Source organism: Stegodyphus dumicola, chromosome 8 (assembly GCF_044657685.1).
Source record: "Stegodyphus dumicola isolate Sdum_Otavi_A_Nest chromosome 8, ASM4465768v1".
NCBI classification, from domain to species: domain Eukaryota; kingdom Metazoa; phylum Arthropoda; class Arachnida; order Araneae; family Eresidae; genus Stegodyphus; species Stegodyphus dumicola.
Window position 1 is genome coordinate 161,195,909 of NC_140775.1, and position 288,358 is coordinate 161,484,266.

At 33.2% G+C, this 288,358-nt stretch overlaps 3 protein-coding genes across 8 annotated transcripts; 1 reads left to right on the top strand and 2 right to left on the bottom strand.

The window, feature by feature from the left end:
- The first annotated feature begins 86,536 nt into the window (after window positions 1–86,536).
- On the top strand, window positions 86,537–153,236 carry LOC118179592 (mitochondrial glutathione transporter SLC25A40-like). Its single transcript, XM_035348767.2, has 10 exons — window positions 86,537–86,878; window positions 118,364–118,551; window positions 124,524–124,591; window positions 132,006–132,136; window positions 133,968–134,042; window positions 134,139–134,237; window positions 134,353–134,450; window positions 138,300–138,381; window positions 144,022–144,096; window positions 151,827–153,236. Exons 1-10 carry the CDS (start codon window positions 86,785–86,787, stop codon window positions 151,946–151,948), a joined length of 1,032 nt encoding a protein of 343 aa, XP_035204658.1. The 5' UTR covers window positions 86,537–86,784; the 3' UTR covers window positions 151,949–153,236.
- On the bottom strand, window positions 153,135–207,590 carry LOC118188334 (fas apoptotic inhibitory molecule 1). 6 transcript variants are annotated; one of them, XR_015042779.1, is made up of 7 exons: window positions 207,316–207,590; window positions 207,104–207,204; window positions 201,999–202,125; window positions 181,460–181,682; window positions 164,689–164,738; window positions 162,136–162,350; window positions 153,135–156,312 (listed from the first exon to the last, which is right to left on the bottom strand). XR_015042779.1 is itself a non-coding variant. In XM_085822663.1 (6 exons), exons 3-6 carry the CDS (start codon window positions 202,107–202,109, stop codon window positions 162,201–162,203), a joined length of 534 nt encoding a protein of 177 aa, XP_085678789.1. In that variant the 5' UTR covers window positions 202,110–202,125; window positions 207,104–207,204; window positions 207,316–207,586; the 3' UTR covers window positions 160,659–162,200. The 6 variants fall into 6 exon arrangements, 3 of the variants coding, with proteins under 3 accessions (XP_085678789.1, XP_085678790.1, XP_085678791.1); XR_015042778.1 differs by having other exon boundaries at window positions 153,135–156,405; XR_015042780.1 differs by having other exon boundaries at window positions 153,135–154,260; window positions 207,316–207,589.
- Window positions 207,591–226,638: 19,048 nt separating this feature from the next.
- Window positions 226,639–274,946, bottom strand: LOC118188335 (cyclin-Q-like). The gene is made up of 7 exons (XM_035358747.2): window positions 274,589–274,946; window positions 271,047–271,144; window positions 264,880–264,965; window positions 256,953–257,085; window positions 241,977–242,189; window positions 235,430–235,510; window positions 226,639–226,842 (listed from the first exon to the last, which is right to left on the bottom strand). The coding sequence occupies exons 1-6, from the start codon at window positions 274,824–274,826 to the stop codon at window positions 235,433–235,435; spliced, it is 846 nt and encodes a 281-aa protein (XP_035214638.1). The 5' UTR covers window positions 274,827–274,946; the 3' UTR covers window positions 226,639–226,842; window positions 235,430–235,432.
- Between the last annotated feature and the right edge of the window lie 13,412 nt (window positions 274,947–288,358).

Genomic DNA, 288,358 nt, shown 5'->3' on the forward strand with positions numbered 1-288,358 from the left:
GGTTCATTCCACCAAAAATAATATCCTCGTAAAATTCTTCCATAGATTAAATTAGCTCTGTATGGATTACAAAGCGAAACAGGTTTCTTCAGTAGTTACGCCATTCAAGGACTGAATAAAAGTAGTGCACCCTACAATGAATAGCAGATCTTCCAAGTGGATCACAACTATTGTGAACGATAGGATCACACAGGAATGTAAGCAAATACTGCCTGAAGTAAAATTAACTTGAGAGAAAAATTATTAGGAAGAATAATTCAATAAATATATTAGCATTGCGTTCTAGATTAACTTCACAATAGTGTATTCCGATGACCGCTACCTGTTCAAAAAGTAACATAATCAGAATAGTAATGACCAGAAATAGAATTATTTGTAATTTTAGGTATTTGTTGCTCTGACGATAAGCCAGCAGTAGACAGTTTGAAATCTATCAAGTTTGTACCTACATAATATCAGAAATTAAATTAGCTATTAATAAAGAAACGTGGCGCTATGTATTCTATGATATGGCAGACGCAGCCCGACCCTTCTGGCAGACTTTACGTCGCCCTATGGCCTTTTTGCGGGAGCAAGCTAGAAACAACACCTTCAACAAAGAGACATAAAGAACATATCTAAAAAACAAAATTAAAATCCCTACTGCAAGCTTATCATGATTAATCTTCTCCGTTATTTTCCTGGCAAATCTTTTCAGTCTTAAAATCATTTAAAATATCGTATATATTAAAAACATCATTTTTCTTAAACTCGTTCCCGATATCAGTAAAATATTTACATGTTTCCACATAATGCTCCGCAGTGCCTGGTTCTTTACAGATATCACAGAGGTCAGACGCTTGTAATTTAAACCTTTTAAAATAGAAAGGAAAACGGCCATGACCTGTAATGATTTGGTTAACGTCAATGTCTGAATAACATAAACCTTTTTTAAGTTTAACAAATTTCATATAACCTTTATTTCAATCAGACCTTTCCCATTCCTCCCTCCATTTATCATAAATACAATTTTTCATAATAGTCACAGCTTTCCTTGTTGATCCCTGTACATCAATATCACGAGCATTAACATCGGTAATTGCCTGCTTGGCCAGTGCGTCCGCCCACTCATTTCCAAAATGTCCAACGTGTGCCTTCACCCAATTTTAAACACAATATTTTGATCTCTCAAGTCTTTAGATAATTCTCTAATATCTTTACATTAAAGGGTCTTGATCAGATCGTGAGAGAGCTTGAAGAACTGTCAGAATAAATATGTATATCATATTTCCCTTTAAAAGTCTTCTTAATCCATTTCAGTGAATAAAAAACAGCCATAGCTTCCACTTGATAAACTGAGTTATAAATATTGAGTTTAAATTTATTATTCTTAATCTCTGTTCCATAATAATATATAACATATGCGAAAGCAATGGCATTTCCCTGGCCTGACCCGTCTGTATAAATGTAAATTTATCCTATTTTTGGAGCATCCAAATAATACGGAATAAAAATTCTTTCAGCAGGGTGAATCATTTAAATCAAATTTTTCAAAAGCATACCGTGTTACAATAGAATCTCCATATAATTTAAAATCAATATTTCCTGTCCTTAAACGAAATTTATCATAATAAAAAAACAAATATTTGGAGAGAGCGGGCACACCGGCTAGGATACAAACAACCTCAGTAGAGGTCGTTCTGAAACATCTCGTAAGCATTAGTAACCAAGCTCACTGCATTGTGCTGTTTCATACGAAGTCTAACCAGCTCCTCCGCCCGGCAACCCCATGAGCCTATGCCATACATGATTTCTATTTAAATTCCATTTGTATTAAAAAATTAAACTATATTTATTCAAAACAAGGGCCTTTTCAGATGGCAAAGGATCGCAAGTAGCTCACGAGCAGTAGTTTGGCCATGTCTGTTATATGCAATAACGCACCTTATATAAAATGCTATCAGTATTTGTATGTGCTATAAATAAGGAAATATACTGTTACGGATTTTGTATTTATTAAGCTATTTTAGTAGAATTTGTAATTAAAATTGTTTTGTATTCCCGTGCAATGCAGTACGAGACTTATTTGAAGAGAAAGCTACGCCGAAAAAATTAAAATACAGGAGCGTGGGCATTTAAGATTTTAATAAATATATATCTCTTTCTTTACGGAAAAATCGAGAAAATACTAGAATATTCTCGTGCAAGATTAAAAAGCTTATGAAAGTCGGAGAAAAACATCTCAATTCAGTAGTTGCTCATATAGTTCTTCTTGTTGAGTGTAGCGAATTCGCGGTGAGATCGGATTAGCTTTCTCTTCTTGAATCGAGTTCTTTTAAAAGTTTTATTAGTTTAAAATATAACTACTGTGAGATATTGCGATATCGTGGAAATTTCAGCATTTTGTTTGATTTGTTGGAATAAGTTTTTTTAGCTTTTTATCGACTTGTGCATTCAATCCATTACGAACCCGTACGCATGCAACACTTTTTGGTGTCCGGAGTGGGGCTTGAATGCCAATAACTAGAGGTATGAAAAAACAATTAAGGCAGTTCGTCACTGCTTTTGTTGCATTCCAAGAAAAGATGGAACCTGGCCAAGCATCCTTTGAAGAAAAGATTAAAGCGAGACAAGATTCTGAAAAAAAAAAAAAAAAAAAGATGGAGGCTGGTCAAGTTACTGTTAAAGAGGAAATTAAACCTGTTCAAATAAATATGGAAGCTGATCAAGCTTCTGTTAAAGTAAAAATTAAACCTATTCAAGAAAAGATGGAAGCTATTAAAGAGGACATGAATGTGGTCCAAGAGGAAATTAAAAGAGAAATCACGTGCATAATAGAAAACAAATCTGAAGCTATAGAAACCAGAACTGACACAGTTGAAAACAGAGTTGGAGAAATTCAAGAAAGAGTTTCTGCCGTTCAACAACAAATTGATGACAAGGTTTCTGCAGTAGCCAGTTGATACCTTAAAGAAGTTCGTAGCCACGGCAGGGAGCAATAGTAATAGTTTTAAACTTTTACCTATGCTTGCTCGTTCCTCTCTGAAGTTGTCCACGTATGATGAAAAAACCTCCTGGAAAGTATATAAGATACAATTTTCTATAGTGGCGGAAGCGAATGGATGGGATTCCCAAGCTAAGGCCTGTCATCTCGCCGCTCCTCTGAGAGCACACGGAGCGAATATCCTGTAGACTCTTCCCGAAAACCAGAGATTAGACACTGAAGCTCTATCCGGCGCATTGGAGCTGCGCTTTGGGGAGAAATGTTTGAAAGACTTCAGTAGGCTTCAATTAAAATCCCGTCAACAGAAGCCCACGGAAACACTCCAGGAGCTCTTCCCGAAAACCAGAGCTTAGACTCTGAAGCTCTATCCGGCGCACTGGAGCTGTTCTTTGGAGAGGGAATGTTTGAAAAACTTCAGTAGACTTCAATTAAATTCACGTCAACAGAAGCCCACGGAAACACTCCGGGAGCTCGCCACGGATGTTGAAAGGTTGTCTAACCTCGCCTTTACGGAGTGCTCAGGAGAAACAAGGGAAATCCTGTCCCTGCAGTATTTTATCGATGGGATCAGGGATCTCGAAATACAGAATGCCCTGAGAATGGCAGATGTGAAGGATTTAAAAAGCGCTCTAGTGTACACCATTAAATTCGAGGCAACCCAGCAAGCAACTCGTAGAGATCGCTACCCGGTTAGAGCTGTGCGAGTCCACGAGCCAGTGGATCAACTGATGGTTCGTTTAGATTATTTATCCAGAGAAGTCAATGCTTTGATACAGAGGAGGAGTGAGAACAAACTGGCTCTAAAGTGTTGAAAATGTGGTACTGAAAGCCATATACGACGGCATTGCAAACACACCAGGGCACGGAAAATAAAACAGATGATTTGACAAGACCAGCCAGTGCCTTGAGATGGAATAGGAGTGAAAAGAAACCAATCCTAAAGTGCTGGAACTGCGGTGTCAAAGACCATATACAAAGGAAATGCAGAACATCCCAGAGCACGAAAAATAAGACAGACGACTTAAACAGACAATTAAATGCCATGAGACGAAAAAGAAGTGAACTTGCTGGAAATGCGGATCTGAAGGCCACGTACCAAGAAACTGCAGAACACCTCAGGGCACGTAAATTAAGACCATTTGCCAGCAACGACGGAGAAACAAGTTAGTGACCATATCGAGGAACGGAGGTTGCCAGATAATGAAAAACACCGTTTTAAAGCGCTCAAGATTTCTACAGTGAATGGCAACAGTAATGGACTATCCACCAATGGGCATATCGATGGAGTTCCTTGCAATATAACCGTTGACACAGGAAGTAATGTCACCATCATTCGGAAAGATTTAGCTCAACAGTTTAAAGACAAACTCATTTAGACGCCATTCTGTGTTACCCTTCAGGCTGGGTCTGGTAATAAAATCGACATAGATGGGAAGTTAAACGTGAACATCACGTTTGGAAGTTCCGCCTACCTTGACACGGCATGCGTAGCAGAGAATACAGATGCTTGCATACTCGGATTGGACTTTTTAAGGAAATACAATTTTTCTTTGGACTTCAAAAATAAGAGACTGCCTTCGGATTCAGAGGACTTAACTATCCATCATAAGAAGGGATCCTCACCTGGAAACGCCGACGCCTTTTCTCAAAGATCCTGCTCAGAAAGCTGCCTAAATCATACTAGGGTCGAAGAGAAACGCAGGACTACCGGATATTCTCCATCTCCGATGCTCTTCGGTCGTGACCTTCGTCTGTTTTGTAATCTTCTGTTTAGTCGCCCTCCGGATGCACCTTCATCGCCTGAAGAATACGTCCAAGATCTCCAGGCCCGGTTTGAAGTGATGCAAGAGAGAGTCAACTTGCCGACGGAAAAGGTGAAGACCCGATACGGCACGAGAGCTAATGAACATTGATTCAACGACGGAGACAAAATGTAGTTGTGGAACCCGATTCGACGGAAAGGACTCAGTCCTAAATTACAGTCACCTTGGGATGGTCCTTACACAGTCCTAAACAGACTGAACAAAGTCAAGGTTCGGACCCGTAAGCCGTCGAACTCTAAACCTAAAGTCGTTCATTATGACAGGTTAGCTCATTACTATGGTCATAGTACGTAATATATATAATTTTAAATAGTATTGTAAATAGTACAAAACCATGGTCCTTTTTATTTATAAATTTAGTATTTCATTTGATTTGTATTTAGTATTCGAATTGATTTAAGTTACTTACTGTAATTATTGTTTATGGTGTTTGTTATTGTAATGTAATATTTGTTATTGCATTTTTTGTCTTAGTTCTAAGTTTGGCTTCCTTTCCAGGGATTGTACTGCCCGGGACGTGCAGTCCTTGAGAACGGGGCAGTGTTACGGATTTTGTATTTATTTAGCTATTTATAGTAGAATTTGTAATTAAAATTGTTTTATGCCCCTGTGCAATGCAGCACGAGAGTTATTTGAAGAGAAAGCAGAAAAATTAAAATACAGGAACACGCGCATTTAACATTTTAATAAATATATATACCTCGTAATTGTACTCTCTTGCTTTCTGGGAAAATCGAGAAAATATCAGAATATTCTCGTGCAGGATTAAAAAATCTATCAACCGAGTCGTTGCTATTAGCTCTACGCAGATTTATAGCCCGGAGAGGAAAATGTGGAATCATCTATTGCGATAACGGAAGTAACTTTGTAGGGGCTTAAAGTTCCCATCAGATTTTAGTAGATTGTACTCTTATAGTCAATGACAATGCTATTCGTCCTACTGAGTGTAAATTTAATCCACATAACGCCTCATGGTGGGGTGGTTGGTGAGACAGGCTTATTGACATTATGAAATATTTGTAAAGAAACGTTTTAGGACAAGCCTCTTTGACCTATGAGGAAATGACTACGGTACTCTGTCATTGTGAATCAATTATTAATTTTCGTCCTACTGTAGGGTTTATATTTATTTTAACTAACATTTATTTTAAGTTTAAACTATCTTTCCTGTCAAGCCTTACTTTTCCCTGGAATTGCCAATGCCAGAGTATGTAAATTTTAGTAGAACGCGCAAGGATTCAAATTATCAGCGGAAGTAATCTGAGTTAAATAGGAAGGAAACGAGTTCGAAAGTGTGCTTTCTTGCTTCACGAGCGTGGAGGTGGCTAGTTAGAAATCGAAGAACCATGCGTTTCGGCCTGTGTGTTTTCCTTGGCAGATTGTTAATCTTTCAATGTAATATTCAGAGTGCTGAATTATCAGCGGTATTTTAGAACGCGGTGAGGTTAGTTACGTTTAGAGAGCCTCGTAGTTAGTCACTTGTTACTATTCTTTTCTTAGTTTCTTATTTTTATTTTACCGCCAGGTCGGCGTAGTTTGTGAGCGTCAAGAGCACGCATTTGTAATTTCTAAAGTTGAATAAAAAGGGATTAAAACCCTTCTCAAGATTTTGGTCTACTTCCAGTTCTTAGCAGTCACCACTATTGTTGCGTGCAGGTTGGAAGCCCGCAACGTTACATTGGCGCCCGAACACTTGTCTAACTGAAATGGCCAAAAATTGGATGGAAGTTGCTGGACAACAACAAGAAATGGCAAGCCAATTGGAAGGATTTGGATACATGGTCCAGACGATGAGAGCGTCAATTAAGCCAAACTTCAATTTGGACGGAAAAAATTCGGTGGCGATATTTCTAGAAGGCCTAGAAAATCATTTCGAGATCTACCCTGTGCCTGAAAGACAAAAAGTTGCCATCGCCACATCTGCACTAAGAGGACAGGCCGCGCTATGGTGAAAGAATATAGGCAAATTTTTATTAGGGGAATTCGGAGGCCAGACATATACATTTGAAAATTTCAAAAAATCGTTATTAAAGGCCTTCCCCATAGTGAAAGATCGAGCAAGTCTAGAAGCCGAACTATATAGTTTTTATCAACGGAATATAGAAGAGTTGACGGACATTATTCTGCGAAAAATTAAGCTGACGGATATGCTGTATGGGAAGAAATTCGACGCGGAGATTATTGAAATAATCTCACCAAGATTGTTACCCGCTGTTCAAGACTACTTCGAAATTAGAAACCCAAGCACATTGCAGGAGCTCTTCGAATTGGCGGTCAAGTTTCAAAATCGCAGAATAGCGGAAAAAGCTAGAGGGGCATCGTATTCTCAAAGTATCCGAAGGCAATCTTCAAATGAGCAGACCAGAAATGCAAACCGCTCTTATGGGGGAAAGAGCTATCAAGCTAACTCATCGAACCTCGAAGGTCAAGGCCGAAAAAGGAAATTTGAAAACAAACGTCCGCGTACCCAGAAGGCAGAAGTTGAAAGGAAAGCTTTAAACGAGTAGAGGGGCCTGTGAAAGCGAGGGTCCAGACGCCGGAAGTTTTAAAAAATCCCTCAAGAAGACACTTAAATACGGTCATCGTAAAGAACTCTCAGTTACCAATTATACAAGTCCTGGTTGGCGATGTACCAGTAGAAGCCCTCATCGATACAGGAGCAGAAGATAATTTTATGAGCGATATATTTTTAAGAAGAACTTTAATAGGTTTCGATTATTTAAAAATAAAAACACAGAAATCATAGCAGCACAAGGACAAACTTGTCAATGTATCGGAAAACTATCTTTAAAATTACAAGTTCAGAATGAAAGCCTTAAAGTATTAGGGTGGTGGAACCAGTGGAACAACCGCAAGTTGACCTTAGCCATTTGAATGACCATGAAAGTCAAGCCATCCAGCAAGTGGTGAGTACTTTTTCAAACTTGTTTTCAGAACGGCCTGGTAGCTGTCAAATAGTTACGCATGAGATACAGTTAACTGCCGACAAACCCTGTAGGACTAAACCTTATCGCTTTGATAAACAGAAAGAGCTAATCATAGAAGAACATATTCAGGAAATGTTAAAGAACAAAATAATAACGCCTATAAATAGTGAGTACGCGAGTCCAGTCGTACTATGTAGGAAAAAGAACGAGTTTTGTCCGTCGGATAAAAGGGCTTGGAGGTTTGCTATCGATTACAGAAAACTGAATAGTATTACTAAATTCCCAGTTTACCCTTTGCCGGTTATAGAGGAAATTATTAGAAAGATTAAATCTACTAGATACATGACTACTTTGGACTTAACGTCTGGCTACTATCAAATAGCTATGAGACCCGAAGACATACATAAAACCGCACTTATAACAAAATCGGGCACTTATGCATTTTTACGCATGCCCTTTGGGTTGTGTGGGGCCCCATCAACATTCCAGAGAGCTATGGACATTGTTCTAAAGCCTGTCCTAGGAAAATCGACTTTAATCTATCTAGATGATATAATTATAACGAGTAGTACGTTGGAACAACATATTAAAGATCTAGAAGAAGTTTTTAAATGATTAAAAGAGGCCGGTCTTACAATTAATGCCTCAAAATGCAAGTTTGCAACTAAAGAACTTAAATATCTGGGTTATAAAATTTTGCAAAAGGGTATAGAAACTCAAGATTCAAAAATAAAAGCAATCAAGAATTTCCCACCTCCCAACACCGCCAAGAAACTTTTTTCTTTCCTTGGGTTATGTTCTTATTATCGGTCATTCATAAAAGATTTTGCTAATATTGTTGAACCCTTGTTAGTAATTAAAAGAAAGAAAAGTAAATTCACGTGGACAGCAGAAGCAAATACTGCTTTTGAAAGGTTAAAAGAAGCGCTCATCCATGCCCCTGTTTTGAAATTCCCCGAGGGGGGCGAAAACCTGGAAATTGCAGCAGATGCGACGGACTATGCTGTGGGTGCGGTTCTTGTGCAAAATGGCCATCCTTTGGCATTTTTTAGTAAAACGTTGAATCATACACAAAGGAATTATACAGCTACAGAGAGAGAAACATTAGCCGTATTAATGACTGTACACAAATTTCGAGTTTATTTCGGCAAAGCGCCAGTAACAGTCTTTCGGATCATGCGGCTGTTGGTAGACTTTACTCGGGGAAAAACCTAACGCCCAGGTTAATAAGATGGGCTTTAAAACTCCAAGAATATAATCTAATAATCAAATATAAACCGGGTAAGGAAAACAATGTAGCTGACGCACTTTCTCGTATAAAACTGGACGATGAAGGCAATGAACATAAATGCGCTGTGTTGACTTCAATAATTTTAGATTCTAGAGATACAATTATTGCTGAATTGAAAGCTGATCCAGAATTTGGAAGTATCTATGCATATTTGAAAGACCCCGAAAGCTTTGAGCACACAGATATCGATGCGATAACAAATAGAGCAGAAAACTATGAAATAATAGATAATTTATTATTTTATACGAAAACAACAAACGAAAATCTCGAGTACAAACCAGTCATCCCAGCCTCGCTTCGATTAAGCATTTTGAAGGAATTACACGACGCGAAAACAGCGGGTCACTTAGGGGTCAGAAAGACTTTAAAAAGGGTACGCGAGGCGGTATATTTCCCGCAATTATACAAAATAGTAACTGCGTATGTCAGGTCCTGCAATCAATGTCAGTTAATAAATAATATTAATTACAGCCCGGCCGGGTACTTAAATAGCATTCGCGCTACATTTCCGAGTGAAATTTTAGACATAGATCTTCTTGGTCCTTTCCCCCAGAGTGAGTTAAATAAAAATCGTTTTCTTTTAGTAATTGTAGATTATTTTTCAAAATGGACAGAAATTGTTCCACTTAAACGCGCGTCAGCCAAAACAGTCACATATGCATTCTTACACAAATACATTTTAAAATACGGTGCACCGATAAAAGTCATTAGCGATAACGGTAAACAATTCGTTAGTCAAATATTTGAAAACATATGCACTGGACTTGGCATACGCCATATCAAAATGGTTCCGTATAGACCACAGGCAAACATAGCAGAAAGAGTTAATAAAAACATTGTAAAAATATTTCGAAGTTATGTTAGCACACATCAGAAGCGCTGGGATGGCTACATAAATGAGTTACCTTATGCTTTAAGAACGGCAAATCACGATACTACGGGAAAAACCCCAGCAGAATTATTTTTAGCACGAAAGTTAATTACGCCATTAGATAAATTATTCTTTGTGCGACAAAGAGAGCAAGAATTTAAACAGAAAGACGTGCAAACACTTATTGACCAGGCGGTTAAAAGCTCGGATACGGCAAGAAATAGGCAAAAATTATATTATGATAGAAAACGCCGTGAAGCAGATTTTAAAGTTGGGGATAAAGTGTTGAAGCGGAAGTTTTCTTTATCAAGTGCCCCAGACAATTTTACTGCAAAGTTAGCTCCAAAATTTGAAGGCCCCTATGTAATTCAGGAAATCAAGGGAGTCGTATTGTACTTTAAGAACGAGAGAGGGGAAGTCTGTAAAGCAAGTCCCGACCAGGTTAAAAAATATTATAATCAAAATGATTTTGAAATCCTTAAAAGTTTCTTGCAGGACTCCAGCGTAAAAGAAGTAGAAGGTCCAGAAGTAACGTCACCCGTTTCACCATCCAAAAAGCAGAGAACTGAAGAAAACCCTAACCCTTCTACAACCCATGCGACGGTACCGAAAAGAAGAAATGAAAACTTTCAGACTCCAGCATTTAAAAAAAAACAAGAAAGCAAAGCCGCCGCGTAAAGAAACCTTGGTAAAGAGGAAAACACCACTTACAACGTATCGCAGTAGAAATTCTACATCGAGGAGAGTCAGGTGCAAACAAGGCCGCCGTTCCCGAAAACGACAAGACAGCGGGAGGAACAAAAAGACAACCACCAACAGAAGAAATTCAAGCATGATCCCAGACCGGAGGACTCCAAGACCAGCCGTCCAGGGGAAAAACGGAAAAGACAGCAACTCGACGACTACCACTCCAAGAGGCCAGCATGCAGAGGGCGAAAAAGAAAAAGTAACGTAGACGACACTCGGAGGACACTAAGGAGAAGACTGACGTCGATGAAACCTATAACGTGGGAGCAGTTCTGCCAGAAAAGGATGTCGGAGTTCCAATCATCGAAAACTCAAAGATAAGTTAAAATCTTCTATAAAATTTTTTTGTTTTGTTCCAAAATGTTATGCGTAAATACGAAGTTCTATGTTTTGACGAAAGTCAATGTGTCTCGGGTTGAGACTTAGTTTTGTTTAATTCCAAATTCAATTAAACTCCATGTTTCTTAAAAGCCTCCCGGCTCAAACAAATGGAGGGACATGACAGACCACAGTAACTATACACAACATAAATACACAATTGAAATTAAATTATAAACAAGCATTTATTAAATTCTTGACTATATATTATATAATTAAATAATGGATAACTGATCAGCAATACATATTTTTTCTAAGCAAAATAACACATAATACTACAACAAATTACAGCTTATATTAATTAAGATTAACATTATCAAATTCTACTGTATCATAAGTGTAACACTAGTATTTTCTCCCATTTCATCTTCTAACTTTAAGTATTTATCATGGTAATTCACTTTAAGAACACTGATAATTTCCACATCGATTAATTAAATTAAGTAATTGCTCAAATTTCAACAAACATTAAAATGACGATTCTTGCTTGAGTATTAAGATAATTATTGAAGTAAAACAAATAAAAAAAAATCACTCACGGGGTGAAGTCAAATCTGCAACACTCACTTTACTCGGGAATACTTTCGTATACTGATTTAATAAGGTGATCTGACAGCTCCACAGATCGTCCAGCGTCCAAAGTTTACTCGAGCACCACATTATTCCTGCTGTCCTTTATTCACAAAATCATCGTTAATGGAGGCAGACAGTTCTTGCGAATTTTAAAGATGACTTGGTTGCAACACCACTGAAGCCGTCCTTACAATAAATAAATTTCAGAGCATGGAATGATGGAAAAAAATCGACGCAGCTGACACAGGCAGAATAAACAGCAACGCACACCTTAGAAGAGTCCTACACGAGTCTCTTTCATTCTGGAAGCCCCGAAATTCACCATAAGCGTAGAGCACCTTTGGAACAAAATCTAATTAGGAAGTCAAAGCCGGTAAAAACAGGAATACCGCATCAGGATGTCAGGATCACCAAGAGAATCTACCGAATAATTCTTGGGATAAGAGAAATCGAAATTCTTCTGCTGAGCTCTATGCCTTATGCCAACGCAAATTCTTGCCAGCTAAAAGCCGAGAAAAAAATCATACCCTCTGCCGGCTGTTCACGCGGCTCGCGAGAAGCAAGACCCAAAGGGTCAAGCCCCCACTTTTCTCCTCTTACTCTTCTTAAAAATCAGAATCAGAATCAGAATGAACTCTAGCCTGGTGCAAGCACCCAAGAAATCTCGGTTTCTCCGCCTCTGTGAGTTCATAGGCTTTCAAAAAAATCATAAAATTAAATCTTACCAATCCCGGAATTTTAAGTTATCTAAATTGAGAAAATGACACACCCAAGACGAATCAAACACCAGAAAATCTGACAATGCAATCCGAAAAACATCTGCACTCATAACGTGAGAAAAAAAATAGACCCCCCAACTAACAAGTGAAACTAAGCTTTTACGAAAATCCAATTACCAGCCACCCCCACTGTCTTGAAGTAATAAAACTGCAAACTTACAAAGCGACAGGAAAGCGCCTTCCGTTTCACACGCATTAGCTAAAAAAAAAAGACCCTACTGCCTCCATTGTTATTAGGAAAAGGCTATAACCAATAAACCAGATGTGTTTCCTTGCAACCGTCTCTCGCCTTTGTTACAATTCCTACTCAAGAATAATGAGTTAAATAAAACCTTAAGAGCTTAAGAAAATTTTTTTTCCAGATTAAAATACACATGAATACAAATAAAAATATTAGAATAATAATAACTTGAAACACATATTAATAATTGAAATTCTCGACATAACACTAAGGCAAAAGTATTATTTTAAGTATAAAATCTAAGAACAAGCAGTTTCTGTTGGTCGAAAGACTAATTCTGTTAAGCCAAAATTTGGGCAAAGATAAAAATAACTTCGTATTCTTGTATTAATAAGAACTTTGTTTCAGTGCCGCCAGCTTGGCGAAGAATGAGTAAAGTAAAAATTTATTTTTCTCTTATTCATTTTATGGTAAATTGTAAAAATCATATGTTTTAGAACTTTGTAAATATACGTAAATACCTGAAAGTTATGTAAAAGTAGAATTTAGTCTAGAAGCATAAAATTTTAGATACTAAAAGTAAATGCTCAAAAGCAATGAATTCAAATTTAAGTATTAAACTGTAGATAAAATCATGCTTTAGAGCGAAAGCCTGCATGTCTAAAGATGAATGAGGGGGGAGTTAGAATGAATGTCTTTTCTAGGGTTCTCCACCTACACTTGAATTTTAAGAATGTTAAAGTAGCTCATCGAGTTGTAGAAGTAAGGTGTGTCTATTTGGTCGTTGAATTCTAACAAATCATTGTGGTTAGGGGAAGTGTTGCAATACTAAAACACGAATATTCCCGTTTGACACCACACATGGTGGATAGCCAGGGTAAAGTTAAATTCATGTTTGAATACTTGAATGAATGTGAATTAAGCAGTAACTAAGGAAAATAAATCGTTCAAAAACAAAACTTATTCAGTGTCAAGAAAGTGTAAACTATAATGTATTTAGAAAGATACTGATACTTATTCCTTCCAGATGCTGGAAGGAAGAGAACAGATTGATTGCTGAAGTCCAGGAAAGGTTGCTGTAAGAAGAGAGAGTTAAATAAGTATATACAGAAATTTATTCTACCTTTTGTAAGATAACAGATTTTTTTATGTAAACGAAGCTCTTAGAATTTAGTTCAGAATTGTGAAAACTTTTCAACAGGTCGTTTCTAGGACCTGCTTCCAAGTTTACCAAATTCTGGCAGCGGCAAATGTAGGGTTTATATTTATTTTAACTAACATTTATTTTAAGTTTAAACTATCTTTCCTGTCAAGCCTTACTTTTCCCTGGAATTGCCAATGCCAGAGTATGTAAATTTTAGTAGAACGCGCAAGGATTCAAATTATCAGCGGAAGTAATCTGAGTTAAATAGGAAGGAAACGAGTTCGAAAGTGTGCTTTCTTGCTTCACGAGCGTGGAGGTAGCCAGTTAGAAATCGAAGAACCACGCGTTTCGGCCTGTGTGTTTGCCTTGGCATATTGTTAATCTTTCAATGTAATATTCAGAGTGCTGAATTATCAGCGGTATTTTAGAACGCGGTGAGGTTAGTTTCGTTTAGAGAGCCTCGTAGTTAGTCACTTGTTACTATTCTTTTCTTAGTTTCTTATTTTTATTTTACCGCCAGGTCGGCGTAGTTTGTGAGCGTCAAGAGCACGCATTTGTAATTTCTAAAGTTGAATAAAAAGGGATTAAAACCCTTCTCAAGACTTTGGTCTACTTCCAGTTCTTAGCAGTCACCACTATTGTTGCGTGCAGGTTGGAAGCGCGCAACGTTACGCTACAACATATATTGCAGAAAGTGATGCAGAACTTAATTCTTTGAGCTCGTAAATGTTTCTTCAAGACATTAAATTTTCCGCTCTTCCTGATTGTGATGCACTTGATAATAAGAGTCTTAACAAACGAATAAAGAACAGGCAGGGATTACGAAGTAATATGCTGAAAAGATTTCGTCCCGAGTATTTAGGTGCTCTTCTTGAAAGGCCAGGAAGTAAAAATTTTTCTGCTGTTGCATGGGCGTAGCCAGCTCAAATTACGGGAAAGTGCCCGTTACGACTCCTATGGCTATACTTTTCTACCTATTACAGCATCTTCAAATATATACATAATTATTACGTGATAAATATATCATGTTATGATTCAACATGATATGGATATATTGCATTTATAATTATTACCTTACAAACATATTAAATGCGAAACTCTGTTTTTGTTTTTCCCCTTAAACACTTTAATCCTTATTAAAGCAATTTTAAAAAGTCTAATAAAGAAAATAATAAATAACAAAAATGGAATAATGCTAGTAAAAGGACTTTTATTTTTTTACTTTCATTTCTGATGTACACACTCACATACAGTCGGCCACAAAAGTATTCGAACACCGGTACCCATTCAGAAAATTTACTTTTCCGTTGAGAAACAAAATTGTTTCCAGAGTCTATCTTGGTTCGATAGACAAAAAAAAACAAAAGGATGGCTCATGTCCAAATTGGCTAGTAGCATGAAACAAAATACAACATGACCTATCTGGGTGAGATGGGAAACAAAATGGCTGCTCACGTAATCCATTATTGCGCTCATAGAAAACGCAAAGTGTGGCTGCGGCTCATCTCGGTTCGCGAAGAGTGAAAACCCAAAACGGTCTGCAGTGTCTATCTTTGTTGAATGAGAAAACAAAAGGATGGCTCATGTCCAGTTTATTTAGGTGTGGGAAAAAATATAGCGCGACCTATCTGGATGAGATGTCTCCAGCGATCCAGTATAGACTTTTTCCCCATCTGCAATAGATGACATCTATAAACAATTCCATTGAAATCTCCTCGAAATATAAGAAACAGCTAGCTCGTGAAATTGTAAGGTATTCCAAAAGAATTCCACTTCTTGAAGAAGGAAAAACATCCTAGATGCAGATGAGGTAGAGAGAGAAAAAGCATGCTGCACCATGGAGAGCCCGCACGGTTCTGAACAGAAAACGTGGAATGCTTTTATAGAAAAGAGTTGAAAGTGAAAGTAAAAGCCGATTGGAAATTTTTCAATTGGTTACCGACTGTGAAAAAATTTTCAGAGCTCAGAAAAAAAATTCTGAAATGTAAAAAAAAAAAAAAAAAAAAAAAAAAAAAAAAAAAAAACCTTTTTCTTAATTTTTATCGTGTCTTCTAGACATGATAAAAATTAACCCTACCCCCCTTTTGTGTGGGAATGTTGTCTCACTGTTTCTAAAAATAGACCATGACTCATTCTAGGAATTATATGTTTTAAAAAGGATGAGTTTAAAGTTTATAAGATAAGATAAGTTTTTAAAAAGGATATGTTTTAAAAAGTCTTTGGGTTTCTCCATTCCAAAGTAAACAAAGTGAAGACATCAAATTAATAGAAAAAAAAGGAAGAATTTTTTTTTTTTTTTTTTTTTTTTTTTTATAGCTCTGGAAATATTTTTCCAATTCAACAGCCAAGAAATATTTCCAGCCAATACAATTTCATTTTTACTTTCACTTTCAATTCATTTCTTATATCTATAAGAACATTTCATTTTTCTGTTCAGATCAGTGTGGGTTGTTCAAGATGCAGCAACTCTACTCCATCCCACAACCAGGAAAAAAAGATGTTCTTTCATGAGATGTTCTTTTGGCTTTCGAAAACAATGATGACATGATGATTGTAATACATTTCGGTTCTCATGTCCCATGCTTGAACTCAGAATTATTTCCAGAACTCTGAAAATTTTTCCTAGTCAGCTCGATAACCCAGCTTTCGTATATTTATTTTTTAAGCCACTCGAGTTTCGACTTCCCATCCGTGTGTGCTGTGCATTCAACCTGGAGACACATTCCCTGAGCTCTAAGAAAATGTTTCCCAGCCCACTCAATCCCTGAAATGGATTAAAAAAATTCTTTCATACATTTTTAAAGCTCAAGAGTGTTAGGTGTCATGGAAAGAACCTTTTTTTTCCCTGAGCTCTAAGAAAATGTTTCCCAGCAGACTCAATCGCTGAAATGGATTAAAAATAAATTCGTTCCTATATTTTTAAAGCTCAAGAGTGTTAGCTGTCATGGAAAGAGCCTTTTTTTTCCCTGAGCTCTAAGAAAATGTTTCCCAGTCCACTCAATCGCTGAAATGGATTAAAAATATATTCTTTCATATATTTTGAAAGCTTAAGCGTGTTAGTTCTCATGGAAAGAGCCTTTTTTTCCCCTGAGCTCTAAGAAAATGTTTCCCAGTCCACTCAATCGCTGAAATGGATTAAAAATAAATTCTTTCATACATTTTTAAATCTCAAGCGTGTTAGCTGTCATGGAAAGGGCCTTTTTTCCCCTGAGCTCTAAGAAAATGTTTCCCAGCAGACTCAATCGCTGAAATGGATTAAAAATAAATTCATTCATACATTTTTAAACCTCAAGAGTGTTAGCTGTCATGGAAAGGGCCTTTTTTTTCTCCAGCCCACTCAATCGCTGAAATGGATTAAAAATAACTTCTTTCATACATTTTTAAAGCTCAAGCGTGTTAGCTGTCATAGAGCTGCAGATGAGGTAGAGAGAGAACAAGCATGTTGCACCATGGAGAGCCCACACGGTTCTGAACGGAAAACGTGGAATACTTTTATAGAAAAGAGTTGAAAGTGAAAGTAAAAGCCGATTGGAAAGTTTTCACTTGGTTGCCGACTGGGAAAAAATTTTCAGAGCTCAGAAAAAAAATCTGAGATGTAAAAAAAAAAAAAAAAAAAAAATTTTTTGTTAATTTTTATCATGTTTTCTAGACATGACAAAAATTAACCCTACCCCCCTTTTGTGTGAGAATGTTTTCTCCCTGTTTCTAAAAATAGACCATGACTCATTCTAGGACATTCCAAAGTAAACAAAGTGAAGACATCAAATTAATAGAAAAAAGAAAGGTGGGTTTTTTTTTTTTTTTTTTTTTTTTTTTTTAAGCTTTGGAAATATTTTTCCCAATCAACAGCCAAGAAATATTTCCAGCCAATACAATTTCATTTTTACTTTCACTTTCAGTTCATTTCTTATATCTATAAAAACATTTCATATTTCAGTTCAGATCAGTGTGGGTTGTTCAAGATGCAACATCTCTACTCCATCCCACAACCACGAAAAAAAGATGTTCTTTCATGAGGAATTTTTTTGGCTTTCGAAAACAATGATGACATGATGATTGTAATACATTTGTGTTCTCATGTCCCATGATTGAACTCAGAATTATTTCCAGAACTCTGAGAATTTTTTCCTAGTCAGCTCGATGAACCAAATTTCGTATATTTATTTTTTAAACCACTCGAATTTCGACTTCCCATCCGTGTGTGCTGTGCATTCAACCTGGAGACACATTCCCTGAGCTCTAAGAAAATGTTTCCCAGCCCACTCAATCGCTGAAATGGATTAAAAAAAAATTCTTTCATACATTTTTAAAGCTCAAGCGTGTTAGCTGTCATGGAAAGAACCTTTTTTTCCAGTGAGGTCTAAGAAAATGTTTCCCAGCCCATTCAATCGCTGAAATGGATTAAAAATAAATTCTTTCCTATATTTTTAAAGCTCAAGCATGTTAGCTCTCATGAAAAGGGCCTTTTTTTCCCCAGCCCACTCAATAGCTGAAATGAATTAAAAACAAATTCTTTCATGCATTTTTAAACCTCAAGAGTATTAGCTGTCATGGAAAGAGCCTTTTTTTCCCCTGAGCTCTAAGAAAATGTTTCCCAGCAGACTCAATCGCTGAAATGGATTAAAAACAAATTTTTTCATACATTTTTAAACCTCAAGCGTGTTAGCTGTCATGGAAAGGGCCTTTTTTTCCCCAGCCCACTCAATCGCTGAAATGGATTAAAAATAACTTCTTTCATACCTTTTTAAAACTCAAGAGTGTTAGCTGTCATGGAAACTGAAATTTATGTCATGGTTTGTGTCTCACAGGTCGTCAACGGTATGGTTTGAGGTGAAAATTGAAAACCCGGTATGAAAAATCTCTTTAAGTTCACTTTAGAAGAAGCTGTGGGATAGAGAGATTTCGTCATGGAAAAATGTCTTTCAATGTCTTTCAATGTCCGTCATGGGAAAATGTCTTTCAATATCATGACATCTCCTTTCAAATAGGATTGAAGGATTTTTCTTAAACTATGTTGAAATCTTGATCCATCCAAATTACAGATGGGAAATTCTGATCCATGGATGGATCATCCAATTTCGCTAGAACCTGATAAACGGTTGCTGATGAAATCCAAACGAAAACCCTAGCTTTTCAAACAGGAAACATTTTCCCCTAAACGTATTAATGATTTCTATTCTGTGAGACATTAAAAAGTGGAAAGAAACTTGTGTTCACAGAAGCTCTTTCTAGAAGAGTGGTCCTAGGTCCAGATGAGATAGAGAAAGAGAAAAAGCATGCTGCACCTTGGATAGCCCGCACGGTTCTGAATAGAAAACATGGAATACTTTTATAGAAAAGCGGTGAAAGTGAAAGTAAGAGCCAAATAGTCTTGGCTGTAGAATTTTCACTTAATTGCCGACTGGGAAAAATTTTTCAAAGCTCAGAAAAAAAAAATTTGAGATGTAAAAAAAAAAAAAAAAAAAAAAATCTTTTTGTTAATTTTTATCATGTCTTCTAGACATGATAAAAATTAACCCTACCCCCCTTTTGTGTTGGAATGTTGTCTCCCTGTTTCTAAAAATAGACCGTGACTCATTCTAGGAATTATATGTTTTAGAAAGGATGAGTCATAGTCTTTGGGTTTCTCCATTCCAAAGTAAACAAAGTGAAGACATCAATTTAATAGAAAAAAAGAAAGAGTTTTTTTTTTTTTTTTTTTTTTTTTTTTTTTTCAGCTTTGGAAATATTTTTCCCATTCAACAGCCAAGAAATATTTTCAGCCAATACAATTTCATTTTTACTTTCACTTTCAGTTCATTTCTTATATCTATAAAAACATTTCATATTTCTGTTCAGATCAGTGTGGGTTGTTCAAGATGCAGCAACTCTACTCCATCCCACAACCAGGAAAATAAGATGTTCTTTCATGAGGAATTCTTTTGGCTTTCGAAAACAATAATGACATGATGATTGTAATACATTTCTGTTCTCATGTCCCATGCTTGAACTCAGAACTATTTCCAGAGCTCTGAGAATTTTTCCTAGTCCACTCGATGACCCAAATTTCGTATATTTATTTAAGCTACTCGAGTTTCGACTACAGTGTGTGCTGTGCATTCAACCTGGACACACATTCCCTGAGCTCTAAGAAAATTTTCCGAGCCCACTCAATCGCTGAAATGGATTTAAAATAAATTGTTTCATACATTTTTAAAGCTCAAGAGTGTTAGGTGTCATGGAAAGAGCCTTTTTTTTTCCCTGAGCTCTAAGAAAATGTTTCCCAGCCCCCTCAATCGCTGAAATGGATTAAAAATAAATTCTTTCATACATTTTTAAAGCTCAAGAGTGTTAGGTATCATGGAAAGAGCTTTTTCTTTCCACAGCCCACTCAATCGCTGAAATGGATTAAAAACAAATTCTTTGATACATTTTTAAAGGTCAAGCGTGTTAGCTGTCATAGAAAGGGCCTTTTTTTCCGCAGCCCACTCAATCGCTGAAATGGATTAAAAATAAATTCTTTCATACATCTTTAAAGCTCAAGCGTGTTACCTGTCATGGAAAGAGCCTTTTTTATCCCAGCCCACTCAATCGCTGAAATGGATTAAAAATAAATTCTTTCATACATGTTTAAAGCTCAAGCGTGTTAGCTGTCATGGAAACTGAAATTTATGTCACGGTTTGTGTGTCACACGTCGTCAACGGTATGATTTGAGGTGAAAATTGAAAACCCGGTATAAAAAATTTCTTTAACTTCACTTTAGAAGAAGGTGTGGGATAGAGAGATTTCGTCATGGGAAAATGTCTTTCAATATCATGTCATCTCCTTTCAAATAGGATTGAAGGATTTTTCTTAAACTATGTTGAAATCTTGATGCATAAAAACCACGGATGGGAAATTCTGATTTATGGATGGATCATCCAATTTCGCTAGACCCTGATAAACGGTTGCTGATGAAATCCAAACGAGGGGTCCTAGCTTATCAAATGGGAAACATTTTCCCCTAAAAGGAGAAATGATTTCTATTCTGTGAGACGTCAAAAATTGGAGAAAAGCTTGTGTTCACATAAGCTCTTTCTAGAAGAGTGGTCCTGGGTCCAGATGCAGTAGAGAGAGAAAAAGCATGCTGCACCTTGGACAGCCCGCACAGTTCTGAACAGAAAACGTAGAATACTTTTATAGAAAAGTGTTGAAAGTGAAAGTAAAAGGCCAATCGTCTTGGCTGTAGAATTTTCACTTTTTCACTTAGTTGCCGACTGGGAAAAATTTTTCAAAGCTCAGAAAAAAAAATTTGAGATGTAAAAAAAAAAAAAAAAAAAAAAAAAAAAAATTGTTAATTTTTATCATGTCTTCTAGACATGATAAAAATTAACCCTACCCCCCTTTTGTGTGGGAATGTTGTCTCACTGTTTCTAAAAATAGACCATGTATACCAATATACTACAAACGGACTTGAACGCCTGTTCTCAGTATGTAGCTATACAAATTTGAAGGTAAAATTAAAAAAAAGACATCTTTTTGGGGAAAAGGGAGTAAATTTGTATAGGAATATACTACAAACGGAATTTAAGACCTGTTTTCAGTATATAGCTATACAAATTGGAAGGTAAAAAAAAATAAAAAAAGACATCTTTTTTTTTCGGAGGGGAAGGCAGTGAATTTGTATAGGAATATATAATACAAACGGACTTTAAAGCCCGTTTTCAGCATATAGCTATACAAATTGGAAGGTAAAAAAAATAAAAAAAAAAGACATCTTTTTTTTTTCGGGAAATTAAGTGAATTTGTATAGGAATATACTACAAACTGACTTTAAAGCCTGTTTTCAGCATATAGCTATACAAATTGGAAGGTAAAAAAAATAAATAAAAAAAAAAGACATTTTTTTTTCGGGAAATTAAGTGAATTTGTATAGGAATATACTACAAACTGAGTTTAATGCCTGTTTTCAGTATATAGCTATACAAATTGGAAGGTTAAAAAAAAAATAAAAAAAGATATCTTTTTTGGGGAAAAGGAGTGAATTTGTATAGAAATATACTACAAGAACATCAAGAAAAGAACATCATGGGTCCAAGAATTGAAAGTAAAAGTCCAAAAACGAAATGTTAACGACTGGGAAGAAAATTTTCAAAGCTGAAAAAAGATTTAAAAAAAAAAAAAAAAAAAAAACTTCCTTTTTCTTTCTTAATTTGATGTCTTCATTCTTTTGACCTTGTAGAAATAAAAAAAGTGAAGACATCAAATTAAGAAAGAAAAAAGGAAGGTTTTTTTTTTTTTTTTTTTTTAATGTGTTAAAATTTTTCCAGAGCTCTGAGAATTTTTCCCAGTCGGTTTCTAGAAGCAACTCGTTAATGTATTTAAACCACTCGCGTTTCAGTTTCAGATCAGTCTGTGCTGTGCACTCAACGTGGATACACGCTTCTCACTCTCCTGGGAAGAGCTTCTGTGAAGGTATGTGAACATTTTTTTCTTACTCTTTTGTATTTCATAGACTACAAATATTTATTGAGTCACCCATTTTATAGAAATGTATTCTTATTTCCTTTCAATACTTTGAGGTAGGGTAATATTTTCCCCTGTGCTACTGTTTTTGCTTTTCAAGGCTAGAAATGTTTTACTCAATAGCTGTTTTTATAGAAAACATGCTATTATTTCGTATACTGATATATTTTGTGAAACTTTAACAAATCCTTTTCAACAAAGCAAGATCATGTGATCCACAGCTGGCTAGACACGTCAGTGTAATCGGATCACGATTGTTCCATCCTATACTGATATATTTTGTGAAACTTTAACAAATTCCTTTCAAGAAGCCAAGATCTCGTGATCCACAGCTGGCTAGACACGTCAGTGTAATTGGATCACGATTGTTCCATCCTATACTGATATATTTTGTGAAACTTTAACAAATTCCTTTCAAGAAGCCAGGATCTCGTGATCCACAGCTGGCTAGACCCGTCAGTGTAATTGGATCACGATTGTTCCATCCTATACTGATATATTTTGTGAAACTTTAACAAATTCCTTTCAAGAAGCCAGGATCTCGTAATCCACAGCTGGCTAGACTCGTCAGTGTAATTGGATCACGATTGTTCCATCCTATACTGATATATTTTGTGAAACTTTAAGAAATTCCTTTCAAGAAGCCAAGATCTCGTGATCCACAGCTGACTCCATTAGTCAGGAAAAACGGATCACGATTGTTCCATCCTATACTGATATATTTTGTGAAACTTTAACAAATTCCTTTCAATAAGCCAAGATCTCGTGATCCACAGCTAGCTAGACTCGTCAGTGTAATTGGATCACGATTGTTCCATCCTATACTGATATATTTTGTGAAACTTTAACAAATTCCTTTCAAGAAGCCAAGATCTCGTGATCCACAGCTGACTCCATTAGTCAGGAAAAACGGATCACGATTTTATCAATCGTATACTGATATATTTTGTGAAAATTTAACAAATCCCTTTCAAGAAGCCAAGATCTCGTGATCCACAGCTGACTCCATTAGTCAGGAAAAATGGATCACGATTTTATCAATCGTATACTGATATATTTTGTGAAACTTTAACAAATCCCTTTCAACAGGGCAAGATCTCGTGATCCATAGCTGGCTAGAGCAGTCAGGATCAATGGATCACGATGGTTCCCTCGTATACTGATATATTTTGTGAAACTTTAACAAGGCAAGATCTCGTGATCCACAGCTGGCTAGACTAGTCAGGATTAACGGATCACGATTTTATCAATTGTATACTGATATATTTTGTGAAACTTCTTTAACAAATCCTTTTCAAAAGGCAAGATCTCGTAATCCACAGCTGGCTAGAGCAGTCAGTATAATCGGATCACGACTGTTCCCTCGTATACTGATATATTTTGTGAAATTTTAACAAATGACTTTCAAGAAGGCAAGATCTCGTGATCCAGAACTGACTAGACCCGTCAGAATTAACGGATCACGATTGTTCCATTGTATACTGATATATTTTGTGAAACTTCTTTAACAAATGACTTTCAAGAAGGCAAGATCTCGTGATCCACAGCTGACTAGACTTGTCAGAATTAACGGATCACGATTGTTCCATTGTATACTGATATATTTTGTGAAACTTCTTTAACAAATGACTTTCAAGAAGGCAAGATCTCGTGATCCACAGCTGACTAGACCCGTCAGAATTAACGGATCACGATAGTTCCATTGTATACTGATATATTTTGTGAAACTTCTTTAACAAATGACTTTCAAGAAGGCAAGATCTCGTGATCCACAGCTGACTAGACTTGTCAGAATTAACGGATCACGATAGTTCCATTGTATACTAATATATTTTGTGGAACTTTAACAAATCCTTTTCAAAAAAGGCAAGGTCTTGTGATCCACAGCTGACTCCATCAGTCAGGATAACGGATCACGATAGTTCCATCTTATACTGATATATATTTTGTGAAACGTTAACAAATGACTTTCAAGAAGGCAAGATCATGTGATTCAATAGAATTGTTCAATCGTATACTGGCATATTCTGATAAAACAACAGAATGATCCAATTTTGAATACGATCCCAATATGTTTTTATAAAATCCATTTCATATTTTGTTAAACGTGAACGACTGACTTTCAAGCTGGCTGCATGGCTGTTTTTTTTCGTGGTTTTTCCCCATGTGTAACGTGAATACGAGCCAGTTTCCCTTCCAAAGTCCTCCACGAAGGCATTTCTTAAGGCAAATAGCCCTCAAATTCTTTACCGTCATCCGAATCGACTTGACCTCTCTCCAAATTTCAAGGTGTCATTTGGACTATCGAGTCGGCTGTTGGAAAAAAAATGTCTGACAGCTGAAAACAATTCAGCTCCAGTGCACAGCACAGACTGATTTAAAGCTGAAACGCGAGTGGTTTAAATAGATGAGAACCCTCTATAGAAATAATTTGAATATATCTGGTTTTGTGAATCAAGCCGACTGGGAAAAAATTCTCAGAGCTCAGAAAAAAATTCTGAGATAAAAAAAAAAAAAAAAAAAAAAATCTTTTTGTTAATTTTTATCATGTCTTCTAGACATGATAAAAATTAATTCCCTTCTCTTTTTGTCTGGGAATGTTGTCTCACTCTTTCTAAAAATAGACTATGACTCATTCTTGTGGAATTCTGTTGGGATTTTACTTTCGATTGGATTTTGACTTTGTTTCAATAACTGGGGATAACTGGACATCATCAATAGATAACTGGGGAAGTTATCTATAAAAGCATTCCGCGTTTCACTTCAGATCCGTGTGGGCTGTGGAAGAGGCAACACGTCTCTCTCTTTACCCAAACTCATGATATTCTTTAAGAATTTCTTAGCCATTTTTCAAAGAAGGGAACTATAATTGAAGAATTTATGAATTTGGGAACATGTCACCCATGGCAAATCTAAAATCTTGGAAGTGGATACTGGAAAGCCCCGCTCTGATTATAATTCTGAGTTCTAGCATGGGACATTTTTTAAATCAATAAGCTAAACTATTCCGCGTTTCACTTCAGATCCGTGTGGGCTGTGGAAGAGGCAACACGTCTCTCTCTTTACCCAAACTCATGATATTCTTTAAGAATTTCTTAGCCATTTGTCAAAGAAGGGGACTATAATTAAAGAATTTATGAATTTGGGAACATGTCACCCATGGCAAATCTAAAATCTTGGAAGTGGATACTGGAAAGCCCCGCTCTGATTATAATTCTGAGTTCTAGCATGGGACATTTTTTAAATCAATAAGCTAAACTATTTTTCTAGTCTCATATTCTCTCGTGACTAGGGTTCCAGATTTGGGTAGAGAGAGACATGTTGCCTCATCAACAGCGCGCACTGTTCTGAACAGAAACGTGAAATGCTTTTATAGAAAAATGAAGAGTTGAAAGTGAAAGTCGAAAAACGAAATGGGATCGGCTAGGAAAAATTTCTCAGAGCTCAGAAAAAAAAAATTCTGAGATGTAAAAAAAAAAAAAAAAAAAAAAATCTTTTTGTTAATTTTTATCATGTCTTCTAGCCCATTAACGGTTTCACCCGGATTTTCTCGTTCTTTTATGCAGGTCTCTTAACGGTTCGTTACGGATTATTGTTAGTTTAAATGTACCCTCGAAAACGGACAGTCCCGTGTTTTTGTATAATCGAAAAAACACGCCAAAAAGGACTAGCCCGTATTTTTGTATGTCTTCCAACCCCCAATGCCTAAGGGGACAAGGGTCCATGCAATCCTGACGACAATGGGTAATGGCTGTCATTAGCGTGGGGAGAAATCTCCTTGATGTTTTGGGATAAAGGCATAAAGGCCTTACACTGACTCTAAAGAAACAAATTTATTACCAGTTACAAAGTGGATGCATATATAAAGGGATTTAAGAATTTCCGTTTTAGAGCAGTTATTGAATAAGAAATAGAATTTTTTACAAAATGAACGTTTACCTATAAGAGCATTAATGAATTAAAACGAGAAAAATAAAAGTAATAAATGCAACGGTTTTAACGGTTTGTGGGTTACCTTTATTTTTAAATATCATGTTCTTCGCACTTAAACCATAAAACTTCAGTCAAACATCAATACCGCAAAATAAATTTTAAATGAGCATATCTTTAGAATTTCCAATACACAGTCTCGCCCGTTGAAGATAATTTTTTATATTATTATTTTCATACAGTGTTGCCTTTGCTCGCTTTAAAATCGTTGAGTTTCTTAATAAAAAATTCATTGAAGTTTTACGAAATAGGAAACATATAATAAAACAAATTCCAAATCTCGGCTTCAAGATGCCCATATTCGGGTGGAAATGTACGTTATTCAAAATTGGATGGGTCTAGGTACAGTTGTTTTATCACAATGCGAGAAACATACATATATTTATGCAGATTATTCATTATTTAATTTCAAGGCAGATAGCCCTCGAGTGCTCTGCCGTAATCTAATAAACCAAAACCATTATTTAATTTCTTTAAATATAATACAGGGCTGTAATATGTGGTAGCAACAGTTTGAAAAGTGAACTGACATAGTTTTCAACGGAAAATGAAAAAATGAAGTTAATAGACCTTCTTGGCTAACGCCCTTTGTTTTAAAAATAATGTATCGTGTAATTTAATGGGAATACGAGATTAAATAATTCTCTTTAAAAATTCTTCTACAAATTTATATCACGAATAATAAAAACGTGAGGCTGTCTTGATAAATTTATAAATATTATACATCTGACAATGCGATTCAATTATTTGATTTCGTAATTTAAGAGCCTATGATTCTTCTTATAAAACTGTACAGGAATTTAGCAAAGAAGCTATTAAGTAATCTCTTATTACCATTAATCTATGCGTTAAATTATTATTATTATTATTATTACTTTTGGTTCAGTCTTTTACTTCCAAGTATCCTTTTACCTCAAATAATCGAAAAAATATATAAATTTAAAACAAAATTCGCCCCCAAATCAGAAATTAGGTTACAAATTTCATGCAAATTTTATTTCAAAAGCTATTTTACACTTTGTAAAATGATGCAAACTTAAAAATTTAAGATTTTTAGTTTATTCATAAATGGAAATATGCGCAAAAAATCTCTTCGACATTAAATTTTAAAAACTCTAAATCGAATTATTATCATTCGTAAACGTAATTGTACAAAATCTGAATTCAATAGCTTATCGATAAGCAGTTCAAAAATCGAGGACGAGCTTTTGATTAAACACCGTGAATGAACTGAATACAATTTTTGGAACAGCTCTATTCTTAAGCACTTTGGAAAGATCGGTAAGTTGTTGATATAGCATAACCGTTATTTTTATAACATTCTTGGCATTATGAAACGTGTAAGTGACATTCATAAGCGATTCCCGACAGTTCTGTTCATTTGTCAAAGTGGCTGCTTTTGAAAATATTGTGAAGCTCACTCGATGTGCTCCACTATCTATGATACTCATTAAAGATATTTAATAATTTTTTATTTCTATACAGAAATACTGGTAAAATTAAGAGGTCAAATATTTAATTATTTGAGTTATATAACTACTTATACTGTCTCAAGAAATTTTGAGTCATTTTGTAAAACTAATTTTTTCTTTAAAATTCCTTTTTCCCCCCTACCCACTATGCTTCATGACTTTATTACTATTCTGATGAATGGAAGGTTTTTAGAGACATTAAATTTTTTTTAACAGCAAGAGACATGAAAAATGAGCAATGCCTTACCCGGGACGCGAACCACGGACTTCTCGAATGCGCGCCGAGCGTACTGAGACTACGAAGGCATGCTAAAAGGGCGGGAGAAAATACCGTATATACTCCCCCTTTTAAAGGGCGACTGGGGATTAGGGGACCGAATCGCCAAATCCTTGCGGTGGAAAATCATCATCCACCACCTTTTTTGGTTTGGGTGCCACTATAGAAACATTAGGTTATTTCGAAGCAGGACATGTGAAATAGGAGCAATGCCTTCGCCGGCACTCGAACCACCAACCTCTCGAATACACGCCGTGCGTGCTGACCATTACACCACGAAGGTATGCTAAGAAGGCGGGAGAAAATACCTTATAAGTTACAAAAGTTGAGTAGGTAGTCACAAATCTAACTAATAAATGCTCTACAAATACAACTTTTAATATTTTAGCAGAATTTTTTGGAAACGTATTTATATAGATTGTTTTAGAAATCGACACAGTTTGATGCCAGTTTAGAGGAGGGGTTGTTTATGAGCGTATTAAAAATGCTTTTCCCACTCAAAATGTTAGCTACTTTAAAATAATAATTCATAATCGCACTGAAGCTGATGTTTACAATTATTTCCCCTGAGATTTCTTTAAAAAGAAAGATTTACAATTGTGTTTAATGCAGAAAATTTAATGGAATTGGCATCTGCGCAAGAGGACGGAAACTATCAGGGAGGACTTTCTAAGGAAAACTAGATTTCCTTCACATTGAACGTAGAAAACTTTCACCGAACAAGCGTGTTCACCAGGATTTGAACTTAGGTAGGATTACCAGTACTCAGCGGTTTTAGCGCTTGGCCACCGCAGGCCGATTAAAAATCTTGTTTAGAAACCTTTAATCTTGATTTAGTGTGACAGGTGCCGTAGTTTGAAGGTAAGGATTACTTGAATACAGCAAAACACACGAGGACTATCTGCTTTTAAGGAAAGTGATGCCTTCGTAGAGGACTTTTTAACGAGAAAACTCTCATATTCATGTTATATATAGGGAAAAACATGGAAAAATACCATTCAGCCATCGTATTCGTTCGTCAGGGTGTAAATCGAACCACCAGTATTTACCGGCCACTAATATGGCCGTAGTTGAATAGGGGAAATAACTGTTGGATTGTAAGGCATCTAAATTAAGAAATAAAAAAAAAATCACTTCTGAGGTAATCTTAAACCCAAATTACGTTTTTTATTATAATTATGAAAGAGTTCAACTCATTTGTTAATTTTCAGATCGTTAAAATTAGTGTGGCTTTAATGAATGATTATTTAGACCTGTTACAGGAAACAAATACATCAAAAGTTTCCTTTAAAATATCAGGAATTATTGAAAAATCTTCTGTAATTTATAAACGAGAAAACGTATTTATCCAGATTTTACATGTGTCTACAAAAAAATCAAAGATTAATCAAATAATGAATTTTGATGAAAAAAAAATCAAATAATGAATTTTGATCTTCCCTAGTAGAGACATTTGTAATTATATTTCTAGTTCCAAATTCAAAGTGAGAAATCTAGGTGCCTGAAGCCAGAGAACACTATCGATTCTTCTTGGCTTCAGTTATATATTTTCAGCGACGAAATAGATCAACTGCATGGAATTTTTATGATTTTTCTCAACATGTAAACTAAATGCGTGTAAGTGTTTCTTAGAAAGCTCGTCGGAAGTAGAATATCTTTATCTTGGTAGATAGATATCGTGTGCTTTAGTAAATTTAGCAAATCTAAACACAGGGCCGACAGTACTATGTTTGAGGCCTTTCTCTAACATAGTCGAATAGTGTATCGAATAGTCGAACAATGAAATCACCCTACATCGCCCTCTTTTACTTACTTTTATACTTTTATCTCAATATTATATATTGCATCCACAAAAATGTCTCTAAATTAATGTTATTTGGATTCGAAAACCATTTTATGCTTATATACATCTTTCCAGATGTCTGTCTTTTACTCACTGAGAGTCAATGCTTCTTGAAGATGTCAATTCACGAATGAAAAATTATTTCCCCTAACCGTTCCCACAAAGGCCGAACCTTTGGGCAAAAACAGCCCTCCTATGATGTTAATTCCTCAGTAAAAGAGAAAGCACTGAACGGGGTAAAGTAGTAGAAATCTTGACTTTCCTTTTCACTCAAAATTCAAGCATTCCCAAAATCTACTATAAAAGGTATACTCCCTAAGGTATAAAATTTTTGTGTAATGAAATTATAAAATGCAATATATATATATATGCATTATAATATATATATATGCTAAAATATGAATGCATATATATATATCATTGATTATATATATATATATATATCATTGATTATATATATATATATATATCATTGATGACATATATATATCAATTAAACCTTTAGACACACTCACACACATACATAATCAGATATATTACATATATAGAATCACATAGTATCAGTAGGTGAAAGAAGAAAATAAATCCTACTGGTGAAAGATTGCTGAAGAAATTCAAAGCATAATGAAAGTTTCTTTTATCTTGGAATCAAAGAACTTTTTTATCGCTTTAGTTTTTGGGAGACTATTAGATTAAAATGTAATAAATAAATAAGTATATGGAAGAAAAATAAATCTTTAAAGGAAGAAAAAGGAAAAATAGAACCAAACAATCAAATCCTTTTCAGCATTAAAACCAATTTTAAGTGTGACAGTACATTTTCCTGCCGATACGAAAACTTAAGAAAATAGACAGAAATCTGCATTGTTTCACCTATCAATATACGACAAATGGAATAACGATACAAGAAAAAGTAAATTTGAAAAATTTGCGAAAGCGGAATAATTTCGAATGCTGCACAAATAGAAAGATACCATGCAGATACATTGGATGTTTTTCGAAGCAAGGTGGTGGTGTGGTGGTGTATTTAATTATGGCAAAGCACACTAGGGCTATCTGCCTAAGGGGAGGGATGCCTTTCGTGGAGGACTTTCTAAGGGAAACTTGTTACACTTGTTACTTGTACACGTTACACATGGGGAAAACCACGAAAACACCCATGCAACCAGCCCGTTCGCGGGATTGGAACCTCGGACCGAACTACCAGTGTTCAGCGGCATTACCTCTCGGCCACTGGTGGACTCTTTTTCGAAGCAAGAAATGCGAAAATTCAGCAGTGCTCTCTTTGTGCTTCTAATAAGGAGGTCTTCCAAATTCTAGCTGGAAGGACTTCCATTTATAATAAGATAGTGAGAATGGCATAATTCCGTATTATTTGTTTTCATTTAAAGGGCGAGAGAGAAGAAGCACGAGGCACTGTCGGAATAATTCATGTGTTAACGAATTATCGTCTGACATGTTTTCGTTGGGGTGCCATTGAAGAGACATAGCGTTTTTATGAGGAAAAAAAAAAAAAAAACACGAAAAATCCGTTATCCTATCAGCGGAATACGAACCACAGGCATTCCGACTGATAGTCCGATCTACTATCACTTACACCCCGAGTTCAAATTCTAGCTGGAAGAAGCTCCATTGAGCAATTTCCAGCTCAAAGAAGAATGAGATAATTTCTCATAATCAATACGGATATATAACTGATGATTCTAAAATTCTATTATCATTAAGACTGGAAAAAATACACGATTTAATTCATTTTCATACATTTTAAAAGAAGTTAAATTTTTCAGAGAGTTACTATAAAATATTTATTAGAATGTCAAATTTAAGCATTTCAATTATTTATATAATAAAGGATAAATTTTATATTTATATAATAAAGAAAAATTGTTAATAATATCACTCTGATTTTAGTGGAGATATTTTAAAAAATAAATAAGTGAAAGCTGGAGGAAGAAAAACTATTTCAAGTTATATGTTTATCTTAAAAGTAACGAGAGAAAAACTATGTTAAAAGAAAAGGCACGCATATCGAAGTTGTTTCCTGTACTGCTGAGAAATTGTTATATGGCATGCATACTATAATGTTCATGAATAATTGATTGCTACTAGATTAATACAGGCATAGCATATTTCTAGGGACTGATTTGCTGTAATTTCCAATTTGATTTTTGCATACTTTTATATTTAGGACACTACATCACACTGAAGATTACTCAATGCAATAATTCCATTGCAGTTTTATAGAAAATTATAAAATTTTCAGTTTCAATAAACAAATATATAATATTTCGATGACTCAGCAGGTAACATAATTTATTATCTTTCAAGTTTTTTTCGAAAACACCTCGGCAGATATAGAATCAGCCGCAGACTGTACTAACTTTAACAAGCGGCAGTATCTGAGTGTTCACATTTCTGTTTATAACTGCAATAAGAACAAGTATAAGTTTGAAAAGTTTACCAATGGCTATGTGGATAAAAGAGATGTTTACTTGAAAACTTTACTTAAAAAACGTTGAAATTTACAATGTTTACAACAAACAATTATTCTGCCATATTCATCGATTGCGTTAATCAAAATCTAAAATTATTTAACGTAAAATGTAATTATCCGAAAATTATGTAAAATGAGAATTTTTCCCACTATATCTGTAGTTTACAATGGCTAGAAAAAAAGATAGCTCTAGATAATGAGTATTTCTAGAATGAAAAAACTCTATTGACTAGAAATAGTCTTTCGAGACCTTAGTGTCAGTTAGCCTGCGGAGGTCAGGTTCCCTTCCAAAAAAAAAGTAAAACTGTTTAAAATGCATATAGTTTAACGCTTCCTGTTTTATTTGGAATAACATTTCAAAAATAAAACTCGTGTTGGTTACGAACCAAGCAATTCTTAACGGGATAAAAAGCCGTACTTTGATAATGCTAGGATCATGCATTCAGTTTTCGTCGTTTTAATAAAATCCATTATGATACTTATGCTGGTAATTATAAACTGCATTTACGGATACAGAACTATGATTAATACACTAATATCACAGAATATAAGCTTTTTATGCTCTGACAAGTTTTGTCAAGATACCAATTTTTAGTTCATATATAAGTCGTAAATTCCCTAGCCAGATTCCTTTTTTATATAAATAGATGCATAGAGGAGAAAATGGAACAGTTAATTATATTTTTTATTCTTTTTCAAAATTTAATTCTTTTAGATATAATTTTTAACGATAAACGATATTCTGCTAAGTTATAATACAAAAATTATTACTAATAATAATTTATATCCTAATATTTATATCGTAATTTAATAATATTTATATCACTCAAAACAGAATTGGAAAACTCATTCAAATCATATTTAATCAAAACATTTTACGAAGTTATGGGAAAAAGGAATTTTGGGGTTTGTTTGATTTTTAACGGTGAATTCAATCATTAAAACATTTTTACCGTGTTTCCTCATTCATAAAACATTAGCAAAATAATTTACTAAATAATTCTTAGATGTAATAGTATTCTTGTTTATCTTTTGTTATATGACTAAAAATAAATAAAAAAGCGGCTGGTATTCAATATTATTTTATTTAATTACAAATACTTGGCTATTGGTACTCAAGACATAGTCTTTCCATATTATCACTTTTCTATTAGGCCTTGAAATTATGTTAACGACCTATTAGAATTCGGAAAATCCTATGATTGCATAAAACTGCGGGAGGTGCTAATAATGACAAATTTTAAATGAAAATAGAAATTTATTTAAATAAATTTATTTAAATTCTATTTGTGAGTGTCTGCTTTATGCATTTAATGTATCAAATGCAGAAAAGTGAGAAAAATCCATCCAACACAGAGAAATAATTCTTTCTAGTCTGTGGTAAGATTGTATCAAATTCATTTAAACTTCCGTTTAAATTCGAAATGCGATCTCTCAAATCAACGAAGGAATACATTTTTGGCTTTAAATTCTACATTAGTAGCAACTGTATAATAGCTAAACTTACCAAAATATTTGTAGAAAACCGCCAAAATTCTAGAAATTGCTATAAAATCCCGAAAAATATTAGGAAGATTATGCTTGCCAATTCCACGCTGAAAAGACGAAGATGAGCTCGACAGTAAACGAACAACTTGTGGAAAAAATTCAACGCTAAAATATAAATGCATATGCGAAATTTTCCAAAAATTTCTGATAAATATTGTACTCTCATCGTAAATATGTATGGACTTATAATGTGATGAAAACTGAGTCGGTAAAAGAATGGATTAAAATTTAATTCCCCAAAATAAATTGGTTTACTAAAACTAAATAAAATAGATAAGTAAATAGTAAAAAAATTGTGTAACAAAATAAATAATGACCTTTCTTAAAATACTGCCCAATAAAACATGTCGAATAATTGAATGTTCACAAGCTTGGAAGCTAAAATTCTAAAAAGATTTCGGAAAATTCGGCAGTCACATGTTAAAAGAAACAAGTCTACAGGCTACTAGTACAAAGAAAGAGGAGGGAGACAAAACTAAACGGAACAACTACTTCTTGGCATTCAATAGCGGGGAGGCAATTTTATGGTTTATCCATCACACTAAGGGGAAGCAAACATACTGCCTTAGGCTGGGCCATCTTAGAGAGATTTCAGAAAACGAAAGCGATTTTTTTGGAGGGGTTTGTTGTCTGACAACGCGACCGTTTTCGAAGCATTTCGTTCCGAGAGGTGGGCTCGTTGATGGGCTAGACATGATAAAAATTAACTCCCTTCTCTTTTTGTCTGGGAATGTTGTCTCCCACATTCTAAAAATAGACCATGACTCATTCTTTCTAAAGAATAGAATTCCAAGAAAAGATTGGATGAGTCATGGTCTATTTTTAGAAAGTGAGAGACAACATTCCCATACAAAAGGGGGGTGAGTTAATTTTTATCATGTCTAGAAGACATGATAAAAATTAACAAAAAGATTTTTTTTTTTTTTTTTTACATCTCAGAATTTTTTTCTGAGCTCTGAAAATATTTTCCCAGCCGATCTCATTTCGTTTTTCGACTTTCACTTTCAACTCTTCTCTTTTCTATAAAAGTATTTCGAGTTTCTGTTCAGAACACTGTGGGCTGTTGAAAAGGTAACACGTCTCCCTCTCTACATTAATGGGGAATCCAAGATGTTCTAAAGAAGAATTCTTTGAGAATCTCTTAACCTTTCTGAACTTTAGAAGAGCTAGCTGGATATTTCTTCATTTCTTTTTCAAGTATGGGTTCAAAGGATTCTTTTAAATAGTTGCAAGTAAGACGTTGTATCATTTTCTGTTGATCATGAATCTATTAAAAAAATTTCAATGCCTAGTTTTAGGGCTACCTATACCCAACATGATTCATATGTTTTACTCTACGTTTTAGATGAGACCCTCTCTTAAAAACATGATTTTCCTATTCAAAGTTGAAATGAGTTTCCAAAAGCTTGATCCTTTAAAAAAACATGTGTGTGTAGGTGTGGTGGGACGGTTAGCTTTCTTTCTTACGAGATAGTCATCTCCACGAGACGTGTTTTGGATATCTTCTCCAGTCTGTCTCTTTACCCAATCTCATGATATTCTTTAAGAATTTCTTAGCCATTTGTCAAAGAAGCGGACTATAATTGAAGAATTTATGAATTTGGGAACATGTCACCATGGCAAATCTAAAATCTTGGCACTGGATACTGGAAAGCTCCGCTCTGATTATAATTCTGAGTTCTAGCATGGGACGTTTTTTAAATCAATAAGCTAAACTATTTTTTCTAGTCTCATATTCTCTCGTGACTAGGGTTCCAGATTTGGGTAGAGAGAGACATGTTGCCTCATCAACAGCCCGCACTGTTCTGAACAGAAACGTGGAATGCTTTTATAGAAAAGTGAAGAGTTGAAAGTGAAAGTCGAAAAACGAAATGGGATCGGCTAGGAAATATTTCTCAGAGCTCAGAAAAAAAAATTCTAAGATGTAAAAAAAAAAAAAAAAAAAAAAAAAAAAAAAAAAAAAAACTTTTTGTTAATTTTTATCATGTCTTCTAGACATGATAAAAATTAACTCCCTTCTCTTTTTGTCTGGGAATGTTGTCTCACTCTTTCTAAAAATAGACCATGACTCATTCTTTCTAAAGAATAGAATTCCAAGAAAAGATTGGATGAGTCATGGTCTATTTTTAGAAAGTGGGAGACAACATTCCCATACAAAAGGGGGTGAGTTAATTAACAAAAAGATTTTTTTTTTTTTTTTACATCTCAGAATTTTTTCTGAGCTCTGAAAATATTTTCCCAGCCGATCTCATTTCGTTTTTCGACTTTCACTTTCAACTCTTCTCTTTTCTATAAAAGTATTTCGAGTTTCTGTTCAGAGCACTGTGGGCTGTTGAAAAGGCAACACATCTCCCTCTCTACATTAATCGGGAATCCAAGATGTTCTTAAGAAGAATTTTTTGAGAATCTCTTAACCTTTCTGAACTTTAGACGAGCTAGCTGGATGTTTCTTCATTTCTTTTTCAAGTATAGGTTCAAAGGATTCTTTTAAATAGTTGCAAGTAAGACGTTGTATTATTTTCTGTTGATCATGAATCTATTAAAAAATTTCAATGCCTAGTTTTAGGGCTATCTATACCCGGCATGATTCATATGTTTTACTCTACGTTTTAGATGAGACCCTCTCTTAAAAACACGATTTTCCTATTCAAAGTTGAAATGAGTTTCTAAAAGCATGATTCTTTTAAAAAAACATGTGTGTTTGTGTAGGTGTGGTGGGACGGTTAGATTTCTTCTCTTACGAGATAGTCATCTCCACCCTCTCGTGGTCGCTGAAATCTCGTGATAGCTCAAGTGAAAAGGGTTCGTTTATTTTGACTCACAACCACGTTATATTTTTTTGGATATCTCCTCCAACGACTCGTGGAACTCTTTTCCCTGAAATCAGGTATGTTTAGCAGTGCACGCCCTCTGAAGTGAAGTTCGGAATACTTTGACAAATCCTGTCGAGTGGATTATGAAACCATTTTTAAAGGACCTCAGAGAAACACCCATGAAGACGATACCAACGTGTCGTTTTTCAGAAAGCATGAAGGTGGTTCATGGTGAGAGATGAGATGGTAAAATAGTTTTTTTTTCTTAGAAAGTTGAAAAAATGGAGAGTAGTAAGACACAGTCTCTTTTTTTCGAAACTGAGTAGGAGGGTCATATTGAGATGAGCTGGAAAATATTTTCTGAGAGATTTGAAAAAAAATTTTAAAAATAAAAAATATATATATTATATAATATATATTATAAACACTTTTTGTTGTTCATTTTTATCATGTCTTCAGACATGATAAAAATGAACGACATCTCTCTTTTCTCTTTGAAACCTCTTTCAACCTATCTCGTCCTGTTTCTCAAGTAACATTCCTTTCCTGAAAAGCTAATTTCTTTAGAAACCTAAGACAACTCTTTTCCTGAAAAGCTAATTTCTTTAGACACCTAAGACAACAGGTAGAGACATACTTCGAACCAAAAAGAGAGTAGAGATCCTTTTGAATAATGTCGAATAGACAAAAACACGAGTAGCCATTTCAGTTCTATGCTTTTTCCTAGGGACGATCCACGAAAGGGTCCTCTTTTGTTCACGACCCGTGGTTCACCCATGAATGAAACACGTAGGCTCGAAACTTTCTAACATCTCTACCTCCACGGTGCAGTTTGAAAGGAAGGTGACCCACCCATCACCCCAGCTATGAAATGAAACGTCAAAACAGTGCACACGTTCTAGAATAAGAACCCTTGTAGACATTTGGGGGCTCTACAGCACAGACTCAACAGAAACAAAACGATAAAAACTTTCATAGATCCCAGAGAGTGGATGTGCTTAAAAATAAGGTGATGTCTCGTCGATCAAATCAGCTGTAAATAAATGTCTAAGAGCTGTGAAGAATGGATGGTCTACCTTCACAAAAGCTCTTTCTAGGAGGGAAAAGTGTGTATCCAAGCAGAATACACAGCAAAGACTGATGTTAAGTCGAAACTGGAGTGATTTCAATACACAAGTATGAATTCGTTCTAATAACCCTTTAGATAGGTCTTGTTTGACTCATCGAGTCGAGGAGGAAAACATTGACGTGTTGCCTTTCCAACAGCCCACACTGTTCTGAACAGAAACGTAGAATGCTTTTATAGATAAAAGAAGAATTGAAAGTGAAAGTAAAAAAACGAAATCAGATCGGCTGGGAAAATTTCTGAGCCGAGAAAAAATTCTGAGTCAGAAAAAAAAAAAAAAAAAAAAAAAAAAAACTCTTCCTTTTTCTTTATTAATTTGATGTCTTCACTTTTTGACATTCTACAAGGTCAAAAGAGTGAAGACATCAAATTAATAAAGAAAAAGGAAGAGTTTTTTTTTTTTTTTTTTTTTTACTCAGAATTTTTTCTCGGCTCAGAAATTTTCCCAGCCGATCCCATTTCGTTTTTTGACTTTCACTTTCAATTCTTCTCTTTTCTATAAAAGTATTCCACGTTTTTGTTCAGAACAGTGTGGGCTCTTGAAAAGGTAACACGTCTCCCTCTCTCTTTACCCAAATCTGGAACCCATGATGATCTTAAGAAGAATTCTTTAAGAATCTCTTACAATTCCTGAACCTTAGACAAGCTGAATGTTTCTTTTTTGTATTTCGAAGCTATTGATGGATCAAAGAAGAAGATTTCAATGGAATGACTTCATCATTCTAGGATAGAATATTTTTTCGAAATCTCTTCCTACTTTCGTCTACACAGAAATGCTTTTCACGAAAGTTTGGTCCTCTTTTACATTTACTTTTTAAATAGTTGTTCAAAGGGATTTTCGTTTTGCTGATTCAGGTTTCCCGCGCTTCACGCTACCCATCCTCACCCATTTCTAAAGGATCTCAGAGAAAATTAAAAGGGATAGAAATAGCCTCCAGTGAACAACAACGACAGTGGATAGTTTTTTTCTGTCCTTCCAGAGATATCACCGGTGACCGATAGATTGTTCAGCCCCACGGGTGTCGTGAAAAGGCACACCATGCCTGTTTCCCTCCCAAAAATGTTTCTTCGGAAAAGGGAAAGTTTTTTTCCCACCCCTTTGGAGATTCCTTTTTCGCATCGATACCCAAACCCATCGGCCAGAAAAATAAATTTTTTTAAGAACCTTTCTACTCTTGAAACACAATATAAGATACGTATTCATTGTAATATTTTAATAAATTATGCATACATGTATTTTACGAGCTTATCTATTATTTCTTACAATGCTTCGTCAATCTTACGTAAAGTAGCTTGGAAGAACCGTATTATTATTTCTTTCTTCTAACCTTTTACAACTATATTGTTTAAAGTTTCTAAGGAATTTCTAATACATTGTATATACAATTTAGCTAAAACCTGTGACAAGATGAATTTAATTCCCCCCCTCAAAACAATTTATATACAGTCAGTTTGATTTAGCTGGATCCGTGTAAATAGTTAGATAATATTTATGTCACGTAAATTATTTGCTAACATAACATATTTTTCCTTCTTATCATGCTATTTCAACCATTTTGTTTAGCAATCATCCATCTCAAATAAAAAGGATTTAACGAGACACAATATACTTAAAAGATTGATGAAATAACACTAAAATCTCATGTTGTTGGAATCATTTAAGAAATTTAGAGTTTACAGACTAGTTCCTCCAATGAAGGTAAAATATTAAAATGAATACGTATGTTTGTAATATATTTCAGAAACCTAATGTTCTTAAAAAATTTATTTTTCTGCCCGATGGGTTTGGGTATCGATGCGGAAAAGGAATCTCCAAAGGGGTGGGAAAAAAACTTTCCCTTTTCCGAAGAAACATTTTTGGGAGGGAAACAGGCATGGTGTGTCTTTTCACGACACCCGTGGGGCTGAACAATCTATCGGTCACCGGTGATATCTCTGGAAGGACAGAAAAAAACTATCCACTGTCGTTGTTGTTCACTGGAGGCTATTTCTATCCCTTTTAATTTTCTCTGAGATCCTTTAGAAATGGGTGAGGATGGGTAGCGTGAAGCGCGGGAAACCTGAATCAGCAAAACGAAAATCCCTTTGAACAACTATTTAAAAAGTAAATGTAAAAGAGGACCAAACTTTCGTGAAAAGCATTTCTGTGTAGACGAAAGTAGGAAGAGATTTCGGAAAAATATTCTATCCTAGAATGATGAAGTCATTCCATTGAAATCTTCTTCTTTGATCCATCAATAGCTTCGAAATACAAAAAAGAAACATTCAGCTTGTCTAAGGTTCAGGAATTGTAAGAGATTCTTAAAGAATTCTTCTTAAGATCATCATGGGTTCCAGATTTGGGTAAAGAGAGAGGGAGACGTGTTACCTTTTCAAGAGCCCACACTGTTCTGAACAAAAACGTGGAATACTTTTATAGAAAAGAGAAGAATTGAAAGTGAAAGTCAAAAAACGAAATGGGATCGGCTGGGAAAATTTCTGAGCCGAGAAAAAATTCTGAGTAAAAAAAAAAAAAAAACTCTTCCTTTTTCTTTATTAATTTGATGTCTTCACTCTTTTGACCTTGTAGAATGTCAAAAAGTGAAGACATCAAATTAATAAAGAAAAAGGAAGAGTTTTTTTTTTTTTTTTTTTTTTTTTTTTTTTTTCTGACTCAGAATTTTTTCTCGGCTCAGAAATTTTCCCAGCCGATCTGATTTCGTTTTTTTACTTTCACTTTCAATTCTTCTTTTATCTATAAAAGCATTCTACGTTTCTGTTCAGAACAGTGTGGGCTGTTGGAAAGGCAACACGTCAATGTTTTCCCCCTCGACTCGATGAGTCAAACAAGACCTATCTAAAGGGTTATTAGAACGAATTCATACTTGTGTATTGAAATCACTCCAGTTTCGACTTAACATCAGTCTGTGCTGTGTATTCTGCTTGGATACACACTTTTCCCTCCTAGAAAGAGCTTTTGTGAAGGTAGACCATCCATTCTTCACAGCTCTTAGACATTTATTTACAGCTGATTTGATCGACGAGACATCACCTTATTTTTAAGCACATCCACTCTCTGGGATCTATGAAAGTTTTTATCGTTTTGTTTCTGTTGAGTCTGTGCTGTAGAGCCCCCAAATGTCTACAAGGGTTCTTATTCTAGAACGTGTGCACTGTTTTGACGTTTCATTTCATAGCTGGGGTGATGGGTGGGTCACCTTCCTTTCAAACTGCACCGTGGAGGTAGAGATGTTAGAAAGTTTCGAGCCTACGTGTTTCATTCATGGGTGAACCACGGGTCGTGAACAAAAGAGGACCCTTTCGTGGATCGTCCCTAGGAAAAAGCATAGAACTGAAATGGCTACTCGTGTTTTTGTCTATTCGACATTATTCAAAAGGATCTCTACTCTCTTTTTGGTTCGAAGTATGTCTCTACCTGTTGTCTTAGGTGTCTAAAGAAATTAGCTTTTCAGGAAAAGAGTTGTCTTAGGTTTCTAAAGAAATTAGATTTTCAGGAAAGGAATGTTACTTGAGAAACAGGACGAGATAGGTTGAAAGAGGTTTCAAAGAGAAAAGAGAGATGTCGTTCATTTTTATCATGTCTGAAGACATGATAAAAATGAACAACAAAAAGTGTTTATAATATATATTATATAATATATATATTTTTTATTTTTAAAATTTTTTTTCAAATCTCTCAGAAAATATTTTCCAGCTCATCTCAATATGACCCTCCTACTCAGTTTCGAAAAAAAGAGACTGTGTCTTACTACTCTCCATTTTTTCAACTTTCTAAGAAAAAAAAACTATTTTACCATCTCATCTCTCACCATGAACCACCTTCATGCTTTCTGAAAAACGACACGTTGGTATCGTCTTCATGGGTGTTTCTCTGAGGTCCTTTAAAAATGGTTTCATAATCCACTCGACAGGATTTGTCAAAGTATTCCGAACTTCACTTCAGAGGGCGTGCACTGCTAAACATACCTGATTTCAGGGAAAAGAGTTCCACGAGTCGTTGGAGGAGATATCCAAAAAAATATAACGTGGTTGTGAGTCAAAATAAACGAACCCTTTTCACTTGAGCTATCACGAGATTTCAGCGACCACGAGAGGGTGGAGATGACTATCTCGTAAGAGAAGAAATCTAACCGTCCCACCACACCTACACAAACACACATGTTTTTTTAAAAGAATCATGCTTTTAGAAACTCATTTCAACTTTGAATAGGAAAATCGTGTTTTTAAGAGAGGGTCTCATCTAAAACGTAGAGTAAAACATATGAATCATGCCGGGTATAGATAGCCCTAAAACTAGGCATTGAAATTTTTTAATAGATTCATGATCAACAGAAAATAATACAACGTCTTACTTGCAACTATTTAAAAGAATCCTTTGAACCTATACTTGAAAAAGAAATGAAGAAACATCCAGCTAGCTCGTCTAAAGTTCAGAAAGGTTAAGAGATTCTCAAAAAATTCTTCTTAAGAACATCTTGGATTCCCGATTAATGTAGAGAGGGAGATGTGTTGCCTTTTCAACAGCCCACAGTGTTCTGAACAGAAACGCGAAATACTTTTATAGAAAAGAGAAGAGTTGAAAGTGAAAGTCGAAAAACGAAATGAGATCGGCTGGGAAAATATTTTCAGAGCTCAGAAAAAAATTCTGAGATGTAAAAAAAAAAAAAAAAAAATCTTTTTGTTAATTTTTATCATGTCTTCTAGACATGATAAAAATTAACTCACCCCCTTTTGTATGGGAATGTTGTCTCCCACTTTCTAAAAATAGACCATGACTCATCCAATCTTTTCTTGGAATTCTATTCTTTAGAAAGAATGAGTCATGGTCTATTTTTAGAAAGAGTGAGACAACATTCCCAGACAAAAAGAGAAGGGAGTTAATTTTTATCATGTCTAGAAGACATGATAAAAATTAACAAAAAGTTTTTTTTTTTTTTTTTTTTTTTTACATCTTAGAATTTTTTTTTCTGAGCTCTGAGAAATATTTCCTAGCCGATCCCATTTCGTTTTTCGACTTTCACTTTCAACTCTTCACTTTTCTATAAAAGCATTCCACGTTTCTGTTCAGAACAGTGCGGGCTGTTGATGAGGCAACATGTCTCTCTCTACCCAAATCTGGAACCCTAGTCACGAGAGAATATGAGACTAGAAAAAATAGTTTAGCTTATTGATTTAAAAAACGTCCCATGCTAGAACTCAGAATTATAATCAGAGCGGGGCTTTCCAGTATCGAGTGCCAAGATTTTAGATTTGCCATGGTGACATGTTCCCAAATTCATAAATTCTTCAATTATAGTCCGCTTCTTTGACAAATGGCTAAGAAATTCTTAAAGAATATCATGAGATTGGGTAAAGAGACAGACTGGAGAAGATATCCAAAACACGTCTCGTGGAGATGACTATCTCGTAAGAAAGAAAGCTAACCGTCCCACCACACCTACACAAACACACATGTTTTTTTTAAAGGATCAAGCTTTTGGAAACTCATTTCAACTTTGAATAGGAAAATCATGTTTTTAAGAGAGGGTCTCATCTAAAACGTAGAGTAAAACATATGAATCATGTTGGGTATAGGTAGCCCTAAAACTAGGCATTGAAATTTTTTTAATAGATTCATGATCAACAGAAAATGATACAACGTCTTACTTGCAACTATTTAAAAGAATCCTTTGAACCCATACTTGAAAAAGAAATGAAGAAATATCCAGCTAGCTCTTCTAAAGTTCAGAAAGGTTTAGAGATTCTCAAAGAATTCTTCTTTAGAACATCTTGGATTCCCCATTAATGTAGAGAGGGAGACGTGTTACCTTTTCAACAGCCCACAGTGTTCTGAACAGAAACTCGAAATACTTTTATAGAAAAGAGAAGAGTTGAAAGTGAAAGTCGAAAAACGAAATGAGATCGGCTGGGAAAATATTTTCAGAGCTCAGAAAAAAATTCTGAGATGTAAAAAAAAAAAAAATCTTTTTGTTAATTTTTATCATGTCTTCTAGACATGATAAAAATTAACTCACCCCCCTTTTGTATGGGAATGTTGTCTCCCACTTTCTAAAAATAGACCATGACTCATCCAATCTTTTCTTGGAAGAATTTTTCTTTAGAACATCCTGGATTCCCGTTCCACCACACCTACACAAACACACATGTTTTTTTTAAAGGATCAAGCTTTTGGAAACTCATTTCAACTTTGAATAGGAAAATCATGTTTTTAAGAGAATCCTTTGAACCCATACTTGAAAAAGAAATGAAGAAATATCCAGCTAGCTCTTCTAAAGTTCAGAAAGGTTAAGAGATTCTCAAAGAATTCTTCTTTAGAACATCTTGGATTCCCCATTAATGTAGAGAGGGAGACGTGTTACCTTTTCAACAGCCCACAGTGTTCTGAACAGAAACTCGAAATACTTTTATAGAAAAGAGAAGAGTTGAAAGTGAAAGTAGAAAAACGAAATGAGATCGGCTGGGAAAATATTTTCAGAGCTCAGAAAAAAATTCTGAGATGTAAAAAAAAAAAAAAATCTTTTTGTTAATTTTTATCATGTCTTCTAGATATGATAAAAATTAACTCACCCCCCCCCCTTTTGTATGGGAATGTTGTCTCCCACTTTCTAAAAATAGACCATGACTCATCCAATCTTTTCTTGGAATTCTATTCTTTAGAAAGAATGAGTCATGGTCTATTTTTAGAATGTGGGAGACAACATTCCCAGACAAAAAGAGAAGGGAGTTAATTTTTATCATGTCTAGCCCATCAACGAGCCCACCTCTCGGAACGAAATGCTTCGAAAACGGTCGCGTTGTCAGACAACAAACCCCTCCAAAAAATCGCTTTCGTTTTCTGAAATCTCTCTAAGATGGCCCAGCCTAAGGCAGTATGTTTGCTTCCCCTTAGTGTGATGGATAAACCATAAAATTGCCTCCCCGCTATTGAATGCCAAGAAGTAGTTGTTCCGTTTAGTTTTGTCTCCCTCCTCTTTCTTTGTACTAGTAGCCTGTAGACTTGTTTCTTTTAACATGTGACTGCCGAATTTTCCGAAATCTTTTTAGAATTTTAGCTTCCAAGCTTGTGAACATTCAATTATTCGACATGTTTTATTGGGCAGTATTTTAAGAAAGGTCATTATTTATTTTGTTACACAATTTTTTTACTATTTACTTATCTATTTTATTTAGTTTTAGTAAACCAATTTATTTTGGGGAATTAAATTTTAATCCATTCTTTTACCGACTCAGTTTTCATCACATTATAAGTCCATACATATTTACGATGAGAGTACAATATTTATCAGAAATTTTTGGAAAATTTCGCATATGCATTTATATTTTAGCGTTGAATTTTTTCCACAAGTTCTTCGTTTACTGTCGAGCTCATCTCAAAATTTCTGAGCCGAGAAAAAATTCGGAGTCAAAAAAAAAAAACCTCTTCCTTTTTCTTTATTAATTTGATGTCTTCACTCTTTTGACCTTGTAGAATGTCAAAAAGTGAAGACATCAAATTAATCTCTCTCTACCCAAATCTGGAACCCTAGTCACGAGAGAATATGAGACTAGAAAAAATAGTTTAGCTTATTGATTTAAAAAATGTCCCATGCTAGAACTCAGAATTATAATCAGAGCGGGGCTTTCCAGTATCCAGTGCCAAGATTTTAGATTTGCCATGGTGACATGTTCCCAAATTCATAAATTCTTCAATTATAGTCCGCTTCTTTGACAAATGGCTAAGAAATTCTTAAAGAATATCATGAGATTGGGTAAAGAGACAGACTGGAGAAGATATCCAAAACACGTCTCGTGGAGATGACTATCTCGTAAGAAAGAAAGCTAACCGTCCCACCACACCTACACACACATGTTTTTTTAAAGGATCAAGCTTTTGGAAACTCATTTCAACTTTGAATAGGAAAATCATGTTTTTAAGAGAGGGTCTCATCTAAAACGTAGAGTAAAACATATGAATCATGTTGGGTATAGGTAGCCCTAAAACTAGGCATTGAAATTTTTTTAATAGATTCATGATCAACAGAAAATGATACAACGTCTTACTTGCAACTATTTAAAAGAATCCTTTGAACCCATACTTGAAAAAGAAATGAAGAAATATCCAGCTAGCTCTTCTAAAGTTCAGAAAGGTTTAGAGATTCTCAAAGAATTCTTCTTTAGAACATCTTGGATTCCCCATTAATGTAGAGAGGGAGACGTGTTACCTTTTCAACAGCCCACAGTGTTCTGAACAGAAACTCGAAATACTTTTATAGAAAAGAGAAGAGTTGAAAGTGAAAGTCGAAAAACGAAATGAGATCGGCTGGGAAAATATTTTCAGAGCTCAGAAAAAAATTCTGAGATGTAAAAAAAAAAAAAATCTTTTTGTTAATTTTTATCATGTCTTCTAGACATGATAAAAATTAACTCACCCCCCTTTTGTATGGGAATGTTGTCTCCCACTTTCTAAAAATAGACCATGACTCATCCAATCTTTTCTTGGAAGAATTTTTCTTTAGAACATCCTGGATTCCCGTTCCACCACACCTACACAAACACACATGTTTTTTTTAAAGGATCAAGCTTTTGGAAACTCATTTCAACTTTGAATAGGAAAATCATGTTTTTAAGAGAATCCTTTGAACCCATACTTGAAAAAGAAATGAAGAAATATCCAGCTAGCTCTTCTAAAGTTCAGAAAGGTTAAGAGATTCTCAAAGAATTCTTCTTTAGAACATCTTGGATTCCCCATTAATGTAGAGAGGGAGACGTGTTACCTTTTCAACAGCCCACAGTGTTCTGAACAGAAACTCGAAATACTTTTATAGAAAAGAGAAGAGTTGAAAGTGAAAGTAGAAAAACGAAATGAGATCGGCTGGGAAAATATTTTCAGAGCTCAGAAAAAAATTCTGAGATGTAAAAAAAAAAAAAAAATCTTTTTGTTAATTTTTATCATGTCTTCTAGATATGATAAAAATTAACTCACCCCCCCCCCTTTTGTATGGGAATGTTGTCTCCCACTTTCTAAAAATAGACCATGACTCATCCAATCTTTTCTTGGAATTCTATTCTTTAGAAAGAATGAGTCATGGTCTATTTTTAGAATGTGGGAGACAACATTCCCAGACAAAAAGAGAAGGGAGTTAATTTTTATCATGTCTAGCCCATCAACGAGCCCACCTCTCGGAACGAAATGCTTCGAAAACGGTCGCGTTGTCAGACAACAAACCCCTCCAAAAAATCGCTTTCGTTTTCTGAAATCTCTCTAAGATGGCCCAGCCTAAGGCAGTATGTTTGCTTCCCCTTAGTGTGATGGATAAACCATAAAATTGCCTCCCCGCTATTGAATGCCAAGAAGTAGTTGTTCCGTTTAGTTTTGTCTCCCTCCTCTTTCTTTGTACTAGTAGCCTGTAGACTTGTTTCTTTTAACATGTGACTGCCGAATTTTCCGAAATCTTTTTAGAATTTTAGCTTCCAAGCTTGTGAACATTCAATTATTCGACATGTTTTATTGGGCAGTATTTTAAGAAAGGTCATTATTTATTTTGTTACACAATTTTTTTACTATTTACTTATCTATTTTATTTAGTTTTAGTAAACCAATTTATTTTGGGGAATTAAATTTTAATCCATTCTTTTACCGACTCAGTTTTCATCACATTATAAGTCCATACATATTTACGATGAGAGTACAATATTTATCAGAAATTTTTGGAAAATTTCGCATATGCATTTATATTTTAGCGTTGAATTTTTTCCACAAGTTCTTCGTTTACTGTCGAGCTCATCTCAAAATTTCTGAGCCGAGAAAAAATTCGGAGTCAAAAAAAAAAAACCTCTTCCTTTTTCTTTATTAATTTGATGTCTTCACTCTTTTGACCTTGTAGAATGTCAAAAAGTGAAGACATCAAATTAATCTCTCTCTACCCAAATCTGGAACCCTAGTCACGAGAGAATATGAGACTAGAAAAAATAGTTTAGCTTATTGATTTAAAAAATGTCCCATGCTAGAACTCAGAATTATAATCAGAGCGGGGCTTTCCAGTATCCAGTGCCAAGATTTTAGATTTGCCATGGTGACATGTTCCCAAATTCATAAATTCTTCAATTATAGTCCGCTTCTTTGACAAATGGCTAAGAAATTCTTAAAGAATATCATGAGATTGGGTAAAGAGACAGACTGGAGAAGATATCCAAAACACGTCTCGTGGAGATGACTATCTCGTAAGAAAGAAAGCTAACCGTCCCACCACACCTACACACACATGTTTTTTTAAAGGATCAAGCTTTTGGAAACTCATTTCAACTTTGAATAGGAAAATCATGTTTTTAAGAGAGGGTCTCATCTAAAACGTAGAGTAAAACATATGAATCATGTTGGGTATAGGTAGCCCTAAAATTAGGCATTGAAATTTTTTTAATAGATTCATGATCAACAGAAAATAATACAACGTCTTACTTGCAACTATTTAAAAGAATCCTTTGAACCCATACTTGAAAAAGAAATGAAGAAATATCCAGCTAGCTCTTCTAAAGTTCAGAAAGGTTAAGAGATTCTCAAAGAATTTTTCTTTAGAACATCCTGGATTCCCGTTCCACCACACCTACACAAACACACATGTTTTTTTTAAAGGATCAAGCTTTTGGAAACTCATTTCAACTTTGAATAGGAAAATCATGTTTTTAAGAGAGGGTCTCATCTAAAACGTAGAGTAAAACATATGAATCATGTTGGGTATAGGTAGCCCTAAAACTAGGCATTGAAATTTTTTTAATAGATTCATGATCAACAGAAAATGATACAACGTCTTACTTGCAACTATTTAAAAGAATCCTTTGAACCCATACTTGAAAAAGAAATGAAGAAATATCCAGCTAGCTCTTCTAAAGTTCAGAAAGGTTAAGAGATTCTCAAAGAATTCTTCTTTAGAACATCTTGGATTCCCCATTAATGTAGAGAGGGAGACGTGTTACCTTTTCAACAGCCCACAGTGTTCTGAACAGAAACTCGAAATACTTTTATAGAAAAGAGAAGAGTTGAAAGTGAAAGTCGAAAAACGAAATGAGATCGGCTGGGAAAATATTTTCAGAGCTCAGAAAAAAATTCTGAGATGTAAAAAAAAAAAAAAATCTTTTTGTTAATTTTTATCATGTCTTCTAGACATGATAAAAATTAACTCACCCCCCCCTTTTGTATGGGAATGTTGTCTCCCACTTTCTAAAAATAGACCATGACTCATCCTATCTTTTCTTGGAATTCTATTCTTTAGAAAGAATGAGTCATGGTCTATTTTTAGAATGTGGGAGACAACATTCCCAGACAAAAAGAGAAGGGAGTTAATTTTTATCATGTCTAGAAGACATGATAAAAATTAACAAAAAGATTTTTTTTTTTTTTTTTTTTACATCTCAGAAATTTTTTTTCTGAGCTCTGAGAAATTTTTCCTAGCCGATCCCATTTCGTTTTTCGACTTTCACTTTCAACTCTTCATTTTTCTATAAAAGCATTTCACGTTTCTGTTCAGAACAGTGCGCGCTGTTGATGAGGCAACATGTTTCTCTCTACCCAAATCTGGAACCCTAGTCACGAGAGAATATGAGACTAGAAAAATAGTTTAGCTTATTGATTTAAAAAATGTCCCATGCTAGAACTCAGAATTATAATCAGAGCGGGGCTTTCCAGTATCCACTTCCAAGATTTTACATTTGCCATGGGTGACATGTTCCCAAATTCATAAATTCTTTAATTATAGTCCCCTTCTTTGACAAATGGCTAAGAAATTCTTAAAGAATATCATGAGTTTGGGTAAAGAGAGAGACGTGTTGCCTCTTCCACAGCCCACACGGATCTGAAGTGAAACGCGGAATAGTTTAGCTTATTGATTTAAAGAATGTCCCATGCTAGAACTCAGAATTATAATTAGAGCGGGGCTTTCCAGTATCCACTTCCAAGATTTTAGATTTGCCATGGGTGACATGTTCCCAAATTCATAAATTCTTCAATTATAGTCCCCTTCTTTGAAAAATGGCTAAGAAATTCTTAAAGAATATCATGAGTTTGGGTAAAGAGAGAGACGTGTTGCCTCTTCCACAGCCCACACGGATCTGAAGTGAAACGCGGAATGCTTTTATAGATAACTTCCCCAGTTATCTATTGATCATGTCCAGTTATCCCCAGTTATTGAAACAAAGTCAAAATCCAATCGAAAGTAAAATCCCAACAGAATTCCACAAGAATGAGTCATAGTCTATTTTTAGAAAGAGTGAGACCTTGACCATTCCCAGACAAAAAGAGAAGGGAGTTAATTTTTATCATGTCTAGAAGACATGATAAAAATTAACAAAAAGATTTTTTTTTTATCTCAGAATTTTTTTCTGAGCTCTGAGAATTTTTTCCCAGTCGGCTTGATTCACAAAACCAGATATATTCAAATTATTTCTATAGAGGGTTCTCATCTATTTAAACCACTCGCGTTTCAGCTTTAAATCAGTCTGTGCTGTGCACTGGAGCTGAATTGTTTTCAGCTGTCAGACATTTTTTTCCAACAGCTGACTCGATAGTTCAAATGACACCTTGAAATTTGGAGAGAGGTCAAGTCGATTCGGATGACGGTAAAGAATTTGAGGGCTATTTGCCTTAAGAAATGCCTTCGTGGAGGACTTTGGAAGGGAAACTGGCTCGTATTCACGTTACACATGGGGAAAAACCACGAAAAAAAACAGCCATGCAGCCAGCTTGAAAGTCAGTCGTTCACGTTTAACAAAATATGAAATGGATTTTATAAAAACATATTGGGATCGTATTCAAAATTGGATCATTCTGTTGTTTTATCAGAATATGCCAGTATACGATTGAACAATTCTATTGAATCACATGATCTTGCCTTCTTGAAAGTCATTTGTTAACGTTTCACAAAATATATATCAGTATAAGATGGAACTATCGTGATCCGTTATCCTGACTGATGGAGTCAGCTGTGGATCACAAGACCTTGCCTTTTTTGAAAAGGATTTGTTAAAGTTCCACAAAATATATTAGTATACAATGGAACTATCGTGATCCGTTAATTCTGACAAGTCTAGTCAGCTGTGGATCACGAGATCTTGCCTTCTTGAAAGTCATTTGTTAAAGAAGTTTCACAAAATATATCAGTATACAATGGAACTATCGTGATCCGTTAATTCTGACGGGTCTAGTCAGCTGTGGATCACGAGATCTTGCCTTCTTGAAAGTCATTTGTTAAAGAAGTTTCACAAAATATATCAGTATACAATGGAACAATCGTGATCCGTTAATTCTGACAAGTCTAGTCAGCTGTGGATCACGAGATCTTGCCTTCTTGAAAGTCATTTGTTAAAGAAGTTTCACAAAATATATCAGTATACAATGGAACAATCGTGATCCGTTAATTCTGACGGGTCTAGTCAGTTCTGGATCACGAGATCTTGCCTTCTTGAAAGTCATTTGTTAAAATTTCACAAAATATATCAGTATACGAGGGAACAGTCGTGATCCGATTATACTGACTGCTCTAGCCAGCTGTGGATTACGAGATCTTGCCTTATTGAAAAGGATTTGTTAAAGAAGTTTCACAAAATATATCAGTATATAATTGATAAAATCGTGATCCGTTAATCCTGACTAGTCTAGCCAGCTGTGGATCACGAGATCTTGCCTTGTTAAAGTTTCACAAAATATATCAGTATACGAGGGAACCATCGTGATCCATTGATCCTGACTGCTCTAGCCAGCTATGGATCACGAGATCTTGCCCTGTTGAAAGGGATTTGTTAAAGTTTCACAAAATATAGCAGTATACGATTGATAAAATCGTGATCCGTTTTTCCTGACTAATGGAGTCAGCTGTGGATCACGAGATCTTGGCTTCTTGAAAGGGATTTGTTAAAGTTTCACAAAATATATCAGTATACGATTGATAAAATCGTGATCCGTTTTTCCTGACTAATGGAGTCAGCTGTGGATCACGAGATCTTGGCTTCTTGAAAGGAATTTGTTAAAGTTTCACAAAATATATCAGTATAGGATGGAACAATCGTGATCCAATTACACTGACGAGTCTAGCCAGCTGTGGATTACGAGATCTTGGCTTCTTGAAAGGAATTTGTTAAAGTTTCACAAAATATATCAGTATAGGATGGAACAATCGTGATCCAATTACACTGACGGGTCTAGCCAGCTGTGGATCACGAGATCTTGGCTTCTTGAAAGGAATTTGTTAAAGTTTCACAAAATATATCAGTATAGGATGGAACAATCGTGATCCAATTACACTAACGTGTCTATCCAGCTGTGGATCACGAGATCTTGGCTTCTTGAAAGGAATTTGTTAAAGTTTCACAAAATATATCAGTATAGGATGGAACAATCGTGATCCGATTACACTGACGTGTCTAGCCAGCTGTGGATCACATGATCTTGCTTTGTTGAAAAGGATTTGTTAAAGTTTCACAAAATATATCAGTATACGAAATGATAGCATGTTTTCTATAAAAACAGCTATTGAGTAAAACATTTCTAGCCTTGAAAAGCAAAAACAGTAGCACAGGGGAAAATATTACCCTACCTCAAAGTATTGAAAGGAAATAAGAATACATTTCTATAAAATGGGTGACTCAATAAATATTTGTAGTCTATGAAATACAAAAGAGTAAGAAAAAAATGTTCACATACCTTCACAGAAGCTCTTCCCAGGAGAGTGAGAAGCGTGTATCCACGTTGAGTGCACAGCACAGACTGATCTGAAACTGAAACGCGAGTGGTTTAAATACATTAACGAGTTGCTTCTAGAAACCGACTGGGAAAAATTCTCAGAGCTCTGGAAAAATTTTAACACATTAAAAAAAAAAAAAAAAAAAAAAAAAAAAACACCTTACTTTTTTCTTTCTTAATTTGATGTCTTCACTTTTTTTATTTCTACAAGGTCAAAAGAATGAAGACATCAAATTAAGAAAGAAAAAGGAAGTTTTTTTTTTTTTTTTTTTTTTTAAATCTTTTTTCAGCTTTGAAAATTTTCTTCCCAGTCGTTAGCATTTCGTTTTTGGACTTTTACTTTCAATTCTTGGACCCATGATGTTCTTTTCTTGATGTTCTTGTAGTATATTTCTATACAAATTCACTCCTTTTCCCCAAAAAAGATATCTTTTTTTATTTTTTTTTTACCTTCCAATTTGTATAGCTATATACTGAAAACAGGCATTAAAGTCAGTTTGTAGTATATTCCTATACAAATTCCCTTAATTTCCCGAAAAAAAAATGTCTTTTTTTTTTATTTTTTTTTTACCTTCCAATTTGTATAGCTATATACTGAAAACAGGCATTAAAGTCAGTTTGTAGTATATTCCTATACAAATTCACTTAATTTCCCGAAAAAAAAAAGATGTCTTTTTTTTTATTTTTTTTACCTTCCAATTTGTATAGCTATATGCTGAAAACAGGCTTTAAAGTCAGTTTGTAGTATATTCCTATACAAATTCACTTAATTTCCCGAAAAAAAAAAGATGTCTTTTTTTTTTATTTTTTTTACCTTCCAATTTGTATAGCTATATGCTGAAAACAGGCTTTAAAGTCCGTTTGTAGTATATTCCTATACAAATTCACTGCCTTCCCCCCCGAAAAAAAAAGATGTCTTTTTTTTATTTTTTTTTACCTTCCAATTTGTATAGCTATATACTGAAAACAGGCCTTAAATTCCGTTTGTAGTATATTCCTATACAAATTTACTCCCTTTTCCCCAAAAAGATGTCTTTTTTTTAATTTTACCTTCAAATTTGTATAGCTACATACTGAGAACAGGCGTTCAAGTCCGTTTGTAGTATATTGGTATACATGGTCTATTTTTAGAAACAGTGAGACAACATTCCCACACAAAAGGGGGGTAGTGTTAATTTTTATCATGTCTAGAAGACATGATAAAAATTAACAAAAAGATTTTTTTTTTTTTTTTTTTTTTACATCTCAATTTTTTTTTTTTTTAGCTTTGAAAAATTTTTCCCAGTCGGCAACTAAGTGAAAAAGTGAAAATTCTACAGCCAAGACGATTGGCCTTTTACTTTCACTTTCAACACTTTTCTATAAAAGTATTCTACGTTTTCTGTTCAGAACTGTGCGGGCTGTCCAAGGTGCAGCATGCTTTTTCTCTCTCTACTGCATCTGGACCCAGGACCACTCTTCTAGAAAGAGCTTCTGTGAACACAAGCTTTTTTCCAATTTTTGACGTCTCACAGAATAGAAATCATTTCTCCTTTTAGGGGAAAATGTTTCCCATTTGAAAAGCTAGGACCCCTCGTTTGGATTTCATCAGCAACCGTTTATCAGGGTCTAGCGAAATTGGATGATCCATCCATAAATCAGAATTTCCCATCCGTGGTTTTTATGCATCAAGATTTCAACATAGTTTAAGAAAAATCCTTCAATCCTATTTGAAAGGAGATGACATGATATTGAAAGACATTTTCCCATGACGAAATCTCTCTATCCCACACCTTCTTCTAAAGTGAAGTTAAAGAGATTTTTTATACCGGGTTTTCAATTTTCACCTCAAATCATACCGTTGACGACGTGTGACACACAAACCGTGACATAAATTTCAGTTTCCATGACAGCTAACACGCTTGAGCTTTAAACATGTATGAAAGAATTTATTTTTAATCCATTTCAGCGATTGAGTGGGCTGGGATAAAAAAGGCTCTTTCCATGACAGGTAACACGCTTGAGCTTTAAAGATGTATGAAAGAATTTATTTTTAATCCATTTCAGCGATTGAGTGGGCTGCGGAAAAAAAGGCCCTTTCTATGACAGCTAACACGCTTGAGCTTTAAAAATGTATCAAAGAATTTGTTTTTAATCCATTTCAGCGATTGAGTGGGCTGTGGAAAGAAAAAGCTCTTTCCATGATACCTAACACTCTTGAGCTTTAAAAATGTATGAAGGAATTTATTTTTAATCCATTTCAGCGATTGAGGGGGCTGGGAAACATTTTCTTAGAGCTCAGGGAAAAAAAAGGCTCTTTCCATGACACCTAACACTCTTGAGCTTTAAAAATGTATGAAACAATTTATTTTAAATCCATTTCAGCGATTGAGTGGGCTCGGAAAATTTTCTTAGAGCTCAGGGAATGTGTGTCCAGGTTGAATGCACAGCACACACGGTAGTCGAAACTCGAGTAGCTTAAATAAATATACGAAATTTGGGTCATCGAGTGGACTAGGAAAAATTCTCAGAGCTCTGGAAATAGTTCTGAGTTCAAGCATGGGACATGAGAACAGAAATGTATTACAATCATCATGTCATCATTGTTTTCGAAAGCCAAAAGAATTCCTCATGAAAGAACATCTTTTTTTCCTGGTTGTGGGATGGAGTAGAGTTGCTGCATCTTGAACAACCCACACTGATCTGAACAGAAATATGAAATGTTTTTATAGATATAAGAAATGAACTGAAAGTGAAAGTAAAAATGAAATTGTATTGGCTGAAAATATTTCTTGGCTGTTGAATGGGAAAAATATTTCCAAAGCTGAAAAAAAAAAAAACTCTTTCTTTTTTTCTATTAAATTGATGTCTTCACTTTGTTTACTTTGGAATGGAGAAACCCAAAGACTATGACTCATCCTTTCTAAAACATATAATTCCTAGAATGAGTCATGGTCTATTTTTAGAAACAGGGAGACAACATTCCCACACAAAAGGGGGGTAGGGTTAATTTTTATCATGTCTAGAAGACATGATAAAAATTAACAAAAAGATTTTTTTTTTTTTTTTTTCATCTCAAATTTTTTTTCTGAGCTTTGAAAAAATTTTCCCAGTCGGCAACCAAGTGAAAATTCTACAGCCAAGACTATTTGGCTTTTACTTTCACTTTCATCGCTTTTCTATAAAAGTATTCCACGTTTTCTATTCAGAACCGTGCGGGCTATCCAAGGTGCAGCATGCTTTTTCTCTTTCTCTATCTCATCTGGACCTAGGACCATTCTTCTAGAAAGAGCTTCTGTGAACACAAGTTTCTTTCCACTTTTTAATGTCTCACAGAATAGAAATCATTAATACGTTTAGGGAAAATGTTTCCTGTTTGAAAAGCTAGGGTTTTCGTTTGGATTTCATCAGCAACCGTTTATCAGGTTCTAGCGAAATTGGATGATCCATCCATGGATCAGAATTTCCCATCTGTAATTTGGATGGATCAAGATTTCAACATAGTTTAAGAAAAATCCTTCAATCCTATTTTAAAGATGTCATGATATTGAAAGACATTTTCCCATGACGGACATTGAAAGACATTGAAAGACATTTTTCCATGACGAAATCTCTCTATCCCACAGCTTCTTCTAAAGTGAACTTAAAGAGATTTTTCATACCGGGTTTTCAATTTTCACCTCAAACCATACCGTTGACGACCTGTGAGACACAAACCATGACATAAATTTCAGTTTCCATGACAGCTAACACTCTTGAGCTTTAAAAAGGTATGAAAGAAGTTATTTTTAATCCATTTCAGCGATTGAGTGGGCTGGGAAACATTTTCTTAGAGCTCAGGGGGAAAAAAGGCTCTTTCCATGACAGCTAACACACTTGAGGTTTAAAAATGTATGAAAGAATTTGTTTTTAATTCATTTCAGCTATTGAGTGGGCTGTGGAAAAAAAAGGCCCTTTTCATGAGAGCTAACATGCTTGAGCTTTAAAAATATAGGAACGAATTTATTTGTAATCCATTTCAGCGATTGAGTGGGCTGGGAAACATTTTCTTAGACCTCAGGGAAAAAAAAGGTTCTTTCCATGACAGCTAACACACTGAGCTTTAAAAATGTATGAAAGAATTTTTTTTAATCCATTTCAGCGATTGAGTGGGCTGGGAAACATTTTCTTAGAGCTCAGGGAATGTGTCTCCAGGTTGAATGCACAGCACATACGGATGGGAAGTCGAAATTCGAGTGGTTTAAAAAATAAATATACGAAATTTGGTTCATCGAGCTGACTAGGAAAAATTCTCAGAGTTCTGGAAATAATTCTGAGTTCAATCATGGGACATGAGAACACAAATGTACTACAATCATCATGTCATCATTGTTTTCGAAAGCCAAAAAAATTCCTCATGAAAGAACATCTTTTTTTCGTGGTTGTCGGATGGAGTAGAGATGTTGCATCTTGAACAACCCACACTGATCTGAACTGAAATATGAAATGTTTTTATAGATATAAGAAATGAACTGAAAGTGAAAGTAAAAATGAAATTGTATTGGCTGGAAATATTTCTTGGCTGTTGATTGGGAAAAATATTTCCAAAGCTAAAAAAAAAAAAAAAAAAAAAAAAAAACCTTTCTTTTTTTCTATTAATTTGATGTCTTCACTTTGTTTACTTTGGAATGTCCTAGAATGAGTCATGGTCTATTTTTAGAAACAGGGAAAAAACATTCTCACACAAAAGGGGGGTAGGGTTAATTTTTATCATGTCTAGAAGACATGATAAAAATTAACAAAAAGTTTTTTTTTTTTTTTTTTTAACATCTCAGATTTTTTTTTCTGAGCTCCGAAAATTTTTTCCCAGTCGGCAACCAAGTGAAAACTTTCCAATCGGCTTTTACTTTCACTTTCAACTCTTTTCTATAAAAGTATTCCACGTTTTCTGTTCAGAACCGTGTGGGCTCTCCATGGTGCAACATGCTTGTTCTCTCTCTACCTCATCTACAGCTCTATGACAGCTAACACGCTTGAGCTTTAAAAATGTATGAAAGAAGTTATTTTTAATCCATTTCAGCGATTGAGTGGGCTGGAGAAAAAAAAGGCCCTTTCCATGACAGCTAACACTCTTGAGGTTTAAAAATGTATGAATGAATTTATTTTTAATCCATTTCAGCGATTGAGTCTGCTGGGAAACATTTTCTTAGAGCTCAGGGGAAAAAAGGCCCTTTCCATGACAGCTAACACGCTTGAGATTTAAAAATGTATGAAAGAATTTATTTTTAATCCATTTCAGCGATTGAGTGGACTGGGAAACATTTTTTTAGAGCTCAGGGGAAAAAAAAGTCTCTTTCCATGAGAACTAACACGCTTAAGCTTTAAAAATATATGAAAGAATTTATTTTTAATCCATTTCAGCGATTGAGTGGACTGGGAAACATTGTCTTAGAGCTCAGGGGAAAAAAGGCTCTTTCCATGAGAACTAACACGCTTATGCTTTAAAAATGTATGAATGAATTTATTTTTAATCCATTTCAGCGATTGAGTCTGCTGGGAAACATTTTCTTAGAGCTCAGGAAAAAAAAAGGCTCTTTCCATGACAGCTAACACTCTTGAGCTTTAAAAATGTATGAAAGAATTTATTTTTAATCCATTTCAGCGATTGAGTCTGCTGGGAAACATTTTCTTAGAGCTCAGGGAAAAAAAAGGCTCTTTCCATGACAGCTAACACTCTTGAGCTTTAAAAATGTATGAAAGAATTTATTTTTAATCCATTTCAGCGATTGAGTCTGCTGGGAAACATTTTCTTAGAGCTCAGGGGAAAAAAAGGCTCTTTCCATGACAGCTAACACTCTTGAGCTTTAAAAATGTATGAAAGAATTTATTTTCAATCCATTTCAGCGATTGAGTCTGCTGGGCAACATTTTCTTAGAGCTCAGGGAAAAAAAGGCTCTTTCCATGACAGCTAACACTCTTGAGCTTTAAAAATATAGGAACAAATTTATTTTTAATCCATTTCAGCGATTGAGTCTGCTGGGAAACATTTTCTTAGAGCTCAGGGAAAAAAAAGGTTCTTTCCATGACACCTAACACTCTTGAGCTTTAAAAATGTATGAAAGAATTTTTTTAATCCATTTCAGGGATTGAGTGGGCTGGGAAACATTTTCTTAGAGCTCAGGGAATGTGTCTCCAGGTTGAATGCACAGCACACACGGATGGGAAGTCGAAACTCGAGTGGCTTAAAAAATAAATATACGAAAGCTGGGTTATCGAGCTGACTAGGAAAAATTTTCAGAGTTCTGGAAATAATTCTGAGTTCAAGCATGGGACATGAGAACCGAAATGTATTACAATCATCATGTCATCATTGTTTTCGAAAGCCAAAAGAACATCTCGTGAAAGAACATCTTTTTTTCCTGGTTGTGGGATGGAGTAGAGTTGCTGCATCTTGAACAACCCACACTGATCTGAACAGAAAAATGAAATGTTCTTATAGATATAAGAAATGAATTGAAAGTGAAAGTAAAAATGAAATTGTATTGGCTGGAAATATTTCTTGGCTGTTGAATTGGAAAAATATTTCCAGAGCTATAGAAAAAAAAAAAAAATTTCTTCCTTTTTTTTCTATTAATTTGATGTCTTCACTTTGTTTACTTTGGAATGGAGAAACCCAAAGACTTTTTAAAACATATCCTTTTTAAAAACTTATCTTATCTTATAAACTTTAAACTCATCCTTTTTAAAACATATAATTCCTAGAATGAGTCATGGTCTATTTTTAGAAACAGTGAGACAACATTCCCACACAAAAGGGGGGTAGGGTTAATTTTTATCATGTCTAGAAGACATGATAAAAATTAAGAAAAAGGTTTTTTTTTTTTTTTTTTTTTTTTTTTTTTACATTTCAGAATTTTTTTTCTGAGCTCTGAAAATTTTTTCACAGTCGGTAACCAATTGAAAAATTTCCAATCGGCTTTTACTTTCACTTTCAACTCTTTTCTATAAAAGCATTCCACGTTTTCTGTTCAGAACCGTGCGGGCTCTCCATGGTGCAACATGCTTTTTCTCTCTCTACCTCATCTGCATCTAGGATGTTTTTCCTTCTTCAAGAAGTGGAATTCTTTTGGAATACCTTACAATTTCACGAGCTAGCTGTTTCTTATATTTCGAGGAGATTTCAATGGAATTTTTTATAGATGTCATCTATTGCAGATGGGGAAAAAGTCTATACTGGATCGCTGGAGACATCTCATCCAGATAGGTCACGCTATATTTTTTCCCACACCTAAATAAACTGGACATGAGCCATCCTTTTGTTTTCTCATTCAACAAAGATAGACACTGCAGACCGTTTTGGGTTTTCACTCTTCGCGAACCGAGATGAGCCGCAGCCACACTTTGCGTTTTCTATGAGCGCAATAATGGATTACGTGAGCAGCCATTTTGTTTCCCATCTCACCCAGATAGGTCATGTTGTATTTTGTTTCATGCACCTAGCCAATTTGGACATGAGCCATCCTTTTGTTTTTTTTTGTCTATCGAACCAAGATAGACTCTGGAGACAATTTTGTTTCTCAACGGAAAAGTAAATTTTCTGAATGGGTACCGGTGTTCGAATACTTTTGTGGCCGACTGTACATACAAAGAAATATTAAAAGAATTTTGAAATTCATCTTACTTTGGTTTCTTAATACAACTATAAAGATAAGTAAATATATAAATCTATATTTCTGTTGTATATAATTATATAATAATAAAGATATTGAATTAAATACTTAAAAGTTGTAAATACATCATTTATTTCGGACATGAAATTAAATTGAAAATAAAAACTTTAAAAAAAAGGCAAATATTTTTCTGGGCATACATTCCGTGGCTGCAAATTGGCAAATATATCAATAAATTTGTCGTTTGATATTTCTTTGGTATAATGAATGTGCTTTAATGCCAAAGAATTTCTGCGCTGTTCCGTCATAGTGTAAGGATCTTAAGTTTTACTAACGTTTATTTTATTTTAAATCTTTACTATCACTTCTTATTTTCTACTTCCGGCCAGAATTATAAGCGTTAAGGTTTTTATGCAAAGTTTGTCTGGCGAACGCCAAGTATTTAAGTTGTGGCTTTTTGCCAAGCGAGAGAGAGGAAGCAGTGAGTCGAAGCAGGCCGCTTACCTTAGAAGTTACGCAGTTGCTTGTTGCCTTCCAGGCCAGAGGTTTTAATCCTCTTGATAAATTTTAAACGTATTGTAGTATTCACAGTTCTCTGTACTACATACGCTTCCTGTTAATATAAGGCCAATCTTCCACGTTTATTATTCTAAAGTTAAATTAGAGTTTAGTTTTATTTTTATATTTTTACGTTCGACCCCGAGTAGCGGGTCTGTGTATTCCGAAGTACGGAAGTTTTTGTAAATAGAGAAAAATAAAGGGTTTTGTACAACCTTCTTGTGTATCCTGTCTACTTCCCACAATTAGTGAACATAGCTTTAGTAAGCTCTCTGTTCCGAGTCAGGTCCTTGCATGTTCCCGAAGAAGGTAAGAAGGAACATTGACCCTGATAGTGGCGCCCAACGAAGAAGAATAAACATGGCCGAGTTTCAAGAAGAACCTGTGCTGCCTGCAGAAACGGCTCAGAATCCAGAAATGCCAGCTGCCGCCCTGGAAGGATTTGGTTACATCGTCCAGACCATGCGCGCTTCGATGAAACCAGAAGCAACATTTAATGGAAACTCACCGGTAACCAGTTTTTTGGAAAAATTGGATGACCACTTCATGCTCTACCCCGTGCACGAGTTTCAAAAAGTTACCTTAGCTACTAGCGCTTTGAGGGGCCAAGCGCTTAACTGGTTCAAATGTATAGGCAGAAGTCTCTTGGGTCAAGCAGGAAGTCCCACCTATACTTACGAAAATTTCAAGACTGCCCTACTAAAAGCCTTCCCTGTTGTAAGGGATCGTGCGAAATTAGAAACGGAACTTTTCAGTATATATCAGCAAAGAATCGAAAATCTCTCAAGCTTTATTTTAAGAAAAATTCACGTCTTCAAACTCTTGTATGGAAACCGTCCGGATCCTGAAATAATTCAAGTGATTTTGCCGAGGTTACTGCCCCAAGTGCAAGACTTTATTGAATTAAGAAATCCGACTACACTGGAAAAGTTATTTGAGCTAGCAATCCAGTTTGAAAGTAGAAGAACGGCGGACATTGAAAGAAGACGCCAATATCAACAGCGAAACCAATTTGGTACGCCAAGACTACAGCAAACTCAAGCACACGGCTACGGAGGCAAAGCGAATCAGTGGGCAAGGAAACCCGAGCATTCAAAAACAGCCGGCGAACGTCGACAGTTCAATAGCAATCCAGGAAAAAGTCTCAAGGCCAGTGGAAAAAGAAGGAAAGCATGGAAACAAAAAAGGATTTAAACTAAAACGGATTTCTGCTGACGGGAGGGTGCGGAAATCCGAAGGTCACGAAAACCCCTCTTCCTACAAGTTAAATACAGTAATGGTGAAAAATTTGACTCTTCCGAAGATTGAAGTGTTGGTGAATAATATCCCAGCCACCGCACTCCTGGATACCGGCGCGCAGTGTTCCTGTGTAGCAGAAGATTTTTTTAGGAAGTATTTTCGCAAATACCGCATATATAATTCGGATAATACGACAGTGTTAGCGGCGCAAGGAGAAAAATGTAAGTGCATAGGTAAAGTACCGTTGTATATCCGTATCAAGGACGAACAAGTAAAGGTGATGTTTTTTATAGTAAAGAATCTGCAAGCACATATAATATTAGGAATAGATTTTCTTTCAGACGCACAAGCTACGCTGGATTTTAATGAAGCGTCCCTTAAGCTGACTATGAAACCAGTTTGTGCAGAAAAGGCTGAACCGCCAAAGTTAAATCTTGACCACCTGCCTAATGACAAGCAAGGAAGAATCCGACAAGTGGTAAGTGAATTTCCTTCGTTATTTAGTGATATTCCAGGATTTACTCAGGTTACTAACCATAGTATTGACACCGGAGATGCAATGCCAGTTCGTCAAAAGCCATACCGGTATGATAAGAATAAGGAAAAAATTATAGAATGACATATTACCGATATGCTACGTAAAAAGATCATAACGCCCATCTCAAGTAGTTATGCTAGCCCGGTGGTTTTATGTAAGAAAAATAATGACTATCCTTTGACGCATCCAAAAAAGGTGGAGATTCGCTATTGATTACCGTAAATTAAACTCCATAACTAAATATCCGGTATATCCGTTACCGATCATTGAAGAAATTCTAAGGAACATAAAATCAACCAAATTTATGATGACTTTAGACTTAACGACTGGTTATTTTCAAATAGGGGTTAGGCCTGAGGACGTGCCTAAGACTGCTTTTATAACCAAGTCTGGCACTTATGCATTTTTGCGTATTCCGTTTGGCCTTTCAGGGGCCCCGGCAACATTTCAGCGATGCATGGACATTGTGTTAAGACCTGTTCTTGGAAAGTCCACATTTATCTATTTAGACGATATCATTATTACTAGCGATAATCTCGACCAACATGTACAGGATTTAAGACAGGTGTTTTCTTTATTAAATGAGGCCGGTCTAAAAGTTAATGTCGAAAAGTGCAAATTTGCAGCCCCTGAATTAAAATATTTAGGTTACAAGATATCTCAGAAAGGAATCGAGACAGATGAATCAAAAATAATCGCTGTACAAAAGTATCCGACTCCAAACACGGCAAAGAAGCTCTCTTCTTTTCTAGGACTTTGTTCATATTATAGGTCCTTTATAAAAGATTTTTCGGCTATCGCTGAGCCATTGTTAAAATTAAAAAGGAAAAAGGCAATATTCTCGTGGACGGCCGAAGCCAATAGTGCTTTCGAAAAATTAAAACAAGCATTAACGCAAGCCCCTGTGTTGAAATTTCCTGAAAAGGATGAGAATTTAGAAATTTCAGCGGATGCTTCGGATTATGCGGTAGGAGCGGTACTTTCGCAAAATCAGCAGCCCGTGGCATTTTTTAGTCGAACTTTAAATCAAACACAAAGAAACTATTCCGCGACCGAGAGAGAGGCACTTGCAGTTCTGTTAGCAGTGCAAAAGTTCCGAGTCTATTTTGGAAAGGCGCCGATAACAGTGTACTCTGATCATGCGGCGGTAACTAGATTGTACTCAGGGAAAAATTTATCCCCAAGGTTAATAAGATGGGCACTCAAGCTGCAAGAATATAATCTGGTAATCAAGCATACCCCCGGAAAGGAAAATATCGTAGCAGATGCCCTATCAAGAATTAAAATAGACGAACAAGGTAATACCGTAAAGGTGGCAATGCTTACAGCATGTACAATAAATTCCCGAGAAACTGTAATAACCGAACTGGGTAAGGATCCTGAGTTTGGAAGCATTTATGAGTATTTAAAGGATCCTGAAAATTTTAGCCACCAAGATATTGTGGCGATAAGAAATAGGGCGGTCCATTACGAACTAATAGATGGTCTATTATTCTATACAAAAACTACGAATTCCAACAACGAATTTCCACCTGTTATTCCAGCTAGTCTTAGATTAAATATCCTGCAGGAGCTCCATGACAGCCCTTTAGCTTCTCATGCTGGTATTCGAAAAACTATCCAACGCGTACGCGAGGCAGTCTACTTTCCTGAACTGCAAAAGTTAACAAGGGCGTATGTCCAGTCCTGCCCAACATGTCAAGCAGTTAATTATATTAATTTCCGCCCGGCCGGATTTCTAAATAGTATTAAATCCGAATTTCCAAATGAAATAATTGGCGTCGATTTATTGGGCCCTTTCCCAAAAAGTCAGTTAAATAAAAGTCGCTATCTCCTTGTTATGGTTGATCATTTTAGTAAATGGACCGAAATTGTTCCCTTAAAACGAGCCTCCGCGAAATTAGTTACTGATTCTATTTTAAATAAATATATTTTAAAATACGGGGCGCCCCTAAAAGTTATATTGGATAATGGTCCTCAATTTGTAAGTAATATATTTGAAGACATGTGCCAAAAACTGGGCATATGTCATTTAAAAATGGTCCCGTATCGGCCGCAATCAAATATAGCGGAACGGGTCAATAGAAATATAGTGAAAATTATCCGTAGTTATGTTAAAAATTTTCATAAAAGCTGGGATAACTATGTCAATGAATTTGCTTTCGCCCTTAGGACCGCAAAACATGATACAACGGGCAAAACTCCTGCTGAGTTATTTCTAGGCAGAAAGATTATAACGCCGTTAGATAAATTATTTTATGTGCAACAAAGAGCCCCAGAATTTAAAATGGGTGATATAGAAAAACTAATTAAGGAAGCAAAGAAGAATACGGAAGTAGCACAAAGAAAACAGAAGCTCTATTATGATTTGAAACGACGGGGAGTAACTTATAAAGTAGGGGATGAAGTTTTAAAAATTAAGCATTCACTTTCTTCAGCACCAGAAGATAAAACTGCCAAATTTTTTCCACGATTTGAAGGACCATATGTTATAGAAAAAATAACTCACGCTGTAGTAGTGTTAAAAGCCAGAAATGGTGAAACCTGCTCCGCAAACATTGATCAAATCAAACCCTACTTTGATCGTAATAAAATGCAAATATTTTCAGATCTTTTCCAGGATCCGGCACTGCAGACACCGCAGGCACAAGCTCCAGAGGTGGAAAAACGACAAGTACAAGGGCAAGCCATTAAGAGGCAGGAGCAGGTGAAAAGAAAATTTCCCCGCGGAAAAATTGAAGGTAGCCAGAAAAAGAAGCCGTTCCACCGTCCAGAAAAGAGAGCTCACGAACACCCCCAGAATGAAGAAGGGAGAAGGACGACGTATGTGAAGAGAACCAGGAGAAATGACGGCAACTATAACCCGGCTCTAAAACGGAAGATCTACTCATCCGACAGGACTCTCCGCAGCAAATGTCGCCGAACTGCGGAAGGGCCATCAGCGGCGGAGGAAAAGTTACAAGGAAAATTTGAACGGCCAGCAACGAGGTCCAAGCAGGAACACGACAGAAGTTTCCCGGTTCCGCCAAGACCAGCTGCCATCAAACGGCCAAGACCACAAGCAGAGGAGAAAAAGAAGGTATTCAAGGGTGACCGAACTGGTGAAAAAAAGGAAGCTTCCAGAGGAAGGCTCTGAAGGGCGAGCCCGTACAAGAAGGAGGATAAATCACACAACTATCTGCAATACCTTTAAGGACTGGGCCCAGAAAAGGATGTCCGAATATCACAAAGATAAGTAAAATTTTATGTTACTTTGCAAACTTAAGTTAATCTTTCATTCTTACTGCAAGTGGCAGATTTCAAGAAGTTTTACCTCATGCGAGGTCTACCTTTATCGCCAAAAGGGCGAGAAATGAGTTGTTACCGATTTTGGTATTATGTTTTTCAATTAATCGCTCGTAAAACTAAAGTTGATGTATAATAGCGTTGTGTAAAGACTTAATTATTGTAAAAAGTTATTGTATAAATTTTATTTAAAACATTCTAGCAAGAAAGAAGTTTTAGTCTGAAAGACTTTTTGAAATGTAGTATTTCAATTTAGAAAGAATTGGCACTTGCGTTGAAAAGAATAGAAGTTAACAATGTACTACTAATGTATGTTTTCAAATGTGTAAAATTAACGGCATGTTAATATGTTCTTATATACAATGTGAACTGTTATTTTAAATGTTAAGAAATACCGTGATATGGTAAAAGTGAAATGAATGTTAAAATTTTGGTGAATATGTGTTAAAGGTTGAATGATGTAGTTAGGCTCTCTGACGCTACACTTTAGAGTTAGCTACTTTTAGAATAGTACCTCAGGGTTTAGAGTTGAAATTAGGGTGTGTTAAGAGGTCTTGTTATGTTGAATTTTAACACGTTAGTGTTTTGATTGTAGGAGGAAGTGTGGAACACGTAGACAGAAACACATTCGTGTTTGGTGTTCTTTTACAACATATGTCAGAGAGCACGGGGAGAGATAATTAAAATAGTCATGAATGAAATAAGAATGTTAAGTGAAATATAATTATACATGTTACTTGCCATTTCATTGTGTAACATTTCATTAAACTAGTTTTCCTTCCAGATCTCTGGAAGGAACCAGATTTGAATAAGAGCTCCTGTTTGGATGCAGTACAGATGAAAAAAAATTGTGTATCCTGGGAGCTGCTATTGTAAAAACAAATTTCTTTCTTTTAAATTTCTAGTTTCTAGCGAAAAATATTTGTAAAAGATTGGCCTCGAGTTAGATTCTAGAGCTAAAAGTTTTCAACAAGGTCGTTTTAGACCTCAGTTTCAAACTAATTAACTCTGGCGGGAAGTATGTAAGGATCTTAAGTTTTACTAACGTTTATTTTATTTTAAATCTTTACTATCACTTCTTATTTTCTACATCCGGCCAGAATTATAAGCGTTAAGGTTTTTATGCAAAGTTTGTCTGGCGAACGCCAAGTATTTAAGTTGTGGCTTTTTGCCAAGCGAGAGAGAGGAAGCAGTGAGTCGAAGCAGGCCGCTTACCTTAGAAGTTACGCAGTTGCTTGTTGCCTTCCAGGCCAGAGGTTTTAATCCTCTTGATAAATTTTAAACGTATTGTAGTGTTCACAGTTCTCTGTACTACATACGCTTCCTGTTAATATAAGGCCAATCTTCCACGTTTATTATTCTAAAGTTAAATTAGAGTTTAGTTTTATTTTTATATTTTTACGTTCGACCCCGAGTAGCGGGTCTGTGTATTCCGAAGTACGGAAGTTTTTGTAAATAGAGAAAAATAAAGGGTTTTGTATACCCTTCTTGTGTATCCTGTCTACTTCCCACAATTAGTGAACATAGCTTTAGTAAGCTCTCTGTTCCGAGTCAGGTCCTTGCATGTTCCCGAAGAAGGTAAGAAGGAATATCGACCCTGATAATAGTAGCTCTATTATAATTTTCTAACCTTTTCAAAGCACTTGCGGAACCTTTACATTCGCAAGAGTTATCCGCAGAGTAGCTGTTATGTGCAATCGCACATCAATATTTGGGAGAAAGATTTTATTCGAATCTTTTAAAGCCAAAACTTGTGTGTCTGGGAGGTTTTCTTTAGGAATAGACATAAAATGCCGTCGCCAACATTCATCTCTTCGTTTAGAAGTTCCAGAGAAAGTAAATCATCTTTTATATGTACCCTTCAGCTCATTTACAGCAATTTCATTTACACGATCAGAGCAAACTGATGATAGTACGCAAACCAGGGATGATGCAATCTTTTCTAAATTTGAAAATTGAAATTTTAAATGGAAAATGAGATGGTCAAGTAAAGGAAGTTTTGTAATAATTAAATACAGAATCACAATGAGCATTATTTCGATAGATCTGCTTTCGAATGACGCGAAGCTCTACATCTATTTTTTTACATATTTGTTCAGAATCAAATATACTCTCAAAATTCCTTTCTGCATTTTCATATTTAGAAATATAAAACTCAGTTATTTCATGGACCATGTTATAGGCTTCCTAAATATCAACAGCTCGTCTCTGAAGTGTAGCTAGAATTCCTTCTTAGTGAGATAGATAATGATAAGCTGTCATGAATGTTACAATGAAAGCAGATGAAATGATTGAATTCGGCAGAACCATAGAGTCGAGTCTCGTTTACATTGCACAATCCATTGATTATGCACATAAGAATCTGGCTTGGTTGAACAGCCAATGTGCTCTAGGGCTTCAGTTATATCGAAAAAGCTTTGATAGAAACGATGGTACGCCTTATGCTGCATGGCCCATCTTCTCCGGCAAAGTTCGAATATTATTTTCGTCAACCTAAAGTCAAATTACATGTCGACTCGATCTTTTAAACTGACAGAAGCAGCACAGGTTAACTTATTTACAGTTGATTCTTCAATGTAAAAAAGTTAGAAAGAGGGTTTTGTACTTTTCTCCAGGCAACTAAACAATTTCTTAGAATTTTTAATAGAGCATAAAAGATTAAATAATTCAGTTCTTGGATATAGGAACAAGAAATATGTCACAGCATACGGATTTGTAGTATAAGACATTTTCCTTTTACAGCTGTATAAAATCAGTGAAGTTGAAACATTATTAGCAAATTTTCACCTGGTCATTCCTTTGTAATTAGTATTGCTCTTCGAAGAAAAACTTCAAATAATTAAAATAACTGTCCCCTCACTAATATCATACATTAAAGAAATAATTTTACTATGAAAATTATTTCCAAGTGCGCAACTTGAAAGCATTAACTATCTGCATGATAATATCTGCCGCCCAACATGTATGTTTATAAATGTGTAGTGTCGGTGCAGCATGGCGGCACTCTAAATACGCGACGAGTCGAAAGTCCTCTCGTGTGGTTTAGTAAAATGTCTTGCTTCATTCGTCGAGACTCCTTTGTTTTAGAGGAAGAGAGCAAAGATTGTGCGTCTACGTTTTATGTTATTTTAAAATGTTTACTTTTTTCTTTAAAAAGGAATAGATGCTATAAAACTGGGAAAAAAAAAAAAAAAAAAAAAAAAAGAAAGAAAGAAAGAAAAGAAAGAAAAAAATGCAGTTTTAAAAATTTTGCAAAAATCGATGTTCTACACTATAGAATTTGAAAACGAATAACTATCATTTTAAAATTTTAGGCCATGAATCTGAACTATTATATGACGTAAATGGACCAGAAAAAAATGAACAATATTTTCACATTCCTATCCGAGGACAACGGTGATACCCTTTAATAATAATATTGAATTCTTTTCTGCTATTCTTCTGTTCTGCACTGTGACCAAAAAGTAAAATGCATTTGTTTTTGATAAACATGTTAGAACTACAGCGTAGAACATCGGTTTTTGCAAACTAAGGCTCATGCCAATAAAATTATTTCTTTCGGAAAGGAATGTTGTTGATTCGTGATTACGGCTTGATGTCGACGATGTATATGATCTTACAATTACACCAAATTTTTATCATTATAATTAGTATTTCATATATGCTTACTACTGTTTGTTTAAATCAGTACAGAAAAGCATACAAAGGTTATCTGTTTCCATAGACATGACTAGGGAAGGCATGCCATCCCATCTGTGGAAGACTGAGGGAAACTGGTTTGTATTTTCCTTAAAAGTAAAGCTCGTTCTCTAATATTCTAACCTATGGCAAACTAGCAATGTTCAGCAATATTATATATTTTACCCAAAAAGGAAATTGAGACTGAATATGGAAGACTTAACAAAGTTGTAAAAGAACAATAACTTTACGATTCGAAAGTGTCACATAACCTTCGGAGTATTTTCCCGCCGCTTGTTTGCTGAGGAAGGACGACTTTTCTTGATCTTACTTCTACATGGAAAATCGTAGACTTTACGTTCATTCTTCGTTAATCACATGAAATTTTTGGGAAGCTGGAAAGCAATATTTAAAAAAAATATTTTTTAAGCATAGGTAGTGGTGCGGGCACCCTCTCTGCCTGCGCGCCTGTGTTGGTGACGTTGTTTTGATCTGCAGTGACCACATCAAAAGTTAAAACTGGCCACATGGCAAAGTTATTCAGATCCTTCCTGGCAAAGAAAGAGTGATAGACCTGGCAGAACTTGAGACTGCAAAATGGACAGTTGACTAGACCCATTCAAAGCCTATATCCTTTGGAAGTGTCAATCGAAACTCCACTCTTTACGTCTAAAGTGTATGCAGATAGAACAGTGGAAGAAAAATTAACAGACACTGCATGTGGTGATTGTAAAACTGGAAAATTCCTGAGTACTGCAAAAAACCAGACATGGACGTCTAATTAAAATACCTAAAAGATTAGATTTGTAAATTTTAGTGTATATGTATGCACTAGCGTTTAAGCTAGCATTAGTTTATCATATTATTAGAGTTAAAATTTGCTTGTCTTATATAACGTGGTACCGTTGTAAGTACAATTTTATTACGAGATCCATGAAATATGACGTCACTCTTGAAAACAAAAATTAATTTCCCTATTGACTTTTAATGATTAGCTTTTCCTGTGCGGCGACGTTATTTGTATTCCATGAAGTTGTTTTGAGTTGTAGCTTTCGTTTTCGTTTCAGATGTAAACATTAATAAATTTGAACTTAAATGAAAAGATTTGGAATATTCTTTTTTTAGAGTTTGGCATATGCCTCAGTTCCGAGCATGCAGGAAATATTTGTAATTAGATTCTACTGTATTATATCCTTCTTTTTTTGGAACAACTGGTGTGAAAAATTGTATCTTTCAAATAGTTACAAATGTAAGTTATTATTTTGTTTCTATTTTATTTTTATCTTTGAATAATGCGTGCTGAATTTCATTTTTGACGTGTTTATAAGTGCGCGATTTTTTAGCAGTTAGGTTCTGGTAACAATAAAATATTTGCTAAGTCTGTCCTATTCTCTTTTTAATTTTAAGTGTAATTTTTGCTGCATTTTTGAGATAAAGGCATCTTTTTGTGATATTTAAAGATGCACATATTGAGTTTCAATATGCTTACGTGTAATAATGATTTTATTAAACAACTTGGAGTTTTAATTAATCCTTATTGATTTTGGAGTATTTTGAGAGACAAATATTTGTCTTTCTGCGTTACTCAAAACATAAATTGCCGACTTTTGACGGTGATGTAAAGAATTGGTTAGGGTTTCGGGGACAGTTAAAAAAGATAGACCGTGACTGCAATTTGGATAATGATGACAAGTTTGCATATTTATTACAATCTATGGAAAGAGGATCACTTGCCGAAGAGTTAATTAAATGTTTTCACCTTTGGGGTGATAGTTACAAGAAAGCTTTGCAACAACGTCAGTTACGTTATAAGGTATTTCTTCCACTTCCCTAGCGTGCCTTCGTGGTGTAGTGGTCAGTATACTGAGCCAGTATTCCAGAGGTCCGTGGTTCGATTCCCGGCGAAGGCGGTTGCTAATTTTTCATCTCTCTGGCTTCCAATTAACCTAATGACTCTACAAGTAGCGCCCGAACTAAGAAGGGTTGTGGATGATGATTCTCCGCACCCAGGATTTGGCGACTAGGTCCCCTAAAACCCTAGTCGCCCTTTAAAAAGGGGAGTATATAAGGTATTTCTACCCCTTCCCTAGCGTGCCTTCGTGGTGTAGTGGTCAGCATACTGAGCCGCTATTCCAGAGGTCCGTGGTTCGATTCCCGGCGAAAGCGGTTTCTAATTTTTCATCTCTCTGGCTTCCAATTAACCTAATGACTCTACAACGTTTTGGTAGAAAAGACATTCTTATAGAAGTTTATGTGAGGAATCTTTTCTCTTTAGTTCTACAAAAGAATTCGAATCACAAATTTTGTTTGTTTTAAATAAAATACTTTCTTTGTCATCCACATATTATTGTAACATGTACTTTTTATAAATTTTTAGAAGAGAGGCTTTATAAGTTCCTCATTTTAAATTCCTCATTTTATTTGTATATAACTGAAAAATAATCACTTTGCGTTTACACATTTTACTTATTTGGGCTAATTAAAAAATAAAATTACCACCAATAAAAAATAATTAAAAAATAAAATTAAAAAATAAAATTACCACCAATAAAATTTATCCTCATCAAAATTAATAAATATACACAACAGATATACCAATAAGTTAACTTTTCCTTTATTTGTAACAACACATTAGCGTAAAATTACGTACAGTTTTACACAAATGCGTGGAACAGAAGATGGATACATTTGCGAATTCCGCGGAAGTACCATGTGCGGTCAAGATGATGTGAACGCGCCACATCATCAAGACAGCTTATCAAGAGTTTGAAAATGGAGTAATCAACGGAGGTGAAAGCATTTGTGTATCCTTGCCAAAGGAGGTCGGGTTATGAATGGCCCTCTAATTCATTCCAGATTAATTTTTTCCCAAGCAAGTCTTCTTTTCTCGGAAATTCGAGGTTCATGCTTGCTTTTTAACGTACGTAGGTCTCATTTCATAGACAAAGAATGGCTAACGGGAGCATATTACAATATTTGCTCTCAGTATCATGATTAAAAAGTGGCAAAATTTTCGATTCTCAATCTAATCAGGAGAGATCCTGTATTAAAGATTTCTCTGAGTAATTGAGAACCAGTAACAGCAAAGGTATTGAGTGCTCTGCCAAAATATATTTTCTAGAAGATTTGAATTTGATAATAAATGTATCCTAAAATGTGTTTTAAGTCAAAATCCATTCAGTTATGTTTAGCAATTTTTATATAAATTATAATAATGATATGATATAGTGTTACGAATTTGGCATTTAAATAATTAACGTTAGTTGAATTGTAAATTAAATGGTTTTATTTCCCGCGAAGTGCAGCGCGTATCATTTGCGTGATAGTAAAAGAAGAAAGCTAAGCTGGAAAATTGAAAATACAAGAGCGCGTGCATGCAACATTTAATAAATATCTCTTTTTGATTTCGAGAAAGTACTAGAAAATTCTCGCGCGCGATTTTAAAATCTTATAAAAGGAGGAAAACCTCTCAGTTCGTAGAGCAATTCATGGACTCAACAATATGTTAAGTGTTAATGTCAACATCGAGAAGTTTGCCCCGAAAAAACGCGTAATTCAATGCTATAGATGTCAAGAATATGGACATTCGCAACATCTTTGCTCAAATCCTGAGCGATGCTGCAAGTGTGGACAGCACCATAGAAGTAAAGAATGCCCTCTAAAGCCAGAAGAAAAACCTAAGTGCATCTTCTGCTCACTACCGCATGTAAGTTCATACAGGGGTTGCCCCGTGTACAAGAAGCGATATGAAGCAAAGAAGCAGCAGGCGAAGCCAGCAGCTAAGATCCCTACGCCGGCAGATTTTCCGAAATTCATCGAAACAGAGGAAGACAGCAGTAAAACCCAGATGAAACCTCTCTACAGTGAAAGAGTAAAGAAAAAATTGGAAAACCCACCCACAGAGTACAAGGATATCATAAACTGGATCCAAGATCCTAAAATCAAAAAATTTCTGAACAGTATGGTTGAGCACGTTGAGAAGATCCGCGCTGCAGAAACCACGGCTGAGAAGTTTACTGCCGGGTTCAAAGCAGCCATGACACTGATGAGATTTGCTGAAAGTGAAGAGTAATCACCAGCTTAGAAGCATTTGAGGGAATTTCACTATGTTTACGATTTCTTTTCACTTTTTCAACACACAGGTTCCCCTGTTTACAGCAGCAGAGCTCGGGGTCAGTACTTGGGTGGGTGACCACCCACGTGACTGGCCTCGACGTATCATCTTTCTTCAACTAGTGAAGATACATCACAGCTTGTACGGCAGCCAGATGCTTGAACCCTCCTTCTCCAAAGTCTACTTGACCAACTCACGTGCATTAGCACATGTTCCTGCTTCACCTTTGTCGGTGCGGTGTAAATCACCTTAATTTTTAATTCTTCCCAACGCCTTAGGGCATATCTCCAACAGAGACGGTTAAAGTAGCAGACGCTATTAAATGCCGCCTAACTATTCACTCGATTTCGATTTCGATTTCAGTTTGTAGAAGTTACTTAGTTTATAGTTGTTTAAGAGTTTGTTTAGAAAACTGCTCTTGTTGACTGTAGCGAATTCGCGGATTAGCTTTCTTTAGCTGTTTTGAATTAAGTTCTTTTGAACGTTTGAGTTGTTAAAAGATAACTACTGTGAGATATTGTAATACTGCACGAATATTTGAGGAAATTTAAGCCTATTTGTTGTGATAATAATATATATATTTTTTTTTTCATTTTTCATCGGACTTGTGCATTTATTTCGTAACGAACCCTAACGCACGCAACAATAGTTATTTACTCTTATGCTTCCATTCAGTCATGTTTAGCCTTTTTCATATAAATTATAATAATAAAAAGTATTATATGAAATTAACCTTTCATCTAAATTAAAACATCAATCTTAGATGGTTATTTACTACTATACTTCCTTTCTTGCCGCACTTATTAGGGTTGCTGCAATTATTTTTGGCAGCATTGGCATCAACAATAGTTTGGCGATTTTTTACGGTCCCCGAAACCGAATAGTACCGGCAAGGGTTATAGCCTAAAGGGAGAGATGCCATCGTGAAGGAATTTCGAAGAAAAACTGACCTTTGAGTGGGTATTAAAAATAATGCATGTAATTTTCATTCAAATTATATTTATACATATTTCTTATGTAAAAATGTTGGGTATATGCTAAATTATTATAAATCACTTTACTCGAAAAAGATTGTGAATGCACAGAAATTAAAGATTTGCACATGCCGAAAATGTGAAATATGTATGGGTATTTATGCTTGTGCTTGCAAAAAGCATGTATCTGTCTTTAACAAAATACGTAAATATTTTTTTAATTATTTATAAATGTATTTGAAATAAAACCTCCTGTGAAAGTTGCTGTGAAGAAATCTAATTATTAAATGTATCTAAATTTATAATGATTATAAGTATTATCTAAATTTAAACAAATTAAATTTAAATTTTAACAAACACGTATAAAAGTAAAAAAGCAAATTTAAAGCCAAAATTTAAAAAAAAGCAAATTTAAAGCAAAAAAAAAATAATAATAATAATATATATATATATATGTGTGTGTGTGTGTAAACATATAAAAGATTTAATTCTCGAACTAATCTACAATATCATTTAAATTCAGAAGCATAAGCAAATCAAATGCAAAACCAATCCATGAAAATAAATTCACTAATTTAGCAAATTAAAATTAATCCAAACAATTTTATTAAAAATGCATTCACTTATGCATTTTTAATAGAAAAAATACATAATAACCTTAACCTTAACAAAATATATAATAACCTTATATAAAAATATATAATAACCTTAACATTAAATTGTAAACATAAATTGAAATCCTGTTCACAAATACATTATAAAACTATTTAAACATGAATTGTTTGTATTGGAAAGCAATCTGTTAAAAGGTATTGCAAAGCAAATTCTATGAGATGCCTACTTAAGGAAGTAGTAAAGAAGTGTTTTAGGATATTTATTGTTGAAATTAAGGTTAGAAAAATCTGATATGTATAGTCAAAATAATTATTCCCCTACATTTTGTAATAACACATGTACAAGTTTTAAATAATATTTAAAAAAATCCTTTTTTTATTCCCTTTCCGAAATATTCAAAGAAAGTTAAGTACTATTTAACGTATTTCACTATTAAAATAAAAGGAGCGCTAATCTGAAATGGACCGAATAGAGCATTAATTACAAATTGACTTGAATTTTTTTTATTTATTTAAAAGATAGAGCATTAATTACAAATTTACTTGGATCATTTTTTTCATTTAAAAGATGCATCAGAAGCTAAAAAAATCATAATATTTGAGAAAGTATTTTAGGCGGAAGCTCTATAAGTAGAGAAGAAATAATACATAATATTAATGTCAATGACACAATAAACTTTATTTAAAAATGTATTCTTTTCGTACATTTAGGACTCTGAAATATTGTAGAAATAGAAAATATATAAATGCATATGTATAATTACGACGCAATTACAAAATATTTACATCTGATCGTATCCAAACCCATTGATCTTAATCACCCAGTGTTTGGGTCACCGCGAAGGGATCGCAGTGCTTCAAAACCGGTTAGCGCCTCTCTAGCTTACTTCCTACCTCCATGACGTACGTGCAGGGAAGACACTAGGGATCCACAACTCAAACGTGAACTAAACTCTAAGCAAAAAGAAATCAACAGAAGAATCAAGAACTTCAAAAACCAAAAATGGACCAATTTCCTAAATAATCTAGCTATAGAGGACAATTCCCTATTTGACATTTCCCGCAAATTCAAGAAACCTTATAAACCTATCCCACCTATCCATGGACCTAGTGGAATTTCATATACAGAAGAAGATAAAGCTAAATATTTTGCGGACTATAAGCAAGATACATTCACTCTTAATCCCACTCCGTACGACAATAACCATATTCAACGGGTCAGCCTGGTGGTCAATAACTTCCTTAATACCTCTGCTCCGTACAACTTCACTTTCCTGACTACCCCAACAATCGTTGCCAACATCATCAGCTCCTTACAAACGAAGAAATCCGGCACGATGGCATCTCGACCAAAGATCTGAAACATCTTCCGATCAACGCTCTTACCTTACTAATTAAGATAATTAACAGTATTACCAAATTCGCTCATTTTCCTAACTCATAGAAGCAAGCTATAATAATTGTTTTTGCTAAACCTCAACAAAATCCAACCATCCCACAGAACTATCGCCCTATCAGTTTATTTAGCCATCTGTCTAAAGTTACTGAGGAAATTCTACTTTTCCACACCCAAAAAATTCACCCTTCCATGAATTTTCTCCCAGAAAAACAATTCGGTTTTCGTAATCATCATAGCACTTGCCACCAACTTCTTAGAGTTATCAACATTATCACTGAAGGCTACAATTGCAAGCTTCCGACTGATGCCATATTCCTCGATATCGCGAAAGCTTTTGACAGGGTATGGCATCGAGGCCTTATTTACAAACTAATCACTCTCAATTTTCCAGATCATTTTAATCGCTAAATAGCCTCTTTTCTCAGCAACAGAACATTTAAAATCAAAATCAGTACTGCTTACTCAACCAGCAGAGTAATCAAAGCTGGTGTCCCACAGGGGTCGGCACTTTCTCCGCACCTTTTTAATATTTATACACAAGACATCCCTAAAGACCCTTCTGTTCATCTTGCACTCTTTGCCGATGACACCGCCATGCTTACTAAAGCCTGCACAGTTATCACCGTAAGAAACCAACTCCAAAACTATCTCAGACTGGAAAAATGGCTCACCCTTTGGAGGATTAAAATTAACACTGATAAAACCAAGGCAATAATTTTCCGTAAAGGGATCATGAAATACTATCCTCCACCCCCAGAAATATTTGACGAAGAAATAGACTGGATTAATGAAACCAAATACGTTGGAGTCACCCTTGATCAAAAACTTACCTTCAGAACCCACTTCCGCTCCGTTGTACAAAAATTTTAAATCATCACTGCTACTATGCGACCTCTTCTTGGTAGAAAAAGTAACTTATCTACTACAAACAAATTAATTTTATGTCGCTCCATACTTCGTCCAGCTCTCCTTTATGCAGCTCCGATCTGGGGACATGTAGCTAAAACCAATATTAAACAATTACAAATTCTGCAAAATAAAAGTCTACGAGAAATTATCAATGCTCCTTGGTATATTCCAAACATCTACATTCACAGAGACCTTCAAATCGAACTTATTCAAGAGTATATTAAACGATTAGCCATCAACTATTCAGTACAAACCCACAGTAATAGCCTTATTAGCACTCTCAGATACTCCCCACATCCCAGTTAAAAACTTCGGTACCCATGTGACATCCTACCTACATAAGAATTACAACCTTAATTGACACATTCACGCTTAACTGACTCTGGGGTCTACCACCCGCGGCTACATCTTTTAACGACACTGAACTTACCTCCTTCTTCGCCGTCCCTAGAGCTGGACCCCCTACATACTGTATGTAGGAGGTACTGACCTGACTCTCTTTTTCCGCTCCCACACCTCCTTCCACACTACTCTTTCTCCTCCTCCCAGATTCTTATCAGAAGTCAAGTAAAAAGATGTTTCTACATCTTGACACTCGAGAATAAAATACGATCTGTGTGCAGGGAAGAGGAGGAGGGGGAGAGATTTAGTTTAAATCGCCACCACTGCAATGGATTGGCTCTGCAATTTGGGTTCAGGTTATAGTATGGGAGTGCCGACGCTTTTCTTCAAGCAGCTTTGTCTATAGGCATCTAGAAACTGAGAATCTGAAATAGTGACGTCACATCGACTACACGAATTTTAGAAGTTGAAAGAATCAGATGGAGCCCTCTAGTGAGGGCAAAAACGCTTAAGATGTCTAATCTGAGAAAAAGGGAGTACTGCTTTGTACAATAACCAAATATTATTTTTATTTAATTTTATAGAAAATAACCTGATTTAAAATTATAATTCAGAATATTAAACAACATTACGCTAATTTTTACATCAGCTAGTTTAATTTTTATTGTTATTGAAAATTCTTTGAATTAAAAAGAATAGATAAATATCATTTTTATAAAAATCATACTTAAATATCTTATATAATTCTTATTAAATTTAAAAAACATATAGCCAACAGGTTGATTTTATGGAAAATAATCAACAAATATTAAAATAAAAAGTTTTTATTAATAAAAGCATTTTTAAGACAGTATTTATAAGGAAAACAAAGTGTACAAAATGTTAATATTATGATCAATATGTGGTGAATGAAATAGCAATTGAAAAATGCAAATAAAATGCTATAAGTAAGAAACGCAAGCGATTTTGGAACCGCAGACTAGAATAATTTGCTTAACAATAAAATATTCACAGAAGTTGTACTAAGATTGTAAAGTAGTAAATGATTTTTAAAAAGTGGAAATATTAATGGTTACAATAAGTAATAAATACAGAATACAGTTGTAGGTTACTAAAAAAATGCTGATTGCTAACTATACACATGATTCTGGAACTTAGAATACTACATTTAAAATACTGTTACGAATTTGGTATTTAAAAAGCTAATGTTAGTTTAATTATAAATTAAATGGTTTTATTTCTCGCGCAGTGCAGCGCGTGACGAATATTAAAAGAAAGCTAAGCCGGAAAATTGAAAATAATAGAGCGCGTGCATTAAATAAATAAATATCTCTTTTTGATTTCGAGAAAGTACTGGAAAATTCTAGCGCGTGATTTTAAAATCTTATAAAAGGAGGAAAACATCTCAGTTTGTAGTAGTTGCTTAGTTTGTTGTTGTTTAGAAAACTGCTGTTGTTGATTATGGCGAATTCGCGGATTAGCGTTCTTTAGCTGTTTTGAATTACGTTCTATTGTACATTTGAGTAGTTAAAAGATAACTACTGTGAGATATTGTAATACTGCATGATAATTTGAGAAAATTTAAGCATTTTTGTTGTGATAATAAAAAGTTTTGTTCATTTTTCATCGGACTTGTGCATTCACTTCATAACGAATCCGTACGCACGCAACAATTTTTGGTGTCAGGCGTGGGGTTTGAATGCCAATAACAAGAGCGATGGAAGAGCAATTAAGGCAATTGATAACAGCCTTTGCCTCGTTTAAAGAAGAAATGAAAAAAGAGATGAAATCTAGCCAAGGAAAGATGGAAGGGGCCGTCAACTCCGTTAAGGAAGAAATGAAATTGGGCCAGGAATCTGTTAAGGACGAAATGAAAGCCGTTCAAGCTGGTCAAGAAAAGATTGAAGCAGTTCAAGAAGAAATGAAAAGAGAGATTACCTGCATAATAGAAAATAAATTTGAAGCTATGGAAGGCAGAATTGACACAGTTGAAAATAAAGTTGGACAAATTGAAGAAAAAGTTTCTTTTGTAAAAGATCAAATTGAAGAAAGAGTTTCTTCGGTGAAAGAAGAAATAGAAGAAAGAGTTTCTTCTGTAAAAGAACATATAGAAGGGAGAGTTTCTGCTGTGGAGGAACGAATTGAAGGAAGAGTTTGTGCCGTCCAACACCAAATCGAACAACAAATTGATGAGAGAGTTTCTGCAGTTGCCAAAGAAATGGATACTTTAAAGAAATTCGTAGCGTCGGCAGGGAGCAGGAGTGATGATTTTAAATTCTTACCAATGCCTGCTCGTCCACCTCTGAAGCTATCCACATATGATGGGAAGACCTCCTGGCAGGTGTATAAGACACAATTTTCTATCGTGGCGGATGCGAATGGATGGGATTCCCAAGCTAAGGCCTGTCATCTCGCCGCTTCTCTAAGAGCCGACGCAGCAGATATCCTTCAGACTCTTCCCGAAAACAAAAGGTTAGATTTCGAAGCTCTGTCCGGCGCCTTGGAGTTGCGCTTTGGGGAGAAGTGTTTAAAAGACTACAGCAGGCTCCAATTAAAATCTCGTCAACAGAAGCCTACCGAAACACTTCAGGAGCTCGCCGCGGATGTTGAAAGGCTGTCCCATCTCGCCTTTTCGGAATGCCCGACAGAAACAAGGGAAATCCTGTCCTTGCAATACTTTATCGACGGCATCCGAGATACTGAAATACAGAAAGCTCTACGAATGGCGGATGTAAAAGATTTAAAAAGTGTTCTAGTGTACGCCATGAAATTTGAGGCATCCCAGCAAGCCACTCGTCGAGACCGCCACCCAGTCAGAGCTGCTCAAGTCCAGGAGCCAGGGGATCAAGTCACCGCTCGACTTGACGATTTAACTAGACAACTGAACGCCTTGAGACGGAATATTGGTGAGAAGAAACCGACCGTTAAGTGCTGGAACTGCGGTGCTGAAGGACACATACGACGAAACTGCAAAACACCCCAGGGTACTGATGTTAAGACCGCTTCTAACAAGCAGCAGGGAAACTAATTAGTGGCCATCTCGCGGGGCGGAGGTTGCCAGATAATGAAAAGCCCCCGTTTAAAGCGCTTCAGATTTCTGCAATGAGAGGCGGCAGTAATGGACTTTTCATAATAGGACATATTAATGGAGTTCCGTGCAATATGACTATAGATACAGGAGCCAACGTCACCATCATCCAAAAAGATTTGGCTCAACAACTAGGAAACAAACTTATCTGGACGCCGCCCTGCGTTACTCTCCAGACTGTGTCCGGTGAGAAGATCGACATCGACGGAAAAGTAAATGTTAACATCACGTTTGGAAGTGTCGCTTACCATCACACGGCATATGTAGCAGAGATCACTGATTCTTGCATACTCGGATTGGACTTTCTAAGGAAATACAATTTTTCCTTGGATTTTAAAAATAACGAATTGCATTCTACATCTGAGGACATAGCGTTATTTCTCGTTAATGATGAAGAAGTTAAATCTGTCCATAAAATCATAGCACAAGACTATATCACAATACCGGCAAGAACAGAAATTTTACTTCCTGGATCCATAGCCGAAAATAGAAATTTCCGCTACGGCATCATAGAATATCCCAATAACTGTAATATCCCAAAAGGAGTACTAGTAGCCTCAACACTCGTCGACCTATCCAGAACGGTTATCCCGGTGAGAGTCGCCAATGTAACTGAAAAGTCGAGAGTTATTAAGAAAGGTGAAGTGGTTGCAACATGTACTCCAGTAACCAGCGTTGAAAGAAAGAGTAACATCCCAGAATCCGTGTCCTCAGAGAGCATTACATCGGAGTTATTGCAGAATGCACAATTAAACGATAAAGAGAAAAATGCTGCCGATCGCGTCATTAAAGATCTTCAAGTTGTTTTCTCCCGCTCGTCTTCTGACGTGGGTCGAACTAGTTTGACACAACATAGAATAGATACCGGCGATCATCCCCCGATCAAGCAACATCCAAGGCGTCTGCCGTTTGCTAAACAGGAAGAGGTGCGAACACTGTTAAAAGATATGGAAGAAGGCGATGTCATCGAGCCTTCAACAAGTCCATGGGCATCTCCCATCGTTCTCGTCAGAAAGAAAGACGGCTCAACAAGATTTTGCGTTGACTATCCCCGGTTGAATGAGGTTACGAAGAAAGACAGTTACCCTCTTCCTAGAATTGACGACATTCTAGACACTCTTTCTGGAAGCAAGTGGTTCTCAACGCTTGATTTAAAGAGTGGGTATTGGCAGGTAGAAATACACCCTCATGACCGAGAAAAGACGGCATTTACTACGGGACAAGGGCTTTGGCAATTCAAGGTGATGCCGTTTGGACTGTGTAATGCGCCGGCAACATTCGAACGCCTCATGGAGACTGTTTTGAAAGGACTTTCCTATGAAGCCTGTCTGATATACCTGGACGATATCATCATCATCGGAAAGAGTTTTGAAGAGCATCTAGAAAATCTTAGAAAGGTGCTTCAGAAACTGAAAGAAGCCAATCTAAAGCTGAGTCCCGCTAAATGCAAATTGTTCCGAAAGGAAGTGACTTACCTGGGACATGTCATCTCTGCAGAAGGTGTGCGCACGGATCCTGAAAAGGTATCAGCGGTTAAATCCTGGAAACGTCCCGAAAATGTCCATCAGCTGAGAAGCTTCCTAGGGCTTTGCACCTACTATAGGAGATTCGTGAAGGACTTTTCTTCCATCACAAGATCCCTTCACAAGCTGACAGAGAGCAACCAAAAGTTCTTGTGGACAAAAGAATGCGACGATGCATTTAACAACTTAAAGGAAGCTTTAACATCTGCTCCAATCCTGACGTATCCTCAGCACGACCGACCATTTATTCTCGACACCGCAAGCAATGAAAGTGTCAATGCTGTTTTGTCCCAAGAAATAGATGGCCAAGAACGTGTAGTGGCGTACTGGAGCAAGTGCCTGTCTAAACCGGAGAGGAATTATTGTGTCACCAGGAAAGAGTTGCTCGCCATAGTCAAAGCTGTAGAACAGTTCCATCACTATCTATACGGCAGAAAATTCCTGCTCCGCACCGATCATGCATCATTGACCTGGCTTTTAAATTTCAAGAATCCTGAGGGTCAAATAGCCAGGTGGATACAGAGACTCCAAGAATATGACATCACTATCCATCATCGTAAGGGATCATCACACGGAAACGCCGACGCCCTGTCTAGAAGACCTTGCCAAGAAAACTGTCGATATTGTTCCAGGGTGGAAGCGAAATACGAGCTGCTGACTCCGGTCGCAAGACAAATTACAACATCAACATCGGCTGATCGAGAACCGTGGAGTGATGATGAAGTCAGGAAAGACCAGCTGGAAGACCGCGACATTAAACCCATAATTGATCTAATGGAGTCGTCAAACAGAAAACCTACCTGGCAGGACATTTCTATCTGTAGTCCTACAACCAAACAATATTGGGCACTCTGGGATTCACTTCACATTCGAAACGGCGTCTTATACCGGAAATTCGAATCGGATGATGGGAAGACGTTCCGATGGCAGCTGATACTTCCAAGATCCCGCATTCCGGATGTCCTTAAAGAACTACATAACAGCCCTACGGGAGGTCACTTTGGAATAATGAAGACCTTACAGAGAGTTCGTGAGCGCTTTTACTGGAATAATGCAAAGGATGACGTGCAAAAGTGGTGCCGATCTTGCGATGCCTGTGCAGATCGGAAAGGACCTAAGAGACGCAGCCGAGGCAAGCTGCAACGTTACAACGTAGGGGCACATTTTGAACGAATCGCCTTTGACATCCTGGGACCTCTGCCACGAACTGCTGATGGCAACAAATACATACTCGTTGTCGTTGATTACTTCACCAAGTGGCCTGAAGCTTATCCTATTCCTGATCAAGAGGCTGTCACAGTAGCTGAGGTAATGATACAGCCCTGGATTTCCAGGTTCGGAGTGCCTCTTCAGTTACATTCCGATCAGGGAAGGAATTTTACCTCGGTAGTAATCAAAGAACTATGCAAACTACTCGGCATTGACAAGACCCAAACGACGCCATTACATCCCCAGTCGGACGGCATGGTAGAGAGGTTCAATCGAACCATCCTTAATAACCTCTCATTAGTGGTTTCCAGAAACCAGCAGGATTGGGACAAGAAATTATCGCTGTTTTTACTGGCTTACCGCAGTGCTGTCCACGAGACTACCGGCTATTCTCCATCACAGATGCTATTCGGTCGTGACCTTCGTCTGCCTTGTGATATATTGTTTGGCTGCCCTCCGGATGCTCCTTCATCGTCTGAGGAATATATTCAAGATCTCCAGGCCCGGTTTGAAGTGATGCACAATTTTGCACGAGAGCGAGTCAACTTGGCGACGGAGAAGATGAAGACCCGATACGACACAACAGCTACTGAACATCAATTCCACGAAGGAGACAAGGTGTGGTTGTGGAATCCGACTCGACGGAAGGTACTGTGTCCGAAATTACAGTCACCTTGGGATGGTCCGTACACGGTCCTAAACAGGCTGAATGACGTCGTGGTTCGGATTCGTAAGTCTTCGAACTCTAAACCTAAAGTCGTTCATTACGACAGATTAGCTCATTACTATGGCCACAGTACGTAATGTAAATAATTGTAAATAGTATCAGACCATGGTCCTTTTTGTTTTTAAATGTGTATTTGATTTGATTTGTATTTAGTATTTGATTTGCATTTAGTATTTGATTTGCATTTACTATTTGATTTGTATTTAGTATTTGTTTTGTATTTAGTATTTGATAGCATTTGATTTGTTTAAGTTAGTTATTGCATTTATTGTTCATGTTGTTTGATATTGTAATGTAATGTTTATGCCACAGTTGTAAGTTTAGCTTCCTGTCCAGGGATTGTACTGCCCGGGACGTGCAGTCCTTGGGAAGGGGGCAGTGTTACGAATTTGGTATTTAAAAAGCTAATGTTAGTTTAATTATAAATTAAATGGTTTTATTTCTCGCGCAGTGCAGCGCGTGACGAATATTAAAAGAAAGCTAAGCCGGAAAATTGAAAATAATAGAGCGCGTGCATTAAATAAATAAATATCTCTTTTTGATTTCGAGAAAGTACTGGAAAATTCTAGCGCGTGATTTTAAAATCTTATAAAAGGAGGAAAACATCTCAGTTTGTAGTAGTTGCTTAGTTTGTTGTTGTTTAGAAAACTGCTGTTGTTGATTATAGCGAATTCGCGGATTAGCGTTCTTTAGCTGTTTTGAATTACGTTCTATTGTACATTTGAGTAGTTAAAAGATAACTACTGTGAGATATTGTAATACTGCATGATAATTTGAGAAAATTTAAGCATTTTTGTTGTGATAATAAAAAGTTTTGTTCATTTTTCATCGGACTTGTGCATTCACTTCATAACGAATCCGTACGCACGCAACAATACTATAAATATTCACAGTAGTTATACTAAAATTAGAAAACAGTAATTATTTTAGTAAATGATCCTTGAGTAATAATATTAAAAAAAGATATAAAAATATTTATGATCTGAGCTCTTCTAATTTTTAAAGCATACAAATGTAATCTAAGGATGGAAATAAAAAGCTTAATTAAAAAAAAACATAGTAATATTGAATAAGTCATATTTAAAATAATAATTTAAATATCACTTTCTTCTTTAGAATTTGAATTCTTGTTCAGAATCAAAGATAAGGCTATATTTTGTAGTTCAATAGGATTTGGTTTTACAATTGAATGTTTTGGTTTTTTACAAATTCTACGTGTAGAGTACAAAGACCTCTGACAGGTAATGTTTTCGTCTGCAGAGTCTTTTTTAAGATTATCTTGTGACATAAGTGAACAATTGGTTGATGTAATGGCATATAAAGTTGGTTCTCTTGGTGAAATTAGTCTTTCAGCTGCTTCAAACTGACTATCTGATGATATAGAATCAATAATGCGTGTAATTTTTTGTTTGACTTTCTCCTTTTTAAGAGAAAGGTTTAGGTTTGATACAAGGGAATAATTTTTACTTAGCTCGAATAGCGTTTTGCAAAAATGCACTTGGCAACTCCCTTAACTTCATTGATGATGGGCAGTACAAATTCATTTTCTTCGTTTTATTTTCAGTATTATCTTTAAATCGCTGTTTTGAGTAATTACACGCAAAATAAAAGTGTTGAATACCCACTTTATTTTTCTTACTTCCACCACAGTCTTTGATGAAACGCGAATTCGTTTCACTTTCTAAGTTTGCTTTAAACTTTTCGAATTCTTCAACTGAACTGAACTCTAAATCATCATATTCAAGAGTAATGTTATGCTCGTTACACACATGAATTTTAATCTCTTCCTTTTTAGCACAGAAGTTACACAAACTACATTTTACTTCCACCATCTTTGCAAATAGCGGCAAAAATATGAAATTCTATCTTATTTTCACACTTTTCCCCCCACTAAAGTGTGTGTGTGTGTGTGATTATGGCAAAGCCTCGAGGGCTATCTGCCTAAGGGGAGGGATGCCTTCGTGGAGGACTTTCTAAGAGAAACTGGCTCGTATACACGTTACACATGGGGAAAACCACGAAAACGCCCATGCAGCCAGCCCGTTCGCGGGATTCGAACCTCGGACCGAACTACCAGTGTTCAGCGACTTTACCGCTCGGCCGCTGGTGGGCTCCCCCACTAAAGGGCGCCACTCTAAAATTCGGGTAGTGGATGTGACGTCACTTTTTCAGATTCTCAGTTTCTAGACGCTTGTGCTTGTCTAGGTACTGCCACTGTAGATTACGCATCGTTTGTGGGAAGTTTAATCGTAATCGTACAGAAAGAAAAAAAGTTTTAACCGACTGCTGTACACGAGCGTATTGTGTCTTGTGGTGTTATATTAGTAGCATGGTTATGCGAATAAATTCGTTTTACGTTGTTTTTATACCGCCTCTATTATCATCATCTATATGTAATTGAAAGGTATGGGAAGGACTATAATTTTATCCAATTTTTCAACTTATTTGTTTCCTGGAAAAGTCGGAGCTCATTTATAAATAGTTGCATATTTAACTCAATTATTAACATGGCTGAATCAAAAATCCGGCAAACACAAAATATAACTCTTTGTCAACAAATGATTTCGTCAAGCACCGGTGCTATATTGACTTCATTGTTTGGTAAGTTAAAGCTGCTTTTATTTATATTTTATAATACCTGTAGAATGTAGGTAATTGGTGTATTGCTAGAAAATTTCACGTTTCATCTGCTCTTCTTTTCTAACGTTTCTCTACTGAATATAAAATGATTTAATAAGATATGATATAATTTGTTCAATTTTGTATTGTCTTGTTTGAAGCCACAAAACTAAATTGACAATGTGATCTTGATTACTTATGTACGAGAAGCTAAAAGTATAAAATTTGTAATGTTATGTTTAGAACTTGCATTTAAATTTTAGTTCAAGGATAAGTTAGTCGTGATTCTAATTTTTAAGAATAATGTAAAATTATTAATTATGAAGTGATGTTCAGTATATTCTGGCACGTGATTTAATGTAATAAAATCATAAAATGTTATACTGATTTTATTGAAATGCTTTCATTTGTAGCTTTACTCGTTACATGCGTTATCAAAGATGAGAAAATTGTAAGAGTGATTATTTTTGTGTTGAGCATTTGTATTAAAATGATTGTTTGTCTTTTGGTACTGATCAAGGTTGGTTCAGAAGAATGCTTCTTGGAGTGAAAAGAACGTTTTTAATTAGGAATTGAAATTCAGTTTCAAAATTCATCAAGACTCAGATGTGTAGCATCCACACTCGCAATTCTTAACATATAATTACAAATTTTACGGTTTTAGCTTCTTAATGAAGACACTCCTCATATACAAGTAATCAAGATCACTCTCCCAACTTGAAACAAGATAAAACACAAGTGAACGAACTGTATCATATGACATAGCAAGTACAAAAATATGCATACTATATATGCACATATACATATTAGCAAAGAAAGTTATTGTAGGTGTTTCAATAAATATAACTATACATGTAGTGAAAATATTTTAAGTTGATTGCAAGTGTACATGAATGAACTAAAAATATAATGCTATTATACGAGTGAAAAAAAAAAAAAAAAAAAAAAAAAGCAATTGGTTTCTTCCGATTGATTTTTCTCTGCCAAAACAGAAATTTATTAAACTTGCTGAGAATAGGTCATTTTTAAAATGTTACTTTCTACTGAAAAGATTTAAAGTCATAAAAATCTTATATGGTAGAAGAGAATGTAGCATTTCCAGAATTTCACATGAATTGTGTAATGTATACTTGTGTGCAAAATGCAAATTATGTCTATTTTTATGAAAAGTACTGGGGGGAAGTGCAGAATGTGAGTTTCCCAAAATCGCCTACTTGAAAATAACAAATCGACAAATTGCACAGTCTCGGTATCCATGATCTCATCGACTTATTTTCATTTAAAAAACAAATCGGAGAATTGCACAAACTTGGCATTGTGCACTCCCTTGACTTTGTCCATGTACACATCCGATACGTATCATATAAGTGGGCGATTTTGCGCTTTAGCCAAGTATTGAATGAAAATTGCTAATTATTCAGGCAAAATATTATGCATGTATTCAGAGTCGAATAAGTAAGTTTACATGTGTATTGTGAAGGATATATAAGCACACGAGGAGTTTTCAGCGATTTGTGTGCTCCTGTTCTTTCACAACATTTGCAGTTTTTCTCGCAATGCCTAGTGTCGTCAATTTGCAAATTAATGACACTAGGTATTACATCGAGCTCTATAGCCATCTGTGCTTGTGACTGGCCTGTCTCCAATCTACTGAAAATTTTTCATCTCATTCTGTTATTCATATGTTCATTGCTACTCATCTTACATGATACCTTATAAAATTCTCCCAAATGACTGGACGACACTAAGCATTACACATACAGCAATTTGTGGAAATGGTTTCCAGACACTGCATTCATATCGAGAAGACCTTGATAATGTCAAACGAGATCCACAACGATGAATGAGGATCGTTATGTAGTACTTTCAACGTGCTGACACATACCTGCTATAGCTTCACAGCAGTTGCGTATATTGTATGCTATAACTAAAACCCGCTTTTCCTGGTCTACATTTACCTGAAGGCTTCGTGAGCTAAGGCTGTATGCTAGACCTACTGTAAGTATCCTGCTTATTTCAGCAGACAAGAACTGTGTATTAAGTATGATGCAGACAGCATGTGCCTTGGACCAGACTTCAGTGAAGCATCATATTTTTTATAGATGAATCGAGATACAGCCTGGACATTAAATCTTGGCATTCATATATCTAAAAAGAACTTGAAGCACAGTACTATTCCTCCATCATCAGGGAAATAGATCATTACAGTGGTGGAGGGGTTATGGTTGGGTAATTATAAAATTAAAAATATGAAACCGTAATTTATGAAATAAAGAGCAATTATGATCTAAAGGGTATCAAAATTTACAAAAAAAGAAAAAAAGCTTTATATTTATTTGTTTACTTTATTAAACATTTCTTTTAACGTGTGCATGCGTAAAGCATACATTATGCATAGTCGAAATTAGAAAATAAGCCGAGTAAAATAAAAACATCTGCCCTGAAGATGAGGATAGTGCTGGCAGATCAGCTTCCAGTTCGTTGCGCACCACGACGTTCTCCCCCCTTCCCTCGCAGAGCAGCGTGAAATTGATAAACAGATTTCGGAATGGTTAGAGAAACAAAGGATATGCCGTTATCCATTTTTTACAGCAATTCCACTTTTTGTTTGATGGACCTTGAAACATGCTTTCACTTTGTAGATAGATCCTTTGGCAGCTCCAGAATCAGAAATTCTTTTTGATATAATCGAAAGTTCAAGTTTACTTTTATAAAATTGCTCTAACAGTCTTAAAAAAAATAATAAGCCGGATCCAATTAGAAGATTAAGGAACAATGCAATCTGCAACATTAACTGAAATAGATAATTTTAGCTTAGCTTATACCATCCGTTGTACATGAAACGTGCATGTGTAAACGCATATGCGCATGCATAAAGGTATATGCGCATTCGTAAATGCATATGCGTTTATGCATGTACAGAAAGTTTGTAGCTTTGAGGTCCGGATTAAAGACTTTTGACTGTACTGTGATTATCTGCTCAGCCTTCCTACAAGTTCAACAATTTAGTAACTAATTTTCACCCATACTAACACTTCACGTGTTATTAACAGTAGCCATTTTAAAAAATGGCAGTTACTAAAAATTGCATGAACTTTCAGTAACACTAATAACAACAAACAGGAACCCATGAGTTTCAAAACCTTGCATATTATCAACACCTAGATAAATGCAAAGTCTGATCTGCCACAGCAAACGCATATTTATGGTAAGCCAAATACTTTTTTTGTTAAAATCCAAATTGCCTACCTTGGCGATGTTTCCGTAACCGGCACTTGGCGAAATTTCGGATTTATTTATGCGCCAGAATATGGCAACCCTGATAATTGTTGCAACCCACACAGGGAATTTTCTTGAAGGATTTTTTCTGTTTACTTTTCGAATGTTATGGTAAGAGAAAATAAAGTTTGAAATTCGCAAATCGTTATCAGTTCATATTTTCGCAAAACGTTTTGGGAGTTAAAAAATAAAGTTTGAAAATCGCAAATCATTATTTGAAATCCAAGATAGCGGCCAAAAATCGCCAAGTGCTGGTTACGGAAAATTTGCCCCTACTTTGGTGACAAAGCAGTTTGTCAGGTGATTCTTATCAGGGTTGGACGGATAATCAGACTATCAAATTTATTTATAACTATCAATTAGTTGTTAATAAATATAAATATTTATTTGCCATTACCTAATTGTTGCTTTTTTTTAATACTTTCGGAGGCTAATCTTTATTCTTGGTTTTTTTCTGAAAAAAACCGCGAAGGGATATTGGTTGTTCGCCAAATCTGGAAGGCTGCCATGTGAAGTAGGTTTTTTGGGAACCCTAATGTTGATAATGTTAGTGAAACTACTGGTTACCATTTGACTTCTTATTTTGGTTTTATGTAGCAGCCATCTTGAAATTGTGCCTTCCTGGCACCAATCTTGGAGTCAAAAAAGAAACTATTTACCAAGAGGTACTGTACAATAAATGTTTACCACTTTCTGATTATTTGGACTCCTAATGAAATGTCACAAAGTCGTCAGAAACTGTGAAGAACATTTGTGAACTCATTGAAGACTAATTTTTTTTTTTTTTTTTTTGCCAAACTAATACATGAAGGGCAGTCTTCCATTTTCAGAATAGTTTACTAAGCATTCCATACAGGAGCAATAAATCAAATTTAAAAGGCGAGAAAACTGTGTAATAAAACAGTTACCTTTTTTGAGAAATTTTGTCCATATGTACAGTAATCTGTTTTCACTCAAAAAACTTGCACAAATTTTGATTCTACAAATTTTAGCATTATGCATGAGTCACAAGTTATGTTCACACAGCTGGTTGTCCGTAAATGCTTTTTGGTGATGTCACGTGGCAGAACTATTTTGGCAAAATAAGTGTCTCGCTTTATAAATTTTTTCGCAACTTTTCGGGAACGTGTAGATCATCAGGTACTTGTAGAAAGTACCAATTTTTAACCCCCCCTTTTTTTTAAACCTAGAATTTTCCTTTTTATCCTTGGCCCACCAGCAGCCGAGCGGTAAAGTCGCTGAACACTGGTAGTTCGGTCCGAGGTTCGAATCCCGCGAATGGGCTGGCTGCATGGGTGTTTTCGTGGTTTTCCCCATGTGTAACGTATATACGAGCCAGTTTCCCTTAGAAATTCCTCCACGAAAGGCATCCCTCCCCTTAGGCAGATAGCCCTAGTGTGCTTTGCCATAATTAAATACACCACACCACACCACACCACCTTTTTATCCTTGCTCCACCAGTGGTTGACTGGTTAAGACCACTGAATACTGATTATTTAGTCTGCTTTGGGTTTGATCTCAGGCAAACAGGCTGGCTGTATGTTTGGTTTTCTTGGTTTGTAGCAGCTTCCTCTATGCATATTATTATCTCTGTTGCAAAGTTTAGTTTCTGTAGATTGGCAACAAGAAAAAAATGTAAATAAAAAAGGGTTGTTTTGATGTTGTAACCCATATGGCTTCTTTTATTATTGTGAATTAAAATGTGCTTAATTAATTCTAGAATTATCATTTTAGTTACTAAATTATCCCATGTATTGACTGAGCATAGAGTCCACAGCAGGTTTTTCCCATGTGTAATGTGAATATGAGCCAGTTATCCTAAAAAATTCTTCCACGAAAGCATCCTTATCTTAAGCCCATAGTCTCCGTGGCTTTTCTCTATTTTCAAATAACTTTTTACCCTTTTTTGTCTCATAGCACTTTTATAATATGTAGTTGTAATAAGTCACAATTTTGTATGTACGGTATGCAGGTGGGTCACAAGGTCAGAAACTATGAAAACTCTTGCTATATTTTTCTAACTATGAATATAAAGTTACTGTGAATATTGGGTTGTTGCAAATGAAATTGCCAAATTTAAGAGCAGTTAGGAAAAAAAATAAGGGAGGGGGAGAATATCTGTTTAATCAAAGTAATTTCCAGCAGCATGAATGTATTGTTGCCTGCATGTGATAAAGTCATTTGTAGCACCTTTGTAGGTGACAATTCAACTTTTTCTCATCTCCATGTCAATTTAGATTGAGTATACTCTGGGGGTAGACCAAAAGCTAGTTTTAGGGCAGAAAACTTAGACACATGTTCCCACGCTGCGGAGTATTATTAATTTAAATTGGAATGGAAATTTAGGTGAGAAAAAGTCGAATTGTTGCCTATACAGGTTGTCTTGGGCATAATTAATTTGTAGATTAACTCAAGATCAGGAAGATCTTTAATAACAGAAGTATTAAAAAATCTTTTTCCTTTACTCTCACTGTTGATAGAGAAAGTGTTTTCAGTGACATCATTTGTTAGTACAGTAATTACTGCAGAAATGTACAGGTGAACCTTATAGTGTTTTTATTATAAATTACTGGCTTTAACCCTTTCATCCAACAGTTCTCAGAAAATCTTGCTTTTAAAATCTTCGTGGTAAAATTTGAAGGCTAGATTTTTATATGTACCATGATAAAGTTTCGCACAAATCAAAAATATCTTAAAGTGAATTCCTGATTAGCTGGGCCTTGTCTAAGAAATGGTTAAGCTGTTGTTAAGGAAATAAGTAGCAACAGCCATGATAGTAGATTATGTCTGAGAGGGAAAAAAGTTCTGTTTTATGGGAGTTTGAACTCGGTGATATTGTTAAAGATCTCTTGTAAATATTGTTTTTTAATGCCTCTTGTAAATTTTTTATAACTTAATTTCTTTAATTATTTATAATGTATTCTTTTTGTTAAGAATATTGATTTAATTTACATAACCAAATAAACTTCCACTATTTAATCTGCTCGGAAATACTGATAAATTGTTAAGAGTATTTTCCTATTAATTATAATTGAATTATTCCTCTTTCCTGAACTTTTTAAGTTTGCCTTTACTCTCTTCAAATTAACTGATTTTAGTTGTACACGTTAATCAACTTTCAATTAACTGTCAAGTGTAATTTATTGAGTTAATTGCAGATGATTACTGCAGGCTTTACCATCTGAAACTTTTCTTTTTAGGTGTCTTCCAAATCCTTCTTTCATATTTGTTTTCGTCTGCTAAACTAGACTTTAAAAGAATGCTTGCAATCTATAAGATCACCAATTGCATTGATAGAGCCATGCTTGTCTGCACATATGTTTATTTGTAGAAGGGTGTATTCCTGGTTTTCTTATATGAAATCAAAATAGCGATGATTTTTTTCAATTAAGAACAGAAGTTGCAGGTTTTTGTTCACATATTCTATCTGGGTATATAATTTTTCTTAATTTAGAAAAATATGTTGGCTACAACACTGTGCTGAAATGTTTTTCTCTTATTTGTATTTATTTATTTTTATATGAATTGAAATGATTCAGCATAACGTTTTTAGCCTAAAGATATGTCCGTATGGGCTATTAATTTCATTTTGCATCGAAAACTTCAAACGTCTGAATCACTTTTCAAATTGTTGCTACCAAATATTAGAGCCCTGCATTATATTTAAAGAAATTAAATAAAGAAGAATCTGCATGAATGTATGTGTGCTTCTTCCATTTTGATAAAACAACGGTGCATACAGCCATGAAATTTTGAATGACGTACATCTCCAAACGTATCAAATGTTGAATAACGTACGTCCCCCAATACGGACATCTGGAAGCCCAAATTTGGAATTTGTATTATTATCTATTTCATATTTTGTAAAGCATTTGAGTTTTTGATTAAGAAACTCAACGATTCAAAGCGAGCAATGGCAATAATGTACGGGGGGGAGTTATCTTCAGCGCGCGAGACTGTGTATCCGAAATTTTAAAGGTATGCTCTTTTTAAATTATTTTGCGATATTGCTGTTGAAATAAATTTTATGGTTTAAGTGCGAAGAACGTGATACTTAATAAATGAAAGTAATACACCATAGTTTTGGGGGAGGAATGAGAAAGTTAATTTAGCTCCTTGGTAGTCTTGAGGCACCGGACAACTGCCGAGAACGAGATCAACAAAATACTTTGTCATTGCTAATTATCATAACAAGAACCGCTTTACTTCCTACGGTTGTTAGAAGGCACAACAAACTCTGACCTTGAGTGGCTGCTTTGCGATGGTGCACACGTGCGCACCATGCATATGCAGTTGTTGGGAGATACCTCTTCATTTAAACAGCTGTTTCTGGCCACTTTAAAAAAGAAAATTGTCCACAGTGTAGTTACGAGCGCATGCGTAGAATTTTATTTATGAAGCAATTAGAGTATAGCAATTGCCCTCTTTGCTCATTGCCTCTTTTAATAAACATACATCTGCTTAATTTTTTATTTTGCTGATATTTCATCCTCATGAAAAATTCAGTTTTTTAAGGGAAAATTACTTTTACAGAGTAATCAATACTGGCTTTAACCCTTTCATCCTACAGTTCTCAGAAAATCTTGCTTTTAAAATCTTCGTGGTGAAATTTGTTATTTTGAGGAGATCATGTGAAAATTCGTATTGATGTGAATGCATTTTTTAATACATTTTAACATAGCGATAAATCTGTTTACACAATGCTACTGAAGTCAGCGCATTTCATACTCTTTTCATATTGCATATTTCATTTGTCACTACGGCTTCATTTTTTGGTAGCGGAGAACGTTGTAAGGAAGAAAGCTGTCCAATTTTTCTTTCAAAATCAGCATTATTTTGACATAACGAGCGTACGGACATGTCTTTAATGTTTAAAAACACATCAAGTGTTCTAGCAGCCTATCGATTGATTCAGCATTTTCAGTGACGTGCAATAACTATCAGGAAATTTTTAAGAATCTTATGCTTTCTGGATTTCCGAGTTTTAACTCTCCATCCTAATTGCTCGATTTAACGGACGGCCGCAATCTTTTTACTCTTTCGTGATTTTTTAAAAGGAATGGTGTATGCAAATAAACCCCGTACCAAAGCTTAAAGGCAGTATTTGTCGAACAGTTCAAGAGTTAGTAACCAAAATTTTGCCTGAATTTCTTGGCTAAAGTACGTAAACACCATTAATGGTCGTCGTTAGCCGGATATTATTCCAAAAGCATATTATGAAGTTATTTCCCTAAGTTGCATTTAGTGTTGAGAACAGCGAAAAATAACGTTGAAAGAGAAAATTATTATTCATTATATAAATTAAAGTACTTATGTATTAGCGCAACTACCTTGATGCACTTCAGTGATTTTTAATGAAAATAATAACCATTGGAAAAAAAGTGTTTACTACTATACATATTATAATTTGTCTCAAAAATCAGTCAGATAAATCTGCTTAGAAATACAGATGGGTGATTCAGAAAAACGGAGTGGTAGCTTCTTGTTGGAAGGGTACCAGGAAAGTTCGATTTCTATTATATTTTAAGGGAGAAAGAAATGCTTTTCCTCCATGTTAAAAGTCTAATTTTTATCAGTCCCAATCTTTTTGAACATTTTTTTAGTCTAGAATTTTATTATTTGTTCTTTTCAGAAAGGAGATTGTAAGTATCTGAAAGAAATCAGTGCAGAGAGTTAGGAGTTCAATTCTTCCGATCTTACTGCACGTCCGATTCTTTCCGCTCTTTGCTGTACCCTCGCTTATCGCTCTTGATTCGCTACTTGTTCCCAACCTTCTTCATTAGGGTTATTTATTGTTAGTGAGCGGTGAATCGTAGAAAAGAACCGATTCAGATCAATGAACGAACAGTTCTAATCTAATCCCATAAATCTGAGTTTCTTAACCCATGGGGGACGCGGTACCTGCAGCAGGGAGTCGTCAAAAATTTTAGCAATTTTGGATATTTCATTAACTTATTATACACAATGCATCTGAAAATAGATGAAGATAAGACAATACTTACAAAGAAAAAACGAAAAGGTTTCGACGCATTTTTTTTATAATATAAACATTCATTTTAGTTGGTTTGCACGTGACTCTGTCATTTCGTCTGTTACTTATTTAAAATTTTCACATTGTTTTTTGTCTTAAAATTAGAAATTAAAGTTTATGACCTAAAACTGCAGTAGTATATTACAGTACAAATGAAAAATTGACAGTTTCACTTACACATATGTCGAATTTGCGCAATGCTTATGGGGTCCTACAAAATATTATAGTTGTCATGCGGTCGCGAAAAAAAGTCTCAATGATAAAGAGGGGTCGCGACTGAAAAAAGTTTTAAGAGGCCTTGCCGTAAACGAACGGTGTTTTGATGGAAATTTCATGGCGATGGCTTTGTGAACGGATTCAAAGCACCTGTTCTATTCGCGATTTTGCACATGAAAAAAATTCCCTGAATTTCTTGCAGAAATTTTACTGTACTTCCTTTCATGCATTCACTTGAAGTTTCCAAATACATATTTTAAAACTGAGTCCCCCCCCCAAAAAAAAAATTGCCACGGTTTGATTATAAAAACTGATGAAATACAATAAAAAAGAACACGTACAAATGGCGACGTTTCTTTTTAAAATCGAAGAGCTGTTATATGCGAATTGGTTGCCTGAAGAATTATGCCTATTGTCAGAGTTTGGTGCAGTCTGAAAAAAACTTGCTCATTCCTTCTAAGTTTAAGTACCTAAATTAAAACTAATTATGCGCCACTTGTATAGTTGCTTTCCTTCCCCATGTACCAGCCTTTGATAGAATCAGCCAGAACATTCTTGTAGCCATGATGCAAATTTTTGAGGTGGGTATTAATGCTGGAAGATGATAAATGGATCAAGCTATTGTGTTCTCTTTTTTTATTGTCTTTCCTGACTATATTTTTGACCACTTCTAATTAACAATTCAACACCATTTGTAGTTGACTGTTCTTCCATGATCAGTGCAGATCCATGATCATCTATAAATCACCAAAAAATCTTTATTAACACTTGTGAATTACATTGTTGATTTATTACATTATTATGGTCTCTTTTTATGTTGTGTTGATTAATATTAGTATATTCCTTACCACTGATCCTATTCTGGTAAAAGGATTTGTAGGTCTAGTGTGAGGTTTATTTTGCAGTTTTCCTCGTGTGCAATGCAAATAATACACATGTTTTCCCGTTTTTCTTTACTGAGGCATTCTTTCCTATAGGGTGCTATTCCTGAAGTGTTTTTCCATAATCGAATGTAATCCTAATGTATTGTTTTCTCTAAGACTTGACTAGCGTTAAATAAAGTAATGATTTTGTAATAATACTGTAAGTACATCATTTTCAAATCTGTTTTGTACTTATTGCTTTTATTTTGCAAGAGATTTTGGCGTTTTAGCCTAGTATTAAAGAGACAACCGAAAAATTATAGTGTCTCTGTGAAATCGTATCTAATAGGATTTCAGGGTGTGATATAAAAATAAAAATTCACACTTGCCATCAAAGCACTGCATGAGCATCGAGACGTAGAAATTCGCCCATGCGTATACGTATTTTTGGTAGAAATTGTGGGAAAATTACTGTTCGATTATAGGCTGCTTTTTATTTTCATGGTTACTTACGGTTTGCCTCTCTTGGCGCGCATTCTGTAACTTACAAACTGTTTATTTCTGTAATTTAAAAAAAAAAAAAAAAAAAAAAAAAAGGGATAACCAATACAAGCCGCGAGAAAGGAAGTGCGATTATACACCCAATTTATTTTTTACTATTAATCTTTTCCGCAGAATTTTTCGGAAAAAATTTTTTCTTTTCACCTTTTTTTTATAATTATTACATTAAAAAATGCTGAAAGAAATACTGATATAAATTTCTGCTTGAAATATTTATAAAAAAATATTTTTTTTAAGAATGGAGAAAGCTTATCTGTTTTGCTTAAACTGAAAACAAATATGAGCAGACACATTATCTTACGACAGCCGAATGTAAATAAAGGTTGCTGTAGACTGCAAAGGCTGATCTTGCCGTTCGTGAAAAAAGTAACGCACTTGTTATTGTTCCTACAATCACAAATAAAAGTTTGTTCGTGGGTAGGAGATACTTGCAAACTGCTAAACGAATGTGTAGAACATTTAACTTCCTTGAAGCTATGCTTATAATAGAAAATCGTTAAGAAGCATTTAAAAATTATCATAAATGTAAAGACGCATTAAATCTCTGGTTTTGTATTTTAGAACAATATACTTCAAAATTTTTTAACAGAAATTCCGAATTTAACTTATTTTTTTTTTATATGAATAGAATCTTCCCTCTCCCGTTGCTTTGCAGTTTATCAAAGCAAGTTCTAGTTTTTTCTTTCTGCGTAATTTGATAAAACATATTTTTTTGAGGAAAACAGTGATGGAAATTTTCCAACAGTTCGAGGTATTGTTACTTTACACTCCTGTATTAAGTAACGTGTATAATTCTTTAAACTTCATTTCATTGTTATTTCGGAGTGGAAACAAGAAATAAATTGACTCGTTTTTATGATCTTCACATGTGGATTGAAGAATAGAATTATCGTCCTTGGACGGTAAAAAACCAGTTTTGTATTTTTTTTTTTTTTTTTTTTTTTTTTTTTTTTTTTTAAGGACTGAATACGTTTTAGTATCTGCGTTATTCGGTCAGAGGACGTTTAAAGTTTTCATTCCAGTTTTAGGATTTAGTTCGAATATCTTGGATTATTATCGTGGATTTTTGTTTGGGAGTTCGGCAGTCTTGCTGCGTTGAATTTTGTTTATCATCGTTTCATTTTCGATTTATATTACATTTAGCTCTTTTTCATTTTGCCTGTTTTTACTGTATGGAAGATTTATTGCGTTTGAGTTATTGGCTAGAATTAATTAACGTGTATTTTAAGCTAATAGTATAAACATGTTATTGAACAGTAGAAAATTTCATACTACTAATAATAGATTAGAAAATGTATAATGACAGCTCCAGATTTATTATCAGATTTAAATGTGCATTAGACACGTATAGGGAAGAAAACCAAGTCAACTGAAATGCATTTTACAATAAATAATTTTAACTAAAAACTTAAGTATGTATTTCAGACTTATGGAATAGCTAATTATTTTACTTTTAGAAACGAAAGGAATTTGCGATCTGTGTTAATAATTTTTCCTTTGATATTTAATGAAAGGAACCTTTTTAATGCATTATAAGGTATTTTCTCCCTCCCTTTCCGCATGCCTTCGTGGTGTCATAAGAAGCATACTCGACGCATATTCGAGAGATCCAGGGTTCAAATCCCGGCGAAGGCATTACACGTTTTTCCCGTCTCCTACACCAAAAACCTAATGGCTCTACAAGTGGGGCCCGAACTAAAAGGTGGTGGATGATAATTCGTCACCACCAGCGTTTAGTGATTGTGTCTCATAATCCCTAGTCGCTTAAAAGATCCCTCTTTTATATAAGGTCTTATCTATTTCCTTTCCCCATGCTTTTGTGGTATAACTGGAAGCACACTCGACGCGTATTTGGGAGGTCTGGAGTTCGAATTTCAGCGAGGGCACTGCACTTTTTTCACATCTCCTGCTTCAAAAAACCTAATGACTCGACAACATTATCTCTATGCATTAAAATTCCACTTAATCTGCTTGAATCTTTAAACTTCAAAAGCAGTTACTGAACTTTTTTTATTTTCTCATTATTTGAAAGCTTGAATTCATAACATAAATAAATAATCGTTGAATATTTGTATGCAAAAATAAAGAACTGTGAAATATCTGTGCTGCAGGGCCCACCAACGGCCGAGCGGTAAAGTCGCTGAACACTGGTAGTTCGGTCCGAGGTTCGAATCCCGCGAACGGGCTGGCTGCATGGGTGTTTTCGTGGTTTTCCCCACGTGTAACGTGTATACGAGCCAGTTTCCCTTAGAAAGCCCTCCACGAAGGTATCCCTCCCCTTAGGCAGATAACCCTCGTGTGCTTTGCCATAATTAAATACACCAACACCATCTGTGCTGCAGATGATCTGCAAGTACTCTGCTGGTAATGGGTTTTGCCAATTAAAGTTTGGATTGTACTGAAAGATTTTTGTAAAGGTGAATAAATAACCCCCCTGCCCCCACCTCTCTTCTTTTTTTTTTTTTTTTTTTTTTTTTTTTTTAAGTTGAAAAAAAAAAAAGGAAGAAGAATCCTCACTGTGCATTTGAAAGAAATTTTTGCCGTTTTATTAAAAAAAGAAAAAATTTTTTTTTTTTTTTTTTTTTTTTTTTTTTTTTAGGTCATCCAAGATGGCAAGAATTATGTGTCACTAATTGCCGCGTGAAGCGGACAGCACACAACGGCAGCGGAAGGTCACTACTGAACAAACTCTAAAATGACCAGCTTTTTATTAGTACGATGGCAAGAATTATCAATCGTACTAATAAAGCTGGTCATTTTAGAGTTTATTTTATCCTAAAGCCTTCAGAAATAACATTATTATCGGAAATTGATGTGTGAGAAAATGGCCCAGTGCTTCATATATATGAAAACAAACTTATATGCTCAAAAAGATTGCTCTGCCATTGTTATTTCCAAATAAACAGTTTGCAGTTTAAAAAAAAAAAAATAGTACCCTTAAATTTCCGGCTATTTGTGCGGCAAAACATTTAAAAAAACCAACCACTGTGATGAGCTGAATTAGCTTTTGGGTATAATTATTTTCATCTGTTGTGAAAGTTAATATGATTCTTCTCAGCCATTGAAGAACATGTTTACAGAGGCAACATTATTTTATTTCATTATAATATTATTAAAGAAGGGGGCATGCTTTAGCGAAAATAGTATGTAAATCATTTTCAAATTATTATGTTAGCATTAATTTTTAAGCCCCCCCCCACCCCGAATATTCACTCTGCCGAAGTGATAACTGACTTTACAACGTAGTCAATTTAAATTCTATCCTCAAACACGTTCGTGTTAACAATTTTTCTTCTTGAGCTTCCTCAGTAACTGGTTAAACTAGATGAAAACATTATTATATTTTTCTTGGAATAAAAGGTAATGCCATCTTAATAGAGTTACGTCTTATAGTTGACGAATTTACTTGTTTCTAATTTGCTTTCTCCTAGCTTAGCTTCTAAATCTTTTTAAGGTAAAAGAAGAAATTCTGGAAGTTAAGCGGATTTTACTTGACTTGAAATTTTATTTCTCCAAGATTATAAAATGTGTGCTTCCATCGGCCTTTATTTGATATTCATGAAATGAAGAAGTTTAGTTCCATTTAAAAGTTATTTTTGGACAATGTTAGAAGTTTATACTAAAGTGTAAACATATTTTATAGTTTTTATTACGAAGTATTAATTTAAATTTTTGTAATCAATTTAATAATTTTCAAGAAGGACAATATATATCTATTTACCCATGAACTCTGGTATTTGATTGATTACTGGCAATAGATTTTAAATTTTCGTTTTTTAATTTGTCGATTTGCTTTAACACGCATTCTTAATAGGTGGTCTACAAACCGAAACTATGGTCTGAGATAGTTTGAATATTTAGAATTCTCTTATACATATTTTCCTGTTGTGACTAGCAGTTGTTTACGTTAGCGGTGGTCAACTGGTGCCCCTAGCTAAGTTAACAACTTGATTATTATTGGTGGAATTTCTGAATTTTCCCATTTCTGACGATCTGAGAACAACCTGCACTCAAAGATTACTTGAAATTAATGCCACAGACATCATGAAATATCGGTGTTTAATATCCCGAAGATATTCCTAAATACTCTGACTACCATCTACTATTACAGATAATTTTTGTCTTCTGTTTTAGCTGACATTCAGTACCGGTGTTTGTGTTCTAAAAAATGCGGGTCACTTTCAGAGGTGGTCGCTACAAGAGGTTTCATTGTATTTGCTAAATATAATACGTGATTTCCTTGGCCTAAAGATGCAACTTAAGTTGATCCTCGAGAGTGCAAAAACAAGTCGCTGCCACTTTTACTTGACCCATGATTACTGTGGCTTAGTATTTCCTCAAACCTTTTAGTAATGTAAACTAATTTTATGATGCCTAAAACTTGTGCCTTTGATAATAAAGCACTTTGGACCATAATGTAAACCGACGTTCCGTCTTATTTTTCCGTATACCTGCGCGATAAAGCATAGTGCATTATCTGAATTATTAGGAGGGTTTGGAATGTCTATCATCACTGTGCATGGTGAGTAATAAACGTACACGCGATTTTTGGAAAATGAGTGCGCCGCCGCGAATGCTTTTAGAGAGAACATTGTTGTAAACGTACGTTAATTAACCTTTAAGTTGAAGACGTTTTGAAAAAGGGCTTCTTACAAATACAGGTTATGTTTCTGTATTGTTTTACGATGCACAGCTTTGAACCCGGAGAGTGATTTGAGAGCCCTTTAAAAAACGGGGTTCTTCGCGAATGCAACTTGGCAGATCTTTAAAAATCCGCCTGTAAAGTGCCGAAATAATAACTTCTAGTACGACTGAAAATATATTTTCAGAAATCAGACCGCTTTCATTACTGCGTAATTAAACGAAGAGTTTTGTTTTCAACTTTCCATTGGTAAATTAGTGCGATTTTGTCTTCCTCCAGTAGCAACAGGATTTATCTTGCTAGTTGTGATGTCATACTGCGCTTTTCACGTAACTTATCTGATTTTCTTGTATGCGATAACTGGAAAGAATGAGTTGAATATTCTATATCTTCAGAGAATGTTTTTCCACGTTTCATTTAGGAAGTTTCGCCATATGCTGGCTATCAGGAGGCATTTGCTTAATCATTCGAAAAGCACTAGAGATTAATAAAATTTTTCGAATAACTACTTAAAGAGTGGAAGCATGAAGTGTTTCTGAGGTGAGGGATTGGGATGTTTCTTGCTAATTTTTTCCCCCTTCTATTAAGTTTTGCTCCTGAATTTTTTTTACCAGCATCTTAATTTTCTAAATAATAACGCATTTAAGTGAATTCACAATGGAATATTTTTAAATATTCAAGTTTTAATAATTCGTAATTTAAAGCCTTTGTCTCAGCCGAAGTTCAGATGGTTTGTTGGTTGTTAATTGCGCAAAGTCTTTGAAAAGCTATCTACCATTATGGAGAATTTTCTTGAGGAAAGTGGCTCACATTTTTATGCATGGGTAAGGTAAGGTCAAGGCTTCGAGAAAGTACAATTGAAACATTAATTCCCTTTTCGGCAGCTTTGAAAATTTACTTATCCTTAGAAAATTTACTTTCCTAATTAAGCTTATCAAAATAGTTTTTAATTTTAAAATGGCGGCAAATTCTATTCCATATTTAGCCTCCCGTATAAGTTGCGTAGTGCAGAAAGTGAATGTATCGAGCTACGAAACTCGATTCACATATTCTCCACGATGGAGGGCAAAAGTTCCGTTTAACCCTCTAAGTCATTTGCAAATTAGATTTAGTTTCCCCACCACCACCATAAACGAAAGGTTAATGTTTGCTGAATGAAACTCGGGGGGGAGGGGGGAATTTTTTTTTTTTTTTTTTTTTTTTAAATAAAATGTAAAATTCCAGCGAACGAGCTGACTTTCCCCATGTGTTACGAGCTATTTTCCCCTTAAGGATCCCTCAAAGATATCCATCTATTTAGGCAAATAAGCTCTGATATACTGTGTTTCAGTACAAATCCAGAAGGAAGGGTTCCAGGAAATCATGAGGACAGCTGCATTGCGAATTTAACTGAAGTTTGGACATTTTTCAGGGTGCTGAAATAGGTTTAATGCAGGGATTCCCAGTATTTATTTTGCGCAGACCCCTTTTAAGGGAATGATTTTCTTCATCGACCCCATTATATTTTTCTGTATAGTATGCTACGTAATCATAATGTAAATAATTGCACATAAATAACTTCACGGTAATGCTTAGATAAGAATATGAATAAAGGTTTTGAAGTAATGGTGTATTAGATACATGCTTAATTATTTTTGTCCCATTTTTAATTTTTTAAATATAAACCAGTTTTCTAAAAAAAAAATCGTAGATTCTAATTTCGTAAAAGTTCGTTTGTAATTAATGCGATCGCCGCGGGCAGTTTTTTCAATATTTAGCATAAAATTGCATTATTTAATTTTTAAATCACCTCGTTCAAAAATATTTAATCTCTTGTTTTCCATTCTAGTTTTGCGTTTTTCGTATTTTTATGATTGCGTATATATTATAAACAATTATCAATTCTATTAATATTTTCCCCTCTAATCAATGGTATCTTGAATATGCTTATCAGTAACGAGTGCATATTTGGTTGTCAACCCCCAGTCGACCTCGCGATCATCATTGACCCCTTTCATGGATACCCAGTGGACCAATATCGATCTTTTTGGAAACATCTGGTTTAAATGTGTGCTAAAACAATTTGTTTTTATGTAGTGAATTTTGTAATTGAAAAAAATCCCTTCCCTCATCATGTATTCTTTTTTTTTTTTTTTCCTTGCAGTCCGTATTTTAATACATTTCGTAATTTCTGTAGTATGAATTTGTGTAATCTTTCTCAGACACCACCCTCGTTTTCGCTTTAAAATACAAAAGCTGAGTAAAATGTTATCATCGTTGGAAATTAAATTGAAAGAAAAAAGTACAGTGATGTTCTTAAAAATTCATAATTGCAGTATCCTGTACTATTTTATTACTTTGGGTAATGGAACAGGAAAAAAAAAACTAAGTTTAATTCTTAAATTGACCGATTTGATTGTGAGAACATTTCTCTTCTCACCTTCAGGTTTTAGCTTTTGACTAAGTTATATAGGTCGACGTTTGATCCAAAGAACCATTTAAGTGAAATTATTCACTGTTACCTCGTATTTTATTTGACCTAGAAAAATTTGGAAACCTATGTTCTGCATTTTGAATATTGCAGCCATAAAGTTTTAATCTACTTTTTGTATCGCTCAATATTTATTTGGTACGCATAGCAGAGACATGATACTATGTTGACGTAGTCCAGAATTCTGTGCATCTGTTCGGTTCAAAAAGTGGTTGTACACGTTTATAGCTGTTGAATACGTTTATAGCTTTGTTTAATGTAATCTGACTTGATCATCTAACTAAATCATGTAATTTTCATCGCCATATAAATTTTAGGGTTTTTTAGCGTTATATGTGTTTTTTTGCTGGTCTTAAAAATATTTGTATTTAGCTACGCAATACAGAGCTCCGATGTACGATTCTCAAGGTGAATCAGGGAACTTGTTTTAACACCTGCCACCTGTTTTTCCGCATTTTATTTATGTTTATTTGTGATGTAAAAACTTAACGTTATCTTGTGAATGATGTAATCGATCTTGCTAATATATTATATTTCGGTCAAGTCTAACACGATTTCTTTAATTCGTTATTGGAAATATAAGAATCTTCGTATTCGATATGCTATTGGCCAGAGCATTGTCGAAATACGAACTCATTCTACCAGGAAATGTATGTTGGCATTTGAGAAACGTAAACTGTGCTCTGATATTACGTGTAAAAGCTGAGTTAAACCCAGTATGTGTGCAAAAATATTTCAGAATGAAAAGTTTTCATTTAATATACATACTTGATGAGAAAAATTGAAAGAACAAGACCATCGAAAAATCAGTCCGTTTGTAAAATTTTTTGACGTATGAAAATTAGGTACTTTAGGTTAACGAGCAAGTAGTATTTGTGCGCCAAATTTTTGTTTCATCTCACGAATATCCACATAATGGTACCAGTATGAATAAACTTGAAAAAGGAACATTGATCCATTAACTTTCCTTTCTCGTATTTTTAGTTGCTTTATTTAAAACGCACAGTATCAATCGTGCTATATGACGATTGCCAAATGATGAACAGTCGCGATTAAATTCTTTCGACATCAAGTTATGATCTAGATCAGGGGTGGTGGAGGTTTTTGTTTTAATGATCAAGGAAGATCGAAACATCCACCCCTTAGTCAAGACTCAGGTGTTGGACAAGTGGTGGCGCCTGCTAACCTGTATGGAGCACGTGGGAGAAAAGGCATATATCTCCTACCATAACGTAGACCCCCCTTAGTCAAGTAGTTTAGTTCTCTACTTGACCGTTCCCCTTCTGGTACTACTCTACTGTTTCCATACATTTATACGGCTTATGTTGCCTATTAATGAATTTTTTGTCCATTTAAAGTTTAATAGTGTAAATAAATGCATAATTTAACTTTGTTACTAATCCTTCACTTAAAAACTTCTTTACAGTTGCGCTGTATTAAGTTACTGTGAACGAACGGGTGGGCGGTATAGAAATTTGACAACCTTGACTACTCCTGATCTAGATTGACGGACTTCATTTAAAAAAACCAAAAGATGGAGTTTTATTTCACTATTACTAGAGCACGACACTTTATTTGTGGTTTCAGGAGCTGATAGAATTTTAATCTGCTCCCAGGCAAGAATCATTGTACAACAATTAGAATAATTGCCGTGTTTACTCGAAATGTCACTTACTCTTTCACCTATATATGACAATTTGTAATGACAATTTGGCAATGACATACTAGATAGATGATTCGTAATGAATAATAAACTCGTCTTCCTGTAGATGCGTAACAGATTTAAGTTTTTTTTTTTTTTTTTTTTTTTTTTTTTTTTTTTTTTTTTTTTTTATATATATTTTATATATCTATTAGATTTAATAAAATAGGCATTCTTTTTTTGAAATTGGGGCCCATCAGCGGCGGAGCGGTAAAGTCGCTGAACACTGGTAGTTCCGTCCGAGGCTCGAAACCTGCGAACGGGCTGTCTGCATGGCCGTTTTCTCCATGTATAACGTGCACAGTTTCACTTAGAAAGACCTCCACGAAAGCATTCCTTCCCATAGGCAGATAGCCCTCGAGCCTTTGCTGTAATCACATTAGCCAAACCAAACCAAAATTTTCTTGAAATTGGGCGCAGTCATTCCTGTGTGTAGTTAGATTTCGAACAAGCTTTTATGTTTGACGCCAAGTCGCGTGTTCTTTTAACCGAAAATTCAGATAAAACTTCTTTGAATCTAACTTTTATAGTCGAACTGCAATGTTTAAAGGAATGGCGAAATTCCAGAATTGGGAAGGAGATGCATATTTAGATAACTTTTGTGTATTAAATGGGAAAGGAAATCAATAAGGAAGCCACAAAAGGCAATTACAAAGTAACTTAACGAGATACACACATGAAAGATATATTTATTTTTCAATATAATTATCATAATTATATATACACACACTTGTTCCATTATTTTTTATTAGTGCTGCAATACCAGCTGCATAAAATTCTTTGGGTCTCAGCCACATTAGAACTTTTCTTTGAGCATTTGCCTCAAAGATGTTTTTTTTAGTGGAGTAAATGGTTACTGCTACTGTTACCGTTATAGCCTACCATACATTTCCCGAATCAGTTCGTCACCCTCAACTCTATTGAATTATTTCCAGTCTGAACAGGACGCCAACTTCGGTTTTCATAGACTTTAGAGCCGCCATGAGAAAATTCTTCGAATCGCTTATGCACGGCTTTTGAAATACGCTTTTTCACATAAACAGTAATCAATCCTTTATGGATATCATTCGCACGAAATCCTGTTTTCTTCTTACATTACATCTTATATATTACATCTTTCTTGTACAATCATCGAGTTCTGTCGGCATTTCCAAACTGAACTTCGCATGTGCAACTGATACTTAGCATAATTAGCGAACGGAATACTATGAACTAGGACGGTTTTGTTTCCCATTAACATACACGACAAGAACTCTCTGTGAAAATATCATGCCAATTTGTGACTTATTTGAAGATTTTTCTTTTTCCCTTGAATATGGTGACTGTCCGATCTGACTTTTAAAGGGGTGTTCTTTGACATTCATTACAGACGTTCCAAAAATCTTGATCGTTTAATTAAAAAAGTTGGCAAGTACGAAGTCGAGGTTGTTCTGATTTATATCGCAAACCTAAAATAAAATACACTAATATTTTATATTTAGTTTTAATAGGATTGAAAGTAACGTCATAGATGCGCGTTGAAAGTCAAAGAAAATCTATATTATGTAAAGAATATCCGTTAGAATGAAGCTAATCGGATTCAGCAATTTTTGGAAGAGTGTACGCATCCGCATTAATGAAAGGCGTTGAATTGCAGCAGTAGTGTAATTTGCTCATTATTGTGAGTAAATTAAAATAATTTAGTTTTCATTACTTTAATCTATCGATGATGGTTCTTAGATTTAACTTTATATCGCTAGTTTTTGAGAATAACGATCATTGAAAAAAAAAAAAAAAAAAAACTTTATATCCTAATGAAAAGAGAAAAACTATAATAAATAAAGATAATCAAAACAGATAACGCGAATATAAAATTTTAAACTAGCCAAAACAGAACCGTTTGTTTATCATAAGTTTTGAATAAAAATCTGTCAATTTTCGAAGGCGATCAGACACATGCCCATCTTTTTTAACAACCAATAAGCAAACAAATAAAAATTGCCTAAATAAAATTCTTCAGAAGCATAATTTAAGAATTTTAAACGTACATTCTGACGATGAGTTCTTGACCATCTAATAAAGGAATAAATACCTTACGATATATTTAGGTATATCTGTATGATTAGAAAACATGAAACTGTGCGTAAAATTAATTACACGCAAGGTAATAAATGCCTGGCGTAAAATTTTCGGTAAGACTTTTCTATTTTGATGTCAGAAATTCTGTCGAAATTTTGAAACGTAGCCAATCAAAATCTTGCATATCTGTCGGTAACCAACAGTTGGATTCAAAAGTTTCATCAACAGCTGAACTTTTTTCTTCTTTGTATTGGAGTATTGCGATTTTCTCTTTTCCTTGTGTTTGTCACATTTCAGCAATAGGTGGGTAATTTTATTAATCCGTGTTACTTAATCACTTTTGGATGAAGCTAAATGTTCATAGTTAAATATTGTGCAACGGGCAGGAATGTAAGTTTGATACCTTCCTGTTTGATATTTGAAGACAGAGATCTGCTGCATATCTCGGTTAGCTGGTTATGTAAAATAGCATTCTTGTGATTAAAATTTGCTCGGTATTTTTACGCCATCGAAGAACTAAACAAAAACGTAATTTTTCATATCATAAAAGCTCCCAATAGTGAAAAAGGAAACGTTCTCTTATGGAATTTCGAGTAAAATTTATGTCACTTAATTGAAAAAGAGAGTAATTAATACGTGTTACCATATTCTGTCCTTTTTAACTAATTTTATCCGAAAATCGAGAGGGAAAAATTATGCTTAAAATTATTAGTAATTAAGAGAAATTTAGAAATCATTAGTGCGGTTACAAAGGAAAAGTAGCTACGAAAAACTACTGATAACTTTCAGGATGTTATTTATTTAAAATAAACATGTTATAATAGTACATTACAATGTCTGATGGTATTTGAGCCCGGAACATGACGTGTCCGGCTTAGTTACCTTGTAAAAGAACAAAAGACCCACATTTTGAAAGATGGAACATAGCAGCAGTATAATTTACTACAATGTGCTAGTAAAAATAAAAGAAGTAAGATGAAATCACATTTTTGGAAAGTTTCTCAAATGTGAGAACACCTGCCTCGTCCGGGTAGAATCTGCGCAAAATACCTTTGAACTTATAAATACAAGGGAAAATAAAATGGACGAAAGGCTAATACAAAAATTCAAATACAATTTGAATGCAATGATTAAAAATAATCAAGCAAATACAATTTACCACTAAACTATCTGTCGGAGGGAACATTAGAAAAGAAAAAAATTATGATAAGCCTTTTGCTAAAATGCTAGGGATTATCGTGCACGAAGAAATAGGAAATAATTCGACATTACACTAAAATATTACGCCCATTACACTACTATTGCATTAAGATTTGTAATACTATAAATTACGATTTTAAAAAACACTAAAAATGCATGTTTGAGTTGTATGAAAGCTGCGGGGTGGAAGTCAAACAATCCGTACTTAAATGTAGAATCAGCATTATTTTTACATTTGAAGCTTTAATTTGCTTCAGTTTCTAATAGCCTTTTTACATATCAAAACTTTTTTTGGCTTCCCTGTAGTTTCCAAACATTTCAAATGCCAGCTTATGAATTACTTCATTTCTGCAGAAGCAATTTCAAGCAGCAGCTATCGAAGTTGGTTGTATAAAAAATGTCCCATTAGCTAGTTCCAAATAGGAATACATTTACTTATGAATTGTATCAAATGAAATTTAAATTTTTCTGCTTCCCTCCTGACGATTTTATGCGATCTATTTTTCTGTGAAATTTATGCGAATTATATTTATGCCGTCTTATATTATAAATATTTATGGATTTATAAAACAGGAAATAAATACTGTATTAGTTTCGTAATAAGTATTTTCGAATGCTTGCATTTATTAATTCGGAGAGAATCCATGAAGAAAATGAACTCTTAAGAATTTTAAATTCTTCCTTGTAGCTTTCGAATATGTTGCCTTGAATTGATAGTTATTTCCTTTTTTACTGTATATTATTTGTTTATGCGTCCCTTAGGCAACAAATTGGCGCATTTTATCAACCCAGCTGTGTTGGACTTGAGTATGAAGATACGATAACCTTGCTCGGTGGAATTTTGACTTTGCTCGCGTATCTTTAATAAGTCTTTTTGTTATCAAGTCGCATAATACGTGGAATATATGGGCAGCATCATTTGCACAAGTCTAATGTTTTATGTCTTGGTAACACAGCAATATTGTCACTTTTCGCTATCTTAGCTATGTCATCCCCATTAATTGAAACAATAATCGAATTTTTATAAAGTACCGTAATCAAACACTTTTTGGATTTTGATTAGTATGTTTCACGAATTCCTATAAAACCTCGATATATAATTCATGCATGTATCGTTTTTTAGTCCCGTTATGTTGGATTTGTTTATTAGATTATGACAAAGCATGCTAGTATGTATGTCTAGAAAGGAATTCTTTCCAAAAGGAAAGTGACCCGTATCCATGTTGCACATGAAGGAAATAACATAAACGGCTATATCGGTAACCTGTTAGTCGCAGTGTGAATCGAGGTTGACAGTTTTTAGAGGTCTTATGCGTTCGGCCGCTTGTGCCTTTTTGGATCTCAAATGAAATGCATGCAAGTAAATTATTTCTGCATTTAGCGTTCCCGAATCCGTGCTTTACTGCATTAATTGTTTGTAAACTATATTTCTAGTGCAACATTTTTCATATGAATGAGTAAGAGATGCCGAGCCTCACCGAGACTTGGTGCTTCTTTTTTTTTTTTTTTTTTTTTTTTTTTTTGTGTGTGTGTGTGTGTGTGTGTGTGTGTGTGTGTGTGTGTGTGTGTGTGTGCGTGCGTACGTTCGTACGTGCGTACGTACGTACAACAAAGTAGAAGGCACCTTTACTACGTGTAATAGTTCCGGGTTTAACAAATTTTTCCTTAAATCTTTTCACAGATTTTTACTGGCGGGCGCTAGATATTTTACGCTTTGGCCACTACTAAGACCTTTGGCGATATTATGGTTGCACATAATCGAAGGCCACCGTTATATCCTATGAAGGGACAGACAATTTTACATACATACTTTCTTTGGGATTTAAACCCGAGCCCTTCAGTGTACGGCAGTCAGAGTCACTAACCATTTTCCCGTCTGCGCGTCCTATTTGACAAAGATAGATTGACGTTCCATTATAACCCACTATATCAGTTTTTATCCAATTATATTAAATATGATTTAAAATTCACTTAAATCATCTGTCGAACTTAGTCTTTGCCTCCGATATTATTGGAATGTTTCGTACCCAGTGAAGAAGCAGCTTGTTTATTGAAACAATTGTTAATTTGTGAATTAACTTTGTTAAATAAAAAGGAGGCCCCTTGAAAGTAGTCTTTTAGTTGTATTAGAACGGAAATACATTAGTGGAAATTATTAATTTAACTAAATGCCCTAAAACTATTTTGTAGTTCCGAAATTTTAAAGCAGGTTTTCTATTTAGACCTGATTTGACCGTAATAGAAAAACCGCGGAAACTGTTTTGCGACGTTTAATTTTATAATATATATGTAGAGAAAAGGGTATGAAAGAACAAGCACTCAGCCTGGGACGACTAAACAAGCTTCTCGTGGAGGTAAAAATTGTACAGTTATATAAGATGTCCTTAGTCGTTGTTGCATTTCTAAAAATAGCTGGCGTTTCTTTAAACTTTTCTACCTAGCAGAGGTGCGCAAAAAAGTTTTCAGCTAAGTTTGCAGTATTTTAAACTGAGGTCACAGCAAATAGAGCTGATTCTTTACATTTTATGCAGCATAATGGATTTGAAAAGATTGTAGAAAACATTTGTCTTTTCAAGTTACATGCCGATGATGTCGGTAAGATAGATGCCACAGCGGTAACCATCTGGATCGGGAAATTTCTGCCGAAAAAGTTCATTTATAAACGAGAGCATGGCGAACAAAATACGGAAGTTCTTTTTATGAATGTTCTCTCTGATTCGGGAGAGTAAAGCTTCCGCGTTGTAGTATCAGTGGCCTTCTGCGGAGCTGACGTCAATCCCGTGTCTTCTCTTTGACTTTCGATTTTACACGCAGTATTCTTATCTGATAACGAACGAGGAAGGATAAGTTTTAGTCTTTTTAAGTGGGTTGATTTCGAGAATGTCATCGCGAAGTAGAATGAATTACTGTTAGGCTGAAATTGAGATACCTATAGTGAAGCATTAATGAAACGCCCCACCAACAGCCGAGCTGTTAAAGACTGCTGAATACTGGTAGTTCGTCCTGAGTTCGAATTCATCCGAATGGGCTGATTGCATGGAGGGTTTCCTGGGTTTTCCTCATGTGTAATTTGATTGCGAGCCAGTTTTCGTTCGAAAGCTCTCTGTGAAGGCATGCCTGTTTATCTCTGGTAGCCACCAGGCGTCCCCGTCTTCCGTCACCTACCTACCCCTACCTTTAGGGAGTTAGCTGTCGTGTGTTTTGTCATAGTCAAATAACCAGAACCATTGATGAGAAAAACCACGTCTTAAATGAAACACGAATTTATATCTTTACGTAAGCATTTTTGCCAAAGGAGAGGACTTGCTTGCTGATATTCTGTAATTTTGTATCTCTATTATGTAGAGCACATTGCGTAACGATGTACATCATAAAAGTGTCAGCCTCTTTAAGCAAATAGGCCTCTATCCGAAAAGCAGATACATCCGTATGCAGATCAGTTTTAAACTTGAAAAAAAAAATTTGAAGTCTTTTATAAATACGGTCACTTTTATGCCTGAGCATCTCTGTGCCGTTATTATTCTCATTGCTGTGGGTTTTAGTTATTATTCTCATTAATAAAATAAATGCAAATTCTTTTTGTATAACGTTGCCACTGGCAGAAAGGTGCTGGTACTTATATAAAGCAGCAGTGTGAGGGTTTCATATATGATGACCTATAATCTGGCAAAAAATTCACTTGAAATCGATAGTATAGTTAGAGGGGATCCTCTTTCATTTTTAAGGAGCACCATTTTTTGTTTGAAACATTATTTCATTGGGGTTGTTGGTTGGTCAGGTGGATCGTCGAGGCAGGTAAAAAATAATAAGATTCTAAATAGCTGTACGAAATTAAGTTGAAGAGGTGTTGGTGTATTTAATTATGGCAAAGCACGCTAGGGGCTATCTGCCTAAGAGGAGGGATGCCTTTCGTGGAGGACTTTCTAAGGGAAACTGGCTCGTATACACGTTACACATGGGGAAAACCACGAAAACACCCATGCAGCCCAGCCCGTTCGCGGGATTTGAACCTCGGACCGAACTACCAGTGTTCAGCGACTTTACCGCTCGGCCGCTGGTGGGCTAAGTTGAAGAGGAGGGGACGTTTTTATTCTAAGGTGAAATATTTTAAAAAATGTAATTTCAACCGTTACATGCTGTTGTCATTTCTTTTATTCCATCGAAACTTTTGAATACAAATTGGGAATTTCAATTAAATTATGATCACGGTGACAATAATAAGCAAGAATGACGTATTTCAGGATTTTATTTCCGTTATTGCCAGGGAAATCGAAAACGAAAACTGGAAGAGCAAGTCTTGAATTTTTGCATCTAAAATACACTCTCCAGAACAAAGTTCCAAATATTGTAATACTGGTGTGAATTTTCCTCTCAATTGCTGTAAGTGTTACTAGTTTTAAGAAGCATTTTCTGAATATAGTGAACTCCCGTAAACGCGAATTCCTATAAAGCGACACAAAAATTAGTACGATAAACAGTCCCGTATAACGCGTAAAAGAAATTTAACGTTTTTTTACATAGTTTCTGATTTTTACTTCCCTTGCTTGATACTTACTTGTTCTTTGATTTTTACTTACTACTTTTCTGATGTACGAAGTTAAGGAAGTATTGTAATCGCGAAAAATTTTGGGTATCATATTTCAGCAAAAATATCTCCATTTCAACCGCTCTCAAAATCATTTGACGATGTTTTTGCGCGACATCTGTACGTACGGACAGAATACAAGACTGTGTTTTTAGCAAAAAATAATTGTAAAATAGTTTTATAACGGACTCAGAAGAGTTTTCTTTCCCTTGAAGTTCTGTACGTACGTACGTATCTCTCTTAAGTCAAGAACGAGTAGCCGTAGAACGTTGAAATTTTGTATATGGGACTGCTATAACATGTAGTTGGGCACCTCGCTTTTTCGTTGCAATCGGCTGCAGCAGTCGTATATATATAATAATTTATTTACTAAAGAAATATTGATTGTATTATCTCCTAATATAAATTTAGTAGAATGTATCAAAAAGAGGGAACCCATATGTAGGAAGTTTAATTCCGAAAATTGTGTTTTAAAGGAACTTGAATGTAAATCATGAAAAAAAAAAACTTTTTAAGGAGACTTGAATTTAAATGTATATATATATATATTCATTTCCTTTGTTATCTATCTCAGTGAGCTTAGTTTTTTATTCTTATATGTTATTAAATTGTTAATTTTTTGCTTTAAAAGTGATTGAATTATGTGATTTTTTATGTTCCTATTAAGGTTTTTATGCCTTCTGTTAATCTGCATGCAATAGTTCTATAATTACGAACAGTTTAAAAGTGGTGGGTTTAAGCCTAACGAGCCACCGTTTGTTTACATTTACAACTCGGTAGAATAGTGAATTAAGTCAGTTTATGCACCTTCAGTGTTTTCACTTTTCTGCACCGAAAAAACTGCCTTCTTGCCCGCTGGCCGAATCGCTTGTTTTTGTGTAGAAACTCTTAAATTTAATTGTAAAAAAAAAAAATTTAACTATTTCAACTTTATTTGGTGTTTTATATTTTTCTCTCTTTTACAATTTTTAAGAAGATGTTTTGAATTTTTATGTATTTTTGCCTTGAACGAAGTGAGAACTGAATTAATTTAATGAGAAATGTATCTCTAAATGAAATTCGAGGAAACAAGTTTGAATGAAGGGCAGCAAAAAAATGTGCATAACTTAATAGGCTGTACGAAGAGTCATGTGGTGTCCATATGAGATTTTTTGTTTAAGGGGAAAAAATGTATGCACTTGCCTGCTGTTTATACTATATGAACAGTGAAGCTGACACTTAAAAAAAAAAAATACTACTGGAACGCGTTCATACACATTTAAAGATATAAAATAGTTTTAATATTCAATTGTTAATAAAAGTAATTATGCATTTCGCTGCTTAATATTTATTCAGTATCGAAAGTATTAATAAGTAAGTTCTAACGACGTTGTCTTATAATTTTGGTTGCACAGATTCATAGCTTGAATAGTCCGCAGTTTCGGCCTTGAGTTTATTATATTGAGCGTATAGTTTCGTTATCGTTATTTAAAAACAGTTTCTTTCTACATATCATTTTTAGGCTGAGAATATTAGGGATAAACAGTCTTAAATTCCTTAAAGCTTTCTATTGGCGGATGCATTTTCATAAAATGTGTTTCTAATGTTTTTTGGCTGTTTGTAATCCCTTTATGTTTATCTTCTAAACTCAAAGGTTTTGCCATAGTAACAAACTAAATCTACGCCACTGCTTGAAATCTGAATGACAGTTGCAGCGTTGCGCACATCGTATCATATTATATGATAATTACTGTTGTTATAATCCCCTTCCGTGAAGCTTTATTTTTTCTTAGGGTTGTCGCCATTGAGTTAGGTTTTTTTTTTGCCAACGTTTATGTTTGGTGGTTAGAGGCGTCGCGTCAACAGAAAAGTAATTTAGACGTAGAAAGACAGTTCATGCAGTCGTATAAAGATCATGTTTCATCTTTATGGGGCTTTTCAAATGTGATAATTATCTTTTCCGTTTATTAAAACATTTAAATGAATGGACCTAACGTGCCATGTAAGCAGCTTGCTATTCTCTTCACCCCCCGGTCCTAATTTGGGTACACCCTTACAAAGTTGTTTACGCTAAACTATGTGTATCAAAATTTAAAATAAATGAGCGAGTTGCTTAGTATTTTCAAACAACTTAAAAGTCGGAAAAATCAGTTTAAGCTGTGTTCACTAGATCTAAATTGCCGCCCAACCGATAGAGTGGTTAGTGACTCTGACTACGGTACCGAAGGGCTCGGGTTCGAATTGCGGAGAATGCATGCATGTTTCCAAATGTGTAGTGTCTGTGAGGCATGGGGGCATTCAAAATATGCGTCAAGCAGAAAGTCCTCTCGAGAGGTTGGTGTAGGGAAAGAGGGGTGTGAGACCCTCAGATCCGCCTCCCCGGGTGCATAATTTGCAAGTACACATCAATATCGCCACTGAGGGAAGGTCTTAAAAAATGGGCCAGTGAGCTTCTGTTGCTCTTGTGACGTTGAATCTTTGAAACTGTGCATACGAGCTCATGTTGTTGTTTACATAAGCTAAGGTTAAAAAAAAAAAAAAAAAAAAAAAAAAACCACGAGGTAGCATCATTAAAATTTGCTGTAGAATGGCATTCAGTAAATCTAATGCTGTCAGATGATTTTATCGGCAAAGATTAGAGGATTAGTAAGAAATGAACAGCATTTGTTTACGTTGCAACCTCTACTTCATTAAACATCTGTATTTGTGTACATTCAGGGGACTCTGTATCTTTTGAATGATTTTTTTAATTATTATTATTTAAGAACTTTGCTGCATTTTTTATAAATATTGTTAAATGGTTGTGTTAGGCAAAATAATTTTAAGCTGAAAAATTTTTTGCCGGTAATTTAAAAAAAAAAAAAAAATTATATGCGTGATATGCAAGCCATTTCTGATGAGTAATAATAATAACTAATCCCCCCAAATGAAAGGTGTGATGACTTTTTATATCAAAAGCAATGGGCAGACCAAAACAAGCATGAAGTAGCATCATCTGTTGTGGAGAAAGCAAAGAAATTTGTGTAGTTTATTACTTTAAAATAAGTGTTGCAAGGTTATTTCCTCCCACCTGACTTGCCTCATGACCTTGGAAATGACAGCTGTGGTATCATTCCAGTGGCAGAATTTTTCCCACTCTTTTTTTATTTAACATGTTCCATTTCATGAATAGCATGAAGTTGAAGAAAGGCTGAGTTTGAACTACAATCTCAAATGAGATGAGAAAGTAAATGCTGAGCTGGGATGATGATATGTGTTACATTTGCAAATGGGGCCAAGGGGCAATGCCCTCCATGATGTTGCTGTTTATCCATTTTGCTGATCCTCACATGAATTTTTTTTTTTTATATATATATATATATATATATACCAGTTAAGAAATCAAAGTTGACCTTAAAATAAGAAATAAGACATCCCTATCCTCCCAAAAAATATTAGCAAAAATAATAATAAAAAATAAATAAAAATCTCATTTTTGTTGAATTCAGAAAAGCTTCTAGGGTTACTGAAAGGATTAAATTCATAGCTGATGTTTTTGGCAATATGTCTGAGTATCAGATTTACAAACGAGTACCAGTTTTAGTGTGTTTCTTTTACAGTTATTTTTAATGGACTCTATGACATTTAAAACATTTCTGAATGATATAGTGTTCTCCCGTTCCTGCAAGAAATTTTTGTTTTAAAATAAAAAGTGCATTAAGTGTTCAAGGAATGCACCAAGAAAAAAACTGAATGTACTTTTTCCCTGTTCATAAAACTGTTATATCTCCCATCTTGTATTTTGTAAAATTTATGGTGTTAGACTGACTGATTATATGAGTAACTTTTAAAATTGTTATTTTAGCTAAAATGCAATTTTTTCCCCCTCCTTCCTTCAACAGTAACACCTTTGGATGTTGTTAAAATTCGCTTACAAGCTCAGCAAAAAGCACTGCTCAACAGCAATAAATGCTTCCTTTACTGCAATGGATTTGTGGAAGACCTTTGTTGTAATATCCATGCAAATGGGAACCATCATATTTCACCATCGTATTGGTACCGTTCATCTGCTCATTTGACAGGAACAGTGGTAAGGAATTCTTATTCAAATTGTACAGAATTGTTTTGCTTATTTGAATGTACTTCAGATTTAATGTTTGAATTATAAGAGCTTTTTTAAATAGATAATTTTGCATTAAATTAAAACAATTATTTTGGCAGAAAAATTGTAGGTACCTGATATATTTTGTGCTTCATTTCAATAAATTAGATATTTTAAATTCTGTTTGGAAGAAGGGTTGGTAAAATTATCTGCAAATGTTTTCATATAAAAATGCATTATTAAATAGCATGTTAATAAGAATGGAATGTACATAAGAAGCAATAGTTAAAGATAAGGTATTTTTATGTATATGCCTTCGAGAAATGAAAATTGCATTCCATCTCTATAATTTTAACATTTTATGGCAGCAATAATTTGAATTCTTTTTAGATTTACTTTTTGAATCATTTGAATTTGATTTTTAGAGTCATTTGAATTTGATTTTTAGAGTCATTTGAATTTGAGACCATTCAGATTTGATGTCATTCAGGACTCAACTTTTAAATTTACACTTGCTGAAACTCTATGGAAGTTTATCAGGAAAGGTGATCAGACATAATTAAATGACATAATAAATAGTTAATAATTAATATTAAAATGTAAAGAGGTAAATAGAAAATTAATAAATTAAGTTAAATTAATGGCAGATAGTTAAATCATAAATTAAAATATCCAAATTCATCCTATGGAGCTCTAGCTGAATTTCTTCAGTGCCATCAACAATAAAAATAAACTGTATTGTGGCAAATGCACATTGAAAATATATTTAATTGATTTTGAAAACACTATATAACAAAAACAATAAAAAAGGACAATCAGAAACGTATAGAATTATTTTTGTTGCTTTTGGGAAATTGTTTTAAACATAGTACTAGTTAAGTGTGAATGGTAAAATAAAAATTTCACAGTGGCAACTTCATGAGCTTCTCTGTGGATGTCTGCCAAGTAATATATAATATTAAAATTCCATAAAACACCATTAAAATTCTGATTTATAGCAAATGGAACTAATAATTACAAGAAAAATGCAGACTATTATTTTTCAATTCAACTTAAAAAAAATTGTAAATTTATTTTCAATGATTGTAACACTAATCATAACTATTGCTGGATCATCCATAATAACACTCCTGTCATTAATGCCATTCAAACAATTAACATACAGAACATTAACTGCTATGACTTTGAAAACTTATATACCTCACTTCCTCTAGAAGAAATTTATACTAGTCTACTAGATCTGCCTAAACTCTTTCCTGATATGCTCACGATTATGAATCTTAACAAATTGAAAACCTACCTAAAATGCACACTTTTTCATAACTACATTAAATTTCAAAATCAATTTTTTAAACAAGTCAGAGGTCTTCCAATGGGGTCCCATTCCAGTACCTCACTCTGTAATAGCTTTTTATTTATCAAAGAATTTAACTTCCAAAAAAATCTACAACCACAAGAATTAAATTACTACAAGTACACTTACAGATATATTGATGATCTTATTACAATTAATAATTTTAATAAAATTGAATACTCCGAGATTTATCCAAATTGCCTTACACTTAATAAAACTAATAATTCACAAAATAGCATAGACTATCTCGATCTTCAAATCATTGACTACAAAAAAATTTTACTTTTTGACAAAACAAGAAACTTCAGTTTCAATACTAACAAATTAATAAATTGGAATTCCAGCATATCCAAAAAAGTAATTAACAATACAATAATAAATTAAATACAACGAATTAAAATTATCTGCACAGATACTATATATTAAGCTTTATAAGGACAAAATGTTTCCAGAAATACAACAAACAGGAAAAATATGGTTTTAAATAATTTACTAATTGCAATAAATAAAATAAAATGGTTGAAATAAAAAATAAATAAAATTATCTTCAGCGTTCATTTTTTAAATAAAATAAATATGCTTACTATTTTTTAGGTATTTTGAAAAGGGAATTCTTATTTTGCTTAGAATATTGCACTGCAGATTTATTGATCTAAAAAAATGCAGAACGGTCAACTGCAATGCAAAATTTAGTAGTAATTTTTAACCTGTTTGATTACTTGCTAGTTTTACTTACGACTTTCACTCACTTCATTTTTCATTCCAATCTGGGCTCAATTCCAGATGAATGGGCTGGCTTCTTAGGCGTCCCCCCCCCATGTGTAACATCTATATGAGCCAGTTTTCCAAAAAAAATCATCCACAAAGGCACCCTTCCCCTTAGGCAATAGTCATAGTGTGCTTTGCCATAATCAATTAAACCAAACCGCTCGCTTAATTCAAATAATAGTTTAGAAATGCAAGAAAATTTCTTTTTTATCATCTTTCAGCAAATTCAGTTTACTAAATATTTCATCTTCTGTAAAATCATTTCATTAGTCAGAATTAATTTTTGTTTTCCAGATCTGTTGCTAATTTGAATGTCATAAAACTGTACCGAACATTTTTAGAAAGAAAATAAATTATGCAAATAAGATATTTTCTTCGGTATTACTTATTTGAGGAATTGAACTCTTTTTGTATATTATAATGTATTTTTCCATTTCAGAATAATTTATATGTAATTAATAATTACTTACAATATCCAAATTTTGTTTGTTAATCTTATGTTTAAGTAAAACCTTATTTAAACGGTTAATTTTGAAGTTAATTAATCATACACAAATTAAGAGAAAAAATGTGTTTATAATACAAGCAGAATGAATACAAATTAAAAATGTTGTACTTTGAATAAAACTCTGTCATTGATGTCAGCAAGACCTTCAGTATTAGCCAAATTTGATCCGATACATCACCATGCACTGGTGCCTTTAGAACTTCTCCAGTGGAAAGCTTATATGTGGAAAGTAACGAGACCTCCCTGCGGTTAAGACGTGAAAATCTTTGTTTTAAGCATTATTTCAAAGTCTTATCACATACCGAAAATTCTATGCGGTCAAAATTGCTTAATGACCAATACTCCCGTTTATATCAGGGACGACCATCATGTGTCCCATCTTTCGGCTTGCGGATGAGCGCTTTGGTGGAGGAATATAATTCGTTTAATATAGATAAACAGATGGAGGATTTTTTTGGAATTCCTCCCTGGTAGGATTGGAGAATCCATTCTCTGGATACTTTTCGACACTGGATTAAATCACAAACTAATGAAATAATCTACAAGCAGATATTTTTTCAACATAGAAACAAATATAGGAAATATATCCCTCTATATACAGACGGATCAAAATCCCAGGATCATGTTGGCGCTGCTTTCGTCACAGAAAAAACAATAGTAGGGGTTCGATTACATACAGTTTGCTCTGTGCTTACTTCTGAGCTTACTGCAATCCATCTGGCTTTGACTTACCTTTCAAAACAAAAGTACATAAAATTTATTATCTACACAGATTCCATGAGTGCCTTAATGTCATTGAAAAATCACGCTCAATGTACTCATCCAGTTGCAATCAGAATCCTGAAGTTGAATCATTCTTTAAAAATTCGGGGATACCAGATTCTATATTCGTGGATCCCTAAACACGTTGCCATTAAGGGGAATGAATTGGCGGATATTGTAGCTAAAACCGCAACCACAATGTACAATCTTCAGATTCCACTAGCAGACATCAAAGGGTTTGTCAAAAGCAAAATCCTCAGCAAATGGCAGAAGCAATGGGATGACAAAGTATATAACAAGCTGAGAAATGTAAAACCCACCATTGGATACTGGCCATGTATGGCTAATAGAAAGGAAGATGTCCTCTTGACTCGACTGAGAATTGGCCATTGTCGCCTGACCCATGGATATCTTCTGAAGGGAGAAGAGAATCCCAGCTGCCCAAACTGCAATGCAGATCTAACAGTCTATCATATCTTGGTGGAATGCCAGAGTTTTAATCATTTTTGCCAAAAACATTTTAATTTTTCAGAACTGGACTTAGGAAATTTAATTGGAAAAACACATCATCGTAATTTGTTTCTGTTTTTAAAAGATATTGGCTTTTATAATAGACTTAAACCTGTTTTTTAAAAGATATCAGCTCTTATCATAGACTGTAATCTGTCTCTTCTTACCTAAGCTGGAAGTTTTTACAAATGACTAATTGCATTGTTACCATTTGTCTGGCGCAGATAACCTTGACAGGTTTTGTGCCAAATTATAATATTCCAATCCAATCCAATCCTGTCATTGATGATATTAGTGTATCACTTCTTTCTTCCAAATTACAAATGCTTATTGCAAAAGAGCACCTTCTTCTGCCCCCTACTCAAAAAAAAAAAAAAATTATGTGTGTAGCTTGAAAACAGAGCAGAGTTGGCAACAACTGTTATGCTGACATCATGCTACACACCTCCTCTATCCATGGGGCCAGTTTCGACTTAATTGACCACGCCCATGGGGAGTACTGTGTCATTGAGTGAACACGTGGAACAGCATTCTGCCGGAAAAATACCTAATGTAAAAACTGAACAGCTAATCAAGATCAAGTTTCTTGTGAAACTTACGAAATCAGCCACAGAGAAAACATTTCAAATGTTAACGGATGCTTATGGAGATGAAACTTTGTCCCATGTACATGTGTTTGAATGGCAGAAGTGGTCTTCAGGGGGAAGGGACAATGTGGAACATGATGAACTTGCTGGACATCCTCTTGGATGCCCAGCATGCTCAATTTCCTAAAATTAAATCGTACTTAAAGGGAACCCATTTTTACCTCAGCTGAAGAGGTTCAGGCGAAAATGGAGAATCTCCTGAAGGGCCTTCCAAAAACCTTGTTCCACAACTGTTACCAATAATGGCAGCACCGAATACAGAAGTGTGTGAATGCTAAAGGGAACTACTTTGAAGGTGATAATGTCACGGAGAACTGCTTCTATAAGTACAATGATTTATTGGACCAGTCTTCTCTTTCTTTCTTTCTTTCTTTTTTTTTTTTTTTTTTTTGTGTGTGTGTGTGTATGTCACACCTTGTATATTGGGTGATCCATAGTAACACACATGGTACTGACTTGTAAAATTAATTAAAGGGTTTTGTTATCCATTTTCTTTAAATTTTTATTATATCCATTAGATGGCATTGCATTTTTGAACTTCTGCTATAACAGAACAGCTATATGCTATCCTCTTAAGAAAATGTATTTTTTGCTAGCCTTGGTGGAAGATAAACATCACATTTTAGCTCATTTATGCTTGATAGAAGCATCACATCCTCTTGCTTCTCATGTAAAACAACATATTGGAAAAGAATCTTGTGACAAGTTGTCAATTGTAACATATGGGACAATCCCGATCGCTAGGCCTGAAATCTCATGTGGTGGCTATACAAAGATTACTGTGCATTATTGGCAATTTTAAAAGATGCTGTCTGACAGTACATATAAAAATATCCCTAAAAAATGCTATTTGTATACAGCATTCAGCAATAATGATAATTTATTAATACAAAGCAAAGATTGGCAGACTTATTTTGCAAAACAAAATTTCTGAAGAGGGGGGGGGGAATGTATGCATTATGATATATTGCAGATTCAATAAAATGCGAATTTTTTTAAATGTGTGCTGACTTTTATATCATCCTGTATGTCAGTTTCCTGCTATTTCTTTTGTAGAAAATAATGCTTTACACGTATGTTACATCATACTATGTATTATATAGCCTTACCATCTTTGTTGGAATTCCTTAATATGTATTTCCTTAAAACTGAGCAGTTTTTTTAATAAACTGTTCAGTTGTAAAATTTTATCACTTTGCATTGAAAGATAAATATTGAATATTTTTATTATTTTTACTTTTTGTATTTTCTTTAGCTCTTTGTTGCATTTTCTCTGGAGTATTCTTGTACATGTTTATTTTGTTGCATTTTTTAATAAAAATTAAATTTGAAAATTGACATATTCCAAAGAGTCAATGCAACGATAGAGTATTATTTATTTGTTTCAGTATTTAGCATTTGTGTTTTTCAGGATGCTTTTGTTAAAATAACAAGAGCAGAAGGTGTAACCTCATTATGGAGTGGATTGCCACCTGCACTGTAAGCTATAGGCTGTAGGGCCAAAGATATTCATAGATAGTCATGTGCATATGTATAATTTATATGTAAATTCATCAGACCAAAAAATAATTAATCACCTGGTATGGGAACTACCTGATATTGTATAATACTTTAGCAAACCTGGGAGGAGCAGAGTTTCGGCATGAACTGGATAAGTTTCTGTGTATAGTAGACGTCAATGTTCACGTCTACTATATAAAAGAATTATACATGGATGCCATTCCTGATATTAAACACATTGTGGAATCCCATAGATTTTTTTAGTTGGTTCATTACCAGAATTTTTGCAGGCCAAGTCCAGATGTGGGAGGGGGGCTTTTGAATGTGCATGCTAATTGGTCAGAGTTTGCTGTTCTATTAATGGAGGAATTACCCTAGAAGATAAAAATGGGAGTATTACAATCCTTGTTAAGATGAAGAGGAAGCAGCAAAAGTTGTTTTCCTAACAATAGTTAATCCAAATGATTGTCATTTCAGCCAAGAACCTATTTCCAAAATAAAATAAGCCCAAAATATCACTAAGATTTTTCCAACTTTTGCATACAGTCTACATTAAAGGCTTCTTCGGGTTTTCAGTGGGCTGACATCATCCAATTGCCAGCTAAAATCATCCAATTGTGTCAGAAACATGTCTATTAACTCTTTCGCATCAAGAGAAGACCAAATCTCTTTAAGTTTTTTTTCCAGTTCTCCATGGTCCATCATTTTTACCTCTTCATCAACTGTACCTAGGCAAATTTGAGGAAAGAAGTAGGCTAAGGCCTCTAGCATGCCTATTATTCCATATGTTTTTCTTTTAGAGTTCCCAGCAGAGTTGTATTTCAGAAAGGTGTGGATGAAAGCCCAACATCAATATTTTTTATTAATTATTATAGAGTATGGTGATTTTTTAAGTTACAAGGCATGAAACACTGCAGCCAGCTTGATCTGTCAATACTGCCATCCCGTCATACTTCTGACAAGAATTTCCTATAGTGGGTGTTTCTGCCATAGTTGAGGAATTGCATGACATATGCCAGGGGTCACACACTCATGTCAATAAGAACCGCGATGGAACTCGGGAAAGTTCGGGAGACAATGCTAGATTTTTCCAAAAGCCAGAAGTCCCTATGTACATGGTTTTAAAAGTAGTGAAACATGTTTCAAATGAAAAGAACCACCTGAGTTCTAAACAATCATTCAGTGACAGTTTGCTTACTTTTTAACATTGAGCAGTTTTAATTTACCATATTTCATACATATATTTTATTTTCATAAGAGCTGCATCACTCACCTGTGAAAACAGTACTTTGGCCACTCCTGTTATATGCATTGATGCACCTAAAATATCTCACTGCTTTTTTCTTGGAATGATCTTTTGCATATCTAAATGTAATTGCTCCTTTTTGCCATTTAAATAATATCCACTTTGCAATGCATTTTATGGACTGCATTATATTACTTTTGTAAAACTTGAGTATCCTCTTCCGTACTCATGAGGTGTCTATTTCCTAATCCTGCTTGCTCAGTGCATCTGCAGCAAATGCTTATAATTGTTATAAATTTAAACATTCCAGGTGATTAATTTTTATTTGGTGAGCTCATTTTTTAAATGTTTTTATGAAATTCAATTTAGCAAATGTCTTTAGCAGTGTTTTTGAAACCTTATTATAAATCAGTATTGATTGATATTTATTATATTTAATATAAAATAATTTTATTAATCATGAGTAATATTTTAATGTATCAAGTGAACATGATATACTATTTATAAGCTTTTACTTAACTCATTCTTGATATTTATCACTGTGGTCAAAAGTTTTTTCATCGATTTTTAAACAAACTCCTGATCAGCTACAGAGTTCAATTTTTGTACATACTTTGTTTGTGGATGAAAACGAATTTTTCACACATATCTGCATTTTACAAATAAACTGAAAATTGAGAAATTTACTGTTTGCACCGTCAGATAGAGCGGGGGGAATCATTTAAGTAAAATTTGAATGAAATTTTTAACATAACTTCTGATTTTTTGGAAAAGTGCTTGATTTTTTTCGACTACCTAGTGATTAAATCTGTGATTTTAAACTTTTAACATCTAAAAATATATTGGTTTCAAGGTTTTAAAAATTTCACAGGTTATAAAACAAATTCTTAGTCCTCTTTTAAAACAAAATAGGTAAAAAAAGGTTTAAATTGAGTTTTTGTTTTGTTTATTATGATACAATAAGAAGGAAAGGTATTCATTCTCCAGTTCCATAGTTTTGATGTACATCACACCATTATTTCACTTCTGCCTCACTTGCCCTTGCTGCAAGGAATTATTTGCAAACAAATTAAGTTTAATGTAGAAGTCTTCTGCCATTTTAAAAATTTGATTTATTCCTTTTTATATATAGATAGATTCTGTATTCATAATTTATTTCATTAATCTAAAAAAAAATAAAGAATTGATTAGCATTTAAAATTATATGTAGTGAAATTTACTGTGTTATTTTTCTTTTTTTTCTTTTTCCTATGTATATATATATATATAAAATTAAGAGATAATTATTAAATCAAGAATGGGATTAACCATTTAATCGGATGTACATGCATCAAAATTGAAACAAAAAATAATAATTAATACAACATAATAAAATTAGTATAAAAACTGTTGTTGAAATTTCTTTGTCTTCCCCCCCCCCCAATAAGCAGTCAAATAATTTTCAGTGGAGTCACATTTCTGAATTTTATCTAAATGATTGAGAATTCTTTAAATAAAAGTAAAAAGAAGTTGTAAAACGAAAAATAATTTAATAAATGTTATAAAATCAAAGACATTTAAAAGTGAAAAAAGGGATATTTTTAAAAACTATTTCAATTTTAATTACAGTTTTGTTTTATATAAAAAACTTACAATTTTTATACATTTTTCTCCGTATTTCATTTTAAGAGTTGATTTTAGTAATTTTATAGTGCCACTTAATCGACGGAGGGGATGTTGGGTACATATTGTGGTATATTATGCGGCTGTAAAATTTTAACTTCCAAAAATAAATGTTATAAAGATTTTAAAATTTTAAAGATAAAGAAAAACTCTTTTCAACCTTTTTTAAAACAAGAATGATAGATTGAAAAATATCAATTAGGTGCCCTTTTTAGAATTTTTTTTAAAACTAGTCATGTGTATTTATTTTATTTAATTCAGTCATATTATTTGTCTTGGTAGTCAAACACTGCTATGCATTTTAAAACTATTCTCTAATTAGCTATTGAACTCAATTTTGCACACATACTCATTATAAAGGAAAATACAATGTGATTTTTTGAAAATTTGATTTAGATTTTTTAAAAGTTAATGTTGAAATGATTGCACATATCTCAGTGTAATGAATAAACTAAAACTCTGAGTAATGAATAACACTGAGTTTTAGAAAAAAAATTTAAGTGTTATGAAACATGAAATTTTCAGTTCAACTAATTGAGATTATTATTTTTTTATATGAATGAATACTTCTATATATAGGTAAAAGTCACTGGACATTTCGGATTTCGGACTTTTTTCTCCTCCAGAAAAATGTTTAATGCATTTTTGTTAAATGCCATTTTAATAGCATGCCTCAGTTCTTATATTTCAGTGAAAATTCAATCACTAATGCATTAAGAAAATCAACAACAAAAATAGCTTTGTAAAAAAAAATTTTTTTTAAGTCGAGAAATAATCTGTAACTTTTAGAAAATATTTTACTCATTATGCTCAATATTTGTTTGCATTTTCGTACAAACACCGTGTATTAATATAAAGGTTTGTTTTAAAACTGCAGTTTTTTAAAATTGCAAATTGTTTGCATGTTTTGTACTTATAATGTACAAAGTTTGCAGAGAAAATTTTTTGGTCAAATTTAACATGAGCATACCTGCCAACTTTTACGAATTTTTCGTAATTTTTACGAAAATGCGTTTGTCTTTACGATTTTACGATCGTAATCCATTTTTTACAATTTTTTTTCCTTTTTCAAGTGTTTTTAGTGATTTTTGTCGAAATATTAGAATTTTTCGCCAATTCAGCAATTTTTGTCAATTGTATCGTGTTTTACCGCCAACTACCGACTACTTTGAATCCAGTAACCTGCGGTTTCTCCCAACTTGACGCTTAACCAGCAAATCCAATGCGCTGAACTTGTTTCTCCCACTCTTTTCTTTGTGGGCACCAGATTATTTTTTCGCGTTCGCTTCAGCAGCAAGGGAATTACTCAACGAGCGTGGATTGTCACATTCTCGTAATTTCACACAGTAATGCTGAGTGCGAGAGAGTCTTCAGTGTTGTGAAGAAAAACAAAACTATGTGTCGTTCTTCAATTTCACCAAAAACTCTAGAGGTTTAATCCTAGTATCCGGTGCACACGGGATTTGGCTACTTTTGGCGACTTTATGATGAGCAGTAAAAATGGGACATATACGGTGAGTAGTTAACGGGTCATTCAAAGAAAATATACAGTTAAACATAGTATATAGTATGTATATAGTATATATACTGTGTGTGTATAATATATATATAGACGTTCTTTGGATAATTTTTGGTGTTGGCGATAATTTTCAAAGTCACGCCAAGGCTGCACCGTATACTAGGATTTTACCACTCTAGAAAACATTTTACTTGCTAAATGTTATGAGGAAACTAATTGTTATGCCAGGAAATTTTCCAAAGAATTTTTGGCTAAAGCCAAAAAATGCACTCTAAATTCATTGCAATAATTTTTTTGTGTAACATTAAGTTCTTGTTTTATGTTTCCTAATAATATTTTTAGTTACTACTTAATTGAGATTTACTAATGTAAGTGTACAATTTTCTTTTTTCTATTTGTATAAATTGTTATTTTTTTAATATTAAAGCATGATATTAATTCGTGTTCTTCTGAATTTTGGAGAAATCTTCTGAATTTTTATCTTTAGAGGTTGGCAGGTATGCATGAGTGATAGAAAACATTACAACATTCAAAAAAAATTTTAAACTAAAATTTGAAATGAAAACTCTGAATATTCAACAGAATATAATCATTTTTTAAAATTATTTTTCAACTCCATGTGTGCAAAATTTATCAACTTTTTCTTTTCATAATTTGGTAGCCAAGTATAGGCAACTTACATAAAAATTCCAGGTGAATCTTGTGCAAATTCAAAAAGATGTAGACGATATAGTTAGCTCTATTGCAATTCCTTTTTGGAACTAACTGAATGATAAGAGATTTTTCAGAAACTGTCATTTTCTGTATTTAGTGTTTGTTCATTTTTAGCTTTAAACATGTGTTCTTCCTATCACTTTTATTTATAACATCAGACACATGTTTTTTCTTATATGAATAACATTGGACTGGCTCAATTACAACAAAAATACTGCCTGATAAATTAAGTAAGTAATAATTTATGGAAAAAGTTGCCTAATTCTAGAATGTAACTGCAATACAGCTTACTGTTTTGACAATATCTTTTACAAATTTACACAATATTCACCTGGAATTTTTATATAAGTTGTCGTCCTTGGCTACCAAATTATGAAAGAAACAAAACTGATATATTTTGTACATGTAAAGTTAGAAATTTTTTTGTTAACACTGAAGAGGCAAAATGGCTGCAATGCACCTTGACATGGATGCCACAAGTTCTTGGTTGATGACTAGATGCAGGCTTTATCAAGCAGGGTCAAGATATTGAGACATGGTGGGGATTGTGCTCACCTGCTGCTGCATGACATCCCAAATATGCTCTATTAGCTTAAGATCGGACGAGCTAGGTGGACAGGACATTAATTGGAATTTATCCTCGAACCCCTCCAACACAGTTCAAGCCTTATGAAGTGGGACGTGTCCTACTGTAAGATTCCATTTCCAGTGAGAAGACAGATGGATGCAACTGATCTGCAATTATGTTCAGCTTTTGTGGTCTGTTCTACCACAACTAAGGGTTCCAGACTGCCCATGAGGTTGTCTCCCAAAGCATAATACTGACATCACTAACCAGTGTATGATCTGCTGTACAGGGAGAAGCAATTGTTTATCTGGAGGATGACATACCCTGTCACAGCCATCGATGTGATGAATGAGAAATCGTGATTCATCTGACTAGGTAACTGTCTTCCACTTATCCATGCTCCAGTCTCGATGTTCCCAGGCCCACTTTAGGCATAGATGACAATGATACTTGGTCAACAGAGGTACATGTGTGGGAAGTCTGCTGCTCAGTACCATATCCAGCAGTACCATCCATGGTACTGGATCCATGGATTCAGTACCATATCCAACAATGTCTGCTGAACTGTGTGTTCAAAAAAACTTGCACTTAGATCTTGATTCTTTGTACTAGGCTTTCAGCTGAGCCACTATCTGGCACCAATTTTGTTGTACCAAACAGAACAATCTCCAATGTCATTTTTCTTTGATGATGCATGGATGTCCAACACCTTGGCATCTATTGCTGGTTTCACCATCATTTATTCACTTGGCATAAATATTAACAACAGTAGATCATGAACTTACCAGTTGTGCAGTTTTAGAGATACTAATTCAGAGTCCGTTACAATCTGAGTTCTATCAAATATGCTTAGATCAGTAGCCTTTCCCATCACTCGTAAAAGTAAGTGCAAAAATAATTCCGTACTTTCTGCAGTAACAGATAAATACCATTCCCGCTTATTCACATGCCCTCGATGTTATCCAGACAAGTTTATTGAAAAATATGGGGATGGCTGTAATGTTTTGGCTTGTCAGTGTAAATGCTCATTCTGATTAAATGTTCCCCGTTTTTAAAAATATGTACGTTTTTTCTAAAAGTTACAGATAATTTTTTTGGTTTTTAAATTACAGGTTAATTAAAAAACATGTACATCTCCTGTCATTTTGTTGAGGGTCCTGTAAATGCACTTATGTCTGAACTTTCATTAGAAAGTAAGAGTTAAAACATATTATTTACATTGCCACCCTTAGAGAATAATTTGGCAAACAGTTCTCTGGAAATAAATAATAATAATAATAATATCTAAAGTGTCTCATGATTTTTGGCTTTTATAGTCTACTTACCCACTCGAGATTGAAACCACTGGTATTAGAAATGTCGCAAGAAAGTTTGATTCATACTTTTAGGGGGGAATTCCTTTCTCAATTAATTTAGAAATTAATGCAATCTGCACATTGTTCCATTATTTGTACAAATGAACTAACCTTTTTTTCATACACTCTGTAACAAGCTATCTGCTGTGTGGGGTGGGGGAAACGGCAGTACTTATAATACATGTTAAATTTTTGGTGCTATAGTTTTACTTATTGTAGTGTTATTCAATAGGTTTATTATTATTATTATTATTATTATTATTAATGTAACTATTTGCTTGATTTATGTTTTAAATTTCTGATGTACGATGTTTTTATTTAAATTTTAGTGTGATGGCCGTTCCATCTACTGTTGTTTATTATACAGCGTATGATCAATTACGAAACTTTTTCTTGAAAAATTATCAGCTATCATATCATGCTTTCTGGGTACCTGTAGTTGCTGGTGGAATGGCTAGAGGTGCTGACTGTTTTTACTTAAATATTATTTGACTAGATTATTTTATTAAAATATTAAATATGTTGATTTTTGTTAATATTTATATGTTATCTGTCTTAACTATTCATATCAAGTAAAGTTTATTTTTTCATATTAATAAATTCATTATGCAGTGAGGAATTTCTTTGCACAGAATAAATTATTCTGTTTCTCGTTGGATTGTTTTATCTGTAAATTAAATTCAAGTAAAGCTGTAACGTTAAATTTCTTCACTATTGGAATTGCTTTTCAAAGTAATTTACTTCTCAGCACATATACGATATATGATTTTAATAAGTTTAAATCATAGCCAAACACTAACATATGAAAGTGTTAGTTAAAAACCAAATGATTCTGAGTACCTGGTGAATAAAGTATGGAATTAGAAACATCCTTTATTGATTACAGAAGTGCTGCAAATGTTTATAAAAATTATTATTTCATAATAAATTTAATTATATAATAATTTAAATGTGTTTTAAATTACATTATTTAATTTTTATCTTGGCAAATAGGCTGCTTATGTGGGTGTTTTTCTGGTTTTCCCTATGTGTTATGTAAATGTTAGCTAATTTTCATTAAAAAGTCTTTCATAAAAGCATCTCTTCTTTCTAGCCATTAATGTTCTTTTCCATATCAGTTTACGTGATTATGATATACTTTGCCAATTAATGCAAGACATTTTTAATAAAAAATTATGCATTTAAAAAAGAATCATATTTTTAATAACATGACATGAACTCAAAAACAAAGTAATCCCAGACTTTGTTATATTTTTTCCCCCTTTTAGCCCAGAAGAGCAGTTAGTCTTGAAAGACAAATTTTGTATCATCCACTATAAATGCATTTCACTTTTGAGGCCATTGTCATTTGGTAAAATGTAAGAGATTTATATTTCAAATTTAATCTATCTGCTATTGATTAACAAAACGCAATAGATGCAATTCTTGATAATTTGTTTAACTTCCTAATCTGATTAATTTAAGTAAAAATGCATTTAATTCATGATGTATCTAATTAAGCATATTAAGTATTTTAATAAAATATTGTTCTAATTTTTTCCCTTTTCAAATATATTGAAGATATATAACTTTCCCCGTGTTATTGTAAATGTATTTTCTTCTAGTGTCCTGTAAAATGTTTCACTATTCCACCTCCACCATCTCCATTATGAAGTACGTTACACTTTAAAAGAGCCCATTTGTGCAACCTTTAAAATATGAATCCTTTCCGATCCCCCATCTCCCAGTAATGAAAAGAAACAATCCTCTTCCTTCCACATAGGAGAAATTTTTCTTGTTCTCTTTGTATCTAAAAGATTATGTTTTTGTTAGAAGCGTACTTATAATAAGAACTTTTGAACTCAGTTTCTGTTGAGCACATATTATAGCATGAGATTAGGATTGCCAACACTTATTAACAACAAATTGAAATTAAATGGAGGTTTTCATATAAATTAGTTTACACGAGTGTTAAATGGAAAACTGTCTATAACTGTTTAGCAGTGATTCTTCCTTATTCATATATATTGTCAGTCTGATGCAGCAATAATGAAATATTATTTTTGGAAAATGATGGTGGACTTATTTTGATGTTTTTAAGAAAAAAAAAAAAAATATTGAATCCTCTTTGCTTTTCCTGAATCCTTCTCATAAAGAAATTTTGTAGGTAAAATTTTAGATTGTTTTTTATCAAACATTTTTGGTGTTCAGTTTGGAATGATAGAATTTCACTGTAGCATATTATTAAAAATGGACATTGCAGTTGCATGTAATTTTTTTGGGTTAATTTTTGTATATTTATTTTTAAACAGCTATAGCTACCACAGTTGTGAGTCCATTGGAATTGGTAAGAACGAAAATGCAGTCCCAAAAGCTAAGTTACATTGGTATGTAAATATTTCTTACGAAAACAAGATTTTTTCTGTTAAAATTGTACCTATTGTAGATTCTCAACTTACCTATATTTCTTCTTTTTTTCTTAGAAATTGTTCAAGCAGTAAGAACTTTAGTTTCAAGTCAAGGATTATCTTCTCTTTACCGAGGTTTGGGTCCAACAGTTTTAAGAGATGTTCCATTTTCATGTAAGTATCTCTAGAAGTAAAATTGTATTATGATAGGCCTTTCTTGATCTTCTCTTGTAACATATTTTATGAACAACAATGAATATTTAATTAACAAATATACCTTGTTTTACAGCTATATACTGGCTGAGTTATGAAATGCTTAAGCAAACATTTAATCAACAGCAACCTGCAATTTGGTTCAGTTTTGCCGCTGGTGGTGCAGCTGGTAGTGTAAGTTCATTTTATATTTATTTTCCATGTGTTTTGCATGAGTCATTAGCAACATTTAAAGTGATGCATTTACCTAAAAAATTTTCCAAGAGTTCTAGTTTACATGTTTCTTTACTTCATGCAACACACCGTGTATGTGAGAAGTGTCTAGGCATTATTTGTAAATTTTAGTTTTAGTCATATATACAAGATAAATTGTTTAGCTCAGTTTCTACAAAACCTCTTAAGATTTTCTTTTTCTGTTTGAAAAATAGTTGTATTTTAATAATTTAGATTTCTTTTGTGCATTATTGGCTGATAAATAGTTTATCTATTATTGTATAATACTGCTGACATATGTAAGACCGAAATTGGAGAATGTCAACACATACGAAATATATCGGTGAAAGAATGAATATTTGATTATATTCTCGTACAGTTGGACCATCACCAGTGTATGTCGACAATCATAGATATACTGTGGTGGAGGTCGAAAAGAGAAGTCGAGTTCAACAGAGGGGCGACTGTCTGTCGCTAGATCCTTCGCTCTGCAATTGAAGTTTTGTAGCATGTATTTGTTATACTCTGGAACACTGTTTGTCAGTCTTATGCTAGATTTGATAGTAAGTGCAATGTTTTCTCAAAAAAAAAAAAAAAAAAAAAATTTTTTTTATCCAATACCCTAATTTATGTTGAATGGATACTGCAGTGAATCGTGAACTTTTTTTTGAAAAGTTAAATGCATTAATTGCGAGTATATGAGAAAACAATTCTTTTTATCTTTCAAGCATATCTCTCCTCACCGGGATTGATTATCCCTTATGAAGCAATGTTTGGCATTAAGCCAAAAAGAGGCATCGCATCGTCTTTTTTTCCCTGGTGAACAAATCGCAAATATTGAAACCGAAGAACAACTCTTAAAAAATTGCTAATACTTTTGAAACCGAAGAACAGCTTGAAGAAACTTTTAATACTTTTGAAGAAAATCTGAGCAGTGGTCATACCGAAAACCATATTCCAAAGAAAAATATTGAGGAGGACCTGCAAACTACCACGTCTTCGTAACAAGCCTGAACTGAACAACACAAGTTAATTTCTATAAAAAGATCGGCCGCGAAAGAGACTCTTTTACTGCAAGCAACAAAAATTTTACGAACCTCAAAAAAATTTTCTCCTGCTCAAATTGGTGATACTGTACAAATACAAGTTCCTGATGTTGACAGTGGTTGTACAGATGGGCAAAATGTGTTGGCAGTTGTTGTTTGAATAAGACTCCGGCTTTTATAAACTAGCAAATTAAAAAAAAAGCAAGGAACTCTTGTGCAATTCAAAATGTGATAAAAGTTTATGTTGTTGCAATAAGTAAGATTTCAATCACATAATTAAGTGTTTTTTTTATTATTATTTTCTTTTCTGATTTAGAATGTATTGTTTAAGTTCAAAAGTTTATTTACATGTTCTGTTACTTAAACGTTTTCGTATTTTGACATATATTGTATAAATGCAAAAGTAAAAAAAAATTCTTTATTGCTAAATTTAAAACCAAATGCTTAACATTTATCCAAGCATGACTGCTGTCATTATTAAGAAGTCAAATAATATCGAGCAGCCCTTCTCGCATTAGAATCAAAAGCTACATGTTACTCGGTGAAAACGCCTCTATACAGTTCTGAACAACTCTTGTCACCAGGCATTGGTTACTCCTCTCAGCAAGACAGGCGAAAACGTTATGTCACCCTTGAAGTTTTATGGCACCTGAAATACGGAGAACAAAATGCAAATATCCGATGTGTTCAACATTCACCATTAGTGTATGGTGAATGTCGACATTTGCCGGTGTAAGTCAGAAATAAGGATATTTGGCAAATAGTTTGGACATGCACCAAACGACTATGTGAATGTTCACATTCTCCAAATCTCGATCTTTCACAGTAACATGTATATAAAAGTGAAATCTTCTGTTCAAATCAAACCTTTTAATAACCAGTAACGACAAAGAGATAGTATAGCCAATCCTACAAGAACCAGTCTTTTCATAGAAATTGGTTTTGCTGTTATACACTGGTTATCATAAATTAAGGAAAAAATCACAAAAGTAGCGATAACTCCCTCAAAAATAAACCAACTGTGTAAAATTTGAGTATGTTTTAAAGTAAGAGTAGCTGAGTAAAACTGCAATATGCAAATTAGTGATGCTGCACTCTGAATACGTCATCTGCGAGGAGCATAGTCCATGCGCATCTGCGAAGTCCATGTTTGAGAGCAAGCCTACATATTTCACTGTGATAGTGACATCAGAAATCTGAGATAGCCAATTCATAACAATGACCTCCAGGCATCATTTGCCTGCAGAACTACAATGGAGAGCCATTGGGAGAGACTAGAGGCAAGACAAGTCAAACAGAAGTGGCCAGATGGCTAAATGGGAGTCCTTCTGTGGTTCATAGACTTTGGAGGCAATTTCAAACCACAGATTCAGCATGTAGGAGGTTCAGCTAAGGATGGCCAACCGCTACGAGGAGCCCATTGACCGATATTTGACATTATGTGCACACAGGAATAGAACTGTTACTCCGACTCTTCTTAGATCCTCCCTTGCTGCAGCCACCGGAAGGTTGGTGTCAACGTCAACCGTGCATTGAACGCCAACTGTGGTCAACATCAACTTAATGAAAATGGTCTGTATGCGAGGCGACATTCCATTTGCGTCACGCCATAGGAGGGACCGTTGCAGTGGGCATGACAACATGTCCACTGGACACTTGATCAATGGAGGGCTGTTCTCTGTACTGATAAGTCCAGGTTTAGTCTAGAAAGCGATAGTAGACGTTATTTGATACGGAGAGAACCTGGAACCCATTATCATCCGTCAAACACATGTCAAAGAGATACATACGGAAGAGGCAGTGTCTGTGCTTAGGGGGCATCTCTTTGGGTGGATGTACAGACCTCTGTGTCTTTCCAAGGGGAACTAAGAATGCTCAGGTTTATAGAGATGACATCCTTGATGCTTATGTGCACCCATATGCCAGAACAATAGGTGATGCTTTCCTGTTACAATACAACAACGCAAGACCACACAGGCTCGCATCGTAGATGATTATCTTCAACTGTTAACAATTATGTGCATGGAGTGAGTAGCCTGCTGAATCCCCGGACTTGCAAGCATGTTTGGGATGCTTTAGGGAGACGTCTAGCTGCTCTCAATCTACCCCCTCAGACCCTTGCCATACTTGCAACTGCTTTGCAAGAGCAATGGCTCTCGCTTCCTATGGAACTGATAGACCGTATAATTGAAAACATCACTATGTGCTGTAGAGGCGATCATATTCCATATTGAAGGTATAGGTTGTTCCATATATAGGTTCCATATTGAAGGTTCCTATAGCAAACTGAGACCTTCGATTTGTTCATTTTATACATGTGTTAATCTCTATACTACTATAATTGTCTGGTAATTTCTTTTTATATTATTTGATACCTTACTATGTGTTGTATATTGTGGGTAAGTTTCATAAAATTCTACATGTAACTTTTTCAGTAATCGTGATTTTTGTGATTTTTCCTTAATTTATGATAACTAGCGTATGTCAACCTCATGCTACAAAAAAGTTCATTTTCATTCTTTTTTTCTTGCTAAGATACAACATATAAATGCTGTTTTGTATGCTTTTTTGGGTTTATTAACTATCTGTAATAATCTATTGTCAAGTCAAGTCAAATCCTGTTGAAGCAAATAAATCAGGAGTCAACTTTAATAAAAAAAATGTCTACAATTTTACAGCACAATCACTAGAAATTAAGGCAACATCAATATAATATAGTCCTACATTCTTTGTTGATTTAAGGAATTTTTGTTTCTTTCCTTAGGTTGCTGCTCTTCTTACAGTTCCTTTTGATGTCATAAAAACTCATCGCCAAATAGAACTTGGAGAAATGGAATCCTTAACACGTATGCATTATATCATATTACTTTAATCATGTCTATTTTAAAAACAAAGCAGGTCTAAATCATATGGAAAATTTGCATCTAGAATATATATTTAATATATTATATGTTTATACAGATTGCTTTTGTAAAGTGGTGTTTGCATAAGCAAGCAATAATGCCTCTAAAAACTATTCAATAATACTACAACCAGTTAAATAAATTTCAAAGACATCACATCTTTGTTAAGCTGTACCAATAAATTCCCCAGCATGAGAGTAAGTATAATTGCATAGTCAGATGATGCTGATGCCTATGGCATATGGCATCAATAAGGTATGTCATTAACTATCATTGGGAGTGGCCCAAAGATTGTGCAGTAGTGATAAGTGTTCTGATATTTCACTATCTGCCATACAGAACCGCATATATGCATCTCAAAATGTGCGGTATTATGCAGCAGTGTTGTTAGGAAAGCAGAAACTGCTGCCTATTATAGCCTTAATAATTATCTGCTGTGTTTCAATAGCAGTGTGTACTCAGATGTCATGCTAAAAAGCTTGGCATGCACCAGGAACCATGGTTTTTGCTTGGCTAAGATGACCAGATAGTTTGTGTTTGGAAGAGGTCTAGCATACACAGGGTCCAAAATCACTCTGCATGTCCATCACACTTAGCTTTACTGTTTGAAAAGCCTTTTCTATGATACCTGATTACTTGTAAGTAATCCTTTGCAGTATATTAATGGCCCAGTGATACATTTTTTACAGTCTGTGATCTTATGTAGTGTCAGTGCTATTGGAAGGACCATCTTTTTAGCAACATAATGTTCATATACAGTTAGTCAAGTTTTATGGCATATTTGAACAATGAATAGGGATCTGTTTTTGTCATCTTGGAGAACTTTTATTGTTGCCTATGTGTTCATTTGAAAAGCTAAGAGGATGTGAAAAATAGCTTATGAGTTAGTTCTGAAAAGTATCTTAGCTAATGTTCACTCAAAGATTCAGTTAATTATAGATTTTCACTGTCAGCAAATACATCACGGAAACTTATGTGTTCTTTGGATTTGTTAGATTCTCTATTTTCTCACTGTGAGCTTTTCGTAAAACTACCTCACTATTTTGGAGCATTAGCATCCATTATTTGATAATGTGATCATGTCTTTTTTTCACATCTTACACCTGACATACTACAAGTAATTTGATAATGGCTGTTATTATGTTTATGAATGGTGAATATTGGGTTTTAAATCAAGGTGTCCCAAAAGACCTATACACCTCATGCTTCTGATAATTTCGAATTTATTCAGTATTTATTTCTAGCAAAATTAAACACCTTCCCGCTATCTGTGAATTACAAGAGTGAGTTTATGATTAAAATTTCTTGAAGATTGAGCAGGGACCTAACAACATTAAATACCATTTCACCTGTTCGAGCAATTAATAGATAATCTTCAGTCGTGCAACATCAGAGATGAATATTATGATGCAAAATCAGCAATGCTCATTTAATTAAAAATAGTTTAAAAAGAATGAACGCATTCCTTTGCTGAATAAATTCGATACTTACATATTAACATGACCACCTTGGTGTAATTTGGCATTCTTTTACAGATGCAAAATTAACATTGCTCATGGAATGCAAGTTAATGATACGTAAACATTATCAACATATCAAAAGGGAAAAAATTCTGAAATTTGTATTTTAGAATTTATATGTATTCCGTATGAATGTCTCTCATGACCGAGCGTCCCACCCACACATCACTGGAGATAGCCAATGCATTTTAAGCTGGAATATGTTCTAAAAAACCACTCCTGTGTTCATTATTTTTTAACTGAAAGTTTTAGAATCTGACCTTCAGTTTGATCACATTCTGCATCAGCTGTTATGGGGAAAGAGTCAAAGTGTAATTGTAAACAAACAGATCTCTGCTCTTTATTCACCACATGATATAAACATTTATGTTTCTGATATCCTGCGCATCTTTCCACCCCTACTATGTAAGGTATTATAGGGTTACTATGTGGAGTTAAATTACACTTTGCATTGCTTTTATAGCTTATATTTTGTGCACTTCCCTTTTTATTTCTGAAAGCCTTCACTTCAGTTTATTATGAGGAGACATCATTATTTATCAAAAGAAGGATATACTTGCATGGGTGAGAATGATGATTCATTTATTTTCTAAAGAGTTAGAGAGTAATATTTCTAGTGTTTATCATACAGGCACTTTATCAGAGACTGAGTTCACTGAGTTTCGGCTTTCCACTTTCGGTGAAAGATTTTGTTACTTCCTTTTTGTAAAAAGTCTTTCTTGTATTTTTTGATTAATTTTAAAGTTTATTAATGTATTTTTTCGATTAAAATTTTGAAATAATTTGAATAGCACTTCCGAAAATTATTTCTCAAAGAAGCAATTTGTTTTACATATTTTCATGTAAAGGGAAAAGTTATTAAATACTCATTTTAACAGCATTATAGCTTAAGTAATAATCTGAAGTAGTACCAAAAATTATGACGTTAGAATGCAAACTTTTGTTAGTTAGGCTTAATGGCACAAAACCACCATCCTATAGGGCAGCGGTGCCCAGTCTTGTGCTGGCCGATTGTTTTGTATGTGCTCGCCAGTCCGATTAGGTACTATGAACAAAAAATATTTTAAAATAACCATTTGTTCATATTTCTTAATTGTTAAAATATGATAAGCATTTATAGTCATAAGAGTTATCTTGCAAGACATTATAAAATAATTGATTGCGCGACTGATGAACTTGATAGCGAGCATGGAATCTTATTGCTTCATTCCGATGTTAAATGGCTCAGCAGGGAAAAAGTACTTCAACGATTTGGAGAACTTCTTTCTCCAGTAAAAGCAGTTTTGGGAATCCGGAAATGAAAGTTAGAAAGAAATTGGATGATAATAATTGGTTATCCGATGTGTATTTTCTCATGGATATAACAGCTAAACTGAACAAAGATCTCCAGGGAAAAGAAAAAAAACCCTATTTGACTGGGACTCTAACTGCTTTTCAAATAAAGTTAAATTTGTGTTAAATCAGATGAAAGAAAAAAAAAATTCACCCATTTTCAGAATTTATCAAGCCATATTAGTAATTGAAACAGATAAATTCTCAAAAAACCTAAATACACTGAAAAATAATTATGAATTCCGCTTCTCTGATTTCCATAAAATTCACCCAATATTATTATTCATCTCAAACCCATCTGCCGGAATTAATATTTCAGATGTATCACATGAGATTAGAAACATGTTTAACAAAAATGTTGATGTTTTGGAAATGTTCTCGCGAGAGGCCAAAGGTAAGGCACCACTGCCCGAGGACAATTCCTTATGGACTCCCATCCATCCCTATGGAATCATGCCCTTCATGTCATGCAGATGAGTTCATTGAAATATATGTAGATGGTCATAATGTTTTGGCTCATCAGTGTATATTTCATAGGGTAATGTTTAGTTGTTAATTGTGATTTGATGCATTACCTGAGAGTAATGAAAGTTTTCTGTTTTGAAGGAAAAGTGTTTTTCCAGTTTTTTTAATTAATTTTTGCAGATTTTCCTTACCTTATTCTTTTGATTATATTAATCTGCATCATGCGATTCAACCTAGCACTCAGACTGATGTTTTTGACTTTATTGTTCTTAATGTCAAAATATTTAGCTTTTTTTTTTTTTTTTTTTTTTTTTTTTTTTTTTTTTTTTTTGTTAGTTTTAAGACCTTGATCGTAAATTATAAAGTACTGTGTTGTGTTATTTAAAAAAAATTTTGTACTTTATTTATTTGAATTTCTGTTGAAATGTCACAAACTTGTTTGCAACTTTGGAAAGAAGTCTTTCTATGTCTCAACACCTATTTCAGTGATGATTGTACAAATTTAGCATCATACATGATCTTGGCCATTACACAGCGTTGCCACACTACCTGGAAAACCGGAAAAAGTCAAGGAATTCAAAAATTGACCAAGAAATTCATAGAAAAGTCGAGGAATTAAAAATATTTTAGTCAAAATCTGGAAAAGTCAGGGAATTTCATACAGCGACTCCTCTCCCCCCCCCCCAAATGCGAGTTTTGCGCCGATGTTGGAAGCGATCACTTTCTTGGCGAATTGTGTATCTCGTGAGTGTCATTCGGGCAGCTGGCACGGAGCCAATTTTCTCAGCTCCAATTAGATTGTCATTTAGAAAGGCAAAGCAAGTTTCCAGCAGCTTTGCTTTCCAGTAACCTTGAGAATCGCATGTACATGTGCAGTGCATGTTGTACTAAACAAAATACTTATTCTCATATAAAACAAAATTGGTTTAATCCTAGTATATGGTACTATGGAGGTTAGAATCAAAGAATATGTATTGTTAAGAAGGAAAAACTTCTCTGCAACAGTAGTGTCTCTGTTCCAATATAGAGGGAAACAGCTGCGCGCGAAATATCTGTCACCAAAGCTCGAAGGTCACTTTATCAAGAGTTCGTAAAATTAATATCGTTTAAAATTTCTTTAAAGAAAAAGAAAATATTTTTTCGTGCAAGTAAATTCATTAATGGATTAGTTATTTTGAGGGGGAAAAAACCCTACAAAAATCTGTGTTTAAATTATTGCAAAAAATCGAAAAAAAGAATGTTTTGTCAAAGAACGTTTCTTCTTAACAACAGTTCCTTAATTTCCTGTACACATCGTGGAAAGGGAAATTCTGGCGGCCAGTTTTCGTCGCCAAATCCCTTGGGAAATTTTCCTTCCACTTTCTAGCAGCGTAATAGCATTACGTCTATGGAACCTTTCCTTCTTTATATAGACGTTCTTTGGTTAGAATAATCTCCATGTATTCTGCTCTAACCTCCATGTACGGTACACACAGGATTTGGTGACATTATGATGAGCAGTAAAACGGGTCATTTTGGTGTTTGCGATAATTTTCAAAATCGTGCTTACCGTACACTAGAATTTTACCCCAAAATGTTGTTTTAAACCTGTTTTTTTTTTTTTTTTTTTTTTTAAATAAATGCCTTATTTGTCATTTTGCAGTAAAATTTTAAAAAAAGTAATCAATCATTTAGGCTAACCATTTAATATAACTATATTCGCTAAAATATTGTTGATTATTCTAATTCAATTTTTAAGTAATTATCTGTATTTTTGTTATTCGTATCATTTAATGTTGCTTCTTTCCTCTAAATTTATTTATTATTAGTAAATAACACTTCCAAATTTCAGAAAATGTTCTCTGGCATAATCCTGAAATTAATTTTAGCAGTATGATGACATACCATCACGAAATTTAATGCACATATTTTTTGCTTATGTATGCTGCTAAATAATTATAAAATACCTGAATTTATTTTAGAATATCATTAAATAGATTTCTTTCTTTTGTTTACCTGCAAAAAAAGACTTTTTTAATCCGGATTAGACAGATTCTAATCTCAATCTTCAGTAGAGAAAACAACTCCTATTATAGTTATAATAGTAATGCTTTGGGAAGTATATATATATATATATATTATCAGTCCCTAAAAATCTAGGTTGCCACAAAATACTTTTTGATGACATGGTATTTTGCCTTACCGCATTTTCATGGTTTTTCAGTGACCATGTATAAGATAAAAGTTCTCTTGGTACACATTTTTAATTCATTTAATATTTTTTTAGGTCAACGTTCTACTTCCACATATTTACTTTTGAAAACATTATATCAGTCCAATGGATACAGAGCTCTCTTTGCTGGTAAGTTATGTAATATATTCTGTAAGCTTAATCTCAATATCTTTTATTTCAATTTGAGCATAATTTGTATATCTTTTTCACATCATTAACTTTTAATGATGCAAAATTTATGTTTTTCGCATCTGCCTTAATTTAATATATTTATCTTATTTAGTATCATTATTTTATTTTTTCCAATACTAATATACATATGCATTGACATGAAAATATTAATTGCTATAAAAGCTATAACATAGTAGCCAACTGTCCCGATTTAGGTGGGAGACTACCGATTTTCGACCATTCTCCCACCAACCCGATTTACAATATATTTCTCCCGACTTTTTCTTATTCTTAAAATTTCTCACGATTTTTATGGAACTTGGCTTAATAATTCGTTGTATGAACAAAAAAAAAAAGTGATTTTGGACATCTGAAAGCAACTGAATTTTATCTAGATTATATCTAAAACAAAACCTTACGAATCAGATGAGAATTTTTGCTTTGTGAATGAGAGCATACGTATCCAGAAATGTCGTTCTCCAGTTCTCCAATGGGCATTGAGCTCCACTGCGTGTGATCTGGCATATATCAGCCAGTGAGTACAAAGCAAACTCAAGGCTGTTATTTGTATGTTCTTTAGTTATTTCGTTCATTCTTGTCCTGAGTTATTACATCTTGTCCTTACATGTGCCTCCAGGAAATAGTTTTAGAAATTATCATCTTTTGTTATGTCTGCAAGAAATTGTGAAATACTCGTGTACGTTTCAAAAATCGTACACAGTTGACTTTCCTTCCATTATTTCTACGAGGAAATGTAATAAATTTGCGATGCGTACCGTCTGTCGTTGCGATTTTTTGATTTCACATGGTGGAAGGGCGGATGTTCTCAAACATGTGTGTACACAAAAACCCAAGGACAACATGAGTTGTTTTGAAAAAAACGAAAAATTAAATTTTTCTTTGGAAACAGAGAATTAAAAAGTTATTAATGCAGAATGTCTGTTCTCTGCCTTTTTACTGGAGCACAACTTGCCACTGAATGCATCGGATCACGCTGCAGCTTTATTTAGAAAAATGTTTCCTGATAGTGAAATCGCTAAGAAATATTCAAGTGCAAGAACCAAAACAGGTGCAATTGTTAAAGAAATGGGTTTGAAAAATAAATCTTCAGTTATTGATTGCATTAAAACAGCTCCGTTCTGCCTCTCTACGGATGGAAGCAATAATACCAGTTCAAAACTGTATCCAATTGTTGTTTCTTTTTTTAATCCAGAGTCTTCAGAAATTGAGTGAAGTTTACTTTCTGTCCCCACTTTAGAGGACATTCGACAGGCTTTAAATATAGCACAGCTAATTATTAAAATGGTAAAAATTTACAATTGGGTGCCCCTTGTTTTTTGGCACCAGGAAGGCCCAATTTCAAGATGGCCGCTACACAAAACCAAAATAAGAAGTCAAAGAATTGCACAAACTCTGTGTCTATGTACAAATCGATATGTTTTCACTTAAAAAAAATCCTAGAATTGCACAAACTAGACATTGTGCACTGCCTTAAATTTGCCCATGTACACATCAATCTATCTTCATTTAAATAAAATCAGGAAGCTAAAAAAAACACAGTTAAAACTATCATGGTAACCAGAAGTGAGGTTTCATCACCAAAATTTTAAAAAAATTGGCGTTAATCGAAGGGGCACCCAATTCTACACTAGAGTCATTAAAACTTTAAAAGAAAATGCAGTCCCTCTGGATAGTTGCTAACAGTTGGTGCCGATAATGCACCAGTAATGATAGGCTTGAAGACTGGTGTTGCAGGCATCTTAAGAAAGGAAAATTCAGATTTGCAGATTATGAGGTGCACCTGTCATCTCTTAAATTTAGCAGCTGAAAAGGGGGCAGCTTCTTATTATTTTGAGTTCTAAAAGGAAGGGAAAATTGAAATAGTTCCAACAGCTGCATAAATAATATTAGTGATGGCGCATTAGAAAAACTTTTATTAGCGAAGGCAGGCCTATGTGGCAATTGCTATGAACAAAATTATGAAGTTTCTTTCTTAACGAAAGCAAAATCTGCCACTGTTCATAACATTTGTACGAAAACTGATTAATGTGTCTTTTTTGTTTGTTTTTCTTAAACGATGCAAGTAATAAAAATGTTTTTTTATGTGCAAGGTATTTTTGTGTTGCTTGCATTTAAGAATTAGTAACTATTTAAAGTTAATTCATTATTAAAAACTATAGAAAATGTAATGAAGTTTGTTAATTCTATTGGCATTGCGTACAATCCAATCAAGATGTTTTTCCTGCTAATGTATTAAAAAAAATAGAGTTGGCAGCTAATTTATTTATTCCTTGCTTAGTTTTCTAAATCTATTTACCCCCAACCCCTTTCATACTTTAGAAATTGTTTGTTTCGTATGCTATGATAATGAGTTGAGAAGTAATTTATTTTACAAAAAAATTTAATAACTTCTTATATTAAATTATATATATTATTATATGTATTATTATGTGTGAATGAAATGCAAGTACCAAAATCAATCGAATAATAATATGACTTAGCATTTCGCGAAAATGTTTCATGTTTAGTATTTATTTGTGTTAAATCTTGAATATACCTCTGCTGCAATAGCTTTGATTTCAGTGTCAGTTTGGGAGTGGAGGGGCAGAAAGGTGTATCGTAATTTTGGGTAGATAAGCCGCGGCTTAATGTGTTTAAAAGTTGAAAATTTAGGTTGGCGGCGTATCTGAGGGAATTTTATTTTTCTTCTGTCCTTAAAACTTCGCTAATTCAGATCGCAGAAGCGAGGTGATAAGAATTCGCTACAATATTCTAATCTCAGATTGCGCTAAGGCTGTGCAATGAGTCCAAACTCCCCTAAGGTAGGTGGCACTCTCTGTAAAGACACTGTAATGCATGTACTTCCTCCCAAACTCCATGTTTTTTTGCACGTTTTAGTATGACTTTTTGTTTTACTGGCAACAGCTACATTTACTTGCCAAGTGCTGTGTTCATTCATACACGTTTTTACTGCTTTGTAGCTTGCTTTTTGTTTGCCTTATCATTTGCGCTTTAAAAAATATTGTTATGGCTCCTATTCGAAGAAAAAGTTATGCAGCTGCTTTTAAGCTTTGGGCAGTGAAGAAAGCCATCGAAATTGGAAATCGTGCTGCAGCTAAAGAATTTCAAGTTGACGAGCGATGTATTTGGCGGTGGAAGCAACAAGAAGAATTGGAGAAAATGCCTAAGAATAAAAGATCTTGTCGAACTGGTCATAGCTTGGCCTGTTTTGGAAGACAATTTAGAGAAATGGACAATAGAGCAGAGAGAAAGTGGATTATCAGTATCAACAGTTAGAATTCGCCTTCAAGCAAAGGTAATTGCTCAACAAATGGGCATTAAGAATTTTGTTGGAGGACCTAATTGGTGTTTCAGGTTCATGAAGCGAAAGAAATTTTTCGTCCAGACCAAAACAACAGTTGGACAAAAGCTTCCAGTGGACTGGCTTGAAAAAAAGAGCTTTTTTGAATACACATCTAAGAAAATTAAAGAACAAAATTTGAAAAGAAGGCAAATAATTAATATGAACGAAGTGCCCGTTACTTTTAACTGTCCTCTGACCAGAACTGTTCCTTCAATGGGGGAAAAAGACTTCTTTTACTTGTGTTTTGGGTTGTGTCGCCAATGGAGAAAAGTTAACTCCTTTGATAATTTTCAAAAGAAAAACAATTATGAAAGGAAACTTCCCAAAAGGAGTTATTATTTTCGCCAGCTAAAAAGGATGGATGTGCAAAGAAGTGATGTTGTTTTGGCTGAGAGAAATTTATTGAAAAAGAAAATGTGCTTTTTTCCCAACTCCGAGGACTCGTTGTTCTGGATTCAATGTGATCTGATTTAGCGGATACGGTAAGATCTGAAGCAAAAAAAAAAAAAAAAAAATTAACACCGATGTCACAGTGATACCAGGTGGGCTTACAAAAATTTTACAACCGCTAGGTCCCACTATCAATAGAACTTTCAAGCACGAACTACGAAAGCAGTGGGAGGAATGGATACAAAGCAGACTCCATTCCTTCATGAATTCCGGACGGATGAGAAAAGCTTCGTATGAGGAGGCTGCCGCCTTATGGGTCGATAAAGCATGGCAATCAGTCGAAGCTGATACAATGGTATCAGCTTTCATTAAATTGAAAATCATTGAAAAAGAAAATGAAAGTGAAGATAGTGATGTTGAAAGAAGTGATTTAGAGAAACTGACCTTGATGGTTGTTTATTAAATTTATTTAAATCAGACATCGATGAGTCGGATTTTGAAGGTTTTGTATAAGTAAATGTAGTTTAATTTAGAAAATTCTGTTTGTTTATCTAATTTATGTATTCTTTTTACAATGTGGTAATTTATGCTGATAAACGGAGTTTATCGAAAACGTAAAAATAATATATTTGAAATCATCAGAGTTTGGTTTCGGCAAGTTCAAGGTAAGGTGTTTCTTCTTTATTTATGTATTACTGATTATGTTTATGTTGTAAATGTTATCAATGATGATTACACTAATATGACAGGCAGAGTTGCCAACTCTCCCGATTTTCGACCGCTCTCCCGCCAACCCGATTTACAATATATTTCTCACGATTTTTATGGAACTTGGCTTAATACTTCGTTATATGAACAAACAAACAAACAAACAAAAAAAAAAAAAAAAAAAAAGTGATTTTGGACATCTGAAAGCAACTGAATTTTATCGAGATTATATCTAAAATGAAACCTTGCGAATCGGATGAGAATTTCTGCTTTGTGATTGACAGCATACGTATCCAGAAACTTCGTTCTCCAGTTGTCCAATGGGCATCGAGCTCCACTGTGTGTCATCTGGCATATATTAGCCAATGAGCACAAAGCAAGCTCAAGGCCGTTGGCCGTTCTTTGGATGTTCTTTCGCTATTTCGTTCATCTTGTCCTGAGTTGTGTGAGTACACGTGCCTTTAGAAATAGTTTTAGAAATTATCGTCTTTTTATATGTCTGCGAGAAAGGTGAAATACTCGTGCACGTTTCAAAAATCGTACACAGTTGACTTTCCTTCCATTATTTCTTCAAGGAAATGTAATAAATTTGCAAGGTGTACCATCTGTCGTTGCGATTTTTCGATTTCGCTTGGTGGAAGGGCAGATGTTCTCAAACATGTGCGTACACAAAAACACAAGGACAACATGAGTTGTTTTGAAAAAACGAAAAATTATATTTTTCTTCGAAAACAAAAGACCAAAAAGTGATTAATGCAGAATGTCTGTTCTCTGCCTTTTTACTGGAGCACAACCTGCCACTGAATGCATCGGATCACGCTGCAGCTTTATTTAGAAAAATGTTTCCCGATAGTGAAATCGCTAAGAAATACTCAAGTGCAAGGACCAAAACAGGTGCAATTGTTAAAGAAATGGGTTTGAAAAATAAATCTTCAGTTATTGATTGCATTAAAACAGCTCCGTTCTGCCTCTCTACAGATGGAAGCAATAATACCAATTCAAAACTGTATCCAATTGTTGTTTCTTTTTTTAATCCAGAGTCTTCAGAAATTGAGTGCAGTTTACTTTCTGTCCCCACTTTAGGACATTCGACAGGCTTTAATATAGCACAGCTAATTATTAAAACTTTAAAATAAAATGCTATCCCTCTGGATAATTGCTTAGCGCTTGGTGCCGATAATGCACCAGTAACGGTAGGCTGGAAGACTGGTGTTGCAGGCATCTTAAGAAAGGCAAATTCAGATTTGCAGATTATGAGGTGCACTGTCACCTCTTAAATTTAGCAGCTGAAAAAGGGGCAGCTTCTTTACCATTAAATGTGGATGAACGCATTGTTGATATTTATTATTATCTTGAAAGGAGTTCTAAAAGAAAGGAAAAATTGAAACAGTTCCAACAGCTGCATGATACTGAAATGAGAAAAATTTTGATTTTTTGTAATTTCTGCATCATTTAGCAATTCAACTGGCAGTTCTCAAAATAATACTGCAAAATATAAGCGTAAAGCTGATACAAATTTCTCTCAAAATAAAAAAAAAAAAAATTGCTCAATACACGAAACATTTTCTGATTACTGTAAGTTTATCTTGTGAAGAACGAATATTTATGTTTTTTTCTTCGGACCTTAACAAAGCTTTTTGCTTTTTTTTTTACAATTCATTTTGCCATCATTCGATGTTCTGAACACAATTCTACAAAGCCGAATTCCATTAATTCATGTTTTGCAATCAATGATTTATGATCTGTTTAAAGACATTTTATCAAAGTTTGTAAAACCAGTCTGTGTTTTGTCTTGTAATTCTATATATGATGTGATTTATGGTGAAACAGAAAATCAGAAGGAAGATGAAGATTTGGTAATAGGAGCTGCAACTACAAAAGCAGTGGAAGAACTTTCAGAAGAAGACAAAAATAAGTTTTATCTTCATGTTAGAAGTTACTTCTGCCGAGTATGTGATTACACACTACATAAATTTCCAGTCAACGATGAAGTGATTTTGCATGCTAAAGTTGCTGATGTTTCTGCTCTAGCAAATGCATCTTTTTTTGATATAAGGTACTTTTTGAACAGATTTCCTGTGTTACTTCGTTTAGTCATGAAAGATGATGATATTGATGTTGCTACTGATATACTGCAGTTGCAATTTTGCAGTTTACAATTAGAAAACTTGGATGAAGTTATAAAATCAGCTAGGATTGACACCCAGTGGAGGTTAATTGGAAAATTGAAAGGTGCTGATGGAATTTTAAAATATAGTGAACTCTCTAGAATTGTGTTGGCCATCTTGACAGTTCCCCATAGTAATGCAGAGTGTGAGAGGATTTTCAGTGTTGTTGCGAAAACGAGGACTAAATTTAGATCTAATATTAGTGATGACACATTAGAAAAACTTTTATTATAGAAAAACTTTTATTAGCGAAAGCAGGCCTACGTGGCAATTGCTATGAACAAAATTATGAAGTTTCTTTCTTAACGAGAGCAAAATCTGCCACTGTCCATAACATTTGTATGAAAATTAATTAAAATGCGTTTTTTTTTTTTTTTTTTCCCCTTCTTTTTAAATGATGAAAGTAATAAAAATGTTTTTATGTCTAAGGTATTTTTGTTTTGCTTGCATTTAAGACTTAGTAACTATTTAAAGTGAATTCATTATTAAAAACTATATTTTTATCATTTAAAAAGTCTTTTTAACATTGTGAAAAATCTCCTGATTTCTTAAAAAAGCTCCTGATTTTTGAGTGTCATAGGTTGGCAAGTATGGACAGGGAATTACTGAACGAATGAATATTAATTGCCATGCTTCGGAATGCTTGGCTGCGGCGTATGTGGAGATGCGGCTTATTCAGTGACCTTTTATTTTTTCCCAGTCAATTATCCTGTGTGCGGCGTATAAGCCAAGGGCGGCTTATCTACTCAAAATTACGGTATTTATATTGAGAAAATAAAGATCAAGATCCAAGAATTGATATTTCTTTTAGTAAATTTTACTTGTACTTTCTTAAACAACAACAACAACAACAAAAAAAAGAGCGTTCTCTAATTTATTTTTCATTTTACAGCATAATTAATCTCTGCCATTTTGACATTTTTCTAGATAGGAAGTCTGCTGCAGTTATTATATTGAAAAGAGTTAAAATAAGAGGAGAGGATTTATCAAATTATTAGTTCTCTTTTGAGATAATGAAATGAATCTTATATAAATTTACAACTTGTTTTTATTTTTAGGTGTTGTTCCTCGGCTATTTAAAGTATCAACTGCCTGTGCTATAATGATTAGCTCTTACGAATATGGAAAAAAGTTCTTCCATAACTACAATACCTCAAAGCTAGCTTCTACTGCATATTAGCAAGAAATAGATCTGTATTAGAACTCCTATTTATAGCATTTCTTATTTCTTTTGAGCAGATTACAATTTGTAACTGTAATATACTACTGTAAATTGTTTTTCATTTGTATTTATAAATCATTTCTTTCTCATACATTCATGGTTGTTAGGATCTCATTCTGAATGTAAACCAGAATAGTATTAGATGACTTTACCTTTCTTAAAGGGTTCTTTAATCATTTGACACAACAATGATGACTTAACAAGGTGACAAATAGTGATATGTTTGAAGTAATCAAACTTTAAAAAAGCTTGAAAATGAATATTTCTTAATATTTAAAATTATGAAATGCATTTCATTTTAATGATACAAAATTGCATTTATTAGTGTAAATTTCTTTCTGTATCAGTTGCTTTAAGAAGAAACATTGCTAATTATTCACCAATCATAACTTAAAATTATATATTTTCTGTAACTTCATGCATAATGAGTAAACCATTGCTTAAAAATGTGTATTATTTATTTTTGAAAGTTTTTTTTTTTTTTTTTTTTTTTTTTTTTTTTTTTTTTTTATATATATATATGTTTCTGTGCAGGCAAAATTGTTTAATTCTAAATCAGAGGACTAATATATATATAAAACGATAGTAATTAAAATTAATACTAAAATTATAATCTTCCAAAGTTTTACAAAACATAATAGAAAAATTTGAGGAAAAAGTTTTGGAAGTATATAATTTTAGTATTTAATACAATTACAGTATTTGCTGCTAGAACTTATTTTTTTGGTTTAGATAAGATTCATTTTTTAAGATTTTTCTCAATTCCTTTTCCCTATATATGTATAATTGAAACATCCAGAATAAATCAAAATTTATGGAAAAATTTAAATACATTAAACAAATTTTAAGTTTTTAATAAAACAAATTTGAAAAATATATTTTTTCTTACTGTGGATTTTAGGAGCTAGTGTAATATTATTATCAAATTATCAGAAGTTTAATTCAGCATATGTCTTAATTGAAAATGTTATATCTAGATCCAAATGAATTGGTTTATTTATATGTAACTAATATGTTTTATAACCATAATAGCAATTAGACCAGACCAGCAATTTATCTCTAGTCTGCTTCTGGTATCAAAAGTTGACTTATCTTTCAACAATGTTTTATCATTAATCCTAATTTCAAAAATTACTTCATCAAATCTAAGAATCTGTTAGCTTTTTATTTTCCTTCCTGTGTATAAATTAATATATGTATATACAACAGTTTGTCAGATAAATAAACTTTTAATAATTCATTATCATTTTGTATTAATTTGTTATATATGTGCAGTACATTGTGATGATTAGAATTTGAAACAACCAAGAACTGATGACAAAGGATGTTTTTTGATATGAAAACTTATATAAATACTTTACAATTCCTTTTAACAGTAAATAATTAAAGAGAATGCTGTAATTAAAATATGTAATATATGACATTGAAAATTCCTTTTATTAACAATATAAATATTGTTTAGAATTTTGAAATACTTTTATACAGTGCTGATTTATAATGACTGAAAGGGATGTTATTCATAAATTTCAGCAAATCCAATTCTCTGCAGTTGTTTCAATCCCCTACAGTATTTATAGAATCAAGATCTATCTATATTTAATACATCTCTCATAATGATGCAAAACTAATTTCTTTTATTTGAAAATTTAAATTAACAAAATATTACAATTTTGTTGGTGTTTCATATATCAAATAAAAATACTGCAAACTATGGACTTGTTTTGTATATATCTATGTTGTGATAAAACCGTACAGTTCTTGCTGTATTTATAGGATCATTAGTTTTGTTTCCAAATTATTATATATACATAGAATGGCCACACTGTTAGAACATCTGATTAACATACTTGAGATATTCTGATAGGAAGTCATCAGCAATATACTTAGGTCAAATATATGAAACAGTCCCCTCACTCACATGGCAAATATGTGATCAGATTTTACTTAATTAGCAAAAACAAAAGTAGTATGTATGATAATGAGTATGCATCATTCAATAACGAATTCTGAAAGCGATAGATATAGAGACAAAAAATTAATCTTTTACTAAATTAAAAACTCTTGGAGAAATGTTATTGTGAAGTAAGAATTTAAGTAAATGATTATATCTTTTTATTTTAAATTTAATTTTGCTCTAAAAAAGCAAATTTTTATTTTACTATTTTTTTCATTACGATGATACATAATATAAATTCCAGAAGTTGCTCTTGTATTAAATATATACATATGTAATGAAGCATGTCCATTGAAGATGAAATTTGTATGGATTGCTAAGAAAGTACATATTGTCAATTATTTTTTGTTGTAACATGTCTATCATTCCAACAATATAAAATAGTAACATTAATCATTCATGATATAAAAAAATTATAGTTAAAATATTTTTCCTAATTTAAGTAACTCCTCTGAATAAATAACTTTCATTTAGTGGGCAAAATCCATAGACTTATGACAGTCCAGTACTGGAAGGTTTTACTGAATTTAAAAAATAACAAAATCTGCAATGCAATCATACTGCAATGTTAATATAATCCAAAACAATATTTTAATATAAACGTACATAATCCGGAAATTCTTTTCTGAGAGTAACACATTGCACACTGATTTTAAAAAATATACATATAAATAATCAGATTGAATAGGTAACATGCTATTTTTATTTTAAAAGTAAATTCTAAAATAATATGCTGAAAAAATTACATTTCTCATAAAACACTATGATTTCACAGATTTTATATTTAAGTTGTAATAATTTTAAAATAAATATTATAGTAGTTACTTTAATTTTGAATTCAAAATAGGGTATGAATGGCAAACGAAAAAATATATACAGTACAAAGTCTTTAATCCGGACCTCAAAGCTACAATCTTTCTCGCATGCGTGTTTAATGTATAACGGACAGTATATGCTAGGCTCTAATTATCTATTTCAGTTAATGTTGCAGATTGCGTTGTTCCTTAATCTTCTAATTGGATCTGGCTTATCATTTTTTCAGACTGTTAGAGCAATTTTATAAAAAGTAAGCTTGAACTTTTGATTATGTCAAAAAGAGTTTCCGATTTTGGAGCTGCCAAATCTACAAAGGATGATTTTGGATCTACAAAGCGAAAGCATGTTTCGATGTACCGCTTCCGATAGTGAAGAAAGTGACAGAGAGGTTATTAAAAACGAAAAAATTTCAATTGACATGTTAGTCGCTATTCTCGACACAGCAATTACAGGACTTAAACAGTGGAACTGAACAAGAAACTATGTCTTATAAAGAGAAAGTATTAGCACAAAAAACAAAGCAACTTAAACAACTTACATTGAAAGAAATGTTTAATAAAGTGAACAAATAAATATTAAGCTTCCCCTCCTCTTTTTTTTTTTTTTTTTTTTTTTTTTGCTTTGTTTTGTAAATTTTGATGCCTTTTAAATCATAATTGCTCTTTATTTCATAAATTACGGTTTTAATTTTATAATTTCTGCATCATCAATTTAAATCTATTGATGATCTATAATCAGGAAAACCCCCTAATCCGGAATCGCCGAAGTCCCGACGAGTCCAGATTAAAGACTTTGTACTGTATCAAACTAACTTCATAGATGACAATGGTTAATAACCTACAGCTTGATTAAACCAGTAGATCGTTATGATCATCTGTAGCAATTCACTAGTCATTGCAAAAAAAAAAGGGACTGGACTTACTATTTCCACATATAACTGGATTTGTCATGTTAGCAGTATCACTCTGATTCAAGGAAGCTCAACTAGTGAAGAGAGGAAAAATGGGAAATTGTTTAATGCTTAAACTGCTTAACCCATAATTCAGGGGAAAATGTGATGGTAAACTTATAGTTTGGGATTTGTCATCAAGATCTGAGTAGCAGAAAAATTTGTTCATTATCATGCCATGTATTTTATTTTGATTACATGATGTACTACCATCACCTCTTTCTTTTAATGCTTTCAATAAGTTTGCTTGCTCAATGCTGTTCCTGAAGATTCTGATTATGGAAGGTAGTAACTTCTTAGATTCTGAATATATGGAAGTTCCAAGTAATTTTTTTTAAGTTTAGATTAATTACCATTTGGATTATGCTGTAATAAAATCATCAAAAGTATTATGTTTGAAATTAACATTGTCTTTTTTCCTTAGGTGATTTCTTAAAACAGATCAGATGAAATTTTAGTGAAATTAAATATTCTTGTTAAACTGTTAGTAAGATTTTTAAGAATTTCTGCATGCAGATGGTTTAAGTAGATTGAAAACAAATATAAAATAATGTATTTAAAATGTCATTAGCTTCCAATAGTTGTGGGTTCCACCTTTTTCTCCTGCATGTGAACATAAATATTTTGATAATTACAATAAAAGAAGATCCAACAAATTTTTAGCATTAAAAAAATTTGACAGCTATAGCAAAAAATCTGAAACATAATTACAATCATGAGTACATGTAATATTTATCTTGTGCATGTTGAAATTAAAACTGAGATTCCTTTCTTAATTAGGAAGACACATTTAGCAGTGACATATATAATGAGCAATGTTTTGTACATTTGAAAAATGCATTGCAATAAAATTGCACACCATAAAACTTTCTAGATTGGAAACAAAATACATTTTTTTTCACTAAATGTCTTGAAACATTGAGCTGGTGAAAAAGCAATATGAAAATATAACAACGTGACTTCATATATGAAACAAATTACTGTAGCCATTGTGTGTACCTATACTTTTTCATAGTGTCACTTATTTTAACTACCATATGTATATTTTGCTACATTCAACTAAACAAACACATCATATTTTGAAATTCATGAGAAATATTTAGAATTCTTTCCATCACTTAATGTATATTAGTAGCGTTATTATCATAATCACAGATTTCATTTAGATAATTTGATTTTTCTCTGGATGATCTTATGGAACTCTTTAAGAATTAATGAAGCGCATTTGAAACAAAAACTGTTTTTAAAAAATTTAATATCCCTTTTTGTTTTGCAGTGCAGAATAAGAAGCTGATGTTTGATTATTTAAACAGCAACTTATAAATAACATCAAATTGGTAATCACCTATCAGCTTTTTGAAGGAGGGGAAAAAATCAGAATATAAAAAAGTTGGTCCCATCCCACATCCTGATTAAATTTTATTTATATGATTTACTTAACTGAACTATTACCTGGAATGATTTCAACAAGAAACAATATTTTCTGAAAAGCAGCAAATAGGAGTATCTGTGATTTGGTAAACTCTCTCTGGAGAACTACTATGTGGTAATGCAAAGAAGCTCGTCTAAGGATGTCCATTCAGTAATTCTCAATAATGTTGTTTATATTCTATGAAATGCTTCAAAGAATTGCTGTACTTTTGTCACATGTAAAAAAGCATTCGTCAAGAATGGCAAAACTATGTATGGTTCTGGGCTTATTAACTAATATACTATCCAGGGCAGCAGTTGCTGTATTTTAAATGAGATATTAACCCATTAATGTTAAAGATAGAAAATTTTGAATTTGTGAAATTCAGTATGTTAAATTATAAAACAACAATCTGAAAGGATATTTATTTTATCCCATTAGTAACTTATATGTAGTCCCAAATCCCAGATCAGATTTTCACAACATCTTCATAAATTGGCATAAGTGGCAGTGACTAACTCTTTGTACTGGGTAATGCCATATGCACTTATAAAATAGGCACATATGATTGATCACACCACTTAAGTATCTTTGAGCAATATCTGTCCAAACAGGGAGCACCAGCTGAGGGCTTTCTGAGAGAAACTTGCTTCTGTCACACATGAAAAACAACCACATAGCAAACCTATCCCTTGGGGATTGGACCCAAGATGAACTACCAGTATTGAACAGTTTTTAACCACTGGTAAGTAGGGATGGGCAATCTGCTCTTGGAACAGATTAAAAGCACTGATTCTACTGAGCGAGTGAAGTGGTAGTTCCCTCAAGAGCTTTTGGATACCAAGAAAGTTTGATTTTCATTTGAGAAAGGGATGTTTCTCTTCCCATATGGGGGGGGGGAAGAGATCATTTCCTAACTTTTTAACTGCAAAATTTTATTGTTATTTCTACGTAGTAAAAGAGGTTTTTAGGGAATCTGAAAACTACAGCTGAAAGAAATCAATTTAGTTAGCAGTGCAACTGAGTTGATTCTTTCAATCTTAACACCTTGTTCAGTTCTTTCTGCTCTTATCTTCATCCTCGCATGCCACTCTTGATTCACTCCCTATTCTTGATCTTATTCAAAGTTATTTAGTAAATAAAAAAAAATTCAGTTCAGTGAGCAAATGGCTCTGGTCTGATCCCATAAAACAGCAGTTTTGCTACTTCTACCAACTCTTATTTCAATAATGAAATATTAGGAATATACAGGCTAACATATCTCATTACTCACCATCAGATTTCAATATCTTTAAAATGCTTCCTTTCTTGGATAACAACTTAATTACAAATTGAAGAAGATAGAAAGCACTGCTGCATTCTGTTTTCAAAAATGAAGTATATGTTTTCCAATCAAAGGAATATTCGCATTAATAAAAATAAGCAATGAAATAAATAATAAAGTAAGAAATGTACTTCAGCACTGTTAAATCTCATGACATCTCAATTATTCCTATTACTTTTTCACCAATGTAATATTTTAAGTAGATGATGAAATGAATAAATACATAGTTCAAATAAAATTTTACAAAATGACTAGTTTGTTCTCTCACATTGGTACAATATTATATCAACATATTAATAAGCTCTAAAAAATTCATGGATTTTAAAACCTCTGACTAGATTTTGTAATTTCTGACTAGATTCACTTTTTTTAAAAATGACGGCAGTAATATAGAGGAAAAGTTGTATAAAAAAACACATGCATAAAAATAAAAGAATAAAAGATTGGACATTACAGAAAAGGACAACATAGATTCATTTAAAACAATCGACATATTAAAGAAAAGTATGTAAGAAGTATAATGTTATACAGTCAAAAGTCTTTAATCCAGACCGCATTATGTATGCATTAATGCATTATTGTTGATAACTTTACGCATTCGCATTTAATGTATAACAGATGGTATAAGCTAAGCTAAAATTATCTAATTATCTATTTCAGTTAATGTTGCAGATTGCGTTGTTCCTTAATCTTTTAATTGGATCCGGCTTATTATTTTTTGCAGACTGTTAGAGCAATTTTATAAAAGTACAGTCTACGATTATGTCAAAAAGAATTTCCGATTCTGAAGCTGCCAAAGGATCTACAAAGCGAAAGCATGTTTCAATGTCCATCAAACAAAAAGTGGCATTGCTGCAAAAAATGGATAAAGGCATATCCTTTGTTTCTCTAACCATTCTGAAATCTGTTCATCAATTTCACGCTGCTCTGCGGGGATTACACAGCTATTACAGGACTTGAACAGTGGAAATGAACAAGAAATTATGTCTGTTAATAGAATTAAAGAGAAAGTATTAGTACAAAAAATGAAGCATCTTAAACAACTTACATTGAAAGAAATGTTTAATAAAGTAAACAAATAACTATTAAGCTTTTTTTTTTTTTTGTAAATTTTGATACCCTTTAGATCATAATTGTTCTTTATTTCATAAATTATGATTTCATATTTTTAATTGTATAATTTCTGCATGCCATCTTACCAGATTTAAATTGATGATCTATAACCTGGAATCGCCGAAGTCCCGACGAGTCTGGATTGAAGACTTTTGACTGTATATAGTTGAAGGAATTATTTTAAATGTGAATATGATTTTTGTATCATTCAAAATCTGAAACAAGACTTATTATCTTGGATTTTGTTGTCTTTTAAATTTTCATTAATGGTCTCCCTACTTCACTTGAAAGTATAACAGCCACTATACGGTTGATACCAGAATAATTATAAAATTAATATCTCCTCTGATAAGATAATAATGTAATGTTTGTCTTGATATCCTAATGAGAATACTATTTTCAGATGTCAAGATAAACAATTTCTTTGTCTAATTACAGTATAACTGATCATGACATGCTGTACCTATCTGGCTAATGATAGTGAAAAACCAACAAAAGAATTTTAAAAAATGAGATTTCATGTATGCTGAAAGTACTGTGTCTTAAATTTAAATATCCATCATCTTAAAGACTTCACTGATAGATATATTTTGACATAAAATCAAAATTTTTTCTAATTATGATCCTGTACTACTTTTGAAATATAAAAGCCCCCCCCCCCAAAAGGCTTTCATTTTGAAAAATCGTCAGACAAAAAGACAACCACCAGCATTACTTTCTCTTTGAACATATTATCTGCAGATAAGGCAGCAATACTGTAAAGTCATGTTATAGAAATCTTAAAATTATCAAATCAAGCTTCCTGCAGATGGTTTGCTATGTGACTTACTTACAAATCACAGTCCATCTGCACTATAGCCTAAGTAATATTTTGAATCATATTAAGTAGTTTTAAGCATGAACACCTCTACAATTTCTGCTAACATTAATATAATAATCATAATCATAAATGATTATTTTAGATTAACAAACAGGAAAAAAAGTGCAACTTTATATCATGACTGCATTAATGACCTTTAGACTGAATAAAACTAGGAATTAGATATCTCATTGAAGCATTGTGCATACAAAAAGCTATCAGTAAAGTATTATCTATCAGCATTAATTTTATTTATTTATTTATTTATTTATTTTACAAACATACTTGAATATATGAATAAGGAAAAAAAAATTCCACGTGATATATCTATCATAAAAAAATTAAATACAAATTTTGCTTTGAGACTCATAAATACATTTTAGTTGATCATTGTGAGCACAAATATATAATGAGATCTTGGATGCAATGCACAAATATGCATATTTTCATATAACTCAATTAACTCAATACAGCAGTTACTTTATACACAAAAAACTAGCTTTCATACGCCACTAACTATCAGCATAAAAATAAACAGTATTCAGCTTATACTTATTTACTAACTATGAAAATTTACTTTTATTTGTTAGTTTCTATTTAAAGTCATGTATTTCTTAAATAGAAAACATTTCAAAAAGTAGTATTACTGCAAAGATATGCAAGAATATATCTAGAAATATCTGTATAATTTACTTGGAATCTATATATTTAGAAACACTTACAGTCCCTTCAATCAAGAAACAGATGGTAACTTAAAATTAATAAACTGGAATAACTTGCTTGGTGAACATTATGAATTACTTTATTTCCTCAGATGCATATCCTTTCTCTGCGATTAAAAATGAATCTTACTTGATTACAGTTACAGACACTGAAGTACGTACAACATTTTTTAACAAAAATTATTGCTTTCTTGCGGTTTGAGAATGTAAATTAAACACATTTGTTTGGAAAAAAAAAAAAAATGAAAGTCTGAATTTATATTGAAACATATATAATAAGAACTAAATGAATACATTATTATTATACAATAAAATCATTAAATGGCAGAATTAAGCTATACCTCTAAAATAAAATACACTTTACATTTGACACATCTTAATTACACATGGATGCTAAAAATATTTCAAGTTTAATATGCACTATGTGTCATGCACTCTTTAACACGTACACATATATATTTTATATGTTATTCTAAAGTATGTGCATTTTGTCAAATGCAGAGTATTTATCATGTATCAAATATAGTTAAAATGAAGTTTGTTCGTGAAATTTGATACTGCATCAGATTAAAATATTCCTAGGCAAAAGAAATTATAAATGGACGGTTCCATTTCAAGTCTAATGACTGAAGATACAAAATTAGGCTTTATTCAGTTATATTTGAAAATGTGGGCTTTTCTATTATTGTTTTAAAATTACACTTAAAATAAAGTAGTTCTTTTTTTTACTAAACTACATCTAACGAATTCATTAAATGATATCCTTTTTTACATTAAATTAAAAAAACCTGTGTTAAAAAACAGCTACATTGCATAGTTTGTTAAAATGCCAAAAATATATACTTTTTTCATTTGATCTAACGTTAAAAATATATGTGTACAATGACTTTTAAATTTTAAATCTGCTTACAAAAGTAATTCAACTGTTAAGACTGTACAGTAGTTTGAAAGACCATAACCTGCAGGCTGTGCAATATAAATATTTATAGTACCATACCTGGTGGATGATAATTTGCTGTCATCATCTTCTTTAAGGATGAATGGATAACTTGATCATCCTTATTAATCAGCACTCTCTGGAATAATGGTATCACCAACAATCAGTGTATGTATTATTCCTTCCCTTTTGTTTCCACTACTGACAGCTTTAATGTATGCTTGATACGGACCTAGTGCAAAATGTGTTTCTGTTCCATCTTCAACAAATTCTCCCTGAAAATATCCATAGCACGTTAAAAAGACTTTACGGATAAAAGTCTATAACAGAAAATGTTAAAATTCAATACAAAGAGAAATATAAATTTAAAATGGATTAAATTTTTTTATATTTTATTTTTATTTATATTTATGTATTATCCAATCGACCATGAAACTGTCGCCAAACAGCATGATTTAGCACCAATTATGGAAAAGATTGATGCAACAATATACTCATAAGATCTGCATTTTCATTTGATGTAAGCCTGACTGATCCTCGATAACGCACCTTTTGTTTTTTAGGAACGAAGATATAAATTTACTGTTATAGCTGAAACTTTTTTTTATGATTAAAATTTTCTTTCACAGAATAACAAACAACAGATCATAATAAGTGGCCGAAACACCCGAATTTCATCATAAGTTGTACATAGCTTCACCACACTAACTGTATACTTCTCTCCCACTAATTTTTAATGGAACACCAACAGAAGGTGGGGGAGTCCGATTGTCCCTCATCCCTCTTCCCCTAAAACCATCCACTTAAGAGGTTTTTGAGTGCTTCCCTTGCCACACAGACATTATACACGTACAAACATTTCAAGCATCCATGCCTTCACCTGATTTCAAACCCAGGCTGATCAGTATGGCAGTCAGGATTACTAATCACTACACCACATGGGCAGCTGTCATAAAATACAGTAGAATTCCAACAAACAAAATTAACTGAGACCACAGCCCATTAAGATAATTAAGAAATCCACATAAATGGATTGTCATTTCTCCAGAGGCTAAACATATCTTTATTGTACAAACGAAATTGCATCTACATATTATTATAAACCTTTTTAGATGAATTTTCCAGCAACTCTTGGCATGGTAAGCTTATATAATGAAAGTAAAAACAAAAATTACATTTTTTAAAATTAAAGACAGCATTATTATCTGGCATTACTGATCTATTAAGGTCATTCTAGGCTGACATATTGAAAACTGCATTTAAACATTAATGAAGTTACGAGGTTTATATGACAGCTCATCAGCTGGAATCATAATGAATAGCTCAATCCAATTTTCCTTTCTTTTATTGCAATTTCCTGTAGGGTTGCTGTATTCTTGAGAATCAACATCCAGATATATGCCAAACTGGAAGGAAGCTGCAACACATCTTTTAATGATTTCTAACACTTCTTCTTCTTCTTCTTTTTTTTTTTTTTTTTTTTTTTTTGGCTTCTTTTGTTCATGGGTTTGTAGATGATTTTAGCTTTGCTTCAAGCAATCAATGCTTTATGGAGTATTTACATTATCTCTTATTGTATTAATTGGCACAGAGGTTCTACATAACTTATGCTCAGCAATTCTTATTGATAATTTTCTAGATGTCAAACCAACATACTGATTTCCATATTTGTATCTTGATCACAGATGGTTTTGTTTTGTTTTGTTTTATGTGACTACGGCAAAGCCTCAAGGGCCATCTGCCTAAGGGGAGGGATGCCTTCATGGAGGACTTTCTAAGGGAAACTGGTTTGTATACACATTACACATGGGGAAAACTATGAAAATGTCCATGCAGCCAGCCCATTCGCAGGATTCAAGCCTCGGACTGAACTACCAGAGTTCAGCTACTTTACTGCTCGGACACTGGTAGACCCAATTGCAGATGGAAATGGTACACAAATCTGATGTACCTGTTATGCTGGTGTCTAATATGTCTGTTCTTAATATGATTTTCAGCATGTTGAGAAAATTTAACTTTATTCTAAACCTCATTTTAACCACATATGCCTTCTCACTATTTAACATGACCAGTATACTGAATTTCGGGATATATCATAATTTTCATTTAAGAACAAAAGCTCCATAATACAACTGATCTTATTCCATAACACAGATGTACAGTTATTTTTATCACTAACTCCCAAAACGATAAGCATAATACATTGTCAAAATGGTGAGGATATCAGTGAAACAGCATCACATTACATAGATTTGGTTACTGAATTTACAATATAACAGTCATGCAGTTCGTATTACTACAAATATGATGTTAAATAATATATACTTGATTATTTCAGTACTTTTTATTTGTCACAATAAAGATTTGTTTTTGTTTCATATTGTTTACTCCAATCAAAATATAACATTATGTAATATTTTGTAGAAAACCTCCTGAAAACATCAAATGTATTTGAAACAAAAGTATCTGTGAACATTAGTGACATTGAAGCAAATTTGACATCGTTCAAAGAGCTGAGTACTACAAACTCAACATGATTAAGTATTACAGATTAGTGAACACTAAATAAACATCATTAAGAGAGATAATTAAATAAATATGCATAAGACATACTGCTGTTTCCATTTTTTCTCCATTCACCCATACATCAAGAGTATCCTTCTCTAAAAATTAGAAATATTAAAATTAATAAAATAAATAACTTTCACCATTGAATAAATTAAAATGTTTATAAATATGATATTTACATAATATAAGGCAATGCACAGAAATTCTTTATAAAATATATCACACTACAAATTAAAAACAGTACAAAGTCTGAGATCCAGACGTCGAATATCCAGAATGATCTAAACTTTGGACCTCAAAGCCACCACCAACTTTTTTTTTGTATGCTTTACACATGCGCACTTAATTTTTTTCTCTTCCGTTATAAAACACGAGGAGAGTTTCGATTCTTAATTTCACTCTGGCATTAAATAAAATATCTCGTTATTGAAGAAACAATTATTTTAGCATTAATTTGTGTGATCAATAATTTGGCTCTGTAGCTGCGTATCTGCTTTGCATACATCTTAAACTGAAACATTCTAAGTAGAGACATCGCTGATTTTACACTATTAATATATTATATTCCTGACACCAACCTGGCGAATCATTATTTATTATTTGCATCCATCACCGCATGTTTATCAGCACTTGACAACTTGAATAATGACTCATGCAACAACGCCTAAACAATTTTTTTATATTAGTAATTGAATAACAAAGAGTATGGTAACCTTTTATGTTTACCTTATTGCTTGGCGATGATTAAAGTTAAATCCTCTAAGAAATGTTGACGAGAAAAATTTAACAAAAATTTTTTTCCATATGCTTCCATATGCTTTGGACCTCAAAGCCACCACCAACTTTTTTTTTGTATGCTTTACACATGCGCACTTAATTTTTTTCTCTTCCGTTATAAAACACGAGGAGAGTTTCGATTCTTAATTTCACTCTGGCATTAAATAAAATATCTCGTTATTGAAGAAACAATTATTTTAGCATTAATTTGTGTGATCAATAATTTGGCTCTGTAGCTGCGTATCTGCTTTGCATACATCTTAAACTGAAACATTCTAAGTAGAGACATCGCTGATTTTACACTATTAATATATTATATTCCTGACACCAACCTGGCGAATCATTATTTATTATTTGCATCCATCACCGCATGTTTATCAGCACTTGACAACTTGAATAATGACTCATGCAACAACGCCTAAACAATTTTTTTATATTAGTAATTGAATAACAAAGAGTATGGTAACCTTTTATGTTTACCTTATTGCTTGGCGATGATTAAAGTTAAATCCTCTAAGAAATGTTGACGAGAAAAATTTAACAAAAATTTTTTTCCATATGCTAAAACTAGATTTTTTTCATGACACTTATAAACCAAAAGGGGTACTTTTCCACTTCGCCGGCACAAATCTCGCCAAGCAGACTTCATTGGCGCCAACATACAATATACACATAAAAAATGTTAACAAATGTTAGTTTTATTTTGAAGGCATAAACATTTTAATATCGTTTAAAATTTTGTAAAAATCCAATAAATAAAGACAAAAAATTTGTAAAAAGACATTAATTTAATAATTTACTATACTATCACAGTTCCACATCCTGATTCGCCGGTTCATATCACATGACCCCAAGTGATCTCATCTCACGCAAACTACGCTACAAAAGTCTAGTTCTCTCAGAATTTATCTACATTAATTTCGAGTTAAATCTTAATTTGGAATACAAGTTTAAATTTATTAATTAAGCAAGAATTATTTCAATTTGTACGAATAGCTTACTCAGAAATTATATAAAACTGCAGTGCTTTACTTTGCTAGTGCATTCTCATTAGGATTGATGAGTTTAACCCTTGACTTTGCCTTTTCTATATTTTTGCCTTCAGGTGAGTGTTGTGATTGCATCCTAATTGATTCAATTACTGCGAATGGCCTTAAAGCATAAAATTGAACTATCCGGTAAAACTTTTATGTAATTGTATGCCAGTATTGAAAGAAACAATCAATCTGATAAGAAATGGCTGCTACTTGTTTTGAAAATGAGGTGCAAAAGGTTACACCAGCGAGGATATTCCGTTTGGCATTAGCTGTACCATTATTGGCGATTTTATTAGCTTGCACCGGCAAAACAGAAAAGTACCCTAAAAGGTTACATTTAGTGCTATTTGAATTAAAAATAACTTATTTGTTTTCACATAAACCCAGAACCGGCACCAGAGCTCGTATCATCGAATTTAGGAAGACATTTTTTTTGGAATTTAGTGAAACACCCAGCAACAAAATTCAGGGATGAGAAAATTTTTAGAATTTAGGGAAAGCACTGGAACCCGAAATTTAGACGCAGTAAAAATTTAGAACTTAAAGAGGCACTTGGTAGCAGAATTCAGGACCCGCAGAGACTACATCAAGCGGTAAAATATCTAGTGCTGGTCCTCCATAAGCCTTAAGGACTGGAAATTTATTTATTCAGAACTCAAATAAGCCTTAAGCATGTGCAAGAAATAGACGTAAGTATAATAAATAACTAAAATAATATAATTCAAGCTTAATTGTCTCAGTGCATGAGAGAAGCAAGACAAGATTTAGCGGAACAACTTGTCTTCCGTCGCCAATCTCATGATACATAACCAATAATGTATAGCGGACGCTATTTAGCTAGGCTAAAATTATACTTTACTGATTCCAAGGAATTTCAGTTAATATAGCAGATTGTGCAGTTTCTTAACTTTCTGAATTGATTCAGCTCATTATTTTATACAGGTTGTTATTATTACAACATTTTTTTTTGAAAATTAAAGTTTGAACTTTCAATTATGCCAAAATAATTCTGGAGTTGCCAACAGTATCTACAAAGTGACAGTATGTTTCTATGTTCATTGATGGATAAAGGTATTTTTGTCTCAAAATCTGGTGTGTGTGTGTATGTGAATATGGCAAAGCCTCGAGGGCTATCTGCCTAAAGGGAGGGATGCCTTTCGTGGAGGACTTTCTAAGGGAAACTGGCTCGTATACACGTTACACATGGGGAAAACCATGAAAACGCCCATGCAGCCAGCCCGTTCGCGGGATTCGAACCTCGGACCGAACTACCAGTGTTCAGCGACTTTACCGCTCGGCCGCTGGTGGGCACCTTAAAATCTGGAGGAGTATGGCATGGAAAAATCAATTGTATATGACATAAGAAAACAGAAAAAGGAACTTTTTGAATTTTTTGCCGATTTTGACACATTGCAATAAAAACAGGAAAAATTTAACAAATTAAATTGCAAAATTATTCGTTATGCTAAAAGTGATGGTCAGACAGCTTCAGAGCAAAGGCGTACCATTGACTGGTCCAATGCTAATGGCTGAAGTCAAAATATTTCATGAAGAAATGAACTTAAAAAATGAATGCACATATTCAACAGGTTGGTTAACCAAATTTAAAAATCACCATGGAACAAAATTAAAATTTTGCTCCTGTTGATAAAATACACAATTTAGTATTTAAACCACCCTATTCTTAATATGAATTCTTAAGAAATTTATAGTGTCTCATGTTAATGTGGTGTAACCTTCTCATCATTATAGACGGAAAATTTCGTACAGAAGGCTGATCCGTCTAAGAATATAAATCTTATGCACGAAAAGAAGAAGCAAATAAACATTGCCGGATATTTTCACACATAAGCCAAGAACTTTGGGAACTTTTTCTGAAGCTAAATTACGGGGGACGACTTACATACGGATCATAAAAAACATACAATAAATATAGACAATAGTATAGGGTACAATAAGTATTTTTTTATTAATTAGGTGAAAATGATTCGCTAAATTTCGTACATTTTTACTTCCTTTAGTTTATATTTCTTAAGTTTATGAAAAAAATTATTTTTTATTAAATTAGTTATTCGTGTTAAAGCAGAAGTGAATTGGCACCTAGATCTGTTAAGCGTATTGTTTAACTAGAATGATCTGGCAACCACGAGTGAAAAAGAGCAATGTGGAAAGCTAGTGGCCATTGTTTTAGTGCTTCAACTGATAGTGAAGCTGCTGAGCTATTTGCAGATGAATTCATTTAACTCGTTAATAGTGAAAACCAAATGAAACTGGTCTTTTCTGGCTGCAAACTGGAACCATGAAACGCCTTAGCAACCTCTACAGAAAAGGCTCTAACTGGTGTCAAAGATTCCAAAGTGAGACCAACAATTTTAGCAAGCGCAGATGCTGCAGGAATGCATAAGAGTAAACTTTTCGTAATTAGAAAAAATATGCACGAACTCGAGCATTTAAAGGAGTAAAGATTTTCCTTGTTATATATCATGCAAATAAAAAAACAACATGGTGACACACGCACTAATGAATGATTGGTTTGAAAATCATCTCACCCCCAAGGCTTGGCAACATTTGAATTCGTTGGTTTACCTGATGATGCAAAAATTGCCCTGAATGTATAATAACTGTTTGGTTCACACTTCAATTAAATTTTAGTAAAAGATAATGTATCCGTATTATTCTTTCCTCCAAACCGTATGTCTATCATTCAGCCTATTGAAATCAGAATAGTGTGCGTGCTGGTAAAATGCAAATATAAAGTACCATTTTTAAAATACATGTTAAATTTCTAAATAATGACAAGACTATTCAAGAATACTTTAGCATAAAATCTGCTGTATGGAGCATCACAAGACCTTGGGAAGATGTGTCTCCAAATACTTTAAAAAGTGCTTGGCATAATTTATGGCTAGTTCCCCTATTTCATGGTAGGATGATGACGATAATAGCCTCGAATTTAAAGGCTTTCTGATAGCGTAAACAAAATGTGAAATTTTCCAATTACCATAATTTCCGGAAGAAAGGCCGCATCAGCGTAAATGCCGCACTCGAGAAAAATGGCGGGAAAAAAATTAAAATTACACAGAAACGCCGCATCAGCGTAAACGCCGCAATAGATTAAATTGAGCGTGACATCGTCGTGGGCCGTATAGATGCAAAAACTCAACCTAAGTCCTGATATATGACATACCAGTTAAGAAAAATGCATTAAATGAAACCATAACTCAAAAATAAATTAAAGGTAAGAAATGTATAGCTTCTGTGCCGTTTAGAGACATTTTCAAAAATTTTCCGCTCCCTAATTAAAAACTATCCAACAAGTACTTGTACCCTAACTGATGGGATCTGTATTTGGCAGAATGCCAAAAAAAATCCATTCATGCTGAAGGGGAAATACGTCAGAGTTCATTATTGCGAGGCAGGTGGAGTCGTGTCCGCCTTTGAAAAAAATTGCAGAAAAGGCAGGGGTGGAAAGAGGATGGGTCCTGGAAGATTCATGGAATGGCAGAGGAGAGAGACTATTCAAACTGATGAGAATGTTGATTTGAAAGGGGGAAGAATGTTATTGTTCTGAGATCTCGTTTAGGGTGAATAAGGCATGTAGGTCCGTTCAAGGAAAATAACGTAAACAAAATAATGTTCGCAAAAAGCAACTGAGTGGTCTTTTGTGTGGGAACAGCACCAATCTATGCACAATGACAAGGCCATCCAAACTATGTACAATGACCATCATAGGAAATATTTTATTTTTAGTGCACCTAAATGCCGCATGGGTAGAAATGCCGCACCTGCTGAAAATTTAAGTTTTAAACACGTAAATGCCGCAGCGTTTCTTCCAGAAATTACGGTAATGGATTTCATAACGAAATATAGAGAAGCACTAATAAATGAAGATGATATAACAGAAATTTTTAATTGTAATGAAACCCTAACCATGAATCAATTAATGGACAGTGAAATCTGTAGTATGGTTCTAGATCCAGAAAATATCATTACCGGTAGTGAAGAAAGTGACAGACAGGTTATTGAAAACGAAAAAATTTCGACTGACAACATAGTCGGAATGCTTGACACTGCAATTAGAGGACTTGAAAACGGAACTTTTTAACTGAACAAGAAATTATGTCTGTCTATAGAAATAAAGAGAAAACATTAGCACAAAAAAACGAAGCAACTTCAACAACTTACATTGAAAGAAATGTTTAATAAAATAAACGAATAAATATTAAGCTTTTTTTGTAAATTTTAATACTCTTTAGATCATAAATGCTTCATTATTTCATAAATCACAGTTTCATATTTTTAATTTCATAAGTTCTACATGCCATTTTACTAGATTTAAACAGATGATCAAATATCCAGAAAAATTCCAAATCAGGAAATCACAGTTTCATATTTTTAATTTCATAAGTTCTACATGCCATTTTACTAGATTTAAACAGATGATCAAATATCCAGAAAAATTCCAAATCAAAATTCCCGCAGTCCCAACGAGTCCGGATCTCGGACTTAATATTGTACCTTAGATATATCACATTTGTAACCGCATGGAAATACTCTAGCATGGTGCAACATCTTGTAGAACACTAAAAATTCATTTCCAACACTTAAAATGACTTTAAATATATACCACATTTACTCATATATACCATATTCACTCATATATCCCCCCCCCAGTTTTGCAACACAAGTTTTTGAAAAAAATTTTAATATTTACGTAATGTTCTCCTTCTTTAAGATGATCAGAAAGAGAGCTGCTTTAAATTTTAAAATGGATTCTTCCACATAGTGCTTTCATTCTACTAACTGATTAGCTTATGGAATTTGGGTGCACAGACTCTGACTAATGAAGCAATAATAGTAAAGAACTAAAAGGGAAAAGAGAGAAAGACAGAGATCTGATGTTTTTAATGGTTCTTGAAGGTGAAGATTTAGTAATGTTTGAATGTATGCATATATATTTGGATGTATGTGTTCATGTATGCAAGCATATATGTACATACACTGCTCAAAAAAAAAAATGGGACAGTTCTATATCTCCCGTTCTACTGGGCCAATTGACAAAATTCAAATTGCATTCTTCATGTCTCAAAAGCGCAACTTAGGATATATATTAGATTTATATATAGCACTATTCTAACATAGGTATTTTGACACAAAATCGGACTTTTTCTGAAATAACATACCAATTTTTTTTACATATTTCGATTCCACGACTCAAATTACGCCTAAATATGAAATTTTGTAAAATTTGGAGCGAAATTTACGGAGAAATTCACAAATTTATGTTGGCACTTTTTGTTCAGTTTGCGCCAAGAATAGTTCACTTGGCGAACGTCTTAATATATGGCAACCTTGTTTCCTTTCCTGTGAGAGGAAAAAAAGTCACCATCATTCTTTTTTCCAAATAATATTCTTTATATATTTTTTATTATAACTGTTATTATTTTAAGTAATTTTTTCTTTTTCGAATTTCATTTTAATTGTTTAAGTTGCATTTTTTTCTTCGAATAACTGTTTTAAAAATTTCTATTTACCTATTCAAGCTGCGTCAATAACGGTGCAGCGTTTATTTATTTATTTTTTCAAATAGTTTTCTTTATATATATTTATTTGTCATAGTTATTATTTTAGGAAAATTTTTAAATTTTTATACTTTTATTTTAATTGTTTGTGTTGCATTGTCTCTTCAGATAACTGTTTTAAAATTTTCTATTCCTTCGAACTGAGCATTTTAAATATATTTATTAATATAAATTTTCCAGAATTTGATTTTATTTATTTGAATTGCATTTCTTTCGGAAGAATACTTTGCAACCCAGACTACGATGCATTTGAAAACTGCATATATTAAAAGAGAAAATACAGTAAAGCACAGTTAACACGCCTTTCAATGTTCCATTCAGAAAAGATATGTATAAATAAGAGAGATGTATAACCGACATTTTAACTTAGGATGACTTGCATACACTGCTTTAAACAGTTTTATCATTGTGCCCATTACTTTACACAATTTTATCCTACATTTGGTTTCTTAAAATGTTATTCATATTTTAGTCAAATATTTTATTTTTGAAATCCCAAGAATCAAATATCATAAGATTAAAGGTTTTAAATTTTAAAAAAATTACAAATACTAAATTTTACGCAAAAATTTATTTTTTTCTCTTTTTCTTCAGGCATTCTACTTTATTCTTGCTCTTTTTAGGTATTCTGCAAGTACATTAAAATGCATCCAACTTTTCGAAATATCTTGGTATTTCTGACAACCATTTTAAATCAAGTTATCGCCTTCCATTTCATAAAGGCCCACAAACGGCCGAGTGGTAAAGTCCCTGAACACTGATAGTTCACTCCGGGGTTCTAATCCCAGTAAACGGGCTGGTTACATGGGCGTTTTCGTGGATTTTCTCATGTGTACCGTGTATGCCAGCTGGTTTCCCTTAGAAAGTCTTCCACGAAGAAATCCCTCCCTTTAGGCAGATAACCCTCGTGTGCTTTGCCATAATTGAATAATCCAATCCAATCCAATCCTTAATTAAATATAATTGATTTGTAACTTCTACTAGAGCTGACGGTTAAAATTGAAGTGCAAATAAATAATATCGTGTGCAATCTTGATTAATATAAAATTAAAAATATTTGCATAGAAAAATATTTTCATTCAGACAAAGTTTTTTGAAATATTTGTAATTACATTATAAGAAGGATTTATTAATAACCGTAATAATTACTTATTATATTATTGATGATTAGGATTCAGTTCTTGACAATTACATTCTAAATTAGAATTTTAAGGATATAATGAAAATACGCTACGCACAAAAATAAATTTTAGGATAAAAAATGAGTTGATTTTTTATGTTTTAAAACTTCTTAAATTAATTTAATAAACATCGTATCCTCGATGTTAATTGAATCCAGAATGTTGTGTGTCGTTTATATAATTATTTCTACTTGTCCACAGAAGCTACTGACTTATCCAGCCATTAAGTAGCTGCAGATCATTTCTACATAACCATTGAACTTCCATTAATTCAGTCTCTAGAGGGTTGCATGTTTATATCATAATTTGACTTTTATAAAAATGATTATTCTAAATCTTATGTTTCTATAAAAATATACTGTGCTTTAAAAATATGGATGACAGTATCAGCCGCTCTTTCAGCCACTTCATAAGCAACAGTTTCTTTAGAAATAAATTATGCAGTTAATGTCATAAAATATTTTCATAAAATTCAAATAAACATCAAACAAAAATTCTTGCTTTTAGACAATTTGATTTAAACAAAGTTAAAGTAAAGTAGCAGACGATAAAACGCCGAAGGTAAAAATTTACTCTTACAAAAATTTACTCTTATTTTAAAAAAAAAAAAAAAAGAAGAAGAAGAAGAAGAAAGAGAGAAATTAAAAAAAAATAGTTAAAAATTTGAATAATATCATCTGTAATTTTTAAAAAAATAGCTTTTCATATAGTATTAATAAATATTTATTACGCATCATTGAGGAAAAATATTTCATATAATTAATTCTCCATAAAATTTTACTTGAAATTTAAGGTTAAAAATAGCTGTGGCAATTCACTGTAACAAAAATCCAAAAATCACATTTGGTGTTATTATCGCTCAAAAAAAAGATGGCAAATTTCAAAACGTGAAAATATGTAAATTCGTGTATATCTTAGAAAATTTTGAATAAAAAATCTAATTTTTTGCAGATATGCTTAAAAATACACCTTCTTTAAGATGATGGTAAAACTTTTATAGGTTATAATTCAAAATTTTTTTCTAAAAATTTATAAAAATTATTTAAAAATAGAAATTTAAAAAATAAAACACAAAAAATGGGTAAATTTTATTTGGAATGAACCTAAATTTCGAAATGTGAAAGGAAAAATAATAAAAGTTTAATAAAAAAAAGAGATATTAATAAATATTTACCAAATTCAATTAACATTGAGGAGCTAAAATTTTGAGAGCTAATATTTTAAAAACTACTCGTACGATTTTTACGAAACTTGGTATTCAGGCATAACTTGAGTCGTAGAATCGAAATATGGAAACATATTGATATGTTATTTCAGAAAAAGTCTGATTTTGTGTCAAAATACCTATGTTAGAATAGTGCTATATATAAATCTAATATATATCCTAAGTCGCGCTTTCGAGACATGAAAAACGTAGTTTGAATTTTGTCAATCGGCCCAGTAGAACGGGAGATATAGCACTGTCCCCCCCCTTTTTTTTTTGAGCAGTGTACCTATGCGATTGTATGCACACACGCATAGGTAAATACATAACAGAAGAGTACCTTTTTTTTTAATAAAAAATATTGTGAAAGTCTGTGTGATTGTGATAGTTGTCATAAGTTTATTCATGAATGCTTTTCATCTCTTTCGTTCTTACTGCAATCACATCCTTTAGAAATTAAACTATTCACATAATTTCTCCCTGTCAATTTTTGTATAACATGTAAGTAAATAATGGTACACTGCTCAAAAAAAAAAAAAAAAAAAAAAAACGGGACAGTGCTATATCTCCCGTTCGACTGGGCCGACTGACAAAATTCAACCTGCGTTTTTCATGTCTCGAAAGCGCGACTTAGGATATATATTAGATTTATATATAGCACTATTCTAACATAGGTATTTTGACACAAAATCGGACTTTTTCTGAAATAACATACCAATTTTTTTCCATATTTCGATTCTACGACTCAAATTATGCCAGAATACCAAGTTTTGTAAAAATCGTACGAGTAGTTTTTAAAATATTAGCTCTCAAAATTTTAGCTCCTCAATGTTAATTGAATTTGGCAAATATTTATTAATATCTCTTTGTTTATTAAACTTTTTTGATTTTTTCTCTCACATTTCGAAATTTAGGTTCATTCCAAATAAAATTTACCCATTTTTTGTGTTTTATTTTTAAAATTTCTATTTTAAAATAATTTTTATAAATTTTTCGAAAAAAATTTTGAATTATAACCTATAAAATTTTTACCATCATCTTAAAGTAGGTGTATTTTTAAGCATATCTGCAAAAAATTAGGCTTTTTTATTCAAAATTTTCTAAGATATACACGAATTTACATATTTTCGCGTTTTGAAATTTGGCATCTTTTTTTGAGCGATAATAACGCCAAATGTGGTCTATGGATTTTTGTTACACTGAACTGCCACAGCTATTTTTAACCTTAAATTTCAAGTAAAATTTTACGGAGAATTAATTATATGACATTTTTTCCCCTCAATGATGCGTAATAAATATTTATTAATACTATATTTAAAGCTATTTTTTAAAATTATATATGATATTATTCAAATTTTTAACTATTTTTTTTAAATTTCTCTATATCTTAAAAAAAAAAAAAAAAATAAGAGTAAATTTTTGTATGAGTAAATTTTTACCTTCGGCGTTTTATCGTCTGCTGCTTTACTTCGTTTAAATCGAATTGTCTAAAACTGAGAATTTTTGTTTGATGTTTATTTGAATTTTATGACAGTAACTGCATAATTTATTTCTAAAAACAAACTGTTGATTTTGAAGTGGCTGAAAGAGCGGCTGATACATATTTTTAAAGCACAGTATATTTTTATAGAAACATAAGATTTAGAATAATCATTTTTATAAAAGTCAAATTATGATATAAACATACAACCCTCTAGAGACTGAATTAATAGAAGTTCGGTGGTTGTGTAGACATACAGTGAATACAGTCAAAAGTCGTTAATCCGGACTCGTCGGGACTTCGGCGATTCCGGATTATCGATTTTTCCGGATTATAGATCATCAGTTTAAATCTCGTAAGATGGCATGCAGAAATTCTAAAATTAAAAATATGAAACCGTAATTTATGAAATAAAGAACAATTATGATCTAAAGGGTATCAAAATTTGCAAAAAGAAAAAGCTTAATATTTATTTGTTTACTTTATTAAACATTTCTTTCAATGTAAGTTGTTTAAGTTTTGCTTCGTTTCATGTGATAATACTTTCTCTTTAATTCTATTAAACAGACATAATTTCTTGTTCAGTTACAAAGTTCCGCCGTTCAAGTCCTATAATTGCTGTGTCAAGAACACCGACTAATTTGTCAATCGAAATTTTTTTGTTTTCAATAACCTCTGTCACTTTTCTTCGCTATCGGAAGCGAATTATAATGACGAGGAACTTGTTTTAAATCATATCAAAGACGGAGCATATCGAGATGAAATACTACATTTGGTAAGGAATTATAAGCCAAATAAAATAAAAACATCTGCGCTGAAGATAAGGATAGTGCTGACAAATCAACTTCCAATTCATTACGCGCCCGCCGCCGAGCAGCGTGAAATTGATAAACAGATTTCGGATTTCAAAACACACTTTCGCTTTAGATCCTTTACATATTAACAAATATATATCGGAAATTCTATTTGATATAATCGAAAGTTTAAGCTTACTTTTATAAAATTGCTCTTACAGTCTGCAAAAAATAATAAGCCGGATGCAATTCGAAAATTAAGGAACAACGCAATCATCAACATTAACTGAAATAGATAATTAGATAATTTTAGCTTATACGTCCATTATACATAAAATGTGCACGCGAAAACGTATTCTGCACTTGCGCACACTCATATGCGCAGTCGTAAAAGGTCTTACGCGCACGCGTGAACGCCTCTGCGCATGTGTCAACACGGCGCATGCGCAGAAAGTTTTTAGTTTTTATGTCCGGATTATAGATCATTCCGAATTATGGGTGTCCGAATTAACGACTTTTGACTGTATATACTAAATCTTTTACTTTAGCTTAAGTAATTCGGAATTTTTGACGGAATCGTTGTCTGAAGGACTCAGAAGATAAGTCAAATTAAATATTTCGATAACCCAATAAATTCAAGGTCGAAGTTTCAATATTTTATTTTCGGAAGGAGGGGAAATTTTTTTTAGTTTTGGTCCATTATCCTAAGTGTATTTGCTTCGATTCTTTATTTTTTCCATGAAAGCGAAAATCTTACGCATGGTATACATATAACGCGTAGCTTCAAATTAAAATTTAATAATATACAGAGTGGTTATAATCAAAGTTCCACACTAAAACGGTCATAAAAGGAAAACTACTGGATCAAATGTTATCCAACTTGGTAACCGTGTAAAGGAGGTCATGGGAATTTATTTTCCGCGAAAAAAAGGAAGTTGGAAACCTCACCACCAGGAGAAAATGGCGCTGTATGCAATATTGTTAAACGAAATATGGGTCGGAATCTAACTTAACCTTTTGTTACACGGGTTTAACATGTTGCATACCCTTAAGAAACTTTGAAGTAAGCAAATTACCATTTAAAAGCGTTGAATTCGATAAAAGTCGAGTGCGCCATCCGTGTAAGTGAGAAATTCGTCCGTGAAAACCACGAATTAGCGATTAGAAAATGTGAGATCGCAAATCACTAGCACAAGTGCGTACAATCTGGAAATCATTTTCTTACAGATCGCTAATTTGTAATTTTTGAAGCCTGAATTCGGCACTAAAATATGAAGATACTGATTCAAAACGCTTTTAATCGATGTGGGCCAAAGAAATCCCTTATGTTATCTATCTAGTTCCATTGCATTCTCCTACTGCATTCGATTACATAGCAGTCATTCCACACCGTTTAATGTTGAATGACAGCTAGTTTTATAACTGAACCATTTTTCTCTGAAGAGCAGGCGACAGCTGGACCACTGTGATTGCAGCTCACTTAGAGTCAATGTTAAAATGTTTCGTGATACATGAACTGCATGGAACTGCAGTAACATGGCATTTTAGATACTACGATTTTTAGCGCAGGGCTGGGCCTCACCTCACGTGTGTCGCACAGTTACTTAGGAAACATTTCACGAATGAACGTCTTATAGGCCGATAATTCCGTTCTTCCCACAAGACCTCAATCTCTGTGACTTTTGGCTATGGGGTTATCTCAAAAGCACTGTTTATGGTGATATTCTAAACATCTCCGTAACATTCCTCCTGATATGCTAAGAACTGCTGTTAAGAATGCAGTAACAGGTTTTAACTTGCTCTCGGAAAATGCTGGACGCTACATTGAACATGCTTTGTAACACATTTCGGAAACTATTAAACATATTTTAAACAGATGTTTTCATGTCTTATTTCATTTACCAATATTGTATACAGCGCCATTTTTCCTCTGGTGGTGAGTTTTTTAACTCTTTTTTTTTTTTTTCCCCGCGGAAAATAAATTCCCATAACCTCCTTTACACGATTCCCAAGTTTGATAACATTTGGTCCAGTAGTTTTCCTTTTATGACCATTTCAAATTGGAACTTTAATTATAATCACCATGTAAATTAAACTTTAAAAGTCTGAAAGTTTGGTTCAAGTCCCAGCTTTAAAAATATATATATTTAAATATAATATTTTATATTAATCCTCGTAGAAAGAATGTTTTAAGAAGCTAATTTTTCTCTCGCGTTATAGATTGTATAAAAAAAAAACATGATCTTTAATATGATTTAGATTGTTTCAGCCGATATAAGAATCGGGTCACTTTGTGGTACAGAATAAACCCTGCTGGACTGTTTTATTTCTTTGTCATTTAGCAAAAATCTTTTAATTAAAATATTTATGCTTTGTACTTTGCTCTATACTTTGTTTATAGTTAAAATGTCTAGAAAAGCTGTCTTCAGCTGAAACGCAGTTGATGCAATTGATATTTTAAAAAAATTGACAAGAATGCAAAATTTATGGAAGTCTAGGAATCAAAAAATCTTAATTTTTTTGTGTGAGCACTGAAAATAACTGTAGAAGGAAAGAAGAAAATTAGGGAGAAAAGTAAGCGAAAATTTGCAGGGAAATTTGGCTGTCAAAAATGTTTCAAAAAGTCGGACGCTTTTGAATATACCTTCAGAATACTTCAAAGAATTTAGGTGTTCAAAGAGAAAACACTTGGACGTGTTCACCACCACCACCAAATACCATCAATTGAGCTTGTGTTAACAGAAAAGACAAAAACGATATCATTACAGATTAAAGTGAAGAGCGACTGGTTGTAGACTATATGGTTGTATAAATTTAAATTATGTTATAGAACATCATATCATATCATAAATGGAGAATCCCATAATTTTCTCAGTCGAATTATTTGAAGATTCAGGAGTTTATCCAGTGATGTATGTGGATATCACCTAAAGACGTTTTTTTTTTTCCTCCTGATGAAACAGCGGCTGAGCGGTAAATCGCTGAACACTGGTAGTTCGGTCCGAGGTTTGAATCTCGCGAACGGGCTGTCTGCATGGGCGTTTTCGTGGTTTTTCCCATATGTAACGTGTATGCGAGCCAGTTTCCCTTAGAAAGTCCTCCACGAAGGCATCCCTTCCCTTAGGCATAATTAAATAAACCAAAACCTCTTGATGAAACCAGACTTTCCTTTCATCTCATACCTTCAAAAGGTTTAGCCTCTAAAGACTGATAAAGGCTCTGACCAAATACTTCGTGATGAACTTTCTAAGAGAAACCAGCTAGCATACATGGTACACATGAGAAAATCCACGAAAACGCCCATGTAACCAGCCCGTTTACCGGGATTCGAACCCCTGAGTGAACTACCAGTGTTCAACGACTCTCTACCGCTCGGCCGTTTGTGGGCCTTTATGAAATGGAAGGCAATAACTTTATTTAAAATGATTGTCAGAAATACCAAGATTATTTCGAAAAGTTGGATACTTTTTAATATACTTGCAGAATGCCTAAAGAAAAAGAGCAAGAATAAAGTAGAATGCCTGAAGAAAAAGAAAATAAAAAATAAATTTTTGCGTAAAATTTAATATTTCTACTTTTTTTTTAATTTAAAACTTTAATCTTATGATATTTGATTCTTGCGATTTCAAAAATAAAATATTTGACTAAAATATGAATAACATTTTAAGAAACCAAATGTAGGATAAAACTGTGTAAAGCAATGGGCACAATGATTAAACTGTTTAAAGCAGTGTATGCAAGTCATCCTATGTTAAAATGTCCATTATACATCTCTCTTATTTATATATTTCTTTTCTGAACGGAACATTGAAAGGCGTGTTAACTGTGCTTTACTGTAATTTCTCTTTTAATATATGCAGTTTTCAAATGCATCACAGTCTGGGTTACAAAATATTCTTCGGAAAGGAACGCAATTCAAATAAATAAAATCAAATTCTGGAAAATTTATATTAATAAATATATTTAAAATGCTCAGTTCGAAGGAATAGAAAATTTTAAAACAGTTATCTGAAGAGACAATGCAACACAAACAATTAAAATAAAAGTATAAAAATTTAAAAATTTTCCTAAAATAATAACTATGACAAATAAATATATATAAAGAAAACTATTTGAAAAAATAAATAAATAAACGCTGCACCGTTATTGACGCAGCTTGAATAGGTAAATAGAAATTTTTAAAACAGTTATTCGAAGAAAAAAATGCAACTTAAACAATTAAAATGAAATTCGAAAAAGAAAAAATTACTTAAAATAATAACAGTTATAATAAAAAATATATAAAGAATATTATTTGGAAAAAAGAATGATGGTGACTTTTTTTCCTCTCACAGGAAAGGAAACAAGGTTGCCATATATTAAGACGTTCGCCAAGTGAACTATTCTTGGCGCAAACTGAACAAAAAGTGCCAACATAAATTTGTGAATTTCTCCGTAAATTTCGCTCCAAATTTTACAAAATTTCATATTTAGGCGTAATTTGAGTCGTAGAATCGAAATATGTAAAAAAATTGGTATGTTATTTCAGAAAAAGTCCAATTTTGTGTCAAAATACCTATGTTAGAATAGTGCTATATATAAATCTAATATATATCCTAAGTCGCGCTTTCGAGACATGAAGAACGCAATTTGAATTTTGTCAATCGGCCCAGTAGAACGGGAAATATAGCACTGTCCCACTTTTTTTTTTTTTTTTTTTTTTTTTGAGCAGTGTACATGTAAAGAAATATTTTACTGCATAGTTTATATACCTTTACTTACCTAATACGACACGTGATGGCTCATCATCAACATCAACAATCCATGTCTTTAGAATTTTTGATTGATTTTCTTTAAATTTCTTGTAGTGTTTTCCATTTACTACTAAAGAATATTCAAAAGATAGACCTTTTGCTGGGTATATTACAATGGAGCAATTGCTGTTTCCAATTTTAAAATTTTCATGGCCCACTAATTTAAAAAGCCAATCTCGTTTCAGAACTTCCTGCAAATACAGTTATGAACTTAAACATTAATGCAAATGTAAATTATACATTTATACTTTTTATATAGTTACGAAAAAATATCTGTACATAAGTTCAAAACACAGTTACTGATTTCTACGAACTCTTTAAACAGCAATGATTGAAAAAAAGGAGAAAAAAATTATTTTATGTTAAATAATATTAAGCAATTCACAAAATTAAATGTTTGTTGTAAAATTAAGAATTATGGTCTTGTTGCACTATATATTGATTTAAAAAATGAAAAAAAGGTATCTTATGTCTTTTAATTATAACAGAATGGCAACAAAGCTGTTGTTGAAAAACTGATAAGATGATAGAAATTATTCTAGCCCTTTAGATATTACATATTGTGAATGTATATAATGAACTGTACTGAAGAATATTAAAATGTATTTTAAGTGAAGATCTTTCAACTCATCATATTTTTAACAAGCCACTCATTTATTTGATTAAATTAACAATGGCTGCATCATTTGGCATTTTCAGGTGGGCAAGCCTGTTGAGAACATGTCCGATGTGTGTGAAAGAGTGAGGCAAGATGATTTACCTTAAACTTCCATTTTCCAAGTTGCTAATTATTGTTTTACTAAAGTTTACTGAAGTTATTGAATTTTTTCCTTGAAGGTTTTAAACTTTTAAGGCAAAAATGGAAATGATGAAAATAAACAAGTGAGCCACATTCTGCATTTACAAAAGCATATAAAAAGTTAGATGAAGTTTCAGTGATGTTACTGTTGAATATGAAGAAACAGACATGTGTTTTTTCTTATTCAAAAAGAATACAGAAACATTAGAATTGGCACACAGTGCTTATTTAGATACTATAAAAGATGATACAAAATTCGAACCTGAGTTTTAAATTGTAGGGGAATATCAACGCGGTTAGGATACAGTTAGAATGGGAATTATTTCTTGATAATATTAAAAGAAAACTAAATGAAACCAAAATGCACTGTCAGAGAGTAATCAGAAATTAGTTGCTGATGAAAATACATGTAAAACTTTGTGCCAACATCTACCGAAAGTTTATGTTCCCAGGTGATTTAAAAAGCTAGCTTACATTCTTTAATCAGTTTAAAAACATACATGAAAATAATAATGAATGCTGATAAATTCCATTATTTGATAGTGAACAAAAATTTAATCAGAAGCTAGGGATATTGTAAAATACTTTCCTGTGAAGAACGAAAAATTTTAGCTATAGAAAGCACTTCTGAGAGATATGGCCATAAAGAACTCTTAGCTAATTTTTATGTTCAAGAGTACATAAAACTTGTTTTGGATAACGTTCTTTGAGTAGTTTGTACAAAAACTTTTAACACAACTCAGAGCCCTAAGCAGTTTGGGTGTACCAACTAATCAGGTGTGGAACAATTTTATATATGCCTGTGTGTTATTCCTATTCGTGTGTTGCAATCACTTGAAAAATTACTGAACCTGAACAAAATATTTTGAGTCTTGATGCAATAACTGAATTTCTGAAAAGAAAAGTTCAATTAGACGAAAAAATAAAATTAAACTGAGTGGATATTTATTCTCTTTCTAATCCCAAGCACTAGGCAACTAGCCAAAATATTCCTTCCTCTGATGAATTGTGAAGCAATACCTTCTCGTTTTGTTTAAGCGATCATGAAAGGTGTAATTGTAAAAACATGTTTTACACTCCGTTAGATGAAAAAATGTCTCTGGTAAAAAAGGAAGATTTATGCAGAACATGCATGGTTAATGGTCACCTCAGTAATCAATGCTGATCAAATGTTAGGTGTCAGATCTTTTCAGAAGGACATCTGAATTTTTTTTCTTCCAATCTTGAATGTGATAAGTCCAGTGAAATGCATAAGCAGAAAAATGATGAGGGGGGAAGAAAAAAAGAAAACAATCGATTCTTTGAATTCACATGCTACAAATGAAGTTTTCCTTCAGACTCTGGTTGTAAACACACAGGGTAAGAATAATAGCCTGGAAAAATTGAGAATACTGCCTTACAAGTATGACCTTTCTTTGAGAAGACTGGAATCTGCTACTAAGAATTTGGGAAAAATCTGGTATCATGAAGTGTTTAACTAATGGTTGCAAGAAGGAGAGTCCTTACCTTCTTGCAACCATTAGTTGCAATGAGTAAAGACAGCTCCCAAAAGGAAGCTGTCTTTACCCATTGCTCATAACCTCCCACATCATCTAGTCATTAAAGAAAAATCCTCAATATTGTCAATGAAAATAAAACTAGCCTTTGATGCTTTGGCAGAGCTTCTTAATCAGACATCCTTACTTTTAATCAGCTAACTTTGCAATGAATGCTTACAGACTGGAATTAATTTGATCAAAACTACTTCTTCTATTGTAGCAAGATTTTGCTTGTATGAAATTGGTGTGATTTCAGACATTAGAAGAGCTTTTTTACAGATATCTCTAAATGAAACAGATTGAGATTTCTTACGATTTCTTTGCTATAATGATGACGGTAGAATAAAGACATTTCATCACACTCGTGTGATATTTGGTATTGCCAGTAGTCCATTTTTATTGATGGTAGTTATCAGCCACTATTTCTCCAAAGAACTGAGGAAAGAGCAATACTCTAAAGAAGTACTGAAAAAAACTATGCGTCAAATTTAATGTTGATACTAGCATAATAAATATAAAGACAGTTTCAGAGTTAAACACCTTCACTGAATCCACTGCAAACATAATAAAAGAAGGAATATTTGATCTTACAGGATGGGAAAGCACTGTAATTCCTGCTCATTTTTCTACAGTTCCTAAGTCACACGTATGGAAACACAAATGGGGCAAATATTCATAAACATTTAGAAATCAATACCTAAACTTAAAACTTGATGAAAAAGGGGGGAAAAATAACTACACAGAAAATTCTTTCACTCATAAGTCACATACCTGATCCTATATGCTTTCTTTTACCTGCTACAGTGCAAGCTAAACTTTTACTTAAAGCTGCATGAAAAATGGAAGAATCTTGGAATGATGAAGTAAATGAAGAAATTGAAAGAAAATTTCTGAAGTGGTCAAACGACTGCACCATTTGAAAAATATACAGATTTCAAGATGTTAGATGTCACTATGGAGTTCCACTTGAGCATACATACTTTTGTAGATGCAAGTCAGATAGCCTTTTCAGCCTGCATCTTTTTTAGAAATAAAGTTATTGGTTGTTCTAGTGAAAGTTCCAATACTTCAGGCTAAGTCACAGATAACACCACTGAAAAAAATCAACATACCATGATAAGAGCTAATAACAACTACAGTTGGAGCTAGATTATTCGAATCCATGAAAAAGTACTCTAAAAATTGATGAAAATTAAACCTTCTTTTAGACTAATTATTCTTATATGGTTCCTATATGGTTTAGATGGCAAAAACTGTTGGCTTTAGTTTTCCACATGCAAATTTTGATCGGAGGTCGATCGGCGGTAAGCTAACGTGGTTGCCACTGATTGGCCGATGACATCAAGATCGGCGGGTTGGCCGAGTATAATATATATGTACACCGGTATCGGCGAAGGTTCTGGTTCTTGTTCTCTTGTGTGATTATAAGTTAGCATTATGCTAGTTTGCTTTCAATCAAATGATTTTAAACGTAAAGGCTACAGTGTTAGCTCTTTTATTTTATTTACGGAATAAAGCATGAATTTTATTTAGTTTAGTCTTAGCTTTATTTAAGGGAAACAAAATATGCTTTCCTTTATCACCACTGACAACAGGGTTATGGGCCCAGCGCCAACAGCTAATCAGTCATCCAGTTCAACTCAGCATTGAAGGAATTTAGGTGAAGAGGGCCGTTATCCACGAAAAGAAGCTGACCTTTCTTAGAAGTTTGTTCAAGTCGTTGTGCTCACACTTAATTGAAGATGACATTACTACCTGAAGGTTTTGAGTTGTTAAACCATGACAACTGGGATCGATGGAAAGTCGACATGAAAATGCTGTTACTGGATAAAAATTGTTGGAGCTTCATAGAGGACAAAGAAGAAGAATTAGATAAAAGTGCAACAAGACGTGAAAAGCAGGAGTTCACACTAAGAGAGAACAGAGCCTTCACTACATTATATTACGGATTTAAAGCTGAGTTCAGGCCGCTGATACAAGAATGTTCAAGTGGTAAAGAAGCGTGGGAAGTTCTACAGAAGCAATTCGAACCCAAAACAAGAGCAAGGATAATTCAGTTACTGGATGAATTTTTTAGTATTAGATATACGCCAAATGAAGAAATAGGATTATTTATCGCGAGGATAAGAATGACTGCAAAGAAGTTGGCTGAAGCTGGTCACAACTTGGCAGATCTTTTTATAGGATTCCAGGCAATAAGGAGATTACCCCAGGAATACTCCGGCATTGTACAATTGATCTATAGGTGGAAGGACGAAGATTTTACACTGGAAAGAATTGCTGAAGAGCTGGTAAGGGAAGAAAGCTGACTTCGCCAGGTAATTGCCGATTTAGAAGACAGCAAGGTAAGCGTGTTTAATACTATTAGTTTAAACGCAGGGAAAGATAAAGTTGAAAATAAAACTAAATCTAAGAAAAAAATGGGGAATATGAGAATAGGACCTTGTTTCAGATGTCATAAATTTGGGCACTTAATTGCTCAATGTAAAGAAAATGTAAGTAAAAATCAGAAGTTTAAAATAGACGATAAAAATGGACAGTTTAAAGATAAAGAATTAATGTTAGTAGAAAATTATGTAACAACTACAGATAAAGGAGGTAACGCAGATAAATTTAATTGGGTCGTAGATACTGCAGCTACAACTCATTTCTGTAATAATAGAAATTTAATGACAAATTTTGAAGAAATAAACGATATATGTATGTCTTTAGCTGTAGGAAATTGTGAAAGTAAAGTACTAGGAAAGGGTACTGTCAAATTTGCAGTAAAAGTAGGCAATCGAATAAATTGGATTGAGTTAGATAATGTGTTACATAATCCAAATCTAAGAAGAAATTTATTATCGGGAGCAAGGTTAGAAAGGCTGGTGCTCATTTTGTGATTTCAAAAGGGAAGATGTGGATATACTTTAATAATTGGGATAGATTATGCTATGCTAAACGATATGACGGACTTTATCACGTAAAACCATTTAGATATGCAACAGGTAAAAGGGAAGCTGGTTACGGTACAGAAATTGGAAAGTTAAATAAAGTAGACGATGCAATGCTATGGCATCGGAGATTTAGCCACGTAAATTTTGATTATATTAAGAAAACTAGTAAGAATCAAAGCGTGAAAGGGTTACCAGAAATTAAAAAACCAATAGAGAGGTGTAAATCGTGTATTATTGCTAAATCTAGTAGAATAACTTTTAAATCTGTTCCGAAGAGATCGGATAAACCATTGCAGTTGGTTTATTTAGACGTTTGTGGCCCACTACCAGTTCCATCTAAGGGTGGGAGTAAATATTTTCTTGCTATTGTAGATGACTATAGTAGATTAGTAACAGTGTATTGTATGAAAAATAAAAACAAATCGTTCTACAACTTTAAGAATTATCATAGGCAAATGGAAAGACTGACGAATAGAAAATTAATAAGTATACGCACCGATAATGGTGGGGAATTCTGTAACAGGCAATTCGAAGGGTACTTAGCCGAAAATGGAATTAGTGTTGAACGCACGAACGCGTACACCCCAGAAGAGAACGGTGTGTGTGAACGTTTTAACCGAACGGCATTAGACGCAGTTAAAGCTATGCTTAATGACGGTAAAATGGGAAAAGAATGGTGGGCAGAAGCTCTTGGCTGTTTTGTACATACGTGGAACAGAATATGTCATAAAAGCAACCGAACCCCTTATGAAATGTTCCTAAATAGAAAACCCAGTGTTGTTTATTTTAAAGTATTTGGTTGTAAAGCCTATGTTGGCGTGCCAAAACAGATTAGGAATAAATTAGAAATGAGGTGCAAAGAAGGAATCATGGTAGGATATGCGAAGGAAACTAGGGGTTATGGGATATGGCTGCCAGAAGAACGCAAATTAATAGAAACCTGTAATGTGAAGTTCGATGAAAAACTGTATGCAGCAAATGGCATCCTGGAACAGAAATCAAAACCTAAATTTAAAAGACTAGAGGAATCTGAGCTATTAGCAGAATCAGATGAAGAACAGGAAATTTCTAGAGAAGAAATAAAGTTGTCAGATGACAAATCTACTCCGAAAGAAGTATCAGACTTAAACTGGCAAAGAAAAGCAGTTAAAAGGCTAGATGGAACACGTACAGACATATATTATTATGTAGAGGGAACAGACACCCGTTTTAGATCCTATAATGATATTGAAAAGTATTGTGAGGCAAGAAATATTAAATATGAAAAAGATAAGTTCGATTTTAGTGGAAAAAATGAATACTCGGGGAAAGTTAATTTCGTAGAACAGCAGACTAGCTCTGTGTCTGAAGAGGCAAATTCCGTAGAAATAGTTATCCCACAAAATTTTAAAGAAGCACGAAAATCAGTAAATGCCGAAGAATGGGATAAGGCAATGAAAGAAGAAATCGACACAATAAAGAAAAGAAAGGTTTGGGAATTAGTCGAAAAGCCAGAAAATAAAACTATAATAGGAAACAAATGGGTCTATATGCTAAAACGAAATGAAAAGAATCAAGTGGTTAGATACAAAGCACGCTTAGTAGCACAGGGATTCAGGCAGAAAAGAGGTGAAGATTTTGATGACGTTTACAGTCCTGTAGTAAATTTTTCAATCATAATATTTTTCACTATACTGGTATGTTTATATGGATGAACTAATTGTCAGTTAGATGTAAAGAATGCATATTTATATGCAAACCTAAATGAGAAAATATATATGACCCAACCAGAGGGATTTATCGAAGAGAAAAATAAAGTGTGTTTATTACACAAGGCCATTTACGGTCTACATCAAAGCGGCCGTGAATGGTTTTGTGAATTTGAAAATACTTTAGAAAATCTACATTTTAAGAAAATACACTGGTGTAATTGTGTTTATAAGGGTTCAAATGTAATTCTCTTGTTATATGTAGATGATATTGTGATTTTTAGTAAAGATCAATATAGTATAGATAAAGTAATTTCACAGCTGAGTAAGTTTTTTGATCTTAAAGTATTAGGCAAAACTAAAACATTACTTGGAATTGAATTCTTAGAGAATGAGAATGGGGTTTTTATACATCAGCAAAAATATATCGAAGAAATTTTTGAAAAATTTAAACATTTCCAGATACCAATAACTTCACTTCCCATAGCTAAGGGCACTATTCTTACAAAATTAGATTGTCCATCTACAAGTGCAGAAATTACAGAAATGCATACATTACCCTTTAGAAATCTGTTAGGATGTTTAGTTTTTGTAGCTAACAGGACAAGGCCTGATATTACATATGCAGTGAATATCTTATCACAATTTCAGGAGAATCCTGGAATTAGGCATTGGGAAGCATTGTTGAAATTGCTTGGTTATCTCAATAGTACTAAATTATATAAGTTAAACTTATCGAAGATTAAACATCTAAATTTATATTGTTATTCAGATGCTGATTATGCAAGTAATAGAAATGACCACTTGTCCATGGGAGGATTTATATTATATTTAGATGAAGTACCGGTAATCTGGAAAACTGTTAAACAAAAATGTGTAAGTTTATCGACCATGGAAGCGGAGTATATTGCCTTATCTGAAGCAGCGAAGGAATTAATGTGGACGAAAAATGTCTTACAAGATGAAATTTTAGAAAAAGTTTAATTTAAGAGACTGTAAACTCTCAATATCATCTACATATAACAAGAGAATTACATTTGAACCCTTATAAACACAATTACACCAGTGTATTTTCTTAAAATGTAGATTTTCTAAAGTATTTTCAAATTCACAAAACCATTCACGGCCGCTTTGATGTAGACCGTAAATGGCCTTGTGTAATAAACACACTTTATTTTTCTCTTCGATAAATCCCTCTGGTTGGGTCATATATATTTTCTCATTTAGGTTTGCATATAAATATGCGTTCTTTACATCTAACTGACAATTAGTTCATCCATATAAACATACCAGTATAGTGAAAAATATTTGTGATAACAAGTCTGCCATTGATTTTTCTAGATCGCCAATAGAAAATCGCCGAACTAAGCACATAGACGTAAAATATCACTTTGTTAGAAGACTAGTAAATGATACAGTGTTTGACCTTGAATTTATCACCAGTAAATTAAATACTGCTGACTTATTTACAAAAGCAGCGACTGCTGTTAATTTAAGAAAGTTTTGTTTAGATGTTTTCAGTGTTTAAAGACAGTAAGTGTTTTCCTATAATAGAATTGAACTATGAACTTCTGTGAAAGTTTTGTTTTTGTCTTTGCATGGGGAAAAGAGGGCCATTTGTTGGCTTTAGTTTTCCACATGCAAATTTTGATTGGAGGTTGATCGGCGGTAAGCTAACGTGATTGCCGCTGATTGGCCGATGACGTCAAGATCGGCGGGTTGGCCGAGTATCATATATATGTACGCCGGTATCGGCGAAGGTTCTGGTTCTGTGGTGATGGCGATAAGGAGCGCGCCTTGCGCCCTCCGATAAGTGTGGCAACCCTAGAGGAGAAATTTCTTACGAGTAGCGAGCAGAGCGAAACAGGCAGGCTGTCGGGGAGTATGCGCGATGTTCCGAAATAAAGCTTAATTTTTATTGTGCACTATGTCTTGTTAATATTTATATTAATGCAGTACGAACATAATCTGTGATATGGAATTCGAGGATTGGTGGTAAAAACAAACCGGAAATCTCCATAATGGTAACCCGGACTGTGTTAAATCAAGCACTTTCGGTTTTGACTACAAGCCATCACTCAAGATCTCCAAACCAGAAGTAATAGATTACATCGGTTTTCGTCCTCCGGATCACAGATGAGTAGTAATTATAGATCATTTTATAATTCTGTTTTTACTTATCATTTAATTTCATTTTCTTTAGTTAAAATTTTTGCTTTTATTTTGGCTTAAAAACCCTGCACAATGTCTGATGTTCATGCCGTCCAAATTCCGGTTTATAACCGATCAGACCCATCTTTATGGTTTATTATGTGTGAAAGTACCTTTGCTCTTGCCACCCCCAAACCTATCACAGAATCCATTACTAAATATAATTATATAGTTGCTCATCTTCCTCCAGATACTGCATCAATAGTACGGGATTTACTTATGAAACCAGACCCTATTGATCCATATACAAAGCTCAAAACTGAATTAATAAATCGTTCAGAAGAATCTTCTCAGCAAGAAATTCGCCAATTATTATCTGGAGAAGAATTAGGTTCTCGAAAACCTTCCGATTTGCTTAGAAATATGAAACGTCGAGCAGAATCTTTAAATGTTCCTGATAACTTAATGTTAGAATTATTCCTTCAACGTTTGCCTTCGACTGTTCAGTCTATTTTGGCAGCGGTGTCCAATTTAACTGTAGATAAAGCTGCAGAAATTGCCGACAGAATTTTAGAAGTAAATCCAACCCCAGGGACTTGTGCCGTTTCTCGCACAGTCGATCAGTCTCTTGAGGATAAATTATTTAAACAAATAGAAAAATTAAACAAACGTATTGATCGCATTTCTCTTTCTCGTGGTCGCTCGCCAAATCGCGGAGATCGCAATAAGGAAAGAAGCAATTCCAAAAGGAGAGATTATTCTGTTTGCTGGTATCATAGACGTTTTGGGAAAAAGTGTAGAGATGACAAATGTACAAAACCTTGTTCATGGCAGGGAAACGAAACCAGCAAAGAATAGAGGCGACTTATTCTTTGCCTCAAGTTTCACGTCGCCTGTTCGTTCGTGACCGTAGAACAAACCTTTCATTCTTGGTCGATACCGGCTCTGACGTGTCCTTACTTCCAGCAAATAATTCTCAAAAACGGAATTGGTCCCAACAAACACTTTTCGCTGCTAATTCTTCTACTATTCATGTTTATGGTCAAAAAACACTTTCTTTGGATTTCAAATTAAGACGACAGTTTACATGGACTTTTCTTATAGCAAATGTTAGTACACCCATTCTTGGAGCAGATTTTCTCCATTTCTTTGAATTGGTGCCTGATCTCAGAAACAAATGTCTCAAAGATTTAAAAACACATTTTAAAACCATCGGTTGCGTGAAAAATGCAAGCATTTATTCAGTAAAAACTGTATTTAGTGATACACCATATCACAAAATTTTAAAAGAATTTCCTTCAGTTACTAGATTACCAGATCCTAACCAACCTGTTAAACATAACACCGTTCATTATATCATAACTAAAGGTCCACCTGTGGTTGCAAAACCTCGTCGGTTAGCTCCAGATCGCTTAAAAATAGCAAAACAAGAATTTCAAACTATGATGCAATTGGGGCATTTGAGACCTTCGAGCAGCAATTATGCATCCCCACTTCACATGGTTCCAAAAAAGGGAAGTCTGGAATAGAGACCTGTAGGAGATTATCGAGCATTGAACGCTCAAACGATAAAAGACAAATACCCTATTCCATGCTTAGCCAATTTTACTGCTGCATTGCACGGTACTAAAATTTTTAGTCATGTCGACCTGATTAAGGCATACCATCAAATACCAATTAACCCAGCCGACATCCACAAAACTGCCATATGCACACCATTCGGTTTATTCGAAAGTATCCGTATGCAATTCGGCTGCATCTGCGACTTTTCAACGTTTTATAGATGAAGTCACGCGGGATTTAGAAGGTGTTTACGCTTTTGTCGATGACTTGCTCATAGCCTCTAAAGATTCTGAGGAACATTGCAGGCATTTGAAAGCTTTATTTTCCAAACTTCAGGAATATGGACTTTGCATAAATGTTTCAAAATGCACCTTTGGTCAAACATCTATTGATTTCTTAGGTTTTCACCTTAGTGAAAACGGAATTGAACCTCTTCCTGACAAAGTCAAATGTATTTTAGATTTTCCTCAACCTACCACTCTCACTCAGCTTCGCCGATTTTTAGGCATGTTTAACTTTTACAAATGTTTCATACCTAAAGTAGCACATATTCTTTCTCCTTTAATAAAATTGTCAGAAGGCTATATTAATAAAAAGAAACCTCGTTCTCGTGTTCAGGATTCATCCCCACAATTAAATTGGAACGAGAATGCTGAACAAGCCTTTATTGCTGCCAAAAATGCCATTGCTCAGGCTACCCTTTTGAGACACCCTATTCCCGGAGCCCAGCTAAGCATCTGGGTAGATGCCTCAGACGTCGCAATCGGCGGCACACTTATGCAGTTGTCTCAACAAACATGGGAACCTATAGCATTTTTCTCTATGAAACTCAGTAAAAGTCAACAGAAATGGTCCGCGTACGATAGGGAATTATTTTCTATTTATTCTGCAATTAAGAAATTCCGACACATGTTAGAGGGCAGAAATTTTATAATTTATACGGATCAAAAACCGTTAATATACGCTTTTAAACAGAACCCTCATAAATGTTCACCTCGACAATTGCGCCATTTAGATTTTATTTCTCAGTACTCTACTGATATTAGGCATGTGCAAGGTTCAAAAAACGTCGTTGCTGACGCTCTTTCAAGAATCGAAATTGATTGCATAACAAAATCTCCATTTTTGGATTTTAAAAAATTTTCGGAAGCTCAACGGCATGATCCGGAGGTACAAGACCTTCTCAAAAACAACACATCATCTTTGAAACTGGAATTTAAACCGTGCCAATATTCTGATAGTAATATTCTTTGTGACATATCAACAGACATTCCTCGTCCATTTGTTCCGAATTCCTTTCGCAGACTCATCTTTAATCATCTGCATAATCTGTCACATCCAGGAATTGCAGCTACTACGAAGCTTATTTGTTCTCGTTATGTATGGCCCGATATGAAACGTCATATCAAAAATTGGGTGAAATCCTGTGAATCTTGCCAAAAATCGAAAATTACTAGGCATACTAAAGCACCACTGGGCACATTCTCTCTTCCTGATGCACGTTTTTCAGAAATCCATATGGATATCGTCGGACCGTTACCTCCATCAGAAGGCAACGTGTACCTTTTGACTCTAATAGATAGATTCTCCAGATGGCCTGAAGCCATTCCCATCCCGGATATGAAAACGGAAACCATTTGCAGAGCCATCTTCAACTGTTGGATATCTCGTTTTGGCTGCCCATCGATCATAACAACAGACCAAGGTTCTCAAATGAGATCCGCACTTTTTGCAGAATTCACGCGCATTTTGGGTACGAACAGAATCACAACAACAGCCTATCATCCAATGTCCAACGGCATTGTTGAACGATTTCATCGACATTTAAAATCTTCTCTCAAGGCTCACGAGACCAATAACTGGACTGAAACACTACCAGTTGTTATGCTTGGTATTCGGACAGCCGTAAAGGAGGATCTACAGTCATCTTGTGCTGAACTGGTGTACGGCACAACTCTCAAGCTACCTAGTGATATGATAACGTCATCTAAGATATCTCCGTATGACACACAATTTATCACGAATCTTATGCATAGAATGCAACAATTGAATCCAATAGCAACATCTGCACATTGCCAAGAAAAATGTTACGTAAGTGCTACCTTAAAGTCGTGTACGCATGTATACTTACGTGTCGATCGAGTAAAGCCACCTCTGTGCCAACCATACACAGGTCCGCATAAAGTCCTTTCTAGAACGGACAAAACTTTCACAATTGATGTTAACGGTCTGAAATCTACTGTGTCTATAGACCGTGTGAAACCAGCCTATTTGCTTTCGGACTCTAATTTGCCTGAACTGAAAACAAATAAAGACTTAAAGACAGTTCAGCAGAATAAATCTGCAAACGAACTCTCTAAGACACAAACTGTCACCAGATCGGAAAGACATGTTCACTTCCCTAAGAAACTTGCTTCTTACATAACAATTTAAAACATTTTTTTTAAATTCATATCTTAACATATTTCTTGTTATTTCATGTTTATTATATGTGTCAATACCTTGTTATATATTGAATTGCATTTTGATCTTTTCTAATTTTATATTCTAATTTTGTAATCATGTAAAAAATACCCGACAGTACGGATCCTCTAAGATAATTTCATAACCTATGTCGTTCCTTTGAATAGTCATTAAAGGAACTGGGGGGAAACTCTGTGGTGATGGCGATAAGGAGCGCGCCTTGCGCCCTCCGATAAGTGTGGCAACCCTAGAGGAGAAATTTCTTACGAGTAGCGAGCAGAGCGAAACAGGCAGGCTGTCGGGGAGTATGCGCGATGTTCCGAAATAAAGCTTAATTTTTATTGTGCACTATGTCTTGTTAATATTTATATTAATGCAGTACGAACATAATCTGTGATATGGAATTCGAGGATTGGTGGTAAAAACAAACCGGAAATCTCCATAGTTCTTGTTCTCTTGTGTGATTATCAGTTAGCATTATGCTAGTTTGCTTTCAATCAAATGATTTTAAATGTAAAGGCTACAGTGTTAGCTCTTTTATTTTATTTACGGAATAAAGCATGAATTTTATTTAGTTTAGTCTTAGCTTTATTTAAGGGAAGCAAAATATGCTTTCCTTTATCACCACTGACAACAAAAACCCTGGTCAGTATTCGTTAAAAACAGAGTGACTGAAATCAGAAAACTCAAGGCTCTACAGATAATCAGAACGTGGCTATCAATGGAATGTTGATGCGAACGACTTAAGAAATCCAAAACAGCAGTGGCCTAAGTCAATAGTAAATATCAATAAGAAAGAAATGGAAATGGAAAAAAAATACACTGCTATACTGCTAATAACTCTAAATACACTGCTATACTGCTAAATACACTGCTATACTGCTAATAAAAGGTTGAGTCCATCGCAGTTAGTAAGGAAGTTTTCAAAATTCTCAAAGATGATCCGTGTTTGTTATGTTTTCAACCAAAGTCTAAGAAAATATACTGATTTTGCAAAAGAAGTGTTGAATGCACAAAAGATACTTTTCCATTCTGTGATGAAGAAACATGAAAGAATCTGATAAATCTTCATATTTATAAAAATGATGAAGTAATTTTATGACTGAAGTACAGATTAACAAACAAAGATGAAATTCAAGATTTTATTTTTTAAATAATTCTGCCTTCCAAGAATATAGTAGTAAGAAGATTTATTGAACAAGAACACACTGCAAACAAACGTGTTGGAATACCAACTCTCTTAACCATTCTATGTCAGAGATTTTGGATTTTAAAAGGAAAAAGAACAATTTGCAATGTAATCAGTGAATACATCACAAGTACAAAACAAAGAGTTAAAATCTTGTATCTTTTCCAACTATCTGAAAGATTAAATTAGAATATCAGTTGTTTTTCAGATATCTGTTATTGATTTACCAGGATTCTAGCAGATCAGACCTAAAGAGAAGGTTTGGATTGTCCTGTTTCCTTCGCCATATTTTAAAAGCCCTACATTTAGAGCTGATACCTTTTTTAAGTACAAATGCTTTGAACTAGATTTGTCAAAAGAAGAGGACAAATATCTGCATTGTATTCAGATCAGCTTTAACTGGTTATGAGATTTTTTTTTAACCTGGTACGTACTAGCTTAGAATTTACAATCTTTTGCTTTCATATTTTCTTTAATAATGTAAATGTCATATTAATGACTTAAGTTTATGAAATTAGTGACTAAAATAAATAATCATACAAATTTAGCTAACAAATGCTGTTTAAATACAGGTCTTCATGGCAGTTCCAAAAACCAGCACCACTCAGAGGATTAAATACTCACTTTGAAGCAAGTAGACTGGAAGAAAATTCAAAATGAGTTGAAATGAAAGAAATTTGCATGAAATTCAAACCATCTCCCTTCCCATAGTGGGCAGGGTTCTGGGAATGCTTGATTGCAATTCTCAAAGATCTCTTTAAAAGATCCTTGGACATTCTTCTCTAATATATGAAGAACTACACATTTTAGTCTGTGAATGTGAATCCATTATGAGCAAAAGACCATTCACACATGTGCCGGAAGACCCAGAGTTGAAAACTGTGAACCTCTTTTATGTTTCTTCAAGACATTTATGTCAATGATGTTCCTCATTTAAATCAAAATATAAATAAACTGTTGAATAAATAAATTGAAAAGAATAATATTGTTAAAATATATAGATATCTTCAGAAAGTACAAGATCATCTGAAACAAAGATTTAGAAAAGAATATTTATGTTTCCTCTTTTCTTCAGCTTACAAAAGTAGTTGGTGCAGATAACAAAAAGGGCTGTATTGGTTCCTCAGAAGAGTGATGGAACTTTTCTTTGGCAAGATGGAACTATCAGATTTGTGAAATTAAAAACTTATGACAGAAATGTGTTAAGACCAGTACAACTATACCCTTTAGAGGTAACAAATGATTGTGAACTAATTATTTCAGATCTCAGACTAGTTCCTGATATAGCAAGTGTTCAGCATTCTAAAACAGAAAGTGATTTTAATGAACTTGCTCCTGTTCAGGCCCACTCTGTTTGACTAGTGAAACCTGTTGAAAGACTCTCACTAAGCACAGACTTTTGTTGACTTAGAAATAGCTTGAACTTTATTGAACATTTGTGTTTAGAATTTTCAACTCTAAAATGTAGATTTAGTTTACATAATTTCGAATTTCTTAAAGCTGTTTTATTTGTATTGTATAACAATTTAATATTATTTTACAGCTTTTCTAATGTTTATTACTCTCAAAAATTCAAGTTGGGGAGAATGTTATAAAGTTAGAAGTTGTAATCTTGTTGTACCATCTACTGATTTAAGAAATGAGAAAGAGGTAAGTAATGTTGTTTAGTTGTTACAGGATGGCAACAAAGCTGTTGTTCGAAAGATGATACGACTGAATTTATTCTAGCATTTTGGATATTGCATACAGTGAAATGTGACAAACTTCTTAACAATGCGCTGAAGAATATTAAAATATTATTTAAAGTGAAGATATTTCAACATGTCAGATTTTTAGCAAGGCACTCATGGATTAAATTAATGACAATGTTTTTATCAATGCTCTCCTAACATAAATTTTACAATTATTCAAATTATAATAAGCAATATATTTCAAAAAATACAAAATTCTGCTGAGGACCTGAGACAAAAATGAGCTAAAATACGAAGTTTAATATTATATGCAAGTAGTCATATGTCAAGCTTTTGCATTAGGAAAGTTAACATAAACTTTCTGTACTACAACAAGAAATCTTTCTGAGCCAATCATGAAATGAAAATAATAATAGTTAGGATAGAATTACACTTATTTAAAAGGACACTAAGGTACAAAATGTCATGCCCACATAGAAATATTCTGCTTTTTCCATTAAAAAAAGAGAAACAGAGAGAAGTAGCAAATTTTGATAATGATGATATGTATCGATTACTTTTAGCTAGTTAGTTGTTTCTTAGATGGCTCTAAATGTTATCTTTAAATATGAAAATAAATATACATAATTAAGAATACATACATGAAAATAATTCCCCTAATTAATTTAATAACGTATGAAAATTTAATTTCATTAAATTTGAATTTCATCCAAATTTACAAAACTAAAAAAGGAATGGCCCTTAAAAGAGCTGTTTTTTTTAGCTGCTCAGCCATATACATTACGGAATATGAAAATAACAGAGAGAAGTAGCGAATTTTGATAATGATGATATGTATCGACTGCTTTTAGCTAGTTAGTTGTTTCTTAGATGGCTCTATGTGTTATCTTTAAATATGAAAATAAATATACATAATTAAGAATACATACATGAAAATAATTCTACTAATTAATTTAATAACGTATGCAAATTTCATCCAAATTTACAAAACTAAAAAAGGAATGGCCTTAAAAGGGCTGTTTTTTTTAGCTGTTCAGCCATATACACTACGGAATATGAAAATAAATATGAATAATTAAGAATACATAAATGAAAATTATTCAATTAATTTCATAACTCATTAATTTTTTTATACAGTGAAATTTAAATTTTGGTAGCTTCATATAATAAAAAATTTAATAGCTTTCATATTTGCATGTGTGATAAAATGGTGGCAAAAATAAAATCGATTAAAACAACCAGTATTCGTGGTGCGATCTAAAACACAAATAACTAAAAGCAGATCACATACTACATTGTTAGCAAATTTTTATATCAGAAGACAATTTATGTATTACAAACATATTAAAAATTATTTTTTTATTTCATATCAAAGGTAAAAATTTTAGAGAATCAGGAAATTTCAAGAAATAAAAATATTAAATTTTGACTAATAGTATTATTTTCTAGAATGCTAAATATTGTTAAGTAAATTATAAAATATAATAAAGATAAGCTTTTTTCAATTTAAAATTTAACAAACTTTTCTGGTGAGGCAAGGTTAATCAATTAGTTATGTTAAAGCACTCCACAGCTATCTATCCAAAGTGAAGAATGTCTTTACATTTGATTCTATAAAAGATACTGGCAAGCATTTATATGAAATGTAATTAAACAAGAAATCAACCAAAAAGCCTAATCTAAAGACAAGGAAATCAGGACAAAATTGCCAAGTTTCTGAAACAAGCATGAAACTCCAAGTGCATTTTGTTAATCGGTCAAGTGTTTAAAGGTAAGCTAGAATTATCATTTTCAGATAAAAATTTGTGGTGGAAAGTCGATTTGATATGATATACAGTCAAATCTTGCTATAATGAACTTCGAAAGACTGAAAATTTGGTTCGATGTATCAGATCCAATAAAAAAAAAAAAAAAAAAAAAAAAAGGATCACCTCACAAAATCGTGTAAAAATTAATTGATGAATCACATAGAAAGAGTGACTAGCGTTGTCACATCTTTCAAATGATGTAAATACCAGCTTTAATCTTTAAAAATATTAAAAGTTAATTACAATTATTATCCACAATTTTTAAATTTCTTTTTCATCATTTTTCAGTTTTACTATGCATGAATAATTCTAATATAATAATAAAAAAAAAAAGAGTACAAAAGTCATGACTTAGATCCGTCTCTCCAATTATACATTTCCACCTAAAATACAAATTTGCAATTATGAATAGGCATCAGACTTGAACAGACAACTATCTGACTCAAGTTCTTTGTCTCAATGGATCATTTGTTCTTTGCATGACACAGTAGGATTCTCTAAAGTATGTTTGTTGCCTGTCCAGGTTTTCCAAGATTTGTATGCTACATCTGTCTCACATTGGCTTTTGTTTAGAACACAGAGAAAGACAAAGGGGGAGAGATAAAAGAACAGTAACCTAAAAATGTTTTTCGTTATTTTAATACCCTAAACTCAGTGGTGTAACAGCCCTAATGGGCCAAGGCCTGAAATCTGCTTTCTTGACCGTGGACCCCAGGGTGTGTAAGCATATGCCCTGAACAAGTGGTCAGCTTGTCGCAGGACCCCCAGTGCTTAGTCCCCAAGTGAACTTGGTACTCATTTTATCAACCCAAATGATGGAAATCAAGGGATGAAAGGCTCGACCTTGCCCAGCCCGAGAATCTAACCCTGGACCTGTGGTGCTGCTGCACAATGCGCTAGCCACTGCGCCACCGAGCCTCATTCTAATACCCTAAACAGGATTAATTAAAAGTTAGTAATTTTTAGTTGAAAGCTCCAGAAATTTTGGGGAAAAAATTGAAAAAGGAAAAACAATTTTCATTTCAAGATATCAACAAAGTTTCTTGTACCCAATTACGGTTTGTTGTACCCAACTACAGAGATAGTGAATGTGTATAAAATAACATAAAATCTATATAAAATTAGACAGGACCAATTATCATTTTCAGATAAAATTATATATTATTAATAATATTTAGAAGTTCATTTGTTATAAGGCAGGTTCACTACAGCATGATTGGAGTGCATCATGAAATTAAACAAATGTCACTCATTTTTTTACTTATTTAGCTACATTAACTGATGCAATCATGTTAATTCAAATTTTTCACTGTACATAAATTATTACATATACACCAGCACCCACTAATACACCATCAAAAATACTACCTTTAATTCTGATTCCTGCAAGTATTTTCCAGCCTTAGAAACTATTTTGGATTTTTTTAGAAAGGTAAATTTTAATGTTCTTTCTTTCTCTCTAATTTTTCCTGGAACGATACTTGTTTCACTCGTGTTGTTTCCTAATGTATTTGGATTTTTGCATTTACTGATATAATTTACTACATTTCCTGATAAAGAGTAGAATCAATGCATTTTCTGCTGGCATAGAAATCCTGCCAAAAAGTCATGAATGTTCAAATTTTCTCACAATAAAATTGTACATGAAGGAAAATATACAATATAAATGCAATGTCATTAACATGTTAGAATAAGAATTGGAAATTGGTTTGAGAAAAGTTATCAAGTCTTCTTATTTCGTAGCATTCCAAAGGAAGGAAAAAAGAACCATGAAGCATACATGCCGATAATTCTCTAATATGATTTTCCATGCAAATGGCAAACTATACCTGCCAAAAGTAAGGGAGGAACCCTGTTTTATCAATAATTGATAACATATATTATTGCCCTGTGTAACAAAATTTTAATTGTGCTTATGTATTTAATTAACTGCTATTGTGGTTTTTATTTAACTGAAATTGTTTGTGCTTACTGTAATGGAAATTGATTTTTGTAAGTTAAAAGCTTTAGTTGGATTTATTTTCGGTGCTTAGATTTTTCTCAGGAAGAAGTAGGGAGTGTTTTTTTTTTTCAGAACACCTGGACAGAAACAGAGATCAAATTACTTAATCAGTGCTCTCCAAACGGATTCTCTTGGCAGGCTGTAAATAGGATTTACAGTGAGATAAAGCAATCTCAAATATCTGTTGCTATGGGAGGCTTCATTTACTAATTGTGAAAAAAAGAAATTGGCAGCTTTGCTTCATTTTCCCTTTGGAAGGTTGCCATTGATGGATAAATGGGTTTTTTAGAACGGAGAAGCACCTATTTTAGAATGGAATGACCTTATCTACATATTGTTCTCATAAGTCAGCAGAGTCAAATTTCTGTTTCTCACATGTTTGGGCGACTCTTTCTGCGGGCGTCAACAGTCATTGTAGCAGTAGTTGTGTTTATATTCATTTGAGGAGACTAAAAATAATAAATGAAGAAAATGAAAACATTCATCCCGTTGGTCAAACATAATTTTATGTTTATCTTTCAGCCTGTAGAATTTTGGTGAACGAAGACACTGAGATTTCTTCGAGGCTTGTGGGGAAATGTCATATAAAAATTTTCCAAGATACATAATACTCGTGAAATAATCAAAAGAAAAAGCAGCAATATTTTACACATTGAAATGTTATGGTTTGGATAATTACCTTTCCGTCCACCCTAATGATCCTCTTTCCGGATGTTGTACCATGTTCAAACTCTACTTGGTGCTTTTTACCATTTAACACAACTTCCCACACACCAACAATCTGAGACATCTTGGATTTTCAGAAACTGAAAAGAAAAGCAAAATATCATTATTACTAATAAGCACTATGACAGTACTTAATTTTTCAAAAAAAAAATAGACTTGAGAAGTATTTAATTTCTAAATAAAAAATATAGTAAATAAATATATAATTATTTGTATGGTATTTAATTTCTCATTGCTGAACTATATATATATATATATATATATATATATATATTTTTTTTTTTTTTTTTTTTTTTTTTTTTTTTTTTAACTTAAAATCAGTATTATCGCAACCACCCGGTTGGTGGATTTTATGGAAAAAAAACGAACAAGTACTTTTATTATAAAAAAATTATACATCACATATATATTCTATGTTTCAACTATATATTCATTCAAAAAGACACTCAATAAACTAGTTACAAATGGGTTTTTGTTGTGGTGGAAATTCGCTTTGAGAACGAATTCGAAGCACCGTCCTTATAGCGTCTTTGCAGCAAAATAATGTATTCCTGCAGAAATTTCACCTCTCTTTCTTACAGATATTATAGTAAAATCCTATAAACACAAATTTTAAAAGTGAGTTTAAGAAAAAAATAATCATACTTTTTCTATAAAAGCCATTGGAACTTGGAATACAGAAAAAACAATGCATACTAAAATGGACACTTTGAAAACTGAATCTTTGTCGTTATGTACATTATTACCACAGTTTCGTTAATTTGGCTTTGGTGATTTCTACTAGGGTGGTTGCAGGAATACATAAGTATCTTTTTTCTATCTAATTTTTAATACATTATAACAAATTTTAACACTTGAACAGAGTTATTGGCATAATTTTTCATTCAAAAATACTCATTTTATATTATTACAGATTTCATTTTACATCTTTCCCTCACAGCCTTCTTCTTCTTCATAAGTTCCACAGCCTATTACAGGCCAAGGCTGTCTCTCCAAGTTCAGATGCCTTCATGATTCTCGCAATACCAGTTTCACCATATTTCCTATATAGTTGATGATTATAGAGAATCCTCCACATGCCATTTTGTTGTACCAGTCCAAAGATCTTTCTTATGAATTTTTTTTTCAAAAGTTGATATCCTTCTTTGCTCTGTTAAGTATCCAACATTCACTTCTATAAAGGGCAACAAGCCTTATTAAAGTTTTATATGAATTAAATTTAGTTTTTATGTTTATTAGTTTGGATTTAAGTTATTTTTTAAGGCTGTACTAACATCTATTCGCCATAAATATTCTATTTTTTATTTCAATTTTTATATCATTACAACTTGTGATCAATAAGCGCGTATATTTAAATTGTTGGCTAATCTTTGAAATATGGTAACAGGTAGTTTGGCGACATTTTGGTAAGGCGATAAAGGTTACTAGCTAGGACTTTAGCAGTGTACATGAATAAAGTCAAGAGTGTGCGCAATGCCATTTTTGTGCAATTCTGAGATGTTTTTTTAAGTGAAAATAGGTCGACGTGTACATGGATATTGTGTATGTGCAATTCTTAAAAACACGGTAAGCAGTTTGCGATTCTACACTTTCTCCCAATTTCGCACCTAATCTTCGTCACGAGTAAGCATTTTTGTTCCATAAAAGTTCTAGCATAAGCATAATTCAGCTAGAAGAGTGTTGGAAAAAAATGTTGAGTAAAAAAAAAAAACATGCCTTTACTTCGTGAAAACAAAATGACGTCCAAACAAAAAGTAGCAGGTTGCTGTAGCAGGGTTGGTCGCCTAATTTTCGCCAAAAAATCGCCGAGTTAACATAATACAAAGATTAACCAAATTGTTTTGTCCATGGCCAGATGATTGGGCATCTTGGCACTCATGCAAAAAAAGAAATTTCTGAATATAGTAAATCAATCTTGGAGTCTAGGACGCCTTCCTAAAGAGTGGAAAAGAGCCACAATTATACCTGTTGAGAAACCTGGACAAACCAATGGATCTCCTGTGAACTTTAGACCCATTGCCCTAACCAGCATTGCATGTAAAGTCATGGAAAAAATTATCATGGGGCGGTTTCTCTTTCACCTGGACACCCACGACCTCCTACCAAAAGAACAATATGGTTTCAGAAGAGGTCATAGCACCACTGATCAATTGGTCTATCTCAGCTAGAAGATTAGAGATGCCCAAAACAAGCGACCTACCAATCATACTGTGGCTGCTTTTCTAGACTTGTGAAAGGCGTTTGACTGTGTCTGGAAACATAAACTAATAGTTAAACTCTATGAAGATTTTGGCATCAGGGGTAAAGCCTTGATCTGGATCACAGATTTCTTAAGAAATAGACTGATAAAAGTAAAGCTTAATTCCATTATGTCAAACGCCTTTAAATTCAGCCAAGGCGTCCCCCAGGTTTCTGTGTTGAGCCCAATTCTTTCTGCCTGTATTTGGCTGGAATTGAGAAGATTATATCAAGGAGATGTGAGGTTGGTTTATTTGCGAATGATATTGCCCTTTGGAGCTCTGGCCCAGATGTGAGTTCAATGGAGACCAATATAAATTTTATCCTTGAAGATGTGTGGAAATTCTCGAAAGACCACAAATTGAGTTTTAATCCAACTAAATCTATTTTTAGTTTTTTTAACACCAATAAGAAGATTTATAATTATCATCCAAAAGTTTTTATGAATAATTTGCCTCTTACATATGACAAACATCCAAATTTTTGGGCTTCGTTCTCGATCCAGAGATCAGTAGTAACAAACATGTGGATGCACTGGTTTTTTATGGCAGAAAATGCCTAAACATTCTGAAGTATATCTCGGGACGTGATTGGGGAGCCGATGCTTGCACTTTGAAAACTACTTACTCAGCTATCATACGACCTATTTTGGAATACGGTTTCCCCGTTTACTGTTGTGCCTCTTCCACCAACTTCCAGAAATTGGAAAGAGTCCAACTCAGTGCTTCTTGTATTATAACTGGCTTGCGCAACAGTTGCCCGAATAAAATTGTGTTGTATGAAACAGACCTTCAACCCCTCAGTCTAAGAAGAAATGCAGGCCTCATAAAATATTATAATAAACTTCTCAGTTACGGCTCCCAGAATAGAACTTCAAAATTTCTGCAGCACTGAAGTAATAACAAAGACTTAAGAAAAATAGTTCACTTTGTCAAATAGAGTATGCTGGTATAATTGACCGTAATGTTGAGCAACATTCCTTGAAACAATATTTAGATCCATCTGAAGGACTCCCTGGAGTCGGGTTCCATGCGGAACTTTAGTCTCGAGTTTCCAAGAAAAATGATATTCCGGCCCTGTTACGACAATCTGCCTTGGAAACTATACATGCAATCCCCGCTGAAGCTACCCTCATCTATACTGATGGGAGTAAAAGTGAGGACTCTCGCTCCGGTAGTGGTGTCATTAAATGCACAAATGGAAATATCGTTAAAATAAAGAAAAGAAATTCTGACTTCAGTTTGGTTTTTAAGAGTGAGCTTATAGCCATCGAAGAGGGACTAAATGCTGTTTTGTACTTTACAGATCTTAAGGAAATATAGATTTTGTCTGACAGTCGTAGCACTATCAAATATCTTTCAAACTGGCAAAGAGTTTGTGATAGGCCCGGAGCTGCAATTCTTAGCAAACTTAGGCAGGTCTCATTACTCTGTGAAGTGCATCTTCAGAGGATTCCTTCCCATGTTGATATATGGGGTAATGAAATGGCAGACATTCTGGCAAAGGAGGCATCTGAAGAACCTTTGCCAATTATCAATTCACTGACATATCTTGAACTGCATTCCATTAGAAGACATGCTAATTTGGCTCGTTCCCCCGAGTCATCCCTGGTATCAAGCTTATTGTCCTGGAAAATCCCTTGCTATGGATTGCGAAAGACAAAAATTTCTGAAAATCATCAATTTCACTATAGCTAAAAATTAAATTTATTTTGGTTAAAGTTGACTTTAGGGTACCCCTTGTATTATCGCGAATTTGTTGTTTCATTTATCGCCAAGCTGTTGTTTTATTTATGGTAACCTGAGCAGTTGAATGTTATTGAAACCCTATTATGATGTAATCATTTGCATTATTCTGGGAAATTTTGAATCATGGCATGTTTTGTAAGGGCTTTTGTGATGTGTGTTGTTTAAGAAGTACATTGCTTGTTTCATTATTTAGACAGCAGAATGCTGAGTGTAGTTAAATTAATTTGAAGTTTCTGTACGATTTGGAATGAAAGGGAAAAAGTGCATTAATTGACTGGTGTGTAAATGAAGGTTTACTTAGTAGCCATTTTCCGGACTTTGTGAATTTATGTGGCGACGACGATATACGGATTCTAGTTCAGATAATTTTAGGAAGTTTTTGGATGTCATTAAGGAATTTTGCGTGCCACAGATTGAAGATGAAAGAATTTCTAAATAAGGTAAGTGGATATTTGCTTTGTGTAGTGCTTAAATGCATAACAGGTTTTTCCTTTTTTATGTTATTTTATTGTTTGGTTTAAAATGTAGTTAATTGAGATTATGTATTTTTTGTTTGCCTCTACTGTAGAATTGGGTGCTCCTTTGAGTTTTTTAGTGAAAATATATTGATGTGTACATAGACAAACTCGAGGAAATGTGCAAAACCTAGTTTGTGCAATTCTCTGATTTTTTTTTTTTTTTTTAAGTGAAACTAGGTCGATGTGCACATGGATACCAAGTTTGTGCAATTTTTCGTCTTGTTATTTCGGCTTTGTGTAGGGCCAATTTTTGGTGCAAAAATAACAAGTCAAAGAATTGCACAAACTCGGTATCCATGTACCACCAAAAATCGCCAATGGACCCTTAAATATACTTTTATCATTTATTTCTAAAGAAATATAGTGCTAATAACATTTAAAATTCTTTAATTTAACAGTTTAAAATTCGATATACTTAGAACAAAACACATTAAAATACAATAAACATTTCAAATTAAATTACACGAAGATTTCTGAAATACGTTTTATTTTAATAAAATGAAATATGATCTTCGCGTGTAAACAAAAAGAACTGCGTAATTCATTCCAAATACCTTCCCCTCATCTAAGCACATTTCTTTTCATCAGTTGTAAGAAATAAAATGTTCCAACTATGAAGGCATTCACGGAAGTCTGTTGTCATGGTCACCCTTGCCTATGTGAAATAAGGTTAATGGATATATCAAGTTCACAAAGTTACGCTTGGGTGATGCTGCATATTAAATAAATATCAAATAAAGCAACTTTATACATTTCTCATACTCACATACAAATCGTGACAATAAAACAGAGCACTCTAAAAGATGCTTAATAGGTCAGTTTATACCATTCCGGTCTTCACAAACGAACTTGAATTCAAAACAATGTATCGTTGCCAGACAATAAACAATGTAAAAAAATGTGTCTGGAAAATAAAAAAATAAAATAAAATAAAGCTAGCACTTTTTTCTGTCTTAATTGATTTTTTTAAACTTTTTTTCGGTGAAAGACGGCTATAACATTTTAAAACTAAACAGATTTCGTGGTTTAAAGATTGGCCTTGATGACCTTTGGCTCTGGACATGGCAAGGACGCGCATTTCCAAACCCTACCAAACCCTGTCGCCGCTTTTTCGGATGGCCCAGACTTTCCTTTTCCCATCGATGACGAATAGTTCGATACTTTGTTTACGGTTTATGTGGAATTGTGGTAAGATTGTATATGGAAAATCTTGCGGAATTGATAAAGACCACTCTTCATATTTATTTTTTTTTTTTCTTGCTGTATACGAGAGTGGACGCAATATGAATAAATCTCTATGCTACAGTCAATTATTTCTATTATTCGAATTAATTCATCTTGAGAACTTTAAAAGTCTTAATAAACAAAAACTTACTCATATTGCTGATACAAAAGTATTGATATGCTTTGTTCAATTCTTTGTTAACCCCTTAACTGCCGCGGGCGTATATATACGCCTTGCTCAGCCGATGCGTTAACTGCCCCGGGCGTATATATACGCCCTTACAAAATACTATCAGTTGCTTTGCGCTGCTACCCGTTAAACTATTCGCAAACTTTTGGAATGCAACACCAGAATGACCTTGACGAAGTATGTGAAGGAGGATATTATTTCAGAGAAGTGTGGGGAGAAATTGGAGAGAGGGATGTGTCTAAAGTGCTGAAAGTGATGATTGCGTGGTATTGGCTAGTGTTGTTTGAGTAAAACGTATTTTTTTTATTCTGTGTCCTCCGTTTTCGTTTACTTTTTGTAGTAGGTTCCAGGAATAAAGAAAGATATAACGGATGTTTCAAACCCATTTATCTTTCTTAAAATATTTTTTGATGAACTGCTCGTGCTTTATATTGCTACTGAAACTAACCGTTTTGTAGACGAGTATATGAACCAACAACACCTTACAAACGAAAAATCAAGAACAATATCGTGGCATTCAACCAATTCAGAAGAAATATATGTTTTTATAGGCATACTGATTTTACAAGGTATATAACACTGAAACATGATATTACACTTTACTGGTCTAAAAATGAATTGATCGACACCCATTATAGAGACTTTTTTTATTATAAAAACATCATTTTAATTATACTTACATCTTTTTATTATATTGTTACTCAAAATATTAAATTTTGTGCATGCATTTTTTTTCTTTTACTGTTTATTTTGTGAAAATAAACAATTTTTAGAAAGTAAAACTTGCTCTTACTTTCCCCCTAATAAATCGCATAACTACGCGCGGATATGTGAAAAACCGTGGCACTGGGGAATGAATCTTGTACGTTTTCCGCGGCAGTTAAGGGGTTAATAAAAAACAGCAATTGTGCATGTAATGACAGTAAAAAATAGTGAAAATTTATATATGTCTGTATTGTTGCCTAAGTAGTAATAATGCATGGTTATAAAATAAATATTAGAATCTACTGAAGTAATAATTACATATGTTAGAACACAAGAAAAGAATCTGAATTTTTATTTATTTTAGTGACCCGTATTTTTTTTTTTTTTTAATTATGTTCACAGAGTTCTTTTTTAAATTTCCCCCAAACAGCAGAGATGCATGACCTAAATTTTGTACTGAACAACAAAAAATTATGTTCAAAGAAAAATTAATAAATTCTGCATTGCCTACGATTGCTAGTTAAAAAAAAAAAAAAAATTATGTTTTCCATTTCTCCACATCGAAAAATTATACGGGGGGGGGGGGAGACACCACTTCATTTTGCATTTAATGTTTTATATCAATAAAAATCCCATAGTTTTAACCATTGATTCTAATTTTAATCCTTCTTCATTGTTAGCTTTTAAGGAAATTTGCTTCTTATTTGCATTTTAGTCTTTTTCTGTCAATAGTGGTATTAAGGATTTGGTTTTTATCATTTAACCATACTCTCCAGTTTCTTTCTGTTGCTTCTCTTTCCTTACACCCAGTGTGCATGCTGTGCTGAATGCATTATTTCAGATTCAAAATGTATAGATAGAAAACTGTACCAGGACGACAAAAGTAGTAATTTAACAACATTGGCATCAATTATCCGCTCCCTAAGACAACAACTTCCGTAGAAATATTTTTATAGCAGCTGTGTCTGGCTGTCTTACATATGGTTCACTGTATTTTGTGATTTAAAATTTATTAGCTCGTTATAATACTGATGCAATTTAAAGTTTTTTCTTAGTTCAAACAACCCATGTTATGGATCAAAAAGTAGTATCTTATGATTATTAGTCATATTATTAAAAATTTCAAAATGGCTTTTGGAAATTTTCTTCCTTACGCAATGATTTGTAGTTTGGCAAAAAATCTTTCACAAGTTGGTCTTACTATGGGCAAGTATTGAATTTTGTTTCCGAAACGATAACCAGTAATTTTGTTTAGAGTTAAAAATCATTTCTATGGTATATGTAAATCTTTTTAGTTTTTAATATATTTCAAAAGTTCCTTTTCTTATGCCATAAGGCATGTGTAAAATAAGCTTATTTCCTTGCATTATTATTATTAAACCATTCAGAAGAAGCCTTTCTGATAATTGATCACTGAAACTTACTTTTCTGTTGCCGTACCTTTCTGTTAATTAGAAAATAATTTTGGATAATAAAATAAATGTATTAGAAAAGTATTATATTATTAAAATATTTTTAAAATATATTAAATTAATGTATTAGAAATCTCTGTAATTTAAAGCAAGCTTTCGTTCTTCAACTACATGTCCATTTCCGATACCCAAAGGCTAATTCCATCATAATAACTTATCTTTTACCCGGTCATTATTCAGTGAAACCTTTCTATTTGAAAATTCTGTGATCATCCTTTGTAATAAAGGCCCAAGATACAACCTCCACCACCTGCGAAATGCATGGCTTTTTTTGTACAGTATCTCTGTGGCTGTTACTGGAAGGCACTAAGTAGTATGTTCAAGCACTAAATAGGCTTTGTTATTTAGTGTGTGATATACTTTTGTGTATGTGTATTTGATAGTATGTACATATATATATATATATATATATATATATATTTGCTACCATTGGAAATAAAAATATATGCATTACAAATCTGAGTTATTAAGCACATTAAAGGCTATTTACACCTTTCATTCCAAAACAGATATTCAAATTAAATACATTAGGCAATTTGTGTTTATCTACATTGTTTCAATAATAATGTTTTTGTTGGCATTAATTTCTCCAAGTAATTTAAACTTGAGGTTGTTTAAGGCGATTTTTTATCTATTCATTTATTGAAATATTTACATTTATTACTTCTTATATATTAATATTTACATTTATTACTCCCCCCCCATTAGATAATCCAAGAATTTTATGTACCTTATAATTTATGGTATAGGCTTGTATATATGCAATATGAATTTTTTTTTTTTTAATTTTCCAGAAGAAAAAAAATTCTTATCTTCTACTTGTTATCTCATTATCAGATTGTTTTATAAGGTATTTCTCCTGCCTTTGTAGCATGCGTCGGCACATATTCGAGAGGTCCATGGTTCTAGTCACGGAGAGGGCATTGCTCGTTTTTCACATCTCTCAGCTTCCAAAAAAATCCTAATGTCTTCTTCAAAATAAACAAATAATCTGATGGAATGAAAATACTTTGGTCATTCAAACTTTTTAATCACTGCTGTTTACATCTACATTTCTTTTTTCACATAATTTGAAGTTTCCAAGTAGTTTGAAGGTTTTCAAACTAAGTTTCAGAGAAATTTTAGATATCGTGCAACTCCTCTGGGGCATCTTCAAGTTAAAATCAAAATTTTAAACTATTTTTAATATCACTGGATATGCAATAGAATAAAAATATTTCTTTAAGTTTTTGTTACAAAAAATATTAAGCAGATCTGTTTTTATGATTAACATTATAATGAAATAATGATTTTCTTTTCACTTTCTGCATAAAATGCACAAATTTTGTATTTCAATTCTTTTTTTAACATTTATTTTTTTGAGGATGGAAATGCTTCTCTCTAAAAAATTACAATTTTAGAGTTTTTTCTGAATTTACAGATTTGAAGACAGTTGGATAGAAAAGCCACAATTTTTTAAATGGAGGAATAAATACAGCCCTGGCTTTTGTTATGTTTTATGCATTTAATAAATTTCCGCCCGACTGTTTATTAATTCTACCTAACACAATTAATCGATACTTGTTTCTAATATAGAATTTTAGCATCAATTCTACATAATAACATGAGTAATCTTTTTTTAATTGAATTTTATCAATATTAACAAAATACTTTGGCACTATGAACTGAGAATTTTTTCCTTGACTTTTATCTTTTAATACTTTTGGAACTGGTCATTGATTTACATCTATAATAAAAGAAATAAATGCTTGTATGAGTTTTAACATATTGTTAAAAATGCAATAAACTTCAGCTCCTTTGTTGCATGAATAATGTTAAACTCCCTGTTAAGTATTTTTTTAGCATCTTCTATGTAACAGTATAGACTCCATGATTATTCCTTAAAATTGGAAGTATCAGAAATAGATGTAAATATGTATTGTCTTCTGCATTAACTTACAAAAATAAAAGTGTGAATATCTGAATGGAATTATATAGAAAGAGCTACAGGACGCTATGTTGTCATGATGGTCATGGTCATTCCACTATACAGGAAATATCAAATCAAACAAAAGTGCAGGAAAAGATTCAGTAAGAGTATATACTCTTTTCTGAAACAATACATTTGGCTGTAGTTGTTCCATATGATATTCCTATAGAATATCCCAAAATCTTGGTAAATAACTTTCTAAACCAAGATTACAGTGTAAAAAATGTTATAGTCATGTAACTGGGCTACCATACATAAAAATTAAGCAGTGTTACAAGTGTTTTTATCTTAACTGCCTGTTACAACCAAATAACAAGGTATGAGAAAGAACATGCAGTGTCAGTACAGCTGGATGATCCCAGAGTTGCTAATTTGAAAACAAGTTAACCTGTAAAACTACCCTTCATACTGGTTTGCTTTAGATTCATTTGGTAACAAATAGGCCATAAAGTCTGTACCAATCAATCAACAAACCTTGTTACAAGCAAGTTTTTGTTTGCAGGATGCTGTTCATAATTGGCTTTCTTTTGGTGGTATAGCAACAGCAAAGGGAGAAAGATTCCGGGTAATTTAAATTCAACTAACATAGCAAATTCCATTCTTCTGTAACTTAATAATTTGATACAGCTTTATTTTTCAGAATTTTATTCACACCACTATTTCATCCATTGCAGACAAATTCCACAAGTGCATATTTTAAAATTAATTTCACATTTAAAAAAGTATGATTTGTTATAAAAATCATTGTAACTTGGATAAATACACACAAAAAAAAGGGGGAAAAACATATAAAAATGGTGATGCTGCTTATTAAAAACTGAAGAATTGTTATATGCACATACACAGGGTTGACACAGTTTGGTGCATCTTGTGAAATTTGTTATGGTAATATGGCAGCAAAAAAAATTTTTTTGTTATTTTTTATTAAAATTATTAAGGTTTTGACGGCTATGCTAAGTTACACAAAACAAGGTAACTGCAGTAAGAGCTATGTACCTTAGGTAAAAGGATGCCTTTGAGAAGGTATTTCTATGAGAAATTGACTTGTATTCACATAATACATACGGAAAAACAGGAAAATCAGCTATCCCATTCACCAGTATTTGTACCTGGATCAAACATCCAGTGTTCAGCTATCTTATCTGCTAGCCTACTGGTACCAGTCAAAATAGACAGTAATGTAATATTATACAAGCTAAGTAGCATTGACTCATACATCACTAAAGAAATAAATACACTTCAGAAAACCTGTTTTAATTATAAGATTATTTTGAAAAACTTTGCTCGTTATAAAACTAAAGAATGAATTTTCTTTACACACTGACTGTTAAATTATTATATTTCAAATCAACAGACTGCATTTATACAATAAGACAGGACGAAAAATACAGTAGTCATTGAGGCAATTGTTGAGTTTCTGAAGAAACAATAAAAATTTTCAAATCTATCATAGTATACCCTGTTTAATGTTTAATATAGTATGGAAGGTTTTGTAAAGCATCAGCTATTTAAAAAAAAAAAAAAAAAACATGCAATAGCTGTCAATGAAACCAAATAAAAATCAAACAGAACTCTATTACATGTTATGCAACAAAATTAATGAATATGAACGTCTATAAACATTTTTTTCTTTTTTTTAACTTGGACCAGATCTGGAAACATCAACTAGATCTTAGGCAATAAATTAATAAAAATTTATGTTGATAAGTACTTAAGAACAAAATGGCCAAACTTTCAACTAGATAACCAAATAAAGCGTTTGCGTTCTAGATTTTATTTACTTCACATACATACATAATCTTTACATTTACTTTCAACATACATTATCTTTACATTTACTTTCATAACTCGTATAATACATAACATACTCTTATCATCGAATGGTTATGATTTTCTAAAGTAATAAGCAAATTTTTTTAACAGTTTCTACTTCGTGTCTGCAAAGTATTCCTTTAAATTGCAAGGTTTCGCGATATTAATTTCCCTTGTGACAAAGTTATACACGAATCCAAACGGCTGTGTCTACCCGTACGCATATAAGCAAAATATACACTGCTAGGACAACAGCTTGAATTTGGCCAATGACAGTCCAGATGAGGGTTTCATTAACTCCGCCCACACGAGTGACGTCATATTTCTGACGTTTGTTTACATTTTACTGTTCAGAGTTACGAAGTGCGTTTTTTGAATGTACGTTTAGTTTTTCGGAATAAAAGTGTATATATATGCGTATATATCTGTATATCATTAATTTCAACTTAAATCTTAATTTGGAATACAAGTTTAAATGCAAGAATTATTTCAATTCGTACGAATAGCTTAGAAATTATGTAAAACCGCAGTGCTTTACTTCGCTAGTGCATTCTCATTAGAATTGATGAATTTAACCCCTGATTTTGCCTTTTCTATATTTTCACCTTTGCATGAGCGGTGTGATTGCATTCTAATTGACTTAATTACTGTGAATGGTCTTAGGACATAAAATTTAACTTTCTTGTAAAAATTCTACAGTCATAAGTCTTTAATCCGGACTTCGGCGATTCCGGAATATCGGTTTTTCTGAATTATAGATCATCAACTTAAATCTGGCAAGATGGCATGCAGAAATTATAAAATTAAAAATACGAAACCGTAATTTATGAAATAAAGAGCAATAATGATCTAATCTTTTACAAAAAAAAAGCTTAATATTTATTTGTTTACTTTATTAAACATTTCTTTGAACGTGCGCATGCGTAAAGCATACATTACGCATAGTCGAAATTAGAAAATTGCAACCAGAAAACTATTTGATGTATATTCGTGATATTTATAATGACGAGGAATTTGATTTAAATCATATCAAAGACGGAGTACATCGAGATGAAATACTACATTTAGTAAGGAATTATAAGCCGAATAAAATAAAAACATCTGCTCTGAAGATAAGGATAGTGCTGACAGATCAACTTCCAGTTCATTGCGCGCCGCTATGTCCCCCCCCCTTGCAGAGCAGTGTGAAATTGATAAACAGATTTCAGAATGGTTAGAAAAAAAAGGATATGCCTCTATCCTTTTTTTTTGCAGCAATTTCACTTTTTGTTTAATGGACATCGAAACATGCTTTTGCTTTGTAGATAGATCCTCTGGCAGCTCCAGAATCGGAAATTCTATTTGACATAATCGAAAGTTCAAGCTTACTTTTATAAAATTGCTCTAACAGTCTGCAAAAAATAATAACCCGGATCCAAATCGAAGATTAAGGAACAATGCAATCTGCAACATTAACTGAAATAGATAATTAGATAATTTTAGCTTAGCTTATACCGTCTGTTATACATTAAACGCGCATGTGTAAACGTATTATGTGCATGCGTGAACACAATATGCATTGGCGCATGCCCATAGTTTGTAGCTTTCAGGTCCAGATTATAGATCATTCCGGATTAACGACTTTTGACTGTATGTAATTGTATGCCAGTATTGAAAGAAACAATCAAAGAAAGAAATGGCTGTGACTTGTTTTGAAAATGAGGCGTAAAAGGTAACCCAGCGGTATCTATTTTGGGCCATTTAACCATCATGAACAAAATTGCAACTAAAAAAAATGTTTTTATTATCCTTCGAGACACTACTAAATTTTTCAATACTTAGGAAATGTTATGTGCTTACTTGACAACAAATTTGATTAGAAATAAGAAACATAGTTTATAAATGATGTGTATTGCAATTACAATTTGCATGCAAGACACTAAGATAGCCGAAAAAAACTACATCTTCGCTGCACATATGCAATTGCTTTGAATTCGAGCTGTTTGGAAATCAAGTATAACACACAAATCAAGTGGAAAGCAATAAAAATCAAAATTAAAATATGGAAATGTTTAATTTAAAATTCCTGGCAAATGTTAAAAAACATCCAAAATTCTCTTCCATCTCCATGTATCTTTTATTGTCAAATAATTTTTTTGAATTTGGTGACTCCCCGTCCAATTTGATCATGACTCCCAGGTTTAAATTTTGTAAAAAAGAATACAAGTTATCAATTGCATTTTGAAAAAACACACACACACACACACAAAAAAAAAAAAAAAAAAAAAAAAAAAGATTGCAGACTTGTCTTTAACAGAACAGCATGCAATAAATTATTTTCAAAAGTACGGGAAAGTGTGACTTATGTGAAAATGGATAAACATTGGCTGTCCAATGTGAAAAGTGAATTATGGTTTAATATGTTATGTCCATGGCTTGTGTATTTTGATTATCTAATTAAATACAAAATGATCCGTTCCTTCAAGCTTCTGCCAGAATAACTGCTATCAGATCTATTTCAGATGAACAGAAAGCAAGTGTATTCTTATTCAACAATTACAGTACTCTCGCATAATACTTACAGGAATGAGTTAGGTTATTTAACTAAAGTGCAATCAATTTTATTCCTTACTTACATGAATGACGTATTACACAATGCTGTGTAGGCTGGTGACCTGGTGATGATGACTTAAAATATATCTCTGCATTCAGGCATACACTCCTTATAAAAATATAACCATGCACTAAAGTCCTAGCTTCAGCAGGTACATTTTGCTGTGCTATGCAATCTCTGTGGGTCCTAAATTCTAAACAAAAAACTTTTCCACTCCTAAATTCCAAAAATGTTGCTACTTGATATTTCTGTTAATTCCAAAATTTTCCTCACCTACCATAAACACACTGGCTGTGGCCTCAGTTATCAAATGTTCTAACAAAGTCAAATATTGTAACGTTATTATAGACCAGACTTTCTTAAACTCTAGATCGCTACCCCCATGTATAGCAGCCAGTCGCAAAAAATTTTAGTAGTTTTGGTATTTCTTTAGCTTAATATAGTAATTTTACAATTACCCAATATTTTTACACAATGTATCTGAAAATAGATAAAGATAAGACAATACAGACAAAGAGAAAAACAAAAATGTTTCGATGCATTTTTTTTATAGTATAAATGTTCATTTTACTTGTTTCACGTGACGTTGTCATTTCATCTGGTACTTAATAAAAATTTTCACATTGTTCTATGTCTTAAAATTAGAAATTAAAGTTAATGACCTAAAACTGCAACACTATCTTACAGTACAAGTGAAAAAATTGAATTTCACTCATGCACGTGTCGGATTTTCGCAATGCTCATGGGGTCCCACAAAATTTTCGTAAATATTTTGGTGTCATGAAAAAAATCTGTGATAAAAAAGGGTCACGTCTGGAAAAAAGTTTAAGAAGCTTTGCTTTAGACCAATCAGTTTCCTGATGCCAACCCATTTTTTTGCCTGTTTTGTTTCTCAGCTGAATTATAAAAAGGAAAAAAAAAAAAAAAATAGTATAAAAGAACAAGAAAAACAAGGAATCCAACCAACTTCAACATAATAATATCGTCAAGAGGAGGTATGTCAAATTTAATTACATTTTCCCTTCTAAAACAAAATCCTTGCTTTTCTGTATCCAGAATCAGCTGATGAACCATTTCAGTATATTTTTTTTATCTTAATAGTTCACACGAAAATTCTGGTCCTCCTCAAAGCGAAGGAAAATCATTAAAAATATCTTCCAATTTAAAAATATTTTTATAATCTAAAAAGAATCTTAAAAAAAAAATTAAAACATGTCCTTAAAAATGTAAAAAAAATTAAAATCCTACAGTGGAAAATCTTTGAAAGTTCAGAATAACATTAACACAAAACTTTACTAGAACCTCTTATCAAACAGAAGTAGCAAAGAAAAATGGGGGGGGGGAGTCAAATCATTAAAAATATCTTCCAATGTAAAAAGATTGTACTAGTCTAAAAAGAATATTTCATATTCTTCATTTACAGGATTTTATCAATTTGAATTTTTATTCTTTGTGAAAAATTGGTTCTAAATTTCTTTCTTTATATATTTACTGATCAATTTTTAGAAGGATTATAAATTTTCCTTTTAAAAAATAATTTCTATATACATAGTCCAAACACATCTGTATACAGTGGAATACGTTTAAAACGAAATATAAGTTAACACGAAATAATGCAACACTTCCGACAAACTACAGTCAAAAGTCGTTAATTCGGACCTCAAAACTACAAACTTTCTGCGCATGCCTCGCATTGACGCACGCGCATAGGCGTTTACGTGTGTGCGTAAGACCTTTACGGCTGCAAATATGCGTGTGTGCATGCGCATAAAACGTTTATGCATGCACGTTTAATGTATAACGGACGGTATAAGCTAAGCTAAAATTATCTAATTCAGTTAATGTTGCAGATTGCGTTGTTCTTTAATCTTCGAATTGGATCCGGCTTATTATTTTTTGCAGACTGTTAGAGTAATTTTATAAAAGTAAGCTTGAATTTTCGATTATATCAAATAGAATTTCCGATATATATTTGCTAATATGTAAAGGATCTAAAGCGAAAGTATGTTTCGAAATCCGAAATGTGTTTATCAATTTCACGCTGCTCGGCAGGGATAACGCCGCGGCACGCAATGAATTAGAAGTTGATCTGTCAGCACTATCCTTATCTTCAGGGCAGATGTTTTTATTTTATTCGGCTTATAATTCCTTACTAAATGTAGTATTTCATCTCGATGTACTCTGTCTTTGATATGATTTAAATCAAATTCCTCGTCATTATAATTCGCTTCCGATAGCGAAGAAAGTGACAGAGGTTATTGAAAACGAAAAAATTTCTATTGACAAATTAGTCGGTATTCTCGACACAGCAATTATAGGAATTAAACAGCGGAACTTCGTAACTGAACAAGAAATTATGTCTGTTTAATAGAATTAAAAAGAAAGTATTATCACATGAAACGAAGCAACTTAAATAACTTACATTGAAAGAAATGTTTAATAAAGTAAACAAATAAATATTAAGCTTTTTCTTTTTGTAAATTTTGATACCCTTTAGATCATAATTGTTCTTTATTTCATAAATTACGATTTCATATTTTTAATTTTGTAATTTCTGCATGCCATCTTACCAGATTTAAACTGATGATCTATAATCCGGAATCGCCGAAATTCCGGAATAACGACTTTTGACTGTACTATGAATTTTCATGCATTTTGTTTCTCTTCACACGAAACAAAAATCGCTTAATACAAAAAGATATCCTTTCTGGAAAAGAACAAAATATAGAAAACACCCGCATCACAGGCGAGAATTGAGCAGGGTGTGAAATGAAAGAGAGGTGGTTTAATTTGATGCTAAAAAAGGCAATGCAAAGAAAATTATCAGATTATTTTCCCAAAACTCAATATTTTGTTTTTCAAAAAGCTTGAAAATTTTGTATTAAATTTCATTAAGTTCTTGAGCATGTTTTTTCGTTTCGTTGATTTTTATTAAATACATACATATCACTGCAAATAAAATGTACTCTAATAAACTTAATTTTGTTGAATATATATATATATATATATATATATATATATATATATTTTTCTCCCTTTAATATTCCACAAAATGTATTTCAGTTTCCTCAGTTTTGTGTTAAATGATTTTTACTATATATCTATTGCACATAAATCCCTTTCTTACATAAAATATATATGTATGTACTATAAAATAACTAAATAAATTGTAAAGGAAGTTTAATTAGCAACATTGATATCTTAAAAAAGTAGTATGAAATTTATAATGGCAAACATTAAAATAGATGAAAGTAAATAAAATTTAAATTATAGAATTTACTTTATAAAATTAATAAAAGTGGTTAAAATATATATTTTAATTACTTAAAACATGGACGTTATTTGGCAGAGATAGTTGGATATAAAATTACTACTTCAAATTTTCAGATTACTATTACTATCAGATAATGCTGCATGTCACCCATAAGATATAAATCATCCTAGCATCAAAATACTGTTCCTACCACTTAACACTATTTCGTTGCTCCAACCTTTGCATCAAGGTATTATTTATACCTTTAAAATGTATTATATAAGAACAGCCTTACAGTGGATTTTAGACGTAACCGATTCAAAATCAATTAATGAAATGGAAGCTTGAAAAACATTTTCAATCAAACACTGAGAGAGACATCATATGTTTGTCGCTGAAAGAACTAAAAACATGCACATTAAATGCGTGTTGGAAGAAGATATGGTCCTCTTTAGCTCTAGAAAATGTGCGTGAATTATCAGAAAATTAAATTGGTGGCATATTAGAACTTGTTAAATCAATTGGAGGCGAAGGTTTTGTGGATCTGGCTACTGAGGTCGCTCAAAACTTATAAGTGGAAGAAGTTGACATGTGTGTGTAATTATGGCAAAGCCTCGAGGGCTATCAGCCTAAGGGGAGGGATGCCTTCGTAAAGGACTTTCTAAGGGAAACTGGCTCATATACACGTTACACATGGGGAAAACCAAGATAACTCCCATGCAGCCAGCCCATTCACGGGATTCGAACCTCGGACCGAACTAAGAAGAAGTTGACGAAACAGATTTGATGGAAATGGCATCCAAAGCTGCAAATCAAATTGATTCTGAGGATGCTAGCACTGATGAAGACTGTGCAGTTAATAATTTAACACTAAAAAATTAAAAGAAAGTCTAAGCTTTGCTGAATATCTCGAGTCATTTTTCTTGAATTCAGATCCTTCTGCTGAAAGAGACAGAAAATTCAAAAGGGAGCTGTAAAACTGTTTAACTCCATACCGAGAAATTTACACTAACCTGGTAAAAACTAACAACCAAAGTCAAATTACAGATTTTTTAAAGTGGGAAGAACTTCAAATGAAGAAAAAAGTTCTGAAAGTGAAGGCGATATCATTTCATAGAAAAAATGCTTTTTGGTTAACTATACTAAGCAGGGACGACGACATTTGTTAAATGAAAGTTGCGTTATATTATCTTTTTGTGCAGGTATTGTACATACACAGTGGCGTAGCTAGGGTGGGGCATCTGTCCTTGGGCACAGCATCCAGGCGGCACCCTATTGATGCTACGAAATTTTTTAATGAAATGTTTTCCATTCTTGGGACACAGAAAGGGGCGCAAATTCTTCAGTTGTCCGCGGGAGCTGGAATCCTAGCTACGCCACTATACATACATGTATATTTTTAGTAAAATTATGATGTTTATTTAGAATTAAAAAAATATATTTGGTTTAATGTTTTCGGAAAGGTAACCTCTCTTTTTGTATTGCTCTGGGTCTTGTACAACATGGCATTTTCTAGGAAATTAACTGGTGTTATAGAGGAGTTACCTGTATAATAACTTCAAGTAGGACGACAGAAATGAAAGTATTGCTGGGTCCTAAAGGAACTCAAGGCCATTTCTTATCCTTTTTTTCTCCCAAGGGCTATTTTGGCAAAAGAGATCTTATGTGGGACTTGGGCTGAACTCAAGAGATTAGCAGCATAATCGTAGCTCTGGCTCTCTATGGTCCTCAAATATACTTAAACTGTCTAGTGCAGTGATGGCGAACCTATGGCATGCATGCCACAGTAGGCATGCAGAGCCTCATCAGTCGTCACACGACTAAAATATTACTTCCTTAATCAATTATTACAATAAAATGATACTACATAATTTAGTTTTAAATAATTAAGTGTAATTTAATGTTTTAGTCTGTTCTTGAACGTTTCACATACTTACTTATCTTTACTTTACGGCTTCTTTTTCATACATATTTTCTCTCTTCACTTTCATTCATTCTTCTTTTTACTTATGTCATTTTAACACCAACTACGAGATGGTTGTCGAACAGAAGATGTTTATTGAGGAAATTGAGGAATTATAATTACCAGGAAGTATGTTCTTGCAATTATCTTTCTAAAACAAACCATTTAAGAATGGCCAGCTTTTATATTTCACTGTGCCTGGCAAATCATGGTAAAATACTTTCCGATTGGGATTTAATCAAAGAGGTTTTGGGCACGCCGGCCTCCCAAAAAAAGGTTATGGACAAACGGCACCAAAAAGGTTCGCCACCACTGGTCTAGTGAATAATAGGGATAAGCATTAACAAAATATGCTATGTGAAAACAAACACATTAACAAAATATGCGCTATGTGACCTCTTCCGACAAGAGAGGAACTAGAAGATAAGACAATCCTAGAAATGTTCCTTTAATAAGAAAATTAGCAAAATAATGCCACCTTTAGATATCATCAAATTTTGATGAAAGGAAAAATTAGGCGGATGCACATGGCCCTTTACAGCCCCCTCATTATGCCACTATTGTATATATTTGGACAAAATAATTGTGATTTCACTATGTGCCATTCCTTTCCCTGAAAGAATTCAGTGGCAGATACTTCACTATGTGGTAAACTATCAGATATTTAAATCCATCTTAATTCTATCGCAAGAATGTCCCACCAGAAACATGTCCGGTGCGGTTTGTGGTATAAAATCAGAGTGCTTTATGATTGCTGCATTATTAATGGAAAATTACTAAAATTTCACTTATTGCAATCATCCTCAATTAGAACAATAAACTTTTAGGCAAAGTTTCAGCAACTTTCGGAAAAATATTTATTCAGCAATAATTCTAAAATCAATTTGTAGTAAAGCCTGAGTAAAAACTTTAAGGCCAGTAAAAATTTTTGAAAAAATGGAAACATTTAAACTGAGGAATTAAAATACCATTTGATTGATAATTATTGAGCTAAAATAAAAGTAGAAAAAGTAGACAAATTAATTTACAAATATTTTATTATTAGAAAATATTACAGAACACACAGATGAATATTTGACCCTGAGTAAAAACTTTAAGGCCAACATAGAAAATGACATATAAGAAAAAAATTACAAATTCTTAGAAGGTTGTGTAAAAGCCATTTCTTTGAATTACTTCAAATATTCTTGTTTTCATGGATGAAACGAGTTTTTGACAAAGGTGGGGTCGGTTTTATACCATTCATCTTTGATAGTAGATTTCAGCTGTTTTGTTGATGTAAAATGTCTCCCATTTGCATAACTCTTCTTGCTAAGTCACCCCAAAGGTTCTCCATTGGGTCGAGGTCAGGTGATCTAGCTGGCCATTTCACAGTTTCAACATTGTTGACTTGGAACCAATTTTTTGTTCTGTTACTCGAATGGATCGATGCATTGTCTTGCTGATAAATCTAATTTTCTCCAGCAAGACATTCAGCATTTGGAAAAAGATGATTTGTTAGGACATTTTGGTATCCTTGTGAATTCATTCTACCTGAAACGAATGCAATTGAGCCCACACCATTGTAAGCAAAACAGCCCCAAGTCATGACAGATCCTCCACCTAATTGGCGCTTGAAGAATATTTCTTTTTCATTTCTTATATCATGCCAGTAAAAATTCCAGCCATCTGGCCCATCCAAATTCCATTTTTTTTCGTCAGAAAAAATAATTTCTATCCATTGGTTGTCCCAGGTCATGACTTTCTGGCCAAAGTTCAAACGCTCTATTTTGTGTCTCTGCAGTAACTGAGGCTTAGTGAATTTTGCTGTATAAGTGAACCTTCCAGACCTTCTAATTGTGTTATAAATCGTTTTTTGACAAACTTTTAAACCTGTCATCGGAATCAGTTTCCTGGTTGAGTACTTTCCAGTAGATACAAGTTGGCAAACTCTTCTTTCATCACGCGAGGACAAAGCTTTAGGTCTTTCCCCAGTATTCTTTTTACTATAATTGTCTTTCAATTTTAAAAAATTGTTGACTACATCTTTGATCTACCTATCTTTATCGCAATAGCACGACTACTCATTCCTGTTGAAGACAAAACTTCTTACCCTTCGCCATCTTCACAAAGATCACCAATACTTCGAAGAAACGTATGACAAATATGAAACTTTCAGCTTTGTCACAAGCTAGTAGTTGCAATGGTAATTACACAATTATATTATATTTATTTTTAAAAAATGACTGGTGGTAAAAAATGACTTTACTCAGGCAGAAATACTAACTTTGTAAATAACCACGTTTCTCATAATTATGTATTTACAAATTATATTTATAGCGTTTATTTCTTATCAATGAACTTTAATTAATATTATTTGAATCTCTTTTATTTCATTTTACATTTTCTCAAAAATTTTTACTGGCCTTAAAAGTTTTTACTCAGGCTGTAGAATATCATAGCTTATTTCAATATTCAATGAGGAAACATGTCGCCAGTAATGTTCAGATCTCGAAACTGCCACCCGTATTTCACTGATTATATCTGACAGACTTTACAAATTTCATATTCTGGGGCAAATCTTACATCCTCTACTAAATTTTATTACCAATCAATAGTTATTTATGTTATGATATTTCATAGGTTGAAAATTGCTATGAATGTAGAGGGTGATATGCACATATCATTTAATGTCACCAATTAGAATGTGCTCTCCATAAATCAGTCACTGGTTAAAGATGACTATTTCCCAAAACTGGAGTATATAAGCTTAGCTGCTGCTAACCAATAAAAAAATTTTCATACTAGATAATATCAATTACAGCTTAAAGGTGAGTGACTGAATGATTTAATACTATTAAATTAAGTTTTTGGCAACTGACAAAAATCTTACGGTCGAAATATAAATTTTATATTAAAGACTTGATTTGCTCAAAGATTGATTGTGTACTCTGAAAATGTTCTATTGTCCAACATATTGGGTTACAAATAACAACTTTGCTTTAGCCAAAATTACCCCTAAACATCCTCCTTTTGTGCATTAGATTTCCTATAGGCTTTCCACATCCATAAAATTCTCTTTACACTAGTTGCTGACTTAAATTCTAATCTGTTTCCTACCCAGTTATTTAAAATGCATAATCTCCGATTTCATTTTCAATCCCTAGACGACACTAGCTGTTTTATTCTTTTCTCTTTCATTATAGTGGGCTACCAACATGTTCTCAAAATTTCTTCTGAATCTCCCCATCTGTTTGCAATACTTATCTTTCATTTAGTTGCAGCTGATGAAAGTGATACTGATGAAAGCAATTCTGCTAAAATAAAATATATGGCAACTATTGTTGGGTTCCTTAGAGCATGTTTATAATGTCATTTATCTTTCCAAATAGTGACCTATACAAGCTGGATCTTTATCTACAGAAGCACATTTTAATTTTACTTTTCTAGCTTAATGTTACAAGTTCTATTTCTATCACCCAAGTTTAAATACCATTTGCTACCTCTCAGAGACTCCCCCCCCTGCAGGTACCTAATTTGTCATCAGTACACGAAAAGTGCCCATGTATTATTCATTTACCAATTTAGTTAGTACCTTTCTTTTTCACTCTCAGTTAACCTTTTGAAGACGGGATGGCCATTATAGTGGCCATTAGAGTCCTCTACGTGAAAAGACAGGGTTGTCCACTTTAGTGGCCATGTCTTTTTTCCCCATTTTCCAGGCTGAAAAGTGGGGTGAAATGTCAAATTTGACGTCCCTGGAGTTTTAACCACTTATCTCTTTCAAAGGTCTTCCTTTTGCGACATAGATGCACCCCTCTGAGAATCCATTAAACTACACACAAGGATCTTTGTTGCAAATAGGAGGTGATTTTTTAAAGGGGGGGAAAGCATTCGGTTCAAGATTCCTCGTCCTTTGGTAGCTTTTACTGCTACCAAAGCCTCAGCCTCAAAAGGTTAATTCTGCATTCCATTGCAACACTTTCAAGTGATAGTCTTCCTTCAATAATCAAATTAATTCAATGTTTTTCTTATAAAACATCATTTAATGCTGCTTGTAAGATCGATCATATTCAAAAGGATTAAAAATTACTGAATTTGTGATTATAAAAAATGCATGAAAACTTGTGGTTTTCAAAATTATATTAAAGTCTGCAGCAAGGGATGATTTACCAGATTATCTTCGAGACATCATAGCAGCTACATTATCATTGGCAACTGAACCAAACATATATATTCCAGTATTCAGGTTAGCTTACTGGAATTTTGACACCCCAAAGAGTGTTCCCACTCTCTCTTATTTCTGTTTCATGACTGGTGATTACCACTTCATCCTGCTTTAACAAAAGTTGTTTTATTTATTTTTAATTGCATTAAGATCATATTATTTATTCAAAAATATTTGTATTAATACATTATTTTGAACTATAATTAGGTTAGGTTAATCAATTAAGCAAAGCAATTCAAGGGTTGTCTATAGCAAGAAATGCCTTCGTGGAGGACTTTTTTAAGGGAAACTGGTTCCTATCCACACTATAGATGGGGAAAACCATGAAAACTGACCATGCAGCCAGCCTGTTTGCCAGGATTTGCCAGATCAAACTACCAGTGTTCAGCAACTTTACCACTCGAATGCTGATGGGCAACTATAATTAGGACTGTATTTAAGACTACATTGTTTTAGCACTAAATTTTACGTATTACTGTACAAGTAAGATCAAAGTCACTTGATCAGTGCACCAATTAATATTTATTGTATTAAGGCCCACAGTTCAGCGTCCAATGCAGATGTTAAAATTTGCAGTTGGATGGCTGTGCTCAAGATGGGTAGTGAAGATGGGCAGAAAAGCAAAAACTAATGGTATTTTTACTTAGCTTATTTTTTACTTATATAGTTTTTAATTTAAAGAAAGAATGCAATACTTCAGATACAATCATTCAAAAATTTTATTACTTCAAAACATTACAAACACGAAACATTATATGGAGTTAACACAGTAATTTATATAGTGACAAAAAACTATCAGCCATAGCTGCAATAGCCATAAGAGAAAATACCAGGAAAAAGTCCCGACTAAGCACCAATATCATCGGGCAGTGTTTCACAATTTTATCAGACTTGACAACATCATGCTAACAAAGAGAAAAATTTCCATTTTTAATTAAAAAAAATATCAACTTTAGTAAATCAATTTTTTTATATATATTATTTTCAGTACCTCATTAGCCAATAAAAATGATCACTACTAAACTAATAAAATTTATCATCATTAGATTCATTCATATAGTAACATTAAATAAAACTCCTTTCTTGTACATAAAGAATTAAACTAGATCACCATACAGAAACAAACACTTTGTAAAACTTATTGGAGAAATATGGGTAACGGAAAAAAATAATTTTGCTTTAAAACCAGGAAGCCTATGGAACCTATGGAAGATCGTCAGCAAAGAGGAATAAAAGTAAATAAAATGACTTAAAATCATTAATAATTTAAAAATTAAATATTAATTATCATCAAAGTAATTATTAATTATTTAATCAATATCAATGATTAATATTTATTGATAATTATTTAATTAAATAAAACTAATTAATTATTATTTATTTAAATAATTAAAGATTTAAGTGATTAAATAATTAAAATTAAATAAAATGTATAGAGATAAACTAAAATAAGCAATTTTTAATATAATTTTATTGCAAAAAATAAAATTTTCGAGACCAAATTTCTAGTGAAATTGTTGTTCAGTTACAAGTGCTGGAACCTTCTTATTTAGGGCTCCGGTGCACTCCGCCTACAATTCTGATTTATCCCAAAAATTAAGAAGTACCGGAGCTGGAATCCGGTTAGCTCCGTCACAATTTAAGCTCTGTTTAAAACTCTATGAAATATAGAAAACTGAGTTTCCCTGGGGTTTTTCATATTGTACAATAATACCATTTTAAAAGAAAAACTTCAAATTCACTTTACAATGCATGATTACAGATACTAATATGATTCCAATGTAAAATATATTAATAGCCAATAAGGTATTCTACATTTTATGTCCTGTGGGTAATTTTACTACATAATTTTCTTATAATTTTATGTTGAGAAAATTCTAAGTAGGAAAGAAAAGCTATTGTTCATCAAAGTAATTTTAATTATGATGAAAATAAAATTAATAATTCATGTATAAACTACTGTGTGGATAGGCTTATTAATACTTAGTAGATTTAGTATTTTTTTTTAATTAAGGTAAAAAAAAATTAAATATAAGTATTAACCAATTAATGCCTGAATTTTCATAATACAGTATATTAAGACAATTAATTCAGATAAAATAGAATTTAAGAAATATGCTGAAAAATCAAAAGCATTGGGGGAATGGAGTTTAAACATTTTCATTCAAAATTCTCCATTATATGAAGACTACTCAGATCAAATAAAATTTAACAAGAAAACTTATGCAGAAATTCACAAGGACTGTGAGAATGGAATTTGCACAGATAGCTCCAAGTTTCTTTAATTTAATGTTGTTGTTGTTTTTGACTCGATATTTTATGGAAGAACTAGCAGCTTTGCTGCCAGCCTTCATCTGGCTTTTAAATGTACCGGAAAAATGGCTGAAGGCAACACCAAACGTTAAATTTAAAAACTGCATAGAATTTTACTCTGCAGAAAAACTTCATAAAAAAGAGTTATTACATATAACAAAATTACAATAAAATAAGCAATATCCTTTAATACAAATATTAATTATCCTAATAAATAAATTAACTAACTTCCCTTTGCAAAATCTTAAGAACTCAAATGGTATAAAGGAGGTTAAGAACTTTGTTTCCTAAAAAAAATCACTTAAAACTTTTCAATATCTTAAAACAGTGAAATGAGCAATAAATAACATAAAAGAATTAAAAAAAAAAAAAAAAAAAATTCTGAAAAGCAAAGTATAATTAATGATGTTTTACGTTATATTTTCAAGAGAAAAAAATTAGGTGCTACTTTGGCAGACGGTTGCACTGATTTTTGGCGATTTACATTGGCGTAATTGTTGGTGCGGTTTTCATAGTCATCAGCCATCTTGAAAAATGCTGTTTTTACGTGTTTTACACATATAGTAAAATAATGGATTAATTTTTTGTTGAAAATGTTGTTTTCTAAGATAGCTGGCAAATGTAAATAAATACATTTACTAAGAGTATAAAATGCTAAAGTAAGGTTAAATTATTACTTTCATATAATAGAATAAAAACACTGCTATAAAAACATTGCGCCAACATTTGATTGGATTAAAATATTACTTAAATTAAATATCGAATTAAAAACATCATACCAACGTTTAAAAGAATTAAAATATTACTTAAATACTTTAAAACAAGTTTTATAGGAATTAATTACTTAACATTAAAACATATGTGGCAATAAATATCTCAGGAATTTTTGAAAACATTGTATTAATTTTTTAATAAAGTTGAAGTATACAATTATAAAGTGAAAGAAAATTACCGTATTTATGCGAATCTAATGCGCATCGTTTTTGGCCAAATGTAGTACTCAAAATTGGGGTGCGCATTAGATTCGCATAAATACGGTATGTTATTGTCTGAAATTTACCGTATTTATGCGAATTTAATGCGCACCCCAATTTTTAATACTACATTTGGCCAAAAACGATGCGCATTAGATTCGCGTAAATACGGTATGTACTTACATTTTTTAAAGTATTTTACCTGTCGTATATTGATAAGTACCACAAAAAAAAGGGAGGTCTTCTAACGATCTTCATCTGTGATCCACATCTCTCTCCCGTCATTGAAGAAGGAGGTTTTCTCCAAAAATTTTAAATAAACTTCCTCTGACGCTATTAACAATTTATAAATAAATCTTTAATTAGAAAAGCCAGGTTGGCCAAAATAAGGTCTCAAAGGTAAATTTTTTTTTATTCTGATACCACTTATTCTTGGTAATTACCAATAACAACATTCATCTTCGAAACGGACATATCCATTCCATTTGAAATCTGAGGAATTCGAAGAGATGAATAATAAAATTTTAAAATGGCGCAGTCATGCACAAATATTCAGTAACCAATCAGGGAGCTGATTACATCACGCATAGAATTAAAATTATTTAAATAATCATTCATAATAAAATCTTTTTTAAGTAAATGCAAAATTAAATTGTATTTTAATACTTAACAGACATAAATAATGTTTAAAACATTAGATTAAATTTATAGATATTAATAAAACCAATTACTTTTTAAGTAAGGTGACCTCATTACATCATCCACAACATAAAATTATATAAAATATTATAAACAACAAAATTTTTATTTCAAATAAAAATGCAAAATTAAATTGATTTTTAATATTTAGAAGCCATAAATGATATTTAAAACACTGAATTTATGCATAATAAAACGCATTATTTTTTAAATAAAATGACAACAAAGTATCGGTTACCATAAATAACTTATCCAGCTATGGGTTTACCATAAGTCGTATTACTCGGCAAACGAAAAATCGGCAAAATCCGTGCAACCGTCTACCAAAAAAAAATGACAATAAAATGAAATATGCCAATCTCTTAAAAACAATGACATAAGAAATACGATGAAAAATTGTTCCCAAACCCATATTTCTAAAAGAATGAAACTATTCAAAATAATGCGATTTTATCAAAAATCTATCAACAACAATAAGAAAGGAAAATTGTTGCCAAAATCACATTTGTAAAGATGTGAGATGTGAAAAGTGTACTTGGAAGCTTCATTTAAAAATTTTTTTAAAAATACAAAATATTATCATTTTTCCAAAATTTTTTTGTATAAGCAGTCGCAAGGATGAAAGTTTAACGTGTCCAAAAATCAAACAAAAATAAAGTGTACATTTTTAAACATAAATTTTTTTAAAAAAATTCCACTGAAAAGGTGTTAAGCTCCCTTTGTTAAATAAATTCGTATTTAATCAATTTATTGAAACACGAAATTTATTTTAAGTTCGTAAAATAGCTAAGTGCCTACGTTTCATGACGATGTGAAAATGGAGTGCGTAGAGTAAAATCTCGCTTTCCTATAGCCCATTATGTCTCAAAACGACGCAATTTCATCACAAAACATAAAATAAAAAAATTTTAATTCGAATTTCGAAAAAAATTGCTTCGAGGTGGACTGGCTCTTGTCTAGATGCACCTACGTACCAAATTTCGTTGCCGTGGGTCTATTAGCTTACGCGCAGCGCCAACAAAAGACACACACACACACACACAGAGAGACAGACTCTTTGTTTTATTATATGTAGAGATAGTTACCAGATCCTCAAAAGAGGATGGACTTTTACTTCCCCTTCACCTACCCAATTTTGAAAGAGAGCATCCCAGGGGTGGTCCAAGGATCTCCCACTCTTCCTTCCTATCACCCAAGCTACACAAAAGGACTTTTGGCTTGTCATAGATTTAGAGTGCCCCCATGCTGCAAACATACTATACATTTAGAATCAACCATGGCCTCTCCGAGATTCGTATCCCAGCCCTTTGGTATGGCATTCAGAGTGACTAACCATCATCCCATCTAAGCGATCTTTAATTCAATAAATTTATTTTATTGCTGGAAAACATTTTCCTTAGTAAAGTTTAAAAATTAAAAACTGAGAGATTCGGTGATCTACTAAAAGTATCGAGACGTATGACAAAAAACTGAAAGCCTCTCAGTAAAACTAGGAAAGTGAGCAGCTATAAATATGGACTTATGCCATTAAGTAATGTACTGTTACTTTGATTTAGCTAGCAAATTTGCAATTCAGATCTCATGCGCTTCAGTTAGATTATCTGACTCCATAGCAAGTGAGGACTATTTCTCTAACAGCAAAAAGCTTTGCATTTGCTGTTCTGAGATGAGGTGCCGTATTTTACGAGTTGTACTACTCTAATATTTAAAATCGGCAATCATTCTATGCCAGGGGTTCTCAACCGGTGGTACACATACCACTGGTGGTGCACAAGAGAAAAATCAGTGGTATGCCAAAAAAAAAAAAAAAGCAAAATATTTTTAGTCCAAAGGGGCAATTTACCTGAAGGACTATTAATTTCATTTTGGCATTTTGCGTTGAAGCCTTTAAAAGGCTGTATCACTTTTCAAATCGTTGCCACCAAATATTATCACCCTGTATTATATTTGAAGAAATTAAATAATGAAGAATCTGCATAAATGTATGTATGTTTCTCGCAATGTGATAAATCCAATTTTGAATGGCATAATTCTATTGCGAATATGGGCATCTGAAAGCCCAAATTTGAAGCGAGCGATGGCAACATTGTACAGAAAAAAACATTTTTATCTCTAGCACGCGAGACTTTTATCGGATATTCTACAGATATGCTCAATTTAAAATTATTTTGAGATATTGCTCTTGAACTGAATTTTATGGTTTAAGTGTGAAGAACATGATATTTAATAGATAAAGGTAACACACAAAATGTTAAAAAATGCTCCTTTGGATGTAATTTAAAATCTGAAGCCCTTCAGATTTTCTTTTTTAATTATTAAATTCAAAATTTAAAATCCCAACATCCTGATTTTTTTCTCTACTCGTAAATTTATGCGATCCGAGCTTTGTTCGAGAGTGGTGGTGGTAGTAGTGGTGGTACTAAAGGTTTTCAGTTTTTGTTTAGATGGTACACGTTAGTCAAAAGGTTGACAACCACTGCTCTATCCCATTTTAAACGGCGTAATGAATTCTTTATATTTTATGTTCTTTGCTAATCTCAGTTTGTACTTTGTAATGTTTATACCAAAAAAATCCTGAGTAAAGAAGGAAATCTCATTTATCAAAGTAGATTTAAATATGAGAAAAATAAAATTAATAGTCAATGTACATACTATTGTGTGCATAAACTTAATGATGTAGCATATTTTGATGTAAAACAAAATTAAATACAAATACTACCTGATTAAACTTAGCTTGAATTTTTATAAAAAGTTCTACAAGCACTGATCAAATAAAATTTAATAATATAAATTATGTAACAAACGGGGTGTGGAACGGAATTTGCATAGTTTAAGGCCCATTAATTAATAAATTTCATTTATTACTGGGAAGCATTTTCTTCAGCAGTTTGTAAGGCTTAAAAATTAAAAAACCAGGAGATTTAGTATTCTACAGAAAGACATGATGAAAAACTAGTTGGCAACTGTGCAATATACATTAATGTGTTTCATTAGTTAGTGAACATTTTCTCAGTGTTTTACTACTAAACATTTAATATGCTTACTGCTATGGTATGCAAATTAATTGGGACACAGCAATTTTTTTAACAGAATTTGCAATTTTAATCTCATGGTTGTTTGACAGCTGGCCCCTCAAAGCAGTTTTATCTGCCTCAATGTCATTTGGATGTCTGCTTTCGACTAACAAGAACTGATTTAGACAATAAATTAGGATTACTGCATGTTTACCAATTAGGATTACTGCACTTGTTTCTTGAAAAGAGAAAGTCTCTTTTGGATACATTTTGCATTTTTAGTGTTCTAGAAAGACAGCAATGATTATCGCACTTAACATTCACACACCTATGAGCGTGGGATTCCCACTTTCTATTCTAGACTCCAGAAACATTCTACCATTGAGGATTTTCTACTTTTTTCAATAACTATCACAGTCTTCCTAAATGTTGCATCCATATCGCACATTAATAACATACTCTTAGAACGAACTGCTGCTTCACATTTAAACACTGTATTCTTTTAGAAGCCCAAAAAGTCTGATATACAGTTCGCACAAAAATGATGATCTGCCCCTTTCTTTTCACCCCGTAATTTCTGATAAAAAATGCTATTTCTTTTTTTTAATTTTGTGAGCCATCCATCAGATAGACCCCCCCCCCAAAAAAAAAGCATTTTAGAGAATTCTACAGTTTTTGTGGTTAAAAGAGCTCTAGAAATTGGAACATTCTTTAGTTTCAAAGCTTGAAATCGTTCTTGAAGAGCAATTTCAATTCTCTCAATTTCTCATCCCCTTTTGTATATATATCCTTGAGACATTCATATCTTTTACTAGTTCTTTATCAATTTTATTTCTTTATTGAAGTAAACTGTTCAATGCTGGTTTGGAAAATTCTTACTTTACACAGTTCTTCTCCTTGGCTGCATTTACCAAGCATATTATATTCTTTCAGCAAGTTATCTTTTTCTTTCAGGCTTAAATCATTTCATTTATGCATTTTTAAAATTACAGTTGCGCACATAGCAAATAAAAAATGTTTCCTCCAGTGATTTCTGTTCAAAACAAAAGTTCCCATTTATAGACAGAACAGGGCTTATTTTCTAAAATTAGAAGTGCCGGAGCCTTACGGAAGACCATCAGCAAAGAGGAACAAAAGTAAATAAATAAATAAAATAAATATAAAAATAATTAATAAATACAAATTATCAAATTAATTTATTGAAAACGAAAAAATTTCAATTGACGAGTTAGTCGGCTTCTCGACACAGCAATTACAGTGATGGACAGTGGAACTTTGTAACTGAACAAGAAATTATGTCTGTTTATAGAATTAAAGAGAAAGTATTAGCACAAAAAACGAAGCAACTTAAACAACTTACATTGAAAGAAATGTTTATTAAAGTAAACAAATAAATATTAAGCCTTTTTTTTTTTTAAATTTTGATACTCTTTAGATCATAATTGCTCTTTATTTCATAAATTACGTTTTCATATTTTTAATTGTATAATTTCTGCATGCCATCTTACCAGATTTAAATTGATGATCTATAATCCGGAAAAAACCCTAACCCGGAATCGCTGAAGTCCCGACGAGTCCGGATTACGGACTTTGTACTATATAATCACATCAAATGTAATTTTAATATGAAAAATTAAATAATATCAATAAAAATGTACAATTCAGATGGACAAAGAACTTTAAGAAAAACTATTCTTAAAACTACTATAGGTAGGGAATGCAGTTTGAGTAATTTAAGTTTCATTAATTCAATAAAATTTATTTATTGCTGGGACCCATTTTCTTTAGTAAAGGCTAAAAATTAAAAACGGGGAGTCTTTCACTCCTGGTAAAACTGGGAGAGTTTGCATTGATGCAAAGTCTTAAGAAGGAAGAGTATAATTCTCAACAAAAAGAAGCAGGTATGTCGTAAATACGATTTTGCTCCACGCTAATCGAGATTTCTGCCTGTTATTTTCAAATGCCTGCTAGCTAGGGAGTCGCATCATGGCCAACGACAATACACTGATTTATGGGAGGAGGAGAGTGTTAGCATTTAAACAATAAGCAAAGTCCCAATGTTGCCATGCTTTCATGTCATCTTAATACATTTAAACTGATAATCTAAAACCCGAAAATTTCCAAAATCTGGAATTGCTCGCCGGATGACTGTATTTCATATTTCAGTAAATTAACTTTTTTTTAATTTAAAAACACGAATCTTTGTGCCATTTAAAACATTTTTGCAAGTGGAAGTATTTATCTATGACCAACAGTTGCTAAAATAAAGGCCTGGCAAAGATTTTTGTGGACACAACATATATTAAATAAATTCTTATAGACACTAAATGCTTTTCTTGTATGTATTAGTAACCACCTGATTCTGTCCTAAATTAAAACATGCCAATTTCCATTTCTTATCAAGGCTTCCATAATGCAGAAGTAACACTTACTTTTTACACTTTTTTTTTTAAACAAGTATTAATAACAAATACACAGGTGTAAATACTTACATTTCAGTTGAGACCACAAACTGTAAAAATATCATGCAATAATTGATTTTTTGTTTCTACTGTTAAATCAGGAGAGAATTCCTATGAGGAAGAAAAACAACCATCAAGATGTATATCTAAATACTAAATGAATTTTTAACACTGCAGACTACATTTGTACGATCAAGATACATCAAAACAAAGTTTATGAGCATTTTCTACAACAATTTCTTGTATATATTGTTATTATAAAATAAATCTTTACCCATTATACTCATAAAATAAGTATGCCTATTTTGAAAAATTTAGTAATATGATTTAACTATTGTCAAAGATCAAATTTTTATTACTTTCATTTTTTGGACTTCTTATGCATATGAAAGTATACATTTTTAATTATGTATATACATGTTTGTTTTTACATTAAAGCATAAAAATTCTGAAACTGGGAAATTTTCTCATCCTGAATATAATACAGCATGTTACTTCTTATTACTGAATACAGTTGCACAACTCTGCTATGTGTTTAAGAAATGTAGTTAATTGTGCATTTAACTGATGTGCACCGATATATCTCCAACACAGTACCCAATTCTCATTCTAACACTCTGTAGGCTTTTGTTCATCTTACATTTATATCAGGTCTTTCATGAAGGCTGGAATACATTACTTTTTTTTTTGGGGGGGGGTTAAAACACCACATGCCTGGAAATGTTTCTGCTTTATTTCTTTGCAAAAAAATAAAAATAAAAATAAAAATAAATAAATAAATAAATAAAATAAAATAAAAATAAAATAATAAATAAATTCAGAATAAATGAAAATACAATAAACACATAAAGCAAAATGCACTCAGCATTTAAGAGAAATAAATGTTGCCTTTACTTTAGAAAAAGGATTACCAAAAAACTTAATGCAATGTAGATATGTGCATGCTCTAATCGGTCTGAGAACTGACATCAAAATAAAGAAGCAATCCCTAAACACCCTCAGCATCTCTTAAATACATACATACATACATACACACACACACACACACATATATATAGTTTGTGCACATTTCTGCATATGCAAATTAAGCACTTTTAAGGACCATCAATAAAAAAATGTAAGGACCTATCAGCAAATAAGAATTGTATGAACTAATGCAATTATCTAGACACAATAACAGTATTTAATACAAAGTTCCAATAAGTTACTGAAGTACCAGAAGTGATGGTTTGTTTTGTATTATTTTAAGTTTCATTAGTGAGGAATAAAGTTTGACGTTAATTTTTACATTTTTGTGGAAAGGCAATAACTTAACATGAAGAGATAACTTTTTTAAGGGTGGGCAGTTGGCTAAATAATTAAATTACGTAGTTAGATATCGTTAGTCATATTAGACTTACATGACTACAACTACATTTTTTTTAAATATTCATTGAAAAAGCATTAAGAATGCTTTTCAGCAGTTATAATTTATGATACTGATTCTAAAATGATATATAAATTAAAACATATACATCATTTATGTTTTGTAGCAACAACAAACAAAATATTTATGCATCTTTTTAAGTTAAACATTTTTCAGATATTTTAGACAATTTACACTAATTTCCTTCTCTTTAGCATCTTTTATAAGTATATTTGCTTCAATAAACAAATCAATATTCCCATTAATCTCATTTCATAGTTTGTTAACCCTCTCACTGCATACTTTTTTTTTATCAAAATAGGTTCAAAAATTGCATATTTTTTTATTACATATTTCAAATCTGTATATATTTTACAGTTAAAAATATACAAAAAATTTTTGTAAAAGAGTTTTTTTTAACTATAGAATTAGATCATAGAAAAAGGTTGTCAGAATACTGAAATTGAAGAATAATGTTATAAAGGAAAATTTTGAAAATTAATATTGGTTAAATTATGATTTATTTTATAAAATAATAAGGTAAAACATATATACTAATGTAAATATTTGCATAATGTAATAATTTGCATATCAATTTTGCACCACTGTCGAACGTTTTCTATAAAAGCTGAATTTTCAGATTCATCATTATCTGCAGAGGAATCTGAGAAATTTTCATCAGTTTCACTATAACTATCTTTAATATACTTGAAATCAGAGTCAGAACTACTTATCAGTGTCAGAAATATCGTCAGGAATATAGGTTATATCACTCGTGAAATGCTTCCTGCCAGACATCTTTGAACTCTGAAAAGCGCATGCAAAATGCTACACTATGTATTCTTGTATATCTGGCAGAAATATGGACAACTAATGCTATCTGTTAGCCCACATCTAAATAAAAAATTAAACATCACAGAAAAGCCGAAAGGAAACCCTGAACGGGGAAAGAGCGGGTTGCAAAGTTAAATAGATGGCAAAAATTCATCCCCGCGAAGATCGCGGGTTGCACAAATTTTACTAATTTTACGTTGCCCGTGGAAATCGCGGGATGTGTAGCGAGAGAGTTAATGTTTCAACAATGCACCTTTGAATTCTTCTTCAATGAGTTGCTCTTTATTTTAGAATTTTTAAATTAAAGATTTCTCTTATTCTAAAGCAACTGCTTATACTTAAAATGTATAGAAGGAACACCCGAATCGCAGGTTTATCTCCAAGAGCCTTTTTCCGAAATATTCAGCTTAAAATATTGATTCGCAGCTTCGATGATGCAAGTGATCGTGCTAAAAACTTGTGTATATTCAGCTACCTGTTATTGAATTGAAATAAAGATCCTTCTAAATTGGACTATTGGTTCCCACCTAATGGACAGATAAAGCGATTCCTGGCTGTTTGAAGAACTATTAGACTGTTGATTCCACTTGTGATTTCTAATAATTTTAGACGCTTCCGAAAGGGTTGTGACAGAAGGAAAAATGGGCTTGGCTCATTTCCCTGTGGATTGGACACCAAGGATCCTGCTACCCAGAAAAACTGTCTTCCATTTGTGAGTGAAAAAATTTTAAGATTACTTTTTTCTTAGTTTTCCCAATGCTGTGGTGGAACAGTTAATAATGATTTATCTACCATGTATATATTGTCATTAATTATATAAATTAAATATTACAGTTAGTAAAATTGAGAAGTGATTTATTATTTAGAGTGATGGCCAGTTTTGGTATGTTGAAAATTTGTTTCACCTACTGAGTTATTGAGTCAGAAAATGTTAGTTTCTAATTAATGAGAACCATTTTATTTGGAGAATTAAAATATGTTACACCTTCTTAATTTGTAAAAAAAATGTTTATTAATTAAATGTTTTAATTATTGTAAGCTGAAATTTTGTGTGACAGATGCGATATTTTCATAGTAAAAATAAGTGGTAGGGGATACTGATTAGTTAGTTACTCTCAAGTATTTACTAATAATATTATTATATTCAAAAATTTAATAAATGTGTTTGATTTAGAATTTTAATTGCCATTTATTTTGTGTGTTAACTAACTTTGGTTTGTCATGTCACTTCATTTGTTTGAGCTGGTAGGCTTTTAAGAAACATGGAGCTTTAAATGAATTTGGGGTTATTGTTTTTCCTTTTACTTAGGTTTACTCACAGCGCGAACCTAAAATTTAACTTTTGTACTACCACTATACTTTGAGTTTTTTGTCCAGCACCATGAGTTAGTTTAAGTTTAAAGTTATAAAAGATTAAAACACCTAATTTTCAAATATTCAATAATTTCTTTGCTTGCTTCAATGCTTGCATCTAGTGCAAAGATAAGAAAATAAAGGAAAGATAAACATGTTAAGTGAGACTTCTGGAATCAAAAGAAGATAATTCAAATAATTTTTTGTTTCCAAACGTCCTTCCAAAAATTCTCTAAAAGATATGAATTTCATCACAAATTTGTTATAAAACATATTCATTACGTGCTCTGAAATTATACATCTTTAAATCTTTCTAAACTTCCCGATCTAAAATCCGAAAGTAAAATTATCCCTACCAATTCCTAAAAATAAAAAGGAATGTGAATTTAAATATTGGTGCATTTTGAAATTTGGCAGAGTTGTTGAAAGTGATAATAACATCCAATGTGGTTTATGCACTTTGTTAAAATTATTTGCAAATCGTCAAATGAATTATTATTGGTGTAAAGTGAAAAAATTACGGCAAGATGAATTTTTGAATTTCTCCGTAAATTTTGTACCAAATTTTACAAACTTTCATATTGGGGCATAATTTGAGTCATAGAACCGAAATATGGAAAAAAATTGGCATGTTATTTCAGAAAAAGTCTAATTTTGTGTCAAAATATGTATATTAGAGCAAAGCTATATATAAATCTAATACATAACTAAATCATGCTTTCAAGATATGAAAAACAAAATTTGAATTTCATCAATCAGCCCAGTAGAACGGGAGATATAGAAATGTCCCCCCCTTTTTTTGCACAGTGCATTTGACTATAATAAATTTTGTATTTATAAATGGGCCTATTGCCAACTTCAGATATACATTTAAAATTACAAAATTTCTTATATGATTTACAATTTTATTTAAAAAAATAAATCTCAAATTTGTAGATGGGGGATTTTACACAACAAAATCATAATCTTTTGTGTGCTTCTTCAAATCGATAAATAAAATATAATTATATAAATAATTCTTCAAATCGATAAATAAAATATTCATTAAAAGTTAAAAAGCTCCATACATAACTACATGTATGTATTTATGCACATAATTTACATGTATCAATCAATAAGAACAAATTAACTAACATAAATAATTTTCCATGCATATTACTAACTTAAATTTAAGAATTTTATAAATTTATAAAACAGTTACAAAACAGAAATTGTATTTTGATAACTAATATATTCATCATAGGCTAAACTTCTGTTATTAAATTTACCCTTGACCTCTTTATTTTGAATGAAGTTATTTATTTAGCATATCTCTATGAATTCAAATTCAGTACATGTATAATTAAATTATAGCCAATATTTTACTAACTGAACCTTTTACTTTAAGGGGATCAAATACTAGAAAACTATTCCTTTCCATCACAACACACCTCAACACAACTGAATATAGTCTGTGCAAAATCTGTATCTCTGCAATGTCACAACACAATTGAAATTGTCCATGCAAAGTATTCATAAAATGCACCCCTTTTTAAGAAATTATGCACCTGGAAATACATGTCTAGGATGAAATCCTAGACATACTTCTAGCCACCTTTCTAAAACCCCATGTATACAACAAATAGATAGGATAAAGAAAATGAAGATACTTGTAAAGCCATCATACAGCACAGATGAGACTGTTACTCCGAAGCCCACTAATATCTAAAATGTGAATACAATTACACAGCTTTTTTCTAGCTGATGTTTATTACCCCTTCCCCTACCATTGTATGCAAAATATTGTTTCAAGAATTCATCCTTTGAGCTCAAAGAAATAGAAATGAGAGTATAAGTGAGATTCCAAAGATTTTGATAGACACTGAGAGAGTTTATCACAACAGCTACTCTCACCAGCATATTTAATATCAACCACTTTTGGCAAACAACAAATGTTGCCAAATAGAGTGATTTAGCACCAATAATAAGCAAGCATGACATCACAACACAGTCCATAAAATCTTTGCCTCGGTTTATTCAAATCTGATCATTTCTTCATAAAACAATTCAAGTTTCGCAAGAATGATATAAATTACTTGCTATTTATTTGTTTTTACCACATACTGTAAAAACAATTAAAATTTGTGACCTGCCTTGAATATTTTCAAATTTACAAGCATCACTCAAGTATGTGTCAATGGACATAAGTTTTTATTTTAGAACTGACAAACAATGGTGATATAACATAAAAATTATGACAAGCAACTGAAATTATTGACAAGTAAAGTTTTACATGTTATAAATGCAACTTGCATCTGTTGATTATGTAAATAAAGTAAAAAGCAATTTCTACTTTCAAATTTCTGCTGGAATGATTAACACGAGTTTAGAGATAGCCATTAACTTTCATGGTTAACAGTACTTCTTAATTAGGTAAGTACCTTTACTTTCATATATACACATTGTTATGATAATATACTGACTTTTAAGTCTTAAATGCTTTTTTTACACTGAAAATGCCTATCACTGACATTTGATATTTAAGCTGATAAAAATAAGATAATTTTAGATTGGAAATTTCTTCTTCTACTCATTTCACTTTTTTTACACGAACTGCAATTTTTATACACTTGACTACTTGGAATTTCATATATATAGCATCTCCTGAACTCTTCAATTTTTGCTATAAGTATCCAGTAATACGCTGGAAAAATAAATATTTTACTGCTAACACAAAAATGAATTAACAGGGACAGGGATGAAACACACATAAATGCAAAAGCTGTGTAATTGAAAAACATATAAATACTGCTTTACTATACTTTGTTATGACTTCATTTTCAGTTTCATAGATCTATTTTAAATATACTTTTTAAATAAATTTATTTTTTAAATATCTGTTTTATCAATTCATTTTTATCTATTATCCTTGCACACTTAATCCGGTTAAATATGTATAGCATCATAAATGTTTGAAAATTTTATTACACCACAAAAATTTCTTACCTGATACCAATTAGGTGGTAAGCTTGACTTCACTTTGCATAGCAAAAGAGCCACATTAATAGCAACAATGGCAATATCACAGGCTTTATAGTTAAGACATAGCTCTGATGTATAGAAGTCTGACAATATTTTCCACACATTCGTAATAAAAGGTTTCCACACTTCATTTACTTCAGTTAAAGTTTGAAGATTTTGAGCATAGAACAAACCATACTAAAACAAAAAAAGTTACATTCATTTATTACATTGAATAAATACATAATTTTGTCCTACCATTTTATATACAGTCAATTCCCAATTAGCCAGGAAGGGATTAACACGGCCCTATTGAAATACACTGCATTCCCAACATGGTAAGTAGTAGTTCAGGATATAGTTGACTCATCGGAACAGAACACACTATTATTATACTAGGTTTATTAACAAACTAATTAATCACAGCTGGATATACATATATTGAGCTGTATGCTGGGAAACACTTCACCATTACATTCGTTCCCAGTCTTCTGTCTCGTGCTTTTCAATTTTACACCTTCTAATACTGGTTTCCTCCGAATGCCATCTGTTGGCACTTATATTTTCAGATATTATGACATGGGAATCATTCCAATTTTTCTGAGATACAAATTAATTTTCTAATTATTACATATTTCTACATTAAAACACATAACCCAATATGCACATTAAGTTCACGTTTATCTTATGATGCACAATACACATAACTGACACATTGAAAAAATACACATTATAAGCTAAAAAACTGGCATGATAATAAACATAAATTCTTTAAATATCCTCAGATAATAATGGACACATGCAATGTCTAAGATATGAAAGAAAAATTACCCCTACCATTTCTGTAACAGCAAAAAGCCACAAGTATTGGGGGGGGGGAATCACAAAATTTTTTAAATGAATGTTATAGAGAAACTCATGCACATTTTGAAAATTTTTGAGACATTTACATGGAGAAAATTTTTTATCGTGAAAAAATAAAAAAATACATTTAAAAAAAATCTTAAAGCTTCCAGATTTTACAATACATCCATAGGGGCAGCATTTTGTGCATTACCTTTATTTTTTAAATATCATGTTCTTTGCATTTAAACCATAAAATTCAATTCAATAGCAATATCACAAAATAATTTTAAAATGAGCATATCTTTAGAATATCCGATACACAGTCTCGCATGCTGTAGATAAAATTTTGGGGGGAAGGCACAGTGTTGCCATTGCTTATTTTGAAATCATTGAATTTCTTAATAAAAAATCCATTAAAGTGTTACCAAATATGAAATCGATAATGAAACAAACTCCAAATTAGGACTTCCAGATGCCCATATTCGGTAGAGAATTACATTATTCAAAATCTGATGGCTCTAGGTACCGTTGTTTTGTCACGATGCGAGAAACATGCACACATTTATGCAGATTCTTCATTCTTTAAATATAACACAGGGCGATAATATTTGGTGGCAACAACTTGAAAAGTGATACAGACATTTAAAGTTTTCAATGCAAAATGACAAAACAAAATTAAACCTTCTGGCTAACATCCATTAGGCTAATAATTACATAGCTATTTTGCTTTTGCTAAGAACTGTTTGCAAATTGTGCTTTTAGCATTTATTACCTCGCTTATTTTTCAGATTTAAAATATTGTAAGAACAAGTTGCCAAAATGGAAGTAGTCTCAATTTATAATATGACCGAGAAAACTAAAAATGCTTCATTTTAATATTATTTCTTAAATATAAATTTTAATATATTACCCTCATTTTAATAAAATTTACTAATGTTATAATGTTCTAAAAAACTGTCAAAAAATTCACAGATCTCTGAATTAAAAATTATGTACAGAAATTGATCTAAATCGCCAAATTCAGAACCGTTTAAATAAAACAATTCATATTCCCAAAAGGGAGAAGTTGTTTAAGAGCTCTTCATTACCGGAGGGGGGTATCATTCTGTTAGAGGAGTGTCAGTTAAAAATGTGGCAACAACATGCCAAATACCGTGGCTTAAGATTTCAGTTTTCATTTGAAATATCATTACTTATTATTACAAGTATTTGTTATTTACATTTGAAATATAGTGGATTGAAATTAGGTTTTGTTTGAAATATCGTCACTCCTCACTTTTTTTTCCAATATTTCACCATTTTTCTGAGTACGATGGATTACACAATTTGGCAATTACCTAATCACAAAGAGGTTACCATAAGATTCTTTCAGGACAAAGGAATAATTCATAACCAGTACTCTTCTGTTATTAGAACTGGATTCAGAAATGTGTGTATATACAGTCAAAAGTCATTAATTCGGACACCCATAATCCGGACCTCAAAGCTAAAAACTTTCTGTGCATGCACCGCGTTGACACATGCGCATAGGCGTTTACGCGTGCGCGTTAGACCTTTACGACTGCGCATATGCGTGTGCGCAAACGCAGAATACGTTTTCGCGTGCGCGTTTAATGTATAACGGACGGTATAAGCTAAAATTCTCTATTTCAGTTAATTTTGTTGGAAAATATAGCTTATTTTTTTAAACCTTTTACTGCATCATCTCTCCTCCTTGAAATGTTTATTTAGTTTAGTCCTTATTTTAATGTAATATAGTAGTTACTTCTACTTCTTTTTCTTGCTGCCACTGTTTGCATTGAGAACGGACTGTTTCAACCTAATTGAGATGCAAAAACGAAATATGATGTTACGGCATCTGAAAAGCCGATTCGTGCCGATAGCTGATTGGTTGCCGTGAGATGACGTCATTCCTACTTCTGCTATCAGTATCTTGCGTCGCTCTGGCTCAACCCTTCTAGTTCCTGCTTTCCCGGCACTTGAGTGAGCGGTTTCCAGTCCCTTCAGAAGGATGCATGCAGTCCGGTGATTAAAGTGCATTGGTTCCGGTTTGCGAGATGATAGTTCCAGAATAAAGTTCTTTGGTTCCAGAGGCTACCATATGAGTGACTGCTGTGGGTGGCATCCATGTTCTTCAATGAAGGCGGAATTAAAAATACGTGAGCGGCGACTCCTTGTGCAAACGGGGTTAGGCCTGTTTTAAGTGCTTTCAAGAACTTCATTTAAATTTTCAGGTGTTTTTCTTGACCATTGATTATGGACTTATTGAATGTGTGGCCAGCTTTATTTTTAGGCCGCATAATTACTGTTTAGGACATTTTTGTTTGTATAGAATGCCAGTGTTTTGGAGACCAGGTAAAAATATTTGATGAATGATGGTTATATTATATTTTTCCTAAGACTCTAATATTGTTGACATTTATTTTCTGTGTTTTTATTCTTTATTATATTGTCAATAAATTAGTTAAGTTCAAAATCTTTTATTGTCTTCAATGTCTGTACAACATATCTCAGGGAGCTTTTATTGCTACTACTGCTAAATGTTTAATTTCTTTAAACCTTAAACTTTGCTTTAGCATCATTTTGGTTATGGGCCACCAGCTCCTGAGTTATTTTTAGTGCAGACTTTTGAAGTTTAAAGTTAATTTAGGACTTAAGAGATTGGGGGGCGGTTTTTGTTAAAATTCAAATATGGCTACTGTTAGTGTCATGCATAATACTGCTAAACTTGATGCATGTAATTATTTTACATGGTCCAAAGATATGAAGTTTCTCTTGAATGAAAAAAATGCATGGCTTTTGGTCAAAGGTATTGAAAAATGTCCTGATTTGGATGATTTTGAGGGTATTGCAAAAGAAATTATTGCCGACTATCAAAATAGAAGTCGATTGGCATTATCGTTAATTTATATGAATGTAAGCCCTGAATATAGAAATTTGATATGTGAAATTGATGACCCAGTAGTGGCATGGAATACGCTTGCCAAATATTTCCAGCCAGATTATCGGTCAAGACATATGTCCCTGTTTTCAGAGTTCTTAAATTGCAAAATTAAGCCAAATGAAAGTATTAGTTTCTTTTCTTCTAGATTAAAACGCGTAACTGAACAGTTAGCTGATATTAATCAGGCTGTAAGAGACGTATATATATGTTTCCAGTTTCTTAGGTTCCTTCCAGATAAATTTGATCAAGTAGTTCAGAATATTTTGAGGTGGCCAGATGAAAAGTTCATTTTTAAAAATGTTGAACTTGAAATTCTAGCAGAGGAAACGCGTCTTAATTTAAGAGAGATAGATAGAGAATACTCCAATAAGACTATAGAAGTCCAAAGTACTCACTGTGAACCCAAATTTAAGCAGATTAAATGGCTCAAGTGTTATAAATGTGGCCGTCCAGGTCATATTCAAAAATACTGTAGAATGAGAGGTAACTTTTCCAGATCACCCTCACCTGCTTCTTCTGTTTCCTCAGCTGTATCTAGTAGTAATAAAACATCTTCTAAGTGTAAGAATAAACCCAAGTTGAGTAAAAGTAAAAATAATTCCCATGCACAGTCCCATTTTATAGCTCAAGCCAATTTTATAGCTCAATCTCAAGCCTCAAACAATTTGGGAGAAAATGATGATAGTTGGATTTTTGATACGGCTGCATCTCATCATTTTTGTAAAAATCGTGAATTGTTTGATACTTTTTCTCCTGTGAAAAATGAGAATATGCTAGTAGCTATTGATGGGGTAACTTTTCCAATTCATGGGAAGGGTACTGTTAAAATGAAATTTGGGGATACGGTTATTTTGCTTAAAGATGTGTTATATTCACCTGAACTGAGACGAAATTTAATATCTAGACCTAGGGTGGATATCAATGGAGCAAGATTTTATGGTAAAAATGGGCAAATTAAAGTTACTGATGATGAGAATTCAACTTTGTACAAGGCTAAGTTGATAGGAAGTAACTATCATGTATTCCCAAAAATAATCAAAAAGGGGGGCAAATCTGTGAAATTTGAGGCATCCACAGTTCAGCATAATAATAGTGAATTATGCCATGGTCGGTTTGGTCATATAAATTATGATACTATTGTCAGGACTAGTAAGAGACATTCAGTTCGAGGTCTTCCTGTGTTAAAGCACTCACCTAATTTGTTTTGTGAACATTGCTAAATCAATAAGCAAAGACGAATCTCCTATAGACCCTTAGAAGGTATTCAAGTAAAGAGACCGCTTGAAAGGGTTTTCTCTGATGTATGGGGACCTATTAACATTCCAGGTAGGAATGGTGAACGTTATTTCGTTTCCTTTATTGACGAATATTTTCGTTACGTGGTAGTGTACCCCATTGTGGAGAAAAGTCAGGTGTTTGAAGTATTTGAAAGGCATATAGCATGTGCGGAAAGATCTTTGAACCTTAGATTGAAATACTTTAGGACTGACAATGGGCGAGAATATGATAATGATCAATTCAGGTCATATTGTAATAAAAATGGTGTAAAGCACGAATTTACAGATGTCTATACTCCAGAACAGAATGGAGTTTGTGAGAGATTTAATCAGACAGCTCTCAATAATGTACGTGCAATCTTACACGATAATGGAATGAGTTCCGAATTTTGGTCAGATGCAGTAATGTATTTTGCATATTCATTTAATAGAATTTGTCATAAGGGCCAAGATAGAACCCCATTCGAATTATACACTAAGCGGAAACCATCAGTACGTCATCTTAAAGCATTTGGAACGATTGCCTATGTGGGAATCCCAAAGGCTAAAAGAAATTCTAAACTTGATCCAAAGGCAACAACAAAGGGCCGATTGATTGGGTACAGTGTACGAACAAAAGGGTACAAGATTTGGTTGGAAAATGAGCAAAAGGTAGTAGAAACCCTAAATGCTATTTTTAAAGAGTTGATTGGAATGCAGAAAAGTGGCAGTGGAGCTGCACTGGGCACCCTTCCTGATTTGGAATCTGAAGAAAGGGTAGAGTTCCAATCTACTGACACTCCAGTTGGCTATTTTCCTGAAATAGAGGAAAGAACAGATACCAATGTACCTTCTTCTACAATTGGCACTGACACTCAATCTACATTGAGACAAGTAACTTGGCTTCGTAAACCTGTTCCAAGGCCAGACGGCACTCGTACGGATGTGTATTATTTTGAGATGGGGTCTAATCAAAGACTACGATCACCAAATGATGTAGAAAGGTATTGCACTGAATATAATATTCAGTATGATCCTACCTTGTTTGATTTCAAGGGAAGTAATACTTATAGTGGTGAAATCGACCCAACTGGTACTCCTTCAACGTCGTATACCCGAGATAGCTGACTAGATGTTTCAATTCCAAACACTTATAACCAGGCAATGAAATCTGCAGAAAAGTTTAAATGGATAGAGGCAATGGAAGAGGCAATGGCCAACATGTGAAAGCATAAGGTATGGCATCTTGTTCCACTTCCTAAAGACAAGACTCCACTGGGTTGCAGGTGGATTTTCAACATTAAACGTGACGAATTTGGAAACATTGTTCGTTTTAAAGCTTGTTTAGTGGCTCAGGGTTATCGGCAAATTAAATACGATACCTATGATGAAACCTACTCTCCTGTAGTCAACTTTTCAGTAATAAGGCTCTTTTTCTCCCTTTTAGTTGCACACCTTGGATGGGCAAATATACAATGTGACGTGAAAAGTGCCTATCTCTATGCTCCTTTATCAGAGGAAATTTATATGTCCCAACTTCAGGGTTTTGTAGAGCGAGATAAAGAAACTTTTGTGTGTCGCTTAGATAGAACCTTGTATGGTTTGCATCAGAGTGGCCGATTATGGTACTACGAGTTGGATAGAACACTATGTAATCTAGGGTTTATCAAGTTTGAGTGGTGTAATTGTGTCTATCGTTTTAAAGATTTTGTCATTCTGTTGGTTTATGTTGATGATATAGTTGTGTTTGGGAAAAGTGAAGTTCAGGCCAAAATGATATTAAAAGTCCTGAGTTCACATTTTGATTTGAAAATTTTAGGTAAAACAAGAAAGCTTCTGGGTGTGGAGTTTGAATATGAGAAAAATAGTGTTTTTTCATCAGCAATTATATATAGAAGACATAGTTGATCGATTAAGTCTTTTAAAATACAAATTACTTCCCTTCCAATAGTTAAAGGTGTGAAATACTCAAAGTCTCAAAGTCCCAGTACACAAGAAGAAACGACTGAAATGATGAATTATCCTTATAGAAATATTTTGGGATGTCTCTCGTTTCTTTGCAATCATACTCGTCCGGATATAGCTTATGCTGTTAATATATTTTCTCAGTTCCAAAGCAATCCTGGTAAGTTTCACTGGGAAGGATTACTTAAACTTTTAGGATACGTTTCCAATACCAGACAGCATAAACTTAAACTGGTATGCAAGGAACTGAAGCTCAATATATATTCAGATTCGGATTTTGCTTCAAGCAGGGATGATATGGTGTCTATTGGTGGACAAATAGCTTTGTTGGGAGAATCACCTGTATATTGGCGTACATTTAAAGAAAGGGGAGTGAGTTTATCTACTATGGAGGCTGAATTTATCTCCATGACTGAATCAGCAAAAGAATTAGTTTGGTTTAAAAACATTTTGGATGAATACATTCAGTTTAAAATTGCAAGTAACTATATTTCGAGGCCAATATTGTTTGCTGATAACATGGCTGCTATATGTTTTACAAAATCACCCATTGAAAACTCAAGGACAAAACATATAGATGTGAAACTATTTTTCATTCGTGATCTATTGAACAGGGAAATTTTTGATTTAAAATATGTCCCAAGTAAAGATAATCTGGCTGATCCCATGACAAAACCGCTGACTAAGCATAACCTGATAAGATTTTGTGGAACAATTTTCTTATGAAATTTGTTTTTGTGTGTATTTAAATTAAGAGTTTTGTTAATTTGAAAATATGTTATAAGTCATATATGACGGATATTAGGTAAATGTAAAATTGTATAGTGTAGAATGTTGTATGAGTGACCAGGGCCCTGGGTAAAAGTATTGAGTGTGTGATCATATATATGTCTTTGTATTGTTCTGTAACATGTTGGACTTTCTTGCTACGGTAAAATTTTTGAATAATGGGATAAGATTTTCCCAAAAAAAAATTTTCTTAAAAATTTCTGAATGAAATTGTGATATTTATTTGTTCTTGTTTTGAATTTTGTAAAGATACTCGCATTCGGTTTTTATTTCAGGTCGGAGATGATGATGTGGGGGGCATTTGTTGGAAAATATAGCTTATTTTTAAACCTTTTACTGCATCATCTCTCCTCCTTGAAATGTTTATTTAGTTTAGTCCTTATTTTAATGTAATATAGTAGTTACTTCTACTTCTTTTTCTTGCTGCCACTGTTTGCATTGAGAACGGACTGTTTCAACCTAATTGAGATGCAAAAACGAAATATGATGTTACGGCATCTGAAACGCCGATTCGTGCCGATAGCTGATTGGTTGCCGTGAGATGACGTCATTCCTACTTCTGCTATAAGTATCTTGCGTCGCTCTGGCTCAACCCTTCTAGTTCCTGCTTTCACGGCACTTGAGTGAGCGGTTTTCAGCCCCTTCAGAAGGATGCATGCAGTCCGGTGATTAAAGTGCATTGGTTCCGGTTTGCGAGATGATGGTTCCAGAGGCTACCATATGAGTGACTGCTGTGGGTGGCATCCATGTTCTTCAATGAAGGCGGAATTAAAAATACGTGAGCAGCGACTCCTTGTGCAAACGGGGTTAGGCCTGTTTTAAGTGCTTTCAAGAACTTCATTTAAATTTTCAGGTGTTTTTCTTGACCATTGATTATGGACTTATTGAATGTGTGGCCAGCTTTATTTTTAGGCTGCATAATTACTGTTTAGGACATTTTTGTTTGTATAGAATGCCAGTGTTTTGGAGACCAGGTAAAAATATTTGATGAATGATGGTTATATTATATTTTTCCTAAGACTCTAATATTGTTGACATTTATTTTCTGTGTTTTTATTCTTTATTATATTGTCAATAAATTAGTTAAGTTCAAAATCTTTTATTGTCTTCAATGTCTGCACAACATATCTCAGGGAGCTTTTATTGCTACTACTGCTAAATGTTTAATTTCTTTAAACCTTAAACTTTGCTTTAGCATCAAATTTTGATGATAGCATTGTTCCTTAATCTTCTAATTGGATGCGACTTATTATTTTTTGCAGACTGTAAGAGCAATGTTATAAAAGTAAACTTGAACTTTCGATTATGTCAAAAAGAATTTCCGATGCTGGAGCTCCCAAAGGATCTACAAAACGAAAGTATGTTTCGATGTCCATCAAACAAAAAGTGGAATTGCTGCAAAAAATGGATAAAGACATGAAGAAGGTGACAGAGAGGTTAGTGAAAACGAAAAAATTTCGATTGACAAGTTAGTCCGTATTCTCGGCACAGCAATTACGGGGCTTGAACAGCGGAACTTTGTAACTGAACAAGAAATTATGTCTGTTTATAGAATTAAAGAACCATCTGTGCAAACATTGAGAACCATTTGTCTGGGGGGTACCTCTAATGTACAGTAGCCAGATCAGCATTTTTTAACTCAGAGTGGAAACGTGTTTGTTGGCATGATCCAGGCGTTTTTCCAGCTTATCTAAATTTAAATGGGATTCCACCCCCTGTGAGAAAAACTCATGATCGGGTGTAGAAATGACGGAAGTATCAAAGAGATCACAGACTGTTGACAAAAAGGATCAATGAGTCTTTAGTAATTTGCACTTGCTGGTCTATAGTAATTTTAAAAATTTTCTTTTCTTCTTAAGACTTTTTTAACAAGATTTATCGCACTCCTTTGGCACCTTCATTTAAAGGCTCCATATCTGCCTGTAATTCCATAGCAATAACAGGAGTCGATTTTTGACCATCAGGTGATAATCGCAACATATTGTTTTGGAAAATACCAAGCTTGTTTTTAACAGAATCTCGGGCAATAATAAAAAACTCATCACCATATTCAACAACAGGAAAAAATAACTTTTACAAGTTGTACGTGAAACATCTTGGGTCGAGCCCCAAGTAATACGAGCCAGACGTTTCAGTAGTTTAGATCGAATGTTCTTGGTCAATGATAGATGCATTAATTTTTTTTAAGATAATTGTGTGTCTAAATGAATGTTAAAATAGACAGTATCATATAAATTCTGTTCAGATACTTATTATTATAATGAAGATGAATATCATGATATTTAATACTAAAGCAGGACAACTAAAAAAAAATTTTTTTTTAAAATATAAGTACTACCATATTATATTAAGAGAGCCCAGGTGTTAAGAAACATTTAAGGCCTGTTTAAGACACTCTCCTGGGCAACGCAGTCAGATCCGATAACAATAATCACCATAGCTTTAGGGAAAAAACTAGATGTGAATGCACGTGATAGCTATAGGAATATTGTCAATTAAATCATTTATCACAATATTAAAAATAATAGGACTCAGTACTACTCCCGTAAGTAAACTCTGTTTTGTTTTTTGATAACCCAACACATTTTGACCATATTTAACACATTAATCTCTTAAGAAAACTTTTAATCTAATAATATATGTCGCCAGAAATGCCACAGGAAATCAATCTTTTAAACAATCCTGCTCTCCAAATTTTATCAAAAGCATTTTTGAAATCTACAAATATAGCATGGGTACCTTGTTTTCTCTGAAAGCCATCCTTTATTTGTTGAGATACATGGACCATTTGTTCAACAGTATATCTATGTCTTAGAAAAACCCACGTGCCTTTCAGAAACCGCATGTTTGTCCAACAATCTGTTAGCAACCAATCTGTCAGTTAAATTATGTATAATGTTTGCAAGAGAGATGGGTGACAACTATCCAAATTTTCTACAAATTTGTTAGGTTTGAGAATAGTAATGTTAACATGCAAAATGTTAATAATAAAAAGACACATAAAAAAGTTTTGTAAGCTATCTTACTAAGAAAACTGAACATTGATATGACGAAATGAGAAAAACCTTAAAAAAAGAAAAACATATACCAACACTGCATCGGAAATTCTAAACATATGTGGCTTTTCAAATGTTTGCAATTTTGCAGGTGAATCACATATGGTGTAAGTGTAAAGAAAATGGTACTTAGCTAGCAGGAGTGAGTGCAACAGCAGACTGGGTAAACTGTGAACTCAGACAGAGCATTAAAAAAAAACTTAACAAATCCTTTTGAGCGATTATCAAAATCTGAACTCTTTCAGAATTTTTTATTTATCTACTCCTTTGACATCTTCATTTAAAGGCTCCATAAGATAAGCATTTGTTACTAGGAATCACATAATCAAACTATGCCCAAACTTCTTGAAACTTCGCAAAATCATCCTCAAGAGGCTCTACACGAAGTTTCAGCAAATTTATATTAGGCTTCTCTGTTTCAGTATTCGAAATAAGTCAAGAATTAGTCTTCAATGACAAACCTGTTTTATTTCTACCCAAATTCTGGAGATGATTCTTGACTTTCGTTTTTGTACAAATAGTACATTTTCTATATTCTTGCTTATTCTCAATTTCCATTTAGACACTTCAGGAATTAAATCCTCAATGTCTAGATCTCACTCAAATACCTGTTCTTAATTTTTTGCAGATTCATTTCACATTCTTCTAATGATTTTATATCTGCAATACCTTGTTCCAGTAATTTTACATGTTCTGTTAATTACTTGCAATGTTAATCTTAATGTTTTGGATTTTGTTTTCACTTTATCTAAAGCTTTTTGTTTTTTGTATTCTCATCCATAATAATAACTAACATATAATTCTATACTTCTAAATTTTTTACTCTGATAGTATCATCATTAATAATTCAATATAAATATTCTACAGTTCAAGAAAACATTCAAATTTCAAACTGAAACTTATCCCTCCTTCGTTGCTCATGGTATGTGATGGCAATAGGTATTCATCCCGTTTCTGAGAATATGTTAGCTAGTGATACAGTCAAAAGTCGTTAATTCGGACTCGTCGGGACTTCGATGATTCTGGATTATCGATTTTTCCGGATTATAGATCATCAGTTTAAAAATCTGGTAAGATGGCATGCAGAAATTATAAAATTAAAAATATGAAATCGTAATTTATAAAATAAAGAACAATTATGATCTAAAGGGTATCAAAATTTACAAAAAGAAAGCTTAATATTTATTTGTTTACTTTATTAAACATTTCTTTCAATGTAAGTTGTTTAAGTTGCTTCGTTTTTTATGTGATAATACATTCTCTTTAATTCTATAAACAGACATAATTTCTTGTTCAGTTACAAAGTTCCGCTGTTCAAGTCCTATAATTGCTGTGTCTACCGACTAATTTGTCAATCGAAATTTTTTCGTTTTCAATAACCTCTGTCACCTTCTTCCCTATCGGAAGCGAATTATAATGACGAGGAATTTGATTTAAATCATATCAAAGACGGAGTACATCGAGATGAAATACTACATTTAGTAAGGTATAAGCCAAATAAAATAAAAACACCTGCCCTGAAGATAAGGATAGTGCTGACAGATAAACTTCCAATTCATTGATCGCGGCTGCATTAAAGATAAACAAAGTTTAGATAAACAAACGTTAAAGTTTAGATAAACAAAGGATATGCCTTTATCCATTTTTTGCAGCAATTCCACTTTTTGTTTAATGAACTTCGAAACAAACTTTTGCTTTGTAGATCCTTTACATAAGTTTGTAGCTTTGAGGTCCGGATTATAGATCATTCTGGATTATGGGTGTCCGAATTAACGACTTTTGACTGTATAGCTTGACTCATCAGAATGGCACACTTTATTATTAAACTAGGTTTTAACTAAATTTATTAAGGAACTAATTATTAACACACATACATCCAGCTTGTATGCTGGAAATCATAAAACATCGCCATTACATTCATTCGCGCTCTTCTATCTCAGTTTTAGTCTTCTCATGCCATCTGTCGGCGCTTACAGAAGATATAAGAATTACTATAAGCAACAGTGAGTGACAGCTGAATCCTGTCTAAAAAAATTAAGTTTGTTTATTTCTGGATGATAGATAAATTACTATTACAAAATTTGCACCAAATGAACTTACTCTCCAGAATAAATTGCTCGTAAATGTATATAAATTATTATTAGTTTTTTTTTTTTTTTTAATTATAATATGAGCATTAATTCTAACTATAATATGGGTAATAAGTCTAACCTCTTCTCCATGTTTTTTAACTTAAATGAATCATGAATCTAAGTTAACCTTAGACGCTGTCTCAGGAAGTGAGGACTGTTAAGTAAAGCTTTTAAGAATGGCAAAGCTAAGTTACATTAGCCCTTTTGAATAGAAAATAATGCTAAATAAAATCTTCTTATTAAAATTGCAAAATTTTTCAGATAACTATCACCAAACATTTACTGCATAATTACCACGTGCTTCCTTGTTAAATCAGCCATAATTAGTCGTGAAAATTAGAAACCAGAACTGGCAAACTTGTAATAACAGTAATACATCATACAGTCAAAAGTCGTTAATACGGACTCATCGGGACTTCGGCGATTACGGATTATAGATAATCAGTTTAAATCTGGTAAGATGGCATGCAGAAATTACAAAATTGAAAATATGAAACTATAATTTATGAAATAAAGAACAATTATGATCTAAAGGGTATCAAAATTTACAAAAAGAAAAAGCTTAATGTTTATTTTTTTACTTTATTAAACATTTCTTTCAATGTAAGTTGTTTAAGTTGCTACGTTTCATGTGATAATACTTTCTCTTTAATTCTATTAAACAGACATAATTTCTTGTTTAGTTACAAAGTTCCGCTTTTCAACTCCTATAATTGCTGTGTCGAGAATACAGACTAATTTGTCAATCGAAATGTTTTCGTTTTCTGTAACCTCTGTGTCACTTTCTTCACTATCGGAAGCGAATTATAATGACGAGGAACTTGATTTAAATCGTATCAAAGATGAAGTACATCGAGATGAAATACTACATTTAGTAAGGAATTATAAGCCAAATAAAATGAAAACATCTGACCTGAACATAAGGATAATGCTGACAGATCACCTTCCAATTCATTGCGCGCCGCAGAGCAGCGTGAAATTGATAAACAGATTTCGGATTTCGAAACATACTTTCGCTTTGTAGATCCTTTACATATTAGTAAATATATATTGGAAATTCTATTTAACATAATGAAAGTTCAAGCTTACTTTTATAAAATTGCTCTAACAGTCTGCAAAAATAAAAGGCCGGATCCAATTCGAAGATTAAGGAACAACGCAATCTGCTACATTAACTGAATTAGATAATTTTAGCTTAGCTTATACCGTTCATTATACATTAAATGCGCATGCGTAGACGTATCATGCGCATGCGCATATTCGCAGCCATAAAGGTCTTACGAGCACGCGTAAACGTCAACGCTACGCATGCGCAGAAAATTTGTAGCTTTGAGGTCCGGATTATGGGTGTCCGAATTAACAACTTTTGACTGTATAACAAAAAATATATAATGTTTAATGTGCACAATTAAGCTATGGATGATGCTGAAATTGTGAAATTCTCCGATTTTGGGGGGGGGGAAAACAAATTGTTGTGTACATAGGGAGAAACAACAGTAATGCATCAAAGAATATAGTATGCATAATATTTACTGTATCATATAATCTACATTAAACAATTCAAATTTATATTTTAAACTGTATTTTTATTTGCTTCCTTTTGATATAATGATAAAGTTTGCCGATAAATACTTACGAGGCGGCAATATGTAGACAAGAAAAAATAGTACTAGTTCTCCCCATGTACACAGCCATCTGTTTCTGCTTTACAGAAACATTAGAGAATTGCACAAATTTGGCATCAGGCAACATTATATATATCATGACAGTGTTTTTTCATTTTCCATGGTATTTTCTAGTTTTTGCCAAACTAATTTTTAATGTTGGCAAAGCACTTGCAGTAACTGATTTAAAAAAGAAATAGCTTTTTTTTTTTTTTTTTTTTTTAGAAAATAAACAAAAATTAATATTTTAGGTACAAATTTGTGCATACCTTTTTTTCCCCCTCTATTTTAAAATTTAAATTTTTTTACCTCATGTGCCATCTCATGACATGTAATGCCACCCAGCACTTTGAACACGAAAAGTTCAGCTAACTTCAAATACTTCTCGAGGGTGATTTTAGCTTCACTCCTTAAGTTCCGCAGATATTCTTTTTTAATCATACTAAAGAAAATGAAAAATTTCAGTTAAAAAATAAATATGAATTGCTTAAAAAAGCAAACTAATTTTCTTAATACAAATATCAAAATGTTATTAAATGTTTACACACTCTTTTAAAATAAAGATTCATGTAAGTAGTAAAACGTTTATATGTGCACTTCCAAATTTTGAAATACCAATGAAATTTTTATTCATATGTTTATTCAGATTTATAAGTGAAGACATTTTTATATACTGCAAAAGCAAAAATAATCATTGCCACATGTTCTATTCAAATACTATAATAAATCTAGAACGATGTATAAAAGAAATTAAGCAAACAAAACAAAAAAGTAACAGTTTTTCACAGATGATTCACAGGGTTCATAGCCACATTTTAGTTAAAAAAAATAAGCACCTATAAGCACTTTTCAAGCACATTTTAAGAAAAAAAATAAGCACCCGTCTAATTACATTATACACAACTGCATAACCTTAAAAGAAAAATTAGACTTGCAATTTAAAATATGAGCAATGCAATATTTATCAAGAGAATGAGCATTACCTCAACCATGGAAAACAACTGTTTTTTTTTTTTTTTTTTTTTTTTTTTTTTTTTTATTTTAATTTTAAATGACAGTTTAATTTACAGAATTAGTTTACAATGAGAGAAAAAAAAAGAACTATGCAGAACTAAACTATATTACAAGATTTAATGATGAAATTTCAGTTCAAAATGTAGAAAATAAATAATAATAAGCCATATTAATTGTATTCACTTGGCATCTAATAATAAATACAATTTATTTTCCCACTCATATTAATATTTAAATAATTTAAATCAAAATTCTGAACATTTTCTAAATTTTCATTGCATAACAGTTTTCCCTTAACATATATTCCAAGCAAAGTAATTTAAGTAAAAAAGAGGAACATTTCTGAAATCAGGAGACGGGAAATTGTTTCATGCAGTCATCCTTAAACAGTAAAAGCTTAACTAACCCGCATACTCGGAAATTGCCGAATATTCCGTATAGTCGAGCGTAATTGGAAAAAGAGGAGGGGGGGGAGATTGTAGCCGTTCTTTAGATTTCTCGGCTAAATAAATGATTTTGACATTTCGATATGTGCATCATATAAAAATAGACCAACGGAACTGAGAAATATTCTGCTTAGAAAGCACAGTAAAACTTTTTTAAGTGTTCATAAATAAATCTCAGACTGAACATCAAAATTAATTATATCTGCAAAATATCGCAAACATTATTGTGCAATACGTGCGGCGTAATTCTTCCATATGTGATATTACGCAATCGGAATCAACTGCCGGTATTCGGAGAATAAAGAACTAAATAAAGGAAAACTAATCTGGGGTGTTTTTGATTCTAATTTTGAACAGATTGCGTTAAATTTCCGCAATTTTCCCGCAAAACTTTTAGTCCTATTCAATCCAGATTGGACAGTGACCAAAAAAAAAAAAAAAAAGTCCGCTGCTTCAATACTAGAGATTTTGCGGAGAAAGGGGAGAACCACCCAACCTCCATACTGTATAATGTATTGGGGGGGGGGGGGAATATTCTGACTATTCGATTACTTTCCTTTTATTTAAGCCATTCCGCATATTATTCCTTAGAAAGCTAATCTGTGTAAAAATACACCCATTTTTGGAAGTTTATCTACACTTCAGGAGCTACTGCAACTATATTACTATAAATATTCATACATATGCTCTTAATATAAGCATAACGATCATAATAAACACGAATATGAACTGAACACGCGGAACGAGAATGCAAATTAAAATCTTGATAGAAATTCAAACGTGTGTAGTATTTGGGTGGGTGGAAAAGAATACCGAATTACCGGAATTTTCTACGGTTTTTGCAATTCTTTGACCAAAAGAACGACGTGCACCTGTCTATACTCTCGCGCGCACCATAGGTTACGTTAATGCAGAGAAAGGGGGGGAAAGCTATTTCCGGGAGTACGATTCACCATCTGACGTTCCATATAAGGAAGAAAAGTTGTTTATTTAGTTTCGGCTTTGGTACGGGAGGAAAGATGCGCGTTCATTAAAAAAAGCACTAAAAGCAAAAAATAAGCACTAAAAACAATAAAATAAGGGCTTTAAAGAAAAGGTAAGCACCTATAAGGGCCCTTATATTTTATTTTCAAATATAAGGACTTATAAGCACTTGTAAGGACGGCTACGAACCCTGATTCAGTATTTCTCATTCAATTAATTCAGTTCTCACTTCGCGACAAGGCAAAAATACATAAAAACTCAAAATATCTGTATTAAAAATTACAAAGTATACCTTAAACACATATTTCTTCGAAAAAATTCCAGAATGGAATAAGTATGATTTAATTCGCAATAATAAATGAAGACGGGCGGCTAAAACCCGCCGGGAACTGAAGAAATTCAACCAATCAGAATAAGCCACCGTCGGAGACTGCTTTTGGCCGCCAATTTTTATGCCAATAATTGAAGAGTTTGCTTTGGATTCATTTCCTCCTCATATTCCATTTTTCGTATCTATGATATGTTTTTTGTTAACATTTGTAACTTTTATTTTTATAAAAGGCAACGGAGTGGAAAAGCTTACAAAGCCACAAGCTTTTTTTTTTTTTTTTTTTTTTTTCAGAAAGTTTCTAAATACTAACAAATTATAATTTGAACATTTTCTAAAATGTATTGCATTTTTGTGTGATGTTTGTTTTTCAAGAAATGTAACACATTAGATTGTATAAATTGATAGTAAAATTCTCAAATATACTGTATTTTTGAAAAGCTTAATATATAATTTTTAAATTGTTTTATTTATCTAATAAAATTTGGAATTCTCTGCCAATTTCAACACTAAATAATATATTAGGAAAGTCTTCCAATTTGTATATGTAAATCTCAGTTCAATTAAAGTATTTGATTTCTGCAATAGTATTTTCTCACAGAAGATTAGTTGCAATACTTTTACAGACTTTACGTGTGTGAAGGATTAATTCACATAACAAATAGATTTTTAGAAAAAATGTCAGTAGCATAACATGAGGAATGTAAAATGTGAAGATTTTCTTTATAATGTATTATACATATGCAGTTTATAATCATTCGAAAAAGAGGCCCGTGAGTGGTAAGACTGTTGAATACTGATAGTTAGGTTTATACAATATGCTTTTGGACACATTTTGCACAGCTTATCTGGTCTGACATTTTCTGTAAAATATTAAATGAAAAATGTAGTATTTGTACCCAATATAATACCTGATCTGCAAAATAAGATTACCGTGGCTGTGGAGACTGACATACCAGTGAAACTGTTATATGGTGTTGTAGATATTACACAAATAGATCAGCTAGATTATCAAGCAGTATGAGGGTAGGTATCATATAACCAAACATTTATAGGTATGTGTTTTAAAGTTATAGACTGATAATATGATTAGAAATTATATTTCTGTCATACTTATGAATCTTCTGTGAAACATACTTATTTTGCATAAATCTACTTTCAAAATACTCTATTTTGATACAACCCATTGTTTAAAAAAATTAATGGCTTAAGCATGGAAACTGCATAACGAAATTCCTAATTGTGTAAAGGAAGCTACAGTCATTATGGAGATTATTGCTTATAGGTGAAGTTAAACAGGCTTTAAGCTTGATGAATAGTATTTCCACAGTAAGATCCTTAACATTCGCAATAAATTTTAAATTTAAAGACAATTGTAAATGAGGAAACATTTAGCAGAATGTAAAAACTTTTTGAAAAATCTGAGCTTCGTTCTTAAAACTTTTCGAATGATCAACTGAGGTGAGAGAACAAAATAGCGTGTGGCAATTTCTGGCATAAATTTTGCATGTCATGAAATTTATTCGATATTTTCGATAATTTCTACAATATTCTTTATTTTGGTTTTTTTTTTTTTTTTTTTTTTTTTTTCATGCACAGTTATACAGTTTTTTGTTTTCTGTGTTTGTAAAAATTAAAACATTTAATTATAATTTGGTATTTTGTTTTATGGAATAAAGCACGAGCTCTTTGTTAATATTTTGGTAGCTAATATTTAATCAAAATTTTATTTAGGTTGATAAATTACAATTTAATATATATTGCCAAAAACATCAGATTATGTTGCATAATATGAATATTTTTATAAATTCTTAAAATCTGTAAATATTAAGTTTTTTAGTACTGCATTCAAATATATTTTTTGCACATGGATCATATGCATAATTACAAAACTTGAAGTTGGAATATTTCAATTGTTTGTTTTCTATATACAAATGCGTTGTTTTTATCCATTTAACATTTCATCAGTAATTTCTTAACACATTAAATATTGCATTGGTCCCTAGGAAACCAATATTAAACCAAGCAAAATAGACTTGCTGTTTAATATATTAGATATTATGAAAACATAACATTAGTTTAAACCATTGTAAAACAATAAATGAATGTTAAATCTGTAATTAAATGCACATAAGCCATTTTTGACTCTTATATAACAATGGTATAATAAATTGAATGATGATTCAGAAGTCAAACAACAAAAATCAGCGTTAATTCACAAAATTTTCACAGGACTAGTTTCGATGGTTTTACCGAACTTTTAGAGAAATTATGTTTTAGTTCTGGTTTCGCCAACAGATGGCACCACTTGCTTATTCTTGTCCAGGCTTTCTTATCTTATCTAAACATTATTTCCTATCTTGTTCATTTGCGGTTTTGCAGCTGAAGATGATGGTTCGGTAAAACCATCGAAACTAGTCCTGTGAAAATTTTGTGAATTAACGCTGATTTTTGTTGTTTGACTTCTGAATCAGTATTTATTCGGCGTGTTATTGTGTCTTAAATTGAATGATGTTAAGCTATTAAATTTGCTTGGAAAATAACAATTATAAACACTTTTTATATAGTTATTCTACTACTAGGCATAATTATTAAAAATGAAAAAAAAAAAAGTGCAGTTTCTAAATCAGTTTTGATATGAAGAAAAAACAATGATGATACATCATGTAATGGTAACTTCATCCGAAGATTCTACAGCAGAGTAAACTGAGAAACCTTCTATAAAATGAACATGAAATTCTTACAAGTAAAATTATTATCATCTTTTATGATTAGTATTCATTCGAGTGGATAAGACTAAGGTGCACTGGCAGTTTGAACGCTGGTAGACAGGCTAGCTTTTTAGGATATTTCTTGTGTGTCACATGAAACAGAAGTCATTTTCTCGTAATATACTTCATGAAAGTCTTCTTCGCTCAAAAAGATACTGTTTTCATGATTTGCAAAAATCAGTTAAGCAAATAAGAAAACATTCTCATTTTCTACCATCCGTATAGAACTCCGGGGGGGGGGGGGGAATTGTACGATCTCTTATCAACATAAATATTTTTATGCATGCATTAAGAGAACAAAAAAAATTTATTTATGAAAAAACAACAAATTTAGTTTTTCTTATTTATATTTATACTGAAAAACTACATAATTATGAAAATTCACTACATTTCCACCATCAGAAATGATAGCAAATTATAGGCACATAGGCAATATATGTGTAGGCTATAGTATAAAATTTCTTGCTGCTTACAAAAAAAAATTAGAGTCATCCAATGGTGGTAGGTTTTATTGGAATATTTTATTTATACAGAAAAAGAAAATGCATGGGATTTCAAGAAAATTTGTTTAGAATTTGTGCTAGGGATTACTATATGACATCCGAAATCATAATCATCTACAGCAATCATAAGTAAATGAAATTAAAATTGCAGATTAAATATTCTGTGATTTCCAAATATGTATAATTACAAACTCTGAAGACTACTTAAGGTGATAAATTAAGGCATATTATTCAGAAAAGTCCTGTCAATAAAAGAAAATAATGTACATACCAACACATATAGTGTAAAATTATCCACAGATTTATCATGAATAAAACTTACTTGAATGTGCTAATGCTGCATTTTTGCAAGACGTAAAAAATTACATCTTTATATTAATAATTACATCTTTATATAACACAATGAAATGAAACAGAATTATCTAGATACAGAATAATGCATAATCTATTTTTTTTTTTTTTTTTTTTTTTTTTTTTTTTGGAATTACTGGGTGTCAGCTGAAATTTTATGAGCTATCCCATACCCTTTTAATATGTAGATTCTCTGAATAATCACTCCATTTTATATGTTTCAGTAAGCGCTTTTGTTAATATAGTTTTGCTTACAGAAAAATACACAAAAGAGAGATTTCTACGATCAGGTTGTTTAAATAAAACACATTCTTAAAATATTTTCTTTATCGAATTTTATGTACATACAATACATGAAATAATAAGAAACCTAAATATCACCAAACATTTTCAAAAACACAAAGAGCCAAGAAATTTTACAATACAGTAATGTTTATCAATTATTACTTTATTTAAAAGGGTATTAGAAAATCGAAAAGTTATTCGGTATCGGGATAGCAAGTTGAGTAGAATTTACAGTTGTATTTGTTTTAGAAATTGAAATTTAAATTAATCCCAATAAATATTGTACATTACTTATCGCCTCTATGGTAAATTAAATATTAAATCACATCAGCTTCCTCAAAATAATAAGCGAAACAAATGATCTATCTACTACGAAAGAAGAACGAACAAATTACCATAACATTAACAAGCACATTCTGGTATACCAGTTTTGCACTAAAATTGCGTTTGGCGAAAGAGAAATGATGCCAAAAGTTCCTGGCGCAACAGTCCTCTCTAATTGGTTAAATTTCTTCAGTTCCCGGCGGGTTTTAGCCGCCAGTTAAATGAAGGCGTTATCTTTGTTGTTACGAAGCTTAGTCTTTCTAGATTGGCAACAAATCTACTAGTCTGCTGTTTCAAATGTAAATAAATATGTCCGCCATGTTATTCAAAAATTAGGCTTAACCGCACTTAAACAGCTTTCAATTGTTGATAATTCTACAAATATTACTTGCAGACCTCCTAAAGGCATAAAAACCTTAACCGGAAGATAAAAACAACGTAATTCAACCATTTTTAAAGCAAGAAAATGCACAATTTACAAACATATAAGAGTAAAGAAACTGAGATCACTGAGCCAGATAACAGAGTGGATATATCTATAAATATATTTATATACGTTTGGTGCGGCCAATTGCAACAAAAATACGAGGTGCACATCTACATCTTATGGCAGTCCTATATACAAAATTTCAATGTTCTGAGGCTACTCGTTTTTAGTTATGTGAGATACGTATCGCAATTTTTCGTGATGTCTGTACGTACGTATCTACAGCCATCACAAAAAATTCTCTTTAGAATTCATTTTAAAGCAGTTTTATAATTTTTTGGAAGAAAATAGTCTTTTATTCTGTACTTACATACAGATGTCACACAAAAACATCGTTAAATTGCATTCAATAGTGGTCAAAATGGATATTTTCGTTGAAATATGCTGCCTGAAACTTTTCGCGATTGCAATACTTCCTTTTTACTTCGTACAAGGAGTAAAAATAACTTTCTTCCTTAACATTTCATTAATACAAATAAAAACTGCATATTTAAAAATATTTGCTTATTCACAGATTTACTAAAATAATCCATATTTAACTGCTACGTAACTTGTTTACATTGGAATGAGTGCAAATTTATGAAATCATGTTTTAACAAGCACAGAAAACACAAGATGCACACAACAGTAAATATATAACAGTTATTTCTATAAAATCAAGAAACTTGCATGAAAACTGAACTGGCAATAATTTTTACTAAGAAATAAAAATATACATAATTTCTATTTATATAACTACTTACTGGTGAAATGTAAGTACCACTATTGTTTTATTCAAGGTTTCATCATAGGCTGCACAGCTCAATGTGAGAGTAGCAGCAGCAAGCATCTGTAATTCATTGTAAAATCAGAAATATGTATACATTATATAAAACACTTTGTAACTATATAAAGTTAGTAAAGTAATTTATGTAATGCAACATAGGGTTGATCTTTACATTATGGTAACTTGGCAATTTTTTGGCGACCAACTCTCCTACAGCAACCCTCTATTTTTTTTTTTTTTTTCTTTTTTTCCCTGCCGCCATTTTGTCTTCACGAAGTAAAGACATGTTTCTTTTCTTTTTATCTACTGAACACTTCTTCCAACAATCTACTAGCCGAATTACATTTATGCTAGAAATTTTATCTAACAAAACTGCTTAATCATGACAAATATTCACTGCAAAATTGGGAAAAAGTGCACAATACCATACTCCTTACGCGTTTTTCAAAATAACACATAAACCATGTACACGTCGACTTACTTTTACTTAAAAAAAAGTTCCAGAATTACACAAAAATGACATTGCGCACACTCTTCACTATATCCATGTACACTGCTTTTTTCTCATAAATTAGAAAAATTTCACGAAAATACATGACAATTTTCTGAATCTTTAAACCCGGTAAAAAGAACATATATGAAATTACCTGATTGCGAAAAAGTATATACCCTTTCCAAATATGAACATTTCCACATATAAAATAAATAAAATATCCAAAAACATTTACCTCTAAATCATCTATTATATTATAAACGTCACCAACGAATTCATACCGCAAGCATTACAAATACTTAGTGTCAAATATTTAAATTATTTCCATGCACGTTTACTTCAACTAAAATGTATACCAAATTCCTACAAACATAAAATTCACAAAATAACTATCATTTAATTAAAATATAATTAAATTCAAAAACACTACTTAAAATATAAATGAGCACATACATTAAATTAATAAAAATTACCTTACAATCCTAATTACTTTAAACTAAATCATTGCTAATAACAATTTTCCCAATAATACCAAATTCCATTACTTCCACCTTACATTTAGAACAATGCATAAAAATAATATCCTCAAATAATTAAAAATACTAATTTACCTAATCTTCTTCAGAATCTTGATTACGTGTCTCATAAACTTTTCTTCTTTCTGTTTCAGGATCTTTAAAATCATACTTATATTTCACAGCAAGGTACCAGGTAAAATAAATAACTTAATAAAACATCTTTAATTCTATCTCGCACAACCTTAAAGAAACACTTATTACTACCCCTTTCATTCTCACTAAATACCCATTTCGAATTCACTTTAGTTAGGGCCATGGGATCCAAAAATTAACGAACACTGTTTCACACAACACAGAATAAAGCCAAATACAAAATTTCCACATTTTTTCCCAATTTCCTCCCCTTTTCCGATTAAAGAACCGTAATTCGTCCATTAATATCACATGACATATCCCATGATCTCTCATTTTCCTCACACAAAATAATGCGTAATCGGAACTGAGTACTGCTCACATTATTACCAAAGTCCCAGGTAGTAACCTTTATCGCCTCCAAAATGTCGCCAAACTACCAGTTACCATATTCTAAAGATCAGCCCAACATAGTAAACAAAACTAAATTTTTGCTAAATAAAAACTAAATTTAAAGGCATAAAAAAACTGTGTGCTTAGAAAAATTTATCAAAATGAAACCTTTATTTTACCAGTGGGAAGTTAAATATATAAAAGCAATTAAAACTGAATAGCAATCAATAAATTTACTAAGCTCATACATGTTAAAAACCAATACATATTACTTTGGGAATGTATAGCCACTGCTGCCATTAATGCATTCATTCTGCATAATTTGCTGCAAGATATTCCGCAACTATTAAGCAAAGTTAGTTAGTAAAGTAATTCTTGTAATGCAACATAGTAAACAAAACTAAATTTTTGCTAAATAAAAACTAAATTTAAAGGCATAAAAAAAAAACTGTGTGCTTAGAAAAAATTATCAAAATGAAACCTTTATTTTACCAGTGGGAAGTTTAATTATATAAAAGCAAATAAAACTGAATAGCAATCAATAAATTTACTAAGCTCATACATGTTAAAAACCAATACATATTACTTTGGGAATATATAGCCACTGCTGCCATTAATGCATTCATTCTGCATAAGATATTCCGCAAATTCATGCACACGTCAAAATGGCAGTAACTGCCGTATCATATCCAATACACTTTTGACTAAAAAAGGGTCACCTGTCAGACCAATGGAGGATTACAATAACATTCAGGCATTTCCTAAATACATTTTCCATCCATGAACAGGCATTTTCTTGTAGAAGGATGGCTCCTGGCACACACCTGAATGCACTAGTAATACAACAGCTTGCAAGATACTGTCATCATTTCAAAGTGATATAAATGACCATTTAAAGCCAGGATAACCAAACTGGTCCCTACCGCGAAGTAGAGGGCAATTTAAGTTTTCACGGTGGGTGGTGGAGGTTTTTGTCCGATAATGTTCAAGGACGATCAAAACATGCATGGATGTATACACATGTGTACACACCTTAAAGTTTAGTTCTCTACTTGACCATTCTGCTTCCGTACATTTATATGGCTTTGTTTTTAGTTAATGTATTTTCTGTCTATTAAAAGTTTAATATTGTAGATTATACACCAATGTTCATGAAAAATGCAACACCATGAAGGAACTGTCGGAAATAAATTTATTTCACACATCACTGATAGTGGTACAAATAACCTATCAAATTTATGAGAAAAACAACACAACAAATGTTGGAAATTAGTATCTTATGTGTCCACCACATTAAGCAATAAGAGCATGTACACATCATGGCATTCTATCACACAGTTTCTGAATGTAATCCTGGGGAACGGCATTCCATATGGCTTCTGCTTAACACCAAAGTTCAGTCTTAGTGTGCACTTCACCAATTATATGAGCGAAGTTGCCAAGTAATGAAATTCTAGACATTCTCAAGGGGCAACATATCCCGGGAATAAGCAGTTTATGGAAGTAGCAAAACCTGTTGACCCTTAATGAAGTCTTCTGCAGCCTATAAAATGCGCATGACCATTATCCTGCTGAAATACAGTGCCCGGAATGCATTGAAAAGGGGAATGACCTCTATTTCCAGAAATTTCCATATGTAGCGATTACTGTTGAGGTTGCCCAGAATCTGTACTAAAATGGGATCGACAATTATACCCAACAACTCCCCACACCATGATGTCAGATGTTTGTGCAGTATGATGTTGAATAACTTACTGCGAGAGCAGACATACTCTTCTGTAATGTCTGGCACGTGCTCTTCCATCACTGTATTCCAAATTGTACTGAAATTCATTGAAAAGCAACTTGCCACCACATGCCACACCACACACTCTGTTGATATGCCCATTACAGTCGGACCATCTGTGATTCAGCAACATGGAAATTTTCTGTAGAAGAACCCTTGCACGAAGTTCAATGCTGCAGCAGACGGTGACGAACTATGGAGTCAGTCGGCAAATCTATGATTCAGCGACATGGAAATTTTAGATAGAAGAACCCTTGCACGCAGTTCAATGCTGCAGAACTGTGGAGTTAATGGTTAAACAACACAACACCTGTAGCCGTGACCCAACATTGTGCTAACGTACGAGATGACACTGTACAATCTGTCACAGCCATACTAATAAGATATCTGTCATCCCTTGTCACTGAGCTACTGTGTGCCCCACTACCAGGATTTCACCTTATTTGGTTCTCCTCTGTCCATTTTTCTTAAACACACATCACTGTTGAGGCATTATGTTGCGTGCGGGCTGTGATTGCTCTACGAATGTCTACCCTCTCGCATACCGATGATGCAGCCTCGCTTCAACTGTGTTAGTTGTTGGTACGGCACCCTCTGCTGTTAACAAGGCATACTGACCACTAATTAAACATTCACTGTAGACAGAGAATGCTAAACAGATTTTAAGACAACTTTACAGTCATTTACATACATGGACCAAGTGGTCGGTTCTCATTCCACACATGCACAATCGCTTTGTAATTCTTATCATATGCAAATTTTACCTCACTTTAAATGCATAAATTTAACTACATATATTTTTACTAAACCTCTTCTTAAAAACTTCTTTGCACTTATGCTACATTAAGTTATTCAGAAGGGGTGGGCAGTGTAAAAATTTTACAACCTACAATGTGGGCAGTAGGTATAAAAAGATTGATTACCCTGATTTAAACTGCCTCCCAAATGGTATAACCAAGTAACACAAAAACGTTTCACACAATATCAGTGCTAAACTATTGGCCAAACCTCCTCCACATGCAACTTTTTTTAATCATCTCAGCTGAAAGAAAACATTCAAACAACATGAAAGTCGGCTAAGATGTTGCTGATCATTCCAGCAGAAGTTTAAAAGAACTGATCTTCCTTTAGTAAGTTACATAATAAAGAGATATAAATTATGCATATAGCATATAAAAAATTTTAATTGCTTATCATTATTTTTCATACTAAATCACCACTGTTCCTCAGTTTTGAAAGTCGTATATTGTGGCTTTTTTTTTTTTTTTTTTTTTAAGAATATATTCTTAAGTTTGGTTTATGTTGAGCTGAAAGAAATTTTACTACTTCTTATGAGTTTTCTAAAAACAGTCTCAGAGATAGCTTCTTATAGTTTATGCATTAGAAGTTCCCCATGAATAATTAAGGGTTGAAAGAAAATTTCATTTCATGCTCAACAGGATACATCCATGAAATATAAATTACACTTTTACAATGACCATCCCCCCTAAAAATTGCTTTTGGTTTATTATTCATAGCATGAAATAAAGGCATAATATAATGTCTATACTGCATGTATTTTGACTAAAAAAAAAAGTTATTTATGAACCTCAGTTGAGATGAGTTGATGACTAAAATATCACTTCAGCTCACATGAAAGTTCTTGTTCAAAGTCAAGACGATACACATAATTTTTTATACAAAATTATTTGCATAAATTTCAGGTAGTCTATATATTAGGGTACCCCTTGGATTATTGACAAATTGCTTTTTCATTTATCACCAAGTTGTTTCATTTGTGTTAATCGGAGTATTTTATGGTGTAAATTTTGAAAACCCTATCATGACATGAATGGTTGTAATGCACGATGGTACTAATTTTGATTGTTGAGAGAACATTTCTCAGGGCTTATTTCTGCATTGGATATTGGTTAGGAAGTATGTTTCTTATTTTGTGCCTTACACCATAAAATGTGTGCCGATGGTAAACTGGGTGTATGGTGGTACAGAACGAGGGGAACGGAAGGTGTTTTTTTAAAGTGGACAAAATTGAAGACAAAAGAAAAGAAATATTGTTGTATGTAATTCAACGAAACATCATACCTGGAACAATAATCACATCCGATTTCTGAAAGTGGTATGATTATCTTTCTGATAATGGCTTTGTTCTTCTCTCAGTATATCATGCAATGACATTTAAATATCCGGAAACAGGAGCTCACATCAATACTACAAGGTACATGGCACATAACAGAAAGACATTTTTAAAAGAAATGCCACAGACAGTCCTGCACTATTGAGGATATTTTTTATTTTATGAATTTATGTGGGATCAGCAGTACGCAAATTCTAGTTCAGATAACTATAAACGGTTTTTGGATGCTGTTAAGGAATTCTGTGTGCCACAAATTGAAGACACAGAAATTTCTAAATAAGGTAAGTTAATATTTCCTTTTTGTACTGCACAGATTAAATAACATGTATTTTCATTTTTATGCTATTTCTTTGTTTTATTTTGATTTAAAATGTAGTTTGTTGAGATTTTAATTTTTTATGTTTTATGTACTTGGGAGAGCATTACAGGTGACAGGAATGGTGCCAAACAAATCACCAATTTTCACCAAGGGAGACCCTGAAATATATTTTCCCCTAAATTTCAATGTATATGTACAAAAATAAGATGGTACACATATTTTTTTACAAATAATTATCTAAATAAATTTCAATGTATATGCATAAAAACAAATCAAATGGAGGAATTGTTCAAATGGAGGAATTGATTTCTTTAAAGAAATCAAATTCTATTAAATAACAAATAATTTAAGAACATATTTTCTACTCACAGCTGGATCATATTTCATGGCCTCATCTGACTTCTGCAAGTGATGTGCAAAAAGCATTGCCTTACTGATTACTGGTGATATGCAATTTAATTTAAGACCTATGAGAAAGTAATGAATTATATTTAGATACATAGGAATAAAAAAAAAATGGATGTTGCAAAACTCGCAGTTTTGAGGCAAAAATAAATTTTAATAATGAAACCATGCGCAGACGATACCTGATCGATACCCAATTCCTCGCATTGAAGATTTTCATCATATTTTAAGAGGTACAAATATTTTTTTCTAAAATTGATTTATTCAAAGCTTATTTTCAAATTCCCATTGCAGAAGACAAACGTAAAATTGCTATCATCACTCCTTTTGGTTTATACGAATTTAATGTAATGAGTTTCGGTTTAAAAAATGCTCCTGCAATGTTCCAAAGATTTTTTCACGAAGTCTTTAGAGGATTAGAATTCGTTTTTCCCTATTTAGATGATATACTCATTGCATCCAGTACCCATGAGGAACACGAAAATCACCTTAAGTTAGTTTTCGAAAGATTACATACATTTGGGTTAAGAATTAATGTTTCAAAATCTGTATTTGCTGTTCCACAAATCGAGTTTCTAGGCTACCTAATTACACCTAAGGGTTCCCGTCCTTTGCCAGAAAGAGTTCAAGCTATTACTAACTACAAACGACCAGAAACAATTCATGAACTTAGAAATTGTCTTGGAATACTTAACTTTTATCGTCGTTATATAAAGGATGCAGCGAAGAATCAAGCATTGTTACATGCGTATCTCAAGGGAGCTAAAAAGAGGGACAAACGTAAAATCGAATGGACTGAAGAAGCTGAAAAACAGTTTGAAACGTGCAAGAATGACCTGGTGAACACGGCACTGTTGTCTTTTCCCAATTCTGAACTACCTCTGGCGTTATTTACAGATGCTTCAGATACGGCGATTGGCTCAGTGTTGCAACAATATGAAAACTCCTCGTGGAAGTCAATAGCATTTTTTTCTAAAAAATTAAGTGATACTCAGCAAAAATATAGCACCTATGATAGAGAACTATTAAGCATATATCTTTCAGTTAGACACTTTAAGCATTATCTAGAAGGAAGAATATTTACAATTTATACAGATCACAAGCCCTTAATATTTGCCTTTTGTCAAAAACTTGACAAAGCAGCACCTAGACAGGCTCAAATATGTAAAAGGTGAGAATATTCTGGCGGATACGTTATCTAGAGTTAATGAAATTTCATTGATAGATTATGATAAAATAGCTGATGAACAAACTCACGATGAAGAACTGAAGAGTTTGCAAACCACTACTTCCTTGAATTTCAAGCAATGTTCTCTACCTTCGGGGAAATATTTGTGGTGTGATACATCAACTAAACATATTCGGCCGTATATTCCTCAGGCTTTCAGAAAACACGTCTTTCAACGAATTCATGGTTTATCACATCCAGGAATAAAATCGACTATGAAATTAATGACATCAAAATTCATTTGGCCTAACATAAAAAAAGATGTACAATTGTGGACAAGAACCTGCATTCCTTGCCAAAAAGCTAAAATCAGTCGGCATACCAAAACAAAAATAGGTGAGTTTGAAGTACCACCACCAAGATTTTCTATCATCCATATCGATCTCATAGGACCACTTCCACCATCTAAAGGGAATAATTATTGTCTTACTTGCATAGGTAGATTTTCGAATTGGATGGAAGCAATTTCTTTAGAAAATATTTCCGCTGAGAATGTCGCAAGAGCCTTTCATAGCAACTGGATTGCGCGTTTCGGAACGCCAAGTAAACTCATTAGTGATCGTGGATCCCAATTTAAAAGTGATACATTATGAGCTTTGTCCAAAATCTGTGGCATCAATTTACAACACACTACTGCCTACCACCCCTCGTGTAATGGCAAAGTTGAGCGCCTTCATCGAACATTAAAAACAGCATTAAAAGCCCACAACAACATATCTTGGACGGACACGTTACCAACAGTACTTTTGGGTTTGCGTACTGCTATTCAAGAAGATACAAATCATTCTATTGCACAAGTAGTTTATGGCCAGAGTCTCAGACTTCCTGGAGAGTTTTTCAGCGAACCAAGTATCCAGACAGCATTGGAGACTTTCGCTAATAAACTCCAGAAACAGATGGAAGTTGTTGGACCGAGACTAATTCGTAAAAATTCATCTGAACGGATATTTGTACATAAAGACTTAAGAAATTGTTCTCATGTGTTTCAGCGAATAGATCGGGTAAAAAAAACCTCTGGAACCTCCTTATGAAGGACCATTTCTTGTTATTGATCGCAAGGACAAATATTTTACTATTAGCATAAAAGGAAAATTCCCAGTTGATACAACCTGACTACAGTAACTTGCAGAGACCGGACTCAAATTCCCATGTGAATCAAAAACATTCTCGCACAGGCAGAACTATACGTTTACCTGATAGATTCCAGGACTGACTCTAAATTCTTCTGATATTGGTTAATGATGCAATGCTAGTTACTACCTATTTCTCCATCTTTGTAATGTAACTTAGTTACTGGTGGGGGAGTAGTGTAGTGGCCCAGTTATTGCATGAGAAATAATTATTTTTTATTTCATGTATTTGTTCATGTGTTTAATTATTTTATAAAATTAACTTTAATATTTTGTTAATATTCATATTTATATTTCTTTTATGCTGAATGGCAATAAGTAGTTCATATTTATTTTTAAATTTCTTTAAGCTGAATGGCAACTAGTTCTAGTTCTGATTCATAATTGCTAGGTTTTGGTTTCAATACGTTGCTCCTAGCGTCGCATTTCGATAGCTGGAAAATAAAATGCAATAACTTAGCTATTTGTTTATAATTAATGCTGTTCCTAGTCATAAATTAATTTTAAGCATTAGTAGCCAAGGCTACATCGTAAACGCTTTGCGTGAAAAGTTCATGAATTGTTACCAGACGTTGATTACAAACGTAATTACGTAAGAACACAGCTATACAGCTAAACAGCCGTGTTAAATTCCCCCCCACCCGCCGATTTTCATCACCTCACCCGGTAGTGATGCACCGCTAGCCAGCGGCAATACGAAGCTAATAACCTTTATCGCCTTACCAAAATGTCGCCAAACTACCTGTTACCATATTCTAAAGATTAGCGCGATAACTTTTTTCATGTTTTCAGAATATAGTTTGCGGAGGAAATTTACATTACAATAATGCGGACACACATCAGATAAGAAACAGACAAAAAAAGAATACAATAACATAAAATAATACTGAACGGTTTCTTTCCCGAAGCGCCAACGGGTTCTCTGCGGATGAAAACCCAAATACGGAAGTTACACTATACATTATGAATTAGGAAGAATTTATATATATATTACCTAAATTCGTCACTACAATTTATTAAAAAAATCCATGAATTGCCTTCAACACATAATTAGAATTTTAACGAATATCAGGATGAAGTTTTAAAACTTAGTCTAAAACTAAATAAATGAAATAAACGTCAATTTTGAAACAATTTATATTACTCACCTCCTTCTAAAATCAGTTCGATCAGATATCTAGTATTATGCTTTTTACCGGGTACTCGGGCATCTTTTTCGTAATCCGAAAGTGGCCATGGCATATATCGATCCACGGAACTCGCATCAGTATTCTTTTCAGAATTTACTACGCTTTTGCTTTCAGTACATTTCTTTTCAGGACTTAATTCGTAAGCAGACAGACCACCCTGAGATGCAATACTTCTCGCTTCATCATCAGAACTCATTCTAAATCTGACACATAAATTCTTCTCTACCAATCATTAAACTAACTCTTCCGTTACCTTACGACCCTTTGTTTCCAGTTCAGCTTCAGCAGAACCACGACTCCCAGACCAAGGCCAACTTATACTGACAGACAGACAGACAAGTAGACAGATGTCTTGTTTTGCACCCGCTAAGTCTTTCTCCACGGATGGGCGAAAAATCAAGCATAGGTGCCAAGGAAAGGTACGAGTATATAGAAAGAGGGGGAAATTTCGTATTTGAGGAGAGTAAAAAGGAACTTCATACATTTTATACGAGATCAAAAGGCCAGGAAGAAAAGATGCGACAAAATAAAATTTAAATTTTTAATTTTTTAAAAAGAGGGCCTATAGAAAGAAAAGGAAAAAAAGTAGAAAATATCCTAACATACGATTGTGTCCATGAGTGTAGTTAAAAGGAGAAGAATCTGTCTTCATTTACAATAAATAGTGTCTCACAGGTGTGTGTGTGGTGAGTGTGTATGGTAGTGGTGAATAGATGTGTTACTGGGGGAGGGGAAATTATTGACGGTGTTAAAATGCTTCGTATCAAGGTATTTAGCATGGAATACAAAGTAATATGTATGCTTGCATCCTGAGATATCAACAAAAGTCATCAAACAAAAGTATATATTAATTTAACTAAAGTAACTTATGCTCTCTTCGTTCCCAACATTTTCATACATTTTTCAAAAAACAGCCGCAGACAAACAACATAGAACCATATACAATACAAGACCACAACCGCACACACAAAAAAAAAAAAAGAAAAAGAAAAACATATATATATATGTGTGTGTGCGTGTAAATTACTGAGTATATGTATTAAAAGCACCAATTAAACATAGTATTTATTAATTTAACTATCATAATTTATTACAAGATTAATTATTTTACTATCATAATTTATTACTAGTTATTAATGCTAGTATAACACAATGAGGCACACTGTTATTTATATAAGCTCATAGTTCTAAGAATTTATTTAAAGCAGTGAGGAATAGACCATCCCTTACGTATGGACATTTAACAGATAGCAAGGAACAGTATGAGAAAAATCGGTGAAGTATGATCAGGCGTCGCACGTGTCATGCACTTGCATGAGATCCGACTCATCATATCCCCGGTGAGGTATGATATTATTTAAAGGCGAAAATATATTAAAGCGATCAGGGAAAAAAAAAAAAAAAGAGAGAGAGAGAATCCAGAAGATCCGAGAGGGAAATAGCGCGTTGCCCCAATTTTCCCTCTCACGAGATTCCTCAAAGCAAGATAAGAAGAGGGGTGACAGACGTGAACTGATAACGTTGGCGTCTCTTTGGAATTGATTCACAAAGGAAGCCACAAGCAATGAGCAATTTACAATAAATAGTGTATATAAGTATTTTTTAATGCTAAAAACTGATGAAAAATTAAAATTTATTGATTTAAAGGCACTTATTTATAGAAATTTGATTTATTTTAGATGAAAGAAAAGTACTTATCTTAAAATTCCAGGCTTAGTAACAGATAGCGTAGTAATTCAGGCGTAGTAAATCCTCACATTGTCTGCTGTTTTATTCTCGTCAACATCGGAGCGAAAATTTTGGAAAAGATACAGGTTTTGTAGAAAAAAAAAAACTATTTCAAAGTAATTTAATTGATAATCACCAAGGGGGAATGGAATTTTTTTCACTTTTTTACGGAGCGCTGCGAAGGTGCAGCCGCTTGCCTCGGTGATCGCAGCGCCCCCGCCAACTTATACTCAAGGCCTGCCAGACTGAACGAAATTCCGGTTCCCAGTTTTCAGTGACTTTCGCGAAATTCATCATTAGGTGGCGCTCGCATTCTGCTACAATTTTGCTATACGCTCACAATTTGTAACGTGGCTCGTTATTAACAAAAAGGGTATTTTATGTCTAGCTGCTGTATATTTAAGGGCTATACTTAACAAGCTTGGTTTTTTTTGCGTAACTTTATATGCATATAGGTTTAAAATTGTGTATATACCTCATTGAACTCAGTTCTGAAATTTCTCATTCTGCTTATTTAATTCTGAAATCTTTGTGCATCTAATGCTGTTATTTTCAAAACTTTGTTTGTAACTTTCTTCTGATTAATCTGGAATGGGAATGGTACACATGGATTTATGTCAGGTAGTTATGTAGGTAATGTATCAAGATGGCACTCATGTATACGTGTGCTTAATAATGATAATATTGTTTCGTGAAATTCAGTAATTTTATTTCATGCATACATTATTCTTGATAAGGAACTACACCAGTATCTCACGTTGTCAGCCATAAAATTTTGTACACATGTCATTCTGATTAATGTTGTATATGTGTAAAAAATGTCTAGCTGCTATATATTTAAGGGCTATACTTAATAAGCTTGTTTTTTTTGCGTAACTTTATATGCATATAGGTTTAAAATTGTGTATATACCTGATTGAACTGAGTTCTGAAACTCTTCATTCTGCTTATTTAATTCTGAAATCTTTGTGCATCTAATGCTGTTACTTTCAAAACCTTGTGTGGAACTTTCTTCTGATTAATCTGGAATGGGAATGCTACACATGGATTTATGTCATGTATGTAATGTATCAAGATGGCACTAATGTGTATGTGTGCTTAATAGTGATAATATTGTTTTGTGAGATTCGGTAATTTTATTTCGTGTATACATTATTCTTGATAATGAACTATATCAGTATCTCACGCTGCCAGCCATAAAATTTTGTACACATGTCATTCTGATAAATGTTGTATGTGTGTAAAAATGTCTTCCTGCTGTATATTTAAGTGATGCATTTAATAAGCTTGTTTTTTGCCTAACTTTAAATGCATATATATCTAAAATTGTGTATATACCTCATTCTACTCAGCATTGTGGGCATGTGTGATGGATATATTATTTATATTCAACCATTGCAAGTTTTCAAATTTTATCCTTGATATACAGAACTGAACGTTTTCTTAAGTATATATTGTGATTATGAGAGTTATTATTATGTGTGCTGTTAAAATATATTTTATGATGTCTGTGTCTTTTATTTATAACAAACAGATTGATTTGATCAATAGCATTATCAAAAATTTCATTATTTTCATTTGAAAAATTGAAGCTTCTCTAACAGTGAAAATGTAATTGCTGCAATGCACTTAATTCAATTACTAGTTTCTTAATGTTAACATCAATGAAATTTAGAATACAAATGAAAGTGAAGAGAAAAACACCTGTGTAATATTAAAATTAGTCAAAAAAGCAACTTTGGGTTTGAGTTTCATTCAAAATCTATGCCACAGTAAGACTTTTTCTTTCTTTTTTTTTTTTTTTTTTCCTAATAATTTTAGAATGTCTTTGAATATCTGCAATCCAAATACTGCACGGAGATCAAAATCTGCATTATTTAAACTTTTATTGTTTAAGATTTCCTAAAAACAGTTATTTAATAATTTAAAAAAATTCTTCAGTATGTAAAATTTAATCTCTCTAAGTAATATACAAATTTTAGATCACGGTGTATTAATATGTTAATTACATCTTTGATAGGGATACTAAATTATTTTTTGGCCCAGTACAGCCGATAGAAATAGTTTGAAAATTTTTTACTGAAATAATACATGATCTGAAACTATCTGTTAACTTCTTACAATATAAATAATTAAAAAATAAGGTGTATACTCTGAATTACCTTTAAATTAGAATAAATAGTTGTAATGCGTACAATTCAGAGTAGCGCATGTCTAGATGAAAGCAGGAATTAAAGTCGAGATCAAATAGCTAGTATTTATGTGTGAAAAAAAAAGGTGTGATAGCTTATAATTCCATGCTTTCCTTATAATTACTAATAAGAAATCAACAATTTCTGACTAGTATGGATTAATCGTTTTTAAACTTTGCATATAACAAGACAGAATTCGTTTTTGGTACTTTTCCGATTTTTGTAAACAACGCAAAGTGTAGCAGAATTGTAGCGCCATCTTGCGGTCAGTAGGAATATAACGCAGGCAACTGAAAACACAAAAGAATATTTTCACACTGGCAGGCCTTGAGTATAAGTTGGTCTTGGCAGAACAAAGGCCAACTTATAACATAAGCATGAGTTCTGCGCCTTGGAAGAACTTATGCTTCACACATGCGCAGTAGACAATTATGACTTTCGTTGCCATTAAAGCAAAAAGTCTATGTATAATACCTATTTTGATTAAGGTGAGCCATAAAACTGAAGTTTAGACAGACAGACAAAGAAGACAGATGTCTTGTTTCACACATTTTGTCGACTTAGGCGAACGCAGTTCGCAGTTTTAGGCTCCCGCGCGTGAGTGCGCTATACCTAGATAACAAGTAGTCGATTTTCTAACAAAATATTCCATAGCATGAGTTGGAGTATCAGAGCGATTCTCTGAAATAGTTCATTCTAAATGGGAAGTAAAAGTGAGAACATTTCAACAAGTTGTAGACGAAAGGTTCAACCATAGTCCTGAGCTGCTACACACGAGATGATTAAACAATAAAGTGCGAAAAATACAAAGCAAGTACTGGCCAGATTTTTGGGGAAAGTCAAGAATTCACAGATACATAATATAAGAAACAGGTAAAATGGAGTATGTGATAAAAAGGAATATGTGTTGCAAACAGGGGCGTAGCTAGAGGGGGCAAGGGGGCACCTGTCCCCGGGCGCAGAATCCAAGGTGCGCCAAACTAATGTTACGACACTTTAGAATTAAATGTTTTCCATCCTTGGCAAGCAGTAGGGGTAGAAATCTTCAGTTGTCCCTGGGCGCTGAAAACCCTAGCTACGACTCTGGGTGCAAAATAATATATCAAATAGGAGAAATTAGACATGAAACGGTAAAATATACGATATTTTGTCGGAGACGTAAGATCTTAGTTTTTCTGCACAATGTTATTAATTTCTTCAAATATCTATTAGAAAATGTTTATCTTCTGACCAAATCATTTCCACAGTTTCTCATGTCTGGGACTTTATTCCTAAATATTTTAGGTGATTTTGTTTAGGTTAATGCAAAACAATTTTTGAAATTCAGTCATTATTTTCACAAGTTCAAATAGATCCCTGATTCCGCTCATTTTAAAATTATTCGTAGGATTCGAGTTTGCGTCAGTTAGATCAGTATTCGTACCTACATGTGTCTGAATGAGTTTCTGTGTTTGCACGTGTTTCTGTTCAGGATTAAGGGCCCGTGCGTAATTGACGCCAGGTCTTATCGAAGATTTAGCTGCATTTTTGGCTTTCGAGAATTTAGTGCATCCTGTATAGGAAGCTGGGTGACCTACTAATATATAAGTAATAATACCATTACAGCAGTCAGTATTACCAACAAAAAAGCATATCTATATCAATAAGATCCTATTACAAAATACACTATTATTGAGTAAAACACAGTTAACACACTTAGGCATATCAGTTTTTCCTTTAATTTCACAGTCAGAGCTTATGTGAAAACCAGCGCATTTAACGTTGGCCTTGATTTTAACACACCTAGGTGCCATACGGCAGATTTCAGATGAATGATGCCACTTTTGGGAGTTAAAGCTTTGGGCTATCTGAAATTTAGATACATATTGCTCAATACTAGTTTCAAAATAGAGAAGATTAGAGAGCTTCCAAATACTCTCAAGTGTATCATTTTGACGCAGCTGTATTTGAAATTACGGCATGGCAGCTTTAGTACGATTTTAGCTTTAGTACGATTGTTAACAGCGCAACCTTATATAAATATTATATCCCTTTTCTTCTAGCGCATTTTTCATTTCGCTAACATCTGTAGTAGAGGGGAGACCCCTGACTAGGATCTTAACAGGCTTTTCACGCCTAAAGTTTACTACAAAATGGTCAATAGCATTTTCTAGAAAAAAATTGCTGATAATTCGGTTATCATCTTCAGTATTAGGTAGAATTCCAATAAATTCACGACTGAGTCGAGACAAAAACTTAACATTAGGTAGGTTTACAGAGAGTTTTTTGGCAAAGTAACCAAATTTTTCATTTTCTTTAGGTCTCACCATAATTGGGGAAATATTAATATTCACCGCACGTCACGTGGAATAACTTGTTATGAGCTAGTAGATGCCTGAGAATTAGAGTCCGGACCGTTGTTGTTCGGATTAACATCCATGTCGCTATCACAATTATCAGTACTATTTACATCAGCAATTTTAGACAAAACATCAAACTTATTAGAATTTGGCACTTTCTTGTTTTTAATTACTTTTAGCTTAACAGTTTTAGCCAGTTTCTTAAAACTTGCATTATTATCAGTTAGGTCAGAGTCAGTATATTCCATTTTACATTTGCTATTGCCTGCACCAAGTTCAACAAAATTAGGCTTAACAGGCTCATTAACCGCATCGTTATTAACACATTTACTAAAATCGGCCAATTTGGAAGTACTTGCTAAGTAAAATTCGCACTTACCTTCTAAGTCCTTGATTTGTTGAGAGACTATTTGTATTCCAGGCAAGAATCCAGATGTAAGAGTATCCGGTTTAGTGCAGTCACGTGAACCAAGCCGTGGATTGGCTGAAAGTGTAAGAAATCTTGCTAAGCGTATGTAAAGATGAATTCGAGGCAGAAATGAAGGTGAAACCAATGTTCGTAAAGGTTAAGACCATCGACGATTACAGAAATACCACCAGCTTGCTGCAAAGAAGAGGCATTTCCTTTCATACTTTCCTAATGAACTTCGAGAAGCCTATTCGGGTAGTTCTAAAAAAACTTACCTGAGAAAATCACAGAGGACGCGATCTTTCAAGACCTAAAAAGAAGAAACTTCCCAATCAAGAAAGTTAGGTAATTTCAACAGTCAAGGAAAAATAATCAGGAAAAACTGTGGATCTACTTACTCGAGCTAGAGAAAAACAAAGCTGGATATGGCATCCACAATCTGAACTGTATGTTCAGCGTGAACGTAAAGATTGAGAACTACTCCCCGAAGAAACGCCCCACTCAGTGCTTAAGATGCCAGGAGTGAGGCCACTCGCAACATCTATGTAATAGCATGGTTCGCTGCTGTAAGTGCGGCAAAAATCACAGAAGCAACCAATGCACCCTCAAGAATGAAGAAAAGCCGACTTGTATTTTCTGTGGAGAATCTCACGCCTGCAGCTATTGTGGATGAAAAGAATATAAGAAAACGTTTGAAGAAAGGAGAGCTCCGCCAAAGAAAACTATTGCGCTTCCAACCGATGCAGATTTCACAGAGCTGATCAAAATTAATGAAAACGCAAAGCAGAAGAAATATGTACAAGCCCAGTACAGCGAGAAATTGAAAGAAAAAATAAAACCTCCGCCGGAAGCTCCCAGCGAAGCCTTGGAATGGATTGGTGATAAAAAAGTAAACAGTTTCCTGTGTACAATAATTTCCCAAATAGAGAAGATCAGAGCTTCAAAAACTACAGCTTGAAAACTACTTGCAGGCTTTAATGCGGCCGTGCTACTGATGAAAATAGCCGAATCTGAGGATTAAGAAGTTGCTGATCGACCTCAGGTCTCCGAGCCTGCGTGGACTGGTATTTTGATATACTGCATTGCGCATGATTTTGTATGATTTAGCCTCTCATCCTTACCTTGCTCCCTTTCACAACACCCGCGGCCTCTGGCCATCACTCTTTTCGCCTCCATGGCGGTGGTGTTAAGTAACACCCGTTGATTTACAAAAAACAATCGTGAACCGCCTAAGGGCACCTTTGATTTATCGGTCAATACCCTTCGGTGGTACGTACCGAATGCTAAGTGACGATTCTGATTCTGCAGTTACGTTGAGCAAGACCTAATAGCGTTTGTTTTAAAACATCACGTTTCACCTTCAGGGAAGAAATTTCCGCTATAGCCGCAATATAACCGAAGTCCAAAAGAGTACTAAAATTCTGGCGAGAGTTCAAGTCGTTATTCCTTCTTTCATCGTTATTTCCTTTCGTATTATCAAATTTTATATCCTCATCATCGTCACTAGTTCGATCAGCCCAGGAAACTTGGGTAGGTTGCGGCGGAAAAGCATTATCACCCGCCGGTGCACGGTCGCTCTCCATATCGGAGACAGGAGCAATCAGAACAAGTACCTACACGCTACGCGTCTAGAGCGCAACTCTCTCATACATTTTGTCATGTTGTTGTAATTATGGCAAGTCTTCTAAAGTGAGATTTTTAATCTACCGCGGTGAGAAACATTTCTAGATTTTCAGATAAACAGTTCTAGAACAATCTTCTTTGCCGCACCTAATGTTTTCTCTCTTTACATTATGAATGCGCATTCTCTTTTTGCTTAAAGCACTTTTTGTACCAAACTGCTTCGTACAATATGAACACGAATATGGCGTAACTTTGGCAACGGATTCTTTGTGCTTGGGTTTCTCATGTGCTTTCAAACATTTCTTCACATGAAAAGACGCACTGCAAGATTTGCATTTAAACGCATCCATTTCGGTAATAAAAGCAAAAAGAAAGCAAGTGATTTTTAAGCAAGGCGCAAGCTCTTTGATTTATTAAAAAGACTGTTCACAATTGGCGAAATACACAATTAGGGCTTAAAATGTGTCGGGAATGGCATGTGATATATAGCCAATGACAGTGATGCTTTTTATATTGTTTCGTCGATAAGAATTTTACGTTATCTATCTAGGCTGTGACGTCTGTGAAATAACCAAGGCCAACTTATACTCAAGGCCTATCAGACAGGACGAAATTCCGGTTCCCAGTTTCCAGTAGGTTTCGCGAAATTCGTCTTTAGGTGGCCCTCGCGAACCGCTATACTTTGGCTATACATTCAACATTTGTAACGTAGCTCATTAATAATAAAAAATGTATTTCATTAAAAAGTTTCGCTGTTTGCTAATCATAATACAGGATGGCGTATAGTTGCATGCACACTGCAAAGTTTTCTCCTTTTTAACAATTCTTTTACGGTTGTTAAGTAATTATTCGCAAAAATATAACTGATGGAAAAGCTAAGCATAATCCACTAAACATCGCACTTCCATCAGTTATACGTAACACGACAGCCCGGTGGCAAAGTGGCTAGCGCGTCGCAAAGCTGCGCCACAGGTCTGGCGTTCGATCCCCGGGCTGGGCAAGGTTGACTCGCCTTTCATCCCTCGAGTGGGTTGATAAAATGAATTCCAAGTTCGCTTTGGGACTGAAAACCGGGGGTCCTGCGACAAGCTGACCGCTTGCCCAGGATATATGCTAATGCACACCGAGACCCAAAGGTCAAGAAAGCAGAATGCAGACCGTGGCCCTCTAGGCCTGTTGCGCCATTGAGTTTAGTTTATATTGTTTCGTCCGTATGGATTCATAATGGATTGAATGCACAAGTCGATAAAAGTTAATAAAATTTAACCTTATCCTAAGAAATAAAACAAAATGCGGAAATTTCCTCAGAGATATTCGTATAATATCGCAATATCTCACAGTAGTTATATTTTAAACTACTTAAACGTTTATTAGAACTCAATTCAAAACAAAGAGAAGGCTAATCCGATCTCATTGCGAATTCGCTACAATCAATAACAGCACTAGGTAAACAAACGAATTCAGATGTTTCGATCTCGCTTTAAAGCTTTTTAATCGTGCACGAGAACATTCTTACAATTCTTATTTTCTCGAGGTTTCTGGAAAGCAAAAGACTACAATTACGATATATGTATTTATTAAATGTTAAATGCGCCTGCTCCTGTACTTTAACTTTTCCGGCGTAGCTTTCTCTTCAAAGATGTCTCGTGCTGCATTGCACGGGTAAATGAAACAATGTAATTGCAATTTTACTAAAATAGCAAACTAAATACAAAAACCGTAACACTATGTAATACATATTTAATGCAAATACATAATACAAAATTTCCTAAACAAAAACGAAATTCACGTAACTTTTTTGAAATATTTTTTCCCTCAGCTTTTGTATATAAACGAGCTTTTTAATACGTGTGTGTATGTGTATTCAGCTCAATACTTCTCATCTCACAGTTTTTATAGTGTGCTATCAAAAATCTGTTTTCCAACTTCAAATTTGTTTGATCTTTATTAGCCAATTTATATTTACGCTTATTTTTTAAATTTATTTCATTTCATGCTAGTTACTGCTCCCTATTTCTAGTGATATTACCCTCACTATCTTCATAGCATAAATGAATCTCTCAGTAATACCTTCCAAATCACTGTATACTTATGTGAATTGAAACTAAATCCATTCAAAGAATAGAAATATATGTGTAATTTTTAAATCCGATATCCACTGTAAACTTCTGTGATGTGTATTTAGTTTACGTTCAGACACTGCATGCTAAGAGTACATTCTGTGTTGAAATCTCAGAAAATGAGTATGCCTATTGTTTATAAGTACTGATTATATTGCAGTCTTTATTATGTTTCTTAAATTAGGTACTTTTTCATCTTCATGTTATAAAATGTGGCTAATATTCCATAAGCGGGGTAAGTTGGCACCAAACTATTTTGGCTTGGCGAATTTTTCGGCCGCAATGAAAGCATTAAGATGAGATTTTTAAACGTAAACAGAATAGTAACTTTTAAGTTTTGCAATAGTAAAACGCCGTTATTTTATGTAAACAGAATAGTAAAATGAGATGATAAAATACTAGATGAGTAAAACAAATTCCAACAGCTTTGCAAGTAAAAATTTAGTCCTATGTATGTAATTCATCATAAAATAGTCGAATGAACAGTTCTTGTAAATAATTATTGAGTAAATAAATATATACACGTATATATAATATCAGAGTACTGCGTATATATAAAACAGATCAGAGTACTGCGAAGTGAGTTTTAAACGTAAACAGAATAGCAAATTTTGGTTTACATTAGTAAACAGCGATTATTATGTGTAAACAGACTAGTAAATGAAATTGATTAAATGATAAAACAACGTCGTGGAATTCAACACACTAAACAGCATCTTTCGATTGCCACATGCAAGAAACAAAACGGGAAAAAAAAAAATTTAAAAAAAAAAAAAAACTGAAATTTTTTCAGATTTTAAATTACGTCCAAAGGGGCGTTTTTTTAACGTTTTGAGTGTTACCTTTATTTATTAAATATCATGTTCTTTGCACTTAAACCACAAAATTCAGTTCAAGAGCAATATCGCAAAATAATGTTAAATTAAGCATATCTTTAGAATTTCCGATATACACAGTCTCGCGAGCTGGAGATAAAAGTATTTTTTTTTTCTATATAACGTTGCCATTTCTCGCTTTTAAAGCATTGAGTTTGTAAATCAAAAATTCGTTAAAGTTTTACAAAATATAAAATCTATAATAAAACAAATTCCAAATTTGGGATTTCAGATGCCCATATTGGCAGTAGGATTTCGTCATTCAAAATTCGATGGCTCTATGTACCATTGTTTTATCACAATGCGAGAAATAGACAATCATTTATGCAGATTTTTCATTATTTAATTTCTTCAAATATAATGCAGGACTCTAACATTTTGTGGCAACAGTTTGAAAAGTGAACCGACGTTTATGAGTCCGACGCAAAATGCCAAAACGAAAGCAATAGTCCTTCGGGACTGAAATCCCTTTGGACTAATAATTAGATAAAATTAAATGAAAACATTCATAACTTCATGTCATCTGAAATGCAACATTCTCCTACCAACAACAGCTTAACCTTCTGAAAATATTTAAATAAACATAATATTAAACATATATATGTGTGATATTTTAGCAGTCGGGCGCATATGAGTTCTGGACCTTGTGGTTTGAGTGCTAAGGTAGCATCCAATGACGACACAGAAGGATTTCACTTTTTCCTATTCCATATCTTTATTTCAATTTTCACCGCAGATAATTTTTACTTTAGATGAAATTCTCCAAATTACATATTCAATAGTGATTTAAACTAAATACAATTAAATTTAGACTTTCTGAGGTCATAACTATTCTAACAAAGGAAAAGATGGGTTAAGCAGCAGCGAAATGTTGTAGCGCAAGAGGAGAGAAGCAATCTGATGCAAAATGGCGCGACTTCGTTATTTATAGAAAAGGTTACGTAATAGGCTCGAATGTTCTGAAAAGTACAGGTCTAGGGGGAAGATACTGAATTGCAGGAAGTTAATTAAAGGTTGCTGGTTCGCAGGGAGCAAAGCCGTTCTATTTTTTATATTTTACATATATATAATAATAATAATATTAAAAGCAAAACTTTTAAAAACAAATACAGTATTTCAAAATTAAATTAAAACAAAAAAAAATCTTCTGGCTACACTAAATTCGCACTCTTACAATTACTGAAATAAAGCTCTAGATTTGCCACAAGAAAACATACAGCTGGAAACCACAACCAAATCAGAATCGCTCCAAATAAAAAACTCTATCCAAGTTTGGCATTTCCCCCCCCCCGATTATGGAAGATAATAAAAATTTTCTATCATAATAAAGATAATCCTTGTTTTCTACCTAAATGATAATTTAACCTACTACAAATATATATATATATATGAAATTGTGTTTGATTTTTCCCCAATTGTTAGCACAGAAGTGAATTTAATGCAGTTAAAATTTAAGAATGTATTCATGCATATATTTTATAAGAAATGTTAATTGCATTACATTTTTTATGAAATTAATTACTTTTAAACTCTCCTATTGGTTATCTTTGATCCAGAATATGGCTTTATGTTTTATTACATGCTGTTGATGATATTGAAGTACTTGGTATTCAGCAATAACAGTCTCGAAATTTTATAAATGATTCATTGTGATTAATGTCATGCATGTCTTATAATATGTTGTTGGAGATATTGAAGTACTTGGGTATTTAGCACTAACAGTCTCAAAATTTATACTCCCTACTCTTCGACCCAAATTAATTGCTACATTTAGGTCGAAAATTTTGTCCCAAATTAGTTGCCACATTTCGAGTAGGTGGGGTCATAAATAACTTTCGATGCAGTTTAGTAGATCGATAGCAGTAATATTATATATACACTGTACGGCAATGAATATAACGCTGTATATACTAGATTTTCATTCTCAGTTTTTACTTTCCACAAATGTAGCACTTATTTTGGGATAAATTTTTTGAAGCAAAATTACAGGGTTCGCTCGCTCTTAGCACGCTCCATTTTACTGCCAGTATATCAGAAATATCATGTTTATGTGATTAAGGCAAAGCCTAGAGAGTTGTCTGCCTAAGGGAGGGTGTGCCTTCGTGGAGGACTTTCTAAGGTAATTGGCTAATGTGCACAAAAAAAAATCGTTTCTTTTTAGGATCTTTCATATTATAGCCCCCCATGATAATTTTGAAAAGAAAACAATAACTAAAAATTTAATTTAAACATCATTTATTCAATTTATCAATGTAATACCTAGTAATACATAACGGTAATAATAGTAATATAATTAATATATATAACAAATTGAAACCCATTGGGGTACAATTGAGTGTTGACAATTTGGGGTACTGTAACAAATAATAATAATAATAATAATAATGGTGGTAGAAACAAAAATTAGAATTGAAAAAATTAGAAAAAAAAGAATAATTGAAA

Bases quoted from the DNA above. Each gene is read 5' to 3' on its own strand.
- LOC118179592 (XM_035348767.2), top strand. From the start codon at position 86,785: ATGGCTGAATCAAAAATCCGGCAAACACAAAATATAACTCTTTGTCAA. The intron at 138,382-144,021 runs GTATGCATTATA...ATATTTTTTTAG, and splicing joins AGAAATGGAATCCTTAACAC to GTCAACGTTCTACTTCCACA. The intron at 144,097-151,826 runs GTAAGTTATGTA...TTTTATTTTTAG, and splicing joins ATACAGAGCTCTCTTTGCTG to GTGTTGTTCCTCGGCTATTT.
- LOC118188334 (XM_085822663.1), bottom strand. From the start codon at position 202,109: ATGTCTCAGATTGTTGGTGTGTGGGAAGTTGTGTTAAATGGTAAAAAG. The intron at 181,683-201,998 runs GTAATTATCCAA...CTGTATTTGCAG, and splicing joins TCATTAGGGTGGACGGAAAG to GAAGTTCTGAAACGAGATTG. The intron at 164,739-181,459 runs GTAAGTAAAGGT...TCTAATTTTTAG, and splicing joins GCCATCACGTGTCGTATTAG to AGAAGGATACTCTTGATGTA.
- LOC118188335 (XM_035358747.2), bottom strand. From the start codon at position 274,826: ATGAGTTCTGATGATGAAGCGAGAAGTATTGCATCTCAGGGTGGTCTG. The intron at 257,086-264,879 runs GTAAGTAGTTAT...CATTTTCTTTAG, and splicing joins GTGGTACTTACATTTCACCA to TATGATTAAAAAAGAATATC. The intron at 235,511-241,976 runs GTAAGAAATTTT...TCTTCCTCATAG, and splicing joins TACCACCTAATTGGTATCAG to GAATTCTCTCCTGATTTAAC.